Source organism: Petromyzon marinus, chromosome 37 (genome assembly GCF_048934315.1).
Source record: "Petromyzon marinus isolate PM22_M1 ecotype Great Lakes invasive population chromosome 37, UKy_Petmar_22M1.pri1.0, whole genome shotgun sequence".
Taxonomy (NCBI): Eukaryota; Metazoa; Chordata; class Hyperoartia; order Petromyzontiformes; family Petromyzontidae; genus Petromyzon; species Petromyzon marinus.
In genome coordinates this window covers 19,801,212-20,080,561 of record NC_133703.1, presented here as the reverse complement: position 1 = coordinate 20,080,561, position 279,350 = coordinate 19,801,212, and the positions used below count along the sequence as shown (strand labels likewise).

General features: G+C 51.3%; 2 protein-coding genes across 10 annotated transcripts; both read left to right on the top strand.

Moving 5' to 3' along the window:
• The first annotated feature begins 33,162 nt into the window (after positions 1–33,162).
• LOC116949560 (uncharacterized) lies at positions 33,163–85,068 on the top strand. Its single transcript, XM_032966987.2, has 4 exons — positions 33,163–33,674; positions 79,697–79,774; positions 82,145–82,285; positions 83,537–85,068. Exons 1-4 carry the CDS (start codon positions 33,461–33,463, stop codon positions 84,496–84,498), a joined length of 1,395 nt encoding a protein of 464 aa, XP_032822878.2. The 5' UTR covers positions 33,163–33,460; the 3' UTR covers positions 84,499–85,068.
• Positions 85,069–134,014: 48,946 nt separating this feature from the next.
• On the top strand, positions 134,015–276,683 carry LOC116949497 (uncharacterized). 9 transcript variants are annotated; one of them, XM_076072409.1, is made up of 29 exons: positions 134,015–134,303; positions 149,251–149,398; positions 167,062–167,298; positions 169,077–169,160; positions 186,856–186,935; positions 215,522–215,624; positions 216,020–216,041; positions 218,678–219,120; positions 221,583–221,706; positions 241,750–241,887; positions 242,869–245,919; positions 246,309–246,464; positions 247,455–247,753; positions 248,316–248,393; positions 248,938–248,995; positions 250,082–250,194; positions 252,202–252,363; positions 255,127–255,267; positions 256,271–256,402; positions 259,461–259,541; positions 261,217–261,433; positions 262,461–262,601; positions 264,852–265,097; positions 265,275–265,382; positions 268,067–268,183; positions 269,224–269,424; positions 269,643–269,746; positions 270,306–270,445; positions 271,110–276,683. In XM_076072409.1, the coding sequence occupies exons 4-29, from the start codon at positions 169,083–169,085 to the stop codon at positions 271,522–271,524; spliced, it is 6,948 nt and encodes a 2,315-aa protein (XP_075928524.1). In that variant the 5' UTR covers positions 134,015–134,303; positions 149,251–149,398; positions 167,062–167,298; positions 169,077–169,082; the 3' UTR covers positions 271,525–276,683. The 9 variants fall into 9 exon arrangements, with proteins under 9 accessions (XP_075928524.1, XP_075928526.1, XP_075928525.1 ...); XM_076072407.1 differs by having other exon boundaries at positions 134,016–134,303; positions 262,461–262,610; XM_076072411.1 differs by lacking the exon at positions 241,750–241,887 and having other exon boundaries at positions 262,461–262,610.
• Positions 276,684–279,350: the final 2,667 nt, after the last annotated feature.

Sequence of the window (279,350 nt, the reverse complement as noted above, 5' to 3'; positions counted from 1 at the left end):
CTCAGTTAAAATGACATGCCTTCAGTTTTAATTCCTGACCAGTTGCAGGTGATACCATTACAGAATGCTGGTTGAAATTACAGGTGCCATAAAAACCCTCTCCCATTGTTTAATGGTCAAACCCTGTACAATACATGCGTCCGAAGTGATTGCACGTTTTATGCGCTATAAATGGGCGCGCTCGCAGTTAGGAGTCGATCGGCAGGTGCTGTGGAAAAGGTCAAGTGTGCAGTTACTACCACATCTCCAAAAAATCTGAATCAGAATATTTATTTAGACTTGAGTAATCCGATGAGCTACAAAGCTCTTTATCACATATCTCCAGTAGCCTGTGCCAGCTTGGAAGAGTCGATATCTGGGGGGGGGGGGGGGCTTTCTAGAGCTCCATCAAGCGGAGTGCATGAGCAAGAAAATTTCAGCCCTGCGCTTTTACCTTTTTTTGTTACACGTAAAATGTCAGGGCAATGCTGCACTCGCGTAACCCGCCGTTTTGGCTGTCTCTCTGTGTATGTGGTATTGTAGCACATCTGCGATATTTGAGAATCGAGTTCACCTTGGTATGCAGCGAAAGGGGGAGGATAAAAATTGCATTGAAATTAGACGATTGGTATGCAGGGCCACTGCTGATGTTGGCAGCAGCGGTGTTCGCACAGTTCATCTTCGCAGAACAATAAAAGTCTTCCCAGCGATTGGGCTGAGGGAGGACATTGTCATACCATTCCCCTGCCTCCCCCCCCCCCCTCAGGGCTGTTGATGCCATATCTGTCAATGGCCGATGCTATACAGTCAGGTCAGCTCAAAAAGACGGATTCACAGCGACCAACAACCGTCTGCCTGCCTCACAGTAGGCAATCGGAAGAGCCGCACAGAGTGTGTGCCAGCCTTGTGTGAATTCGGCCTTCAAACAACGGTCAAAACTAGACGCCAATGGGCATCGAAAGCAATTAGAAACCCAGGTGATAATTCGTGCAAAGCCACTTTTGCCGTCGAAGCTGGAAAGCCACTTCGAGGATGAAAAGCCATTTCCGAGGATGAACGCTCTATGAAGTATTAGTCCCGTGCATGATTGTAATTGCTAGAATTTAGCTGCAGAAAGTGGCATAGTAGCCTCGCTGGCACGAGTCCTAAACTGGGCCCCCTGTCCATTCCCCAGCCCCCCCCGCCCACCTCCTCCTCTGTGTACACCCTTCGCCTGGGCATCTATGGGCTGCTGGTGTAGTTGCACCGCCTGCACTCTCAATAGCTACACAAACTGGCTGCGAAGCTGTTTTGCGGTGAAGAGGTTATGACAACGCTATGCGCTACTATACACTACATCAAGTAGAAAGATCCACTCACCGTATAGCCCTTAATAGCCCCTTGGGGCTGTTAGCGAGCACTTGTTAAGGTCGGAACGGCGCACGAGGGGGTTGAGTGTAGCCAGCACCGCACTCGGTCACGTCTGACGACTCTCCAGTGCTGAAATTTTCACGTCGCACCTACTTAAGGTTGCTTCGACCTAGAGGTGGCCCAGAGCCAGCTGAGATATGTGTCCACCGATAGTCGCCGTGACCAGGAATCAAACCCAGGTTGCTGCATTCACTAACCAATACAAACAAACAAAAGGCAAATGTCCCCCGTGTAGCCTTAACAGGCTGTCGAGGCAAGTGCTGTTAGAGAGCACCTATGACGGCCGGAACGGTACATGAAGGGGTGGGTGGACAGCACCACGCCCGACCTCCTTTGTCTCCCTGGTGGCGATGTTTACATACCGCACCAGGTACTCATTTGAGGCTGAGTCGACCTAGGGAATCGAACTCGGGTCACCGGATTAATAGCGCAGCGCGCTAACCACTGCACTATCGCTCCCCACATTAACCACTTCACCATCACTCCCATCACATACAATTGAGCACTCTCTATCTCAAACACTAAAAAAAAATTCCCCATATAACTTTAGCAGCCTGTAGAGGCAAGTGCTGTTAGCGAGCACCTATGAAGGCCGGCACACGAGGGGGTGGGTGACTAGCACCACGCCCGACCGCCTTTGTCTTCCTAGTGGCGATGTTTACACACCGCACCAGGTACTCATTTTGAGGCGGAGTCGACCTAGGGGAGAGGCCCAGGACCAGGTTCAGAAAATCGTCATCGGTGTTGGCCTTGAGCGGGAATCGAACCCGGATCGCCAGGTTCATACAGCGCAGCGCGCTAACCACTACACTACCGCTCCCCACTCTCTCTCTCACGTACACACAGACACACAAATCACGCACTCCTCCGATGTTGAAACTGTGAAGGCCCAGCTTGTTCCGAAATGGTGTCACGGAGAAAAAACGAGCGGCTCTCCGCCGTTGGGAGGGTGAAATATTTGCATCAGCTCGTTAAGTAGAAAGCAGCGCCTAAAGTGGCTTCATTTTCTCCCGGCGTAAATGCCCCTTGCATTTCGCCCATTGTAAGAGGAACACTGTCTGCCGAACTCTGCCTTGACATTAATTGCTGACCTTATCCCCTTCCCCGCTGCATTTGGCCGAAAGGGAAAACGAGGGGTGTTACATCCATGGCATTTTTTTCCATGCCAGTTGCCCGCAAAGGAACTCACTTAACCTTTCGCGTTTTGGTTTTTCAACCCTTCGGAGAGTTCTAACCGCGCACAAAATAAGCAACCACGAAGCGTCGTTGTGGGAGAATGTTAATAACAGAATAAATATAAGCGGTTTTTTTTTATATACATCCCATCGGCCAACCGGTCTTCCTTTCTGTGGATTGCATCCTATCAGCGACTTTGGAGCAACACAATTATAATAACAACAAACTTTCTACCGGTTTCGACATGTGGTCGTCTCATCAGCTACACACAGAGTCTGGCCTCCTTGCCTGAGACGATGCTCGCGAACTGCCCGGCCGTAAATATGGCAATATCCGCTTTCTGCAGAGTAATGAGTCCCAATTCTGTACGCAAAACGATACGAGAGACGACGCACAGTAATCGCTCAGCGTCGCTTCACGAAATACATTTACGGCATCCATCCCATAATTGTCTCTCAACGTAACATATAAAATGCTTCTTTTTTACACATCCCATCAGCCGCGCAACCTTCTGGATGGAGCCGGGTGGGGGGGGGGTATTAATGTCAAGTTATTAATGTCAAGTTAATATTTGAAAGGAAAAAAAAACCCGACGCAGTCAATCAGAAGTCAAATATAGTCGCGCCGTGTTGTCAAACGTGGATGGCCTCGGCTAATTACTCGACATATTGCACGGCTAATGTAACCCTACCCCCCCCCCCCATCACGCTCTCCCCGCGACAGCTTAATACCATTTACCTAATTAGCGAGTTGATTTTTGTGTTCGTTTAAGCGCGCGTTTTGATTGCAACACGCGTAGCGTTCCTCGGAACGGCGATATATTTAAGAAATAAATAACCCCGACCCCCCTCTCTAAAGCATACAGACCAATTCCGACCTTACTGGTTACCCCGTGCCCTTATACATCTCAATGTTCATCCTAGAAAGTCCCATCACAAGGGAGAAACACAACCAAATAGACGAAAAATAGTTTGCGCGGATTGAAACGGTTGTAATTTAATGGACACATTTTTTTCCGGCTACACATGGCCGGAAAAAAAATGTGTCCTTTCTTTTTGTAAACAATCTTCACCACAAACAAAAGCACCCTCTGATAAGACTCGCAGATGTTGAACACGAGCCTTAATTAACCTGAGCACAACACGCACGCGCGCGCGCGCGCACACCTGTGACTCGCGCACAATTGAAAATAAATATATAAAACATTAGCTCATTACCCCTTGCTGCTACCATTGTGTCTCCTGTCTGTTGCCCACTCCTCCACCGTCTTTGTGCGTGGTGGGTATAGACTGGGGAGATTAAAGCCTGCAGGCCCGCGTGGTGTTAATCAGTGCAGATGTTAACGATGCTTTCATTTAACAGACATCTGAACCAGAATTTGTATTTGTTACTGGGAGAATCCGATGAGCTCGGAAGCTCTTTTCACACATTTCCAGTAGGGACACGAGGTGACACACGTTACGACGACAAACAATACAAACAACGTGATCGGTGTGCGCACCAAGGCCGTAATTATAATATTCAAATATGCTCAAAATGTCCCCCCCCCCAATATATTGCTATAAACAATATTAAACAATAATTGCTATGCTATGTGAATAAAAACAACAATTTGCTCAACCTTGGCCACAATGTCTGGACTTGTCTTCATATAAATCAATGCATGGATTTCTGTTGATATGATTGTGGTTATGGTCGTACTTTATTTATCCCTAATCTCTGCCATTACATACAGTGAAACGAGAAAAGAAAAAAAAATCTGAGCAATGTATTACAATACACTCTTAGACATTATTGTAAAAAAAAGTTCATCCCATGTGTTAGTGAATTTTTTTATATTAATGGCAGGAAATTTGTTTTAAAATTAAGAAAAAAATTCTGGGGGGGGACCCCCTGGAGGATTTGGTCCCCCTCCCCAATGTTGACAACATGGTTACGGCCTTGGTGCACACTATAGGAAAGTTAAATAAATCACTTTAAAAAAACATACAAATAAAACTCAAAATGTTTAATCTTTCCAGGTAACTGTCATTTGGCGACGGATTGTGGAGGCCTTCACCCAGCAGTGGATTGATCAAGGCTAAGGTGTTTGCGACATCCTGACAACAGAAAAAAAAATCGATGGCTCTCCATCGCGCACATCTGAACTAAACCTAAACTCTTCTTGGTTCTTTCGGTAAAGGCACGTAGAAGGGAAACAATAAAATAATAAAAATATAAAACAATAAAATTCTCACGACGTTTTGACTGCAACACAAGCAATCATCATCAGGTGTGAAAACCACAGCAAGAAAATTTGAAAAAAGTGGCGTTTTTTTAACGTTAGCACCACGGAGAGCGATTTGGCAGTTATTCAGATGGACGAGTCCATCTATGTTCGGAAAAGAGGAGGGGGGGAGACGAAAATAATGGATGCGGTCTGAAAGCCACCGTAAGCGTGAACAATCAATTAAGACCCGAAATGGTTTATCAAATCCTTTCAATGATTGCTAAGCCAGAATCCATCTTCTCGGTTGAAATTGTCTCTGTGTTTGTATATGTGGATAGCCTCATGAACGAATCTCTCATGGTAGCCAGATGGCTTGCAAAGAACCTCTGTCTTGGAGAAGTCAATGTCATGTGAGCCTACTGAATTATTCGTGAACACAAAGCAGACCTAAAACACGGTAGGACCAACACCTCGGCCATGGCAGATCACTATTATAATTCAGTAGGCTCACATGACATTGACTTCTCCAAGACAGAGGTTCTTTGCAAGCCATCTGGCTACCATGAGAGATTCGTTCATGAGGCTATCCACATATACAAACACAGAGACAATTTCAACCGAGAAGATGGATTCTGGCTTATCAATCATTGGAAGGATTTGATAAACCATTTCGGGTCTTAATTGATTGTTCACGCTTACGGTGGCTTTCAGACCGCATCCATTATTTTTGTCTCCCCCCTCCTCTTTTCCGAACATAGATGGACTCGTCCATCTGAATAAACTGTCAAATCGCTCTCCGTGGTGCTAACGTTAAAAAAACGCCACTTTTTTTAAATTTCTTGAAGTGGTTTTCACACCTGATGATGATTGCTTGTGTTGCAGTCGAAACGTCGTGAGAATTTTATTGTTTTATATTTTTATTATTTGATTGTTTCCCTTCTACGTGACTTTACCGAAAGAACCAAGAATATGAATCCCTGCAGTCACGAAAGCTTTAAATCAAAATTAAACCTAAACTATTTTTTGATGATCAGGTAAGGTCCACTGAGCTACGTAGCTCTTTTTCAGAAGCGACCTGGCCACAAACGATAGCTCGACAAAGTGGCTTCCCACGTGGAAATGTTTAGCAGCCAAATACTCTAAACGAGTGATGTTGATTCTAAATGTGGAGGGAAACAGCGGAGGGCCCGGAGGAAGATCCACGTGACCACGGGAAGAGAGACACGCAGATTCCAAATATACAACGGGCGTCCAGGTCGGGATCGAGCCTCACGACCTCCCGTATACCGGGCGAGGTAGTTAACATCTCCTAGCCACCGCGGCGCCCTGAGACACACGCGCGCGCGTATGTCCGCGTGTCCGTGCGGGGAGCACGCGGGGAGGGGAGGGTGGGATGAGCCGGCATTAGTCTTCGTCAGCGGCGAATGCTGCCGGATGCCACGTCCGTGAGACCCATGCAGCAGCCATTAATGCGAGAGGCATTTAATATCGCGCTGGGGAAAGAAAAATAAACAGGGGGGCCCAGCGTTTTCACTCGTCATTAACAAAGGCCATCCATGGCGGGTTTGTTTGTCTTTCCTCTCCCAGTCACCCACCACTCCCCCCTCTTCATTCCATGCCACGTGCCTATTTTGTTTTGGCTACTGTTTAATTCTTCACCAATAATAACAAACAAAAAATGATATCCGTAAATATTAAGCCAGAGATTCTTAGGTTCTTTCTCATGGACGTGCGAGCGATGAAAACGGTTCAGCGCGCAGTCGGTGGTGAGGAGCAGGCTTGAGAAGGACGCAACTGGGCAGTTGGAGGCAGCCTGCAAATTGGGCAATATCCTTCTGGAGTGGTGTTTCCTTAATCGAGTTTCGTGCACACATTTTTCTCATTAATATTTGACAACAACAAAAAAATCAACCACGACGCCGACACACAATGGCCTACTCTTTTCGAACGACGTCGTGAGATTTTCAACGTTGGTGTTGTACGATGCAATGCACTCCGCGGCGATAACCAGGGCTGCCCACCGGTATCGAACCGCGAACCGCCGTGACCGCTCGGACGCTGGGCCACGTCACGCGGCCTGGGGTCAGCGCCGTCACTTGGGGGTGGATGGCGGTCTGTGTGTACGTTTGTTGTTGTTGTTGGTGGTGTCTTGTCTTTGTTTTTGGTGAGCGGTGGCATTGTGGTTAGCGCACAACGGGCTCGCGACGAACCCGGCGACACGTGGTTCTATCCCCCCCCCCCCCCCCCGTCGCGGTTAATGTCAGTCACGAATATCTGAAGCCGTTGCTGGGCTTTCCTCAGGTCGACTGAGCCTTACGTAAGTAGCTGGGTACGGTTTGTATAAAACATCAGCACTCGGGAGAGATACAAAGGCGGCCAGGCGTGGTTCCCCCCCCCCCGCCCCCCACACACATGTGCCGCGGCGGCCTTCATAGATGCTACTCGCTAAACAGCACTTGCCCCAACAGCCTATTAAAGGCTACACGGGGGATCTTTGTCATTGTGTTGAGTCTATCACCCGTCGGCAGTACCGCACAAGCCCTTTAATTACGGTAATGCGGCTGCGTGGCCACTGTCAGCACATCTCAGCTGAGAGCCTTTGCAACCCCCCCCCCCCCCCCATAATTTACCGAGCGGTAGGGGGAGGAGGAGGAGGGTGGTGCACAAGGGGAGGAGGAAGAGGAGGAGGGTGGTGCACAAGGGGAGGAGGAAGAGGAGAAGGGTGGTGCACAAGGGGAGGTAAGGAGGAGGAGGGTGGTGCACAAGGGGAGGAAGAGGAGGAGGAGGGTGGTGCACAAGGGGAGGAGGAAGAGGAGAAGGGTGGTGCACAAGGGGAGGTAAGGAGGAGGAGGGTGGTGCACAAGGGGAGGAAGAGGAGGAGGAGGGTGGTGCACAAGGGGAGGAAGAGGAGGAGGGTGGTGCACAAGGGGAGGAGGAAGAGGAGGAGGAGGAGGAGGAGGGTGATGCACAAGGGGAGGAGGTTCGGCCTTCGGCAAGAACTCACAAGTCTCAAAATCAAAATGCCACTCATCCCAAACTCATTTGCAAATTCCCCTTTCCTTCTCTCTCTCTGCGTCAAACCCCCAATGTCGCTTGAAGCCGCGTGGGGGGGGGGGTTGATGTCACCGCAGTGCGCTGCCCGTGCCAGGCTAGGTGCGCTTTCGAGACTCTTGAGGCAGCGTTCGGGGTCATGGAACGGACCGAAGTTGTTGCGGGTTCAACAGACCATGCAGGTTGACCCGGAGTGCACGTACACATGCAAGTCGAAATGAACATTATCGCAATGCCCCAGTACCCTTCCCGTTCCGTTGGAATGTGCGGCGATGGCTACTTTATTGGCACATAAAATACAGATTGATGAAGAGCAAAAGGCGGGCAAGATGAATTACGTTGAGGGAGAGAGAGAGAGAGAGACAGGAAGAGGATTAGTAGATCATGCGCAGCAGGTCAATGACATCGTCATTCAAGCTGCTAGGGAATGTTAAGTTTGGGCTCTACGCAGGGCGCGTTGCTGCTATGGTAGGGGATGTTGGCCTACGGCCAAGAGCCGCGGTGGCTAGGAGACGTTAACTACCTCGCCTGGTTCACAGGAGGTCGTGGGTTCGATCCTCCACCCTGACGCCTGCTGCTGCTGTATATTTGGAGTTTGCGCGTCTCTCTCTCTCGTCATCATCACGGTGGCTAGGAAACGTTAACTACCTCGCCTGGTATACAGGAGGTCGTGGGTTCGATCCTCCACCCTGACGCCTGCTGCTGCTGTATATTTGGAGTTTGCGCGTCTCTCTCTCTCTCCCCCCATAGTCGCGTGGATTTTTCTCCGGGTCCTCCGGTTTTTTCCCTCCATATTTTAGAAACGTGCGCTTAGAGTGTTTGGCTACTGCTCTACATTTACACACCAGAAGCCACTTATTTTGTTCTATCAGTAGTGGCCAGGTCGCTTCTGAAATGTGGCTATACAGCCCAGTGGTCCTTACACCTGGTAAAATAAACGTTTTTAGTTTTTCATAGGTGCTACTCGCGAGCAGCACTTGCCACAACAGCCTGCCGAAGGCTATATCGGAGGGGGGGTGGGGGGAATCTTCGTGTTTGTGTTTGAGAACCCGGTTATAACCACGGACCGTCTCCAGCCTGGATTCGAACCGAATCGTTTTTAGCTTTTTAACAACGAAACGGCGGCTGAGGAACGGAACGCGACCGCCGAGAGAGGGCCTCAACCGAGGAGATGGAGCGATGAAATCAATGCAGGTGTGCGGGTATTGGGTGGATTGTTATATTGCAGAATCGCGGTGCATTCGGGCGGTGGTGGTGGTGGTGGTTGGCGGTGGTGGAGAGTGACGACCGATTTGTGGTTGGAAGGGCTTCATCCAGCAGTGGATTGATCATGGCTTATGATGATGATGATGGTGATAGCGACGACGGCGACGACGAAGGTGAGGATCTATTTTATTCTGGTAGGGCGGGCGCGCTCTCTGAGATTTCGCTGGCTCCGTGTTTGCAATAAATCCCTGGGGGTTGGGGTTGAGACCTCTCGATTGACCGTGCGGGGTGGGTGGGGGGGGGCAGAGAGACGGGGGAGTGGGGGGCCAGGGGGTGGGTGGTGTGGGTTGAGTAAATTTATCGCGTTCTGGGTTTAAAATGTGGTCGCTAAGAAGCCACCGGCCCCGCGTGTCGAGCGTTTAATCCTCGTTGCCCTCTCGTCTCTTTGCTCGAGAAGGCGAGAGAGGGAAAGAGAGAAATAATAAATAAAAAATATATCGTTTTATGGATCGAGCTCTGGTACAAAGGCTGTTTTTTTGTTTAAATTAACTTATGTGCAACTACAATTTTTTTTATTTTACATTACCAGGTGAGGCCCCGCTGAGCTCTACAGCTCTTTCTCAGACGCGGCCTGGCTACAATTGATAGCTTAACGAAGTGGCATTTCACGTGGAAATGTATGGCAGCCACAAATACTCTCAACGCAGGGCGAAAACTCTTTCAATTATGAAACAACTTTTGTTTTATTTGACCAGGTAAGGCCCACTCAGCTGTATGCAGCTCTTCTTCAGAAGCGACCTGCTCACAAACGATAGCTCAAAGAAGTGGCTTATCACGTGGAAATGTATCGCGGCCAAACGCTCTAAACGTGCGATGTCGATTCTCAATGTGGAGGGAAGTCCGAGAACGCGGGGGAGATAAGTCCACGCGACCACGTAGAGAGAGACACCGCAAACTCCAAATATACAGCAGCAGGCGTCGGAGTCGGGATCGAACCCACGACCTCCTGTATACCTGGCGAGGTAGTTAACATCTCCTAGCCACCATGGTGATGATGATGAGAAAGAGAGACACCGCAAACTCCAAATATACAGCAGCAGGCGTCAGGGTCGGGATCGAACCCACGACCTCCTGTATACCAGGCGAGGTAGTTAACATCTCCTAGCCACCGTGATGGTGATGAGAGAGAGAGAGACACGCAAACTCCAAATATACAGCAGCAGGCGTCAGGGTCGGGATCGAACCCACGACCTCCTGTATACCAGGCGAGGTAGTTAACATCTCCTAGCCACCGTGATGATGATGTGAGAGAGAGAGAGAGACACCGCAAACTCCAAATATACAGCAGCAGGCGTCAGGATCGGGATCGAACCCACGACCAACTGCAAAGCAAACGAGGTAGTTAACATCTCCCCGTAGATTATTTTAATAAGTAGTATGATTAGCTTTTTTTTCATTAACGCCAACACGAGTACAGAAAATATTTGCTTTTGATAGAATAGTTTGAAAGACTTCTTTTAACATTCATACAACCTCAAGTAACCTACTTACTTTAGACAAACCTACTTTAGAAAATAATTAATATACCTATTAAAAAAAAACTCACCAGAAAACTATTTAAAATGTCATTTTGAGCAGGCCCCATGGCGTATACAAATGCAGTCTCCAACTCTGATTAACGCCGTTTTTTTGTGTTAACACAGCTGCAGTATTAACCAAGGCTGTCGGCCGGGTTCGAACCGCGAACCCTCTGTGAAAAGCGGCGAATCGTGCTCCCCGCTGGGCCCTGTCACTGCCTCTAGGCGCAAAGAACCGAGGTGGGGGGGTATGAGGGGGGGGGGGGACATCTTCGAAGTAGCCAGCAGTGCCGAGCGTAATCTCAATGATCCCCAGCCGTGATCTAGAGAGTCATAAAGAAACGAGAGGCGAAGAGAAAGGGTTGAGAAAGATGGGAGACAGAGAGAGGGAGGGGAAAAGGAGAGGAGATGGAATACAGAGTGAGCGAGCGAGAGAGAGAGAGAGAGATCCCAGCACTAACTCTTATCCAGACTGCCCTGTGGCAAAAAAAGTTCTCTGTAGCAGCAGCAGCAGCGGCAGCAACAACAAACACACACCAGCCATTAAATTCAATGGCCAAACGAAACAGCGAATTATATTCCAGCGAGAAGCTGCCACAATGCCGTAAAGGTAATCCCACCAATTCGTGCGACCCACGTGATAGCCGTTTGCTATCTTCAAGGAATTAATAAAAGCGCCTTCACTAAGTCGCTTAAAAAATATAAGAAAAGAATGAACAATGGTACATATGAATGAATTGGTGGAGATAAGGGGGGCCGTCCATAAATGACGTCACGCACCTGGGGGGAGGGGGAGGGGTGTCAGACATTTGTGTGACGAGGGCGGGGGGTGAGAAATGTGACGTCACATCAAAATGCGCAACTTTAAATAAATATAGTCAACACGTTCTACTTAATTAGATAGACTTTTTAATAAATGTTTTCTCCTACAACATCAGAGTGCAGCGCCACATTAAATACGCACTACAATGACAATCGTTTAAAGCGATTTGAAGCAGGTTTTATTTTCAAAATGGAAATATGGTTTTGGGGGGGGGGGGGTGGGACAGAGCTTTGTGACGTCATATTTGAGGGGGGGGGTCTGACTTTTTGTGACGCCGTATGACGAGGCGTGGGGGGGGGGGTCAAAAATCGTCCAAAATCGCGTGACGTCATTTATGGACAGCCCCTGAGGTGAATGAAATGGACGAGAGAGGAAGCCATGGATGGCCAAGGCGAAGTTGATGACAGTGAATTATGACGAATGAATGGATTGAATGAATGGGGAATTGAGTGAGAGCCGTGTGATGAGAATACGAAGAGGGAAGAGTGACGGTGGTGGCTATGAGGCTTAAGGGGTCGTGGGGTTCAGTTTCAGTTTATTTATTTTGGTATAGCCCTGTGAGCCATTCGGCTCTTGAATCGGGTGCAACCACAACAAACAAAAACACGAACAAGAAAAACATCTTAAAGTGAATTCTAGATTTGAAGCTTTCGTGACTGCAAGGATCCATACTCTTTGGTTCTATTCGGTAAAGCTTAAAGGTCGCGGTCTGAGCGTGGCTGTGTTTCACTCCAGCGCTGTCTTCGAGACAGCCTGGTCCCTTCACCTGATGAAGGCCGCTTGTGTTGTGCCCGAAACGTCGTGATTTTTGTTGTTTTATATTTTTACCTACGTGACTTTACCGAATAGAACCAAAGAGTATCTTAAAGTGACTATGTGACTGTGCAAAACAGAAAATCCATGAAAAATAACAGCAAAAATATTCCTGAAAATAGCACCGTACACCAACGCTGTGTGCAAAAAAAATCCCAGTGGGATGCAAGTCAAACAACAACCACAAGACAACTTAGATTAAGGCCATCAGTCTAACTCCGTACTACAACAAAACAAACATGTCCAAACCAAAAAAACGTTTTCGAAAATCACCACAAAATAAAGCCATAATTGCAACGTAACAGTGATCACAGGGACTGTGACCGAATTTTTTTACAATAGTGAGTTAGGACACAATACGTTTCGATTCGAGCTCGCGTGGCGGTTGTTTGTACGAGCAGGTCGCGATGTTTGTTTAAATACTCCCCCTACCGATGCGTATGTCAAACCCCGGCGACATTAGAGAGAGAAAGGACGAACACTACTCGCACGGTGTGCGAGTAGGGGGCCGCCCATAAATGACGTCACGCACCTGGGGGGAGGGGGGGGGGTCAGACATTTGTGACGATGTGTGACGAGGGGGGAGGGGGGGGGTTTGAGAAATGTGACGTCACATCAAAATGCGCAACTTTAAATAAATATAGACACAACACGTTCTACTTAATTAAATAGACTTTTTAAATAAATGTTTTCTCCTACAACATCAGAGTGCAGCGCCGCATTAAATACGCACTACAATGACAATAGTTTAAAGCGATTTGAAGCTTGTTTTATTTTTGGGGGGGGGGGGGAGCGGGTAGATCTTTGTGACGTCATATTTGGAGGGGGGTCTGACTTTTTGTGACAACGGAGGGGGGGGGGGTCAAAAATCGTCAAAAATCGCGTGACGTCATTTATGGACGGCCCCTACCGTGCTGGGTGATGGGGCGAGGTCGCGCGCGGTGCGTGAAGCCGCGGGTACAGCCAGCGGCTTCCGAGGCGTCTGGGTCACCGTGGCGAGCAAATTGCAGCGGGGGGGGGGGGGGGAGAGACGGTGGTGGTGGTGGGGGGGGGGGCAGCACTTTTAAGCGACCGTCACCTTCACAAAACCCGCACGTGACCATCCTTGCTGAAGTATGGTCAAGCGACAAAACGACCGCACGTGGCTGCCTTGCCACACGTAAATCCACGGTCCCCGATCTCTTGTGTGACGACGGCGACGACGGGCACGAGGAGCGGTACCCCAGCACGTACGCCGCCGCTGCCTTCGCTGAAGCGCGATGTTCCTTTAAATGACCGCTATTAGATGGGGCAGCGGAGCTACCGCAGTCTGTGGAAGCAACATGCCGACCCGTGGCGTCAGAAACGGTGGTGGTTGTGGTGGTTGTGGTGGTGGTGGTTGTGGTGGTGGGGGGGGGTCTCTTAAAATAGAAGAAAGGTGAGAGGTGAAGACAACAAATCCCAGCCTGGGGGGGGGGGCGGGGGGGGCCGTGACTCGTCCACACCGCCGCTCTCCGCCTGCTCCGGACTGACGGCTCAGAGTGATGCGTCAATGTGCGCGTCGACTCATTAATCCCCGGCCCGCCCCCTTTACCACACCGCGCGCAAGAAGAGCCCACAAGGGTGGTCAGCGCACCGACTACGCCTCGGTGTAAGGGACCTAAGCAGGTGGAACTTCTCCACAAATCTCTGGCTGTCGCCCGGATGAAGCCGGTTGTGGTTATCGTAAATGTCGTGGCTTGGCTCTCCAACACACCGGTTAGTGCTGGACTAGCGACGAATCGGCCACGTTCTGTTTTACGCGACAAACCCTTTACTAAGTGGCTGTGTCGGGTGGTGGCGGGTTTCAACGACGCAACATTTATATATCTTCTTTGGTTCTTTCGGTAAAGTCACGTAGAATGAGAATAAAATAATAAATTGATAAAATACGTTTCGGCCACAACACAAGCGGCCTTCATCAGGTGAAGGGACGAGACTGTCTGGAGGACAGCGCTGGAGTGGGAGAAGCCACGCTCAGATCACGACCTTTAAGCTGTGTGAGAAGAAACAAAGCGCCTTGACAAAGGAATTAGCATATAATTTAGCATTGAAATGGCTGAGTGATTAGCTTGTGACTGGTCACAGAAATGGCTATGTTAAAGTTAAAGCATACACATCAATTTATTATTTTATTCTCATTCTACGTGACTTTACCGAAAGAACCAAAAAAGATTAATCCTTGCAGTCACGAAAGCTTTAAATCGGAACATTTATATATTTTTACGCGATCGAACCCAACAAAAACCTGTATCATGGATGATATTGGTCGCGAAAGCCTGCTACGTGTTGAACTTGTACGTATTCCAATGGTGGCGGTGTTGGTGGCGGTGGTTGCCCATCGCTATTTGTTTGAGTCTTTTTTTTGCGTCTTCTTTAGCCGTCATAAATTTCACTGAGAGAGGTCGCGGCTGACGCGGTGGTGGCGGGGGTGAGCTGGTTTGTGGGGGGGGGGGCTGGTTGGTGGGGGGGGGGGCTGGTTGGTGGGGGGTGGGCTGGTTGGTGGGGGGGTGGGCTGGTTGGTGGGGGTGGGTTCATAAATCTCGTGTCAGGCCATCGAGCCGCGCGCGATACCGCTCAGATTCTGCTTCCTGCCCGAATTTAAATCCGGGCTTCAGCCGTCCGTGATTAAAAACGCCTGCCTTCTCGGCTCTCGTGGCGAGCTAAAGTTGCCCGAGTTTTAATGGCGGTAAAAAAATTTCATTCGATGGCGATGATCATTCACGCTTCTACTACACATTTTCACCCGGAGGTCACAAGGCGCTGCGCAAAGACAAAGATTCCCCGCCCCCCGTATAGGCCGTGTTGGCTGTGAGCTCTTATTCAGAAGCGACCCCGCCACAAAACGATGGCCTAAAAAAAAGTGGCGTATCATGTGTGGGAATTTATAGCAGCAGCTAGGCACCACCACATACAAAGACAAAGATGTCCCTTAGAGCCTCAACGAGGATGGAGATGCGGTGAGACAGGAGAAGAAGAGATGCATGCATGAGATGAGAGGACAGAAATGCAGGCCGACGAAGGGCCGAGTCGACGCAGCCCCGAGGCCCAGGGCCGCTTCACAAAATCGTCGCCGGTGTTGGCCGCGAAACGGGCAATCGAATTCGGGTCGCCGGGTTTCGTAGCGCGAGGCGCTAACCGCTGCGCCACCGCTCCCCCCCCCCCCCCCCGCCGCCCCCCCGCCTCGTCACACCGCCACACGTGGACTACCCCACGCACAAACGCACCACCGTGCACACCACCGCGACGGCATGGCGAGGGCACGACGAGGCGAGATGGATGTGGCTGCCAAATTAATCCCCGGAGCAGCGTTCCGGACTGTTCCGGCTGAAATTTAGGCCCTGCCTGCCTACAGCTAACGGCCATTATTGAAACAACAACAACAGCAGCAGCAGCGGCGGCAACAACAACAACAACAACAACCGTACTGCTAATAGGAAGAAGAAGAAAGACGGCAATTTGTTGCGTTCGGTCGGCGCGGTGTGCAACGCGAGAGGTCAACTCCCGTGCCTCACAGCGAGAAGCCGCCGGGTTCAACTCCCGGTGCCCGGGGATTCGCCCTTCCGCTGCGGGGGATGCGCAAAGTGAAAAGTGGAACAGTGGACGCGCGACTCCTGTGCGGTGAACGTGAATGATTAGAAACGCGCGGAGCGACGCGCGACGGAGCGTGGGCCGCGTCAGCCGCTCGACGAAAACGACGGCCAACGTGCGGCGCACAGTGCCTTTCGAAGAAGGTTACGATGTGCCCCCGCGTTTGAAATCGTTTGACCGTGAGCCCTCGGTTACAACGCGGTGTTCACACGGCAGCGCGGTTTCCGCATGGACGATGTTTTTTTTGCATTCGAGAGAGAGCATTTTTGCGCTCGACGCGCGACGCGGAAAGCGCGCCTCGTCGTAACGCGGAACGCATGCCTGTTATAACACATGCTCGTTATAACACATGCCCGTTATAACGCATGCCCGTTATAGCGCAGAACGCATGCCTGTTACAACGCGGAACGCATGCCTGTTATGACGCGGAACGCTTGCCCGTTACAACGTGGAATGCACACCGTTGTAACGTGGAATGCACACCGTTGTAACGCGGAACGCACGCCCGTTATAACGCGGAACGTGCACCGTTACAACGCGGTTTCTGAGTGGTCGACGACGAACTACTTTCTTGAGCTGCGCGGCTGAGCGGTGCAGTGATACACGGTACGCGGAATTGATACAGTGACGCGGTGGCGGCGTTCCCATCAGTTATTTGGCATCGTTACCGCACTCGCGCGGTGTGCGTCGTAGTAGCAGCAGTAGTGACATCGTATCTCGCCAAAGCTCCATCGTTACCACATTATCACCGGGGGTAGGGGGGGGGTAAATTGTTTTCGCTTGACGCGAGACTTTTCAGGAAGCGCATTTCACCGCTCCGGGCGCGTTGAAACCGAGGACTCGCTGTAACAATGAAAAAAAATATGTCCTCGTCCGAGCTCACCGCAAGACGTTGCTCTGCTTGTTCATCCAGCAGCAGTACCGCGCCGAGTCGTGGGGAGTCTTTAGTCTTGATTTCATTTGAAGGTGTTTCCGACCAATTATTGTGTGGGTTCATACAGGTTTTCGTTGAGTTATGTCGTGTAAATAATTCCCAAACAAAACTGTATTATGGATGATACTGGTCGCGATGTGTGTGTAGGAAGAGTGACTTTTATGGATGTGGATTTTCAAACAACAGAACAAAAAGATGATGACACGTGAATTGTAAAAAGGAGAATATATAATTTCTTTATTTAGATCAAGTCAAGGCAACGCCAGCAAATAGATCAAAGCGCGTGCTATTCTTCTTCGTCTTCTTCGCATGCACGCACCCATCAGCGTTTTTAGAGCTGCAGTCTTAAGTGGAGTTAATTGACATGAGACGATCTTGCACCCGCCACGTCGCCTTAACACGCTCACGGACTCAGACGTTCTCAGAGGTCGGCGTGTGCGGTCAGAGGATGGCAACAGCTAAACCAAGGCATCGTTACAATTCTCGTGCTTAATTGTTAATGACCAAGGCTCGGAGAGCCAGATGAAGGTACCGTTATTATTCCCATCGTTCATTGGTAATGCAGCATGCTTAAAGGAGACTAAGGTATCCTTATAATTCCCAGAGTTCATTGGGAATGCCAGAGGCTCATAGGGCCAGACTAAAGTATATCGATAATTCCCATAGTTCATTAGGCATTCCAGAGGCTCATACAGCCACTTTAAGGTGCCATTAAAATCCCATAGTTCATTGATAATGCCGGAGGATCATAGGGCCAGACGAAGGTTTCCAGATAATTCACATAGTTCATCGGCAATGCCAGAGGCTGCAGAGAGTTAGTGGCAAGGGTGGCACAGCTCCAGATAAGGCAGCTCGTGAATAATTCATGCTGTGTATTTGACTTATGAGCGGAGTGCAGCCCATTCATAATCTACGAACACTGCAGGTGCCACAGTCACGGGTCATACGCGACGAGCCAACGCTCTACTGCACAGAGAGCCTCCTGCCAATGATAATACGATAACCCGTCACCCCCGTGACTGTTTCGGAGAAAGAGACCGGCTCCCACCATGGGAACGTGGAATGTCCGCCGCTGGCTGCATGGCCAAGTGCATGTCCTTCATCACCCTGCCTCGGACGAGCGGAGCGATAACCGTGCGATTTTTTTTGTTTTTGTTTCTAACACTGAAATGTAATTTCATAGACAGGTTCGAAGGCAAAGGCGCAGCGCCTGAAATTTCTTGCTCGTGACACTGCTGGTGGAAGGAGCCTCCACTACGGTGGGGGGGGGGGGGCGGGGCGGGGTGTACTCTGGCAAGCCCCCCCCCCCCCCTTCCAGGGGTTAAGCTACGGTCCCGCGGGGCCGCGTGTATGTACTGCATGCACGCGTGTTCAACTTCTTCCGCACCCTACATGGCCAACCGGTGCCTGATCCGATGTGCCCTACCGCATCGTTCAAACCGGACCACCCCCGCCCCCCCTTCCCCCGGGCAAATCTTCACCGTCACCGCGAGCATCTTAGCCGCACTCATCGGATACTCGTGGTCAACGCGCGCGGTGCCACTGGGATCCAAGTTCACCAGGGTCAACCAGTCCGTCGACTCGCCGAAGGAACGTGAAGTGAAAGGCCGAGGGATGAGGTTACCCGCCCTCCCTCCCAGCACTCCCCTCCACCATCACCACCACCACCACCATCTCCTCACCCAGATGTACAGAAGTGTAATTTTATTATCATCGTAAACACGTACGAACGATATCGGTGTTCATCGCTGCAGGCCCGCGGGCCACTGGCGGGCCCCTGGTGGCCTTTAAGTGCGGCACCTGACGTACGTGCGGCCCCCAACAATACACAAAGAGTCACCCCCCCCCCCCCCCCCCCATCATCATCATCATCGTCGTGCTGCAGTCAAACCCAACAATAGCTTCAAATGATGTGGCGGCAGCCTTCGCACTGATGATGTCGAGACCCCCTCTGAAAATTCGTGAGAACCACTGCCCACTGGCCTGGAACCACTGCCCACTGGCCTGGATACCACTGCCCACTGGCCTGGAGCCACTGCCCACTGGCCTGGAGCCACTGCCCACTGGCCTGGAACCACTGCCCACTGGCCTGGAGCCACTGCCAACTGGCCTGGAGCCACTGCCCACTGGCCTGGAGCCACTGCCCACTGGCCTGGAGCCACTGCCCACTGGCCTGGAGCCACTGCCCACTGGCCTGGAGCCACTGCACACTGGCCTGGAGCCACTGCCCACTGGCCTGGAACCACTGCCCACTGGCCTGGAGCCACTGCCCACTGGCCTGGCGCCACTGCCCACTGGCCTGGAGCTTCCTTTAAAGCCTCGCTGCTCCACCAAGCCTCTGGCGTACCTCCCGCGGAGGGGCTGGAGCAGCGCGAGTCGCGAAACTTCATCGGCACGACACTCCTCGTGGACGACTCCCACGACTCTCCTCGTGGACGACTCCCACGACACTCCTCGTGGACGACTCTCACGACTCTCCTCGTGGACGACTCCCACGACACCCCTCGTGGACGACTCCCACGACACTCCTCGTGGACGACTCCCACGACACCCCTCGTGGACGACTCCCACGACACCCCTCGTGGACGACTCCCACGACACCCCTCGTGGACGACTCCCACGACACTCCTCGTGGACGACTCTCACGACTCTCCTCGTGGACGACTCCCACGACACCCCTCGTGGACGACTCCCACGACACTCCTCGTGGACGACTCCCACGACACTCCTCGTGGACGACTCCCACGACACTCCTCGTGGACGACTCCCACGACACTCCTCGTGGACGACTCCCACGACACCCCTCGTGGACGACTCCCACGACACTCCTCGTGGACGACTCCCACGACACTCCTCGTGGACGACTCCCACGACACCCCTCGTGGACGACTCCCACGACACCCCTCGTGGACGACTCCCACGACACTCCTCGTGGACGACTCCCACGACATCCCTCGTGGACGACTCCCACGACACTCCTCGTGGACGACTCCCACGACATTCCTTGTGGACGACTCCCACGACACTCCTCGTGGACGACTTCGTTCTCGACCTTGGTGGCCACGCCGATCCCAAAAAAATTCACGGTGCGCCCATGTGGCTGGGTTTAGGGCGGGTGGGGTTTAGGGTGGGTGGGTCCATATGGGTGGGTCCATATGGGTGGGTTTAGGGTGGATGGGTTTAGGGTGGATGGGTTTAGGGTGGGTCATGTGGGTGGCTTTTGATTGGTGGGTTTAAAGTGGGCCCATGTGGGTGGGCCCATGTGGGTGGGTGGGCCAATGTGCGTGGGCCCATGTGGGTGGCTTTTGGTGGGTGGGTTTGAAGTGAGCCCATATGGGTGGGCCCATGTGGGTGGGCCCATGTGGGTGGGCCCGGGCGGGTGGGCCCGTGTGGTTGGGTGAATTCGAGTGAGCGTGAGAGGCGGCACCCCCACGCCACTCTTGGAGCGACCGTCTCCAGCGGCTGGAGCGAGAAGTTGGTGAATATTCCTAATGCAGGGGCCACCACGCAAAGCTGCTCCGGCCCTGATAAGAGAGAGAGAGAGACGCTGCTCTCTCTCTCTCTCGAGGCAGAGAGAGAGAGGCACGAGTCATTAATGTTGCTGGTGGTGGTGGTGATGATGGTGGTGGTGATGATGATGATGATGGTGGTAGTTGTGGTGGTGATGATGATGATGGTGGTGTTGGTAGTGGTGATGATGGTGGTGGTGATGATGATGGTGGTGGTGGTGGTGGTGATGATGGTGGTGGTGGTGGTGGTGATGATGATGGTGGTGGTGGTGGTGGTGATAATGGTGGTGGTGATGATGATGGTGGTGGTGGTGATGATGGTGGTGGTGATGGTGGTGGTGGTGGTGATAATGGTGGTGGTGGTGGTGGTGATGATGATGATGATGGTGGTGGTGGTGGTGATGATGATGGTGGTGGTGGTGATGATGATGATGGTGGTGGTGGTGGTGGTGATGATGATGATGGTGGTGGTGGTGGTGATGATGATGGTGGTGGTGGTGATAATGGTGGTGGTGGTGATGATGATGATGATGGTGGTGGTGATGATGATGGTGGTGGTGTTGGTGATGATGATGGTGGTGATGATGGTGGTGGTGGTGGTGATGATGATGGTGGTGGTGATGATGATGATGATGGTGGTGGTGGTGATGGTGCTGATGGAGGTGGTGATGATGGTGCTTATGGAGGTGGTGATGATGGTGCTGATGGAGGTGGTGGTGATGGTGCTTATGGAGGTGGTGATGATGGTGCTGATGGAGGGGGTGATGATGGTGCTGATGGAGGGGGTGATGATGGTGCTTATGGAGGTGGTGGTGATGATGCTGATGGAGGTGGGAATGATGGTGCTGATGGAGGTGGTGATGATGATGCTGATGGAGGTGGTGATGATGGTGCTGATGGAGGTGGTGATGATGGTGCTGATGGTGGTGATGATGCTGCTGATGGAGGTGGTGATGATGGTGCTGATGGAGGTGGTGGTGATGGTGCTGATGGAGGGGGTGATGATGGTGCTTATGAAGGTGGTGATGATGGTGCTGATGGAGGTGGTGATGATGGTGCTGATGGAGGTGGTGATGATGATGCTTATGGAGGTGGTGATGATGGTGCTGATGGAGGTGGTGATGATGGTGCTGATGGAGGTGGTGATGATGGTGCTGATGGAGGTGGTGATGATGATGCTTATGGAGGTGGTGATGATGGTGCTGATGGAGGTGGGAATGATGGTGCTTATGGAGGTGGTGATGATGGTGCTGATGGAGGTGGTGGTGATGGTGCTTATGGAGGTGGTGATGATGGTGCTTATGGAGGTGGTGTTGATGGTGCTGATGGAGGGGGTGATGATGGTGCTTATGGAGGTGGTGATGATGGTGCTGATGGAGGGGGTGATGATGGTGCTGATGGAGGGGGTGATGATGGTGCTGATGGAGCTGGTGATGATGGTGCTTATGGAGGTGGTGTTGATGGTGCTTATGGAGGTGGTGATGATGGTGCTTATGGAGGTGGTGATGATGGTGCTTATGGAGGTGGTGATGATGGTGCTGATGGAGGTGGTGTTGCTCTGGACCCGTTACAACAAATGCTGCTGAGAGCGCCACGGTGGCTATGAGATGTTAACTACCTCGCCTGGTGCATACCAGGCGAGGTAGTTAGTTAGTTAGTTAACGATGCCGCATAGCAGGCCGTGGATTCGACCCCGACCCTGACGCCTGCTGCTGCTGCTGCTGTATATTTGGAGTTTTCACGTCTCTCTCTCTCTCTCTCCCCGTGGTCGCGTGGATTTTTCTCCGGTCCCTCCGGTTGTCCCCTCCACATTTAGAATCATCAACATCACCACGTGAGCGTTTGGCCGCTATGAATGTCCACGTGATAAGGGGCCGTCCATACATGACGTCACGCGATTTTGGACGAATTTTTTACGCCCCCCCCCCCCTTCGTCACACGGCGTCACAAAAAATCAGACCCACCCCCCCCTCAAATATGACGTCACAAAGCTCTGCCCCCCCCCCAAAAAAAATAAAACCTGCTTCAAATCGCTTTAAACTATTGTCATTGCAGTGCGTATTTAATGTGGCGCTGCACTCTGACGTTGTAGGAGAAAACATTTATCAAAAAGTCTAATTAAGTAGAACGTGTTGTCTATATTTATTTAAAGTTGCGCATTTTGGTGTGACGTCACATTTCTCACCCCTCCCCCCACCCTCCTAGGTGCGTGACGTCATTTATGGACGGCCCCTTAGCCACTTCGTTGAGCTATCATTTGTGAGCAGGTCGCTTCTGAAAGAGCGAAATAAAAAATAAAATAATTGCTGAATAGTTTTAACAGTTTTCACACGCGTTGAGAGTATTTGTCTGACATACATTGCCGCGTGAATTGCCATGACAAGCGACCACTTCGTTGAGCTATCATTTGTGATGGCCAAGGGTCGCTACTGAAAAAGAGCGGACATCGCTCGGTGGGGGCCTTTACCTGCTAAAATAAATACATACATGCTCGTTTAATCTCAAAACAGACGCGGTCTCAACACCCACGTCCACGCAATGTCACACTCTCACACTCTCACACACACACGTTTCTCAATTTCTCACGCACACGCTCTCTCACACTGTCCACACAATCTCTGTCTGTCTCACACACACGCACACTCACTCTCTAGCACGCACAGACACACACACGCACACTCACTCTCTAGCACACACACACACGCACACTCACTCTCTAGCACACACACACACGCACACTCACTCTCTAGCACGCACACACGCACGCACACTCACTCTCTAGCACACACACACACGCACACTCACTCTCTAGCACACACACACAGTCACTCTCTAGCACACACACACACACTCACTCTCTAGCACACACACACACTCACTCTCTAGCACACACACGCACGCACACTCTCTAGCACGCACACACACACGCACACTCACTCTCTAGCACACACACACACACTCACTCTCTAGCACGCACACACACACGCACACTCACTCTCTAGCACGCACACACACACGCACACTCACTCCCTAGCACGCACACACACACGCACACTCACTCTCTAGCACGCACACACGCACACTCACTCCCTAGCACGCACACACACACGCACGCTCACTCTCTAGCACGCACACACACGCACACTCACTCTCTCGCACACACACACGCACACTCACTCTCTAGCACGCACACACACACGCACACTCACTCACTCTCTAGCAACAACAACAACCGCCATTCGCCACTAAGTGGCGGTGACGTCACCACGATGCTTGTGCCAGGCTATGTGCACCCTGAGGCCACGTGAAGTGTCGAACGCCCGCTGGCAGGAGGTCACGGGGCAGACCCAGGTGCCACGGGTCGACTGACTGAGATGACTGGCTGATGCACCACCTGTGCCCCCTACTGTGCCAACCTGCTGTGCTTTAGCCACCCGGCGCTCCGCTCGTTGTTGTGAGCGTCGCTCCTCCGCCCTCCGTTGTTGTTGGAGGGCGACTGCCTCCAACTGCCCAGTAGCATCCTTCACGAGCCTCCTCCACAGAGGCCGATCTTGACACCGCTGGTACCAGTCATCGGCAAGTCCACTCAGCTCCACGTCCTCCTGTACCACATCACTCCATCTCTTCTCTAGCCCGTGCCGCGCCCGCTTAGCCCCCTCAATCCGGCCAAACAAAAGCTGTTTCGGCATGCGGTGGCTGGGCATGCGGGCTACATGACCCAGCCATCGCAGCCTTGCCTGCCGGAGGAGCTCACCGATGGGACCCTGCCCAGATCTTTCAAGGATTTGTGAGCTCCTCACACAATCCAGTCTGGTTAAACCCAGGATGGATCGTAGGCAGGCCAGCCTAAATGTTTCTAACCGGCGAAGATGTTCCATTAGGGGGGTCCACGTTTCGCAAGCGTAGAGAAGGGAGGGAATGACCGTGGCCGAGAGGACCTGAAGCTTAGTGCGGAGCGACAGACCAGGTAGCTTCCACACAGCGTTACGCAACCGATGAAAAGATATTGCCGCTCGACTGATTCGGAGTGAGACCTCTGCTGTTAAACTGGAGCCAGTCATAAGCACACTGCCCAGGTATGGGAAACTCTCCACTCTCTCCACAACTGCCCCATCACCGATTGGGAGTTGTGGGGGTTGAGTGTCCGATGGTACAAAATACCCAGGCAGGTGCTTAGTTTTGGTGGGGCTGATGGTAAGGCCCCACCTCTTAGTGGCACACTCCAGTCTCAGCAGCAGCGTCTCCAACTCCTCCTCTGACTGAGCAGCTATTACCAAGTCATCAGCATACATAACGTGGTTGAGCAATAGGGAGCCATCCCTTGACCGCACCCGGGCATCGATTAGCCTCCCATTATATCTGTACCATATGGAGATTCCCCCGGTACAGCTATTGAAGGCTTCACGAACTACGTGGTCAAAATAGATGTTAAATAATGTGGGAGCCAGAGGACATCCCTGTCGCACCCCAAGGTGTACAGGGAATGGCTCTGACTCCCGGCCACGTAGTTTTACCCGGGCCCGTTCACCATCATGAAGGTCCTTAATGATCGTGAGCAGAGGGTCAGGTACTCCAAAAGCACGAAGAACGACCCAGAGCCCAGGCCTACTGATGGTATCATAGGCCTTGACCAGGTCAATAAAGCAGAGATGTAGGTCTTGTTGGAATTCCCTACACCTCTGCTGTAGCAGACGGACAGAAAATATGGCATCTGTGCAGGACCGCCCTTTCCTGAAACCGCATTGGGGCTCCGCAAGCCTCTCCTCAGCGTGCCTGGCAAGGCGATGCTGAATAATCCTTGCCAGGACCTTTCCCGGCACACTGAGGAGTGAGATGCCCCTGTAGTTGTTACAGTCTGTGCGGTCCCCCTTCTTAAAAAGGGGGACCACCAGGGCATCCTTCCAATCCTGCGGAACCCGTCCAGTGGTCCAGACTGTTGTTATGATGTCATATAGGGCAGTCTGTGCACAAACGCCACCCTCCCTCAGCATTTCGCTTGGGAGATCATCTCTGCCCGCTGCCTTTCCTGGTCTCAGACTCCGGATCGCCTTCAATACTTCCTCAGCAGATGGCACCTCAGCCAGCCACTCACAGGGGGTGACTTCATCCAATATTTGAGGCACCGCAGCCTCAGCAGGGTCATCCTCACTTTGTGCCACGATGTTTTCCTGGCTGAGGGATTTTCCCTCCCCCAGGACCTCACAGAAATGCTCAGCAAATCTGCGAACCTGTTCCTGGGGGTCGGAAATTGGATCACCGTTTTTTCCCCTAATGATGGTAATAGGTGTGGCGCTGCAGGTTACTTTTTTGATGGAGTTAAATAGAGATTTGTGATCACGGGCCACTGAGGCAGACTCCATCTCCTCCGCAACCCGCGACCACCACCCATCCTTGCAGCGCCTCACGGCTCTCCGAACCTCCGAGCGAAGGCTGCGGTAAGCCTCCTCATTCTCTGACGTGGGATTCTGTAGCTGATGACAGTGGGCCTGTCGCTTTTTCTCAACCATCGTGAACAACTCCTCTGTCATCCAGGGTGTCTGGGGAGGTCTGGACCGCGTACCCAAAGCAGCCATTGCAGCTGCATGAGTCACAGTCCTAAACCTCGCCCATTTACCCTCGACATCAGGAGGAGTCGGGGACGATGCCAATCCCAGCCGCAAGCGATGATGAAATTCTCGCTTGCAACTTTCATCAGATAACTGAGACCAGGCCACTTTAGGTTGGAATGGGGTCCTGGGTGTACACCCACCACCGGAGTGGAAGAATGGCAGGCGCATCTTACAGATGACTAGTCGATGGTCAGAGGGTAGATCAGCTCCACGGTAGGTCCTGGTGTCAAGGACATGGGCTCGCATTCGCTGGTCCGTCACTATGTAGTCCAGCAGATGTTCTTGCTTGGACCCGGCATGCATCCATGATGTTGTGTGGATGCGCCGATGCCGGAACAGCGTGTTGGTAATTACAAGCCCATGGGCTGCACAAAAATCTAGCAGCCTCCTACCGTTGTTATTGAGCTGATCTGGCCCATGCCCTCCAATCACTCCAGACCAGGTGCCGGTATCATGACCAACTCGGGCATTGAAGTCACCCAACATGATGACTCTATCCCAAGGGGCCACTTTAGCCAGCACCTGTGACAGGAGGTCATAGAAGGCATCTGACTCATCGGCTTTGCCTGCATCCCTCCACGGATGTTCATCTTCGGTGGGGGCATAAGTAACCACGACCACCATTCCTCGCCTCCGGTTGATGGGAAGGCGAGCCCAAAGTAGCCTGGGGCTTACAGCTTCCCACACCTCACCGCCACGCTCCCACGCCCCCTTCATTCTTTTGTTCAAAAGAAGACCCACACCCTGTTGTTTGGCAGTCTGCTGCCACGAGTAGAGGACTGTCCACCCCTCATGGTGGCAGGAGCCAGAGCCGGTCCACCGGACCTCCTGAATGCCGCATAGATCCAGGCGGTACCGGTCCAGCTCCCGACAGAGGAGTGGCAGCCTCTCCTCTGCAGTGAGCGTTCGAACATTCCACGTGGCCAACCGTAGTGGCTTTTTGTTGTTTCTGGAGTAGCCCCGAGGGTAGGTATTCAATCTCCTGGCTCCGCCAATTGGGGTTTGGCCAGGAGACATCATAGACGCCTGGCCCCCCGGGGCCTCCGGCACAAGCTTAGTTGTTACATATTTCAGTTTAATTCGTAGTTTCGTGGTAATTAATTGAAGGTGGAGGGGTTACCAGCCCCTCGCACCCGTCCAGAGCCCCCGTTTAGCCCCTGTGGTGGACACATATGCCATGAGGGGAGGAGCCAATCAAAATTGGATCTCCCCCCACAGCGCTGTCCACGACAGAGTTGCCCGTCCGGCACCGCGAGGAGGTAGGGGGTTGTTTTGCCAGACACACACGCACGCACACTGTCTAGCACGCACACACACACACGGGCACTCACTCTCTAGCACGCACACACGCACACACGCACACTCACTCTCTAGCACGCACACACACACACGCACACTCTCTAGCACGCACACACACACGCACGCACACTCACTCTCTAGCACGCACACACACACACGTACGCGCACTCTCTAGCACGCACACACACGCACACTCACTCTCTAGCACGCACACACACACGCACGCACACTCACTCTCTAGCACGCACACACACGCACACTCACTCTCTAGCACACACACACACTCTCTAGCACACACACACGCACACTCACTCTCTAGCACGCACACACACACACACGCACACTCTCTAGCACGCACACACACGCGCACACTCACTCTCTAGCACGCACACACACACGCGCACACTCTCTAGCACGCACACACACGCACACTCACTCTCTAGCACGCACACACACACTCCCGCACGCACACACACACGCGCGCTCAACCACACAGACACCCTCTCTCACACGCACACACACACACGCACGCGCGCGCGCCCACAATTTCTCATCCACACACATACACACTATTTAGCACACCCGCACACACAAACGCACTCACACTTTCTGACCCATACACACACACACCCTCTCTCGCACATAAGCGCACAAGCACACACACATTGTAACGCACCCACCCCCTCGTGTGCCGTGCCGGCCTTCATAGGTGGCTACTCGCTAACAGCTCTTGCCCCAACAGTCTGTTACAGGCTACGCGAGAGGATTGTTGTGGGTGAGAGACAAATTGTGTGCGTGTGTGTACAATCATCAGCAGTAGCATCATCATCATCATCAATATCATCACCACCATCATCGCTATCATCACTATCATTATCAGCAGCATAATCAGCAGCATCATCAGCAGCAGCAGCATCATCATCAGCAGCACAACCATCATCATCATCACCATCAGCATCACCATCATCATCATTACCACCACCATCATCACTATACTGGTTTCAGGCCTCCCCCTTGATGACTCACCTCTGCAGGTGGCACTCAAATATCTCTCTCAGTGCCAAAACTCCCCGACTCCTCCACCCTGCACACCACTCGTCCCACCCATCACCTCCTCCTGCACCCCGCACACCACTCGTCCCACCCATCACCTCCTCCATCCTGCACACCACTCGTCCCACCCATCACCACCTCCTCCACCCTGCACACCACTCGTCCCACCCATCACCTCCTCCACCCTGCACACTACTCGTCCCACCCATCACCACCTCCTCCACCCTGCACACCACTCGTCCCACCCATCACCTCCTCCACCCTGCACACTACTCGTCCCACCCATCACCACCTCCTCCACCCTGCACAACACTTGTCCCACCCATCACCACCTCCCCCACCCTGCACACCACTCGTCCCACCCATCACCTCCTCCTCCACCCTGCACACCACTCGTCCCACCCATCACCTCCTCCACCTTGCACACCACTCGTCCCACCCATCATCTCCTCCTCCACCCTGCACACCACTCGTCCCACCCATCACCTTTTCCTCCTATTCACAACCTCCAAGGGTGAAAAATCTCCGCACAGATGAATTCAAGAATCTGCACGCACACATCTCATATCACTGGCGTTGCAGATGTGTGCTGCTGGTAACAATATTCTGCAGATGCCTTGATAACGTTCGCCTATTGTTGTCCACGATGTCTATTGTTGTTGACGTCTATTGTTGTCCACGATGTCTATTGTTGTTGACGTCTATTGTTGTCCACGATGTCTATTGTTGTTGACGTCTATTGTTGTCCACGATGTCTATTGTTGTTGACGTCTATTGTTGTCCACGATGTCTATTGTTGTTGATACCTATTGTTGTGCATGCTGTTTATTGTTATTGATGTATATTGTTTACCTATGTATATTGTTATATAAATTGTGTTTATTGCTGTTTTTGTCAATTTATGTCTATTGTAGTTAATGTCCATTGTTGTTCGTGTAATTTGTTGATGTCTAATGTTGTTCGTATCAATTGTAGTTGATGTCTAATGTTGTTAGTTTTAATTGTAGTTTATGCCTGTTGTTCCTGTCAATTGTAGTTCATGTATAGTGTTGTTGATCTAACTTGTTTTCCATGCCTATTGTTACGTATGCATGTTGTCCATTATGTATTTTGTTATCGGTGTCTATAGTAGGATATTGTCCTCGATGTCTATTGTTCCCCAGGTCTATTGTTACAATGCATGAACATTGCCCATAATAATCTATTGTTGTTGGTGCCCCATTGTTGTGGGTGTCTATTGTTGTCCACATCTATTGTTGTCCAAGTCCATTGTAAAAAATTCGGTCACAGTCCCTATGATCACTGTTACATTGCAATTATGGCTTTATTTTTTGGTGATTTCGAAAATGTTTTTTTGGTTTGGACATGTTTGTTTTGTTGTAGTACGGAGTTAGACTGATGGCCTTAATCTAAGTTTTCTTGTGGTTGTTGTTGTTGTTGTTGTTTGACTTGCATCCCACTGGGATTTTTGCACACAACTTTGGTGTACGGTGCTTTTTTCAGGAATATTTTGCTGTTTTTTCATGGATTTTCTGTTTGCACAGTCACATAGTCACTTTAAGATGTTGTCTTGTTCGTGTTTTTTTTTATTGTTTGTTGTGGTTGCACCCGATTCAAGAGCCGAATGGCTCACAGGACTATACCAAAATAAATAAACTGGGAAAAAAAACATTTGTTGTTCGTGTCTTTTGTCGTTCACGTCCATTGTTGTGCGTTGCCTTGGACGTGCGCGCGTGCGTGGCGTGGTGCAGAGCAATGCGTGGCCCGCTCCAGGCAGTGACGGCAAATGCTGCTGCACATGCGCCCTTTCTAGCGAATAAAGCAGCCTGTGTAGAGCCAAATCATCCATACAGCGAGAGAGAGGGAAGATATGAGAGAGAGAGAGGAGGAGGAGGGAGAGGAGAGACAGGCACGGGAAGAGCGAGAGAGGAAGAGAGAGAGAGATGCGGAGAGAAAGGGAGAGAGAAAGAGAGAGAGAGACTCGCACGGGGAGAGGGAGGGAGGGAGACATTCACGGGGAGAGAGAGAGGGAGGGAGACATTCACGGGGAGAGAGAGGGACATACACAGGGAGAGAGAGGGAGGGAGACATTCACGGGGAGAGAGAGAGAGCGCGCAAGGGAGAGAAAGTGGGGAGGGACATAGTCACACAGGGAGAGAGAGAGAGACAGAGAGAGCGTCAGGGAGAGCGGCACACACAGGGAGGGAGAGCGGCTGCAGATAGTGGCATGCAAGTTTGGGGAATGCGACAGGCAGCCGCAATGAATGCAGATAAATTATTTTAAATATAATTTTAGTTTTCTTTATTTTTAAATATATAATGTGTGTGTATTTACATTTGTAAATAGCTGCCTGCGTTTGTAATCATCATCATCAGCAGCAGCAACGGCAGCAGCGGCGGTAGCACAATCTTCATTCAGCAGCATCAGCCGAAGCAGCATCAGCATCGTCTTCCTTGGTCATCATCATCATCATCAGCAGCAGCACCATCAGCAGCAACAACATCGTCATCATCAGCAGCAGAAGAAGAAGCAACTGCTCCATTCAATACAAACATCTTCATCCATCATCAGCATCAGCAGCAGCAGCAACAACATCATCATCAGCAGCAGAAGAAGAAGCAACTGCTCCATTAATTACAAACATCTTCATCCATCATCATCAGCAGCAGCACCACCATCAGCAGCAACAATATCGTCATCATAATCATCAGCAGCAGCAGCAGCAGCAACAACATCATCATCAGCAGCAGAAGAAGAAGCAACTGCTCTATTCATTACAAACATTTTCATCCATCATCATCAGTATGCAGCAAGTAACGGAGCTCTTTAAACCGCTAATACGCATAAGGTGCTGATAGGCAGCAAAGTAGTAGCGAGGGAACATCTCTCGGATAATAATGGCATCTTATACATTCGGTGTAAATCTTGTCGGGAGAAAGATACGGTGCATCTAACCAGAGGTATCGACGTGATCGAGATATATTTACGATTTAGCTCACAGATGCATCTCTCACGGAGGGAGATGCATCAAGGAGATACGTCTCAGAGGTAATTCGCCGATAACGTCTCACGTTTCAGGGCGAGAAAGCTGCGGTCCATCTCTCAGAGATGCATCTACGGTACATCTCATAGATAGCTACAGCGTCGATCTCACGGGAGAGACATCTCACAGAGATTCAAGTAACCCGATATTTCACGGGGAGAGCAATCTCGTCGTGTTTAAAGCCACGGAACATCTCCTCGCAGAGATGTATCTCAGGAATAACTGAAGTACATGTTGCAGAAGCACATCGCACGGAGGTATACATCTCGTAGAGATACAGCTCCGGCACATATCACAGAATACATCTCGAGCGAGAGAGACGCAAAACGCATCTCACCATGTATCTCATATAGAGATATCTGAGATGCATCTCATCATGCATCTTACATAGATATATCCATAACATTCACATCTCAGTGGCACGCAAACGATACATATACATCTCAGAGAGGTATCTGCGGTGCATCTTAGAAATACATCTCGAGAGATACATTGAGCGTGCATCTCATGCAACAGATACATCTCAGAGGGAAGATACATCCACAGTGCATGGTTCTAACAGAGATACCTCTCATAGAGAAGATACACTCACTCGGCTCCGTCTAACAGAGGTGCATCTCATCACACAGAAGTACATCTCATCACACAGAGGTACATCTCATCACACATAAGTGCATCTCATCACACAGAGGTACATCTCATCACACAGAGGTACATCTCATCACACGGAAGTACATCTCATCACACGGAAGTACATCTCATCGCACAGAAGTACATCTCATCACACAGAAGTACATCTCTCTCCGTTCAACAGCTGTTGCCGTGGACGAAAAAAAACAGGAGCGAGATTCGTCCTGGGCCAACATCATCGTCAACATCATCGTCAACATCATCAGCAGCATCATCATCATCTTCATCACTAACAGCAGCAGAAGCAACATCATCAGCAGCAGCATCATCATCATAATAAACATCATCATCAGCAATATCATCAACAACAACATCATCAACAACATCATCATCTCGCTGTAATCGTTTAATCACACACACACACGCGCGCGCACATACACGCGTGTGTGTACGTGCGTGCGTGCGTGTGCGTGCGTCTCTATTTTATCAGCATCGTAATTAACTAAGCATCGAGCCGATGTAGATGCATTGAGAGAGAGAGATGCACAATATAATAATTATTGTGCGTGTGTGTGTGCAATATGTAATATATAATTAAATAGGAGAGAGAGAGACATATATACATAGACAGGCGGTTGTAAGCAATGGGTCTCGGGGACGGATAGGCCGGTTTGAAAGAACGGACCGCATGAATGAAAATGTCGAACGGATTCATTGGACGAGCAAGCTCTCTCATCGTCTGCTCATTAGGCTAATGACGACGATGCTAATAATCTAGGCGGTTATGGGTTCGGGGTTACGGTTAAACCGATTCGTATGGGGGTGACGGACAGACGTTGTGCAGACAGCTCACAGCCACAAAACAACTTCCATCATTCACGAATTCATTCATTCTTTCATCCCGCTCACTCATTCATCGCTCGCCCAATCAATCAGGACCGTCGCCAATGCATCTCCCGCATTAGCCCAGGATATGCCAGCTACGGAATTAACAGTCATTAATTAATTGCCATTAATTGCCATTAATTAATCGCCATTAATTAATCGCCATTAATGTTTTAATAAACAACCCCAGGCGCCGGCCATCAGCTGTGAGAGGCGCGCATTCGGTCGTGTGCGTTTTGTTTGCGTCTTCATTCAGTCACCCGGCAGCGGCGTTCACCGCTCGCACGTCCATTCCTCTGGCGTTAACCTCACACCCTCGTGGTGGTGGTGGTGGTCTTGGTTGAGGAGGAGGAGGAGGAGGGGTCTTCGAGCCGCATGACGATGTCCAGTCGTCGAACCTGGTCTACTCCTCCACCGTCCGCTGCTGCTGCTGCTCGTTATTCTCTTACCGCCACTGCTGCTGCTGCTACTGCAGTTTCACCTCCTCCAGCTCTTCCTCGTCCACCACCACCACCACCACCTCCTCCTGCTGCTGCACCGGCCGCTGCCGGCACGGCCACGACTACTCCCACGACTGCCAGCTACTGCTGCATCGTCCCTGCTGCTGCATCGACGCCTTCGCCACGACCATCATCGCCGTCGCCATGGGCGTCTGCGAGAGAGGGGTCCAAACCTTGCTCACGACCGGCGGCGCGTTCGCTGCCTTCGGCCTCATGAGCATCGCCGTAGGCACAGACTTCTGGCTCTACTCGAGGGGCAACTGCCGCAGCAAGGGTGGCGGAGGGGAAAACGACACGAGTCGTAAGAACGAGGAGGTGCTCACCCACTCTGGACTGTGGCGGACCTGCTGCTTGGAAGGTGAGCGAATGTTGCCACTCGCTAACAAGCTCGCTCGCTCGCTCGCCCCAACAGTCTGTTAGGGGCTGTACGGGGGATCTTTGTCTTTGTGTCTCTTGTGCGTCGTGTAGCGGTCAGCGCCGCTGTGAGCCGTGCGAGGCCCCGAGTTCGATTCCCGCTCACGGGCAAACGCCGGTGACGATTATTTGAACCGGTCCTGGGCCTCCCCTAGGTCGACTCGGCCTCAAATGGGTACCTGGTGCGGTGTGTACAACCATCGCCACTGGGGAGACAAAGGCGGCCGGGCGTGGTGCTGGCCACGCATCCCGTCGTGTGCCGTGCCGGCCTTCAGAAGGTGCTCGCTAACAGCACTTGCCCCAACAGTCTGCTAAGGCTATACGGTGGGGGGGGGGGGGGGTCTTTGTCAATGGGGGAGCAGTGGTACAGTGGTGAGCGCGCTGCGCTTTAAGAAAGCTGTCCGGTGATCCCGAGTTCGATTCCTGCTCACGGCCACCAAAGCCCGTGCCGGTTATCTGACTGAACTGGTCCCTGAGTTATCCCCTGGGATGCCCAGGACCGCCTTTGTCTTCCCCCCCCCCCCCCCCCCCCGCCGCTGACGTTAACACCCCGCACCAGGTACTCGCTTGCATCTCGAGCTCACGATCTCAAGGCCACGTACACACAACCACGCACCAAGTGAGCAAATCAGCATTGGGGAGACAAAGGCGGCCGGGCGTGGTGCTGGCGGCTACACCGCAGTCTCTTGGCCTTGCCGTTAGCCATGTGTTCGCCTACCTGGTAGCTCTTTGGCTTTGTGTGTGGGAGGACGTGAGAGAGAGAGGCTGTTGTACACGCACTGCGTACCCTGGTTGTGGTGGTGGTTGTAGTGGTGGTGGTGGTTGTAGTGGTGGTGATGGACGTGGTGGTGACGATGGTCGTGATGATGGTGGTCGTGGTGGTGATAGGTGATGATGGTCGTGGTGGTGATTTGTGGTGGTGGTGGTCGTGATGGTCGTGATAGTGGTGGTGATGGTGATCGTGGTGGTGATGATGGTGGTCGTGGTGGTGATGATGGTCGTGATGTTCGTGGTGGTGGTGGTGGTGATGATGATCGTGGTGGTGATGATGGTGGTCGTGGTGGTGATAGTGGTCGTGGCGGCTCTCGCGGTAGTGGTGGTTCTAGCGGTGATGATGGTGGCCATGATGATGGTCGTGATGTTGTGGGTCAGCAACAGTAGCATGAGCAACAATCATTATCATCACCATAAGCAGCAGCAGCAGCAAGACCGCGATCGTGTGTGTGTAAAACAGAAGGTTTCATTTTCCTACACTTAAAATAATTTACTCATAATTAACGCTGCCTGCGTTAATAGAGCAGATTGAAATTTCCGTGTGCGCGTGCGTGTCTGTACACGTGTTCCACGCGTGTGTGTGTGTACACGTGTTCCACGCGTGTGTGTGTGTACACGTGTTCCACGCGTGTGTGTGTGTACACGCGTGTTCCGCGCGTGTGTGTGTGTACACGCGTGTTCCGCGCGTGTGTGTGTGTACACGCGTGTTCCGCGCGTGTGTGTGTGTACACGCGTGTTCCGCGTGTGTGTGTACACGTGTTCCACGCGTGTGTGTGTACACGTGTTCCACGCGTGTGTGTGTACACGTGTTCCACGTGTGTGTGTGTACACGTGTTCCACGCGTGTGTGTGTACACGTGTTCCACGTCTGTGTGTGTACGCGTGTTCCGCGTGTGTGTGTACGCGTGTTTCGCGCGCGCGTGTGTGTACACGCGTGTTCCGCGCGTGTGTGTACGTGTGTTCCGCGCGTGTTCCGCGTGTGTGTGTGTGTACACGCGTGTTCCGCGCGTGTGTGTGTGTGTACACGCGTGTTCCACGTGTGTGTGTGTGTGTACGCGTGTTCCACGTGTGTGTGTACGCGTGTTCCGCGCGCGTGTGTGTGTGTACACGTGTTCCACGTGTGTGTGTGTGTACACGCGTGTTCCACGTGACGCAGCCGGCGTTCATCCGGCTTCGCGAGCGTCACATGGAACGAGTTTAACAACCATCGGGCGCGTACAGCGCGGCACGAGTTTAAAAAAATGCCATTTGAATGCGGAGGCGCGGATTGGTAACGGAGGTGGCGGCGGTTGGGTCGGTGGTGGGGCCGCGAGGCCTGGAGTTGCCCGTTCACCCCACTCAGTGGTGTGTGTGTGTCCGTGTGTGTGTGTCCGTGTGTGTCCGTGTGTGTGTGTCCGTGTGTTTGTGTCCGTGTCCGTGTGTGTCCGTGTGGTGCTGGCCACCCACCCCCTCGTGTACCGTTACCGGCCTTCACAGGTGCTCGCTAACAGCACTTGCCCCTACAGTCTGTTAAGGCTATATGGGGGATCTTTGTGTGTCCGTGTGTGTCCGTGTGTGTGTGTCCGTGTGTGTGTGTGTGTTCGTGTGTGTGTGTTCGTGTGTGTGTGTCCGTGTGTTTGTCCGTGTGTGTGTGTGTCCGTGTGTGTGTGTCTGTGTGTGTGTCCGTGTGTGGGGAGCGGTAGTGCAGGGGTTAGCGCGTTGCGCTACGAACCTGGCGACCCGGGTTCGATTCCCGCTCACGGCCAACACCAGTGACGATTATCTGAACCGGTCCCGGGCCTCCCCTAGGTCGACTCAGCCTCAAATGAGTACCTGGTGCGATGTGTAAACATCGCCACTAGGGAGACAAAGGCGGTCGGGCGTGGTGCTGGCCACCCACCCCCTCGTGTACCGTTCCGGCCTTCATAGGTGCTCGCTAACAGCACTTGCCCCTACAGTGTGTTAAGGCTATATGGGGGATCTTTGTCTTTGAGTGTGTGTGTGTGTTCGTGCCCAGAATCAGAATCGGAATATCGGTGTCTGCTGTCGGAATCCGATGAGCTATGAACGTCCATAGTATAGAGTGGGGTTAGATCGTGGTAAATAAAATATGAATGTTGTGTCGTTAAACCCGCCACCACCCGACACAGCCAAAGCCAATTGGTGAGATTTGTCACGTAAAACGGGAGGGATTTCTCCACAAATCTGTCCGTCGCCTGATGAAGCTGGTTGTTATTACTGACGAAACGTCGTACTTGGCTCTCCAACACACCGGTTAGTGCTGTACTAGTATACTACACTATACACTACACTACTATACACTACACTATACACTACACTATACATTACACTACTACACTATACACTACTATACTACACACTACACTACCATACACTACACTATACTACTATACACTACACTATACACTACACTATACACGACACTACAATACACTATACTACTACACTACTATACACTACTATACACGACACTACTATACACTATACACTACACTATACACTACACTATACACTAGTGCTGTACTTGTGACGAATTGGCCACGTTCTGGTTACGTGACAAACCTCACTAATCGGCTGTGTCCGTGTGTGTGTCTGTGCTGGGTGGTGGCGGGTTTAACGACACAACATTTATATACTTACGCGATCTAACCCCCCCCCCGCCCCCGGTTCAGAAGGTGACAATAAGAAACGATGCACAGCCCACACTGATTGCCAGCCTTCACTTGCCCCAACTGGTCTGTCAAGGCTACACAGGGTGGAGGATCTTTTGTCTTTGTCGCGTCAAGTGCATAGCCGCGTGCTGCGCGCTGCGTGCGGAAGCAGCAGCAGTGGAAGCAGCAGCAGTGGAAGCAGCAGCAGTGGAAGCAACAGCAGCAGGAAGCAGCATCAGTGGAGGCAGCAGCAGGAAGCAGCAGTGGAAGCAGCAGCAGCAGGAAGCAGCAGCAGTGGAGGCAGCAGCAGTGGAAGCAGCAGCAGCAGGAAGCAGCAGAAGTGGAGGCAGCAGCGGTGGAGGCAGCAGCAGTGGAGGCAGCAGCAGTGGAGGCAGCAGCAGTGGAGGCAGCAGCAGGAAGCAGCATCAGCGGCAGGAAGCAGCAGCAGTGAAAGCAGCAGCAGTGGAGGCAGCAGTGGAAGCAGCATCAGGAAGTAACAGCGGCAGGAAGCAGCAGCAGTGTAAGCAACAGCAGTAGTGGAAGCAGCAGCAGCAGGAAGCAGCAGCAGCAGGAAGCAGCAGCAGGAAGCAGCAGCAGGAAGCAGCAGCAGCAGGAAGCAGCAGCAGCAGGAAGCAGCAGCAGGAAGCAGCAGCAGCAGGAAGCAGCAGCAGCAGGAAGCAGCAGGAAGCAGCAGCAGGAAGCAGCAGCAGCAGGAAGCAGCAGCAGCAGGAAGCAGCAGCAGCAGGAAGCAGCAGCAGCAGGAAGCAGCAGCAGCAGGAAGCAGCAGCAGGAAGCAGCAGCAGCAGGAAGCAGCAGCAGCAGGAAGCAGCAGCAGCAGGAAGCAGCAGCAGCAGGTAGCAGCAGCAGAAGGAAGCAGCAGCAGCAGGAAGCAGCAGCAGCAGGAAGCAGCAGCAGCAGGAAGCAGCAGCAGCAGGAAGCAACAGCAGCAGGAAGCAGCAGCAGCAGCAGGAAGCAGCAGCAGCAGGAAGCAGCAGCAGCAGGAAGCAGCAGCAGCAGGAAGCAGCAGCAGCAGCAGGAAGCAGCAGCAGCAGGAAGCAGCAGCAGCAGGAAGCAGCAGCAGCAGGAAGCAGCAGCAGCAGGAAGCAGCAGCAGCAGCAGGAAGCAGCAGCAGCAGGAAGCAGCAGCAGCAGCAGGAAGCAGCAGCAGCAGCAGGAAGCAGCAGCAGGAAGCAGCAGCAGCAGGAAGCAGCAGCAGCAGTAAGCAGCAGCAGCAGGAAGCAGCAGCAGTGGAGGCAGCAGCAGGAAGCAGCATCAGCATCAGCGGCAGGAAGCAGCAGCAGTGAAAGCAGCAGCAGTGGAGGCAGCATCAGGAAGCAGCAGCAGCAGCAGGAAGCAGCAGCAGCAGCAGGAAGCAGCAGCAGCAGCAGGAAGCAGCAGCAGCAGGAAGCAGCAGCAGCAGGAAGCAGCAGGAAGCAGCAGCAGTGGAGGCAGCAGCAGGAAGCAGCATCAGCATCAGCGGCAGGAAGCAGCAGCAGTGAAAGCAGCAGCAGTGGAGGCAGCATCAGGAAGTAACAGCAGCAGCAGGAAGCAGCAGCAGGAAGCAGCAGCAGGAAGCAGCAGCAGGAAGCAGCAGCAGCAGGAAGCAGCAGCAGCAGGAAGCAGCAGCAGCAGCAGGAAGCAGCAGCAGCAGGAAGCAGCAGCAGCAGGAAGCAGCAGCAGCAGGAAGCAGCAGCAGGAAGCAGCAGCAGCAGGAAGCAGCAGCAGCGTCATCCGTGTGGAGGAAGATCATGTGGGGGAATCGCGGTGCCCCTCTGAAGCATTCGTGTGGATGGAGTGTGTGAATGGAGTGTGTGGATGGAGTGTGTGGATGGAGTGTGTGGATGGAGTGTGTGGATGGAGTGTGTGGATGGAGTGTGTGGAGAGTGTGTGGATGGAGTGTGTGGATGGAGTGTGTGGATGGAGTGTGTGGATGGAGTGTGTGGATGGAGTGTGTGGATGGAGTGTGTGGATGGAGTGTGTGGATGGAGTGTGTGGATGGTGTGTGTGGATGGAGTGTGTGGAGAGTGTGTGGATGGAGTGTGTGGATGGAGTGTGTGGATGGAGTGTGTGGATGGAGTGTGTGGATGGAGTGTGTGGATGGAGTGTGTGGAGAGTGTGTGGAGAGTGTGTGGAGAGTGTGTGGATGGAGTGTGTGGATGGAGTGTGTGGATGGAGTGTGTGGATGGAGTGTGTGGATGGAGTGTGTGGAGAGTGTGTGGATGGAGTGTGTGGATGGAGTGTGTGGATAGAGTGTGTGGATGGAGTGTGTGGATGGAGTGTGTGGGGAGTGTGTGGGGAGTGTGTGGATGGAGTGTGTGGATGGAGTGTGTGGATGGAGTGTGTGGATGGAGTGTGTGGATGGAGTGTGTGGATGGAGTGTGTGGATGGAGTGTGTGGATGGAGTGTGTGGGGAGTGTGTGGATGGAGTGTGTGGATGGAGTGTGTGGATGGAGTGTGTGGATGGAGTGTGTGGAGAGTGTGTGGATGGAGTGTGTGGATGGAGTGTGTGTAGAGTGTGTGGATGGAGTGTGTGGATGGAGTGTGTGGATGGAGTGTGTGGATGGAGTGTGTGGATGGAGTGTGTGGGGAGTGTGTGGATGGAGTGTGTGGATGGAGTGTGTGGATGGAGTGTGTGGATGGAGTGTGTGGATGGAGTGTGTGGATGGAGTGTGTGGATGGAGTGTGGGGAGTGTGTGGATGGAGTGTGTGGATGGAGTGTGTGGATGGAGTGTGTGGATGGAGTGTGTGGAGAGTGTGTGGATGGAGTGTGTGGAGAGTGTGTGGATGGAGTGTGTGGAGAGTGTGTGGAGAGTGTGTGGATGGAGTGTGTGGATGGAGTGTGTGGATGGAGTGTGTGGATGGAGTGTGTGGATGGAGTGTGTGGATGGAGTGTGTGGATGGAGTGTGTGGATGGAGTGTGTGGATGGAGTGTGTGGATGAAGTGTGTGGGGAGTGTGTGGATGGAGTGTGTGGATAGAGTGTGTGGATGGAGTGTGTGGGGAGTGTGTGGATGGAGTGTGTGGAGAGTGTGTGGAGAGTGTGTGGGGAGTGTGTGGATGGAGTGTGTGGATGGAGTGTGTGGATGGAGTGTGTGGATGGAGTGTGTGGAGAGTGTGTGGATGGAGTGTGTGGATGGAGTGTGTGGATGGAGTGTGTGGATGGAGTGTGTGGATGGAGTGTGTGGATGGAGTGTGTGGATGGAGTGTGTGGATGGAGTGTGTGGATGGAGTGTGTGGATGGAGTGTGTGGATGGAGTGTGTGGATGGCGTGTGTGGATGGAGTGTGTGGATGGAGTGTGTGGGGAGTGTGTGGATGGAGTGTGTGGGGAGTGTGTGGATGGCGTGTGTGGATGGAGTGTGTGGATGGCGTGTGTGGATGGAGTTTGTGGATGGAGTGTGTGGGGAGTGTGTGGATGGAGTATGTGGATGGAGTGTGTGGATGGAGTGTGTGGATGGAGTGTGTGGATGGAGTGTGTGGGATGGAGTGTGTGGGATGGAGTGTGTGGGATGGAAGTGTGTGGGGAGTGTGTGGGGAGTGTGTGGATGGAGTGTGTGGATGGAGTGTGTGGATGGAGTGTGTGGATGGAGTGTGTGGGATGGAAGTGTGTGGATGGAGTGTGTGGATGGAGTGTGTGGATGGAGTGTGTGGGATGGAAGTGTGTTGGGAGTGTGGGGGGGGGAGTGTGGGGGGGGGAGTTTGGGGGGGAGGTCGGGAGGGGGGGTGAGTGTGGGGGGCAGTGTGGGGGGGGATGTGGGGGGAGGTGGGGAGGGTGGGGGGGAGTGTGGGGGGGGCAGTGTGGGGGGCAGTGGGGGGGGGGGGGAGTAAGCTTCCGCTCGTCCAGGCGGCCGAGTGAATCTGTCACGCGGCGGTCAGGGCCTCGTCTCTCGCGTGGGTGGCCAGTGGCATGTTGAGTCGACCATCTAAATAATACAACATCATCATCAGCAGCATCATCATCAGCAGCATCATCAGCAGCAGCAGCAGTACCATCATCAGCAGCAGCATCATCAGCAGCAGCAGTACCATCATCATCAGCAGCAGCATCAGCAGCAGCAGTACCATCATCATCAGCAGCAGCATCATCATCAGCAGCAGCAGTACCATCATCATCAGCAGCAGCATCAGCAGCAGCAGCAGTACCATCACCATCAGCAGCAGCATCATCATCATCAGCAGCAGCAGTACCATCATCATCATCAGCAGCAGCAGTACCATCATCATCAGCAGCAGCATCATCAGCAGCAGCAGTAGCGGCGGAAGCAGCAGAAGGAGCAGCAGCAGCAGCGGCGGCTGAAACAGCAGAAGCATCAGCAGCATCATCAGCAGCAGCAGTGGAAGCATCAGCAGCATCATCAGCAGCATCATCAGCAGCAAAAGCAGCAACAGCAAAAGCAGCAGCATCGGTGAAAGCGTCATCAGCAGCATCAGCAGCCAGCAGCAGCAGAGTCAGCACAGCATGATCACCAATGTCAGCAGCAGCATAGCAGATAACACTCATCATTATCAGCAGCAGCACTACCATCCAAATCAGCATCATCATCATCGTCGTCGTCGTAGCAATTCATCATCAGCAGTATTCGAGGCAGGCAGGGGGTGGCATCACCAACACAACCAGCAGCAGAAGCAGCATCGTCCACATCAGCAGCATCATCACCATCGTAGCGATTCATCATGGCCATCATCAGCAGCAGCAGCAACGCCTCAATCATCATCAGCAGCAGCAACAGCAGCACCCACCATCATTACCATAAGCATCAGCAGCTGCAACCTGCAGCAATCATCAGAAGCAGCAGCAACACCTCAATCATCATCAGCACCAGCAACGCCTCAATCATCAGCACCAGCAACGCCACAATCATCATCATCATCAGCACCAGCAACGCCTCAGTCATCATCATCAGCACCAGCAACGCCTCAGTCATCATTATCATCATCATCATCAGCACCGCCTCAATCATCATCATCAGCACCAGCAACGCCACAATCATTATCATCATCAGCACCAGCAACGCCTCAATCATCATCAGCAGCAGCAGCACCAGCAACGCCTCAGTCATCATCATCAGCAGCACCAGCACCGCCTCAATCATCATCATCATCAGCACCAGCAACGCCACAATCATCATCATCATCATCATCGTTATCAGCACCAGCAAGGCCTCAGTCATCATCAGCACCAGCAACGCCTCAGTCTTCATCATCATCAGCACCAGCAACGAACACAATCATCATCATCAGCACCAGCAACGCCTCAGTCATCATAATCACCATCAGCACCAGCAACGCCTCAGTCTTCATCATCAGCACCAGCAACGCCACAATCATCATCATCAGCACCAGCAACGCCACAATCATCATCATCATCATCAGCACCAGCAACGCCTCAGTCTTCATCAGCACCAGCAACGCCACAATCATCATCATCATCAGCACCAGCAACGCCTCAATTATCATCATCAGCACCAGCAACGCCTCAATCATCATCATCAGCAGCACCAGCAACGCCTCAATCATCATCATCAGCACCAGCAACGCCCCAATCATCATCATCAGCACCAGCAACGCCTCAATCATCAGCACCCACCACCACTATAATCATCAGCAGCTGCAACCTGCAGCAATCATCATCAGCAGCAGCCTCCTGAATGTCAATGAGCACCATCAAGACGTGAAGCGCCGCATTCGACTGCCTCGCACATCGATCGAGGAGGCTCCTTGAGTGATAGATCGAGAGAGAGAAGTGATCTTTCATTTGTGTCCTTAACCAACAGCCGCCCGTTATACAACAGCCGCCCGTTATACAACAGTTCTCAAACGACAGGCGCCCTTAACCTGTGCTGCTGTGTTCTCGATTCATCATGCTCACGTGACCACCACCATAACCACCACTTTATCCACCACCATCGCCACGCTACCACTACCAACAACACTACTAACCACGAATAACAAGCTATCACCACTAATACCATAATCACACTACCATCACTAACAACACAATCACCACCACCACAATCACTACCATCACTCACAGCACAATCACCACCACAATCACCACCACCACAATCACTACCATCACTCACAACACAATCACCACCACCACAATCACTCCCATCACTCACAACACAATCACCACCACAATCACTACCATAACTAACAACACAATCACCACCACCACAATCACTACCATCACTCACAACACAATCACCACCACCACAATCACTACCATCACTAACAACACAATCGCCACCACCACCACCACAATCATGACCACTACTAACAACACAATCACCACCACCACAATCACTACCATCACTCACAACACAATCACCACCACCACAATCACTACCATCACTAACAACATAATCGCCACCACCACCACCACAATCATGACCACTACTAACAACACAATCACCAACACCACCGACAATAGCACCGCGCCTCCACTACCACCACCAATTATTGTGACACTGGGAACCATGACATCATCCTGCAGTTATTGTGATTGTAGTCTTCCGTTCATCATGGTGACAATTACGAGTCACCACCTCCAGCTATTATCACCACAATTATCATTTTGATCATCATCATTATCATGATTCCTCGTGATTATTGTAATGTATGCTTTGACCATGGCCACAGACACCTGTGATTTGATTTATCTTCATCATCACCATCTTCACCATCATCATCTTCACCATCACCATCATCACCATCATCATCTTCACCATCATCATCTTCACCATCACCATCATCACCATCATCACCATCATCATCTTCACCATCATCATCTTCACCATCCCCATCATCATCTTCACCATCACCATCATCATCTTCACCATCACCATCATCATCTTCACCTTCACCATCATCTTCATCTTCACCATCATCATCACCATCTTCACCATCTTCACCATCCTCACCATCATCATCATCTTCACCATCATCATCATCTTCACCATCATTATCTTCACCATCATCATCTTCACCATCATCTTCAACATCACCATCAGCATCGTATTTACCTGCTCCGGCAATCATCATAAGCAGCAGCAATCATCAGCAGTAGGCGCCGTGGTGGTGAGATGTTAACTCCCTCGCCTGCTATACAGGAGGTCATGGGTTCGATCCCGACCCTGACGCCTGCTGTACATTTGTAGTTTGCGTGTCTCTCTTCCCGTGGTCACGTGGATTTGTCTCCGGATCCTACGGTTTTTTTTCCCCTCCACATTTAGAAATATGTTGGCCCGGTCTCTTCTGACATATAACTACGTAGCTCAGTGAGCCTTACCTGGTGAAATAAAAAATATAGTTTTTCATAGGTGCTAACAGCACTCGCCCCATCAACCTGTTAAAGGCTTTATCGGAGGGAGGGGAGGGGGGGAAGATCTTTGTCTTTGTGTTTGAGAACCCGGTTATTACCACCGGACCGTCTACGGCCTGGATTCGAACCTAGGTAGGCAGGGCTCAGATCCGAGGCGGTCAAAGTCTCCGACGCGGCCACAATGCACACGTAAGCAATGAAAGTGATTATCCTTGTCTGATGTAGGTGCAGAGAAAACTAGCTGCGATTTCACATTCATGGCGGTCAAGCCCAGATAATATGAGCGGCGTGAGGAGTAGCGGAGCACAGTGGTTGCGTTCTCATCGCTGTGATGTCTCCTTCTGTCGTACTTTGTGGATCGGGTAGGTGGCATTGCGTCGCTACACGTTGTACGCTCTGTTCTGCGTGGCCACATTGTGTACGTCCGGTATACGTGCCTGCTGCTTGTCACGGTGTGTGCAGTGGATGCGATTTCGGGTGCAGCATGAGCTTCGTGCAAGATCCAAACTTCAGGGGACATTTCTACATTTGAGTCTTTAACATTTAAGCAAATGTTAAATAAATACAAGAAATGACAGGTAGGTAAGCTCGCTCGGACAAATTACTTTTTTTTTCCTTAAACCGTTCATATTAAAAACATAAAAAAATATCATTAGTTGCAGAAACATCAAACGATGATTTATGGTAATTATTGCTCCAGTGATGACTGCTGGGGGCTTGAACCGGTACGCGTCACGGACAGATGCGACGATGGATAACCGGTCGAGACTAACCATGAAACTTATAAACTATATATTTTTTTAAAATTGTATTTTACCAGGTAAAGCCCACTGAGCTATGTAGCTCTTCGTCGGAAGCGGAACTCGCCACAGACGGCCAAATGATTCTGCAGCGCACGACGTCAAATTCTACACGTGCAGGGGAAAATCTTGACTTGAGGCATTCGTGACTGCAGGAATTCATGGTCTTGCGTTGCGATCGAAACGTCGTCGTAGTTTTTTTTGCTATTTTCTTTGATCCTTTCTACGTGACTCTGATTCTGTCGGTAAAGTCACGTAGAAAGAGAGAAAATTTTTAATAATATGATACGACGTTTCGATTGCAACACAAGCAGTCGTCATCAGGTAGAATTGATTTTGAGAGGGAGACAAAACACAGACACCGAGACACACAGACAGACACACAAGCAGAGAGACAACACAGAGAGACACACACAACATAGACACACAGAGAGACAACACAGAGACACACAGAGAGAGACACACAACATAGACACACAAAGAGAGAAACACACAACACAGAGACACACAGAGAGAGACAACACAGAAACACAGAGAGAGAGACAACATAGACAGAGAGAGACAACACAGAGACACACAGAGAGAGACACACAACATAGACACACAGAGAGAGAAACACACAACACAGAGACACACAGAGAGAGACACACAACATAGACACACAACACAGACACACACAGAGAGAGACACAACATAGACACACAGAGAGAGGCACACAACATAGACACACAGAGAGAGACACACAACACAGACACACAGAGGAGAGACACACAACAAAGACACACAGAGAGAGACACACAACATAGACACAGAGAGAGACACACAACACAGAGATACACAGAGAAAGACACACAACATAGACACACAGAGAGTAACACAAAACATAGACACACAGAGAGAGACACACAGCATAGACACACAGAGAGACACACAACACAGACACACAGAGAGGGACACACAACATACACACACAGAGAGAGACACAACACAGACACAGAGAGAGAGAGACACAACATACACACACAGAGAGGGAAACACAACATTGACACACAGAGAGAGACACACAACACAGACACACAGAGAGAGACACACACAACATAGACACACAACACAGCCACAGAGAGAGAGACACAACATAGACACACAGAGAGAGACACACAACATAGACACACAGAGAGAGACACACAACACAGACACACAGAGGAGAGACACACATCACAGACACACAGAGAGAGACACACAACATAGACACAGAGAGAGACACACAACACAGAGATACACAGAGAAATACACACAACATAGACACACAGAGAGAGAGGCACAAAACATAGACACACAGAGAGAGACACACAGCATAGACACACAGAGACACACACAACATAGACACACAGAGAGAGACACACAACACATAGACACAGAGAGAGAGACACACAACACAGAGACACACACAGAGATACACACAACATAGACACACAGAGAGAGATACACAACACAGAGACACACAGAGAGAGACACACAACATAGACACACAGAGAGAGATACACAACACAGAGACACACAGAGAGAGACACACAACAGAGACACAGAGAGAGACACACAACATAGAGACAGAGAGAGACACACAACACAGAGACACACAGAGAGAGAGACACAACACAGACACACAGAGAGACACACACAACATAGAGACACAGAGAGAGAGACACACAACATAGACAAACGACACAGACACACAGAGAGAGACACACAACACAGACACAGAGAGAGAGAGAGAACATAGACACACAGAGAGAGAAACACAACACAGAGACACATAGAGAGAGACACACAACACAGACACACAGAGAGAGACAACAGAGAGACACACAGAGAGACACACAACATAGACACACAGAGAGAGAGACACAACAGAGACACACAGAGAGAGAAATACAACATTGACACAGAGAGATACACAACACAGACACAGAGAGAGAGACACAACATAGACACACAGAGAGAGACACACAACATAGAGACACAGAGAGAGAGAGACGCACAACACAGAGACACACAGAGAGAGACACGCAACATAGACACACAGAGAGAAACACACAACACAGACACACACAGAGAGACACACAACAGAGACACAGAGAGAGAGAGACACAACATAGACACAGAGAGAGAGACACACAACACAGAGATACACAGAGAGAGATACACAACATAGACACACAGAGAGAGACACACAACATAGACACAGAGAGAGAGACACACAACACACACACAGATAGAGACACACAACACAGACACACAGAGAGAGACACACAACATAGACACACAGAGAGACACACAACATAGACACAAAGAGAGAGAAACACAACATAGACACACACAGAGAGACATACAACATAGACACACAGAGAAAGACACAACACAGAGACACACAGAGAAAGACACACAGAGAGAGACACACAGAGAGAGACACACAGCACAGACATACAGAGAGAGACACACAGACACACAGAGAGAGACACACAACACAGACACACAGAGAGAGAAACACAACATAGACACACAGAGAGAGACACACAACATAGACACACATAGAGAGACACACAACATAGACACACACAGAGAGAGACACACAACATAGACACACAGAGAGAGACACACAACACAGAGACACAGAGAGAGAAACACACAACACACAGACACACAGAGAGAGACACACAACACAGAGACACACAACACAGAGACACAGAGAGAGACACACAACACAGACACACAGAGAGAGAGACACAACACAGAGACACACAGAGAGAAACACACACCACAGACACACAGAGAGAGACACACAACACAGACACACAGAGAGAGACACACAACATAGACACAGAGAGAGACACACAACACAGAGATACAGAGAGAGAGACACACAACATAGACACACAGAGAGAGACACAAAATATAGAGAGAGACACACAGAGAGAGACACACAACACAGACACACAGAGAGACACACAACATAGACACACAACACAGACACAGAGAGAGAGACACAACATAGACACACAGAGAGAGACACACAGCACAGAGACACATATAGAGAGACACACAACACAGACACACAGAGAGAGACAACAGAGAGACGCACAGAGAGACACACAACATAGACACACACAGAGAGAGACACACAACATAGACACACAGAGAGAGACACACAACACAGATACACAGAGAGAGACACACAACACAGAGAGAGACACACAACATAGACACACAACATAGACACACAGAGAGAGACACACACAGCATAGACACACAGAGAGAGACACAACACAGACACACAGAGAGAGACACACAACATAGACACACAACACAGACACAGACAGAGAGAGACACAGCATAGACACACAGAGAGAGACACACAACATAGACACACAGAGCGAGACACAACAGAGACACACAGAGAGAGACACACAACATAAACACAGAGAGACACACAACACAGAGACACAGAGAGAGAAACACAACACAGAGACACACAGAGAGAGACACACAACATAGACACACAGAGAGAGACACACAGCATAGACACACAGAGAGAGACACACAACACAGACACACAGAGAGAGACACACAACACAGACACACACACAGAGAGACACCCAACACAGAGACACACACAGAGAGAGACACACAACAGAGACAACACAGAGACACACAGAGAGAGACACACAACCTAGACACACAGAGAGAGACACACAGAGAGAGACACACAACACAGACACACAGAGAGAGAAACACAACATAGACACACAGAGAGAGACACACAACATAGATACACATAGAGAGACACACAACATAGACACACACAGAGAGAGACACACAACATAGACACACAGAGAGAGACACACAACACAGAGACACAGAGAGAGACACACAACACAGACACACAGAGAGAGACACACAACACAGACACACAGAGAGAGACACACAACATAGACACACAGAGAGAGATACACAACACAGATACACAGAGAGAGACACACAACACAGACACACAAAGAGACACACAACACAGACACACAGAGAGAAACACACAACACAGAGACACACAGAGAGAGATACACAACATAGACACACAGAGAGATTCACACAACACAGACACACAGAGAGAGACACAGAGAGAGAGAGACACAGAGAGAGACACACAACATAGACAACACAGAGACACACAGAGAGAGACACACAACATTGACAACACAGAGACACACAGAGAGAGACACACAACATAGACACACAGAGAGAGACACACAACATAGACAGAGAGGGACAACACAGAGACACACACACACATAGACACACACAGAGAGACACACAACATAGAGACACACAGAGAGAGACACACAACATAGACACACAGAGAGAGACACAACACAGACACACACAGAGAGACACACAACATAGACATACACACAGAGGGACACACAACATAGACACTACGTGACTTTACCGACAGACCCCCCAAGAAAAAACGTGATGGGGCAAACCGGAGGACCCGTAGAAAAATCCACACCACCACGGAGAGAGCATGCGTCCGGGTAGGGATCTAACCCACGACCTCCTGTGAACCAGGCGACGGAGTTAACATCTCCTAGCCACCATGGTGATGATGATGAGAAAGAGACACGCAAACTCCACATATACAGCAGCAGGCGTCCGGGTCGGGATCGAACCCACTAACCTCCTGTATACCAGGCGAGGTAGTTAACATCTCCTAGCCACCATGGTGATGATGATGAGAAAGAGAGACATGCAAACTACAAATATACAGCAGCAGGCGTTGTCAGGGTCGGGATCTAACCAACGACCTCCTGTATACCCGGCGAGGTAGTTAACATCTCCTAGCCACCGCGGCGCAGCACAACGGAGCGGCAGCCGCGGGATGGGACGGACGCGTCCCTGAGAGAAGGGAGATGCAGCGACGATGACATGAGATCCAAGTGCATGCGGCACTTGGATTTGTCGGACCGTCGCAGGATCGGCGGCGGCGGTGGCTTGTGAGGAGGATGCGGCCTTCATCCAGCAGTGGATTGGCCATGGCTGATGATGACGACGACGATGATTACGATCTCGCAAGCTCGGGTAAACACAGCACGGAACCAACGAGTCCTGTCCGTCAATTTTGCGATTTGCCAAGCGAGGTTGGTTAGTGTGGTTGGAGTGGGTTGGTGTGGTTGAGTTGGATTGGTGTGGTTGGGTTTGGGTTGGAACAGGTCCCTGCAGGGTGGGCTGGTAGAAGTTCGCAAATGAGATAATGTGACTTCCAAATGTTGGGTGCAATAAGACATATCAAGTCTCTGCGCTGTCTATTGCTGATTTTACACCCAACAGCACGAGATTTCACTTCGTTAAAGTATTGAAAGGGGACGGACGGACGAACGGACGGACGGACACATTAATCTGTTGCAGGCTGGTACACTCAGTTTACAACTTCGTTCCTACCAGAATAATCCACACCAATCCAACTTGGATTGGTGTGGATGGGTTGGATTGGTGGGGTTGGGTTTGGTTGGTGTGGTTGGGTTGGTTTGGGTCGTAGAGATCCGTGGGAGAATCGACGAGTTGAGACGGCGCTTCTCTCCGGCCAAGCCCCAACGCGAGGCGCCTCCCATCGCTTCCTTCCCGAGGTCACCTCCACCCCTGAGACTCGGCGAGGGGGTTCCCTTCACACCCACCCCGGCTCCTCCCCCCGCGTGGGGCCACGTGGGGTCACGTGGCGCTGTGATTTGTTTTCTCTGGAAGGCGGAGTGGGGACCAACTTGTGAGTGGGGACCAACTTGTGAGTGGAGACCAACTTGTGAGTTGGGGACCAACAACTTGTGAGTTGGGGACCAACAACTTGTGAGTTGGGGACCAACTTGTGAGTTGGGGACCAACTTGGGAGTTGGGGACCAACTTGGGAGTTGGGGACCAACTTGTGAGTTGGGGACCAACTTGTGAGTTGGGGACCAACTTGTGAGTTGGAGACCAACTTGTGAGTGGGGACCAACTTGTGAGTGGGGACCAACTTGTGAGTGGGGACCAACTTGGTAGTGGGGACCAACTTGTGAGTTGGGGACCAACTTGTGAGTTGGGGACCAACTTGTGAGTGGGGACCAACTCCGCCGTGCCCGCGAACCCTCTCGCTCTCAGCGGGCAGCCGCTGTCGTTACGTGTTTGTCTTCCCACCCACCCACCCACTCTCCATCCCTCCTGGTCTCTCTCCTGGTCTCCCTCCTGCTCTCCCTCCCGCTATCTCCCGCTATCTCCCAGGCTCTCTCTCCTGGTCTCTCTCCTGCTCTCCCTCCCGCTCTCTCTCTCCTGGTCTCCCTCCTGCTCTCCCACCCACCCACCCACTCTCCATCCCTCCTGGTCTCTCTCCTGGTCTCTCTCCTGGTCTCCCTCCCGATATCTCCCAGGCTCTCCCTCTTGCCCACCTCCCCCCCGCCCCCCCTGCTCCCCACTCTACCGCCCTCCCCAGTCGCCAGAACTCGGGGGGGGGGGGGGGGGGCGCCGGGGCCGCGGATGGGGCGGGTGGGGGGCACGCGAGAAGTCGCCGTTGAATTATTGAGAGGGCGACTTTGGGGGGCATCACGTGGCGGGGTGGAGGCAACGCGCGCCAGGCCGCTAAACAATGCCACTTGACGTGCCACTTGACGGGGGGCACAGCCGATTTATGACATTTGGGGGTGGTGGTGGTGGGGATGTCCGTGGGGGGTGGGGGGTGGTGTCCGTGGAGTAACGTAGAGATTTGACCTTGATGAAGTCATTTTTTTTCATTTATAGTTGAAATGTATAATATATATCTGAGTGTGTGTGTGTGGTGTTCTCGAAAGCAGGATACAATTGTGAAGAATGGCCACGACTTGCAATCCAACCAGCCAGTGAAGTAGTAGTTCCTTTTCGCGATCACATTTTACTCGTTCACCGAAAGCCTCCACGTTCTCCTGAGACTCTCCCTCTGGGATGGCTTCTTGCTTCCATTGGGGATCATTTTAGATTCCTTGGCCACTAAACTATTTCCCACACGATTTGGTAGGCCACTTTTTTTGCGCTATCATTTGTGGCCAGGTCGCTTCTGAAAAATAAGCTCGTAGCTTGGTGGGATTTACCTGGTAAGCCACAAAAATAGTTTGGTTTTGTTTTGTATTTTTTTAAAGATATTTGTTTACCTTTCCTATACTTTGCACTCCCATGGTTTGTTTTGTTCTTGTTTATTGTTGAAACGTTCTGACCCCGTGCCCCCACTGGGCGTCTGTGAAATAAATAAATAAAACTGCTTCATAGCTCATCGGTTTCCTCCTACAATAATAAAAAAAAAATAATTCCGATTTCTGATTCTGGGATGTTCGGGCCCAATTCAGTTCACCGGAGCGTGGCCGCTCGTGGTTTGAATCCCTCCCCCACCACCCCGCAACGACTCACATGGGATGGTCGCTCCTGTCCTGTCACCTCTGTGATCCGACGTGGCAACCGGACACTCGAAATGGGTCAATCCAAACCAAAAGGACCACGACTGAGCAGCGCCGAGTGGCGATCACTTTCACTGCCAGATAGGGATTTTTTTTATTTTTAAAGATTTAAATTTGAGCAGTATTAACCAGGGCTGCCTCTCGATTCGAACTGCAAAAACAACCTCTGCGAGACATTCCGATCGCTCACTCGCGCTCTCGTTCACCCATCCGCTCAGTCGCTCTCTCGCACGTTCACTCACTCACTCTGTCACACGTTCACTCACTCACTCTGTCACACGTTCACTCACTCTGTCACATGTTCACTCACTCTCTCACTCGTTCACTCACTCACTCTGTCACACGTTCACCCGCTCTCTCTCTCACTCGTTCACTCACTCACTCACTCTCTCACTCGTTCACCCGCTCACTCTCTCACACGTTCACTCACTCACTCTCTCACTCGTTCACTCACTCACTCACTCTCTCACTCGTTCACCCGCTCACTCTCTCACACGTTCACTCACTCACTCTCTCACTCGTTCACCCGCTCACTCTCTCACACGTTCACTCACTCACTCTGTCACACGTTCACTTACTCACTCTGTCACACGTTCACCCACTCACTCTCTCACTCGTCCACCCGCTCACTCTCTCACACGTTCACTCACTCACTCTGTCACACGTTCACCCACTCACTCTCTCACTCATTCACTCACTCTCTCACTCGTTCACCCACTTACTCTCTCACTCGTTCACCCGCTCACTCTCTCACTCGTTCACCCGCTCACTCTGTCACTCGTTCACTCGCTCTCTCTCTCTCACTCGTTCACTCACTCACTCTGTCACATGTTCACTCACTCTGTCACACGTTCATCCACTCTCTCTCTCACTCGTTCACCCACTCACTCTGTCACACGTTCACCCACTCACTCTCTCACACATTCACTCACTCTCTCACTCGTTCACCCACTCACTCTGTCACTCGTTCACTCGCTCTCTCTCTCTCACGTTCACCCGCTCACTCTCTCACTCGTTCACCCGCTCACTCTCTCACTCTTTCACCCGCCCTCACTCGTTCACCCACTCACTCTCTCACTCCTTCATCAGCTCACTCTCTCTCCCTCTCACTCGTTCACTCACTCACTCTCTCACTCGTTCATCAGCTCACTCTCTCACTCGTTCATCAGCTCACTCTCTCACACATTCACTCACTCTCTCATTCGTTCACCCACTCTGTCACACGTTCACCCGCTCACTCTCTTACTCGTTCACCCGCTCCCTTCTCTCACTCGTTCACTCACTCACTCTCTCACTCGTTCATCAGCTCACTCTCTCTCACGTTCATCCGCTCACTCGCATACTCGCCGAATCGTTCACCCCCTCCCCACCACACTCCGCCCTTCCGCGGCTTAAAATAGCATCGTGTGATGTTCCGTGATGTGCGGGATAGGAGAGGTCGTGACTAAGAGTAAACGCGATACGATTTGGATTCATAATCCGTGTGGGTTTCAAGACGCCAACGAGGATGAAGTGGGGAGATGCCGTGCGGGGAGAGAGAGCGGAGGGGGGAGATTGGGAGAGAGACGGGGGAGAGAGAGGGGGGGAGAGGGGGGGGGAGAGACGGGGGAGAGCGAGAGGGGGGGAGAGAGGGGGGGCAAGAGAGAGGGGGGAGAGAGAGACGGAAGGGGAGAGTGGGTGAGAGAGGGGGGGAGTGGGGGAGAGAGAGCGAGAGAGAGAGAGAGGGGGGGTGAGTGAGAGGGGGGAGGGAGAGGGAGAAAGGGGAGGGAGAGGGAGGGAGAGGGAGGGAGAGAGAGAAGCAGAGAAAAACTGTATTCAGAGTATTTTTAGAATCGAGATGAAGAGATGGCGTGTGGGGTGTAGGAGGTGGGGGTAAGGCTCGGGTATTGTATGTTAAGTACGTAAGGTTGAACTTCTTTCGCACCGTACGTAGCCACCCGGAGGTGCGGAGATTCCAACTCGAGTTGGGACGATGACTTAGTCGATTAATCGATTCTATACTGTAATCGATTACCTTTATTTGTGGGTTGATTACTGCCCCCTCAGCCCCCCCCCTTTATATTGGGTGGACGCCCCCCACCCCGCCCCCCCCACGTCCCCCCCCCCCCGTCAATCCCCCTCAGCTATTTACGCCCCGGGGCGGTGACAGGGCCCAGAGTCATCACGATTCGCCGTTTGCTGCAGAGGTTCGCGGTTCGAATCCGTCGGGCAGCCCTGGTTAATACTGAGGCTGTGTTCGCCGAAACTACACGTGCCAAATTCGTTAAATGCCACTTTTGATTAGTCGATTGGGGTTACTCATTTGAAATCATCGCCCCCCCCTCCCCCATCTCCTACTGGTTGAGTGATGTCCTCTTGCAAAAAGGTGCACAGTCTACAACTAAACTCTTTTTTTTATTTAATCAGGTAAGGGTCCCACTGAGCTATATATATAGCTCGTTTTCAGAAGCGACCTGGCCGCAAATGATAGGCCGACGAAGTGGGCTTATCATCGTGTGAGCATTTAAAGCAGCAACAGCAGCAGTAGCAGCCAAAGAGTCTAAACGCGCTGTTCTTAAAAGTGGACGAGGAACCAAAAACAACCCCTTAAATGGGTTTTTAATCCAGGGTTTGGCTGCTCGGATTACGAGGGGCTTGAACCCCGAGTCCCTTGGGCAGAGCGAGTCGGTTAAGCCGCGTCAATCGTCAACGACTACGTGGGGGGGGAAAAAACATATATGCGAATCAAATAGATGAGATGATACATTTGAGTTCGTTAATTAAAAATGATTGAAGACGCTCGGAGAATGAACGACGCTAATGATTACTTTGTGTTGTGTATTAATATTATTTATATATTTGCGTCGAACTAAGAGCCATATCTACAACAGAGAGGATGCTCCCTGCCTTTAAACATGTGGGCAGTTTCACCAGCAATGATACAAGAAAGCATGACTCTGCTGATGAGAAACTGAATGTCAAAACCAGTCCTCACCTATAAACACGTGGGCAGTTTCACCAGCAATGACTCTGCTGATGAAACACTGAATGTCAAAACCAGTCCTTACCTATAAACACGTGGGCAGTTTCACCAGCAATGACTCTGCTGATGAAACACTGAATGTCAAAACCAGTTCTCACCTATAAACACGTGGGCAGCTTCACCAGCAATGATACAAGAAAGCATGACTCTGCTAATGAAAGACTGAATGTCAAAACCAGTCCTTACCTATAGACAGCTGGGCAGTTTCACCAGTAACGATTCTGCTGATGAGACACTTAATGTCGAAACAAGTAGAACAGAGTTTGCTGCGCGCATGTATGTTGAACTTCTGTCGCACCGTACGTAGCCAGCCGTGCTGATCGGAGATTGCGGTGGGGAGGGTGGAAATGATGCACACTCCCAGAAGGAAAGCCGCGGCGCTGATGGAAATGTGTTGGAGGGACTCTAATGCACGTATTATTTGTGGAGAGATGGATACGCTAAGGGGAGATGTACCGTCTGCTCGTGTCTACTTTACAAATTTTTGGTCGTTAAAACAATTGGATAGCCCTGCTGGGACAAACTGTTCGCGAGACGAATGCAATACATTCATCCGCAACTCGCCGCGTTATCGGTGACATCATCTGTCATCGATCATCTCCCGCGCCTCCGATTAGCAACGCTTGGCGACGTACGGTGCGAAAGAAGATTCCACCCCCCCCCCCCCCCCAACCTGCGTTTGGTCTTCCACAAAGCCGCTCGTGGGTCCACCCTGGACCGCGTCCGCTGCTACACACACCGTGGCAGCAGAAGATGTGGGATGCCCTGTTGATGCACAAATGGAAAATAAATAAAAAATACTCTCGTGTAGCGGTGCGACTGTGATGGGTCATCCAGAACGGGCCGCACACAACGTCTAGGAGCGACGCGGGGTGGGCCTTGAGATCCACAAAAGACGAAGGAGGAGACATCAGCACACAGCGGTGATGCCACGACTACGCTGTGCCTGACGACGCCGGATACCTGTGGCCTGGCCACCTGGATGTGGCATTGCAGCTGCGGCTCTGCCACCTGGACGTCAGCAAGGCCACACGGCAGAAGAAGAAGAAGAAGATGCGAAAAGAAGTTCTGCGCGGAGAAGAATAATAATAGATTGTATCCTTGATGGCAACACAACAGGAGGCGTTAAGACGTGCGAACACTAAATAGAGACACTTTTTTGTAAGGATTCAAGTTCAACAAAGACAAAGATCCCCGTGTAGCCTGTAACAGACTGTTGGGGCAAGTGCTGTTAGCGAGTAGCAACCTATGAAGGCCTGCACTGTGGCACACGAGGTGGTGGGTGGCCCAGCACCACGCCCGACCGCCTTTGTCTCCCTAGTGGCGATGTTTACACGCAGCACCAGGTACTCATTTGAGGCTGAGTCGACCTAGGGGAGGCCCAGGACCGATTCAGATCATCGTCACCGGTGTTGGCCGTGAGCGGGAATCGAACTCGGGTCGCCGGGTTCGTAGCGCAGTGCTGGTTATAACACAGACACACACTGACATACACACCCGTACACACGTATACTGTACTTAGTTTAACACGTAGTAGGGCTTTCGCGACAAATATCATCCACAATAGAGGGTTTCGGGGTTAGATCGCGTACATATAAATGCGCCGTTAAACCCGCCACCACCCGACACAGCCGATTTGGTAAGGGCTGTCACGTAGGAAGGTCTGTACCTTTCACCTGAAGACGGCCGCTTGCATTGTGGCCGAAACGTCGTGAGAATTTTATCGTGTTATTTTTATTATTTTATTTCTCATTCTACGTGACCTCACCGAAAGAAACCAAAGAAGGTTGTCACGTAAACAGAAACGTGCCAATTTGTGACGAGTTCAGCACACCGGTGTGTGTGTGTGTGTTGGAAAGTGAACACGCACGCGCGTGCACTCCGCTTAATTTCGGGACTGTTGCGCCACGCAGCGTGGTGCACTGCTCTCTGCCCATCGAGCACCGCCACCTCGCCCGCGTTACGCAGCGCTGAGAAAATCCTATTTGTCGAAGGCGCGCTGCGAAACTGAACTGCGCTCGATTCCCTCCACTGTAATCGCATTACAGCAGCGCCCCCGCCGGTTCATAGACTCGACGGTCAGCTGGCTGTCCGCGTGGCTGTCTGCTGCTGCTGTTGCTGCTGCTGTTGTTATTGTTGTTATTGTTGTTGTTATTATTCCGCGGGCGTGCCACCAGCGTGGTCACGGCTCGTTGATGAACGCGGCCAAAAATAACCACGAGGGGATTGCTTCGTCCGATATTTTGTGTGGTCTCTCTCTCTTAGCTACACGTAACGTCGTTGTTGTTGTTGGACGTCTGTGAGAAAGAGCTTCATAGCTCATCGGATTCTTCCAGTATAAATCCAGATTCTGACTTTGCTGTCGGTGTTGTTGGAGGTGTCCGGGCACCTATGACACCCACGGTAGCCTTAGCGCCTCTGCTACAAGATACGAGCTTGCGTGTGGGCGTGTGTGTGGCACCTGCTGGGTCTGCCCCGTGACCTCCTGCCAGCGGGCGTTCGATACTTCACGTGGCTTCAACGTGCACCTAGCCTGGCACAAGCGTCGTGGTGACGTCACCGCCACTTAGTGGCGAATGGCGGTAGTTGCTGTTGTGGGAGACAAAGGCGGGCGGGCGTGGTGCTGGCCACCCACCCCCACTAGGGAGACAAAGGCGGACGGGGCGTGGTGCTGGCCACCCACCCCTCGCGTGCCGTGGCGGGCTTCATATGCGCTGTGTCCGGTGGCGTCTTGCCCTGTGCACGCACACACAAAGGCAAAGATCCCCCGTGCAGCCTTAACAGGCTGATGGGGCAAGGGCCCCGGCGGCGATGTCATGTTCACCCATTCGCACGAGGTGCTCATTTTGAGGCTGAGTACACCTAGGGGAGTGTTGGTGGTTATCGCCGCGGCACTAACCGCTGCACCACCGCTCCTCCCATCTCCTCCCCCCCCCACCACCCCCTGCACGACACACGGCGCGCGCGCGCACACACACGGGGGGAGGGGGGGGGTGGCCGTACACAAACACACACGCGCCCACACGCACATACGGGGGCGCGCGCACACACACACGCGCACACACACACGCGCACACACACCACGGGCACGTGCACACACACACACGGGCGCACACATACACGGGCACGTGCACGCACGCACACGCACACACACACGCACACACGCGGGCGCGTGCACGCACGCACACACAGACGGGGGCGCGCGCGTGAATTAGTAATCCAGGCACGGGTCGGCACGCGAACGGGGGAGTGGGTGGGAGCTGCGTGGACTCCTTTTGCCATCGCCACTGCGACTAATTAATTAATTAATGCGGCAGCAATTGATGGAGGAGGGGGCGGGGGTAGGGGGAAAATAAACCTTTGCCCCCCCTCCCCCCCGATGCCCCCCCCCAGCCCACGCGTGCCCCCACATCAAAACGAGACGTTCCCGCGAACGATTTGCTGAGCCAGCGATCGCTTTGTTGGCCAGATGATAATTGGCGGTGGCGGCGCGCAATGGATGATGATGATGACGACGATGGTGGTGGTGGATTTAGCGCGGCAAGATGGTAATGGGTGGTGGCAGCGGCTGCGACGACGATGACATTGATGACGGGGATGGTTGGCACGACGCTGGATCGACGATCCGATGTGATGGATCGTTCCCACCACCATCCCCAACCCCCCAACTGTTTGCTGACCACGGATTTCGTGGCCCCAATTAGGGCGGTGGAGAAGAATTGGCGGTGGTGGTGGCGGTGGTGGTGGGCGACGATGTCTGTGACGCGGGTGTTGTTGTGGCGATGACGATGACGATTACGATGATGATGATGATGATGCCGATTTAATGACGTATCGGAGGAGGAGGAGGGGCAGCACTGCATCTCATACAGATGGAACAGATGGAGCTTAGTCCAGACTTTGACCGTATCGCCTTCTCCTGGCGAGCCAGAGTACGGCACCTCATCCGATGAACACTCACACGCGGTGAGATGGAACAGATGGAGATTAGTGCACACTTCAATGTACGGTACGTGCCAGGGCACGTGCCAGGGTAGGGTCATCATAGTTGTGCCTCTCCAGGCCATTTTAGAGCAATCGTTAAAACCTGCGTGGAGATAATTCGGCCGCACTTGACCACGTCGGTGAAGTGCCGGTGTGGTGATGTGTGGGCATGGGCGGTGGGCAGGACCACCGGGTCAGATGGCACCGATGTGAGCCGTGAATGGAATCGACCTCGGGGCTCTGGTCTCCGAGTGGCAGGATGCTAACCAGTGCCCACCCCCCCCCCCCCCCCATGATGCAACAATCGAACACTCCACATTCCTATTGCACTTTGCGAAACAAGTAAGACTGCCCCCAATGAAATTACAACACGTGGTATATTAAACCCATAAATTATTGACCAGCGATTATCAGACGCATTTTATATTGTTATTCATTATGCATACGCGTGTATATTTACCGCTACGAGCGTGGAGAGCGATGTTCGTTGCGACGATTGGGAACCAATCCGTGGTGGTAATTCCACGTGACTATGACCGGGGCGGAGAGCCCGTAAATATTGTGAGAAACCATTGCACGGGAGGTTATAACACAAAGACAAAGATCCCCCGCGTAGCCTGTAACAGACTGTTGGGGCAAGTGCTGTTAGCGAGCAGCACCTATGAAGGCCGACACAGCACACGAGGGGGATGGGTGGCCAGCACCACGCCCGGACGCCTTTGTCTCCCCAGTGGCGATGTTTACACATCGCACAAGGTACATTTAAGGCTGAGTCGACATAGGGGAGGCCCAGGACCGCTTCAGGTAATCGTCACTGGTGGTAGCCGTGAGCGGGAATCGAACTCGGGTCGCCGGGTTCAGAGCGCAGTGCTGGTTGTAACACAGACACACACTGACATACACACCCGTACACACGTATACTGTACTTAGTTTAACACGTAGTAGGGCTCTCGCGACAAATATCATCCACAATAGAGGTTTTCGGGATGAGATCGCGTACATATAAATGCGTCGTTAAACCCGCCACCACCCGACACAGCCGATTTGGTAAGGGTTGTCACGTCAACAAAACGTGCCAATTTGTGACTAGTTCAGCACACCGGTTGTGTGTTGGAGAGTAAACCCACAACATTGACAATTCGAGTTCGTACACTTAGGCATACATACGTACATACATACATACAAATACAAAGATCCCCTTATAGCCGTACAGAGTGTTGGGGCAAGTGCCGTTAGCGAGCACACAGTGCAGCGCTGCGACACGCCCGGATGCTTTTGTATCGCCATTGCTGATGTCTTTCAACACCTCACCAGGTTACCCAGTTACGGCCGAGTCAACCTAGGGGTGGCCCAGAACCCGTTCTAATGTTCGCCACTTGTTATTTCGTTATTTCGTCGCAGCGTCGTGTGGAGCAACGGGCCATGCAGCTTCCACGCGTGGTTATGCATCCGATGAAAAGATAATCCCGCTCGACTGATTTGGAGTGAGACTTCCACTGCCAAACCCGAGTTAGTCATCAGCAAGCTGTTCAGGTACAGCTATCGGAACTCCCCCGTATAGCCTTCACAGATTATTGGGGCAAGTGCTGCTAGCGAGCACCTATGAAGTTCCGGAACGGCACACGAGGGGGTGGGTGACCAGCACCACGCCCGACCGCCTTTGTCTCCCCCAGTGATAGCGATGTTTACACACCGCACCGGGTACTCATTTGCGGCTGAGTCGACCTAGGGGAGGCCCAGGATCGTCACTGGTGTTGGCCGTGAACCGGAATCGAACTTGGGACGCCGGGTTCGTAGTGAGCCTGCACCACCGCTCCCCAAGCAACGCACAGAATCACTCTCGCATCCGCACAACAGCTCCGAACACAATATTTCACAATTATTGTCAGAGATATGAATTGGACAATTTGCAGTCCCAACGTGATGCCTGGAGTTCATTATTTAAATATGGTAACAAATGTTGGCTCACACACACACGTGGCTTCGCAGACACAACAACAGCCTTCATTTGCCACTAAGGGGTCGTGACATCGCCACAGCGTTTGTGCCAGGCCAGGTGCACTTTGAGCCCATTACAAAAAGTATGGAAGGCCCGCTGGCAGGAGGTCACGTGACAGATCCAGGTGCCATGGATTGACTGACTGAGATGACTGCATCACCTGTGCCCCCGACTGTGCCAACTTGAAGTGTTTTTTGCTGCCCGGCGCTCCGCTCGTTGTTGTGAGCATCGCTCCTCCATCCTCCGCTGTTGCTGGAGGTCGACTGCCTCCAACTGCCCAGTAGCAGCGTCCTTCACGAGCCTCCTCCACGGAGGCCGATGTTGACACGGCTGGTACCGATCGTCGATAAAAAAACCCATTCTCCTGTACGGCACCTCCGATTAGTTCAACATACAGCACATACAACACGGGCTGCATCTCTTCTCCAGCCCGTGCCGCTGCCTATTTAGTCCCCTCTATCAAACAGAAGCTGCTTGGGCATTCGGTGGCTGGGTCGTGTAGCCCGCATGCCCAGCCAACACAGACTCCTCACCTGCCAGAGGAGCTCACGAATGATGGGACTGTGTCCAGATCATTCAAGGATCTGCGAGCTCCTCCCCACTGTAATCCAATCTGGTCGTAGGCAGGCCAGCTTGACTGTTTCAAACACACACGCACGCGTGCATGCATATGTACACTCACCCGCATGCATCGTTTCACTCCGTTCCCTGGTGACACAGTTCACAAACAGACAATGTGCACGCGCCTTATTGTAGACGCGCCTTTCATCCTCTGCGAAGACAAAGATCCCCCGTATAGCTTGTAACAGACTGTTGGGGCAAGTGCTGTTAGCGAGCACCTATGAAGGCCGGCACGGTACACGAGGGGGGTGGGTGGCCAACACCACGCCCGGCTGCCTTTGTCTCCCCAGTGGCGATGTTTACACACTGCACCAAGTATTCATTTGAGGCTGAGTCGACCTAGGGGAGGCCTAGGACCGGTTCAGATAATCGTCAGTGGTGTTCGCCGTGAGCGGTAATCGAACCCGTGTCGCCAGGTTCGTAGCGCAGTGTGCTAACTGCTGCACCACCGCTCCCCACACGCAACCACACACACAGACAGACACGCGCGGTATGTAAACCCAGTGTTGATCATGCATTGGGCTAATTTAAACTGTCACACACGCACACATATATCACACACACACATATAGATATATCACACACATATATATCAACGCTAATGACTTAATACTGCGCTCGTGAATAGAGTAGCGCTTGTGTCAGTGGTGAGATTGTGGTGTAAGTGATGAGATTGTGGTGTAAGTGATGAGATTGTGGTGTAAGTGATGAGATTGTGGTGTAAGTGTTGAGACTGTGGTGTAAGTGATGAGATTGTGGTGTAAGTGATGAGATTGTGGTGTAAGTGATGAGATTGTCGTGTAAGTGATGAGATTGTGGTGTAAGAGATGAGATTGTGGTGTAAGAGATGAGATTGTGGTGTAAGAGATGAGATTGTGGTGTAAGTGATGAGATTGTGGTGTAAGTGATGAGATTGTGGTGTAAGTGATGAGATTGTGGTGTAAGTGATGAGATTGTGGTGTAAGAGATGAGATTGTGGTGTAAGTGATGAGATTGTGGTGTAAGAGATGACATTGTGGACTAAGTGATGAGATTGTGGTGTAAGTGATGAGATTGTGGTGTAAGTGATGAGATTGTGATGTAAGAGATGAGATTGTGGTGTAAGTGATGAGATTGTGGTGTGAGAGATGAGATCGTGCTGTGAAAGATGAGATTGTGGTGTAAGTGATGAGGTGTTGTAGGTGAAGTGGACCTCAGCGTTGTTCCGTGTCGAGTTCGATTCCCAATCACGACCCCCGTTGTTTTTATATTTTATGTTACTTTCAAACACCACTGCATTGGCTTCTTCTTGTCCGTCTGTAACAGCAGCGGTGGAGCACTGTGACTATAGGAACGGTTTTTCTTAGCTTATTTTCTGTTCCTAGAGAGCCTTGAGTCAAGGCGCTTGCCATCTCAATCACTCACAAAATGGAGTGATTGAAATGGCAAGCGGCAGTGCAAGGGCCGATGAATGAGTGACCGTAGCAGAGGACACGTGGGGTCACGGAAGGGCTACAGGGGAGGGACGGGACGGAGTGGAGGGGCGAGGGGAGAGAAGAGGGAGAGAATGGGCTATGGAGAAGAGGTAGCGAGGCTTTGAGATAGGAGCGAAAGGAGGTTAGGGAGGGGGACTGCCTTAATGTACAGGGGCAGTGTTGAGTCTATGGTGCATTGTTGAGTCTATGGTGCATTGTTGAGTCTATGGGGCAGTGTTGAGTCTATGGTGCAGTGTTGAGTCTGTGGGCAGTGCTGAGTCTATGAGAAGTGTTGAGTCTATGGGCGGTGTTGAGTCTATGGTGCAGTGCAGAGTCTATGGGCAGTGCTGAGTCTATGGGCAGTGCTGAGTCTATGGGCAGTGCTGAGTCTATGGTGCAGTGTTGAGTCTATGGTGCATAGATGAACTGTATGCGGGAAGCGTAGCGGTACAGTACAACATTTTGCTCATCACCACCGCAGTCTCCGCAGCAGCCGATGTTAGCCAGGCGGGCACGGTATAGTGGTGGTGGTGGTTGTGGAAGTGATCGCACATCCGAGGGCTATCCAGGCTCAACCCCCGCTTAGCTTCCAATGATCTGATGGGAATCGGGCGCCGTTGGGGTGATTTGGTCACTGCCATTTCCGCACCTACGATTGCCACGACGAGTTGGCTACGTACGGTGCGAAAGAAGTTCGGCACACGTACGCAATCGGCCAATCGATGTTGTGAATGTCGTGGGTTAACTCTCCAACACAAACCGGGGTGCTGACCTAGTAAGGAGTGGGCACGTTTTCGTTTCCGTGACAAACCTCACTGATTGGCCGTGTCCGGTGGTGACGAGCGCAACGACACAATTGTATTTACGCGATCTAGGCCGAACACAACCCTTGATTATGGATAATGTTGCTGACGAAAGCCGACTACGTGTTACACCGGCTCATTAGACAAAGTGACATTCGTGCGGAATAAATAGTGCCTGCGTTAGCCGATGTTATTGCTTGGGGAGTCGTACATAAATGACGTCACGCACCTGGGGGGTGGGGGGGGGGGTCAGACATTTGTGACGATGTGTGACGAGGGGGGGGGGTTGAGAAATGTGACGTCACATCAAAATGCGCAACTTTAAATAAATAAAGACAACACGTTCTACTTAATTAAATAGACTTTTAATAAATGTTTTCTCCTACAACATCAGAGCGCAGCGCCACATTAGATACGCACTACAATGACAATAGTTTAAGGCGATTTGAAGCAGGTTTTATATATATTTTTGGGGGGGGGGGCAGAGCTTTGTGACGTCATATTTTAGGGGGGGTCTGACTTTTTGTGACGCCGTGTGACGACGGGGGGGGGGGGGTAAAAAAATCGTCCAAAATCGCGTTTCGTCATTTATGGACGGCCCGTTGGGAGCAGTCCGTCAACGCGCTGGGTCCCACACACTCTGCTCACTGGATCCGCTCTTGCGGAGCGAGAGACGGGGAGAGAGAGAACGGAGAGAGAGAGGGAGGGAGGGTGGGAGGAGGTGGAAGAGAGAGGGAGAAGGAAGGAAGAGAGAGATGGGGCAGAGAACGCGCTGGGTCCCACACACTCTGCTCACTGGATCCGCTCTTGCGGAGCGAGAGACGGGGAGAGAGAGAACGGAGAGAGAGAGGGAGGGAGGGTGGGAGGAGGTGGAAGAGAGAGGGAGAAGGAAGGAAGAGAGAGATGGGGCAGAGAACGCGCTGGGTCCCACACACTCTGCTCACTGGATCCGCTCTTGCGGAGCGAGAGACGGGGAGAGAGAGAACGGAGAGAGAGAGGGAGGGAGGGTGGGAGGAGGTGGAAGAGAGAGGGAGAAGGAAGGAAGAGAGAGATGGGGCAGAGAACGCGCTGGGTCCCACACACTCTGCTCACTGGATCCGCTCTTGCGGAGCGAGAGACGGGGAGAGAGAGAACGGAGAGAGAGAGGGAGGGAGGGTGGGAGGAGGTGGAAGAGAGAGGGAGAAGGAAGGAAGAGAGAGATGGGGCAGAGAACGCGCTGGGTCCCACACACTCTGCTCACTGGATCCACTCTTCCGGAGCGAGAGACGGAGAGAGAGAGAGAGAGAACGGAGAGAGAGAGGGAGGGAGGGCGGAGATGGAAGAGAGAGGGAGAAGGAAGGAAGAGAGAGATGGGGCAGAGAATGAAGAGGTGGGGGGGGGGGGGTAGAGAGAGAGGGAAGGGGTAAAAAGGGGGAGAGCAGAGCGTGAATCTTTTACTTAGAAAGGGGGGCTGGGGGGCACATAAAGCAAAGCATTGAAAAAAACGAAATGAGAGTGCGACAGAGAGAGAGGGGGAGAGCGAGGGGGGGGAGAGGGGGTGGAGCAAGAGAGAGGGAGGGAGAGAGAAATATTTCATTTAAAACGGGGGGGGGGGGTTACATAAAGCAAAGCATTAAAAAAACTGAAAAAACGAAATGATGAAGGAAGCAAAGTGCCGACTACACCGAGCATCTTCTTGTTTCCTCTGATCGTAAAGGAAAAAAAGAGAATGAAGAGACAGCGAGGGAGGGAGGATGTGGAAGAGAGAGGGAGAATGAAGGAAGGGAGATCGGGAGGAGGTAGCAGGAGAGAGCGAGGAAGAGAGATGATGAGAACGAGGAGAGAGCGAGTGAGGGAGGAGGGAGGAAGGAGCTGGGCACGTGAATGGTGCTCTCGGCTCCGTCGCAGAGAGAGGTTTTAAAATTCACGTCACTGCTACGGGCGATACATTTCTGCTGCGAAATTATAAACGAGCCGTACCCGGGCACCCGTATCCAGGCCGTACACACGCGGAACACGAGGAGATTAAATACAAATCCATTATTCAGACCTCCCCGCGATCACACGCACGCACGCGCACGCACGCACGCGCACGCACGCGCACACACGCGCACACACAGACACGCACGCAAACGCGCGCACACAAAGATTCCCCCATATAGCCTTAACAGACTGTAGGGGCAAGTGCTGTTAGCGAGCACCTATGAAGGCCGGAAAGGTACACGAGGGGGGTAGGTGGCCAGCACCACGCCCGACCGCCTTTGTCTCCCCAGTGGCGATGTTTACACACCGAACCAGGTACTCATTTGAGGCTGAGTCGAACTAGGGCAAGGCCAGGGACCGGTTCAGATAATCGCCACTGGTGTTGGTTTGTGAGGGGGAATCGAACTCGTGTCGCCGGGTTCATAGCGCAGCGCGCTAACCGCTGCACCACCGCTCCACACACGCACACACACAGGCACACACACACGCACGCGCGCGTGTACAACGTGGCACGTACAAGATGAGATACCTGCTCTAAACACGGGTTTAGAGTATTTGGCTGTTATACATTTCCACACTATAAGCCACTTTCGTTGGGCTATAACTTGTGGCCAGGTCGCTTCTGAAAAAGAGCCATATAGCTCAGTGGGCATTACCTTTAGATCGCGTTATTTATAAATGTGTCGTAACCCTCCACCACCCGACACGGCCAATCAGTTAAAAAGTGTCACGTTGACAAAAGACAAAAAAGTTCACTACTTTAGCTAAAGTAGTGAAATATTTGTCTTTTGTCCGTGTCGGGTGGTGGAGGGTTACGACACATTTATAAATAACGCGATGTAACCCAAAAACGTTTATTATGAATAATGTTGGTCGCGAAAGCCCTACTACGTGTTAAAGATAGTTTAGTTGGTAGTTTATTTATTTACTTGGTACCGAAGGGACCCCTAAAAAATGACTTTACCCTTTCCGGAAATAATGCAGGAGGTGCTAAGATATTCAGACACCAAATATACATCCATTGCGAGGCACGAAGCTTGCGTTAACCTCACACGATTGGTGCTTACGTTTGAACTACAACAAAAAAATCTCAACGAGGGAGACAAAGGCGGCCGGGCGTGGAGCTCGCCACACCGCGTTAACCTGCACATGTGGTCGCTGACAACACTATATGGGGGATCATTGTTCTTTGTGTTGTTGACTCTGCCTGGGCGCCCGTGTATACGCATTATGCGTCTGTTGTGTGTTTGTGTCTCTATGAGAATGTGTGTGTGTGTGCCTGTGTGTGCGTGCATCTGTGTGTGTGTGTGGACTGGGACTAAAATAGAGTTTGGATTCAGATAGCGTCCAAAATGCAAGCGGCATTTCAAGGCACTGTAATAAACCAGTGCAAAAAGAGGAATCGTGGTGAGCGGTGGGTGGGATTTTTTTGTTTTTAAAATATTATTTTTTAAAGAAAGGCCGTCGACATTAGACAGAGGGGAATAGCAATAGGGTACGGTACACAAAATAAAATAAAAACTAGTATTTTGTACTAAAGATGAATTGCCCAAGTTACCAACAGAAGGTGTGTATCGGATTCATTGCGTATGTGGCAGATGCTGTAATGGACATACGGGACGTAACATTAGCGTCAGATAATTAAAAAAACCAAATACATATTAAATACTCACAAATACAACTGTGGGCAGTTGCAGGACATGCTTGCCAACAAGTGCACTCAATTGATTTTGATAACGTTGAAGTGGTGTGCAAACCTAATTATTGGCCAAGACTAATTCGAGAATCCATTGAAAATTGAGAGAAATACAAAAAATTCTAACCGCTCTGACAGCTACAGGCTTAGAGCGACCTGGAAGCGTATTATTAAGTAATATATCTTACAATTACAATTCCTTAGAGAGGAAACACATGCTGATGAACTAATTACTAATCTATTATATAATAACAATAGCCCCAACCCCCCTCCTCGGCCTCTGATCTCTGCACCTGATGGGTTCAGGTGATGACATCGTCCTACTGCTGGTTTATTTAAGACCTGAAGCTGGTGGATGGCTTCACTATTCTGGAAAATCGCCCAATTATGCTGGGTGACGTAATAACCAGCGAAACGTCGTACTATTCAAATTGTTCATGTTGTGGATTTACTCTCCAACACACCGGTGGGCTGAAGCAGTAAATATTTCAACGTTTTGTTTACGGGACAAATTGGCCGTGTCGGGTGGTTGGAGGGTTTCGACACATTTACACTTACACGATCTAAGCCACAAACCTTAATTATGAATATTATCAGCAAGAAAGCCTTGGGGCCTGGATTTGATTTGGTGCAGGGAGTCGGCAGCACGGACGGATGGCGGAGGGGAGTTCCTGGCAGTGGGGAAAGCTTACACAGAACTCTGTGATTGCTGGAGCAGGGATTAGGTGAAGCAGACGGGGGAGAGGTAGGAGAGTGCGTGGAGGGGAGTGGAGTGAGATGAGAGGGGAGAGGTAGGAGAGTGAGTGGAGTGGAGTGGAGTGAGATGAGAGGGGAGAGGCAGGAGAGTGTGTGGAGGGGAGTAGAGTGAGATGAGAGGGGAGAGGTGGGAGAGTGCGTGGAGGGGAGTGGAGTGAGATGAGAGGGGAGAGGTGGGAGAGTTCGTGGAGGGGAGTGGAGTGAGATGAGAGGGGAGAGGCAGGAGAGTGCGTGGAGGGGAGTGGAGTGAGATGAGAGGGGAGAGATAGGAGAGTGCGTGGAGGGGAGTGGAGTGAGATGAGAGGTAGGAGAGTGCGTGGAGGGGAGTGGAGTGAGATGAGAGGGGAGAGGCAGGAGAGTGCGTGGAGGGGAGTGGAGTGAGACGAGAGGGGAGAGGTAGGGGAGTGAGTGGAGGGGAGTGGAGTGAGATGAGAGGGGAGAGGCAGAAGAGTGAGTGGAGGGGAGTGGAGTGAGACGAGAGGGGAGAGGCAGGCAGGAGCGAGCCCTTAGGAGGCTCTGAGTGCGCTGTTGACATTGATCCGCGATTGGCTTGGGAGCCGCGTTGTTGGGGCGACGTGGTCGGGTTACGAACGGGGCCAGGGCTCTGGTGTCGTCGTCTGGAGTTGGGGGGCCAGGGCCTTCGGTGAGACAAAAGTGGACGTGGGAGGGAGGAGAGGAGACGTCCGTCGAGCGTGCCAACGTTGGGGCAACGTTGGCACGTGGTTGGAGCTGGCTGCTGGCACCTCCTGTGAATCTAAACCTGGCTTAGCACTACCAAGGGTCAGCTCAGCCTAAAACATAGAGGTCATGGCTATGTTGGCGTCCGTGAATGTGAGCCTGGCTGGGACCTCCCCTAGCTCGACTCGGCCTGAAATGCAGGAACTCTGACTCTATTTTTTGTTTTGATTTTTTTGGCTTGGGGGCCGTCCGTAAATGACGTCACGCACCTGGGGGGGGGGGGGAGGGTGTCAGACATTTGTGACGATGTGTGACGAGGGGGGGGGGGTGGTTGAGAAATGTGACGTCACATCACATGGGGGGGGGGGCGGGTAAAAATCGTCCAAAATCGCGTGACGTCATTTATGGACGGCTCCTTGCGTGAATGTGAGCCTGGCTCGGACCTCCCGTAGGTCGACTCGGCCTCACGGCACGATGGAAACAGCTTCGCGCGCGCCACGGCGCGGTGGCAATAAAAACCCGGAGCTCGCACCCGACGACAGAGACAAGAAGAGGAATGGACTCTTGAATTTCAACCGAGACCCAGAATCGTGGCAACTTTGTCGGGATTCACGTGCAGTGGCCGCGAGGGTCGGTGGCGGCGTTTGAATCTGCACGTCACGAACAGTGGCCATAGCGTGGTCTATGGGTCTCTATGTTCGGTCTATGTGTCAGTCTATGAGTCTCTATGTTATGTCTATGTGTCAGTCTATGGGGGCTATATGTGAGTTAAAGGGTCACTGTGTGAGTCTATTGGTTTCTATGTTAGGTATTTATTTAAGTCTAAGGGTCACTCTGTGATTCTATGGGTCTCTATACGAAGTATATGGAGCTGTATGTGAGTCTACGGGTCAATGTGTGATTCTATGGGTCTCTATACGAAGTATATGGGGCTGTATATGAGTCTAAGGGTCACTGTGTGAGTCTATGGGTCTCTATATAAAGTATATTGGGCTGTATGTGAGTCTACGGGTCACTGTGTGATTCTATGGGTCTCTATATGAAGTATATGGGGCTGTATGTGAGTCTACGGGTCACTGTGTGAGTCTATGGGTCTCTATACGAAGTATATGGGGCTGTATGTGAGTCTTCGGGTCAATGTGTGATTCTATGGGTCTCTATATGAAGTATATGGGGCTGTATATGAGTCTAAGGGTCACTCTGTGATTCTATGGGTCTCTATATGAAGTATATGGGGCTGTATGTGAGTCTACGGGTCACTGTGTGATTCTATGGGTCTCTATATGAAGTATATGGGGCTGTATGTAAGTCTATGGGTCTCTATATGACGTATATGGGGCTGTATGTGAGTCTACGGGTCACTGTGAGGATATTGGTCTCTACTGTATGTGAAGCCTATGGGGGCTCAATGTGAATCGAAGCGTCGCTCTGTTAGTCTATTGCTCTCTGTGTTAGGTCTATGGGCCTCAGTGGCATAGTCGGGGTGGTCGGTTGGCATGGGCCCTGATGGAACGAATGAAATGGGACCCCACCTTCCTGCCCTGTCCGCGGAGTGCCCATCAATCCTTGCGGGAGCCGCAGGGAGAGTGGGAGGGAGGCGGCGTGGGATTTGATGAGTGACGGCTCTTTGTTAAGGGCACGTCCCGACACATATATATAAACAAGGCACCACCTCGCTTCCTCTCACCATCACAATCAACAACGCGCGCACACGAGACAAAGATCTTCCGCGTATCCTTCCTTCGATATGCCTCGGGGGGGGGGAGGGGGTGGTGAGTGTTCTTCGCTAGCGCCCGTGAAGGCCAACACGGCACACGAAGGGGTGGGTGGCCAACACCACCAGGTACTAATTTGAGGCCGAGTTGACCTAGGGGAGGCCCAGGAGCGGTTCAGATAATCGCCGCTGGTGTTGGCCGTGGGCGGGATATGAACTCGGGTCGCCGGGTTCGGAGCTTGGTGCGCTAACAACTACGCTACCGCACCGCACGCGTAGATACACAAAGACAAAGATCTCCGTATAGCCTTAAACGACTGTTGGGGCAAGTGCTGTGAGCAAACGGCGACCCGGCGAACCGAGTTCGATTCTCGCTCACTGTCGACACTAGTGACGATTATCTGAACCGGTCCTGGGCCTCCCCTAGGTGGACTCAGCCTCAAATTACTACCTGGTGCAGTGTGTGAAACATCGCCACTGGAGAGACAAAGGCGGCCGGGCGTGGTGCTCACTAACAGCACTTGCCCTAAAATGAGTCTGTTAAAGGCTATACGGGGGATCTTTATACGTGTGTGTGTGTGTGTACGCGTGTTTAGTGTACGCGTGTGTGTGCGTGTGTGTGCGTGTGTGTACGCGTGTGTGTGCGTGTGTGTACGCGTGTGTGTGCGTGTGCGTGCGTGCACGTGCGTGCGTGTGCGTGCGTGTGTGTTCGTGTGCGTGCGTGTGTGTGCGTGTGTGTGGCGTCTGTGTCCACCAAAGTGGCTAAACGGGGGCTCTGGACGGGTGCAAGGGGCTGGTAACCCCTCCACTTTCAATTAATTACCACTAAACTACGACTGAAATATGTAACTAATAAGCGTGTGCCGGAGGTCCCGGGAGGACAGGCGTCTATGACGTCTCCTGGCCAAACCCCAATTGGCGGAGCCAGGAGATTGAATCTCTACCCTCGGGGCTCCTCCAGATACAACGAAAAGCCACTACGGATGGCCACGTGGAATGTTCGAACGCTCACTGCGGAGGAAAGGCTGCGACTCCTCTGTCGGGAGCTGGACCGGTACCGCCTGGATCTCTGGGGCATTCAGGAGGTCCGGTGGACCGGTTCTGGCTCCTGCCACCATGAGGGGTGGACAGTCCTCTACTCGGGGCAGCAGACTGCCAAACAACAGGGTGTGGCTCTTCTTTTGAACAAAATAATGAAGGGGACGTGGGAGCGTGGCGGTGAGGTGTGGGAAGCTGTAAGCCCCAGGCTACTTTGGGCTCGCCTTCCCATCAACCGGAGGCGAGGAGTGGTGGTCGTGGTTACTTATGCCCCCACCGAAGACGAACATCCGTGGAGGGATGCAGGCAAAGCCGATGAATCAGATGCCTTCTATGACCTCCTGTCACAGGTGCTGGCTAAAGTGGCCCCTCGGCATAGAGTCATCTTGTTGGGTGACTTCAATGCCCGAGTTGGTCATGATGCTGGCACCTGGTCTGGAGTGATTGGAGGGCATGGGCCAGATCAGCTCAATAACAACGGTAGGAGGCTGCTAGATTTTTGTGCAGCCCATGGGCTTGTAATTACGAACACGCTGTTCCGGTATCGACGCATCCACACAACATCATGGATGCATGCCGGGTCCAAGCAAGAACATCTGCTGGACTACATAGTGACGGACCTGCGGATGCGAGCCCATTTCCTTGACACCAGGACCTACCGTGGAGCTGATCTGCCCTCTGACCATCGACTAGTCATCTGTAAGATGCGCCTGCCATTCTTACACTCCGATGGTGGGTGTACACCCAGGACCCCATTCCAATCTAAAGTGGCCTGGTTTCAGTTATCTGATGAAAGTTGCAAGCGAGAATTTCATCATCGCTTGCGGCTGGGGTTGGCATCGTCCCCCACTCCTCCTGATGTCGAGGGTAAATGGGCGAGGTTTAGGACTGTGACTCATGCAGCTGCAATGGCTGCTTTGGGTACGCGGTCCAGACGTCCCCAGAGATCCTGGCTGACAGAGGAGGTGTTCAGGATGGTTGAGAAAAAGCGACAGGCCCACTGTCATCGGCTACAGAATCCCACGTCAGAGAATGAAGAGCCTTACCGCAGCCTTCGCTCGGAGGTTCGGGGAGCCGTGAGGCGCTGCAAGGATGGGTGGTGGTCGCGGGTTGCTGAGGAGATGGAGTCTGCCTCAGTGGCCCGCAATCACAAATCTCTATTTAACTACATCAAAAAAGTAACCTACAGCGCCACAACTATTACCATCATTAGGGGAAAAAACGGTGATCCAATCTCCGACACCCAAGAATAGGTTTGCAGATTTGCTGAGCATTTCTGTGAGGTCCTAAGGGAGGGAAAATCCCTCAGCCAGGAAAACAACATGGCACAAAGTGAGGATGACCCTGCTGAGGCTGCGGTGCCTCAAATATTGGAAGAAGTCATCCCCTGTGAGTGGCTGGCTGAAGTTCCATCTGTTGAGGAAGTACTGAAGGCGATCCGGAGTCTGAGACCAGGAAAGGCAGCGGGCAGAGATGATCTCCCAAGCGAAATGCTGAGGGAGGGTGGCGTTTGTGCACAAACTGCCCTATATGACATCATAACAACAGTCTGGACCACTGGACGGGCTCTGCAGGATTGGAAGGATGCCCTGGTGGTCCCCCTCTTTAAGAAGGGGGACCGCACAGACTGTAACAACTACAGGGGCATCTCACTCCTCAGTGTGCCGGGAAAGGTCCTGGCAAGGATTATTCAACATCGCCTTGTCAGGCACGCTGAGGAGAGGCTTGCGGAGCCCCAATGCGGTTTCAGGAAAGGGCGGTCCTGCACAGATGCCATATTTTCTGTCCGTCTGCTACAGCAGAGGTGTAGGGAATTCCAGCAAGAACTACATCTCTGCTTTATTGACCTGGTCAAGGCCTATGATACCATCAATAGGCGTGGGCTCTGGGTTGTTCTTCGTGGTTTTGGAGTACCTGACCCTCTGCTCACGATCATTAAGGACCTTCATGATGGTGAGCGGGCCCGGGTAAAACTACGTGGCCGGGAGTCAGAGCCATTCCCTGTACACCTTGGGGTGCGACAGGGATGTCCTCTGGCTCCCACATTATTTAACATCTATTTTGACCACGTAGTTCGTGAAGCCTTCAATAGCTGTACCGGGGGAATCTCCGTATGGTACAGATATAATGGGAGGCTGATCGATGCCCGGGTGCGGTGAAGGGATGGCTCCCTAATGCTCAACCACGTTATGTATTCCGATGATTTGGTAATAGCTGCTCATTCAGAGGAGGAGTTGGAGACGCTGCTGCTGAGACTGGAGCGTGCCACTAAGAGATGGGGCCTTACCATCAGCCCCACCAAAACTAAGCACCTGCCTGGGTATTTTGTACCATCGGACACTCCACCCTCACAACTCCAAATCGGTGATGGGGCAGTTGTGGAGAGAGTGGAGAGTTTCCCATACCTGGGCAGTGTGCTTATGACCGGCTCCAGTTTAACAGCAGAGGTCTCACTCCGAATCAGTCGAGCGGCAATATCTTTTCATCGGTTGCGTAACGCTGTGTGGAAGCTACCTGGTCTGTCGCTCCGCACTAAGCTTCAGGTCTTCTCGGCCACGGTCATTCCCTCCCTTCTCTATGCTTGCGAAACCTGGACCCCCCTAATGGAACATCGTCACCGGTTAGAAACATTTAGGCTAGCCTGCCTACGATCCATCCTGGGTTTAACCAGGCTGGATTGTGTGAGGAGCTCACAAATCTTTGAAAGATCTGGGCAAGGTCCCATCGGTGAGCTCCTGCGGCAGGCAAGGCTGCGTTGGCTGGGTTATGTAGCCCGTATGCCCAGCCACCGCATGCCGAAACAGCTTTTGTTCGGCTGGATCGAGGGGGCTAAACGGGCGCGGCACGAGCTAGAGAAGAGATGGAGTGATGTTGTACAGGAGGACGTGGAGCTGAGTGGACTTGCCGATGACTGGTACCAGCGGTGTCAAGATCTGCCTCTGTGGAGGAGGCTCGTGAAGGACGCTACTGGGCAGTTGGAGGTAGTCGCCCTCCAACAACAACGGAAGGCGGAGGAGCGACGCTCACAACAACGAGCGGAGCGCCGGGTGGCTAAAGCACAGCAGGTTGGCACAGTAGGGGGCACAGGTGGTGCATCAGCCAGTCATCTCAGTCATCTTAGTCAGTCGACCCGTGGCACTTGGGTCTGCCCCGTGACCTCCTGCCCGCGGGCGTTCGACACTTCACGTGGCCTCAAGGTGCACATGGCCTGGTACAAGCGTTGTGGTGACGTCACCGCCACTTAACGGCGAATGGCGCTTGTTGTTGTTGTGCGTGTGTTTGCGTGTGTGTGCGTGCGAGTTTAATTGACCCGTTACTCCCAATAGCAAAACAAAAACCACTTCCCACATTCGTCCATAAAGCTGCCCGGACATTGCTCTGCACGGTAGCAGCGACGATCTCTCTGCTCTGAAGAAGGGCAATTTCCCGAAACGTCGCCAATTCAATATATATCCTCCTCCTATTTGGGCCACCTTGAGACTTACGCCTCTCAACAGTGTAACTGTTCATCGTGCCAATTGAAGCGCCTTAATCAGGAAACATAGAAAAAAATATCATCATCATGCCCCACGGTGTGTATCATTACCCGCTCGATCTCTCCCGTGGCTTTATTTACCTGCTATGAAGAAGGGCCGTTGCCCGAAGCGTCGCCAGTTATGTATTTGTTTTCCATTTAAGGCTCACGCACCACGCACACACGCGTGGTGCTTGTGTTGGACAGGACGCGTGTCGAGTCACTGTTGTTGCTCTTCTTGCTCACGGCCAATCACGCAGCAGGCAGCAGCAGCAGCAGCGGCAACATTTTTACCTTCGTTTGTGTTCGTTACACCTGAGCGCAGAGACGTGGCCCCACGTGGTAGCACGCACACGCACGCACGCACGCGCGCGCTCGCTCGCGCGGCCCCACGTGGTAGCGCGTAAGGCGCCCCCGATCAAAGCGCGTTCGACAAACGCGAGCACGCTCCAATTCCATCAGCGATCGATCTCCCTCCCCCCGTTCGGCGTCCCACTTCCCTGAGCGACATCGCTGATCGCAACACGTACGGAGGGGGGGGGAGGGAGGGGAGGGGGGGTTCCACTGCCAGTCGTGGGTGGTGGTGGCGGGGGGAGGTAGCGCAGTATGTCCACCTCGCTGTACTGCCACTAACCAGCCAGCCGCTTGGTCAAGTAACAATGTACTGCCTCGCTGCCCTCCTCCTCCTCCTCATCTCCCCCGTAGCTCGGCACGGCGTCTGATCAGTTCCATGAACGCGGCCTCCGCACGCGTGGCTGCGGAGCGTCGTGGGAACAGGCGAACACCGCGGCACGACTCCTCCTCTTAGCCGCACCGCGATGATGCGGGGGATAACCCCTCCAAACTACCCCCCTGTCGCCTAAACCTATAATCCTCGATTTCACTCCTCTTGTCCGCGGTGACATGGGTGGGACGGATTCGCCGAGCTGTAATCACAGCCCCTGCGGGTAATAGGATCAATTAGCCGCGCGGCTTCTGCTTATCCGTAAAGAAATCGTGGATAACAGGAGTATTAGATAACCCCGGCAAAGAATAGGTTTCAATTTCCGCGCGACTTCCTCTTATCCACGATATTTTAAGGAGCCACTTCGCTATGCATTGTCGGTAAAATAGCGGATAACAGAAGCAGTAGGGCCGTGGGTAATATGAGTTTTGGGGGACCCTTCAGCTGCCGCTAATAAGAGGATTTAACGGGTAATGGGACCGCGGATCATAGGAGTTCTGTACCTCCATTCCGTGTCTCCAGATAGGTGCCGGTGTTCATATAGGGCTGCTCTTGCCGATTACATCCCAATAATCCGGCAGCATTTGTTGTAACGAGCCTGATTCTGCTGATGAGACCCATTGAATCGAAACCGGTCCAGCATTATCCAGATAAAACCAATGTCGCGTGATAATATTGGTCTTGAAAGCCACTGGGGGCCGATGGCCTGGACAATATTTGTCTTCATAATTCCACAAGATGTGCCACGAGTCCTGGTCGCGATGCAACTCAAGAAATATAATTATTCATATTCATGTCTGGAAGGTGGCCAGGTGGCTCAGAGGTCAGGGGTCAGAGCCGATTCCCGCGAGAACCTGGGTTCGAATCCCACTCATTACATTGGCATGCAAAACTATTTTTTTATTAAATTAAATAAACAATGCAGGACTCTCTTGAACATGAGTCATGCGGACTCAGTGTGACTTGATCTAAGAGCAGTCTATTATGTAGACTATATGAAGGAGTATATATATTTAAATTAAATATACAATGCAGGACTCTCTTGAACATGAGTCATGCAGACTCATTGTGACTTGATCTAAGAGCAGTCTATTATGTAGACTATATGAAGGAGTATGTTTTGTGTGTCGCGTGTAAGGCCGTCTGTGTGTGTGTTTATCTCTTTGTGTGTGACCGTGTCTGTGTGTGTGCGTGTGCGTGGGGGGTGGGGAGCGGTGGCGCATTGGTTAGCGCACTGTGCTACGAACCCAGCGACCCACGTTCAATTCCCGCTCAAGGCCACCAACACGTGACGATTATCTGAACCAGTCCTGTGCCTCCTCTAGGTCGACTCGGCCTCAAACGAGGACAGTATCTGGTGCGGTGTATAAAAAAAATCATCACCACTCGGGAGACAGGGTTGGTCAGGCGTTGTGCTGGCCAACCACCCCGTCGTGTGTCATGCCGATCTTCATAGGTGCTAGTCGCTAACAGCACTTGCCACAACAGTCTGCTGAGGCTTTACGGATCATCTTTATATTTATAATTGGTGGTGCCCGCTGCTACTATAAATTTCCACAAATGACAAGCCACTTCGTTGGGCCATTTGTGACCGGGTCGCTTCTGAAAAAAAGAGCCATATAGCTCAGTGGGCTTTACCTGGTGAAAATGACAAAGAAATTATTAAAATAAAAATATATATTGCCGTTGCTGTTGTGGCTATCCGGGGGATCTTTGTCTGTGTGCGTGTTAGAGCATTCCCCTGCATTGTCATGCTAAACCGGGAGGGACTACGCTGTGTGGCGCCTCCCGCCTCATCAGAAAAGGTCACTCGTCTCACGCTCCCTGTCATCGAGATGCCACGGAGAGAGAGAGAGAGCGAGGGGAGGAGCAGGAGGGGGGAGCACCGTAGCTATGCGGTGTGGTTCACGCCGTGGTGGTGTGCAGTGTGGTTCACATCGTGGTGGTATGCGGTGTGGTTCACGCCGTGGTGGTGTGCGATGTGATTCGTGCCGTGGTGGGGTGCGGTGTGATTCACATCGTGGTGGTGTGCGGTGTGGTTCACATCGTGGTGGTATGCGGTGTGATTCACATCGTGGTGGTATGCGGTGTGGTTCACGCCGTGGTGGTATGCGGTGTGGTTCACGCCGTGGTGGGGCGCGGTGGTGGTGTGCGGAGGGGGGGGATCGGGGAGTTGTGTTGATGACCCTGACGGAACGTGGATAATGATGATAACAATGATGATGATGATGATACCAATGATGATAACAATATTGTTCTGGATGATGAATGTATTATTTTGAATGATGATGATGATATCATGTTGAATTATGATAACAATGGTGATGATGATGAATGTATTATTTTGAATGATGATGATGATGATAACAAAGATGATAATGATAATGATGAAATTGTTCCCGGATGATGATATTATTTTGAATTACGATGGTAACAATTATGATGATATTGTTCTGGATGATGATGATGATTATGATGACGATATTGTCCTGGATGATGATATTATTTTGAATAATGATATTGTTCCAGATGATGATATCATTTACAGTTATTATAATGATATGGATTATGATATAAACGATGATGATGATGATTATGATAACCAAGGTCCATTTTGATGATGACTATTACGACGATGATGACAACATTTGTGATTGTGGAATAAGTTGTCTTGATAGGCGACGATCGCGTTGGCGATGAAGATGTTACATTTAATCACGACAATGGTGACGCTGACTTCATCATGTTTACAGTCTTTGTCAGAATGTTTGCATTTTAGAGATTTCCTCTCGCTCTCCTCTCCGCTCTCCTCCCCCTCTCTGCCTCTCATTATTCTCTCTCTCTCTGCCCTTTCTGTCCTCTCTGCCCTCTCTCTCTCACTTCTTCCTCTCTTTCCTCTCTCTCTCTCTCTCTCACCCCCTCTCTCTCTCTCCCCATCCTCTCTCTTTCACTCAGGTTCTCTGAAGGGGCGCTGCAAGAAAATTGATCATTTTCCTGAAGATGCCGACTTCGACTCAGCCGAGTACCTGATGCGTAAGTCCGAACCACGGTATTGCACCGTCACAATCGTCATCGTCATCATCATCACGCGTTCCACGCAGCACACCTGCGGCACGTGACACCCCCCCGCCCCCATTCCACCCCCCCCCCCTCCCAGCGGCAGCTATTCCTGTGTGGCACAAGCTAATGATGATGATGTCAACATGAAACACACTCGTATAGAGAGAGAGAGAGAGATGACGAATCAGAGGCGCCAGGAGGAGGAACCACAGACGAGCGGAAAGGAAGCAGCAGCAGCCGGTGCCAACAATTTCCCAAGCTCTGCGGGCCTCTTTATATATTAAGTTGGCTCAGTGGTAGAGCGAGCGGCTCGCTATCATAAGATTGCGAGTTCGAATCATGGTTTGGGAGGTGCGTGGGTGGGTTGGGGGTGACTCCACCCATCATCCCTTCCTCCAGTGGTTGATAAAATAACGAACTGCTTTGTGCAGAGATTCTCCCCGTGGAAGCGTGGATTTTTCTCCGGGTCCTCTGGTGTCCCCCTCCCCCCCCCTCCCCCCCCCTCCACTCTCAGAATGAACATCCACGCGTTTAGAACATTCGGCTATACTGCCGTAACTTTCCGCGCGATGACGATAAGCCACTTTTGTGAGGACCGGGTGGCTTCTGAAAAAAAGGTGCAACTGCGTAGCTCATTGGGGCCTTACCTATTCAAATAAAATAGTTTAGTGTGTCCATCCTCCTCCCTGTTCCTTTTTGCAACATCCACCCCCAATATGCCCTCGTCTCCCCCCCCCCCCCCCCCCGCCACTCTCCTCCTCCTTAGCCCCTTCCCCCCACTCATCACAAGCCGTCAGCGTCGTCATTAAAACGTTCGGGCGGCAGCTTTCCACCTCCGCTTGAGCACCTGCATGCGCACAAGCAGACCCTCGATGGTCCGGGCTGCTCCCAGCGTTATCCGGCGGTCCCGCGGGCCGACCCGGCAGGAACCTCCTCCGGAGGATGTAACCGGGTTCCGGCGATCGGCGACTACCCGGCGCGACAAACAACAAAGCAGCTCCGTACTCTTTGGTTCTATTCGGTAAAGTCACCACGTAGGTAAAAATAATAATAATAATAAAACAACAAAAATCACGACGTTTCGGCCACAACACAAGCTCAGACTGCGACCTTTAAGCTGTGTGTAAAGGTCGCAGTCTGAGCTTGGCTCTGTTTCACTCCAGCGCAGTCTTCGAGACAGGCTGGTCCCTTCACCTGATGAAGGCCGCTTGTGTTGTGGCCGAAACGTCGTGATTTATGTTGTTTTATTATTATTATTTTTTACCTACGTGACTTTACCGAATAGAACCAAAGAGTATGGATCCTTGCAGTCACGAAAGCTTCAAATCTAGAAAAGCAGCTCCGCTTGATTTCAGTGCTAGATATTCCATGCGGTGCATTATAGGCTACGTACAACTTAAACAATGAAAATACTGCACGTGTATATGCATCGCCCCGTGGTGCGGGGTCTTCGAGATTGGAGCGAGAAGTGCGGTGTAGTGAATGTCATAACTTTTTTTTTACGGTAGGATATTTATTGTTGCCTATTTGTACGTTTAGTTACGCCGATTTCATGTCATGAACAAGTTTAAAACACAACAAAAATATCAAACACCTCAAAGCATAAAGTCATACAAGAATGTGCAAAAATAAGCGATTTTAAATAATGATCATGTCGTGATTTTCCGGCATTTTTGAAAATCCGGCACTCCCCCCCCCCCCCGAAGCCGCCCAATAATCGATGATCTACTGCATATCACACATGTTAACATGGTAATCGATGGTCTACTGTTATATATCTACGTTGAACTTCTTTCACACCGTACGTAGCCAACCGTGCGAATCGCAGGTGCGGGGGATGGACAACCGTCATTGCCATGACGATGGTGATGATGGGCACTTGCGGCTGCACTTAAGATGATTCAGATTATTTTGCTGCCGTAAATCTCCACGTGATTAACCACTCTGTTGTTGAGCCATCGCTTCTGAAATCGAAGTTAACACCTTAGTGGGATTTACCTGGGAATGTACAAAAAAAAAGGTAGTTTAGTTTTATTTGTTCAAGTGATTCGTTTATCTTTCCCTACACTTTGCACTCCTTTTCGAGTTGATGTAACAAAACATTTGTTGTCGTCGTAGCGTTCTGACGCCGTGCCCCTACGGGGACACCTTGTGGAAAAGAGCTTTGTAGCTCATCGGATTCCTCCAGTTTGAAAAAAAACATTTGAATAACTCTGACGGTGCCACTGCTGCTGCTAACGTTGGTGATGCTGCTGCTGCTGATGCTGAATGATGACGTTGATGACGTTACCCGCCCCCGCCCCCCACCCCACGCCGTGACCCCCCCGCCTGCCCCCCCGCAAGGCGTGGTGCGAGCCTCTAGCGTGTTTCCCATACTGAGCGTGGCGCTGCTTCTCTTTGGGGGGCTGTGCATCGCTGCGAGCCGCTTCTACAAATCCAAGAACAACATTGTGCTCAGCGCGGGGATCTTCTTCGTCTCTGCAGGTGGGGCAGCACGCGAACACACCAAAGGCAAAGATGCCCCGCCACCCCCCGCCCCCCGTTTGGCCTTTACAGATTTTTCAGGGGCAAGTGCTGTTAGCGAAGTAGGACCTACAATGGCCGGAACCGCCGGCACAATCGCCGTGGCCATCAAACCGCTGTGGCTGTTATTTAGTAATGACACCGCACATCCCATGCGGTACTCCTTGAGGGCCACTGCTACCACCACCAAATCACCACCACTAAACCACCACCACCAACCTACTACCACCACCAAACCACCACCAATCTACTACCACCACCACCAAACCACCACTACCAATCTACTCCCGCCACCACCAATCTACTACCACCACCAATTTTCTCCCGCCACCACCAATCTACTACCACCACCACCACCACCACCACCAAACCACCACCAACAATTTACTCCTACCACCACCAATCTACTACCACCACCACTAATCTACTCCCGCCACCACCCATCTACTACCACCACCAACCTACTACCACCACCAATCAACTACCACCACCAAACCACCACCAAACCACCACCAATTTACTCCTGCCACCACCAATCTACTACCACTACCACCACCAATTTTCTCCCCTCACCACCAATCTACTACCACCACCACCACCACCACAAATCTACTCCCGCCACCAACAATCTACTCCCGCCACCACCAATCTACTACCACCACCAAACAACCACGACCACCACACGACGCAGGTAGTGGTAACATCATCATCTTGGTTGTGTAACCACCACGATTACTACCATCACTAAAAAAATTCAAGCGCCTTCACCTCCACCACCACTCCCACCATCATACAACCACCAAACTACTACAATGCCACCACCACCATGATAATGTTGATGACGCCCTTAGTGGCATCACTGCGTACATCTCCACCAGGCTACCACCACCAAACTACTACCATGCAGCAGCCACTGTCATCAAACCACTACCATGCAGCACCACCACCATCAAACCACTACCACTCCACCACCATCAAACCACCACAGGCAAAATTACTACCAGCACCACCATTCCCATCGCCACGAAACAACCACCACCACTGCTGCCAAACCACGACCTAGCACCACCACCATCGCTGCCACCACCACTGCAGCCACAACCGCAGCAGTCGACGAATCTCCTAACTCCCCCCCGCTCGTTGTTGTTGTCGTTATTGTTGTCGTCGTCGGCGGCGGCGGCGGCGGCGCCGTGGCGGGCGCGGGTGGGCCAGGTCTCAGCAACATCATCGGCATCATCGTCTACATCTCGGCCAACGTGGGCGACCCCAACCAAAGCCAGTCGAAGAAGAACAACTACTCGTACGGCTGGTCCTTCTACTTCGGCGCGCTCTCCTTCATCGTCGCCGAGATGGTCGGCGTCCTCGCCGTGCGCATCTACATCGACAACCACCGGCTGGAGCGGGCGCGCTTCCGCCCGGACTTCCTGCGCAAGTCGGCCGCGTCGACGTCGTCGGCCGCGGCGGCGGCCGCGGCGGCCGCGCGTGTCCCCGCCGCCTACGTCTACCGCTACCGACGCCGCTCGCGCTCGCCGTCGCGCTCGCGCTCCCGCTCGCGCTCCAGCTCGCGGTCGAGCGAGGCGCCGCTGTCGTCCCTCCACCAGCAGCAGCAACAGCAGCAGCAGCAGCAGCAGCAGCTGCACCAGCAGCAGGGTTCCATGGGCATGCCGATGTCGATGCAGATGACCATGCCCCTGCAGATGACCATGCCGCTCTCCATGCAGATGACGATGCAGCAGCAGCAGCAGCAGCAGCCGCGCTCCCGCGACGGTTCGCCCGTCGCGGCCAAGGGCTTCTCCTCCGTGGCCTCGCAGGGCCTGCAGGCCGCCGCGGGCCAGCAGGCCGTGGCAGTGGCGGGGCAGTCGCAGGCGTCGGCGGGAGACATCGCCATGTACACGCTGGGGCGCGGCGACGCCGGCGGGAAGCAAGTGGGCGGCGGAAATGTGGCGGCGGCCGGAGGCGGCGGCGGCGGCGGTGGCGGCGGAGGAGGAGGAGGAGGAGGCGGGGGGGGGCCCTTCAACAATTCAGGAGGAGTTGGAGGAGGAGCGGGAGGAGCTGCCGGGATGAACGTGGGCGGGGAGGGAGGATTCGTGCAACACTCGCACAACTGCGTGCACAAGGAGATGCAGGACACGCTCACGTCGACCATCACGAACCGCAGGACCACGCCGGTGTGACGGGGGCCCTCCTGCTCCTCCTCCGCCTCCTCCTCAACATCCTGCTCATCGACGTCGTCGCGGGAATCCAGGGATGGGCTGCGTAATAACGACCGAGTAGAACTTTTCACGTTTGTATCTATTTCTTTTTTCCCCCGCTTCAGAAATCCGAGTCGGTGCCCCGGTGGCCTAGGCAGTTCCGGCGCGGCTTATGAAGCCGAGCCGCGCCGCTGACGTCACGAACGAGTTCACGCGCGAGGAGGCGGCGACGGAACGGGTCGAGGCGCGCGTTGGCCACGCGGCAACGCCGTCTGTGTGCCCCCCCCACCCCATCACCACCCCCGCCGCATCCGTACTGGACGACGTCACGCGGCGCCACGAACGCGGTCATTCGCCCGCCCCTGGCCCTGCTTGGCCCCCACCTCCCCACAACTAGATTCTGACGTCTTCTCGTGAGGCCGGGGGGCACGTCACGGTTTCGGTTCTGGCTCGCCACGGGCAAACGGACAGTGGCGAGCTGCCCCGCCGTTACTGCCTGTGAGCGCCACCGTGCTGCCTCGGCTCGGATGATGTGCCCGTGGAAGAAAAAGAGGCTGCCGTTGGGTTTCTCCAGCGGTGGCTGCGTTGAAAAGGTAAAGGCGGAGCCCTGCAATTGCGCACTTGCGCCACTGCTGGGCGGAAGGGTGCGCCCACCACCGGTAGTTGCACCTCCTCGTCTCACCTCCTCTTGGCCAGACATCTAGGAAGAGGTGGGAGTGACGATGCCATCTGCTCGCGTCTATCGCGCTTTCAGCAGTGTGTGTTGAGATCTGGTCACACTGAGTGTTGAGATCTGGTCACACTGAGTGTTGAGATCTGGTCACACTGGGTGTTGAGATCTGGTCACACTGAGTGTTGAGATCTGGTCACTGAGTGTTGAGATCTGGTCACTGGGTGTTGAGATCTGGTCACACTGAGTGTTGAGATCTGGTCACACTGAGTGTTGAGATCTGGTCACACTGGGTGTTGAGATCTGGTCACACTGAGTGTTGAGATCTGGTCACTGAGTGTTGAGATCTGGTCACTGGGTGTTGAGATCTGGTCACACTGAGTGTTGAGATCTGGTCACTGGGTGTTGAGATCTGGTCACACTGAGTGTTGAGATCTGGTCATTGGGTGTTGAAATCTGGTCACTGGGTGTTGAGATCTGGTGACACTGAGTGTTGAGATCTGGTCACTGGGTGTTGAGATCTGGTTAATGGGTGCTGAGATCTGGTCACTGAGTGTTGAGAGCTGGTCGCTGTTGAGATCTCGGCACGCTATGCGTTGAGGATCATATTGGAAATCAGGTTGAAAGTTTATGCATATTTGTGACCACTTGGGCTTGATTAATGTGTTGAATAGAAAGTCATTGCCTGTAAATATTTGGCCAAAACATCAGCGGAACAAACTGCCTGTCCGAGAGTCCGAGAACGCATGCGTTCAACTCTTCGTGGATTGTGGAACTCAATGCGCGCACAGCAACTATTTTTTTATTTAACCAGGGGCGACCTGGCTACCACGAATGATCGCTCAACGAAGTGGCTTATCGTCGTGTGTACATTTATAGCAGCCAAATACTCTGAACGCATGTTGATTCTAAATTACGGAAGGGGACAAACCGGAGGACACCAGAGAAAAATCCACGCGACCACGTGGAGAGAGACACGGGATCGAACCCACGACCTCCTGTATGCCAGGCGAGGTAGTTAACATCTCGCCACCGCGGCACCCCTGTGGCAAGGAAGCGCAGGGCAAACGTGGAAATGTCATGTCACTCTTAAACTCGCCCTTGTGTGGTACTGTAGAGGATATCGTTGGAACTCTCCAAACCATGGCCACGGAACTCTCCATTGGTCGTTGCCGCGCTTTGATGGCCGCTCCCTGACGCTCGCGGAACTTGACGGAAGAGCCTCCCCAGTTTCCCGCCACTCGCCGGTCATGTTCCCTCGATTGCAATTCATCGCATCCTAAACGCTTACGTTTGCAAGCATTAAAGACGTATAAATGTGTCATTCCCTAAACGAAGGTTTCTTGTGGGGTTAGATCGCGAAAAATATAAATGTGTCGTTAAACCCACCACCACCCGACAGAGCCGATTGGTAAGGTTTGTCGCGTAAACAAAACGTGCCAATTAGTTACGACATCAGCACGCCTGGTGCGTTGGGAGAGTGAGCCCACGACATTTACAATTCGAGTACCGTGACTTTTCGCCGGTAATTACAACCAGCATCATCAGGCGCCTGGTGAGGCTGGATGGGTAATATTCTCCGTGAGGGCTCACGTGTTGGTCTTGAGTTGAACACAATTTTCACAATCAGGGGGTCAGGTGAACTTTTTGCTTTTTTACCGAGGGGCCGAACGCGACACTTGCAAATACCTTTTAGTGGACTAAGGCAAAGATTCCCCCGTGTAGCCTTAACAGACTGTTAGAGCAAGTGCTTGTTGGGCGAGCGCTTATTGAAGACCGTGGCATGTGACGGGGGGAGGTGGGGTGGGGTGATGGCCAGCACCACGGCCCGGCTGTAGCTTTTTTCTCCGCAGCGCTGATGTTTACGCACTGCACCGGGGTGCTCCTTTTTAAGGCTAAGTGAGCCCGATCGGAGAGGGCCTCCTTCCCGTACCCGATTTAGCGCAGCTAGGATGCTCGCCGGCCACGTCGCCGTTTGTAGGGGCGCCCCACGTGGCCGCCGGGCCCGATTATTTACATTTGTGTGCGACCTTACCAACGCGCACCCCCTTACTGGACGCCAGTGAGAAAGAGCTTCATAGCTCATCGGATTTCTTCCTCTGGTCTAAAGAAAGATTCTGATTCTGAAATAAATAATCGAAGTCGCGGCCCGTGTCTGAGCCGTCGCCCAATCAAACTCCCCCCCCCCTCCTCCCCATTCTATATATTTTTTTACAGAAACTGTCATTTTATCCACGCTTTTATTTAAAAAAAATATCCAAACGTGTTTTGACTCGAATACAATGTAGCACTTATTTCAGCAGAGTGGAAGGAAATCCGATGGCTGGCTCTCACAAAGTAACCTAATGCTATGGAACCCGAGAAGAAGAATATTTAATATTTTCAGTCATGGCAATTGAACGAACGCAACGCTCCCCAATCATTTTTTATTGCATCTCGCCCTCGCCCCCCCCCCCCCATCTTTCGGATCGACACAACAACAATAACAATGACAACAACAAAGGCCCAAAAAAATCCTGCCTCGATATGACATTTATTTCGGACAATCCGAATTTGTTTGCGTAAAATTATTTCGGATAAACACGTGAATAGGAAGTGACGTAACATCCGTGCGCTTTTACCGCCTCAAGAAAGACTGAACGAGACTATTTTCGTTTTACCACGTGTTAGGTGCCCACTGAGCTATGTAGCTTCTTTTCAGAAGCGACATTGGCCATAGCAAACGAGAGCTCAACGAAGTGGCTCATCGTCACGTGGACATTCATAGCAGCAGCAGCAGAGAAACTCTGAACGCGCGATGTTGTTTATTCAAAATTTTGAGGGACACACCCGGAGGACCCGGAAACTCCACGTATACAGCAGCAGCAGCAGCAGGCGTCAGGGTCGGGATCGAACCCACGACCTCCTGCATACCTGGCGAGGCAGTTAATATCCCCGAGACACCGTGGCGCCCCCCACGACGCACGCTCGTCGCCTCGTGTCGAGATCTCGTCACCACTTTCGCTGACACGCAAACGCGTGAACGAACGAGGTGGTTACTTGCAACGGATCGGGTAAAAAAAAAGAAACCAACAACAAAACTTAGGTGAGAAATTCTCCTTTTGCAAAATTTAATTTTAAATCGGAAATCAGGAAATGTCACATTCGAAAGTCGCCCTTGACCTGGGCGGCTCATCAGCATCGTTTCGAGCAAGGCTCACTGCTGCTGCTGACGATGATGAGACACTGAATGTCGAAACCGGTCCCAGAAGTTTGCTTGCGCTGAACCAATTCTGCTGTAATCGTGCACTCCCACAAGGCCGTGTGGCTGGTGAGAAGTAAAAAAAAAACAAACACAGATTAGATATATTTTTTAACGTAAAAAATGAAATCCGTTTGCATTTTTAATCTGGTAAATGTCAACACAATACCGACTTTCGGGGTCTCAATAGGGTGGGAAGGGCGGTACGGGGAGGCAATTGCCCCAGTCCCATCCACCCACCACCCCCACCCCGGATCTGCTCCTGAGCATCTAAAATGTTGCCCGCGTAACGCAATCGTTCAGGCCAGTGCGGTGGCGCAACAAACGACGTGGTCAGCTCAGCGGGTGCGGCAATCGGTCATGTTGGAGGGGAGGGGGGGGAGGGCCCCAATATTTGATTTGTCTCTCACGGTGGCTGTCAAGGGGGGCACCCAACTAAAGTAGTTTTATTTTTGTTGTTATTTTACCAGGCAAGGCCCACTGAGCTCCACAGCTCTTGGTTTTGTTTTGTTTTAAAGAAAAAAAGCGGCCTGGCCGCCACAAGCGATAGCTCAACCTAGTGGCGTAATCGTGCGGGCGGCTATCGAGTGTGCAGGCGTGCAACTGCGTCCCTGGGTGAGTGCAGCGGTACGAAGAGTTTGGACGGGGTGGGTGGGTGGGGGGGCAGTGATGGTGGAAGTTGGACAGATGACCCCTGATTCCATTGCGAGCAGCGGGGTGTGGGGGCCTGCCCCCCCCCCGTGCCCACCAAAGTTCGATGCCACCGCTGGCGATGTCGCGCTGTGAGCAGGGAGGGCCATGGCGCCATCTGACAGGTGGTCCACAACATTCGTGGAATTGCCACGAAGTGAATGAGACATCGCAATCGCCTCGCGGGTTCCCCAGTGCCGCCGCTGCTGCTGCGTCGCCCTCCGATGCGTTTTCTGTTATCGGGGGGGAGGGGGTTGTTCGGCACGATGTCCGACGTTTCGCCCCACGTGCCTGCAGGGAGATTTCTCCGTCTGCACAACCGGGCAGCTGTGCCGGTGGTACGGCTCATGAAGAAAGGGCAGGGGGGGTGGGGGAGCTACATATCAACGTAATGTGTTGCGCCATACTCGTATTACAAATTGTTACTATAAAACGATGATGATGGTAATGACGGATTTGTCTTAACGAGGGCGCGGGATCCCCGGCGAAGACCCAGGAGGAGATGGCCAACGCGAACGATGGCAGACCGATTTTGGCAGCTGCTCCCCGGCGCGTGCAGCGAAACGTCGGACAGCGCGCGGTCCCACCCAGAAACGCGACGGAGAACAGCACAGGAGCGGATGAGCTGCCAATCGACAACGAGCAGCTGCGATGCGGCCCGACAAAAAAAAAGTAAACAACCCCAGCGTGCCAAGGGCCGCAACGCCCTGCGTGGTGAATGCGAGAGGTCGGTAGGTCCTGAAATAAAATAAAGTTAAGATAGCGATTCTTTAAAAGGTGTTGCCCCCCCGCCTCCACCCCCTTTGATCTATTGCTGATGCGTGTGGATAGGGCGGGGGGGGGTCAGGAAAGAGTTGCGTTACATTGGGGGAGGTGGTGGTGGCGGCGGGGGAGGGGAGCTGGGGATATATTGAGTAAACTTGCACCCATTGTTTCAGCTCCCGCGCCGGGAGATTGTGATCGCGGCGAATCGAAGCGGCGACTTCTGGCACGAAGCAAAATCGGGCGCGGACGCCGCCGATCAATCTCGCCCACCGATCAATGGCACGGTACCAGGACACGGCAGGGTACATCTGTAGCCACGGGGTTTTTTGTTGTGTTGTTCTCTATTTAATGCGGTTTCATGAAGATGGAATCGCCTCTTCATTTATTTACACGCATTCAGGATGCGTTTATAAATATATCAGCGGAGATATATTTATCCAATCAGCCGTGACCAAAGCGTTACTTATTTATGTATTTATTTTGCGCGGCCACGTGATGCAGATTGAGGAGGACGGCATTTATCTTCGCAGCTGCAGCGCTTTGTAAAGGGCACGGCGGTCGATCCACTGCTGGATTGTTGTTGCTTCACAACCGCCGCCGCCGCCGGTCTCGGCACAGCAACCACCTTGGGATTTTTAAACCTCTGTCACCAACACTGCCGTCAATCATCACCACCACCACCATTATCACCACCACCACCGCCACTAGCGACCACCATTATTATCGCAATCGCCACCAGCAGCACCACGACCATCACCGTCGTTTCACCTCCTCTTCGATTGGAGTGGCGGTGCGGTGCTTAGCGCACTGCGCTTGGAATCGGGCCAGCTGAGTTCGACTCCCGGGCACCGCTGACATCAATGGCGATGTCCCCCCCCCCCCTCTCTCCCTTCTCTTCACCAACCCTGCACTTTGCTTTGCTTATGCCGTGTTGCATAATATGGCAAAGCGAATGTAAAGGTAAAGGTGTCTCGAGTGGCTCAACGTGGCTCCAGGTTTTGCGTGCGCAGTATCCAATATCCAATAGAATGCGTTGGGGTGGGGGGGAGGTTTGTTTCGTGCCAAGCAGCGTAATTGTCGAGTCTGGGAAAGTCATGGCAGTGTATCCCTGCGATTCGCCTGGTGGGGGTGGTGGGGGGGGGGGGGGATGGTGGGGTTGGGTGCTGGGCGCACGGGTTGGGAAATTGTGGGGAGCCTAGACGTCGGAGCATACAAACTGTTGTAAAACTGTGGATTTTCTACACTTACACCGCGATATTGACTTACTTATTTGAAACAATTTACTGCTGAAAAAATACGCAGAAATCGCTTTATTCACAAAATTACAATATTCTCCGGATTATAAGACGCTCCGGATAGTAAGACGCAACCCCCCCCCCCCCCCCCCAAACCGGTGTCGATGAAGTTGTGCAAGCCTGGCACCACGCACACACAAAGCTACTGGGTTTCGAAGTGCGTCTCAGAATGCAGAGAATACGATGTGTTTTGTTCGTGTGTGTTCGTGTTTTCTAAACTTGCGCGGGACGAGAAATGTGAAGGTAATGATCAACACCGTTCATAAAATCCCCCTAAACCGCCCACTCCTCCCCCAACCCCCCCCCCCCAAGAGAAAAAAAATCGATTACTTTTTTTTGTTATCAGCCCCTCCAACAGCAACCACTCAACGAGACAATGTCCACTCGTGTCGACCGGCGTGGCAGAAAGAATAAATAAATCAACCTTCAGACACTTGCGGGGGCTGGTGCAACGTCAACATCACCACCAACAACATCATCATCATCGCGTCGCTCGCTGCAAACGCCAAATCATCAGCAACTTTGCTGCCACTGCGATGCTGGAGATGAATTTTATCTGTTTACTTATTCGCTCATTTTGCCCGTGCATGGAAGAAAGAAAAACAATCTGAAAAATATGAATTTTAAAGTCACCGATTCAAACCTCTGACACTCCCCACGCATTGACAACTTCCAGACATTCGTCAAGAACTAACGGAACATCTAATTACATATATTCTCGCAAAACGTGCATGGAGAATCTTCCGGAGGATTTTTTTCAAAATTCCGGATGCACTTTTTGTCACGGCAAAGAAACTGCCGGATTTAAAAGGAACAGCAACAACAACAATAACAACAACGGGCAATAGCCCTAACGATCGCGGGAAGAGATGTGGCGGAGGGAGGGGGGGGGTAGAGAGAGAAGGGAGAGAGGGAGGGGGGAGGAGTCGTGGCGATGAGAATCTCGAACGTGAACCGCGAAAGGTTACAGCCGTCTGCTCCGCTCTTCGTCCGTCCGCCCTAAGTCAAGCGAGAAGGAATCTCGATATTTTTTTTCGTGTGTGTGTGTTGGTGGGGGGCTGCCGAGGACGGAGGGGGGCATGCCCCTCCCCATTCCTCCCTCCCCCATCTCTCCTCCCTCCACCCCCCCCGTCGCCACACCGTGATCACACCGCGGTCTAATTCCACGGCCGATCCGGTTGCTTTGTAATGATCGAATTCTGTGTCGTCCGTCTGTTCGCTCTGTTGGGGAGGGGGCTCTATCGACGGCGGGGGAAGGCGTCTCGAGGATCGAACTCGCGTAACATGGAGCGCGAACTTTGGCGTTTCGTGACCTGGCATGGATCATGACGGCTGTCACGGATTTCTGTCGGCTGCGTAGAGGTAACCACGCAGCAGCAGACCAGTCCCCGTCCGTAGGAATGTGGAATGTTACCCCACCACCGCTACCACCACCACCACCCCCCGAACCAACGGGAGAAACTGCATGGGACCACCCAACGGAGAAACGAGATTTTGGAGAGTGGCGATTCTGTGTGGAATTGACGTCTCAGACGAAAACAACAACAACAACAATAATAACAATTCAATTTTAACACACAAAAAATGGAATATTTCTCGAACAAAAAAAAGACGAAACGAATACAAAAATAAAGGATCTTAGCGGTATCAAAGAGGACATATTCGGCTTGGTGCGTTTTAATTAATTTATTGTATCGTCGCGACCCAGATGTTTTGCATGTTGCTACACACGGCCACTATAAGGGGCGCCTCCACGTGGCCTTCAAGGGCGCAATTGAGGTGGCCGATATTGTTGTTGTTGTTGAACGTAAACCAAACAACAACGACTAAAAGTTCACACGAGGGCAACGCCTTGTTACCCGAAGCCGCATCTCACCCGACTCGCGTTAGCGATGATGGCACCAAAAGTAAATTTGTTTATTCGTAACGAACAAACAACAACAATAATATGACCTGCATGCAAAGACGAATTCGTTGGGGTTATGTGTTTTTTTAAATTAATTTTGCGATGTTTGGACTTTGTTTTTGATATATATTTTGTATGTATGTACCTACGTGTGTGTGTCTGTATGTACGTGTGTGTGTATGTATGCACGTGTTGCACTCTTTGCACAGGGCCACCCAGAGGTGGTGCTTTGGTGGGGGAAGCGAGTGGGGTTTGGGGGGGGGACGAGTGGGTGGGGGGCGAATTTGCCTCCGGGGCGACACGCAAAAGAAGTCTCCCACCCCCCAAAGACAAATATCCCCCGTATAGCCTTAACATACTGTTGGGGCAAGTGCTGTTAGCGAGCACCTATGAAGGCCGACACGGCACACTAGGGGGTGGGTGGCCAACATCACGCCCGGCCGCCTTTGTCTCCCTAGTAGCGATGTTTACACATCGACCTAAGGGAGGCCAAAGACCGGTTCAAATAATCGTCACTGTGTGCTGGCCGTGAGCGGAAATGGAACCCGGGTCACCAGGTTCGTAGCGCAGCCCGCTAACCACTGCACGACCGCTCCCCACACGCATTTCCTTTTTTGGCGAATATCATCTTCGGAATTTCACTCGAAACGTTCAGAGCGACTCCTCGCGTCGAGCCCCTCTGTGCTCATCTCCCGTTTACAGCCCTGCTGAGCCAGGAGCGGAAATTCCATATTCCTATGGCGGTGGCCACGAGTCTGTCCATCCATTAAGACACCCGCAAAAAAATAGATGCGTTTACTCGTTTTTTTCTTCTTTTCCCGACCCTGGAGGGACGATAGGGCCGAGTCGGACCTCCACCCGGGGCTCGAACTCCACGAACCTTCCAGCGCAAGCCCGCTCGGCTCCTCTGGCGTCGATCCTCCGGAGCCCCTAAGCGACGTCTCGCCCAAAACGAGCGGCGCTAAAAAAAAAATACCTCGGCCGAATTCGTCTGAAGAAATCTGCTTGAAGGGACCCGGCCCAACTCGCTTGCGCCCTTCTTACTCGCCCAGGGGCCGCCACGGTCCTCTCTGGGTGGGCCCCGTCTCTGTGCACGGTTTTTTATTATTATTTATTGTCCAATGATTGTCATCGTGTCTCGGCTTCCTCCCCACCGGCTCGCGCCCCTCCCTCCCTCCCTCGTCCTTGTGTGTTTCGTCGTTCTGGTTTTTTTTTTTGGGGGGGGGGGGGAGCGGGTAAGAAATATTCCACCAGTGGAGAAAAACGAAAAAAAATATTTGAAAAAATAAAGAAACCCAGTGCCACTGCTTTCGTAAGGCAGCTCCCCACTGTGACTTCTGTGCTGGCGTTTCGCCGATGGGATTCCGTCGGGAGCGAAACGCTCGCGGACGGGACGACGACGACGCGGATTTTCCTCCGGCCGACCGATGTCAGCCGCGAGCGGACGCGATGTCATCTCCCTCGCCCGGTTCGCGGGAGGTTCGTGGGTTCGAACCCCCCCCCCCCGAAGGCCTGACGATGCCTGCTGTTGTATATTCGGAGTCGGCGTGCTCTCTTTCTCTCTCTCTCCCTCCGTGGTGGTCTCGTGGATTGTTTTCCGGGTCTCTACGGTTTTGCCCTCCTCCCTCCTCCTCCACATGTAGAATCAACACTCGCTTACATTATTCGGCTGCTACGATACATTTCCACGTGGTGGTAGTGGTGGTGATGGTGGTGATGGTGATATCAGCCAGGTCGACCACGAGCTATTATCACGTATTGCCAGGTCGCCTCTGCAACAAACAAACAAACCCCCCCCCTCCCCCCCACAACAAAAACTACGAGATCATAGCTCAGTGGGCTTTACCGGCAGGTAAATAAACAGCGCCGAGCTGCTTCGGGCTCAGAGCCCGTCAGTGGGACGCGCCGCGCAGGAGGAAGTGGAAAGTTGGCATCGCGAATGAGCGCAGGCGGCCTCGCCGATGCCGTGGGTCGCGCTACGCCCCTCGCACCCCGCCACGGGACGAGTCCCTCCGCTGAGCACGGGCGTTGAACTTCTTCAGCAAACGCCGCGCGTGGCCGGCCGTGCCAGGCGGATGATGCGGGGGCGGGGGGGGGGGAAGGACGAGAGATTAACACGCAAAATGAAAGGTCTAAAGAAATGTGATTTCAAATCGGGCTAATTTTAAAGTGGATCTCTGCCAGTGGTCTGCTAATATCGGAAGGAAGGGACGTTCCAGACGGCTGTAAGAATAGAATTTGGTAAAGTGGACGATCATGTCAGCTGGTAACCCTGCACCGCCGCCACTGAACTGAGAGTGGGGAGAGAGAGAGAGGACGACTCAGACAGCGAGGACGACTCGAAGAGATAGAGAGAGGACGACTCAGACAGAGAGAGGACGACTCAGAGAGAGAGGACGACTCGGAGAGAGAGGACGACTCAGAGGGAGAAGACGACTCAGAGAGAGAGGACGACTCAGACAGAGAGAGGACGACTCAGAGAGAGAGGACGACTCGGAGAGAGAGAGGACGACTCAGAGGGAGAGGACGACTCAGAGAGAGAGAGAGGATGACTCAGAGGGAGAGGACGAATAAGAGAGAGAGGGGACGACTCAGAGACAGGACGACTCAGAGAGAGAGGACGACTCAGAGAGAGGACGACTCAGAGAGAGAGAGGACGACTCCGAGAGAGAGAAGACGACTCAGAGAGAGAGAGGACGACTCAGAGAGAGAGAGAGAAGACGACTCAGAGAGAGAGAAAGAGAGGACGACTCAGAGGGAGAGGACGACTCAGAGAGAGGGGACGACTCAGAGAGAGAGGACGACTCAGAGAGAGAGGACGACTAGGAGAGAGAGAACGACTCAGAGAGAGGGGACGACTCAAAGAGAGAGGACGACTCAGAGAGGGGACGACTCAAAGAGAGAGGACGACTCAGAGAGAGGACGACTCAGAGAGAGAGGACGACTCAGAGAGAGAGGACGACTCAGAGAGAGGACGACTCAGAGAGAGAGGACGACTCAGAGAGAGAGAGGACGACTCAGAGAGAGAGAGAGGACGACTCAGAGAGAGAGAGGACTACTCAGAGAGAGAGAGAGAGAGAGAGAGGACGACTCAGAGAGAGAGAGGACGACTCAGAGAGAGAGAGAGGACGACTCAGAGAGAGAGAGGACGACTCAGAGAGAGAGAGAGGACGACTCGGAGAGAGAGAGGACGACTCAGAGAGAGAGAGAGGACGACTCAGAGAGAGGGAGAGAGGACGACTCAGAGAGAGAGGACGACTCAGAGAGAGGGAGAGAGGACGACTCAGAGAGAGGACGACTCAGAGAGAGAGAGAGGACGACTCAGAGAGAGAGGACGACTCAGAGAGAGAGAGGACGACTCGGAGAGAGAGAGGACGACTCAGAGAGAGAGAGAGGACGACTCAGAGAGAGGGAGAGAGGACGACTCAGAGAGAGGACGACTCAGAGAGAGAGGACGACTCAGAGAGAGAGAGGACGACTCAGAGAGAGAGAGGACGACTCAGAGAGAGAGGACGACTCAGAGAGAGGACGACTCAGAGAGAGAGAGAGGACGACTCAGAGAGAGAGAGAGAGGACGACTCAGAGAGAGAGAGGACGACTCAGAGAGAGAGGACGACTCAGAGAGAGAGGACGACTCAGAGAGAGAGGACGACTCAGAGAGAGAGAGAGGACGACTCAGAGAGAGAGAGGACGACTCAGAGAGAGAGGACGACTCAGAGAGAGAGGGAGAGGACGACTCAGAGAGTTAGAGAGAGGACGACTCAGAGAGAACGACTCAGAGTGAGAGAGGACGACTCAGAGAGAGAGAGGACGACTCAGAGAGAGGACGACTCAGAGAGAGGACGACTCAGAGAGAGAACGACTCATAGAGAGAGAGGACGACTCAGAGAGAGGACGACTCAGAGAGAGAGGACGACTCAGAGAGAGAACGACTCAGAGAGAGAGGACGACTCAGAGAGAGAGAGAGGACGACTCAGAGAGAGGACGACTCAGAGAGAGGACGACTCAGAGAGAGAACGACTCAGAGAGAGAGAGGACGACTCAGAGAGAGGACGACTCAGAGAGAGAACGACTCAGAGAGAGAGAGGACGACTCAGAGAGAGAGAGGACGACTCAGAGAGAGAGGACGACTCAGAGAGAGAGAGGACGACTCAGAGAGAGAGAGGACGACTCAGAGAGAGAGGACGACTCGAAGAGATAGAGAGAGGACGACTCAGACAGAGAGAGGACGACTCAGAGAGAGAGGACGACTCGGAGAGAGAGGACGACTCAGAGGGAGAAGACGACTCAGAGAGAGAGGACGACTCAGACAGAGAGAGGACGACTCAGAGAGAGAGGACGACTCGGAGAGAGAGAGGACGACTCAGAGGGAGAGGACGACTCAGAGAGAGAGAGAGAGGATGACTCAGAGGGAGAGGAAGAATAAGAGAGAGAGGGGACGACTCAGAGAGAGGACGACTCAGAGAGAGAGGACGACTCAGAGAGAGGACGACTCAGAGAGAGAGAGGACGACTCCGAGAGAGAGAAGACGACTCAGAGAGAGAGAGGACGACTCAGAGAGAGAGAGAAGACGACTCAGAGAGAGAGAAAGAGAGGACGACTCAGAGGGAGAGGACGACTCAGAGAGAGGGGACGACTCAGAGAGAGAGGACGACTCAGAGAGAGAGGACGACTAGGAGAGAGAGAACGGCTCAGAGAGAGGGGACGACTCAAAGAGAGAGGACGACTCAGAGAGGGGACGACTCAAAGAGAGAGGACGACTCAGAGAGAGGACGACTCAGAGAGAGAGGACGACTCAGAGAGAGAGGACGACTCAGAGAGAGGACGACTCAGAGAGAGAGAGGACGACTCAGAGAGAGAGAGGACGACTCAGAGAGAGAGAGAGGACGACTCAGAGAGAGAGAGGACTACTCAGAGAGAGAGAGAGAGGACGACTCAGAGAGAGAGAGGACGACTCAGAGAGAGAGAGGACGACTCAGAGAGAGAGAGAGGACGACTCAGAGAGAGAGAGGACGACTCGGAGAGAGAGAGAGGACGACTCAGAGAGAGAGAGAGAGAGGACGACTCAGAGAGAGGGAGAGACGACGACTCAGAGAGAGAGGACGACTCAGAGAGAGGGAGAGAGGACGACTCAGAGAGAGGACGACTCAGAGAGAGAGAGAGGACGACTCAGAGAGAGAGAGGACGACTCAGAGAGAGAGAGGACGACTCGGAGAGAGAGAGGACGACTCAGAGAGAGAGAGGACGACTCAGAGAGAGGGAGAGAGGACGACTCAGAGAGAGGACGACTCAGAGAGAGGACGACTCAGAGAGAGAGAGGACGACTCAGAGAGAGAGAGGACGACTCAGAGAGAGAGGACGACTCAGAGAGAGAGGACGACTCAGAGAGAGAGGACGACTCAGAGAGAGAGAGGACGACTCAGAGAGAGAGAGAGAGAGAGGACGACTCAGAGAGAGAGGACGACTCAGAGAGAGAGAGGACGACTCAGAGAGAGAGGACGACTCAGAGAGAGAGGACGACTCAGAGAGAGAGAGAGGACGACTCAGAGAGAGAGAGGACGACTCAGAGAGAGAGGACGACTCAGAGAGAGAGGGAGAGGACGACTCAGAGAGTTAGAGAGAGGACGACTCAGAGAGAACGACTCAGAGAGAGAGGACGACTCAGAGAGAGAGAGGACGACTCAGAGAGAGGACGACTCAGAGAGAGAGGACGACTCAGAGAGAGAACGACTCATAGAGAGAGAGGACGACTCAGAGAGAGGACGACTCAGAGAGAGAGGACGACTCAGAGAGAGAACGACTCAGAGAGAGAGAGGACGACTCAGAGAGAGAGAGGACGACTCAGAGAGAGGACGACTCAGAGAGAGGACGACTCAGAGAGAGAACGACTCAGAGAGAGAGAGGACGACTCAGAGAGAGGACGACTCAGAGAGAGAACGACTCAGAGAGAGAGAGGACGACTCAGAGAGAGAGAGGACGACTCAGAGAGAGAGGACGACTCAGAGAGAGAGGACGACTCAGAGAGAGAGAGAGGACGACTCAGAGAGAGAGGACGACTCAGAGAGAGAGGACGACTCAGAGAGAGAGAGGACGACTCAGAGAGAGGTCGACTCAGAGAGAGAGAGGACGACTCAGAGAGAGGACGACTCAGAGAGAGAGAGGACGACTCAGAGAGAGAGGACGACTCAGAGAGAGGACGACTCAGAGAGAGGACGACTCAGAGAGAGAGGACGACTCAGAGAGAGAACGACTCAGAGAGAGAGAGGACGACTCAGAGAGAGGACGACTCAAAGAGAGAGAGGACGACTCAGAGAGAGAGAGGACGACTCAGAGAGAGAGGACGACTCAGAGAGAGAGAGGACGACTCAGAGAGAGAGAGAGGACGACTCAGAGAGAGAGGACGACTCAGAGAGAGAGAGGACGACTCAGAGAGAGGTCGACTCAGAGAGAGAGAGGACGACTCAGAGAGAGGACGACTCAGAGAGAGAGGACGACTCAGAGAGAGAGAGGACGACTCAGAGAGAGAGGACGACTCAGAGAGAGAGAGGACGACTCAGAGAGATAGAGAGAGGACGACTCAGAGAGAGAGAGGTCGACTCAGAGAGAGAGAGAACGACTCAGAGAGAGAGAGGACGACTCAGAGAGAGAGAGGACGACTCAGAGAGAGAGAGGACGACTCAGAGAGAGAGAGAGGACGACTCAGAGAGAGAGAGGACGACTCAGAGAGAGAGAGAGGACGACTCAGAGAGAGAGGACGACTCAGAGAGAGAGAGGACGACTCAGAGAGAGAGAGGACGACTCAGAGAGAGAGAGGACGACTCAGAGAGAGAGAGGACGACTCAGAGAGAGAGAGGACGACTCAGAGAGAGAGAGAGGACGACTCAGAGAGAGGACGACTCAGAGAGAGAGGACGACTCAGAGAGAGGACGACTCAGAGAGAGAGGACGACTCAGAGAGAGAGAGGACGACTCAGAGAGAGAGAGGACGACTCAGAGAGAGAGAGGACGACTGAGAGAGAGAGGACGACTCAGAGAGAGAGAGGACGACTCGGAGAGAGAGAGGACGACTCGGAGAGAGAGAGAGGACGACTCAGAGAGAGAGGACGACTCAGAGAGAGAGGACGACTCAGAGAGAGAGGACGACTCAGAGAGAGAGGACGACTCAGAGAGAGAGAGGACGACTCAGAGAGAGAGAGAGGACGACTCAGAGAGAGAGAGGACGACTCAGAGAGAGAGGGAGAGGACGACTCAGTGAGTTAGAGAGAGGACGACTCAGAGAGAACGACTCAGAGAGAGAGAGGACGACTCAGAGAGAGAGAGAGGACGACTCAGAGAGAGGACGACTCAGAGAGAGAGAGAGGACGACTCAGAGAGAGAACGACTCAGAGAGAGAGAGGACGACTCAGAGAGAGGACGACTCAGAGAGAGAGGACGACTCAGAGAGAGAACGACTCAGAGAGAGAGGACGACTCAGAGAGAGAGAGGACGACTCAGAGAGAGGACGACTCAGAGAGAGAGGACGACTCAGAGAGAGAACGACTCAGAGAGAGAGAGGACGACTCAGAGAGAGGACGACTCAGAGAGAGAACGACTCAGAGAGAGAGAGGACGACTCAGAGAGAGAGGACGACTCAGAGAGAGAGAGGACGACTCAGAGAGAGAGGACGACTCAGAGAGAGAGGACGACTCAGAGAGAGAGAGAGGGGACGACTCAGAGAGAGAGAGGACGACTCAGAGAGAGAGGACGACTCAGAGAGAGAGAGGACGACTCAGAGAGAGAGAGAGAGAGGACGACTCAGAGAGAGAGAGGACGACTCAGAGAGAGAGAGAGGACGACTCAGAGAGAGAGGTCGACTCAGAGAGAGAGGACGACTCAGAGAGAGAGAGGACGACTCAGAGAGAGAGAGGACGACTCAGAGAGAGAGAGAGGACGACTCAGAGAGAGAGAGGACGACTCAGAGAGAGAGAGGTCGACTCAGAGAGAGAGAGGACGACTCAGAGAGAGAGAGGACGATTCAGAGAGAGAGAGGACGACTCAGAGAGAGAGGACGACTCAGAGAGAGAGAGGACGACTCAGAGAGAGAGAGAGGACGACTCAGAGAGAGAGAGAGGACGACTCAGAGAGAGAGAGGTCGATTCAGAGAGAGAGGACGACTCAGAGAGAGAGAGGACGACTCAGAGAGAGAGAGAGGACGACTCAGAGAGAGAGAGAGGACGACTCAGAGAGAGAGAGGTCGATTCAGAGAGAGAGGACGACTCAGAGAGAGAGAGGTCGACTCAGAGAGAGAGGACGACTCAGAGAGAGAGAGGACGACTCAGAGAGGACGACTCAGAGAGAGAGAGGACGACTCAGAGAGAGAGAGGACGACTCAGAGAGAGAGGACGACTCAGAGAGAGAGAGGACGACTCAGAGAGAGAGGACGACTCAGAGAGAGAGGACGACTCAAAGAGAGAGAGAACGACTCAGAGAGGACGACTCAAAGAGAGAGAGGACGACTCAGAGAGAGGACGACTCAGAGAGAGAGAGGACGACTCAAAGAGAGAGAGGACGACTCAGAGAGAGAGGACGACTCAGAGAGAGAGGACGACTCAGAGAGAGAGGGGACGACTCAGAGAGAGAGAACCACTCAGAGAGAGAGGACGACTCAGAGAGAGAGAGGACAACTCAGAGAGAGAGAGAGGACGACTCAGAGAGAGAGAGAGGGGACGACTCAGAGAGAGAGAGGACGACTCAGAGATAGAGAGGACGACTCAGAGAGAGAGGACGACTCAGAGAGAGAGAGGGGACGACTCAGAGAGAGAGGACGACTCAGAGAGAGAGGACGACTCAGAGAGAGAGAGGGGACGACTCAGAGAGAGAGGACGACTCCGAGAGAGAGGACGACTCAGAGAGAGAGAGGACGACTCAGAGAGAGAGAGAGGATGACTCAGAGAGAGGACGACTCAGAGAGAGGACGACTCAGAGAGAGAGAGAGGACGACTCAGAGAGAGGACGACTCAGAGAGAGGACGACTCAGAGAGAGAGAGGACGACTCAGAGAGGACGACTCAGAGGTGCCAGGAGAAGGAACCACGGGCGAGCGGGAAGGCAGCAGCAGCCCCCCCCACCTCTCCCCCCCACGTCTCCCCTCCACCTCTCCCCCACCCCTTCCCACCCCACCCTTTCCCCCAAGCTCTGCGATCCTCTATCCCAGTGTTCTTCATTGCAAGGCTACTGGCAGCCCCTCCTGTCCTTGAGTGCGGCCCCATGACAATTACACAATCAATGACACGCCCATGATCATGATCATCATCATCGTGCTGCTGTCAAACCCCACAATGATGTCACACTGACGATGTCTGACCGGCGACAGTTACCACCCCCACACCCCACACCTATGAGAATGTGTGAACAACACTGCGCTTTGGACCAGGGTGCCATGGGCCACTTAACACGTGGGAGGAAATCTACACGAGCGGGGGGGGGGGGGGGGGGGGGGCTACACTCTACCCCCGTACAGATGGAACAGATGGAGTCCACGTTGTTTTTGCTGTTACAGACTTCTCCTGGCACAGCAAGCGTACGGATCCCTCCTTGACGCCCACCAACGGGAAGGGAGTTTCACACCAACATCTGTGTATTTGTGTGTGTGTTTGTGTGTGTGTTTGTATGTGTGTTTGTGTGTGTTTGTGTGTCAGAGGAGGAGTTGGAGACGCTGCTGCTGAGACTTGAGCGTGTCACTAAGAGATGGGGCCTTACCATCAGCCCCACCAAAACTAAGCACCTGCCTGGGTATTTTGAACCATCGGACACTCCACCCCCACAACTCCCAATCGGTGATGGGGCAGTTGTGGAGAGAGTGGAGAGTTTCCCATACCTGGGCAGTGTGCTTATGACTGGCTCCAGTTTAACAGCAGAGGTCTCACTCCGAATCAGTCGAGCGGCAATATCTTTTCATCGGTTGCGTAACGCTGTGTGGAAGCTACCTGGTCTGTCGCTCCGCACTAAGCTTCAGGTCTTCTAGGCCTCGGTCATTCCCTCCCTTCTCTACGCTTGCGAAACGTGGACCCCCCTAATAGAACATCTTCGCCGGTTAGAAACATTTAGGCTGGCCTGCCTACGATCCATCCTGGGTTTAACCAGACTGGATTGTGTGAGGAGCTCACAAATCCTTGAAAGATCTGGGCAGGGTCCCTTCGGTGAGCTCCTCCGGCAGGCAAGGCTGCGATGGCTGGGTCATGTAGCCCGTATGCCCAGCCACCGCATGCCGAAACAGCTTTTGTTTGGCCGGATTGAGGGGGCTAAGCGGGCGCGGCACGGGCTAGAGAAGAGATGGAGTGATGTGGTACAGGAGGACGTGGAGCTGAGTGGATTTGCCGATGACTGGTACCAGCGGTGTCAAGATCGGCCTCTGTGGAGGAGGCTCGTGAAGGATGCTACTGGGCAGTTGGAGGCAGTCGCCCTCCAACAACAACGGAGGACGGAGGAGCGACGCTCAGAACAACGAGCGGAGCGCCGGGTGGCTAAAGCACAGCAGGTTGGCACAGTAGGGGGCACAGGTGGTGCATCAGCCAGTCATCTCAGTCAGTCGACCCGTGGCACCTGGGTCTGCCCCGTGACCTCCTGCCAGCGGGCGTTCGAGACTTCACGTGGCCTCAGGGTGCACATAGCCTGGCACAAGCGTCGTGGTGACGTCACCGCCACTTAGTGGCGAATGGCGGTTGTTGTTGTGATTGTGTGTGTTTGAATGTGTGTTTGTTTGTGTGTTTGTGTGTGTGTTTGTGTGTGTATTTGTATGCGTGTATTTGTATGTGTGCTTGTGTGTGTGTGTTGTGTGTGTGTTTGTGTGTGTGTTTGTGTGTCATGTAGCCCGCATGCCCAGCCACCGCATGCCGAAACAGCTTTTGTTCGGCCGGATCGAGGGGGCTAAACGGGCGCGGCACGGGCTAGAGAAGAGATGGAGTGATGTGGTACAGGAGGACGTGGAGCTGAGTGGACTTGCCGATGACTGGTACCAGCGGTGTCAAGATCGTCCTCTGTGGAGGATGCTCGTGAAGGAAGCTACTGGGCAGTTGGAGGTAGTCGCCCTCCAACAACAACGGAGGGCGGAGGAACGACGCTCACAACAACGAGCGGAGCGCCGGGTGGCTAAAGCACAGCAGGTTGGCACAGTAGGGGGCACAGGTGGTGCATCAGCCAGTCATCTCAGTCAGTCGACCCGTGGCACCTGGGTCTGCCCCGTGACCTCCTGCCAGCGGGCGTTCGACACTTCACGTGGCCTCAGGGTACACATAGCCTGGCACAAGCGTCGTGGTGACGTCACCGCTACTTAGTGGTGAATGGCGGTTGTTGTTGTATTTGTGTGTGTGTGTGTTTGTGCGTGTGTGGGAGCGGTAATGGGGAGCGGTTAGCGCGCTGCGCTACGAACCCAGCGACCCGAGTTCGAGTCCATCTCACGGCCAACACCAGTGACGATTATCTGACCCGGTCCTGCGCCTCCCCTAGGTCGACTCAGCCTCAAATGAGTACCTGGTGCGGTGTGTAAACATCGCCACTGCGGAGACAAAGGCGGCCGGGCGTGGTGCTGGCCACCCACCACCTCGTGTGCCACAGTGCCGGCCTTCATAGGCGCTCGCTAACAGCACTTGCCCCTACAGCCTGTTACAGGCTACACGGGGGATCTTTGTCTTTTTGTGTGAGATCCACCAACCCCTCGCCGCTGCCTCCACACACGCGCACAGTGCTGTGTGACGGGCAGCCACGTGCAGCAGCGTGGCCACCACCAACCCGCCCGACGCCGTCACCCGGCTCGATGACGTCACAGGCGATGGCAAGTGACGTCATCGTGCGAAACGGACACGGGTTTTTGTTTTCACGCTCGAGATTTACATCGGTCGCCAGCAGCGCGTGGCCATTTCGGCACAAAAACAATCGAACAACGATCGAACATTGGACGCGTGCAGGATGCACGCATGCCTGGTGGAATTAAAGTGATAGAAAGAAGACCACACACGGATCGTACGGAGTATTGTGCAGGTTACAGACCAGCGTGGCGAGGCCTCGTCGAACAGCTGCCATGGCGGACATTGCGTGAGCTTGTGTGTTCGTGTGTGTGTCTGTTTATCTTTCTGTGTGTGTGTATATCTTTCTGTGTGTGTATCTGTATATCTTTCTGTGTGTGTCTGTATATCTTGTGTTCGTATGTGTGTGTCTGTTTATCTTTCTGTGTGTGTGTGTCTGTATATCTTCTTGTGTGTGTGTATATCATTCTGTGTGTGTGTCAGTATATCTTTCTGTGTGTGTCTGTATATCTTGTGTTCGTATGTGTGTGTCTGTATATCTTTCTGTGTGTGTGTCTGTATATCTTTCTGTGTGTGTGTCTATATATCTTGTGTTCGTATGTGTGTCTGTTTATCTTTCTGTGTGTGTGTCTGTATATCTTTCTGTGTGTGTGTCTGTATATCTTTCTGTGTGTGTCTGTATATCTTTCTGTGTGTGTCTGTATATCTTCTTGTGTGTGTGTCTGTATATCTTTCTGTGTGTGTGTCTGTATATCTTTCTGTGTGTGTCTGTATATCTTGTGTTCGTATGTGTGTGTCTGTATATCTTTCTGTGTGTGTGTCTGTATATCTTTCTGTGTGTGTGTCTGTATATCTTGTGTTCGTATGTGTGTGTCTGTATATCGTTCTGTGTGTGTCTGTATATCTTTCTGTGTGTGTGTCTGTATATCTTTCTGTGTGTGTGTCTATATATCTTCTTGTGTGTTTGTGTGTGTGTCTGTATATCTTTCTGTGTGTGTGTCTGTATGTGTTCTTGTGTGTGTCTGTTTATCTTTCTGTGTGTGTGTCTGTATATCTTTTTGTGTGTGTCTGTATATCTTGTGTGTTCGTGTGTGTGTCTGTTTATCTTTCAGTGTGTGTCTGTATATCTTCTTGTGTGTGTGTCTGTATATCTTTCTGTGTGTGTGTCTGCATATCTTCTTGTGTATGTGTGTGTCTGTTTATCTTTCTGTGTGTGTCTGTTTATCTTTCTGTGTGTGTGTCTGTATATCTTCTTGTGTGTGTATGTGTGTGTCTGTTTATCTTTATGTGTGTGTCTGTATATCTTGTGTTTGTATGTGTGTGTCTGTATATCTTCTTGTGTGTGTGTCTGTATATCTTTCTGTGTGTGTGTCTGTATATCTTCTTGTGTGTATATGTGTGTGTCTGTTTATCTTTCTGTATGTGTGTCTGTATATATTGTGTGTTCGTATGTGTGTGTCTTTATATCTTCTTGTGTGTGTGTCTGTATATCTTTCTGTGTGTGTCTGTATATCTTGTGTTCGTATGTGTGTGTCTGTATATCTTTCTGTGTGTGTCTGTATATCTTTCTGTGTGTGTCTGTATATCTTGTGTTCGTATGTGTGTGTCTGTATATCTTTCTGTGTGTGTCTGTATATCTTTCTGTGTGTGTCTGTATATCTTGCGTTCGTATGTGTGTGTCTGTTTATCTTTCTGTGTGTGTGTCTGTATATCTTCTTGTGTGTTTGTGTGTGTGTGTCTGTTTATCTTTCTGTGTGTGTGTCTGTATATCTTATTGTGTGTGTCTGTTTATCTTTCTGTGTGTGTGTCTGTTTATCTTTCTGTGTGTGTGTATGTATATCTTTTTGTGTGTGTCTGTATATCTTTCTGTGTGTGTGTCTGTCTATCTTTTTGTGTGTGTGTCTGTATATCTTTCTGTGTGTGTCTGTATATCTTCTTGTGTATGCGTGTGTCTGTTTATCTTTCTGTGTGTGTGTCTGTTTATCTTTCTGTGTGTGTGTCTGTATATATTGTGTGTTCGTATGTGTGTGTCTGTATATCTCCTTGTGTGTGTCTGTATATCTTTCTGTGTGTGTCTGTATATCTTCTTGTGTGTGTGTATGTGTGTGTCTGTTTATCTTTCTGTGTGTGTCTGTATATCTTGTGTTCGTATGTGTGTGTCTGTATATCTTCTTGTGTGTGTGTCTGTATATCTTTCTGTGTGTGTCTGTATATCTTCTTGTGTGTGTATATGTGTTTGTCTGTTTATCTTTCTATATGTGTGTCTGTATATATTGTGTGTTCGTATGTGTGTGTCTTTATATCTTCTTGTGTGTGTGTCTGTATATCTTTCTGTGTGTGTGTCTGTATATATTTCTGTGGGTGTGTATATCTTGTGTGTTCGTGTGTGTGTCTGTTTATCTTTCTGTGTGTTCGTGTGTGTGTCTGTATATCTTCTTGTCAGCTTGTGTGTTCATATGGCTTTGTATCTGTGTGTCAGTGTGTGTGTGTGTGTCCTTGCGTGTCTGTCTAGGGAGCGGTGGTGTAGTCGTTAGTGCTACGCTGCGCTACGAACCCGGCGACCCGAGTTCGATTCCCGCTCACGGCCAACACCGGTGAAGATTATATGAACCGGTCCTGGGCCTCCCCTAGGTCGAGTCAGTACCTGGTGCGGTGTGTAAACATCGCTACTCGGGAGACAAAGGCGGCCGGGCGTGGTGCTAGCCACCCACCCCCTCGTGTGCCGTGCCGGCCTTCATAGGTGCTCGCTAACAGCACCTTGCCCAAAAACGTCTGATGAGGCTACACGGGGGATCTTTGTTTTTGGCCGTTACAGCTCGTGTGTGTACGTGTGTGCCTTTGTGTCTGCATCTGCCTGCGCGTGCCATTCCTTTGCTGTATTAGATTTGCGGAATGCAACTGTAATGGGAAAAGCGCAGCAAAGCATCGCGCCGAGCATTGTTTAAATCGTTTTGTTCAGCGAAGTGTCAAGCAATCCCCCATCACCGCGCCGTGATGTAAACATTTCCATTACGCGCGCGGCCACGAGGGATTGACATTTGCTCGGACTCGTGTGCAGACTGTTTGAGGGGCAAGTGGATGTCGGCGAGCGCCTATTTAAAGGCGCTCATAGCTGCTGACACACGAACCGCAAATCCCGCCCACCCCCGACATTCCATACAGGGCCGACCCTCGCTTAGGGCTCAAGATGCGTTGTTCTCGGAGAAGTGAGCGGCGCAAATCGAATCAGCGCTTTAACGGGGTCGTTCATACCATTGTATATATGGGGATGCGTTCCCGACGGCGTTATTATATAAAAAAAAATAGAGGCTCATTTGATGGGGTTAGATCGTGCGAATTTGAATATGCGGTTAAAACCCGCCGCCACCACCCGGCACAGCCAATCAGTGAGGTTTGTCACGTAAACAAAACGTGCCAATCAATACCCGACTCGTATTATTGGGTTTTTTTTCGGTAAAGTCACGTAGAAGAGAAACAATACAATAATAAAAATATAAAACAATAAAATTTTCACGACGTTTCGACTGCAACACAAGCAATCATCATCATTGCTATTTTAAAAAGGGAAATAAGTATTTGACCCCTCTGCAAAACATGACTTAGTACTTGGTGGCAAAACCCTTGTTGGCAATCACAGAGGTCAGACGTTTCTTGTAGTTGGCCACCAGGTTTGCACACATCTCAGGAGGGATTTTGTCCCACTCCTCTTTGCAGATCTTCTCCAAGTCATTAAGGTTTCGAGGCTGACGTTTGGCAACTCGAACCTTCAGCTCCCTCCACAGATTTTCTATGGGATTAAGGTCTGGAGACTGGCTAGGCCACTCCAGGACCTTAATGTGCTTCTTCTGAGCCACTCCTTTGTTGCCTTGGCCGTGTGTTTTGGGTCATTGTCATGCTGGAATACCCATCCATGACCCATTTTCAATGCCCTGGCTGAGGGAAGGAGGTTCTCACCCAAGATTTGACGGTACATGGCCCCGTCCATCGTCCCTTTGATGCGGTGAAATTGTCCTGTCCCCTTAGCAGAAAAACACCCCCAAAGCATAATGTTTCTACCTCCATGTTTGACGGTGGGGATGGTGTTCTTGGGGTCATAGGCACCATTCCTTCTCCTCCAAACACGGCGAGTTGAGTTGATGCCAAAGAGCTCCATTTTGGTCTCATCTGACCACAACACTTTCACCCAGTTGTCCTCTGAATCATTCAGATGTTCATTGGCAAACTTCAGACGGGCATGTATATCTGCTTTCTTGAGCAGGGGGACCTTGCGGGCACTGCAGGATTTCAGTCCTTCACGGCATAGTGTGCTACCAATTGTTTTCTTGGTGACTATGGTCCCAGCTGCCTTGAGATCATTGAGAAGATCCTCCCGTGTAGTTCTAGGCTGATTCCTCATCGTTCTCATGATCATTGCAACTCCACGAGGTGAGATCTTGCATGGAGCCCCAGGCCGAGGGAGACAGTTCTTTTGTGTTTCTTCCATTTGCGAATAATCGCACCAACTGTTGTCACCTTCTCACCAAGCTGCTTGGCAATGGTCTTGTAGCCCATTCCAGCCTTGTGTAGGTCTACAATCTTGTCCCTGACATCCTGGGAGAGCTCTTTGGTCTTGGCCATGGTGGAGAGTTTGGAATCTGATTGATTGATTGCTTCTGTTGACAGGTGTCTTTTATACAGGTAACAAGCTGAGATTAGGAGCACTCCCTTTAAGAGTGTGCTCCTAATCTTAGCTCGTCACCTGTATAAAAGACACCTGGGAGCCAGAAATCTTTCTGATGGAGAGGGGGTCAAATACTTATTTCCCTCATTAAAATGCAAATCAATTTATAACATTTTTGACATGCGTTTTTCTGGATTATTTTGTTATTATTCTGTCTCTCGCTGTTCAAATAAACCTACCATTAAAATTATAGACTGATCATTTCTTCGTCAGTGGGCAAACGTACAAAATCAGCAGGGGATCAAATACTTTTTTCCCTCACTGTATATGATTTAAAGGTGAATCGTAACTCCCAGCGGGCTCTTCTAATATCGCAACGGAAGAGCGTTCCAGACGGCCGCATCTGAAAGCGCCGCTCGATGCGACGGCACCGTCTTTGTTCGATGGCTGCCCGGGGCAGCACTGCCCTTCCCTGCCCCCCCCCCCCCCCACTCCCACTCTTGAGAGGGAATCTCCGCGGTGTCTAATTAAAGCGATCGTGCACCCCCACGCCCGTGGCGAGTTTCGCAGTGTGGAGAGCGGTGTAGTGGGGAGAGTGGGGGGGGGGGTGGGGGGGTTGTCTCTCCAGGAAACGTTCACGTCTACGGGCGAGTGTTTACGTGACCCTATCTCTCTGCTCCTCGGGATGAAGAGAGAGAGAGGGGGGGGGGTAGAGAGAGAGGGAAGGGGTAAGAAGGAGGAGAGCAGAGCGTGAAATCTTTCGTGAAATATTTCATTTAAACAGGATGGGGGGGGGGGGCACGTAAAGCAAAGCATTGAAAAAATTAAATGATGAACGAAGCAAAGTGCCGACTACACCGAGCATCTTCTTGTTTCCTCTGATCGTAAAAAAGGGAGAGAAAGAGAGGAGGAGGGGGGTGGGGGATAACCAAGCACCGCGTGGGTTCTGTCGAATCTCGGCGAAGATGGAATTCTTCTTAATCCAGCCACAGTGCCAGCAGTGCCCTCTCGCTCTCTCTCTCTCTCACAGAGAGATACAAAGACAAAGGACCACCACCCGCCCCGCCCCCCCCCCCGTATAGCCTTAGCAGAGTTTTGTGGCAAGTGCTGTGAGCGAGCACACACGTGAAGGTCAGCACGGGAACACTGCGCCCGACACGGCGTCGTCTCCCCGGTTGCATTGTGTTTATTTAACGCACCGCACCATGTACTCGTTTGAGGCCGAGCCGACTTAGAGGAGGCCCAGGGCCAGTTCAGATCTTCGTCCCTTAATGTTGGCCGTGAGACGGGAGGTGGGGTGGGGTGAGGGGGGGGGGGGTTTCGTGGTGCGCTGCGCTAACTTGCAGCGCCACCGCTCCCCAAACTTATTTCTCGGTTTTTTTTTTTTACAAAAGACGAATGGCAAAAGAAAGCCACGTGCACGCGCACGCGACGCCCGCGCGCGCGCGTGCACGTGCACCGAGAGGCAAACACATTTTTGAGCGACGCGCGCGTAACGAGCCGTGAGCGTCATGACTGATGATGAATGGAGGGGGATGCTTCAAAGGGCCGCCTTTCCTCCACAAAGCCCTGGGCAGCGATTGTCTCTCATCCAGGTGTTGAGGAACCTCATTTACATCTTCATATCGACGCTCAAGTATTCATCCCGCTCACGAGTTTTATTTTTTGTCTCGATAATCATATTAATGGCCCACGAAGAACCTGTTTTTTTATTTTTTTATTTTAAGAACGCCGAGACGAATGTTTGAAACGATATCGTCAAACACCGCGCGCACGCGACACGCAGCACACACAACACACAGACACAAAGCACACAACACACAGACACAAACAACGCACACCACACACAAAGCACACAACACAAAGACACACCACACACGCAACGCACACACACACAGACACACCACACACGCAACGCACACACTCACAACGGAAGAATGGCAGGTGAATGTTATAGATGGCACGCGCATAGATGGTTAATTGGCATTTCAGCCAGCTCCATATGAGGTCCTGGTATCAAGCGCATAGGCCAACATTCCCTGTTCTGTCACTGCATCGTGCATGTTCATGCTTGGAACCTGGCGATTGCATCACACGGTGTGCCGGAAATTGCGAGACCCGCGTGGCCTTCGCCCTCCGACTGCTACCTGGCCCCATGGCCCTCAATCACTCACTGCCCCACGTGTTTAGCGTGTCACGGCCCACTCGGGGCATTCAAGTCAACCATTGAGATGACTCTCTCCAGGGGCCACTTGAGCGAACGCATGGGACGAAGTAATTGAAGTCGCGTGTCTCATCAGCAGTCATCCGCATGGGAGTTCAATTTATGTGGAGGACATTGACAAAACATCACCACCAGCGCCAGCCAGCCAGCCACCTCCACCATCCCACCGAGGGCCCGCTTGTTGACGGGGAGGGCGAGCCCACAATAGCCTGGGACTCACGGCTTAATTAAACACATCTCTAACCGCCACGCTGTCACGTCCCCTTGCATCTTGTTTTTCCGTTTGTTCAGAAGACGAGCCACTCACTGTTTGATGGACGTTACAACAACAACAGCAACAACAAAAACAGCCGCCGCTACCGCTATTCACCGCCAGTATCACGGTCACCACGGGAGTAGGGCACAGCAGTGGATTTGTCTGCACCCGATCCTCGACCGTGGCACAGAAGCCGCAGTCGCCTTTGACAGCGAGGTGATCGCCCCGTCATCGGTGCATCTCCAGACCCGATTCTGCTGAGAATCCCGAGATCTGGCGCATCGCATTGGAAGCGTACCCATGCAATTCAGTCGATGATATTGTATTACCCAGAGTCCAATTATTGCAGTGCAGGAGTGGAGTGGTGGTTATACTGTTACGTCATGTATGTTGAACTCACTTCGCACCGTACGTAGCCTAACCGCGCTAATCGAAAGGTGCGGGGGAAGGACAACACACTAAACACAAAAGGCAGTTCTAAAGAAATGAGTTTGCAATCTCGATGATGATTTAAAAGTGCACAGCTCCCAGTGGCTTCCTGTTATCGGAAGGAAGAGCGTTCCAGACGGCCGCAGAAGCGCATCTGAAAGCGCTGGGCATTGCAAGTGACCGCCTTTGTTCGATGGCCGAGTCAAAATCGTTCGATTACGGGCCCCAGGCTAGCATCGGCCACGTGTCATAACTGATCCGGTCCTGGGCCTCCTTTTCAACCTTGACTAGCCCGCACTGGCCAGCGCAACCACGACGACAACAACAACAACCTCCATTCGCAACTGAGTGGCGGTGACGTCACCACGGCGCCTGTGCCAGGCTATGTGCACGTTGTGGCCACGTGAAGTGTCGAACGCCCGCCGGCAGGAGGTCACTGGACAGACCCAGCAGGTGCCACGGGTCGACTGATTGAGATGACTGCTGGCCGATGCACCACCTGTGCCCCATACTGTGCCAAAGGTCAGCACGGTGAAGTATGGTCAAACAACCCCCGCGGCCTGTACGTGCGTGGAGAGGCCTAAACAATATCAGTCGGAACCCAATATGGGAACAAACAATATCACTCGAAACACAACATGGGAACGCAACGACGACTCAATCGTGCACGATTAGTCACAACGACGGAGGAGGAAGATGCATCATCATCATCACCCACCATCACAGCGATAGATCATCACCCCGCGCCTGCTGATTTTCAATTTTAGCGATACCGCCAAATTACGTCGTCCCCCCCCCCCCCCCCCGTTACGTCGTTTCTTCGCAGTTACGTCGTCACTTTGATAACACCGCCACGTGATTTGCGTCGCCTCGACCCCACACTTACGTCGCTAACAGCATCGTCCGTCCGTTCTTTCCCGTTATCCATCGCCCCTCGCTCAGCCTTTCGCCTCCTCCTCCACCACCACCACCACCCTGCGAATCGCTTTGATCGACGTCGTTTCTATATTCGCCGTCGCACCTGTCAGGAACGCATCCCCGACGTCAACCGGGGGGTATTGTTGTATCTGGCTCGCTCAGCACAAAATTACATTTGTCGTTTGCTCTTTATCAACGGGGCAGGGCCCACTGAGCTATAGGCCTCGCTTTCAGAAGCGACCTGGCCACGCATGATAGCTCAGCGAAGTGGCTCATCATCACGCGGATATTTAAAACAGCAAAAATAATATAAACGCGTGATGTTGATTCTGAATGTGGAGGGGGAGGGGGGGGGGTTGGTTGAACCCGGAGGACCCGGAGAAAAAATCCACGCGACCACGGGGAGAAGAGAGAAAGAGAGAGAGACGCAAACTCCAAACATACCACGGGCGAAGCGGGGGTCACGATCGAACCCACGACCTCCTGCACACCAGGCGAGGTAGTTAACATCTCGCGGTCAAACATGGGCTCGACCAAGAAGATGGAGATGATGCAGAACGCGAAGATGCGCCATGGGCGGGTGTTCATCGCAATAATAAATCAATAAAGCCGTGCGCCCTTCAAAGGACAACAACAACAACAACATATATACAACAATATATAACAATAGGTTTTACCCTTTCTGGCAATAAAACATGTGTTAAGATGTGCATATATTATCAGAACATTTTTTTTGGATGAACGTGTGGTTGATGCAGACAGGATTCCTTGAAAAAGCATTGTTTGGTGTTTTCACATCTTAACACCTGCTGCTTTATTGCCAGAAAGGGTAAAACATATTGTTATATTTGATATTGATAACATCAATAACATCGACAACATTGACAACATCAACAACTTCGACAACATCGACCACATCGACCACATCGGCCCCGGCCGGCATTGGCCGACGCTAGCGCCGCTCCTGTTCAGAGTTCAGCACCGCACGCGGGCGACGTCAGGACTGGAGGAGGAGGACTGGAGGAGGAGGACTGGAGGACTGGAGGAGGAGGAGGAGGAGGACTGGAGGAGGAGGAGGACTGGAGGACTGGAGGAGGAGGACTGGAGGACTGGAGGAGGAGGAGGAGGACTGGAGGAGGACTGGAGGAGGAGGAGGAGGAGAAGGACTGGAGGAGGAGGAGGACTGTAGGAGGAGGACTGGAAGAGGAGGAGGACTGGAGGAGGAGGAGGACTGGAGGAGGAGGACTGGAGGAGGAGGACTGGAGGAGGAGGACTGGAGGAGGACTGGAGGAGGAGGACTGGAGGAGGAGGAGGACTGGAGGACTGGAGGAGGAGGAGGAGGAGGACTGGAGGAGGAGGAGGACTGGAGGAGGAGGACTGGAGGAGGAGGAGGAGGACTGGAAGAGGACTGGAAGAGGAGGACTGGAGGAGGAGGACTGGAGGAGGAGGAAGACTGGAGCAGGATGAGGAAGAAGAGGAGGACTGGAGGAGGACTGGAGGAGGAATGGAGGAGGAGGACTGGAGCAGGATGAGGAAGAGGAGGAGGACTGGAGCAGGATGAGGAAGAGCAGGAGGACTGGAGGAGGAGGAGGAGGAGGCAGTGTTCATTGCAAGCTGGGGCACGTTCCTCGCTCCAGCGGCCGCTGAGTGATGATGGTCGCTTCGAAGCTGGCACGGAGCGCTCGCTGCTACCCTCGGGGCGAGTGAGGGGGGGGGGGGATAAGGGAGACGAGGGGGGGGGGTAGACGACAGGGACAGTTTTCCAAAGTGTACCCATCCGCCACCCACACCCCCTTCCCCCCTGGAGCCCCCAACCCCCCAACGACGCCTGCTAAAGAGCGCGGAGAAGAGAGGTGGGGATTCGGAGCATTTCTTTTTGAAAGTGTACCCCAAAATAAAAAAAGGAATGACGGGGGAGGTGGGGATGAGAGAGTGGGGAAAGATAACAGAGGGACAAGAGGAGTAGCGTGGTAGGAGGATGCCAATATAACCCTAATTCAAAGTGTGCCCCCACAAAAATGAATAAAATAACGGAGAGCAGAGATAGCGGGGGGAGGGGAGAAGGAGGATTGGCGGGGGAGCGATGGTGGGGAGGGGGCCAAGATGACCATTTTTCAAAGTGTACCCCAAAAAGAGAAATCGAGCGGGGAGAACGGTCGAGAGAATGCAGAGGAAAGGACACCCGCCCTTCCCCCATGTCCCCCTCCCCTCCGTCACCCCTCCCCCTCCGTCCCCCCCCCACTCCCCCCCCCGATCCCCTCGCCCCCCCTGCCCCCCACTCATCACAAGCCGTCAGCGTCACTGCGAGCGTTCCTGTGCACTCGCGGAATGGCCTGATTTTCACAATCATCGTAAAGAGTTCGGGTGGCGTTGTGGTTCACCTATCGTCATCATCATCAGCAGCATCATCATCAGCAGCAGCAACAGCGGTAGCAGTTTTCACCTGGGGTTGATCCATATTCAAGATGTCAGAAATTATCATGATGATGACAATTGCAGCTGCTGCTGATTAATAATGATGATGGGGATGTTACCGCGACTGATTATGATGATGATAAAAATGGACTCGCTGCTACTGCTGCTGAAAATGATGGTGATGCACATGATGGTGGTCATGATGATAATGATGATGATAATCGTGCCGCTACCAACCATCGGTATTATCAATACTACCATAATCATCACCACTACCATCACCACATTGCCACCACCATCAGCACTACATTGACACCACAACCATCATCACCACATTGCCACCACCACCACCATCAGCAGCACCTTGCCACCATCAGCAGCACCACAATGGCACCACGACCATCATCACCACATTGCTACCACCATCAGCACCACATTGGCACCACGACCATCATCACCACATTGCTACCACCATCATCACCACATTGCCACCACACCATCGCCACCACATTGGCACCATCACCAGCATCACCACATTTGCACCACCACTAACAGCGTGGCTTTAACATGACCATGGGGAAATCAGGGGTGGGGAATTGATGTTTTTTTACTTCATTCTAAATGCTACATGCGGCCAAAAGAATATATTTCCATCTTATGCATTGACGGATGACCTGAATATGAAAATATGAAATCAAATGCAGCAGAGCGGAGCAAAAAATAATGATAATAATACTAACAATGAATAATAAAATACCCGAAATAGATTTGTGAAAAATCCGACGCACGCATGAATAATAGCGTCGTGTCGGTGATGCTGGCAGTCTGGCGGTAACTGTGGCGCAGCTGAAACAATGGGGTTGGGGGTTTCTTAAACACCCCCCCCCACACTCACACACACTCACACAGTGTGCCGGATGAAGCTAGTGCGGGGTATGTAGCATAATATCTGTGTGTGTAAGTCGATGTCTTTGTGTGTGTGGGTCAATGTCTGTAAGTGTGTGTAGGTCGATGTGTGTGTCTGTCTTTCTCGCCCGGGCAACGCCAGGTACTTCCCGCTAGTATGCTATAAAGGGGCCCTAAATAATAATAATAATAATTTTAAAAAAAACATGTACATATTAAAACACATAAATGTTTAACTCGCACGGTAAAGTAATTGTATTTTTTCATTTGCTATACAGCCAGATAATACGACAAATCGCAAACCTTAAACACCCGGTCGTTCATAAAAGTTTAAGGCGGTATAGTACTATATTAATAGAGCAAGTGCTGAATCACTGAACCGGAATTGGGGCCCATGAAAGTGCGGGGTCCGTAGCTACAGTACTACATATGTCGTAGCTACTTTTGCTACTGGGATAATCCGGCACTGCCCTCCCCCACTAAGCAGCAGGTCAAACGGTTGCACCACATAATCGAGGTTTCCGGGTTAGATCTCGGCACGTGTAAACGTGTCTTTAAACCCACCACCATCGGACACAGCAAAAAAAAAATTGTGACGTTTGTCACGTTAACAACACATGACAATTCGTCACTAGTTCAGCACACCCAGTGTGCTGGAGAGTAAACCCACCACATTCACGATTGGAGTGCGACGCTCGGACATTAATTGCAACCAGCATCATCGGGTGAATAGCCGGGTGGTGGCGGGTTTTAACGACACATTTATATTTAGGCGATCGAACCCAAAAACCTCTATTATGGATAATATTGGTCGCGAAAGCCTCCTACGTGTTGTACTGGCTGCAGCAGAGTTGGTCTATGTTCGGCTCGTGTGTGGTTGGGGTAAAGTGTGGGGTAGTCTCTCACTCCAAGGCGGGTCCAGCCAGCGTGGAAGAGTAGGCCGAGAACACTCGCGACTGGGGTTATCTCTCTCTTTCTCTGGAGTGGAGAGGGCCTTTCCATAGCATTGGCTTGAGTACGAAGTTGCAGGGCTGCACTTTTACCTGTTTTTATTTTAATGTTTGTATTTGTTTCATGAGTATCCGGAGAACCCCCCCCCCCCCCATATTATTATCCCCCGTGATGTCACGCTTTGGGGCCGTCCATAAATGACGTCACGCACCTGGGGGGGGGGGGTGGGTCAGACATTTGTGACGATGTGTGACGAGGTGGGGTGGGGGGGGGCAGAGCTTTGTGACGTAATATTTGAGGGGGGGGGTCTGACTTTTTGTGACACCGTGTGACGATGGCGGGGGGGGGGGGTAAAAAAATCGTCCAAAACCGCGTGACGTCATTTATGGACGGCCCCTTTTTTTTTACTTGCATTGGCCAAACGTGTGCTCGCAACCAATCTTGAGTCATTGCCTGCAAATCGCTCAATCGCCAAGGGCGCCTCCCACTGGGCACGCTCGGCAAAGGCCCTCCTGAAAACCCGAGTTCTGAGGACTTTCCTGGGCCATGCCAAATCACACATCAACGTCGAGTTTGGCTGAATTTTGATGCGTGACACCGTCGTTTCGCGCGAATCGAATTTCGCAATGTAACGCGTCAAAGGGCATAAAGCGGCGGCGGCCTTTCGGCTCAGCCGCTGGACAGAGACGGCGGTCACCCGCATGGGACGCGGCGCTTCTCTTGCGGCCGTCTGGAACGCACCTCCCTCCCGATATGAGGGAGCCACTGAGAGCTATGCCACTTTGAAATCGTCTGGATCGACAGCGCGGTTGGCTACGTGCGGTGCGAAATAAATTCAGCGGACGTACGCACGTGGCTGGAAGGCAGCAAGCAGCCCAGACGGTGGAGCCGGCGCCAACAACAACAACAACAATCGCCCAAGCTCTGCAGTCCTCCATACGCTAAAAATGGTTGCCGCCAACGAATGAGCGCTTAAGCGGCGTGCGGGGTTGGAAACCGGAGCAAGCGGAGGGCGGAGCAAGCCACGGACCCGTATATAAGCCGGACCTCTGAAGGGTCCGGCTCAGTCATCTCCAAGCTGAAGACCGGAGACCTGGGCTGAAGTTAGGACCCTGGACCCCAAGCCTCCGCTGTCCTTCTAAGGGCCGGAGCTCAGTGAGGCCAGCGGTCGGGTCAGCGTGGCCTCCCCTAGGGCCCCTAGCTGGAGGGCTCGGAGCTAGAGTGGCCCCAGTGTTAGGAGGCAGTGTAGCCCGGAGGCCATACCTCCTTAGGTATCGGGTGGACGGGGCCGTTACCTCTTTGTGTTAAGGGCCTCGTATTCAGCGTAGTTAAATAAATATTGTGTTGCTCACCTACGTTCTCCTCTGGTTCCTGACCCACTACACCAGTATAAAAAAAATTGACCTTTTTCCCAATATCAAAAAATGTGACCTTTTTGCCAGTATCAAAAATGTGACCTTTTTGACAGTATCGAAAATGAGACCTTTTCACCATACTGGCAAAATGATCCCATTTTGTAGCTGCTCACCCCGAGCTATGAATGCTCTGCTAGTGGCATTGCCTTTGTTACTGTTCGCCTTTTGGCGTTGTTCTCTGGTCTGACACTGGTGAGACCAGGCCCGAAAGAAGGCTGTCTCTCTGCCCGTGTATTGTCAGAGCGTGTTTGTTTGCATGTTCGCCACGAGTACGCGTGGTTGATGCAGATTTGATTCCTTGCTAAAAGGTTTCTATTTGGTGTTTGAACATCTTAACAGCTGCTGTTTCATTGTCAGAAAGGGTAAAAACCCATTCTTAATTTTATTTTATACACAGTGCTGGGTGACAGGCTGCCACGTGACGTAGCGTAGCCACCACCGGCCGTCGCTCGCCTCGACGACGTCACAATGGATGGGGAGTGACGTCGCTGTGCGAAACAACGTAGACGAGAACGTCTCGGCAAGTTATTTTTTTTTTAAATGTCACACTCAGATTGCAGAATGAGAATATTTACTTGTACTGGAGGAATCCGATGATCTGTAAAGCTCGTTTTTTTTTTCTTCCACAAATGTCCAGTTAGGGGCGGCTCAGAACGTTGCAACTTACAAACGGTGCAGCAACACGATAGGCGTGAAAAGTGTAGGAAAGGTAAGGCTAATCACTTACTTTAACAGGTTTAGACAACCCACTGAGCTGTCAGATTCTCTCTCTTTTTTCAGAAGCAAAGCTGGCCTACGCGCCACTACCTCACCGTGATGATGTGTGACCGAATAGCTGAGCCAGGATTGTCAGGTGGGGGGAGCAACCCCTCCAGCAATGAAAAATGATGGAGGAGTTGTTAGTAAGTAAGGAGTTGTTAGTAAGTGTAGGAGTTGTTAGTAAGTAAAGAGTTGTTAGTAAGTAAGTAAGTTGTTAGTAAGTGTAGGAGTTGTTAGTGAGTAAGGAGTTGTTAGTGAGTAAGTAAGTTGTTAGTAAGTAAGGAGTTGTTAGTGAGTAAGGAGTTGTTAGTAAGTAAGTTGTTAGTAAGTGTAGGAGTTGTTAGCAAGTAAGGAGTTGTTAGTAAGTAAGGAGTTGTTAGTAAGTAAGGAGTTGTTAGTGATAAGGAGTTGTTAGTAAGTAAGGAGTTGTTAGTAAGTAAGGAGTTGTTAGTGATAAGGAGTTGTTAGTAAGTAAGGAGTTGTTAGTGATAAGGAGTTTTTAGTAAGTAAGGAGTTGTTAGTAAGTGTAGGAGTTGTTAGTAAGTAAGGAGTTGTTAGTGATAAGGAGTTGTTAGTAAGAAAGGAGTTGTTAGTGATAAGGAGTTGTTAGTAAGTAAGGAGTTGTTAGTGATAAGGAGTTGTTAGTAAGTAGGGAGTTGTTAGTGAGTAAGGAGTTGTTAGTAAGTAAGGAGTTGTTAGTGAGTAAGGAGTTGTGAGTAAGTAGTTGTTAGTAAGTAAGGAGTTGTTAGTAAGTAAGGAGTTGTTAGTAAGTAAGGAGTTGTTAGTAAGTAAGGAGTTGTCAGTAAGGAGTTGTTAGTAAGTAAGGAGCTGTTAGTAAGCAAGAACTTGTTAGTAAGTAAGGAGTTGTTAGTAAGAAATGAGTTGTTAGTAAGTAAGGAGTTGTTAGTGATAAGGTGTTGTTAGTAAGTAAGGAGTTGTTAGTAAGTAAGGAGTTGTTAGTAAGTAAGGAGTTGTTAGTAAGTAAGGAGTTGTTAGTGATAAGGAGTTGTTAGTAAGTAAGGAGTTGTTAGTGATAAGGAGTTGTTAGTAAGTAAGGAGTTGTTAGTGATAAGGAGTTGTTAGTAAGTAAGGAGTTGTTAGTAAGTGTAGGAGTTGTTAGTAAGTAAGGAGTTGTTAGTGATAAGGAGTTGTTAGTAAGAAAGGAGTTGTTAGTGATAAGGAGTTGTTAGTAAGTAAGGAGTTGTTAGTGATAAGGAGTTGTTAGTAAGTAGGGAGTTGTTAGTGAGTAAGGAGTTGTTAGTAAGTAAGGAGTTGTTAGTGAGTAAGGAGTTGTGAGTAAGTAGTTGTTAGTAAGTAAGGAGTTGTTAGTAAGTAAGGAGTTGTTAGTAAGTAAGGAGTTGTTAGTAAGGAGTTGTTAGTAAGTAAGGAGCTGTTAGTAAGCAAGAACTTGTTAGTAAGTAAGGAGTTGTTAGTAAGAAATGAGTTGTTAGTAAGTAAGGAGTTGTTAGTGATAAGGAGTTGTTAGTAAGTAAGGAGTTGTTAGTAAGTAAGGAGTTGTTAGTGATAAGGAGTTGTTAGTAAGTAAGGAGTTGTTAGTAAGTAAGGAGTTGTTAGTAAGTAAGGAGTTATTAGTAAGGAGTTGTTAGTAAGTAAGGAGTTGTTAGTAAGTAAGGAGTTGTTAGTAAGTAAGGAGTTGCTAGTAAGGAGTTGTTAGTAAGTAAAGAGTTGTTAGTAAGTAAGGAGTTGTTAGTAAGTAAGGAGTTCTTGGTAAGTAAGGAGTTGTTAGTAAGGAGTTGTTAGTAAGTAAGGAGTTGTTAGTAAGGACTTGTTAGTGAGTAAGGAGTTGTTAGTAAGGAGTTGTTAGTGAGTAAGGAGTTGTTAGTAAGGAGTTGTTAGTAAGTAAGGAGTTGTTAGTAAGTAAGGAGTTGTTAGTAAGGAGTTGTTAGTAAGTAAGGAGTTGTTAGTAAGGAGTTGTTAGTAAGTAAGGAGTTGTTAGTAAGGAGTTGTTAGTAAGTAAGGAGTTGTTAGTAAGGAGTTGTTAGTAAGTAAGGAGTTGTTAGTTGGTAAGGACTTGTTAGTGATAATGAGTTGTTAGTAAGTAAGGACTTGTTAGTGATAATGAGTTGTTAGTAAGTAAGGAGTTGTTAGTAACTAAGGAGTTGTTAGTAAGTAAGGACTTGTTAGTAAGTAAGGAGTTGTTAGTAAGTAAGGAGTTGTTAGTAAGGAGTTGTTAGTAAGTAAGGAGTTGTTAGTAAGGAGTTGTTAGTAAGGAGTTGTTAGTAACGAGTTGTTAGTAAGTAAGGAGTTGTTAGTGAGTACAGACTTGTTAGTAAGTAAGGAGTTGTTAGTAATAAGTAAGGACTTGTTAGTAAGAAAGGAGTTGTTAGTGATAAGGAGTTGTTAGTAAGTAAGGACTTGTTAGTAAGTAAGGAGTTGTTAGTAAGTAAGGAGTTGTTAGTAAGGAGTTGTTAGTAAGTAAGGAGTTGTTAGTAAGGAGTTGTTAGTAAGGACTTGTTAGTAAGGACTTGTTAGTAAGTAAAGAGTTGTTAGTGAGTAAAGACTTGTTAGTAAGTAAGGAGTTGTTAGTAATAAGTAAGGACTTGTTAGTAAGAAAGGAGTTGTTAGTGATAAGGAGTTGTTAGTAAGTAAGGAGTTGTTAGTAAGGAGTTGTTAGTAAGTAAGGAGTTGTTAGTAAGGAGTTGTTAGTAAGTAAGGAGTTGTTAGTGAGTAAGGAGTTGTTAGTAAGTAAGGAGTTGTTAGTAAGTAAAGGAGTTGTTAGTAAGTAAGAAGTTGTTAGTAAGTAAGGAGTTGTTAGTAAGTAAGGAGTTGTTAGTAAGTAAGGAGTTGTTAGTAAGGAGTTGTTAGTAAGTAAGGAGTTGTTAGTAAGGACTTGTTAGTGAGTAATGAGTTGTTAGTAAGGAGTTGTTAGTAAGTAAGGGGTTGTTAGTAAGTAATGAGTTGTTAGTAAGTAAGGAGTTGTTAGTAAGTAAGGAGTTGTTAGTAAGTAAGTAGTTGTTAGTGAGTAAGGAGTTGTTAGTAAGTAAGGAGTTGTTAGTAAGTAAGGAGTTGTTAGTAAGTGTAGGACTTGTCCCTTGCTTGTTACTCGACGCGTGTGCAGCGATGGCTCAGCCATCGATCGAGGGTCGAATTCGAACCGCGTTGTTAGTGATCGGCATCACGCTCGCTGAATGTGTCGATGCCTTCAGGGAAGTCGTGGACTCTGTATACGCAACTGCGCACAATTCTGTGAGTCTCTTATAACTTTCTTTGCCGTTACTTATTGCCAACTATGGACTCAGACTATTGTCCTACCATCTCATAGAGTCCCTGGCACGTAATAATATGCTACGCAGTGGCAGTGGGGGGTCGCAAAAATGCCGATTTATTACTAATAAACCCCAATGATCCGATCGAAATTAGGGATTTCGATCGGATCATTGGGGGGGGGGGGGGGCACGTGCCACCCCCCCCTCCCCCCACCAGTGGTGTGACCTCACTGACACCCCGAGATGTGGCGTCAAAACTTCTCCGCACTGCACCATGCAGGCGCTATCACCCCCCGTGTCGTCCAGACGACGTCGTCATCATCGTGGTCATCACCATCGTTATCATCGTCATTTTTTTTTATCACCACCATCATCATCATCATCAACCGTCGTATAAAATATTTACGCTAATTATTTGGTGACGCCGCTGCTGCTTCTGCTGCGTTGGCAGCAGTGGGGCACACGCACAGTGAATACATAACAAACAAAAAACATTAGCAATAACAAACAATAATAACAACAACAACAAAAGTAACAACGACAAAAAAGTAACGTGAATAACAACAATAAAAAACCTGATATCGGCAACAATAACAATAACGACAAAAAGAACAATAGCGACAATAAGAACAATAGCGACAATAAGAACAATATCGGCAACAATAACAATAACGACAAAAAGAACAATAGCGACAATAAGAACAATAACGACAATAAGAACAATAGCGACAATAAGAACAATAGCGACAATAAGAACAATAGCGACAATAAGAACAATAGCGACAATAAGAACAATAGCGACAATAAGAACAATAGCGACAATAAGAACAATAGCGACAATAAGAACAATAGCGACAATAAGAACAATAGCGACAATAAGAACAATAGCGACAATAAGAACAATAGCGACAATAAGAACAATAACGACAAAAAAAACAATAGCGACAATAAGAACAATAGCGACAATAAGAACAATAACGACAATAAGAACAATAGCGACAATAAGAACAATAGCGACAATAAGAACAATAACGACAATACGAACAATAGCGACAATAAGAACATCGACAAAAACAACAATAACAGCAACAACTCAACACGTTCAGCAGCAACAACACTAGCTGTGGCCTTAATAGGGAATAAAAAAATATAGATATATAATACTTTAACAAAATATGGAAGCCGACGTTTCGAGCAATTACCCTTATTCGTAACGCATACAAGCTTATGTATACTGTATACATATTTCCTTTCAAGGAAGTGTGTTTATTGATAAATGCGTTCGATTTTTTTACGACGATAACGTTTATTAATTAAAATTAAATATAAAGTGTCTTCAATCTCAAGATTAAACAAATGTGAATGTGCGTGGTCAAAAACATGTGCTGGCGAGAGAGGAGAACGACACAAGCCCAACTAGCTGGACCTCACCGTGGCGTCAGGGATGCGATCAGTAACGATCACGGGCAGTAGCAGCAGGGGCAGTAGCAGCAGCAGGGGCAGCAGCAGCAGGGGCAGTAGCAGTAGGGGCAGTAGCAGTAGGGGCAGTAGCAGCAGCAGGGGCAGCAGCAGGGGTAGCAGCAGCAGCAGGGGTATCAGCAGTAGCGGCAGCAGGGGCAGCAGCAGCAGGGGCAGTAGGGGCAGTAGCAGTAGGGGCAGCGGCAGCAGGGGCAGCGGCAGCAGCAGGGGCAGCAGCAGGAGCAGCAGGGGCAGCAGCAGCAGCAGGGTTAGCAGCAGCAGGAGCAGGGGTAGCAGCAGCAGGGATAGCAGCGGTAGGGGCAGCAGCAGGGGCAGCAGCAGCAGGGGCAGCAGCAGCAGGGGCAGCAGCAGCAGCAGGAAGATGATGCAAGCTTTCTTTCTCTCCCTCCCATTATCTCTCCCCTCCCCCCCATACAAGTTGAATCGCTCCAGTCCCCAGGTACAGCGAGACCTCGACTTTCGTCCACTCGACTTCTTTCCACTTGACTTCTTTCGCCCACTCGACTTTCGCCCACTCGACTTTCGGCCACTTGACTTTCGGCCACTTGACTTTCGTCCACTCGACTTTCGGCCACTCGACTTTCGGCCACTTGACTTTCGGCCAATTTTCAACTATAACCAAATTTCACATTTCGTTCACGCGGCTTTCCTCTTTCGTCCGATTTCATCCCAAAACTTCCACGAAGATCGCGCCACGCGCCGTCTTTTTCGTTCAGTCTTTGAACAGAAGTCGTTCAGTGGGCATCTCTTATATCTGTGTGTATTCATACATTATTAATAATGTACTTATTTCTGTGATTATACCGTAAACAATTCATAGTTATTTTCGTGATAACAGTATAATACTACAGTGTTCACAGTTATTTTCGTGATCATAAAACACGTGCACACTATTCATACTGCGCTTATTATTGTGATGACGGTCAAATATATATATTTTTTTAGCTTAAATATATTCACGGTGAGAGTGAAGCTTAAAGAACCCATAATGTTCTCACTTTGCAAGGAAAGTTTTACACGATTAAACTTAATGAGCAAGGCCAAAAATAACGACTCTGCTTTGACATTCGTCCATGCCCTGGTCCCTAACCAGACGAAAGCGCGAGGCTTTCCTGTAAGAGCCCTCATCAGCCTCTCCCTCTGGAGCACCTCCACGTCGCGTCTAGTTTGTTGACAGAGAGGGGGAGGGTGGAACCGCGTCACTCCGTAGCTGTCCTTTACCCCGCACCTCTGATGAGCACGGTTTGGCTACGTACGGCACGAAGGAGGGTTCAACGTCCACTCAAAGCGCTCGCCACAAATTGAACCAACGACACCTCGCCGATATCGTCAAGGAGCAATCGATGATAATGACCACACGAACTCTCGGCGGTCTTCCTCGCAGCAGCGGAGGCTTTTTGGCTCAGCCATCGAACGGAAGACTACGGTCGCTCCGCATCGCTCGGCGCCTTCACGTGCGGCGCTTCTGCGGCCGTCTGGAACGCTCCTCCTGCCGTCATCAGGGAAGTCCACTGGGAGCTGAGCACTTTTAAGTCACGTCGATTGAAAACTCATTTCTTTGGAACTGCTCTCTTTCTTTCTCTCTTTAGTTGCCCTTCGCCCGCACCTCCGATTAGCACGGATGGCTACGCACGCGCTTCCATCTCGTGGACGAGCTACACTAGTTTTGCGACGTCTCAGCAAAAAGTAACATTCATATTGCGAAAGTGTGTGCGGTCAGGTTGAAAGTATTTATAATAAATGAATGAGGAATGGAGTGCTGTGGTCTCCCTCTCCCCCCCCCCCCTCTCTCTCTCTTCCATCATCAACGTCAGCCGTGGTGAATCCACCGCTGGATGAAGGCAACCTATCTCCTCCATACTCGCGCCGCCTCTCACACGCTACGACCACGCACCCAGTACCTGCACCTTTCACCTGATTACTGACCGGCTGACATCCTCGGGCTTTGCTCGAATGAAATCAAACGGTAAACGACACCCAAACAAATACACCGCGTAACACACCAACAACACTCCCCGTCCACACACACACACGCGTCTAAAGCAGATTCTGATTATACATCATGGGACCTCCTTTGCCAGTAACAAAATATAAGAATAGGGTTTTCCCCTTTTTTCTGGCAACACAACAGGTGTTAAGTTGTAAAAACACCAAACTGAAACCGTTTTACAAGGAATAATGTCTGCATTAATCACAATGCTTGTTGGTCAGAATGCAAACAGAAAAAAGGGGGAAACCCTATTATCATATTTTGGTACTGACAAAGGAGGTCCCATTATGTAGATGCTCACCCCGAGCTCTCATTACTCTGATAGTGTCATTGGCTTTGGGCTGTGTACGCCTTTTGGCGTCCTCTGGTCTAACACCGTTTTGAGACTAGGCTCTAAAGAAAGCTGTCTCTGGTGTGGCCCAATCAGTTTCAAGGACAATGCACATATTATCAGAGTATGTTTTTTTGTTTGCATTTTGACCACAAGTATTGTGGTTAATGCAGACATTTCCAGCGCAAATGAAACCGTTGAATGTAATTTCTATGTCCCCTCTGTGTGTGTGTATATCCGAGTGGTGGCGAATGGCGGTTGTTGCTGTTGTTGTTGTTTGGGGGAGCGAGCGGTGGTTAGCGGACGCCGCGCTACGAAACCCGATCACCCGAATTCGATTTCCGCTCACGGCCAACAAACAACGCCAGTGACGAGTGTCTGAACCAGCCCCGTAGGCGAGTGGCGATGTCTAAACATCGATGTCTAAACATCGCCACTCGGGAGACAAAGGCGGCCGGGCGTGGTGGTTGCTGGCCATCCACCCCATCGTGTGCTCGCAAAACAGCACTTGCCCCAACAGTCTGTTAGAATTATTACTGAAAACTTTCCTTGACTGCAGGGATTCATAAAAGTACATTAACAAAAACCACGACGTTTCGATCAGAACACAAGCTATCGTCATCAGGAGGAGGGAAAAAGAAACGTAGTTTATTTATTTATTAACTTTTATTTAGTGAATTTACCGAAAGAACCAAAGAATAGTCTGTTAGGAGGCTATACGGGGGATCTTTATCTTTAGGGGGGGGGTACATGGGGGCTAGTGGTGGTGGAGGGGGGGGTACATGGGGGCTAGTGGTGGAGGGGGGGGTACATGGGGGCTAGTGGTGGAGGGGGGGGGTACATGGGAGCTAGTGGTGGAAGGGGGGGTACATGGAGGCTAGTGGTGGAGGGGGGGTACATGGGGGCTAGTGGTGGAGGGGGGGTACATGGGGGCTAGTGGTGGAGGGGGGGTACATGGGGGCTAGTGGTGGAGGGATGGGGGGGTACATGCGCCCGTGGCTTCTCGGTGACTCGTGGTGGTCTCGGGGTCTCTGCCCGTGCCGCGCCATCTGCCACGTGTCCTGTCCACTTAGTGCTGATGAGCCCGTGGAGGTGGGAGGGGGGTGTCACGTGTGTGAGTCTCTCTCTATATCTCTCTCTCGACTGTATGTATGCATGCATACACGCGTATATACACAGATAAATATCACCCCCTCCCCGCCGTATATAGCCTGTAACAGACTGTTGGGGCAAGTGCTGTTCGGGAGCAGCACCTACGAAGAAGGCACTGTGGCACACGAGGGGATGGGTGGGTGGCCCAGCACCACGCCGCAGAGGCGATGTTAACGACTCACCGTACCAGGTGTTCACGTAACCTGTCAACCTCTCATCAGTGCCTACCTCATTACAGGCCTTGTTGGTCAACCCGTGCCCCTTGTAAATCTCAACGTTCATCCTACAAAGTCTCCATCACAAGGGAGAGAAACCCAATATACAGACACATTTCTTTTGACCGTATCGAAACGACTGTACGTCGTATGGGCCTGAATATTCAATGTCCCTGTACAAGAATACGGGTAAACCGTATGGGTTGACAGCTGTGTATTCATTTGAGGCTGAGTCGACTTTACGGGAGGCCACCATGACCGGTTCAGATAATCGTCAGCGGTGTCGGTGACCGTGAGTGGGAATCGAACTCGGGTCGCCGGGTTCGTTGCGAGGAGCGCTAACCACTGCGCCACCGCTCCCCCAAACAACAACAACAACCGCCATTCGCCACTAAATAGCGGCGACGTCAACACGGCGCTTGTGCCAGGCTACGTGCACTTTAGAACTCGGGTCGTTGGTTTAAGAAATGCAGCGTGCTTACCGCCACACTACCGCTCCCACTTCAAGGCCGAACGCACACACACACACAGGTATAACGTTTTGCAGGTGCACACACACACAGGTATAACGTGAATGTAGGTGCACACACACACAGGTATAACGTGTTGCAGGTGCACACACACACTGGTATAACGTGAATGTAGGTGCACACACACACAGGTATAACGTGTATGTAGGTGCACACACACACAGGTATAACGTGCATGTAGGTGCACACACACAGGTATAACGTGTATGTAGGTGCACACACACAGGTATAACGTGTATGTAGGTGCACACACACACACAGGTATAACGTTTTGCAGGTGCACACACACACAGGTATAACGTGAATGTAGGTGCACACACACACAGGTATAACGTGTATGTAGGTGCACACACACAGGTATAACGTGTATGTAGGTGCACACACTCACACAGGTATAACGTTTTGCAGGTGCACACACACACAGGTATAACGTGTATGTAGGTGCACACACACACACGCACACAGGTATAACGTGTATGTGGGTGCACACACACACAGGTATAACGTGAATGTAGGTGCACACGCACACACAGGTATAACGTGTATGTAGGTGCACACACACACAGGTATAACGTGTATGTAGGTGCACACAGACATAGGTATAACGTGTATGTGGGTGCACACACACACACACAGGTATAACGTGTATGTAGGTGCACACACACAGGTATACCGTTTTGCAGGTGCACACACACAGGTATAACGTGTATGTAGGTGCACACACACACAGGTATAACGTGTATGTAGGTGCACACACACAGGTATAACGTTTTGCAGGTGCACACACACACAGGTATAACGTGTATGTAGGTGCACACACACACAGGTATAACGTGTTGCAGGTGCACACACACACAGGTATAACGTTTTGCAGGTGCACACACACACACAGGTATAACGTGTATGTAGGTGCACACACAGGTATAACGTGTATGTAGGTGCACACACATACACACAGGTATAACGTGTATGTAGGTGCACACACACAGGTATAACGTTTTGCAGGTGCACACACACACGCAGGTATAACGTGTATGTAGGTGCACACACACACACACAGGTATAACGTGTATGTAGGTGCACACACACACAGGTATAACGTGTATGTAGGTGCACGCACACAGGTATAACGTTTTGCAGGTGCACACACACACACAGGTATAACGTGTATGTAGGTGCACACACACACACAGGTATAACGTGTATGTAGGTGCACACACACACGCAGGTATAACGTGTATGTAGATGCACATACACACACAGGTATAACGTGTATGCAGGTGCACACACACAGGTATAACGTGTATGTAGGTGCACATACACACACAGGTATAACGTGTATGTAGGTGCACACACATACACACACAGGTATAACGTGTATGTAGGTGCACATACACACACAGTTATAACGTGTATGTAGGTGCACACACACACAGGTATAACGTGTATGTAGGTGCACATACACACACAGGTATAACGTGTATGTAGGTGCACACACACACACAGGTATAACGTGTATGTAGGTACACACACACAGGTATAACGTGTATGTAGGTGCACACACACAGGTATAACGTGTATGTAGGTGCACACAGACACACAGGTATAACGTTTTGCCGGTGGACACACCGCAGCGTTTATACGTGGGGCTACTCTCTTATTGTTGTTGCTCACTGTTTAATTATTGACTTAAAACTTTCGTGACTGCAGGAATTCATATTCTTTGGTTCTTTCGGTAAAGTCACGTAGATCGAAAAATTATATATAAAAAAGTTAATAAAAATAACACGACGTTTCGATCCTAACACAAGCGGTCGTCATCAGGAAAAGGGGTTAGCCTCTCAAGGCACCGTCGGCAGTGTGGCGTGTGGAGCGGGGTGCAGGGATTACCTGGCGGCCCTTGGCTGCATTGGCATTGCTGCTACATTGGCATTGTTGCTACATTGGCATTGCTGCTGCATTGACATTGCTGCTGCACTGGGATTGCTGCTGCATTGGCATTGTTGCTACATTGGCATTGTTGCTACATTGGCATTGCTGCTGCATTGGCATTGCTGCTGCACTGGTATTGCTGCTGCATTGACATTGCTGCTGCATTGGCATTGCTGCTGCATTGGCATTGTTGTTACATTGGCATTGCTGCTGCATTGACATTGTTGCTACATTGGTATTGCTGCTGCATTGACATTGTTGCTACATTGGCATTGCTGCTGCATTGACATTGTTGCTGCATTGGCATTGCTGCTGCATTGGCATTGTTGCTACATTGGCATTGCTGCTGCATTGACATTGTTGCTGCATTGGCATTGCTGCTGCATTGACATTGTTGCTACATTGGCATTGCTGCTGCATTGACATTGTTGCTACATTGGTATTGCTGCTGCATTGACATTGTTGCTACATTGGCATTGCTGCTGCATTGACATTGTTGCTGCATTGGCATTGCTGCTGCATTGGCATTGTTGCTACATTGGCATTGCTGCTGCATTGACATTGTTGCTGCATTGGCATTGCTGCTGCATTGACATTGTTGCTACATTGGCATTGCTGCTGCATTGACATTGTTGCTGCATTGGCATTGCTGCTGCATTGACATTGTTGCTACATTGGCATTGCTGCTGCATTGACATTGTTGCTGCATTGGCATTGCTGCTGCATTGACATTGTTGCTGCATTGGCATTGTTGCTGCATTGGCATTGTTGTTGCATTGACATTGCTGCTGCATTGGCTTTGTTGTTACATTGGCATTGTTGTTACATTGGCATTGTTGTTACATTGACATTGTTGCTACATTGGCATTGCTGCTACATTGACATTGTTGCTACATTGACATTGCTGCTACATTGGCATTGCTGCTGCATTGGCATTGTTGCTACATTGGCATTGCTGCTGCATTGGCATTGTTGCTACATTGACATTGTTGCTACATTGGCATTGCTGCTGCATTGACATTGTTGCTGCATTGGCATTGCTGCTGCATTGACATTGTTGCTACATTGGCATTGCTGCTGCATTGACATTGTTGCTACATTGGTATTGCTGCTGCATTGACATTGTTGCTACATTGGCATTGCTGCTGCATTGACATTGTTGCTGCATTGGCATTGCTGCTGCATTGGCATTGTTGCTACATTGGCATTGCTGCTGCATTGACATTGTTGCTGCATTGGCATTGCTGCTGCATTGACATTGTTGCTACATTGGCATTGCTGCTGCATTGACATTGTTGCTGCATTGGCATTGCTGCTGCATTGACATTGTTGCTACATTGGCATTGCTGCTGCATTGACATTGTTGCTGCATTGGCATTGCTGCTGCATTGACATTGTTGCTACATTGGCATTGCTGCTACATTGGCATTGCTGCTACATTGACATTGTTGCTACATTGACATTGCTGCTACATTGGCATTGCTGCTGCATTGGCATTGTTGCTACATTGGCATTGCTGCTGCATTGGCATTGTTGCTACATTGACATTGTTGCTACATTGGCATTGCTGCTGCATTGACATTGCTGCTACATTGGCATTGCTGCTGCATTGGCATTGCTGCTGCATTAGCATTGTTGCTGCATTGGCATTGTTGCTGCATTGGCATTGCTGCTGCATTGGCATTGTTGCTACATTGACATTGTTGCTACATTGACATTGTTGCTGCATTGGCATCGTTGCTACATTGGCATTGCTGCAACATTGGCATTGCTGCTGCATTGACATTGCTGCTGCATTGGCATTGTTGCTGCATTGGCATTGCTGCTGCATTGGCATTGGTGCTGCATTGGCATTGCTGCTGCATTGGCATTGCTGCTACATTGGCATTGCTGCTGCATTGGCATTGTTGCTGCATTGGCATTGTTGCTGCATTGACATTGTTGCTGCATTGGCATTGTTGCTACATTGGCATTGCTGCTGCATTGGCATTGCTGCTACATTGGCATTGCTGCTGCGTTGACATTGTTGCTGCATTGGCATTGCTGCTGCATTGGCATTGTTGCTACATTGGCATTGCTGCTGCATTGGCATTGCTGCTACATTGGCATTGTTGCTACATTGACATTGTTGCTGCATTGGCATTGCTGCTGCATTGGCATTGTTGCTACATTGGCATTGCTGCTGCATTGAGATTGCCGATACATTGACATTGTTGCTACATTGACATTGTTGCTGCATTGGCATTGCTGCTGCATTGGCATTGCCCATGCTGTTGGTGCTGCTGATGCACTTGGGCTACACCCATCTCCAAATCTTAATAATCAGTTTGCCTTGAGAGGCAGTGTAGAAACACAAAATCAGTTGTTGTACGTTGTGTCACTCCGAGTGGACGATTCGTATATCGCGAATGAAAATCTTTTTTTTCAACACATTTTTGGTAAACAAATGATCTGGTGGTGGCCGCTGTCGCTGCTCTACACAAGCACAGTTAACGACAAAACATTCGTCAATGACAACATCACTGCCTTAGAAGATAAGTTGATTTGCAAAACAAATATATATAATAGGCGACGTTTTGGGCAATGGCCCTTCTTCATAGCTCGGAACGTATTGTTGAATTTATTTATTTTTAAATTTCGGATATGTACAGTGACTCCTCTACTTACGAAAATTTGACGTAGGGCCCGTCCATAAATGACGTCACGCACCTAGGGGGGGGGGGGGGTCAGACATTTGTGACGATGTGTGACGAGGGGGGGCGGGTGAGAAATGTGACGTCACATAAAAATGCGCAACTTTAAATAAATATAGACAACACGTTCTACTTAGACTTTTTAAATAAATGTTTTCTCCTACAACATCAGAGTGCAGCGCCACATTAAATACGCACTACAATGACAATAGTTTAAAGCGATTTGAAGAATATGTTTTTGGAGGGGGGGGGGGGCAGAGCTTTGTGACGTCATATTTGAGGGGGGGGGTCTGACTTTTTGTGACGCCGTGTGACAAAGGGGGGCGGGGTCAAAAATCGTCAAAAAATCGCGTGACGTCATTTATGGACGGCCCCTTTGATGTGACGTCACATTTCTCAAACCCCCCCCCTCCCTCGTCACACATCGTCACAAATGTCTACCCCCCCCCACCCCAGGTGTGTGACGTCTTTTATGGACGAACTTTCAGATGTCCAGTTGCCTGGCGGTGATGGCATCTACATCTGCAGAACACGAAGAACCAGTGGAATATACTTGTGCAGGAGATTATTCAACTTTTAAAGCCATTCCCCTGCGTTTAGTGTACACGCCGTGCCACACGTTTGGAATCGACAGGAGTAAAGAGTGGACTTACGGACAAATCGACCTACGAACCGAAACCTCTGTGAACCTAACCCGCTCGTAAGTAGAGGATTCACCTGCGAATTAATATTCACGCCCCGCCCACTAGCCGGAGCCGACCAATAGAGGCCGGGATCTCTCGAAGCTGACACGCCCACGAAAGCGTGACTGCGCGCGCGCGTCCTTTTTCTCCGCCACGTGCGTTCCGCGTGGGACAGTCTCGGGGCGTGGAAATTACACGTTCCCGTGGCGGGGACTTGGAATTCCCGCATGACCCATCCATCGTCAGTGCTATGCTGGCGCCTCGCTGATCTTCGAAAGTAAGTAACTATCGATTGTAAGGATATTTAATATTGTATACGGTTTAACGATCCTGCTGTGTTCAAGCTGTCCTTCCCACGTCGTTGCTGAACGTGGGGAGTTGTTTGGCCATACTTCACGCTGGTCGCTTTAAGAGCTCGGGAAATACAACACGTAAGAGCGTCGTGCGGTAACAACGATCGGTCTTGCTGCAAACTCGGCGGGCCGATAACACCTGTTGAGCATGAAGGACGGCGCAGCGCGCGATGGTGGCAAGCAACACATCCCGGTCGTCTTTGTCTCCCCATAATCTTGTTTTTACACCACACCAGGCACTGTACTAATTTAAGGCCGAGTTGCGTCAAGGGATGCCCGGGATTCAGTAAATACCCCCCGATTACCGTCGCCACTTTTACGACGTTTCGCAAGTACGTCGGTCACTTTGTTTAATTAATTAATACCCTGCCACTTATCTGAGTTGCGTCGCTTCGAGCTCCAATCTTACGTCGACGTTGCTTTGATGTGCGCTCCTTTCGATGTTCGTCGCACCTTTCAGAAACGCAAGGGGGGGGGGGGGGGGGGAGTCCAGTGTACCCATAGGAGTTCAGTTTACCATGGGGGTGGGTCCAGTTTACCATGGAAATTCAGTTTAGCGTGGGGGTCCAGTTTACCATCGAAGTCGAGTTTACCATGGAAATTCAGTTTACCGTGGGAGTCCAGTTTACCATGAGAGTCCAGTTTACCATGTACAGTATTCGCTGCTGATGTTGGCCGTGAGTGGGCATAGAACTCAGGGCGTCGGGGTCGCTCAACAAGACTTTACACACAAAACAAACAAGCTCCAGAACACGGTTTTATTCGGATATTTCCACCATTTCCATATATATAAAAGGCAAAGTTGTGATTGTGTGTTGTCTGCTCAAAATGTTTAGCGTACTTGCCGACATGCAAGAAACTTGAAATTTGCCATGCGGGTACTTTCCAGACTGTACACCATGCAAAAATTCTAAAAAATAAATAAATAAATTTGGGGCGGGGGGGAGTAGCTCAATAATGCATTTTTTTGCACGGCAAGTGAGCTGTGACGTCGAATCTGTCACGTGACCCGCGCACGTGGAAGCGTAACGCATTGTAGTGACGCCGCGCTACGGACCCGGCGACCCGAGTTCGATACCCGCTCACGGCCGCCACCGGTGACGATTATTTAAACCGGTCCTGGGCCTCCACTAGGTCGACTCAACCTCAAACGAGTAACTACTGTGTTGTGTGTGAACATCGCCACTGGGGAGACAAAGGCGGTCGGGCGTGGTGAATCCAAGTCCCGGGCGAAGCCGGGTAGTAAAGCTAGTACAGTAATATCTTTATTTTGTTTATCCTACGGGTAAATATTACCACCTGGTGATGCGGGAAACGGCATGGCTACTTTACACAAGAATAACAAACAAGGCAGTGTTTATTTTTTACCAAACCAAAAAGAATATTGCTTCATCTATGTAAGAGAATACTTTTTAGTTATTTTGGTAAAGTCACGTAGCAAGAAAATAAATTCGACGTTTCGATTGCAACACAAGCAATCGTAATCAGGTACGAATGAACGAGAAAAACCAAACCTAGTCAACTTCGAAATACAATGCAACACATTTTCGACTCAAAGCTTTCGTGACTGCAAGGATTCATCTTCTTTGGTTCTTTCGGTAAAGTCACCACCACGTAGAATGAGAATAAAATAATAAATTGATAAAATGAAATAACGCAATAATATTCTCACGACGTTTCGGCCACAACACAAGCGGCCTTCATCAGGTGAAGGGGGCGAGACTGTCTGGTAGGCCAGCGCTGGAGTGAAAAAGCCACGCTCAGATCACGACCTTTAAGCTGCTTTTAGCTTAAAGGTCGTGATCTGAGCGTGGCTTTTTCACTTTAAGCTGCTTTTAGCTTAAAGGTTGTGATCTGAGCGTGGCTTTTTCACTCCAGCGCTGTCCTACCAGACAGTCTCGTCCCTTCACCTGATGAAGGCCGCTTGTGTTGTGGCCGAAACGTCGTGAGAATATTATTGTGTTATTTTATTTTATCAATTTATTATTTTATTCTCATTCTACGTGGTGACTTTACCGAAAGAACCAAAGAAGAAGAATGCAGTACAACACAGAGAGTCGGCCAACACAACAGTCAACACCCCACCAGGCTGATTACGTTCTTCCAAAGATTGCTACATTTGAGAGAGAGACAACATAAAGACACGGAGACACACAGACAGACACACAAGCAGAGAGACAACACAGAGACAACACAGAGGCAGTGCCTCTGCAGAGCAAAACCAAAAATTATTGGTTCGGGGGGCAGTTTTATCGGTGTGGTTTTACACAGCACCGCCACACGGTGGCGCTCGGCCATCACCTTCAGAGCGACTGGCAAAAGAGAAATACAGATAGTCCCCGACTTACGGCACAGTCCCCGACTTACGATATTTCGATCTTACGATGGCCATGGCGATATGACAAAATTGTAAAATATTTTTTTATTTCGCGCGGCAGGCAAACGCAGCAGCGTACCACGAGGTACGATACTATAACTTTATCATCGCCATCCTCCTCTTCCGACAACTAAGTTAATGTGGCCATCAACAACCTAAACATCGTCCAAGTATGCAGACGACGGACAGAATATTGTGGTGAGTACAGTAGAATATGGTACGTTACGATACGTTCAATGCATGTATGAAACATAGCTTTAGCGATTTAATTTTAGGGTTACCACGATACGATACATACGTTCAATGCATGTTAAAAGTTGTTTTATAGCAGATAGGATTGTTTCCTGAAAAAAAAACTTTCTATGAAATTGCAGTTCATATAGGTAGGCTAAGAATTTACCTTGTTTTTTACTTTACATTTTACTGTGCAATACAGTATTGTAATTAATAAATGCATACAGTATATAGTTTATACAGTACGGTACTGTAAATTGCTCTGTTTTGCTAAGTTATCACCATTCTTTAAGACTCCTGGGTAGTGCTAGGGCCATCTTCGACTTACGATATTTTTGACTTACGATGGGGTCGTCGTAACGCATCTCCATCGTAAGTCGGGGACTGCCTGTACATTGAAGGTGGCGATTTTTTGCCTCCTTCACACCCCTTGCACCCCCCACCACCACCCTCCTGTCTCTCCGTTGGAGTCTTGGAGCTCAGCAGGAGGAAGGGGCTCTCAATCCCTGCGTAGCCTTGACGCACTTTCGGGACAAGTTTCTGTTCGCGAGTAGCACCTTTTGAAAGGCCTGGCACGGCACACGAGGGGGTGTGTGGCCAGCAACCACGCCCGGCCGCCTTTTTTTGCCCCCAGTGCCGATGTTTACACGCCACACGGGTACTAATTTGAGGCTGAGTCGACCTAGAGGAGTACCAGGACCGGTTAAGATAAGCGTCGCTGATGTTGGTTGGCCGTGAGCGGGAATTGAACTCGGGTCGCCGGGTTCGTAGCACAGCGCTAACTGCTAGCTAAACCAAACTATTTTTTATTCTTGGTTCTTTCGGTAAAGTCACGCAGAAGGGAAACAATAAAATAATAAAAATATAAAACAATAAAATTCTCACGACGTTTCGACTGCAACACAAGCAATCATCAGGTGTGAAAACCACAGCAAGAAAATTTGATGATGATTGCTTGTATTGCGTTCGAAACGTCGTGATAATTTTATTGTTTTATATTTTTATTATTTTATTGTTTCAACATCATAATGAATTATATTATTGGTTCTTTCGGTAAAGTCACGTAGGAGGGAAACAATGAAATAATAAAAATATTAAATTTTGATTTAAAGCTTTCGTGACTGCAGTAATTCATATTCAACAAAATAATAATATATTTTTTTTGTTTTATATATTTTATTATTTTGTTGTTTCCCTTCAACGTGACTTTACCGAAAAAACTAAGATTAATAAAAATATTGTTTTATATTGTTAAATATTTTTATTATTTTATTGTTTCCCTTCCACGTGACTTTACCGAAAGAATCCCTGCAGTCACGAAAGCTTTAAATCAAAATTTACACTTTTTATTTCACCAGGTAAGGCCCACTGAGTTATGTAGCTCTTTTTTTCAGAAGCGACCTGGCCATCACAAATGATAGCTCAACGAAAGCGGCTTATCACGTGGAAATATCTCGCAGCCTAATGCTCTTAAACGCGTGTTTCTATATGTGGAGGGAAAAACTCGGGGACGTGGAGGAAAATCCACGCAAACCACGGGGAGAACACACAAACTCCAAACTTACAGGCGTCGTGAGGGTCGGGATCGAACCCACGACCTCCTGCGTAGCGGGCGAGGGAGTTAACATTTCGCCAAGCCTGACCCACGTAGCTCTGTCCACAGCCGAAATTCACACGGTAGCGCCACTCGTGATGTTAATTTGGGGTGACAGATTTCCGTTCATCGTTGTGGTTGTTTAGTTGTCGTATTTTACGTGTCCCATCTGCCGCACGGCTTTTGTGGGAGCTAGTGACTTGCAAGAACGTTTGGCTAAAAACTCGACGTCCGAGGGCGTTGGTTTTGCGCGGGGTCCGTGGCGAGAGACCACAGAGGCCCCCCGGGGGCCACAGCGGGGGGGGGGCCGGGGCGGGCGAACTTCCCGTCGAACCGCGCGAATCGCGCCCATCGGTTATGGACCCTCCCCGGCGTCTCGTCGCAGTCCCGGCAACGCAGGGCGATGGCGGCTGTCTCTGTCTTCGTCGGGGGGGTGGGGGGGGGGGTGGCACTGCTGAATCGCGCCTCAGGCACGCGGGCAACGGGGCCTAGGTTCGATTCCCAGGGCCAACGTCCTGTGTGTGTCTAGTGTGTGAGGCTCGTAAAGGGCCAACGTCCTGTGTGTGTCTAGTGTGTGAGGCTCGTGAAGGACGCTGCCGGGCAGTTGGAGGCAGTCGCCCCCCCCCAACAACAACCGAGGGCAGAGGAGCGACGCTCACAACAACGAGCGTAGCTCCGGGCAGCTGAAATGCAGCAAGTTGGCACGGTAGAGGGTACAGCTGCTACATCTGCCAGTCGTCTCAGGCAGTCAACCCATGGCACCTGTCCCGTGACTTCCTGCCAGGGAGCCTTCGACACTTCGCGTGGCCTCGAAAGTGCACCTGGCCTGCCACAGGTGCCGTGGTGATGTCACCGTCACTTAGTGGCGAATGACGGCTGTGTTGGTATTGGAGTATGTGTGTGTCACCCGCAGTGAAGGTTTTCGTTGTTTGTGGGTGAAATCATGTGAATGTGTCGTTTGAACCGGCCACCACCCAACACAGGCTTGATGACAACACCTTCACTCCCTCCGGCTGTCGCCTGATGAAGCTGGTTGTTGTAATCACCGGCGAAACGTCACGGTACTTGAATTGTAAATGTCGTGGGTTTCCTCTCCCAGCACACCGGGTGTGCTGAACTAGTAACGAATTGACACGTTTTTGTTTACGTGACAAACTTTTACTGATTCATCGTGTCGGGTGGTGGCGGGTTTAACGACGCATTTATATTTACGGCGATCTAACGCACAAAAAAAAAACATGGATAACATTGTTTCGCGAAAGCCCTTCTACAACCACGTGTTAAACTGTGTGTACATTTCCCCCCCAGTTCTGCGCGGGTTTCCTTCCGGGTTCTCTGGTTTGCCTCCCGTAGCCAAAAGAAGGGACCCGCAGTGTAACCGGCGTCGGCCACAACGCATCCCAACGTTGAAATGTTTAGCGAGCAAATTGCGCCGGTCGACGGTTCCACGTGGCAGATGCCGCCACCGCCCCTTCCCGCTCAATAAACTTGGCAGGATCCCTCCTGCCAAGTCCTGAGACTCGCCGAAGCCTTGCTGGCTATTCTTGAGACATATTAAAAAGCCAGAGCCCTGATGTCGCGTCAACTCCGTAACGCTGTCATTAATAATCACGAGCGGGTGACACCGCGCTCCGCATGGGGGGTGGGGGGGGTATGATGATGAGGGGGAGGCGCCTCCTCCTGCCTCATCACCGAGAACTTAACCCTCGTTAAAAAGCCAGAACCTATTTCGATTTAAAGCTTTCGTGACTGCAAGGATTCATCTTCTTTGGTTCTTTTGGTAAAGTCACGTAGAATGAGAATAAAATAAGAAATTAATCAAATAAAATAACACTAGGCGCCTCTGTGGATGTGTAGGCTTTAACTTTAACATAGCTATTTCTATGACCAGTCACAAGCTGATTAGCTAAATTCTCCTGTTTGATTTGTACTAAGTGCCTCTGTGGATGTGTAGGCTTTGACTTTAACAATTAAATGCTAATTTTTATGCTAATTCCTTTGTCAAGGCGCTCTGTTTCTTCTCACACAGCTTAAAGGTCGCGGTCTGAGCTTGGCTGTGTTCGCTTCAGCGCTGTCCTCCAGACAGTCTCGTCCCGTCACCTGATGAAGGCTACTTGTGTTGTGGCCGAAACGTCGTGAGAATTTTATTGTGTTATTTTATTTTATTATTTTATTATTTTATTCTCATTCTACGTGGTGACTTTACCGAAAGAACCAAAGAAGATGAAGCCAGAACCTGCATGTCACGCAAACTCCGTAGTGCTATTGAGGTTATTGAAGGAAAAAAGGACGTCATGATGACCAAGGGATATAACCGTAAAAATAAAATAAGTCTGTGTTACCGGCCTAACAAATTGCACACTAATGGACGCAATGACTTGACCGTCTGCTTTTCTCTTGAATATTTCAGATTTACTGCAATACCACCGACGGGCTATAGGCTAGTTATATAATAATAATCATCATCATCGGGTGATCAGTTACGAACCGTGTAACTGACAGCATTGGCGTTTGTAAGGTCCCAGCGATGAGTGGACTCAACTTTATGTCGGAGTGAACCGCGGTTGGAGAACCACCTTCGACTGCGGCCCACAACGCTCGCACCACTTCTCTCTTCCTGCTTCTCTTCCTGCTTCTCTTCCTGCTTCTTACCTCGCGCCGCTCCGCTTCGGAGGAATTCCCTCCTCACATCGTCGTCATCGTCATCTCTTTCCCAACCCCCCCCCACCCCCCCCCCCCCCAAAGGTCTCTGTCAATAATAACAACCTCGCTCGATTGGAGATGCTCGTTACGCCCCTTATCCTCTGTCTCAAGCTGTTCGTTGATGGCCGCTTGACGTTCTTCATTGGCCCTTCGGGCCTGTGCTTGTGTCTTTACAGGAGAAGGCCTCTCACAGCCGATCCTATTATCCGCGATTTTACCCCTCTTATTCGCCGGGTCAAAAATTGCGCGGCTTCTTTAAGTCCACGGACAAGTAAAATGCGAGCATTATGAAGCCGCATTCACTACGCAGAAAGAAATAGGAGCCCGCGGATTTGTAAGATTTTTTTACGGACCCTACAGCTGCCACGGACTATAGGATTTGCGGGTAATAGGGCCCCGGATAAGAGGAGTTCTGTCTCTCTGGTCACGCTCACTGCACACACAAAGTGCTTGCCACAAATGAAGCACAGTATCTCACTGATCTCGTCAAGGAGCATAAGGGGCCATCCATTTAGTACGTACGCATGGAGGGGGCGGGGGGGGGTTAACCCAAATGCGTTCGATGGCGTATGGGGGGTCTACTGACAATGTACGCATAGGAAACGGGGGAGGTGGGGGGGGGTGTGAAGCCTCAATAATAATTTGTCTACATCGGCCTTCAAATGAGTTAGATAGTCCGGCGGTGGACTATCTGTTTTTATAAACACGTTAATATTATTAATCCTTGATCGTCTCTGCGTGGATTAAATATCGGCCGTTATATAGGATTTGGGGGGGGGGGGGTGCGTCAGGCGTACGCACGCACGCAGGTGGTGGTGGGGGGGGTGGGGGTATGTGTGAAAAGTACGCAGTGCGTACAGGGAGGGGGGGGAGAGGTCAAGTTTTGACAGATTTGTGCGTACCTGCTCAATGGATGGCCCCTAAACCATCATCGCGCGAACTCCGGTCACCCTCGCAGCGGCCTTTGGCGGACAGTCGAACGAAGGGGGTCACCGTTCGGCGCGCTTTCAGATGCGCTTTTGGCGGCCGTCTCGAACGTTCTTCGAATATTAGGAAGCCGTCGGAGCTGAGCGCTTTTAAATCTCAATTGAAAACTCATTCCTTTCGAGCTGCCTTGGTGCGTTTCGTCTGTTGTCCTACCCCCGCGCACATCCGATTAGCACAGCCGGCCACGTACTGTGCTAAAGAAGTTCAGCATTGTGAAGTGCAATCGCGATGCCGCGTGGAATCTGAGGCTGTAGCTCGTCACGATTAAATGATCTCATGGTCACCCAGGTAGCTTGGCTAGGTGCGAAAGAAGTTCAACGTACGTAGAACCAGAGTGGGATTTATTTAGTTATACTGGAGGAATTCAATGAGCTATGAAGCTTTTTTTTTGCAGATGTCCAGTTAGGGGCACGGGGTCAGAACGTTAGAACAACAACAAATAAAATACGACAGGAGTGCAAAGTACGGTAAACAAATCACTTGAAAAAATATACAAATGAAACTAAACTATGTTTTATCTTCCCAGGTAAAGCCCACTGAGCTATTAACTTATTTTCGAGACGCGACATGACCACAAACGATAGCGCCAACAAAAGTGACTTATCACGTGGACATTTATAGCAGTAAAATCATCTTAAATCGTCTCCACATGGCCGCTCCAGAGTTTCAATTCGCACGTGCAGAGTGCAAACGCCGAATGACCACGTGTATAAAAAAATGTTCACTACAAAAGTGGTCCTCAACCTTCACTGCGGTCGTAAAAAAATGTATGTTAACAAATACATAGGGTTTGATGAAGCAAAGTTGTTGTACTTAAGTGCCCGTGCTTAGTTTGTGTTACGATGATTTTCCTTTTTAAAAAAAGATCTGGCCACGTCTCACACTCCCAGAGAGGGCATCTTGCGCCCCAGCTTCAGAACCGCTGAACTAGAGCTTACACAGATGGAATTTACAAAGCGAATACCGCGCTCAGTCCCAACACGTATGTCAAAACTGTCGACGGGGCGGGGGGGTGTGTGTGGGGTTTGACTCGACCCATCATCCCTCCGGCGTGGCTAAATTAGTAACCGCTTTGTGGGCAAGTCAAGAGTGGCGGCGGTCGTCCTACGGGGGGGGGGGGGGGGGGCAGCCTCTCCGCCGCCATAGGAAAGTTGCGTTTCCACCACCGAAGTCAGGGTGTTAAAAAAAACGAAAAAAGCGGACGACTCGCCACCGCTTGTTGATTCGAGCAGGTGATCATCTCGATCACAGAGAGGGCTTTTGTGGGTTAGATCACGTGAATATGAATGTGTCGTTAAACCCGCCACCACCCGACAACGGCCAATCGGCGAGGTTTTGTCGTGTAAACAAAAACGTGCCCATTAGTTACTAGTTCGGCACGCCTGTTGTGTGTTGGAGAGTGAACGCACGACATTTACCGTTTCGCCGGTAATTACAACAACGAGTCTAATCAATTGCAGATTTATATTGACGTGATCTAACCCATTGTGGAGAATATTGATGGGGGGGAAGCCCTACTACTGCTACGTGTCAAAGGGGCCATCTCACTTTGAACTTTCTGAGCAGGTGCCACATTTTTACTCTGGTTTAAAGACTAAACGAACCATTCACTCCCTTTATTTATTAACAGGTAAGGCCCATTGACTTGTATAGCTTTTTTTTCAGAAGCGACCTATCCACATATGGTACCTCGACGAAGTGGCTCACCGTCGTGTAGAAATCCATAGCAGCAACCCATACACTCTAAAGGCATGGTGACGTTGATGCTCAATGTGGATGGGGGAAAAACCGGAGGACCCGGAGAAAAATCCACGCGACCACGGGGAGAGAGAGAGAGACACGCAAACTCCAAATATACAGCAGCAGCAGGCGTCAGGGTCGGGATCGAACCCACCACCTCCTTGTTGTATACCAGGCGAGGTAGTTAACATCTCCTAGCCACCGTGATGGTGATGAGAGAGAGAGACACGCAAACTCCAAATATACAGCAGCAGGCGTCAGGGTCGGGATCGAACCCACCACCTCCTGCAAACCAGGCGAGGTAGTTAACATCTCGTAGCCACCGTGATGATGATGAGAGCGAGAGAGAGACACGCAAACTCCAAATATATAGCAGCAGGCGTCAAGGGTCGGGATGAACCCACGGCGGGGGGGGGGGGGGGGGGACCCGGGCGGGGTGGTTGGGGGGGGGGCCCTGATGGTGGCTGCGGCTGTGCGTGCGGAGCGTCGCGTACCGAACGAGTGCCGGTGTCTGTCGGCGTTCACGCTCGGCTGGGTCCGCTCACGGTCGCGGCGGCTCGCGGTCGCAGTTCAACAAATAAAATATAACCACCCACCCCTACCCCACCCCCCCCCCCTTCCACTATTAGCATGAGAAAGGGACGTACATGATTTTGCTGCGCTTGCAACAGACATGAAGTCATCACTCTGTCCCGAGTGCTGCTGAGGATCGTGCCGTTGATGGGTTGGAGTGGGGTGTGGGGATTGTGGTGGTGTGGCTGGGGGGGGGGGTGGCGGGGGGGCTGTGGTTCGGGATGAGGAGGGGAGGTGCATCGGGCGGTGGGTGAATTCTTCAAGAAAGTTGGAGTGGATACTATGTGCTTTTGGTGGCGTGGTAGCGGCGACAGTGGTACCGTTATGTTGGTGGTGGCAGCATTCTGGTGGCGGTGGAGTTTTGGTGGTGGTGCTGGTGGTTGTGGTGGCGGTTGTTGATGGTGGTGTTGGTGGCGGTGTTGGTGGTGTTGCTGGTGGTGGTGTTGCTGGTCGTTATGGTGGCGGTTGTTGATGGTGGTGTTGGTGGCAGTGTTGGTGGTGGTGCCGGGGTTGGTGGTGGTGCTGGTGGTGGTGTTGCTGGTGGTTGTGGTGGCGGTTGTTGATGGTGGTGTTGGTGGCGGTGTTGGTGGTGACGCTGGTGGTGGTGTTGCTGGTGGTTGTGTTGCTGGTGGTTATGGTGGCGGTTGTTGATGGTGGTGTTGGTGGCGGTGTTGGTGGTCGTGCTGGTGGTGGTGTTGCTGGTGGTTGTGGTGGCGGTTGTTGATGGTGGTTGTTGATGGTGGTGTTTGTGGTGTTGGTGGTGGCGGTGTTGGTGGTGCCGGTGTTGGTGGTGTTGTCGGTGGTGGTGTTGCTGGTGGTTGTGGTCTCGGCTGGTGGTTTGTGCTGGTGGTGATGATTGTGCTGGTGGTTGTGGTGGCGGTTGTTGTTGGTGGTAGCGTTGGCAGTGTTTGTGGTGGTGTTCAGAATCAGAATGTTTATTTAGACTGCGGGAGGATTTCAATGAGCCCATAAGAGTTATTTTTCACGAATGTTCCGTATAGGGGGGCAGGTCAGCAAAAGCAAATGGTTGTTGTTGCTCGACGTGATCGCGGTGTTTTGCTGGCGTCGTAACGCAGCATTCGCGATGCACGCGGTGACTTTAAGTCCCTCTGGCTCGTGCCCATGTGTTTGAACTGTGGACTTCGGGCGTTCCGTATTTAATTATTCAGCCGCGCCGTCCTCTCGTCGAGAGAAGCGGCTCTCGGTGAGCCTGGACATTTTTCTTTCGCCGACGGTTCGCGGCGCTGTCGAGGCTTCGTGAAAATTCGGAGGAAAAAAATGTTTGGATGAAATAAAAAATATATATAAAAAGGCCCTGGGCTCGGGATGTACAATTACGTCGTTCGAACGTTTTGCATTAGCCGGGGAGCGCACACGAGCAAATGAAACGTCGCAAGCCGGTCGGGTGGCTCGGCATTTAGGGCGACCGGCTCGCCCGTCGGAAGTTCGTGGTTGGGGCGGGCGGGCAGGGGGGGGGGTTGGTGACTCGGCCCGTCATTCCTCCATCGTAGGTACGGCGCGGGGCAAGAGGCGGTAAAATTCGCTTCGAATGCCCCTTCCGTGAGAACTCGACGGTGGTAGGAATTTCAGAGCGGTGTCGCCGTACGGCGCTCTCACCACCAGACTCGCTCCGGCCAACGGCGATGGATCATCCACAATAAAGGTTTTTGGTTAGGTCGAGTGAGCGTTAACGCCTCGTCGTTAACTCTCCACCGCCCGGCCAAAGCCAGCGAGGTTTAGTCACGCAAACGAGACGCGCCAATTAGTTACTGCTTGGGCCCACCGGTGTGTTGGAGAGTAAACCCACAGCATTTAGAATTTGAGCACCGCGACTTTTCGCCGGTAACAGCTATCGATAATATTGGTCGCGGAAACCTACGCGTTCAAGTGATTGCTTTCACACGTAAAAAACGGTCCACGTCGGGTTATTGTTGCTGTTTGACCATACTTCACCACACTGGTCAACGGTCTGGGTTGCTAAAGGTCGAGGAAGGGGGGGGGTGGGTGTGGGGTGGAAAGGCACAAGATGGGATATCACTCTGGCTGTCAAGCCCTGGCGTGTGATAGAACTCGGGTATGTTGGCGCTCAGAGCGTGGGATGCAGTAACCTCTGTTGTTGTTCTATGGATAGGCTCGCCCCCCCCTCCCCCCCCACCATAGGAACAAGAAATTTCCACCGCTGGCTCAGGGGAGATGTGAACCGGAGGCGAGCGCCATTGCATCAATGCTGATTTCAGCATGAAAAAAGCGGTGAAATTATTGAATATCATTCATTTATTTGTGATTTACCATTTTTTTTAATGCAGGGAACACAACTTCCCTTTTTGTAGATGTGCGTGCGTGCGCGTGTGCGCGTGTGCGCATGCGTGTGTGTGTGCGTGTGTGTTTGCACGTGTGTGTGCGCGCGTGTGTGTGTGCGTGTGTGTGTGTGTGCGTGTGTGTTTGCGTGTGTGTGTGTGCGCGTGTGTGTGTGCGTGTGTGTTTGCGCGTGCGTGCGTGTGTGTGTGCGTGTGTGTTTGCGCGTGTGTGTGCGCGTGTGTGTGTGTGCGTGTGTGTTTGCGCGTGCGTGCGTGTGTGTGTGCGCATATCTCCCAAAGAAAATACCACCGAGATAGTTTTGGGAAAATGGGCCGGATACTCGATATCTCTCATTTGCCGACATTGCTCACGAGTGCCCTCGGAACGATTTCTTAAGGGCGTTTCATAAAAGTCAAATTATTGTTCTATTTGCCCAGAGTTCTTGTAGACTTTGCACATTTGAATGAGTGGAACCACAACTCTGCATCTGTTATTGCACCTTCGCATTGGTGCTGTTTGTTGCCGGCCGATTGGCGTTTTGGGGCCCCCCGCGCTCGACAACCGTGTCGGACGACGACGACGACGACGACATATAATGTCGATCCCGCGACAAAATGTACGGACGACGTTGTTTCCGTTCGAGTCGTCTGCTCACATTTGTCCGAAGCGGAATTAAAAATGCGAGCCGCGCCCGTTAATGTCCGCGCCAAACGACGTGAACGCGATGAAAAATTCGCGGGTAAAAAAAAATAAAATCCCCCGATCGTGACGGTAGAAAAACCAAAAAGATGGCGGACGAAAACGAATTGTTATCCGAGCGGTTTTTTTTTTTTTCCCCCGTTGGTCCGCTTTGTTGCCGCCGGAGCACCGAGGGTCGACGTCGGAGCTAAGATGGCGGACGTGGGAAATGGCGGCGCTTTCCGCGGGGGTCTCCCTCTCCGCTCGCGCGGGCGAGCGGATCGGAAGTCCGCGCGGCTCCTCCGCCGGTGACGGCGCGGCGATCGCCGTGCGGAATCGGTCCGATTTTTTTTTTTATAAAATAAAATAAAAAAAATCGACCACCGAAAAGTTTTTTCGGACGGATCGCTTCCGCCCGGGAGGAAGAAGAAGAAGAAGAAGTAGAAAACAAAGAAGAGGAATTTCCGACGACGGTGGGAAAAAAAGCGACGGCGGCTTAAGTTTTTATTTCGGAGCGCTACCCCCCCCCCCCCTCCTCCTCCTCCGCCTTCTCTCGGTGAATTCTAGGGGGGGGGGGGGGGGGGGCGGCTGCGTGGAATTCCAGGAGAGTGCGACACGCCGATGAGGAGCGCAGTCGGCAGCCATCGCCCCGTTGGACCGCGCGCTTCTGCGAATCCCGCGCACAAAACCGTCGCTCCCGGCCGCGGCGCTCTCGCGCGGACCCGGGGAGCGAGGCGCCGGGGCCCAGGCATAGCCACCCCGCTCGCCTGGCCCGCCAGCTCGCCAACCGGCCCGCCAACCGGCCAGCTCGCCAACCGGCCCGCCAGCTCGCCAACCGGCCCACCCGCCCGCCCGCCCGCTCGTCCACCAGCTGGCCCGCCCGCCCGCCCGCCCGCCCGCTGCTTACCCTTACGTCCATCGCGTTGGGCAAGACGGTGTTTGCGCGGGGGGCGCGCGGGCACACGCGGACGTCAACCGCCGCCCGCAAAAAGCGAACGAGCGAGCGAGCGAGCGAACGAGTAAACGAACGAGCGAACAATCGAAAGAAAACCGCCAACCTCCGAACGGTGGGAGAACCCCCCTTCCTTCCTTCCTTCCTTCGCCCGCCCGCCCGCCCGCCAGCCAAGCGAGCGGCAGAAGGAGCCGACGGAACGAGCCAAAGGAGCAGCAACACCCCGCTGTGGCGGCGGTGGTGGCGGTGGTGGGTGTGAGCCCGGTGGCGAAGGGGAACGGGCAGCCGCGCCCATCGCTTCTTGCGGGCGTCCGGTGGCTGGCGAGCGAACGGGCGAGCGGGCGAGCGGGCCGGCGAGCGCCAGCTTCCCCCGGCGGAGGCGGCGGTGGCGCCACCGGCAGAAGCGCGCGGTCAACACCGGCGCGGTCGGGGCGATCGTTTTTTAAAACAAAACAAAAATTTTTTTACGCCCGCCGCTCCAAATTCCAACCACCCCCCCACCCCCCCCCCACCGTTCCGTGTCCCGTCGAACAAAAATCCGGGTCGGCCTCGGCATTACCGGTCGCGTCTGGACGAGACAAACCCCCGCCCCCCCCCCCCCACTCCTTCGTCTCCGTGCCCCCCCGTTTTTCTTTTCTTTCTCTTTCCCCCTTTCCATCTCTCGTCAGTTTTTTTTAAAAGCTCCCTGCTCGGCTCCCCCCCCCCCCCCCCCCCCCCCGCCCTCGTCGTCTACAGCGGCGCTAGCGGCGGCGCTGGCGGTGCTGGCCGGCGGCGGCGGCGGCGGCGGCGGCTCCCACGGCTCCCACGGCCGCAGCGGCCGCAGCGCCTTCGTCGCGAAGCCGGAGCGGAGCCCGGACGCCGTGGACGCCCTCCCATTTGCAAGGTAAAAGAAAAAAAGGGGGGGGGTGGGGTGGGGGGGGTGGGGGGGGGTGGGGGGGGGGAGGCGGCGACTGATTAATTAGTAAACGGCGCGGCGAGCGTGCCGGGGAATTTGTGTAATGAATCCGCTTCACCCAGCCCCGCTCGGCTGGCTGACGCACGCACGCGCGCGTGTGTGTCTGCGCTTGCGTGCGTGCCCGCGCGTACGTTAGTGTATTTATTGTTTTCTTGTGTTTTGTTGGCTTTTTTTAATGATGATGTGGGGGGGGGGGGGGGGCGGTGGCGTGCGGTTGATTGTCTCCTAAGTGCCGCTCGCGTGCTCGCGGCACCGCCGACGGAGGAGAGAGGGGAGGTGGCGGCGGGCGCCGAGAGAGAGAGCGGAAGAGGAGGGAGAGTCACGCAGGTGGCACGGATAGCGCCCCATCTCGCTCGCTCGCTCGCTCGCTCTCAGGCTTTGTTAATTAACGGCCGAGCACGAGCCGTAGACGATGGGGGGGGGGGGAGCGGGGTTTTGCGAGGGAGGGAAATTACCACAATCGCGCGCATTATCTCCCTTTCTGTGGGCTTGTCGCGCCCTCTTTCTCTCACTCGAGTCCCCCCCCCCCCCCCCACCGTCTCGCCCGCTCCGTCTCGCGACGCGGAGCTCTCTTCACCTCGCGTCTCTAAAAACCTCTCCCTCCCTCTCTCTCCCGGCTCTCCTCTCCAGCTGCCTCGGTTAATTGTGTCTCGGCCGCTCTCCCCCCCCCCCCCCCCCAGCTCGCACCGCCGCATGCAGATGAAGCCGTATGCAAATGAGCGTCTACTCTCCCGGCCGCCACCGCTACTCCCACCGGCGTCGTGGCGCCAAAGCGGCCCGACGTCCCCTCTACACACCCCCCTCTCCCACCTCTTTCTCACCACCATCATAATGCAAACGCCTGCCTCCCTCCACCCCCCCCCGCCGCCCCCCCCCCCCCACCGACTCCAACATCGCCAGCACCCCGCTGCAGCGGGGGGCTCCTCCTCCGGACGCGCTTCATCTTCGTTGCTAATCACAACCGTAAACAAAATAATTATCTCGCTCGGGCGCCGTCCCCTCCGCGTCGATTTGCCGTCCGTCGGGCGCGGAGACTTCTTTTTCCTTCCCCCCCCCCCTGTCGGCGCTGGCCGTCGGCGCGAGATCGTCGCGTTTCTTGCCGCCCGCCCGCCCGCCCGCCCGCCCGCCCGCCCGCTCGAGCGTCGTCCTCCCGCGCGCCATCTTTGAGCCGAGCGGCGGTGGGCAGGGGCATCGGCGAAGTCCAACGATGGCCGCCGCGGCGCTTCAGGAATACTTTTTTGGGCCGTCGCGCCTCTTTCGGCTTCGCGAACGCGCGCCCAGATTCCGCGGAGTTTCCCGTCCGTCTCCTAATTGTTTTGTCATTCCCGAGGAACGGGTAGCCCGCCGGTCTTTTTTGTACGCGGTGAACATTTTTTTTCTTTGAAATTGTCCGTCGAGTTGCGGCCTCTGTCCCTTAAATAGGACTCTGCAGAAATGCAAAAGATGAAGGCGTCACCGTAAACGAGTTGGCGCGAAAAATCCCAAATTTGTCAAATTGCCGGCACCTTTTTTTTTGTTTGACGATCAAGCAGAGAAAATATTAGCGAGCGCTGCCGTTAATTTATTTTCATTTAATTCCCTGCGCGGATGCCCGCGCTCGCCTCACGTTTCCGTATTTACTCCCGACGCGTAAATTCACATTCCTCCATACACCGCAAACAACAACAACAACAGCAACAGCAAAACACGGGGCCACTTGACTTGCATAATTAAAAAAAAAAATTTTTTTTTACAAAATCCATCTTTAATCTCGTTATTATCCGTTCGCGGCTCGTCAACAAACCGTCAATCGTGACGTTAATTGTTGTAAACAATCCCGCCGGCTGAGTGTCCCCAACGCTCGCGCGAAAGCGCGGGGGGGGGGGGAGGGAGGGAAGATTTTTGTCATTTTTTTGCAGTCGCGTTTTTAGTTTTCACGTTTCGTCGCCAAATTATCGGTTGGCCGATTGTGAAAGCGGTGCGCGCGAGATTACCGACTTGTCCTGCGACAATCGTGCCGTCGCGTTTTGGAGACGGCTCAAACCAAAATAAAAAAAAGAAATCTTCGCGCAGAATTCACAGCGAACAAGATGGCCAGATGTTTTTAATCGGAAAATGTTCGCTTCTGACTGCGCGTGGATAATCGCTGGAAAGACTTACGCGGGATTTTCCTGGATTATTCGGACATGTTATTAGCGGCAGACGTAAAAAAAAAACAATGGCATTACGTCGCGCGTTATGTAATAGCATTTGCCTCCCCGTACTCGCGGTAATTATATATATATTTCCCATCGATGGTTATTTTGAGAATGATTATAATGCCCGGCTCATTGTTTCGGGAGAACGATGTTTTCGTGGAGCGCCTCATGGATTACGCGTGCGCGGCCTGGGTGGCTCGGCCGTAGAGAGAGCAGCTCCCAACCACTTGGTTGCCAGTTCAACTCCTGATTTTTTCAGGATCACAAGGGCTCCATCATCCCTCCCTGCAGAGATGGGGGGGGGGGTCGCTAAAATGAGCGCCAATTTGTCGGGAAAGTCAACTGTGATCGCCTCCCCCCTCCCCCTCCGCAGTAAGAATGTGGAATTTCCACCACTGGCTCAGGATGCCTGTACATAAGGAGCTGAGCACAAATGCCGTCGGCGCCCAATTTGAGCAGAAAACCACTTGGGGTTTCCGTGGAGAGGGGTTGCGCAGCGTGGGGCGGTAAGATTTGGAACTCTTAACGAGATTTAACGGTAACGAGCTACTTTTGTGCACATGGAGGCAGGGTCAAGGATGTCGACGCACCTGGGGGCCGAAAGGAAAAAGGAACGGGAAGAGAGATGAGAGAAAGAATGGGAAATGAGAGGAATGGGACTGGAAAAGGAACGGAGAAACGGGAGCAGAGGGGCTCGGTAGAGATGAGGTGGCGGTGGTGGCGGTGGTGGCTGGGAAGCTGTATAACAGGCTGGTGGTTGAAGGGGTTGGGGTGGTGGTGGCGGTGGCTGTGTTGTTGGTGGTGGTGGTGGTGTTGATAGTGGCTGGGAAGCTGTATAACGGGCGGGTGCTTGAAGGGGTTGGGGTGGTGGTGGCGGTGGCTGTGTTGTCGGTGGTGGTGATGGCTGGGAAGCTGTATATATAACAGGAAGCGGACGAAACTGCATCAGCCCCTCGACGCTGCTGCTGTTTTCAAAGTGGGCAGCGAGAAAGAGAAGGGGGGAGGGGTTCAACAGTGGGTGTGGCCACACAGTAGTCACGTGACTCATGGGAGGCAAGACGTGATGTGTATGCGGAGATGAAATGAACGCGTCTAAAAAAATCTTGCCACGTGAGCTTGTTGAGGGGCGGGCGGGTGGGGGGGGGCGGGTAGCGAGGTGAATTTGTAAGGTGCGAGTTGAAAAAGATGAACGGCTGCGAAACGTTATGGTCATTATTATTTTTTTGTTCCTGAATCGGCAAGTGGGGCTGTCACGGCGGCTTGCATTGCGGTCGGCGCGCTCGAGACTCGCAACGGAGCGCTCACGGTCCGTTCCAATCTCCCGGCGTGGCAGTCGAGACGTCTCGAACATTTCTGCCCACCCCGCCAGAGAGTAGACAAAGATGTTGTTGCGTTTGGTGGTGGTGGTGAAGGGGTGGTGGTGAAGGGGTGGTGGTGATGGGGTAAAGTGTGAGTGCTCCCGCTCTCCGTTCCGAGACAAGATTTGTAACTTTGATCCTCGTATCGATAGTGCAATTTTAATTGAGGGACTACTGTGTGTTGTTGTCTTGGTGTGGTGTGGGACTGTTGTTGTTGTCTTGGTGTGGTGTGGGACTGTTGTTGTCTTGGTGTGGTGTAGGACTGTTGTTGTTGTCTTGGTGTGGTGTGGGACTGTTGTTGTTGTCTTGGTGTGATCTGGGACTGTTGTTGTCTTGGTGTGATCTGGGACTGTTGTTGTCTTGGTGTGGTCTGGGACTGTTGTTGTTGTTGTTGTTGTCTTGGTGTGGTCTGGGACTGTTGTTGTTGTCGTGGTGTGGTCTGGGACTGTTGTTGTTACTCTTTGGTTCTATTCGGTAAAGTCACGTAGATAAAAAATAAAACAACAAAAATCTCGACGTTTCGGCCACAGCACAAGCGGCCTTCATCAGGTGAAGGGACCAGACTGTCTCGAGGACAGCGCTGGAGTGAACACAGCCAAGCTCAGACCGCGACCTTTAAGCTGTGTGCGAGGAAACAAGGTGCCTTGACAAAGGAATTAGCATAAAAATTAGCATTTAATTGGCCGCCTTAGCATGATGAACGGTGTAGAGGTGGTGTACATGCGGGTGAACATGCCGGTTGGCGAGGGGGGGAGGGGGAGTTTACCTATTGATGGTGTGAAAAGGGAATTTTAAGAGCTGCGAAAGTTTGGGGTATCACTACTTGAAAAAATATACTGTACCATTGAAAATTAGTTTAATGTTTGGTTCGATTTAGAACATCTTTCCAATGGTTGCTTAATTTGAAACCATCTTCTCGGTTGAAATTGTGTCTGTGTTTGTAAATCTGAATTGCCTCGTGAACAAATCTCTGATAAAAACCCGTGGGTTTGCAAAGAACCTTGGTATCGGAGAAAATAATATCGTGATCACCCACAGCGTTGATACAGTGATCAGCCACGGCAGAAGAATTCGTTTTGCCGTGTTTCAAATCTGATTTGTGCTCGCGAATTCGGTTAGAGACATGTCGCTTCGTCTCCCCGATATAGCAATCACCGCAGGTACAACTCAATTTGTAAACCCCGGGGTACTGTAAGTAAGGAATGACATCCTTCACGGATGGGATCAGATCACGAATTTTGTGTACTGTATTGAACCGGACCTGGATCTTGTGTTTGTTTAGAATTTTGGAAATCTTTTTAGTAACGCCTGCTATATATGGTAGTGTGATGGTTTTAACCGGAGTACCAAGTGGTTGTTTCTGTATGGAGGGAGAAACAGCTTGGCGGATGGTACGGTCAGAATATCCATTCCTTTTGAGGGCCAGGTGTACATGCTTTAATTCACTGGTCAGGTGGTGTTGGTCCGAAATGCAATGAGCCCTATGGTATAAAGTTTTTATGAGAGAATTCTTTTGAGCTGGGTGGTGGTGGGAATCAGGTTTCAAGTGGAAATCTGTGTGGGTGGGTTTCCTGTAGACAGAATGCCCCAATGAGCCATCAGGTCTCCTCTCAAACACAACATCTAAGAATGGTAGCTTGCCATCTTTCTCCACTTCCATGGTGAATTTGATGGTGGGATGTCTGGAATTGATGTGGTGTAGGAAAACGTTCAGAGCTGGGAGGCCATGTGGCCAAATGACGAAAGTGTCATCCACATATCTCTTCCACAGGGAAGGTCTGAGGGTGGAAGTCTGGATGGCGTCCAATTCACATTTCTCCATGAAAACATTGGCTATCACTGGTGACAAGGGGGAACCCATGGGAGTACCCTCATTTTGCTTGTAGAAGGAACCATTCCAAGTAAAGTAGGTGTTGGTGAGGCAGTGCCTGACCAGCGTAGGTACCTCGGGGTTTAGTCCATGTTGTACCAAATTTAAAATTATTTCAATGGCATCAGGTACCAGGACCTTGGTGAACAAGGAGACCACATCGAAGCTGACAAGGATATCGTCAGGGGACAGTACAACGTCTTTGACCATAGAGACCAATTGGGCTGAGTTAAGTACTGCTGAGGCGGTCTTGCCATTGAAAGGCAGCAAGGTACCCGACAGAAAACGTGCTAGCTTATAGGTAGGGGAGTTGATCGTGGATACGATGGGTCGTAGTGGAGTGCCTTCTTTATGAATCTTTGGAAGACCATAGAATCTAGGGGGTCTTGCAGCAGAAGGTTTTAGGGAGGGACGTTTAGTTGGTTCGATTAGGGAGGTCGAACTTGTGATGATCTTTACTCTTTGGTTCTATTGGGTAAAGTCACGTGGGTAAAAATAAAATAAAAAATAACAAAAAATCACGACGTTTCGGCCACAACACAAGCGGCCTTCATCAGGTGAAGGGACGAGACTGTCAGGAGGACAGCGCTGGAGTGGAAGAAGCCACGCTCAGATCACGACCTTTAAGCTGTGTGAGAAGAAAAACACCAAGCGCCTTGACAAAGGAATTAGCATATAATTTAGCATTGAAATGGCTCATTGAAATAGCTAAGTTAAAGTATACACATCCGCAGATGTACCCCTTGACAAAGGAATTAGCATAGAATTTAGCATTGAAATAGCTGAGTGATTAGCTAGTAACTGGTTACAGAAATAGCTATGTTAAAGTTAGAGCATATACATTCACCGAGGCACCTAGTACTCATCAAACAGGAGAATTTAGCGAAACACAACCACGCTCAGACAGCGGACCTTTAAACTGTGTGCGAGCAAACAAGGTGTTCTGACAAAGAAATTAGCATAAAAATTAGCATTTGATTGGCGGATTTTCGGAAAGAGGTGGTGTACGTGCCGGTGGACTTGCCATTTGGCGCGGGGGAAAGGGGGGGAGGGGGAGTTTACCTATTGGTGGTGTGAGAAGGGAATTTATAAGAGCTGCGAACTCCCCCTCCCTCCGTTCCCCCCCACCCCCGCGCCAAACTGCAAGTCCACCGGCACGTACACCACCTCTTTCCGAAAATCCGCCAATCAAATGCTAATTTTTATGCTAATTTCTTTGTCAGAACACCTTGTTTGCTCGCACACAGTTTAAAGGTCCGCTGTCTGAGCGTGGTTGTGTTTCGCTAAATTCTCCTGTTTGATGAGTACTAGGTGCCTCGGTGAATGTATATGCTCTAACTTTAACATATCTATTTCTGTGACCAGTTACTAGCTAATCACTCAGCTATTTCAATGCTAAATTCTATGCTAATTCCTTTATCAAGGGGTACCTCTGCGGATGTGTATACTTTAACTTAGCTATTTCAATGAGCCATTTCAATGCTAAATTATATGCTAATTCCTTTGTCAAGGCGCTTGGTGTTTTTCTTCTCACACAGCTTAAAGGTTGTGATCTGAGCGTGGCTTCTTCCACTCCAGCGCTGTCCTCCTGACAGTCTCGTCCCTTCACCTGATGAAGGCCGCTTGTGTTGTGGCCGAAACGTCGTGATTTTTTGTTAATTTTTTTGTTATTTTATTTTCACCTACGTGACTTTACCAAATAGAACCAAAGACTATGGATCCTAGCAGTCACGAAAGCTTTAAATCTAGAATTGTGATGATCTTGTTGGTTTTTATAGTTAGGCTATTAGTAGGGTCATTTTTAATTTTTGAGTAACTACCATCATTGAGTAGGTCCTGATTTTTATTGTTGTATGAGTTTTTATCCATAATTACAGTGGCATTGCCCTTGTCGGCTGAGAGGATGACTATATCATGTCTCTCTTTTAATTTCGCGAGTTCAGAGCGTTCATCTTTGCTGATGTTGCTAACGGGTTTCTTAGCATTCTTAAGAATAGTAGCTATTTCAGCTCTCGCGACGTCTGCTTGGATGTGTCCTATACCTTTGAGGGCTACATCGACCTGAGAAATGATATCATCATAACACGGCAGAACGAATTCTTCTGCCGTAGCTGATCACTGTTACAATGCTGTGGGTGATCACGATATAATTTTCTCCGATACCAAGGTTCTTTGCAAACCCACGGGTTTTTATCAGAGATTTGTTCACGAGGCAATTCAGATTTACAAACACAAGACACAATTTCAACCGAGAAGATGGTTTCAAATTAAGCAACCATTGGAAAGATGTTCTAAATCGAACCAAACATTAAACTAATCTTAGTTTTTTCGGTAAAGTCACGTTGAAGAGAAAAAACCAACACACCTGAAGATGACCGTTTGAGTTATGGTCGAAACGTCGTGAGAATTTTTTATTGTTTTATATATATATTATTTTATTATTTTGTTGTTTCTCTTCAACGTGACTTTACCGAAAAAACTAAGAATATGAATTACTGCAGTCACGAAAGCTTTAAATCAAAATTAAACTAATCATCAATGGTACAGTATATTTTTTCAAGTAGTGGTACCCCAAACTTTCGCAGCTCTTAAAATTCCCTTTTCACATCATCAATATGTAAACTCCCCCTCCCCCCCTCGCTGACCTGCACATGTTCACCCTCTCTACACCTTTCATCATGCTAAGTCTGCCAATTAAATGCTAATTTTTATGCTAATTCCTTTGTCAAGGCACCTTAATTCCTCTCACACAGCTTAAAGGTCGTGGTCTGAGCTTGGCTGTGTTCACTCCAGCGCTGTCCTCGAGACAGCCTGGTCCCTTCACCTGATGAAGGCCGCTTGTGTTGTGGCCGAAACGTCGTGATTTTTGTTGTTTTATTTTTTACCTACGTGACTTTACCGAATAGAACCAAAGAGTTTGGATCCTTGCAGTCACGAAAGCTTCAAATCTAAAACTGTTGTTGTTGTCTTGGTGTGGTCTGGGACTGTTGTTGTTGTCTTGGTGTGGTCTGGGACTGTTCTTGTCTTGGTGTGGGACTGTTGTTGTTGACTTGGTGCGGCCTGGACTGTTGTTGTTGTCTTGGTGTGGTCTGGGACTGTTGTTGTTGTTGTCTTGGTGTGGTCTGGGACTGTTGTTGTTGTTGTCTTGGTGTGGTCTGGGACTGTTGTTGTTGTTGTCTTGGTGTGGTCTGGGACTGTTGTTGTTGTTGTTGTCTTGGTGTGCTCTGAGACTGTTGTTGTCTTGGTGCGTTCTGGGACTAATGTCAACTGAGCTACGTAGCTCTTTTTCCAGAAGCGACCTGGCTATCACAAACGACAGCTCAACGACAGTGGCGCATCATCGCCGCGTGCAAGTGTAAAGCAGCGGCCCAATGCCCTGAACGCGTGGCGCTGATTCTTAATGTGGAGGGAAAAATCCGGAGGACCCGGAGAAAAATCCCCGCGACCTCTGGGAGAATGTGTTCCAAATATAGAGCAGGCATCGTCAGGGTCGGGATCGAACCCACGACCTCTTGTATACCGGGCGAGGAAGTTAAAATCTCCTGGCCACCGTGGCGCCTGATGGCGAACTGGTTCCACTCTCGTCCCACTTTTCTCGACCAACCCGCGATGGAACGCGCCGCCAGTATGGTGAAGTATGGTCAAACGATCCCCGTTGGAGAGAGACCATCCAGCAGTGGATTGAGAATGGGCTTTGCAATAAAATAATAACGGATAGCGCTGGGTGACTTTCCATCCATCTCTGTAACAGCCCTGAGTCATATTCTTAGTTTTTTTCGGTAAAGTCACGTTGAAGAGAAACAACAAAATAATGAAATATATATAAAACAATAAAAAATTCTCACGACGTTTCGACCATAACTCAAACGGTCATCTTCAGGTGTGTTGGTTTGCATAAATTAATTTTTAAACGGCGCATTTATTTATTTATAAAAAAAACGTTAGCGTCACGCGCAGCGATTTGGCAGTTTACCCAGGACTAGTCCATCTATTTTTTGAAAAGAGGAAGGGGGAGACGAAATTTTTTATAATGTATGCTGTCTGAAAGCCAATGTAAGCGTGAACAATCAATTAAGAACTGAAATGGTTTATCAAATCTTTCCAATGATTGCTAAGATAGAATCCATCTTCTCGGTTGAAATTGTCTCTGTGCTTGTATATGTGGATAGCCTCATGAACGAATCTCTCATGGTAGCCAGATGGCTTACAAAGAACCTCCGTCTTGGAAAAGTCAATGGCATGTGAGCCTACTGAATTAGAACAATGATCTGCCACGGCCGAGGTGTTGGTCCTACCGTGTTTAAGGTCTGCTTTGTGTTCAGGGCATTGGGACGCTGCTTTACGCGTCGCGTCCGCGCCTCTCAAAAACGTCGAGTTCAGCCCTGAGTCAGTAGGTGTAAATTCCACATTCTTATGGCAGCGGTCAATGTATCCGTGGATTACTGGCCAGCCTGACCAAGGGGAACGAACGTTCCAACAAATTCTGCTAGCAGCCACCGAAACAGTTTGTGGAAACTCCACATTACTATGGCAGGGGGGTTGGGTCAGTTTGGTTGGGCGGCGTAACTTTTCCATCTTCGTCGATGCCCAATTGCGGCGGGCGGGGAGGGGGGGGGGCATGAGTTCATCACAAAAAACAAAAGCGGTCTCGATCTGTGCAGCGACTCGCAGACTTCCCGACACGCTCGTTGTGGGGGGGGCGGGAGTCGGCCAACCTGCGGCGTGCGGCTCTTCAAGGACCGCCGCTCCGTGACCGTGATTCATCGGGGACCACCGCCCGACGCGTCCCGCGTCGAATCGCGTCGAGTCCGCGCCTCTCAAAAACGTCGAGTTCATTTCGGTTTTTCTTAGTTGCACCAAATTCGAAAGAGGAAAAGGAAATGGCCCCTCTTGTTGTTTTCTTGTCTTTCCGACTCCTGCGCGCTAGTAACAGGACATTCCACATTCCTATGGCAGGGGTCAGGCTCTATCTGTCTTTGGCTGGCGGGCAGCGGGCAGACGAACAAAGGACGATGCCGTGAGCGCCTGCGCCGTGCACCCTGGCACCGAGCCAGATTCCCAGGCGGCGCTCGACGCGATCACCGGGCCGGCTGATTAATTCCTCCGGCTGGGGATAGAGGAGCGTCGTGGTTGGGGCTGGGGGGTGGTGGCGGTGGTGGCGGGGTAGCCGTATAAGACGTGGGTGTTTGAAGGGGTTGGGGTGGTGGTGGTGGTGGTGGCTGTGTTGTTGGTGTGGCGGTGGTGGTGGCGACGGTGGAGGCTGTAGTGGTGGTGGTGGGAATAAGTGGTGGCTGCGGTGGTGGCAGTGGTAGCGTTGGTGGTGGTGGTGGTAGTGCCGGTAGTGGTGGCAGTGGTTGGGTCGCTGTAGTAGGGGGGGGCGGGTGTTTGAAGGGGTTGGGGTGGTGGTGATTGGAGGGAGTGGTGGTTGGAGGTGGTGGTGTTTGTAGGGGGATGGTTGTTGGAGGTGGTGGTGGTTGGAGGTGGTGGTATTTTGAGGGGGTGGTGGTGGTTGGAGGGGGGCGGTGGTGGTGGCAGCAGCGGTGGTGGTTGGAAGTGGTGGTGTTTGTAGGGGATGGTTGTTGGAGGTGGTGGTGGTTGGAGGTGATGGTGGTTGGAGGTGGTGGTATTTGGAGGGGTTGGTATTTGGAGGGGGTGGTGGTGGTTGGAGGGGGGCGGTGGTGGTGGCGGCAGCGGTGGTGGTTGGAGGTGGGGGCGGTAGTGGTGGTGGTGGTTGTGTGAGCGGTCTCATTGCGCGACACTTCCATCACGACAGGACGAGGCAGAGCGCGAACAAAAATATTAAAAATAAGAACGGGCTCTGGCACTCGGAAAAAAGGAAATAAGATCAGGAATTAAATTTAAATATTTTAGCGCAAGGTCACTTTTGATGATTTATACCTGCGTGGAAAATTCCGCATTTCCATTATTATTATTATTATTATTTTTTAGAGCATTAACAGTGGTTGGCTTTAACAATACAGGTCCGCCGCCATGGTAATGTGGAATGTTTACGATTATCATGGGGCCGGCTGCAAAGATGAGCAACGCGCATTGCTCACTAATCCAGGGGGAGATGCTCGCACTTTTAAAATCTTTAATCATCGCCACCCAACCCATAAACCGTTCCCCCCCCCACACCCTCTGAGCAAAGGCTTTGCTGTAGGTGCCGTACACGTGAACAGACCAATAAAATATCAAATAGAAATTTGAGTTTTAATTAATCGCCGAATCTACACGTCTTGAGATTGCGCCCGCCCAGGCGTCGGAGCGATGAAATCGCCCGGTGTGCGGTCAAGATCCTCGGTGATTTGCATCGCAGGATCGTGAGAGATGGCGGCTTCCGTGGAGGGGCGGGTGGGGGGGGGGCGGTGAGTGGGAAGGCCTTCATCTAGCAGCAGATAGATGATGCCCGTCGAATCATAATTGACGACAGCGACGGCGATGAAATTATCAACCGACTGTCGGTCAGCGGCTTTTCCCCGCTGAGGCCGATCTGCCAAAGTTGCCGGCGATTGTTTAAAAAAAAACATGTTGTTGTTGTTGTTTGAGGTTCTCCTCCAAAGGGATCCGGCGATTTCCACCGCCCTCCGGCGGCGTCAAACACGATTCGGCGACGGACGCGCGTGGATTTTGCTAACTGGGCGCCGGCTTCCGGTTGATTAATTAATCGGACTTGGCGGACGTTGACGAGAATTAATTGAGGTTGCTGCGTCGCGCGGCGAAGGGCATTTATTTGTGCTCGGGAGGTTTTGTCGTCGTCGTTGCCGCTGCCGGGCACTTTGTCCGCATCCCGGGCAGCGGGAAGGCGAAGCGAGCGGCCTGCTGCCCCGCGTACATTTTATATGAGGCTGCGGTAAAATTCGCCCACTGAAAACGTGGCACGGGCGAGCGCGCGGAAAAAATAGGAGGAGCGGAAGGAGATGCTGGGGGGGGTGCGGGGGGGGGGTAACCAACAGCGAGCGGGCGACAGAGAGAGAGTGGGGAGAGAGGGAGGGGAGAGCGAGCGACGGTCTGGCTGGTGGTTGTGGTGCAGGGAGGGGGGGCAGGAGGAGGAAGTGGGGGGGGGGGCACCGGGGCTGGATGGCGCGTGAAGGATGGCGATGGAAAGGAGAGAGATGATGTGGTGGCAGCGGTGGTGGCGACGGCGGTGGCGGTGGAGTGGAAGGGGGGGTGGTGGTTGCCGCAAACCTGCCGGGTGGAATAAATAAAACTGTGGTTTATGGGGACTGGGGCCCCACGTTTCGTGCTCTCGCTCCAAGAGAATAACCTCTTTCGCGAGAATGCACGGCGACGTTTGTTATTATTCGTTATATTTTCACATCTTGTCATTTTTCGCCCGGCTTTACCCGAGAACGGGAGCAATCCGTTCGGATCTCTCTTGCGCAGCGGTGCGACGCTTCGTGCAGTAATAGAGAACGGCGCGCGTAAGCGGGCGTCGCATTGCTACCGCTGAGATCCCTTCTCCGTCCTCCTCTTCACGTGACGCTCCGTTCCGCGCGGCGCGGCGGAGTACGGGAGTCGTGTCGGTCGCGTGGCGCTCACTCTGATGCGTTCATTCGCGGAGCCGAGGCTTGGCCAACGTTGAAGTGCGCAACGAAGTTGAACCGTTGACGGGGTGTTTTTTTTTTTAATTCCCGCACCAATTAATTATCGGTGACCGAGGGAGCGAGAGACCATCATGTCGGCAGACGCCGAGAACCCGGCTTAATCGCAATCCGCGATCTCCCCAAGCGGCCACGTGTTTAATATTTTTCATGTATAGCCGACGGTCCGGGCCAGCCATAGCATTGTGGAATTTTTACCACCGGGATTGTTAATCCTCGATGCTCGTTTTGAGAGCTCTTTTGGGAGAATTCGACTTGGGATTTGAACGTCTCGCTTGCTCGTAATCGCCTCCGATGTCACGGATATGAACGGTTCTCATTGGTCGCCGGATATCAGATGGTTTCCGAGGCAGTCCAATCGTGAGAGCCAGCTGGATTTCGAGCAGGTTTTTCTACCGTCCGCCGAATAGATTAGTGAACGCGTTATTTCGCGTTTGCCGCTGGTGATCCTGCTGCCGCTGCTGCTGCTGCGATGGCAGCGGTGCAAGAGTGCAGTTAACCACGAAAATCGCAAAACTTTCCGTGGCAATCGCAACTGCGTGGCATCGTGAGAAAAAAACAAAATGTAACGGGCGACCTTTTGGGCAGTTGCCCCTTCTTCGTCACGCACACAATATTTATACGCAATGCCGAAGAGCCGTCGACGTAGCTGTGAATCTGTCGAGTGTTTTTTTGACAGGAGTGTTGAGTTTTTTCGTTTGTTAGTTGTGCGTGCGCACCACTGCCAACGCACTAGCAGCTGCAGCACACTTAGTTTGTAATATGAATCTATAAACAATTTTTATTTTGCCAGGTAAGGCCCCAACTGTGCCGCGTAGCTCTTATTTCAGAAGCGACCCTGACTGTCGCATATGATAGCTCAACGAAGTGGCCCGTCGCGTGGAAATTTATGGCAGCCAAATACTCGAAGCGCCTGGTGTTCATTCTAAATGCGGAGGGAAAAAAACCGGACGACCCGGAGAAAAATCCACGCGACCACGGGGAGAGAGAGAGAGAGAAGGATGCGCAAACTCCAAATATTATTCCTGCAACCAGGGGGGCCGTCCATAGTGGGGGGGGGGGGGGGGTGGCTAGGCCCCGGGGAAAACCACACTGGGATGTATAGCATCTGACACCGTGACGTCGAAGCTCGTGGGAGGGAGGGGGGCCCCAAAGCGCGGGGTCCGGGGCAGTCGGCACCGGTTCACGCCGTAGCCTAGGGTACGGCTCTGCCTGCCGCTGAGATGGCTTCCACCACGGTTGCAGTGTTCGGCGTATGTACGTACAATATGTACGTACAGTATGTACTTTGAACTTCTTTCGCGCCGTATGTAGCCAGGGGGTGTGGGGTGGGGGCGACAACAAACTAAATTCACAACACCAAAGTCGGATCGTGGTCAAACTCCTCTTCTCAGCCTCGCTTGGAGTGTCCCCGTACAGAGAGACCATGCCTTGTACGACACAGGCTTTTGTGGTACAGCCACTGGTGGAACTTTCCGCAGTGCAATGGCAGGGGCGAGTCCATCCGTGGGAAAACCGCTGCTGCCTTGCGCCCACAAAGCGGTGCTCGTTTTATCGAGCCCAGAGGGATGATGATAGGTTGTATGTATGGTGGTATGTTAAACTTATTTCGCACCGTGCGTAGCCAATCGTGGTTAATCGGAGGTGCGTGGGTGGGGGGGGGGGTGAAGGTCAACAAACTAGACACAAAAATAATTTAGAAAGAAATTAGCTTTCAATCTAGATGATGATTTAAACGTGCGTAGCTCTCAGTGGCTTTCTAATATCGGAAGGAAGAGCATTCCAGAGGTGGGAACCACCTCCCCCAGTGCTGATTGTGTTAATACATTTATTATAATAATAATATAATGTTTTGTTATGCAACACAGCCCGTCAGTAATACCACTGTGCGGCCGTAAAATATAATAGTCGGCGAGTCGGGAATCGAACCCAGGCTCTTCTTACTGTAAAGGTGCAAGTGCTGTTAACTCTTAACGGGGGGTGGGGGGGCGGGGCACGGACTGAGACCAGGCCAAGCACGGGCAATCTCTCCGTCCCCACCTCCTGGTAGCGCCGGTTGGCACTTGCAGAGAGTTGCGGTCAAATCTCTCCGTCGCCACCTCCTGTTAGCGCCGGTAGGCTACTTGAGGTGCGAAAGAAAGCTCCAAACATACGTACCCATGTACATACATACGTTGAAATCAGCCGAGCACTCCAGAGACCAGGAGAGAGTCTCATTTGCAGGGGTGAGTGTACCTGGATCACCACAACGACAAAGGCAATGGCATTAAAACTACGCAGGACGGTGAAGCAGATAGAAAAATCGGAAACCAAAAAAAAGCCCAACGAGAACTCGGAGCAGAAACAAGATAACAATAATAATGGACACACACACACACGCGGAACTGGGTCCGTTGTCCACAGCTGTGCGGCAGTCTCCTGCAACGACGTCCAACGCGGCGATATACCGCGAACCGGATCTCGGTACCAAACCGATTCCTGCAGCCACAGCGGGCACAGACGATGGCGCCCAACTCTCCGATCCCGTCTGTGCAAAAAGGCAGACGGCGGGCGGCAACCCCCCCCCCCCTCTGACTTGAGACGATTCCTCCACACCCCCCCCCCCCACCGTCTGATAGACGAGGTGCGGGACCTCGCCGACACCACCAGAGGGAGCAGGAACTCTGGGCAAGCGACGAGACGAACGAGCGAGCCAGGGGCGGCACTCGACGTCTCCGCCGGCGGTGACCCCTCGGCTGGCAGTCGTAATTTCCGCATCTGCCGTGGCGTCGCCCCAGCAGTACGCGTGTCGGCCAGTGTTGATGTCCCGAGTGGGAGCGGGTGCTCGTTTAACCCAGCCTGAAAAGGGGACGATGGGTTTCGATATTTACCCGTCGGCCGGTTGGTTGAACTCGCGACCTTCTGACCTTGAGCTGACTTCTCAGACCATCATAACAGAGGGTGGTTACGCAGGTGAAGGGGGTGGTCACGGGGTGGGGTGGGGTGCATGTCCCACGAGAGATGAGCGCTACAACTTTGGACATGTCTGATTGGGACATGTTCTCTTTTTTTAATCTCTTAGATTTTTTAAAATTTTTGTTACGGAGGGTGGCAGGGTGGGGGGGGGATTGTGGCCAGAGTGGTGTGAATGGTTTAGCACGCTCGACTAGGCTGGGTGAGTCGCTAGCTGGCTGGCTGAGTGGGTGGCTGGCTGGCTCTTGACTGGCTGGGTAGGTGGCGGGCTGGCTGAGTGGGTGGGTGGCCGGGTAGTTGGCTGACTGGGTGGGTGGCTGGCTGGCTGGCTGGCCGGGTGGGTGGGTTTCGTGGGTTGGCGTGTGGTTGGGTGGCTGGCTGGCTTGCGTGCACGCGTGCGTGTCAGTGTGTGCGTGTGTGTGTCTTTGCGTAATGGACCTCTAATTGGTTCTGCCCAATTTCCTCTGGGATGTTCAAATTGAAAAACTGGCGCGCGCCACAACATTAATTGTGTTTGGAACAAAGTGCGACAATCGCGCCGTGCCATCCGAGCATCTCCATAAGAGGCCGCTCGGTGTCACGGCTGTTGTGTTAATTTATTTGCCGCCCGCGTGAATAAAACATTTTTTTACGCAAACGGCGTGACGCCTCGCCGCTCGCAGCTCCTCGCGCCGTCGGCCATCGTAAAGCTGGTGGTGGAAATTCCACGGTTAAATGGCAGGGACAAGTCTCGTACCCACCACCACCACCGGACAACCCGCTTACGAGTGCACTTTTTGTTCAGGCTTGGCCCGCCCGTTCAATGTTTCTCTTCCGCCAAGGCTTTCGCCACGCACCAACTTGCTGCGCGCGTCCTTCAGGAGGGGACTTCCGCCACCGGTGACTTCCCGCGGAGTGGTTCTCAGTTTATTCCCCCAGAAAGAGATGATGGTGGTGGTGGTGGTGCTGATGATTACAGTAGTGGAGGACAGGCTGGACCCTAACAGGGACTCGAACTTGGGGTAGAGGCTAAGAGTTTTGTGGTGGCGAGATGTTACCTCCCTCACCTGGTATGCAGGAGGTCGTGGGTTTGATCTCAACCCTGACGCCTGCTGTATATTTGGAGCTTGCATGTCTCTCTCCCCGTGGTCATGTAGATTTTTCTCCGGGTCCTTCGGTGTTTCCCTCCATGTTTAGAATAAACACGCGTTTAAACTAAACGTGAGTTTTCAATCCAGATTTAACAGTGCGTAGCTCCTCCAGTGCCTTCCTCATATCGGCAGGAAGAGCGTTCCAGACGGCCGCAGAAGCGCATCCGAAAGCGCCGCGCGATGCGGTGACCGTTTTTGTTCGACGGCGGAGCCGAAAAGCCGCCGCCGCCACCGCCGCTGCCGCCGCCACCACTGCTGCTGCAGCCGCTGCTGCAGCTGCTGCCACCGCTGCCGCGAGGATGGTGATCCGGAGTTCGCGCGGCGACGGTTTGCGCTCTTTGCCGAAATCGTCGAGGTGCTGTGGGTTCGTTTTGTGGCGAGCGCTCTCCACGCGCGTCAACGAGCGACGCCCGGCGTCCGGCGAGGGGGCCCTGGCCTAGTGCCTTGTCGACGCTTCAACGTGCGCCGCTCGCCCGCTCCCCTCCGTTCCCGTTCTCTAGGCCGCGCAAGCAAGCGTGAGCAACTTCCCGAACGAGAGTGAAGTCCACGGGACGGAGAGCGACGAGGCGGCGAGCGGCGGGGACGAAGAGGAGCGGCGGGCGACGATAAACGGCAGACCGAAGGGGCGTCCGTCTCGATAAATCCTTGGCCCCGACGCTCCCCCCCCCCCCCCCGACCCTCCCCCGCGGCCGTGCGACGCCGACCGGCCCTCTCCGTCCGCTACCGAGCGGCCCCAGGTGAGAGGGACCTCCACGCCAACCGGGCCACGACGCCGCTGAGTCGTGCCCCATCACAGGGCGGGGCCGGAGGGATGCGACTTTCGACTTTGATGCTTTTCAACTCGTGATTCGAGTGTAGCGTCTGCGAGTGATTGGTCAAAAAACACCTTGATACACACACGTGTGTGTGTATACGTGTGTGTGTATACATGTGTGTGTGTACATGTGTGTGTGTACATGTGTGTATACGTGTGTGTGTGTATACATGTGTGTGTATACGTGTGTGTGTGTATACATGTGTGTGTATACATGTGTGTGTGTACACGTGTGTGTGTATACATGTGTGTGTATACATGTGTGTGTGTATACGTGTGTGTGTGTACACGTGTGTGTATACACGTGTGTGTATACATGTGTGTGTATACATGTGTGTGCAGCGATAGCGTGGCGGTTAGCGCGCTGCGCTATGAACCTGGTGAACCGGGTTCGATTCCCGCTCACGGCCAACACCGGCGACGATTATCTGAACCGGTCCTGGGCCTCCCCTAGGTCGACTAAGCCTCAAATGAGTACCCGGTGCCGTGGTGTGTAAACATCGCCACTGGGGAGACAAAGGCGGTCGGGCGTGGTGCTGGCCACCCACCCCCTCGTGTACCGTTCCGGCCTTCATAGGTGCTGCTCGCTAACAACACTTGCCCCTACAGTCTGTTAAGGCTACACGGGGGATCTTTGTGCCGCCTGTACGTACATTCGTCAAACACTGCAACCGTGGTGGAAGCCATCGCAGCGGCAGGCAGAGCCGTACCCTAGGCTACGGGGTGAATCGGGGGCGACTGCCCTGGGCCCCGCGTTTTGGCCCCCCCCCCCCCCGCGAGCTTTGACGTCACAGTGTCAGAAGCGATACATCCCGGTGTGGTTTTTCCCCATAGCCCCGCCACCCCCCCCTTCCCCCCCCCACCATGGTTGCAGGAATAATATTTGGAGTTTGTGTGTCTCTCTCTGCCCGTGGTCGTGTGGATTTTCGTCCAGGTCCTCCGGTTTTCCCCTCCACATTGAGCATCAGCATCGCGCGTTTCGGCGCTATTTGCCCGCTATGAATTTCCACGCGACGGATAAGCCCACTCGGTTGAGCCGTCACTTGCGACGGGCAGGGTCCGCTTCGGACAAGGAGCTCCGTAGCTAAGCCGGGGGGCCCTTAGCCGATGGAAATCAAAGCAGCTTCGAGTTGTTTTCTTTCGGGTTTCAGAAACTCGCGCGTTGTTTCATACCGCCGTGCCTCCCCCGCCGGGAGAGATCGCGACGAACCGGTGACTTCCTCCCCCCCTCCCCCTTCCCCGATTTGTCCGGCGTGCTCACCGGTGTAGCGGCTTGCTGCCGTCTCTGCGCTGGGAGGGTGAAGCACGTGACGGCCGTCGGCTCGAAGGCAACGTGTTTCGGTGCCGCTAAGATGTGGCGACGCGCGTGGGCGGCGGGACGAGTGACCCGCGTCCTCGTCCGTTCACCCGTTTGTTTTGCTCTTTGGTTCTTTCGGTGAAGTCCACATAGGTAGAGAAACGCAATGGATGGCGACCGTCATCAGGAGGGCTGCTGTCGTAGGAGTCCTCCTGATGCGTTTGTTTCACGCCTGATGACGGTCGCTTGTGTTTTTCCACCTACGTGGACTTCACCGAAAGAACCAAAGAGTATGGACGCCTGCAGTGACGAAAGACTGTTTGTTTACCCGTCTGCATCGACCGTTCGTTAACCCGTTCGTTAACCCGTTCGTTGACTTGTTTGTCGTCGGTGCTGGTGACCAGGCGGGGATGGAAAGCCCGGACATGGGGCACGAGGGACGGGACAGGGGTCGGTCAGACGGCGAGCGGTCGGACAAGTACAGACAGGTCGGCCACCTCGCTTCTCGTGCCCCGCTCCGCAGCGTCGTGTCTCGCCTCACGCGCCTCTCTCTTGGCTCTGCATGCCTGTCTCTCGCCTCTTTCCTTTGTGTCTCGGGGTCTCTTCCGTCTTCACGTCTCTCTGCGCCCGGTGCCGTTTGCGTCCGTGTCCTGTCCCCCACCCCCCCCCCGCCCCCTCCGTTGGCTCCCTCCGTGTCTGCGTCTCCCTCCGTGTCTGCCTCCGTGTCTTGTTTCTGCGCCGTCTCCACCGCCTTTGCCTCCCTCATGGCGTTGTTTACACACATTTGGGGCTGAGTTGACCTCGGGGTGGCTAATGACCGATTCAGATAATTGTCACTGGTGTTGGCCGTGAGCGGGAATCGAACTCGGGCCGCCTGGTTTCGTAGCTACAACCGTACAATGCCACCACACAAACACCCACCCACTCACGCTCGCACGCTCGCACGCACTATCCCAGATCTCTCCGTGCGCGCGTGAGCTGCACCTCTGTGAAATGGGCCCTGAAGTAGAGAAATTAGCAGCGGGGAGGGAGGAGGAGAGCGGGAAGTCCGCGCAATGAGACCCTAACGACGTCCCAGCAGCATCGGCCAGCTGTGACCCCAGATTGCCCGCGATGCCACCCTGCCCGCGGGTATATACCTTGACGTGCAGGGGCGCCGCGGTGGGCGAGATGTTAACTACCTCGCCTGGTACGCAGGGGGTCGTGGGTTCGATCCCGACCGTGACGTCTGCTGCTGCTGTATATTTGGAATTTGCGGTGTCTCTCTCTCTCATCATCATCACGGTGGCTAGGAGATGTTAACTACCTCGCCTGGTATGCAGGAGGTCGTGGGTTCGATCCCGACCCCTGACGCCTGCTGCTGCTGTATATTTGGAGTTTGCGGTGTCTCTCTCTCATCATCATCACGGTGGCTAGGAGATGTTAACTACCTCGCCTGGTATGCAGGAGGTCGTGGGTTCGATCCCGACCCCTGACGCCTGCTGCTGCTGCTGTATATTTGGAGTTTTCGTATCTCTTTCTCTCTCTCCCCGTGGTCACGTGGATTTTTTTTCCGAGTCCTCCGTTTTTTTCCACCTCCGCATTTAGAATGGACGTGTTTTTTGAGTATTTGGCTGCGATCACTGTCCACGTGACGAGCCACTTGGTTGAGCTATCATTTGTGGCCCGGTCGCTTCTGACAAAGAGCTGCGTAGCTCAGTGGGCCTTGCCTGCTCAAATAAAATAGTTTAACATTCTTGGTTCTTTCCCTTCTACGTGACTTTACCGAAAGAACCAAGGCTATGAATCCCTGCAGTCACGAAAGCTGTAAATTAAAATAGTTTTGTTTGTAGTTTTATACATAGATCGCCATCGTCATCATTACCACCACCGCCGTTACTGCCGCTACTACTGCTACGCATTGTCACGCGGCTCATATGTACGTGCGAGTCCCTGGTGCGGCGTGTAGTAAACGTCGCCACTGGGGAGACAAAGGCGGCCGGGCGCGGTGCTGGGCCACCCACCCCCTCGTGTGCCACAGTGCCAGCCTCCACGCTCGCCGACAGCACTTGCCCCAACAGTCTGTCAAGGCTACACGGGGGATCTTTGTCTTGGTGTGTTGCCTTGTCACTCCACTGCTAGATGAAGGCCCCCCCCGTGTTGTGTCGATCGTGGTGGTAGTTGGACCACACTTGACCGTACCCGGGTCGCCAGGGTTCAGAGTGCGGCAGGGCGCGCTAACCGCTGCGCCTCCCATCCTGGTCCCTCACGCGGTGTGTTCACGTCGCGCTAATTGGGGGCTCCGTGTAAATCGTTGTCGCCCTCCTGACCACGCCGTCTCACCTCAACTCACCTCAACTCACCTCACTCACCACCCTCACTTCACCTCACTCACCACCCTCACCTCACCTCACTCACCACCCTCACCTCACTCACCACCCTCACTCACCACCCTCACCTCACTCACCACCCCCATCTCACCTCACTCACCTCACTCACCACCCCCACCTCAATCACTCACCTCACTCACCACCCTCACCTCACCACCCTCACCTCACCTCACCACCCTCACTCACCACCCTCACCTCACTCACCACCCTCACCTCACCTCACTCACCACCCTCACCTCACTCACCACCCTCACCTCACTCACCACCCTCACCACCCTCACCTCACTAACCACCCTCACCTCACTCACCACCCTCACCTCACTCACCACCCTCACCTCACTCACCACCCTCACCACCCTCACCTCACTAACCACCCTCACCTCACTCACCACCCTCACCTCACTCACCACGCTCACCACCCTCACCTCACTCACCTCACTCACCTCACTCACCACCCTCACCTCACTAACCACTCTCACCTCACTCACCACCCTCACCACCCTCACCTCACTCACCACCCTCACCTCACTCACCTCACCTCACTCACCACCCTCACCTCACTCACCACCCTCACCTCACTCACCACCCTCACCTCACTCACCACCCTCACCTCACCACCCTCACTCACCACCCTCACCTCACTCACCACCCTCACCTCACTCACCACCCTCACCTCACTCACCACCCTCGCCTCACTCACCACCCTCACTCACCACCCTCACCCACCCCCACCACCCTCACTCACCTCACTCACCACCCTCACCTCACTCACCTCACTCACCACCCTCACCTCACTCACCACCCTCGCCTCACTCACCACCCTCACCACCCTCACCTCACTAACCACCCTCACCACCCTCACCTCACTCACCACCCTCACCACCCTCACCTCACTAACCACCCTCACCACCCTCACCTCACTCACCACCCTCACCTCACTCACCTCACTCACCACCTCCCAGGTGCTCTACTTCTTAGCTCCCCCTCCCTCTCAGTTGCTCTTCCTCCGGCATTCGCTCTGCTGCTGCTGCTGCTATCTCCTTGCCCCTCCCCCCCTCCCCCATGTTTCTCACCTCCACTCTCCTCCTCTCCGCTGTTTTTCTCTCTTCGCTGTATCTGCCTTTACCTCTCTCTCTCTCCTTCTCTCTGTCTTTTGTTTTACGATCAGAGGAAACAAGAAGATGCTCGGTGTAGTCGGCACTTTGCTCCGTTCATCATTTCGTTTTTATTTTTTTATGCTTTGCTTTATGTAAACCCCTCCCCCCCCACCGTCTCTCTCTCTCTGTGTCGCTGTTTGTCATTTTATCTTTCTCTCTCCTCTGCATCTCTCGCTCCCTGTGTCTCCCCCTCTCTCTTTATCTCTTCCCTCTATATCTCTCTGTCTATCTCTCTATCTCTCTATATCTCTGTCTTTCTCTATCTCTTTCTCTCTCTATCTCTCTGTCTATCTCTATCTCTCTCTATTTTTGTATCGCTCTATCTCTCTATCTCTCTGTCTCTATCTCATTCTGTCTCTCTCTATCTCTCAGTCTCTCTCTCTCTCTCTCTCCGGGAAGAGGATGTGTCTACCCGTGCTCCTGGCGATTACATTACCTGGCAGCGAGGGCCTAGTTGTATGTATGCGGCCTACTCACAGCCCTGCACCCACTACCTTTCCTGCCACCTCTGTTACATCCTTCCTATTCTTCTGCTTTCCTGCAAACATTAAAATCGCTCCTCTTTCTCACCCCTCTCCTCTCTGCTCTCTTCCCCCCCCCCCCTCTCTCAGCACTGCTGCTTCCCTGCCCCCACAGCACCCATCATGCCACGTGACGCTCGTGACAACACCTGCTCACGGCCCCCCCCCCCTCTCTCTCCTGTCGCCACCCTGCGCACCCCCCCCCCCCCCACCCCACTCTTATTTTCCACCCATCTCTTCTCGTCTTGTTCTCTCCTTTCGTTTGCGCAGCTAACGGAGTTTTATTTATTTATATAACTTATTTATTGATTTGCAATGCCACGCTACGCCGGAGGATCATATCTCTGAAACCGCCCAACATGGACTGTTCTGCTTCCCGCCACCTGAGATAAAGGGGGACGACGTGATAGACGTCGCCGCTGGACAGTGTGTGGGGAAGCGGAACGTCATCGCCGTGGCTCCCATGACCCGCGGCTACGTGCTCCTCCTCGCCAACGCCGAGACGGTGGCGCGCGTCATCGCCGCGGGGCTCACCTTCGGGGGGGAGATATTTGTGCAATGCACACCTCTCTCCTCCCCAGCGCAAAAAGTGCTCCTCATCCAACGCCCCCCCCCCCCACCTTTCCTCAAAACTGCCGACCTACAACGAGATCTTGAACGGTTTGGCAAATTGGGGCCCGCATCATTATGCTACCCTGGCGCACACGGGACCCAGAACTGGCGCAAGTCTTGTCGTTTCAGCGACAAACTTTTATGATTCTAAATGCCAACAACACGGAACTAAACGTGAACTGTAAGTTCACGACGGACGGCTACGCTCACACCGTGTACGCGTCCGCCGTGAGGCCGCGCTGCTACGTGTGCGGTGGCTTCGGCCATGCCCGTGCAAACTGCACGGGCAAACCAAAAGGAAAAAACGTGCAGCCTGCAACAAACATCACGCAGCAACAGCACCAGCAGCAGCAGCAGCCACCACAGCCTCAGCAGCGCCGGCAGAAGCAGCAGCAGCCACCGCAGCTTGCACAGCAGCAGCAGCGGCCACAGCAGCCGCAGCCACCGCAGCCTCAGCAGCAGCAGCCACCACAGCCTCAGCAGCAGCCACCGCAGCCACCGCAGCCTCAGCAGCAGCCACCGCAGCCACCGCAGCCTCAGCAGCAGCCACCGCAGCCACCGCAGCCTCAGCAGCAGCAGCCACCACAGCCTCAGCAGCAGCAGCCACCACAGCCTCAGCAGCCTCAGCAGTAGCAGCTGCAGCTACCGCAACCTCAGCAGCAGCAGCCACCACAGCACGAGTGCCAGTTGCTGCAGCAGCAGGATTCTGACTCGGCGACCGGTCGCACAAAGCCGCCCACCGACGACGAAGATGACGAGGGCTTCACCCTCGTCACCTCGCGCAAGCGCAAGGGTGAAGCCCGGCCATGGCGGAGGAGGCCACGCGGCCCCTAACCCTAAACGCGCGGCCACCGCCGATCACGAGCCCTACCCAAAAGTCGCAGAGCAGGACGAGCAACGCCCCCCAGCGAGCGCCGTCCTAGACAGCGTTGCGGGGAATGACCATGAAGACATGCTCGACGGCGACCCGTCTGAGGACAACACGGTGGGACAAGGACCGCCAAAACCGCCGCACGCCGCCTCAGCATCCTCAGAGCAAGAGGAACCACCAGCCGGTGCGGCGCCTCACAGCGCCACACTGCAGGGAGGCGATGACGGCCGGCTCACCTCACCCAAGGGGAGAGCAAAAGACCCTCCAGAGGGCAGCCACCCTCTTCCCAATGAGGCCCTGCCATCACCGACGGCAAACGAGGTTTCTGCCGAGTCACAGTTTGACGAGCTGGAGGACTCGGACGACGAGGTGTCGGAGACCGAAGGAGAGGACAACGTGAGTGAGCTCAGCTACTCACAAGTCAACAGCGAGTGCGATTACACACCTGGAGACATCCACAGCTTCCTCGGCAAAACTTTCAGGAAGCGTCAAGTTAGGGTCGGGGCCGCTTTCCCTGACCTCACCGCTTTCCTCAAAGCATCCCAACAAATTTGCCGCAACAGCGACAGGTTTGGTTTCTCAACTCAGGAATGCTACCGCCTGAAAGTGTTCATGCGCAAGGCGAAGAAGGAGCTTACTTCTGCCCTGAAGTAACCCAGCCCCCCGCAACTATTGTTAACACTACCACCACCACACAACTACATGATGGCTTCAGCTATTAAGGTTGCTAGTCTGAACTGTAACAGCGCTCGCAGTGACAAGAGGTGGGACCAGATCTGCCGCTTTGTCAGGGAACACAAAGCAGATGTGACTCTCCTCCAGGAAACTCACCTCGACGCCACTCTGGAGGCCCAACGCCAGCCTTTCCTAGGCGGCCGGGCCTTCTTCCGCCATGCCGAGGACAACCTCGCCAGCGTGGCGATTGTGCTCAGTTCGCGGTTTGCACCAGAGAATGTCTCCTTCAAAGAAATCGTCAAAGGTCATTTGATTTCTGTCGAATTCGTCCTGAATAACTCCTGTCTCAGGTGCTTTAACGTGTACGCGCCGAGCAAGGCCCCCAAGAGGAAGCTCTTCTTCGGCGCGCTGCGGGACGCACTCGCGACAGACGACGTGGACGACGTTGCTCACCGTCGTGGGAGGAGACTTCAACTGCACCCTCGACCCACCTCTCGACCGCAACACCGCCGAACCTCACCCTGAATCCGCACGGCCGCTAGCCGAACTCGTGCGGAGACTGGATCTGCGTGACGTGCGGCGACCGCAGCATCCAGCCCAGCGGCAGTACTCTCGGTGCCGCTGCGGCTCTCAAGGCAGGATAGGCCTTGCCAGGCTCGACCGACTGTACGTCAATGCCAGCGGCGTTAACCTGCTCGGGGATAGTAATATCGTACCCTCCTGGTTTTTCCGATCACCACCTGGTCTCTGTGCTGCTGCGAATTCCCAGAGCGGAACAGCACAGCGCCTATTGGAGACTCAACGTACAGCTGCTTGACGACACCGACTTCAGAGAAACATTCAAAGCCTTTTGGGCTCAGTGGCTGTCTGCCAAAGGAAGCTTCAACTCCCACCAGCTATGGTGGGACAACACAAAGGCGCAGGTCAGGGTTCCCTGTCAGCAGTTCATGGCCAGCACGCCGCCGCCAACAACGAGGTAGCACGCCAACTGCAGAACGAGCTGCTGGCGCTAGAAGCGGAGCTAAGCTCATCCCACGACACAGCAGAGTGAGACGCTACTGGAGAAGCAGCGGCTTTTCAGGTCCATCACGGACGAGCAGATGCAGCACCTGTCGCAGGTGGACTCTCCCTCTAAGTTTTTCTTCCGGTTAAACAAAGGACCGGCCAACACCACAAAAAATTCCAGTTTGCGAACTCCAGATGGACAAACGGCAACATCTGAAAGCGAGATCGCCAAGACCGCCAGGGATTTCTACTCACAACTTTTCGCCGCCGAAACCACACACGACGAGGCTGACCGGGAGCTACTGGACGGGGGCCCTACCTTAGGAGTCCCCGAGCGGGATCGTCTGGACAGCCCCGTCACCCTGCCGGAGCTCCACACCGCTGTAAAAGGGCTTGCAGCTGGTAAAGCCCCAGGGATTGACGGCCTGCCGGTTGAGTTTTATGCGGCCTTCTGGGATGAGCTCGGCCCTCCACTACTACAACTGTTGACGGAGAGGCCTGCAGTAGGGGGAACTCCCACAGAGCTGCACGAGAGCGGTGGTCTCCCTGCTACCCAAGAAGGGGGACCTGCGCCTCCTCGTGAACTGGCGACCCGTGTCCCTCTTGTGTGCTGACTACAAAATTTTCTCAAAGGTGCTGGCAAACCGTCTCAAGACAGTGCTGGGTCAGCTGATCCTGCTGGAACAGTCATATTGCATCCCCGGACGGTGCATATACGACAACATCGGTACGGTCAGAGACATAATCTCCCTTGCAGAAGCGCACAACATGGACTTAGGCCTCCTCTTCTTAGATCAGGAGAAGGCCTTTGACAGGGTGAGCCACGAGTACTTGGACAAACTCCTAACGTCGCTCGGCTTCGGCCAGGCCTTCATCAGGCAGAGATGCCCCCTCTCGGGGCTGCTGTACACCCTGTCCATTGAGCCACTGATACGCCACCTGAGACGAAATCTGACTGGCCTCAAAGTCCCGGGACCTGAGAACGCGGTCATCAAGCTCTCGGCTTACGCAGACGATGACGTGATGCGTCGTCCTCAACGACGTCCGTGACGTCTCCGCGCTCTGCCAGGCGGTTGCAGTGTACGAGAGGGCCTCCTCCGCCAGGGTCAACTGGGCCAAGTGCGAGGCCCCCCCTGTGTGTTTGGGGTCGCGAGGCGGCGTTCGCTCTGTGCTCCTCCCAGGAGGAGTCAGTTGTGGGGACGACGGAGTCAAGTACCTGGGGGTTTACCTGGGGAAACCACGTGACGTCGCTCTGAACAACTGGACCGAGCTGGCCGACACAATCGAGGTTAAACTACTGACATGGGCACGCCTTGCTCCGCAGATGTCATTCAGGGGCCGAGTGCTCGTCGCTAACACCCTGGCTATATCCGTGCTGTGGCACAAGACCAAGGCCCTCCAGCCTCCTGCTTGGCTACTCACCAGAGTCAACCGCTCACTCGCGCACTTTGTCTGGCATGGAAAGCACTGGCTCAGGCCGGGCGTTCTCTGCCTGCCGGTGGGTGAGGGCGGCCAGGGTCTGGTGGACGTCGCCGCCAGGGTCACGAGTTTCAGGCTCGTGGCAGTCAGGCGGCTGCTGTACGACCGGGAGGAGCTACCCTGGAAGTCGCTGGCCCTCGCCCTGCTGAGGAATGCAGGGGGGTGCCTGGGGTACGGAAAGGAGCTCTTCCTGATGGACCTGAGCCTGGTCGACTACACGAGGCTGCCAGGTTATCACCAGAGCCTCTTCGACACGTGGCGGAGCTTCGAGTGGAGCAGAACTCGCGCGCCTTACGACTTCGCGCAGTTCCTAAACGAGCCCCTTGTTCTGCAACGGCCTCTTCCAGGGGATCAGAGGAGAGAGGACCCTGGCTGAACGCCTCACATCAGCAGGGCTGCGGACAGTCTTCCACCTCGTGCAGGCCCACCAGCCCAAGTGGAAGACTGCAGATGAGATCGCCAACACCGCAGGGCTCCGCTCCACGCTCGCTGGGGAGAAGCTGCTGCGGGACGTCGCTCCGCACCATGAAGGAGCTGCGCCTGAAGCTGGAGGCGCCAGGGGGACGGTGGCAGCCCCCCCCCCCCTACTCCTTCTCCGAGTTGTGCTTCTCCTGTGCGCAGCCCCTCGGCCACAGCGACTCCGGCAAGCTACTGGAGCTCCGAGGCTGCAGGAACGTGCCCCTAAAGAGTTCCCCAAACACAGCGCTCTACACGTGCTGTGTAAAGGCGCTGCATTCCCAGGACCTGGCCGACCTACCGGACACAACATGGAGAGACAATTTCTCTCCCCTCATTGCGACCGCCCCTCAGTGGAAACAAATGTACAAAGTCTCCCGTAGCCAAACGCTGCGGTGACCTCCGGTGGAGGTTGGCACACTGCACGTTGCCATCGGCCGTGTGGCTCAGCCGAATCTCGCCAGGGGTAACAGACTTGTGCATTTCCTGCGGTGCCAGGGAGGATCTCCCCCACCGGTACTTACGCTGTCAGCGGCTCAAACCAATGTTCTGCCTTTTGGGGGACATCTTCAGGAAACTGGGGGTGCCCTTCTACAACAGCAGCTTCGTATATGGGGGGTGGTGCCTTAACTGGCTAACAAGCGCCATGACCTCGCCAACTTCGCCCGTGCTCAGGCGAAGATGGCGGTGTACAGAACGAGGAAGAAGACGCTGCAAGGTGACACTGACGGCTGCTCTGTGCTGCTTCCAGTGTTCAGAGGCCTGCTCAAGGCGCGGCTCCGGCTGGAGCACGCCACGTACCACACACACGTGTCGGTGATGTGCAGCGCGTCTTCTTCGAACGCTGGGGAGCCGGACAAGCCCCTCTCTGTACCAGCGTGGACGGCACCCTCATGTTCACCTTCTGAAGCGCTCGCTCGTCAACGTTGCGTGCGCGATGACCACCACCACCACCACGTGACTTTTCTTTGTGTTGTGCGTGCTGCATTTAGTGCCACAGCACGTGGATTTATAGCGATTATTTGTGTTGCTGGTGACTTTGTGTATTTCATATCGGAATCGCCTGCAGTGCTGTTGCTGCTGGTGGCAATAAAAGTTGTTTATAAGTCAAAAGTCTCTGTGTGTCTCTCTCTGTCTCCGTGTGTCTCTCTGTCTCTCTCTGTGTGTGTCTCTGTATCTCTCTCTCTCTGTGCGAATGACCACCACAACCATGTGACTTTTCTTTCGTGTTGAGCGCGGTGCTTTTTAGCGCCACAGCGCGTGGATTTGTAACGTTTATTTTCATTTGTGTTGCTGGTGACTTTGTGTATTTCATATCAAAATCGCCTCCAGTGCTTTTGCTGCTGGCGGCAATAAAAAGTTGCTTAAAAGTCAAAGTCTATCTCTCTGTCTCTCTCTGTCTCTATCTCTCTCTATCTCTCTGTCTCTATCTCTCTGTCTCTCTGTCTCTATCTCTCTGTTTCTCTCTCTCTGTCTCTCTATCTCTCTGTCTCTCTCTGTTTCTCTCTATCTCTGTCTCTCTCTATCTCTCTATCTCTCTCTATCTCTCTGTCTCTATCTCTCTGTCTCTTATCTCTCTCTATCTCTCTGTCTCTCGCTATCTCTCTGTTTCTCTCTATCTCTCTATCTCTCTCTATCTCTCTTTCTCTCTCTATCTCTCTGTCTCTATCTCTCTGTCTCTCTCTATCTTTCTGTCTCTATCTCTCTCTATCTCTCTGTCTCTCTCTATCTCTCTCTATCTCTCTGTCTCTATCTCTCTCTATCTCTCTGTCTCTATCTCTCTATCTCTCTGTCTCTCTCTATCTCTCTGTCTCTCTATCTCTCTGTCTCTCTCTATCTCTCTGTCTCTCTGTCTCTCTCTAACTCTATATCTCTCTATATCTCTGTCCCTCTATCTCTCTGTCTCTCTATCTCTCTCTATCTCTGTCTCTCTCTATCTCTCTGTCTCTCTCTATCTCTCTGTCTCTATCTCTCTATCTCTCTCTGTCTCTCTCTATCTCTGTCTCTCTCGATCTCTGTCTCTCTCTATCTCTCTATCTCTCTCTAGCTCTCTGTCTCTCTGTCTCTCTCTAACTCTATATCTCTCTCTATCTCTCTGTCTCTATCTCTCTGTCTCTCTCTATCTCTCTCTATCTCTCTATCTCTCTCTATCTCTCTGTCTCTCGCGTGCCACGGAGGACTAATCCCACGCTGGCAGTTTGCCAGAATTCTGGCCGCTGTTGCCACGACAACCACCATCACCAGACCCTGCCATGGCAAGAGACGCATCGCTCATTCAGCGCTGCAGCAGCAGCAAGCGTGGAGAAGATGCGAGCTTAAATATATAATCAATTTATATATCTATTTTTATTACGATGCCCGATATTCCGCGCAAAATCTCTTTTTGAACTGTACTGGTGCGGATTTTTTTTTAATGCACAAAAAAATGTATCGCAGCGATGAATTCAAAAAAATATATTAAACAAATATCGGGCAATATTGGGTTCACAGCATCGGATATCCTCCCTTTCTCTCACTCGGCCAAAATAACAAAATTTGCATACGGTGTGCCGATGCTCGCTATGGAATAAATAAATAAAGACATAAATGCGTACAAGACAAAGATCCCCCGGTATAGCTTTAACAGACGATTGGGGCAAGTGCTGTTAGCGAGCACCTACGAAGGCCGGAACGGTACACGAAGGGGGTGGGTGGCCAAGCAACCACGCCCGACCGCCTTTGTCTCCCCAGTGGCGATGTTTACACACCACGGCACCGGGTACTCATTTGAGGCTTAGTCGACCTTGGGGAGGCCCAGGACCGGTTCAGATAATCGTCACTGTAATTGGCCGTGAGCGAGAATCGAACTCTGGACCGCCGGGTTCGCAGCGCAGCGCGCTAACCACCCCACCACCGCTCCCCACGCGCGCACAAACACACGCACAAACACACGCACAAACACACGCACGTGCTCACCTGCACTGACACACGCACGTGCTCACCTGCACTGACACACGCACGTACTCACCTGCACTGACACACGCACGTGCTCACCTGCACTGACACACGCACGTGCTCACCTGCACTGACACACGCACGTGCTCACCTGCACAAATACCAACACCCGCCATTCGCCACAAAGTGGTGGTGGATGTCACCACGGCGTCTGTGCCAGGCCACGTGCGCTTTGAGGCCACGTGAAGTGGCGAAGGCTGTCGCGCTGACAGGAGGTCACGTGGACTGACCCAGGTGCCATGGGTTGGCTGACTGAGATGGCTGGTAGATGCACCTGCTGTGCCAATTTGCCGCATTTCAGCCGCCCGGCGCTCCGCTCGTTGTTGCACCCACGCACGCACGCGCACGCACTCACCGGTACACACGCACACACGCACACACGCACGCACTCACCGGTACACACGCACACACGCACGCACTCACCGGTACACACGCACACACGCACACACGCACCGGTACACACGCACGCACACACGCACGCACGCACCGGTACACACACGCACATAAAATACCAAGATACCCAAGGGCAGAGCACACCTGCATTTGCATATTTTAATTTTACATCGGGACACATTCGGTCTCTGTCGCTCGCGTCCATCACTGCATGCGGAGGCGGTGGAGGGTGATGCATTGCAGACTTTATTGCCGCAGCAGCAGCAGTCATAACAGTGGCAGCAGTGGGAATAATAGCAGCAGCAGCAGCAGTGATAGTAATAGCTGCAGCTGTGGTAGTAATAGCAGCAGCAGCAATAGCATCAGCAGTGATAGCAATTGCAGCAGTAGCAGCAGCACTGATAGTAACAGCAGCAGCAACAGCAGCAGCAGTGATAGCAACATCACTATTCGTCATCAGTAATAGCAAATGCAACAATATCAGCAGCAGTAATAGTAACAGCAGCAGCACCACTAGTAATAGCAGTAGCAATAGTAATGGCAGCTGCAGTAGCAGCAGCAGTAGTAACTACAGCAGTAATAGCAGCAACAGTGATAGCAGCAGTAATAGCAGCAGTAATAGCAGCAGCAGTGATAACAATAGCAGCAGTAATTAATAGCAGCAGCAATAACAGCAGCAATAACAGCAGCAGTAATAGCAGCAGTAATAGTAGCAGCAGTAATAGCAGTAATAGCAGCAGTGATAACAATAGCAGCAGTAAGTAATAGCAGCAACAATAACAGCAGCCGTAATAGCAGCAGCAGTAATAGCAGCAGTAATAGTAGCAGCAGTAATAGCAGCAGTAATAGTAGCAGCAGTAATAGCAGCAGTAATAGTAGCAGCAGTAATAGTAGCAGCAGTAATAGCAGCAGCAGTAATAGCAGCAGTAATAGTAGCAGCAGTAATAGCAGCAGCAGTAATAGCAGCAGCAGTAATGGCAGCAGTAAGAGCAGCAGCAGTGATAACAATAGCAGCAGTAATAGCAGCAGTAATAGTAGCAGCAGTAATAGTAGCAGCAGTGATAACAATAGCAGCAATAATAGTAGCAGCAGTAATAGCAATAGCAGCAATAAGTAATAGCAGCAGCAATAACAGCAGCCGTAATAGCAGCAGCAGTGATAGCAATAGCAGCAGGAGTAGCAGCAGTGCTAGCAATAGCAGTAATAGCAGCAGCAATAGCAGTAATAGCAGCAGTGCAAGCAATAGCAGTAATAGCAGCAGCGATAGCAATAGCAGTAATATCAATAGCAGTAATAGCAGCAGCAATAGCAGTAATATCAGCAGCAATAGCAGTAATATCAGCAGCAATAGCAGTAATATCAGTAGCAGCAATAGCAGTAATATCAGCAGCAATAGCAGTAATATCAGTAGCAGCGATAGCAGCAACAGCAGCAGTAATAGCAGCAGCAACAGCAGTAATATCAGTAGCAGCAACAGCAGCAGTAATAGCAGCAGCAATAGCAGTAATATCAGTAGCAGCAATAGCAGCAATAGTAATATCAGTAGCAGCAATAGCAGTAATAGCAGCAGCAATAGCAGCAATATCAGTAGCAGCAATAGCAGTAATATCAGTAATAGCAGTAATATCAGTAGCAGTAATATCAGTAGCAGTAATATCAGTAGCAGCAATAGCAGTATTAGCAGCAGCAATAGTAATATCAGTAGCAGCAATAGCAGTAATAGCAGCAGCAATATCAGTAATAGTAGCAGTAATATCAGCAATATCAGCAGCAGTAGCAGCAGCAGAGAGTGCACCGTCGTTATTTTGTCGGAAAAGCCACACAGTTGTGGAAGTCTCAATTTTGCAGAACCCCGGCAGGAAATGATCTTGTGTGGCGTTTATTTCCTTAAATACGCTACTACAGTACAATTGCAGACTATCGCGTTTTTCGGAACCGTACTAGCATCGCGGCTTGATTAATTTGCTTTGGGCAAATTAATTGAGACACGAAGAAGGCCAGGTAAGGTGTGAAGCCTTGAGTTGGAATCTTTGCCAGGGTTAACTCAATGCCATCATCAGCATCATCATCAGCAGCGGTAACAGCAACAGCTGGGGTTAGTAAAATGAGTACCACCTGATGGGATTGCATCGCTTACACACGCACATACGCATCGACAGGTATAGACAAAGACAAAGATCCCCCGTATAGCCTTAACAGAATGTAGGGGCAAGTGCTGTTAGCGAGCACCTATGAAGGCCGGAACGGCACAAGAGGGGGTGGGTGGCCAGCACCACGCCCGACCGCCTTTGTCTCCCCAGTCGCGATGTTTACACACCGTACCAGGTACTCATTTGAGGCTGAGTCGACCTAGGGGAGGCGCAAGACCGGTTCAGGCAATCGTCACCGGTGTTGGCCGTGAGCGGGAATCGAACCCGGGTCGCCGGGTTCGTTGCGCAGCGTAGCGCTAACCGCTGCACCACCGCTCCCCACATCTACAGGCATATACACGCACGTACAAGAGACAAATGTCCCCCATATAGCATTAAGCAGACTGCCGGGGCAAGTGCTCGTTAGTGAGTCTAATGGAGCAGTTCCCGAAGAAGTTGCCGGCACCGTCGGGGAGCGAGACGCCGGACATCGCAGCCGGAACGGCACGTGGCGGAGAGCCGTGCAGCAGAAACAGCTGTTTTGTTGTCCTTCCCCTACGCCTGCGGTTAGCACGGTTGGCTACGTACGGTGCGAAAGAAGTTCTGCATACATACATGCAACCCATCATCATCCCTCTGGGGGTTCGATAAAGCGAGCACCACTTTGCGGGGGAAATCAACATTGGTTGTGGACTCGCCCCTGCCATAGTAATGCGGAACTTCCACCAGTGGCTCAGGGCTGGCGGCGGGGGGGGGGGGGGTGGTCGCCGATCGCCATGCAGCGAGTGGAAGGAGCGCGAAGACGCTGGGAGCCCCTGGCGGAAAGGTCCCCCCCCCCCCCCCAACCACCGCTCACGACGTAGCTCACGGCGGCTTTAACGAGCGTCTCCTTCGCGACGCAGCGCGGTGGAGAGGAAGTCGGGAGTAGAGGGGTGATTATCGGGCGGTGAACGAGTGGACTGTGGTGGACGTTGGGTGTGTCGCTCCCTCGCTCTCGCCGACGGAACGGTGGAGGTGGAGTCGTCTCGTCGGTTGCGCAACGGCCGGTGAAGGAGAGTAAGTGATTGAGCCAATCGGTTTGCATCGTCTCTTTGAGAGTTGGTGAATTGCAGATGCACCCACGCGGTCGCCCACCCACTGACCCACCCACTCGCTCACCCACCCACTCGCTCACCCACCCACTCACCCACCTACACACTGACCCTCTCACCAACTCACTCATCCACTCACTCACCCACACACTTATTCAGCCACTCACCCACCCGCTCACTCACCCACTCACTCACTCACCCATTCACTCACCCATTCACTCACCCATTCACTCACCCATTCACTCACCCATTCACTCACCCATTCACTCACCCATTCACTCACCCATTCACTCACCCATTCACTCGCCCATTCACTCACCAACTGACTCACTCACCCACTGCCCATCTACTCACCCACCCACTCACCCACTCACTCAATGACCTATCTATTTACTCAGCCACTGGCGATCCACTCATTCAACCACCCACTCACTCAGCTACTAACCCAATCACCCACTCACTCAATCACCCACCCACTCACTCAACCACCCACTCACTCAACCACCCACTCACTCAACCACCAACCCACTCACCCACATCAACACAAAAGCACACAAAGACAAAGATCCCCCGTATAGCCTGTAACAGACTGTTGGGGCCAGTGCTGTTAGCGAGCACCTTTGAAAGGCACCGGCACACGAGGGGCTGGGTGACCAACACCACGCCTGGCCGCCTTTGTCCCCCCAGTGGCAATGTTTACACATCGCACCAGGTACTCATTTGAGGCTGAGTCGACCTAGGGGAAGCCCAGGACCGGTTCAGATAATCGTCACCGGTGTTGGCCATGAGCGGGAATCGAACTCGGGTCACAAGGTTTGTAGCGCAGCGTGCGAACTGCTACACTACCGCTCCCCCTACAAAAAAACACACACAGACACACACACACGCACACACACACACAGACGCACACACACACAGACGCACACACACCACACACATACGCACACACACACAGACGCACACACACACCCACCGGCTCCCGAAGAAACTTTCCCAGGACCGTCGGAGCGAACCGTCGGTCATCGCAACCGAAACGACGCGCGGCGCAACCCCGGCAACCCGGCGCAGAGGACGATGCGGTTTCAGTAAAAAAAAAATTATTATTCATTCATCAGCAGTGTCGGCCGTCAGTCGCATGCCGAGCGGTAGAAGCCCCGACACGTGGATAATTACAGGGACGCTCTGCCAGCTCGAGCTGGGAATCATTGAGCCCGGGACGGGGGGGTGGGGGAGAGATGGTGCTGAAATTGCTGGGGCGGGTGAGGGCTTGGTGGGGTGGGGTTGGTGTGGGGGGGGTGGGGTGTGGGGGGGGGCTGTCTGCCCGGGCTGCCCCCGCGACGTCACTGCTGCTGCTGCTGGTGGTGGTGGTCGCGCGCGAGAGGGGATTGGGTCACGTGTGGCGCGGCACTCGCACGGGATTTGCCGGAGAAGCCGCTGGCACCGCGCGCGCGCCGCCTGTACCCGCGCGCCTGTACGCGCCGCCTGTACGCGCCGCCTGTACGCGCCGCCTGTACGCACCGCCTGTACCCGCGCGCCTGTACCATACTCAGCCATTCACCCATGAACCCACCCACTTGCTCACCCACCGACCCACTCGCCCACTTGCTGCCACCTGCTCGAGCGAGCATTCAGGCGGTGCTTATCTCCCGTTCACAGCCCTGAGCCAGTGGTGGAAGTTCCACATGGCTATGGTGTGGGGGGCGAGTCCATCCGTAGGACATCCACTGTTGACTTCCCCACAAAGTGGTGCTCGTTCTATGGACCCCAGACAGATGATGATGGGTTCAGTCACCCCCCCCCCCCCCCACCCTCTACCGGGATTTAGAACTCGCAACCTTTCCCCCGGTTAAACCCGGCGACCCGAGTTCGATTTCCCGCTCGCGACCGACAATGGCGGTGACGGATGCCTGAACCCTGGTGCCGGCGCCACCTCCCCTAGCCCGTCGCGGTGTGAAAACGTCGCCCCCGGGCAGTCAAAGCCGGCCCTGGGCGTGCGGTGGTGCTGGCCGTGCCGCCGCCCTCGTGCAATAATCATCATGATGGTGATGATGATGATAGCAACACGAATCTTTACAGAACCGCCTTCCATTCCACAAGGCTCAAGGCCACGTTTGCAAAGACAAATGCAGTGTAAAAAAAAATGAAAATACCCTCTACAATATGTGGGGCAAAGCACAGGTGCTCCCACTTCTTCCGAGACGTGTGGTCGGTGTGGAGGAGTAGGCCAATAACCCCCCCCCCCGCCCCTCCCCCCCCCCCCGGGGTCTTCCACGACACCGCTGCGGTGGAGGCCACTTTCGCGGTCGTGACCATTGTGGACCTCCACTTGACGTTGCCTCTCGATGTCCCCCTCCCCCCTCCCCCCCTCCCCCCCTCCTCTCTCCCCCCCCGCCCCTCAAAACTCCTTCCCAACCGACTTCGCCCCCAACAGGACACGGGGATGGAGAGGGCGCGGGGTGCTGAGGAGAGGAGGGCACGTGTGGTGGTGGTGGAGGAGAGACGCAGAGGCAGGCAAGTGGCAGATCCGAGTGTGAGGGGGCGCGGGGGATGGGGGGGGGGGCGGGGTAGGGGGGGTTGGCGATGGGGGTGATCGCCAGCACCCATCTCTTTAGAGCTGCTTGTTTGTTTGTTGTGTTTAGTTTGTTGACTCCCCACCCCACCCCGCACCTCCGATTAGCGCGGTTGGATCCGTTACGGTGTGCGAAAGAAGTTCAACAGGACGTACGTACACCCACGAGTTTGTGTTGATTTCTACGAGGGAACAGACTTGACATTCGGCACGCAGGCTTTTGCGACCAATGCCATCCATAATAGAGGTTTTTTTGTGGGTTAGATCGCGCCACCACCCGACACAGCCAATCAGTAAGGTTTGTCACGTAAAGGAAACGTGCCAATGAGTGACTGGTTCAGCACACCGCTTGTGTGTTGGAGAGTAAACCCACAACATTTACAATTCGAGTACCGTGACTTTTCACCGGTGATTACAGCAACAAAAGCAACAACCAGCTTCATCAGGCGATAGCCAGGATTGTGAAGGAGGTCCTCCCGTTTCGGTCTGTAATAAAAAATAAAAAAAATTATGCGGAGAGGCGGCAGCAGCAACAAGGGGTTGGTGGATCACCGCACAGATGATGCGAAACTCCCTGGCCTTCCTGCGGGCGTCGTCGGAGTGAGGAGGAGCCATGCCGTGGCTGGCTGGCTCGCTCGCGAGTCCGAGGAGCCGCTTTATCTCTCCACCGTCGCACACCAGGACCACGGCCTTCGCCCGGAGGGCACGCGGCCGTGCAACGGCCCCCGTCCCTGAACCGGGCAAAATAAAAAGGCGGCGATTATTCCGCTCGGCGTGGGAAGAGGAGGCGGCGGGGTAAGAATTGGGATTCTTACCGACACGTTTTTTTTTTGATCCCTTATGTGGAAAATTTCCATATGAAATCCCGCGAGTGGTGGGCTGTCAATATTCGGGTCTCGCCAGGGCCGTATTTTAATGACTATGATTTGCGTTTCACCTTATAAACCGTATATATTACACAGCCGCATCTGAGGCTGTAAGACCGCTGGCGGTTTTATTATTATTTTTTCCCTCGGCACCGTGCAACATTGATTTTTATTATTTAACGGGTATTTGAAAAAAACTTTAAAGGGCTGGAGCAGAAAATCAGTATATATTTTTATATATTTTTTAAATATAGCATGTAAATAAATATGTATATATTCAGATTCGGGGCTTATTGATATTTTCTGGAGCTCAGCCCCAGACAGCTCCGACTGAAATTAAGCCCCTGGGAAATGGAAATTTAAAACACACGTACGTATGCACACACTTTCAAACGATCACGATACCTTGATTATGCTTATCGCCTATTAGGGGCAAATGTTATGATTTAGCCCCTATTAAGGGGGGGTGGGTGTGGCATGCCCCACGCCCGGCCCCCTTTGTCTCCCCCCGCCCCCCCCCCCCCCCCTCAGTTCAGATATTCAGACGGCACACCCAGTCAGTCAATCCAAACTATATTTAAACTATATTTTCATTTTAGCAGCTAAGGCCCACTGAACTACGTAGCTCTTTTTACAGAAGTGACCTGGCCACTAATGATAGGTCAACAAAGTGGCTTATCATCATCACGTGGAAATTGTATTGCAGCCAAATACTCTAAACGTGTGATGTTTATTCTAAATGTGGAGGGGAAAACCCGAGGACCCGGTGAAAAATCCACGCGACCACGGGGAGAACATATGAAAACTCCAAATATACAGCAGGCGTCAGGTTCGGGATCAAATTTACGACCTCCTGTGTACCAGTCGAGGTAGTTAACATCTCTCCACCGAGGTGGGCGACTGTCGTCCAACACCACGCCCAGCCATCTTTGCCTAGTAGCGATGTTTACACACCGCACCAGGTACTCATGTTAGGCTGGGTCGACCTGCGGGAGGCCCAGGACCGGTTCTCATAATCGTCACTGGTGTTCGCCGTGAGTGGGAATCAAACTCGGATCGTCGGGTTCGTAGCGCAGCGCGCTAAACGCTACACCACCGCTCCCCACACGTACACACACACACGCGCACGCACACATACGTGTGAAAACTTATTCACAGGGCGAGAGAGAGACGCACGGTGACAACGGAGAGCGCCCCGTGGCAGAAGCTGCGTGTGCACGTGTGTGTAATGGTGGGCCATATTAACCCGTTCCGATGACGTACGTACGTGTGTACATCATCAGTTTTTCTTCCCGTTCCGTTCCCGCTACGTACGTTCACGCCATCGGAATCGGAAGGTCAAAGGCCACGCGGGAGAGGGGCGCGCGGCGTAGTTTGGCGACGGCTATCATAGAGTGCGGCGGCGGCCGTGTCGCTACGGTTCTCCGCGGTGACTACCGGTACAACGTCTTTATGAAAACAAGAGGCGCTAATAAGCTCCCCTCTGAATAAAACCAATGCTGGAGCCGCTCGCGCGTGCCGAGGTTCCGCAGCGGACGGGGACGCGCACCACCCCCGCAACGTTCGCGGGCCGTCTCGGAACGGGAAAGGGTTAAATCAACTTCTTTGGTTCTTTCCGTGAAGTCACGTAGAATGAGAATAGAAAAATAAAATAAACCAATAAAATTCTCACGACGTTTCGGCCACAACACACAAGTGGCCTTCTTCAGGTGAAAGGAACAAACCTGTCGGGACGACAGAGCTACAATGAACGACAGGTGACTTTACCGAAAGAACCAAAGACAATGAATCCTTGCAGTCATGAAAGCTTTAAATCGAAGGTTAAATCAACCACGAGGCATCCGCTGCGTCGTCGCTCTCCCCCTGGTGAGTTTGGTAATGAACGGTGGATCGATGTTGGGCGACGCCAACTCCCCCCCCCCCCCCCACCCAATCGGTGACCATCACTCGATTGGTTCCTCTCTCCCGGGCCGCGTCGATTCCCCGCTACCATTTGAATTTTTTTTTTTAATTTCCATGAATTTAGAATTTTTTTTAATTACTGGCATATCTTTTGCTGTCGTCAGAAAAAAAAAACTACGAATTGGATGTGAAAGTTGCATTCGGTGCGTCCCGTCGGCTCCTTAATTTCTCATTTACATCGAGGTATGTACATTTTAAAATAAATTAATAGCATCGTAACCCAAACCGGTTTGTAGAACAATCAAAGGCAGGAAATCGGCCGAGGGGAGGGCCCAGGATCAGTTCCGATCGTTGCCGCGGGCAGGGATCGAACGCGGGGATCACGCGGGCTCGGAGCGCGACGCGTTCACTCCTGCGACCAAAGTCCCCGACACATTCCGCGTCGGTGGCACTGTCTGCGGTCTCAAAGGGGGAATGGTTCGATGGGCGACGGGTTCGGGTTATCGTGGCCCTTCCTCGTGGATGTGCTGTGAAAAAAAAGGGCCGTTGTCGTGAAACGTCACCTATCGAAGGCCACGCCGCAGCGTCGCCGGCGGGTGTGTTGAATCGGATAATTTAGTTTTGTCATCGTTGTTAATTGAGTCCCTGAGAGCGGCGACGCCACAAGCTTTAGCGGCCCCCTTCCATTACGGACGGACGACGGACGGACGGAGTTGACGCACAAAAACCCTTCCGCACCTCGGGTCAGAGAGCGTTAATGAACGGCACGCGTGCGAACACGTTTTTCGCTTCGGCGTTCAGCTGCCCCGGTAGGGGAGCCACGGCATGGGTTAGGGGATGACCGGTGTAGGGGAGAGGGGGGGGGGATAGGGGGATGTTGGGGGGGGGGGGGGGGCTAGGCGGTGGTGGGGGGCTGGGTCGATGGATCCTAATCGCGTTTGAGTTACTGATTTTCGTCGAGCGGGCGAGCGAAGAGTGGGGGGGGGGGGGGCGCGCGGGGCACGCGAGGTCCCCGCTACGGCCGCCGCTCGCGCGAAATGAAACACAATTCCATCATCGATGCTGGCCCCCCCCCCCAGCCCCCCCGCCCCCCCCCCACTTTGCCCGTGCGGGCCGTGGCCCCTGTCGCTCACAACCCTCCACCGCGCCTGCACGCGCTCAACGCTCATCGCCGTCACTTTATTCATTTTATCGGCCGATGCGCCATGCAGGAGGACCGTTGCCCGAAACGTTTCCGGTTATATATGGGGGTTTTATTTTATCATTTTGTGTATGGCCACACACTGTTGTTATTGACGCACACGCTGTTATTTGTTATGATTGTTGTTAAAGTCACGAATTTCAAATCCTTATTGGTGGGGGTGGGGGTGGAGGTGGGGGAGGTTCAACATGCATACATACATGCTACCCATCATCATCATCCCTCTGAGGGTCGATAAGCCGAGTAGAAATGTGCGTGGAAGTCAACAGCGGTTGTCCTACGGATGGACTCGCCTCTGCCATAGTAATGCGGAACTTCCACCACTGGATCACTGCCTCCAATGCTCACTTGCATTGGTTGCATTGTTTGCAGCCGTAGCAGTGGCTGCAGTGGTTTCACTGCTTGCAGTGATTGCGGTGGTTGCAGTGATGGCAATGCTTGCAGTGATTGCGGTGGTTGCAGTGATGGCAATGCTTGCAGTGATTGCGGTGGTTGCAGTGATGGCAATGCTTGCAGTGATTGCGGTGGTTGCAGTGATGGCAATGCTTGCAGTGATTGCGGTGGTTGCAGTGATGGCAATGCTTGCAGTGATTGCGGTGGTTGCAGTGATGGCAATGCTTGCAGTGATTGCGGTGGTTGCAGTGATGGCAATGCTTGCAGTGATTGCGGTGGTTGCAGTGATGGCAATGCTTGCAGTGATTGCGGTGGTTGCAGTGATGGCAATGCTTGCAGTGATTGCGGTGGTTGCAGTGATGGCAATGCTTGCAGTGATTGCGGTGGTTGCAGTGATGGCAATGCTTGCAGTGATTGCGGTGGTTGCAGTGATGGTAATGCTTGCAGTGATTGCGGTGGTTGCAGTGATGGCAATGCTTGCAGTGATTGCGGTGGTTGCAGTGATGGTAATGCTTGCAGTGATTGCGGTGGTTGCAGTGATGGCAATGCTTGCAGTGATTGCGGTGGTTGCAGTGATGGTAATGCTTGCAGTGATTGCAGTGGTTGCAGTGATGGCAATGCTTGCAGTGATTGCGGTGGTTGCAGTGATGGCAATGCTTGCAGTGATTGCGGTGGTTGCAGTGATGGCAATGCTTGCAGTGATTGCGGTGGTTGCAGTGATGGCAATGCTTGCAGTGATTGCGGTGGTTGCAGTGATGGCAATGCTTGCAGTGATTGCGGTGGTTGCAGTGATGGCAATGCTTGCAGTGATTGCGGTGGTTGCAGTGATGGCAATGCTTGCAGTGATTGCGGTGGTTGCAGTGATGGCAATGCGTGCAGTGATTGCGGTGGTTGCAGTGATGGCAATGCTTGCAGTGATTGCGGTGGTTGCAGTGATGGCAACGCTTGCAGTGATTGCGGTGGTTGCAGTGATGGCAATGCTTGCAGTGATTGCGGTGGTTGCAGTGATGGCAATGCTTGCAGTGATTGCAAGCGCATTGCCGTCGTTGCGGCGGTTGAGCTCAGAGGAATAAACTGTCCCCCCCGTGGGGGGCCGGGTGGTGGCTGGGTGGGGGGTGGGTGGTGGGGGTGGGGGGTCACTCAGGATGTGCCGCACGTTCGTGGCGTTGCGGTCGTCGTTTCGCCGAATCAAGGCCAGCGCTCGGCACCGAGGGTTCCATCGGCGAGCCGCTCCGCGTCGTTCCGAACGACGCGGAGCGGCTGCCCCAACTGTGGAGCGCGACGACGACGACGACGATGACGATCGTGAGAATAATAATCAAGTTTAAAAAAAAAAAAATAGACAGAGCGATCGCCGTAGCTTTACCCGGGCCGGTGTAGCGGCGGCGAGCGAGCGCGAGGTTGCCGATTCCGCCTCCGTCTAAGGGTGGCTTGACTCGGCCCATCATCCCCTCCCTCCACGGTTGATAAAATAACGACCACTATATGTCGGAAGTCGACGGTAATCGTCCAGTGGGGAGACTCCCCCCACCATCGGTCCAGGGTCGACAAAATAGGAACCAATTTGTGTGGGAAGTCGACGGTGATCGTTCTGTGGAGAGACTCGGCCCACCATACCTCCCTCCGGGGTCGATAAAATAGGAACCACTTTGTGTAGGAAGTCAGCAGTGATTTTCTTTTGGAGAAACTTGTCCCTTTGCCATAGGAATGTGGAATTTCCCCCCCCCCCCCTCTGCCACTTGAGAGCAATGTTCGCCGCATGACAGTCAAACCGATATATTTAATAACGCCCTGAGCTGCGATTAAAGCACACATTTAGCGTAATAAAAGGGAATTTAATTTTGCGGTTGTACAATAACCGATGACCAGCTCCACTACGCCCCGGGAAACCCAGCTTCAACCGGTTTTCGTCGTTCGAGAACACAGTTTGTGCCATGAAGAAGGCTCATTGCCCCGAAACGTCGCCTGTTACATATTTCGATTTTTGTTTTCTTTTAAGGCCACGGTGTTGTTGACAAATGTCTCCAGTGTTTCAATTCAATTGGCGATCATGGGCAGATCAGATCATGATTTGCACCCAGATCATCCCGACACATACCAGCTGTGTGTCCCCCAGAGCGTTATCATTATTATTATCATCTCCGGTAGTTAGGGTTGGGTGGTAATGTGCCAGTGCGCATATTGGTGAGAAACATTCTGGCATAATTTGCGGCGTAACACCGGCATATCGTTGGGGTCATATTGTTGTTAATTGGCCTAGAACGCCATTGCGCGGTCTATGATGTTTGTGAAATGCGCTAGACTACTAACGGTGATGTTGTTATTGAGAATTCTCTCGACTATTTGGCGTGGTATATAGCAAATGTTAAATGCACTGCAATATGTTCCGTATTATTTCGCGTATTTAAAAAAAAAAACCCCTACAAATACCGCTGTGTAGTCTATAATTTAGACTCGGTGCACGAGGCTGTTTTGCACAGTATATAATGCATATTTAAATGCGCTCGAATAACATTACGCGGCACATGTATATTCATTTTTTTCTCCCCTTTTCCCCAAGTGACTTTAAACGACGACCTTGTCTCACCCCAGCCACACTCGAGCACCGCTGGCTCTTTAACCTCCCTCTCTGTACATGTGGCCAGAGGGCTTGCATAAAGCTCGCCTGCAGGGCCCTTTCCAACGAAATGACGCCGACGCTGGACTGGGTGTCGGAACCCACGGTGGGGGCGCGTAGGGAACGGGGGGAGACGGGGGTGAAGATTGCATCCCTTGAGACCTAAAAAAAGAAATTACGATTGTATTGATATTTACTGGAGAAATGTTATTGAATATTTTTTTTTATTATTATTAATGAAGGGCCAGATTTAATGGTCTTAAAATGCTAGGTCCGCAGCCCGCAGCTCCCTCCCCCGCCTCCCTTCTCTTGTGACCCCATTTCCTGACCCCCACCCCCCCCCCGGCTTCCCACCGCTTGGGTGACTCCCAAGATCCACCTCTGGCTGGACCCGAACCGCCGACTCGAACCGCCAGGCAGGCGGGCGGGCGGGCAGGCGGGCGGGCGGGCACGATGCATCAATGCCAAACCTAGTGACCGGTCACCCAGTGTAATGGATCTGGATGAGAGCCCCCCCCCCCAACCCCACCCTACCGCCCCAGCAAAGCGACCGTTGAGACACAATGCACGACGAGGGATGGGTCTATGCATCACGCGGCGCCTCCGGCCAACGCTTAAGCGTCATGCGAATGATTACGCTGAGCGCCCTACGTGTCACGCACAATAACACCCCGGCCCCGTTTGGTATTGCTGTGCGCGTGCATGCGTGCGTGCGTGCGTGTGTGCACGTGCACTGGTGTGCGTGCGTGCTTTAGTGGGGGAGCGGTGGCGCAGTGATGAGCGCACCGCGCTGCTAACCAGGCTGCCCCGAGTTCGATTCCGGCGACGACCGATAACAGTGGGGAATATTTGAAACGGTATGGGGGCCACCCCTTGGTCGACTCGGCCTTAAATTAGTGTCTGGTGCAGCGTGTAAGACATCACCACTCGGTAGACAGGCGGCTGGGCGTGGTGCCGGCAAACTTACCCATTCGTGTTACGTGCCGTGCCAACCTCGATAGGTGCTCGCTAACAGCACCTGCCCCCAACATTTTTGGAACATACTATATGGAGGGTCTTTGTCATTGTATGCGTGTGTGTGCGTGTACATCGGCCTTCGTAGGTGCTCGCTAACATCACTTGCCCGAAAAGTCTGTTAAGGCTATAAGGGGGGATCTTTGTCTTTGTAGGATCGCTCATGCATGCATGAACCTTCACGCTGTATATATATATTTTTTTCACTTGGGGCATCGGGAAACCGTATTATCGCAGAGAGGCAGTCAATTCACGTCATCCTCCTCCCCCGTGCGCTCTCTCTCTCGCTCTCTTTGTTTCAATGTGAATATTCAACGTGGTGCCCGAAAGGGGTTCTTTAATGCCGATTAACGCTCCCTCGCGTCCGCGGCCCTGCAGGGAGAGGAGGGCGATGCACCCGCGGTTCTCAGGGGCCGTTTGAAGCGGCTCGGTCGATAGAGGCAACGGAGAGGGGGGGGGGGGGCTCGACGGAGCTAGCTAAGACCCCCCCCCCCCCCCCCGTATATAGCCCTGAGCAAACTGTTGGGGCAAGGGCTGTTAGCGAGTTGCATCTGTGAAGCCCGGCACGGCACACGACGAGGGGGGCGGGGTGGCCCGGCCGCCTTTGTCTCCCCCTGTGGCGATGTCTACACATCGTGCCGCGTGCTCATTCGAGGCTGAGTCGACCTAGGGGAGGCCCAGGTCCGGTTCAGATATTCGTCGCCTGGCGTTGGTGTAATTACATTCAGTGTAATTACACACACACACACAAACTCTATACATTGAGATCCATAGGCTCGCGTAGAAATCTATACGAAAGAGACACGATTGTCATCACGTGATACACTCCGCTGCTCCTGACGCAATCATTTGGCTCAACCAGCTGAACTTCAGTAAAACTACAGCTGTCTCTCTGCACCAAGACCACCACCCCTGCTGCGACGAGCAGCAGAAGATCACGGGATAGTGAGAGATGGCGACGGCGTTTGGAGGGAGGCCTTCATCCAGCAGTGGATCGATCAGAGCTGCTGATGATGATAGTGATGATTAGTAGGGTGAAGGGCGGAGTGAAGGATTTTAACTTTTTCATTTTAAACTAAACTATTTTAAAAACTAAACAAAAGCCTAAACTTAACGATTAAGATCATTAGACCTCCTTTGCCAGTACCAAAATGTAATAATAGGGTTTTTCCCCTTTTTTCTGGCAACAAAACTGAAACCTTTTTTTACAAGGATTCATGTCTGCATTAACCACAATACCTGCAGTCAAAATGCAAACAAAAAATATACTATGATAATATATGATTAAGATGTTAAAATTTTACCAGGTAAGGCCCCACTGAGCTATGTTGCTCTTTTTCAGAAGCGACCTGGCGTCAAATGATAGCCCGACGAAATGGCTCATCGTCGCGTGGAAATGTACAGCAGCAAAACGCTCGAAACGCGTGGTGATGTTGATGATTCTAAATGTGGAGAGAAAAAACCGGAGCACCCGGAGAAAAATCCACGCGACCACGAAGAGAGAGAGAGAGAGATGGAGAGAGAAAAACATGCAGACTCCAAATATACATGCATGAGAGTTCGCGATCGAAGCCACGACCCCCCTGCACGTCTGGCGAGGCGGTTAACGTCTCCTCGCCACCGCGGCGCGGATTCAAACTCGGCCGACAGACGACCGCAAAACTCCTCGGCAGTCGTCGGCGGCGGCGGCGGCGGCGGCCACGCGCGGCCCCCTTCAAGTGACGGCCGCTAACGTGGACGCTGTTTATCAAGGACCCGCCGCCGCGTCTCGTGTCCACCACGCGGCGCATCGCGGCCTCCTGATGAATGTATTGGGAGGGTTGTTGTTTTTGATTACCGAATTCGAACAAAAAATGCCTCTGTTGTTGTTGTTGTTGTTTTGGTTGTCGACCCCCGCCCCCTGCTACCCCCACATAGCGGCAGGGCAATGGCAGCGCCTCTGGCGAGAGCCGCTCCGTGATCAACTCCTCGGCGATGTTTGCGCCGTCACGGCAAAAAGGCAAACAATTACCATGATGGTCTCTCGCGGAGAAACGCCCGAGCCAACCAACGTCCCAACGCCAACCGCACCCCGTCGCTAAGACCCGCGATCGTCACGGGCTAAACACCCGAATGCATTAACACGGCAGCGTCGCTAATATGCCCCCCGTCAATCCTAACCCCCCCTTGCCACCCACCACCCAACACAAAGACAAAGATCCCCCATATAGGCTTGAACAGGCTGTTGGGGGCAAGTGCTGTAAGCGAGTAGCAGCGCCAATGAAGGCCGGCATGGCACACGAAGTGGGTGGGTGGGTGGCCAACACCACGCCCCGACCGCCTTTGTCTCCCCGTTGGCAAAGTTTACACATCGCAGCGGGTACATTCAACTTGACCAATACTCTCCCCCCCCCCCTCAACTCTATACATAGAGACCCATAGACTCGCATGGAGATCTGTATACGTAGGAGACATCATCACCCATCACCAGTGATACACTCCTCTACTCATGACGCAATCATCTGGCTCAACCACCTGAACATAAAACTACAGCTGCGTCTCTACACCAAAACCGCCCCGGCTGCGACGAGCAACAGAAGATCACAGGACACGTCGTACCATGGACTCGTTTGAGGCTGAGTCGACCTAGGGAAGGCCCAGGTCCGGTGCAGACATTCGTCGCTGTACTTAGACCAATGCCAGACTCTATACGTAGACCCACATGGTGATCGACACGAAAAGAGACACCGTCATCGCCAGTGACACGCCGCTGCTCCTGACGCAGTCATCTCTGGCTCGACCACCTCAGCGTGAACCTACAGCTGTCTCCCTACTTGCGGCGAGCGGCATCACGACGGCGCGTTGTGATCGCAACAGTAGCGATTTCAACTTGTAAAACACCGCACCGTCGCCACACAGGTGTCCGCTCGCTCTCGCGCAGAGAGAAGAGCGATTCAGAGGCACGGGGGGGGGGGGGGGGGTGGGGGGGAGGAACCGCGGGTGAGCACGGGAAGGGCAGCGGCCACGCAAGCAGCCGGTGTGCCAACCATTACCCAAGCTCTGCGGTCCTCTACATATGAAGGTGTTTTCGGCAAACTTAACGAACGCTGGGAAGAAACCGGAGTGTCCAGAGATAACCCCCACACGTGCAAGGGGGGAAACGCTCGATCCCCATGCACTTGCAACAGATGGAGGAGCCCACTTGGTTTGCTGTAATGCCACTGATGTCCACTAATGTATTATGCACACAGTTAATATCGGGCGACTTGCCGCACTGTTTTAGAGTTCTCCTGCGACGTCGTTGTTTTTAGTCAGATTTTTATTTGTTTTTTTTCGGTTCCAATTTAAATTTTCTTGTTTATGCTCCGATTTCTCGTTTGGTTGGTTTTTTTGTGGGGGGGGTTTCCAATTTTTTCCATCTGCTTCATCGTCCTGCATAGTTTTAATGTCATTGCCTTTATCATTGTCGTGACCCAGGTCCACTCACCCTTGCAAATGAGACTCTCTCCTGGTCTCTGGATTGCTCCGTATGTCGGAACTTATTTCGCGCCGTACGTCGCCGACCGTGCTAATCGGAGGTGCGGGGGGGGAGACAACAAACGGACACACAAAAAGCAGTTCTAAAGAAAATGAGTTTGTCAGTCTAGATGATGTAAAAGCAGCATAGCTCCCAGTGGATTCCTAATATCGGAAGGAAGGGTGCGTTCCAGACGGCCGCAGAAGCGCCGCATCTGAAAGCGCCGTGCGATGTGGGTGGCCACCATCTTTGTTCGATGGCTGAGCCAAAAAGGCGCCGCCGTTGCGAGGATGGCCGGAGTTCACGTGACGATGGCTTTACGCTCCTTGACGATGGCTTTACGCTCCTTGACGAGATCAGCGAGGTAATTGCGGTTCAATTGTGGCGAGCACTTTTTGCGCGTAACTTTGAAGCTTAAACTGGAAACTTTGATCATTGGAGACCCCGAGCCAGCGGTAGAAATTCCACATTCCCATGGCGGGGGCCAAGTAACGCGGGGGGAAAAATCGGGGTTAAAAATGACAGCGTGGTAAATATAGGCCTCGTTGATAGGAGTTGTCAGGGTGAGGAAGAGGAGACGGATGCACAAGAGGTGTAATTGTGAGCAGCTGAGAATCTGTTGGTGTTTCGTGTGAGGAGGAGGTGGAGGAGGAGGAGGAAGTGGGGACGTGAACTCTAGACCGTGGTGTGTGTGTGTGCACGTGCGCAGAGCCAAGCGATATACAGTGAGGGAAAACAAGTATTTGATCCCCTGCTGATTTTGTACGTTTGCCCACTGACAAAGAAATGATCAGTCTATAATTTTAATGGTTGGTTTATTTGAACAGTGGGAGACAGAATAACAACAATAACATCCAGAAAAACGCATGTCAAAAATGTTGTAAATTGATTTGCATTTTAATGAGGGAAATAAGTATTTGACCCCTCTGCAAAACATGACTTAGTACTTGGTGGTAAAACCCTTGTTGGCAATCACAGAGATCAGACGTTTCTTGTAGTTGGCCACCAGGTTTGCACACATCTCAGGAGAGATTTTGTCCCACTCCTCTTTGCAGATCTTCCCCAAGTCATTAAGGTTTCGAGGCTGACGTTTGGCAACTCGAACCTTCAGCTCCCTCCACAGATTTTTTTATGGGATTAAGGTCTGGAGACTGGCTAGGCCACTCCAGGACCATAATGTGCTTCTTCTTGAGCCACTCCTTTGTTGCCTTGGCCGTGTGTTTTGGGTCATTGTCATGCTGGAATACCCATCCACGACCCATTTTCAATGCCCTGGCTGAGGGAAGGAGGTTCTCACCCAAGATTTGACGGTACATGGCCCCGTCCATCGTCCCTTTGATGCGGTGAAGTTGTCCTGTCCCCTTAGCAGAAAAACACCCCCAAAGCATAATGTTTCCACCTCCATGTTTGACGGTGGGGATGGTGTTCTTGGGGTCATAGGCAGCATTCCTCCTCCTCTAAACACGGCGAGTTGAGTTGATGCCAAAGAGCTCCATTTTGGTCTCATCTGACCACAACACTTTCACCCAGTTGTCCTCTGAATCATTCAGATGTTCATTGGCAAACTTCAGACGGGAATGTATATGTGCTTTCTTGAGCAGGGGGACCTTGCGGGCGCTGCAGGATTTCAGTCCTTCATGGCGTAGTGTGTTACCAATTGTTTTCTTGGTGACTATGGTCCCAGCTGCCTTGAGATCATTGACAAGATCCTCCCGTGTAGTTCTGGGCTGATTCCTCACCGTTCTCATGATCATTGCAACTCCACGAGGTGAGATCTTGCATGGAGCCCCAGGCCGAGGGAGATTGAGAGTTCTTTTGTGTTTCTTCCATTTGCGAATAATCGCACCAACTGTTGTCACCTTCTCACCAAGTTGCTTGGCAATGGTCTTTGTAGCCCATTCCAGCCTTGTGTAGGTCTACAATTTTGTCCCTGACATCCTTGGAGAGCTCTTTGGCCTTGTCCATGGTGGAGTTTGGAATCTGATTGATTGATTGCTTCTGTGGACAGGTTTCTTTTATACAGATAACAAGCTGAGATTAGGAGCACTCCCTTTAAGAGTGTGCTCCTAATCTCAGCTCGTTACCTGTATAAAAGACACCTGGGAGCCAGAAATTTTTCTGATTGAGAGCGGGTCAAATACTTTTTTCCCTCATTTAAATGCAAATCAATTTATAACATTTTTGACATGCGTTTTTCTGGATTTTTTTGTTGTTATTCTGTCTCTCACTGTTCAAATAAACCTACCATTAAAATTATAGACTGATAATTTCTTTGTCAGTGGGCAAACGTACAAAATCAGCAGGGGATCAAATACTTTTTTCCTCTCACTGTATGCGTGCGTGTGCGCGGAGATTGGTGGCGTAGTGGTTAGTGCACTTCGCGAAAAACCCGGCGACCCGAGGGTTCGATTCCCGCTCACGGACACCAACACCTGCTGACGATTATCTGAACCGGTCCTGGTTCTCGCTGAGGTTGACTCGGCGGCCTCGAATGAGCACCTGGCGTGGTGTGCATTAAACATCAGCATTGGGGAGACAAAGGCGGCCGGGCGTGGTGCTGGTCACCCACCCCCTCGTGTGACGTGCCGGTCTTCGTAGGTGCTCGCCAACAGCCTGTTAAGGCTTATTGGTATGACGGCAACATCGCTTCTGCAAAAACTTGCCAGGACCCTCCTGAAAATGAGCCTTGAGACCCTGTGAGTCTTTCCCTGGATAAACGAGCGATAATAAAACGTACCACAACAAGGTGACAGACCCGTTAAACAGAAGGCTAACTCGACACGGTCGTCACTAACGCCGCGGCCGTGAAAATAATTCCTGAGAGGCGACGTTTCGGGGCAATGGCCCTTCTTCAGAGCAGAGAGATGACAAGCGAACTCGCTTCTGTGATGAAGGGCGGTACTATCGGTACTATCGACACGGAACGATGTTGAGGTGTTGTCATCAACGCATGATAGCATTAGCATCGGAAATCTATACAGCAGCAGCAGCGGCGGCGACAAACACAGATACGTAATGCACATCACACAATAAAGGTCCTCCCCCCTTATATAGCCTTACGATTCTGGGGCAAGTGCTTGAAATTTCACAACCCAACCACCCCATTGGGAGGTTCCTATAGCCACCTCTGATCACTGCCGCTCTCACCAATGCATTCCCTTCGCAGGTGTATGATGATCGGTATGAACGCATGTGCAACAAGTGCTGCAGCAGCAGCAACAGCTGAAGCAGCAGTCGCAGCAGGAATCGCAAAAGCAGCACGCAACAGAGGAAGCAGCAGCAGCGGCAGCAGCAGCAGCACTAGCGGTGGCAGCAGCGGCGTTATTCATTCCGCTCGTGCTTAGCGGCAGCAGCAACAACACAAGCGGCAGTGGCAGCAGCAGCAACAGCAGCGATGGGCAGCAGCAGCAGCATTATTTATTCCGCTCATGCACAGCAATAGCAGCAGCAGCGGCGGCGGGGTTATTTATTCCGCTCGTGCGCAGTAACGGCAGCAGCGGCGGTGGCGGCGCTGCTATCGCCGTCGCTGGCGGTGAATCTGCATTCCGGGCATGCGCGGCCCTCGTGTCGGTCTCCAGACGCGGGCGGAGGGGGTCAGGGGTCGCCCCCAGATCTCGTCCCGAGAGCCGCCATTAGAGAGGCAGCTCCCCCGCCGGCGTGATTTATGACCGGGCAGCGCAGGGGAGGACACGTAGATGGGGCTCCGCGGGGGGAAGGGTGCGGCGGTGGTGGTGGTGGTGGCGCTGACGGGGAGCTGTGGCGCAGCGGTTAGCGCGTTGTGGTGCTTTGGCCAAGCGTGGTTTTTCCACCGAATGAACAGCGACATCGAATGTTCCGCGATCACCCGTTGGGTTACGTTCGTCGGCCATGCACGCGATTAGCATGGTTGGCTGCGTACGGTGCGAAAGAAGTTCAACGTACGTACATTTGCGAGTTGGAATCTCGATCATTAATTGGCGTTTTGAGATATTCGTTAATGGGTTTGGAGGTCCAAATGTTTACAGAGGTTGCAGGGGGGGCGGCTAATACGATGGCAGCGAGCACGTTACATGGGAAGGGAGGGGAGGATACAGGGACTGCGTAGAACAAAAGCAGTTATATTTTATGAGCATTTACTATTAATAATAAACGTAGTAAAAAAAATCTGTGTGCAAGAAAATCTAGAAAATCATGCAAAATACCATTACGCTTGACGCTGGCGAGAGAAACTCAAGTAAAGCCAATTAAAACAGCTCCGAATGTACAATTGCATTTTCCTATTTTGAACGAACAGTCTTTCCAAGAATAGCAACTTCTCAAGTTCCGGTCACGATCGGCGATTTGCCGGCAGGAGGGAGTCGGGAACGTGCCTGGTTCAAAATGTCAGCAGCGATAAGTGGGGCTTGGGCGAGATGGCACCCGCTCCTAGAAGCAGGGGGACGGGGGGGGGGGTCGAGGGTCATGGCCGATGGTCGAGACTAGCAACGGAGCGGGAGCCAAAGACCGGAACGCACGCATGCTCAGTTGGTACGGTCAAGATCTGTTGGAGAGGTTGGGGGGAGGGGGTGATTAAATCCGCACCTCTGGTTAGCACGGTTGACTACGTACAGTGCGAAAGAAGTTCAACCACTTACGGTGGCGAGATGTTAACTACCTGCCATGCGAGAGGCCGTGGGTTCGATCCCGACCCTGACGCCTGTACATTTGGAGTTTGCATGTTCTGTTTCTCTTTCTCTCCGTGGTCACGTGGATTTTTCTCCGGGTTCCCCGATTTTTCCCCTCCACATTTAGAATCAACGTGCGCTTAGAGTATTTGGCTGCTATAAATTTCCACGTAATAAGCCACTTCGTCGGGATATAATTTCGTGGTCTACTTCTGAAAAATAACTACATAGCACAGTGGGCCTTACCTGGTAAAATATTTTTTGTTAGTTTTAGAATAGTTGATAGAGCACAAGAGCTGGATGGATTTTTGCATCACAGGTCAGCGAGAGGTGATGACTGCTTGGGGTGGGGGGGAGGCCTTCATCCAGCAGTGGATTGAGCACGACGATTTACGAAGTGTACGCTGTAGAAAGACGAAACTGAGAAAACGAGTGTGCCCGATCTTCCAGGCTGGTGCTGCCACGAAAACCCACCACCGACCACGCTGTACGAGCATTCACTTGAAGTGCGTGTCGTAAAGATCCAAATCCTCACCTTCCTTCAGGCGCTTTATCACGCGGCTGGAGTGCCGCTCACCGCCGTGCATGTATCTCTTTCTCTGAAGAATAAGAACACGAGATATGTACTGTATTGTGGTTCTGTAAAACCCCGCTAAAAAGCAAACGCCCAGAGAATTGATGTTAGAAAACCTGCTCCCAAAATGTCCAAGATATATGATCCGAATTTTTATATCCAGCACCTTGCGAGCACCTCGCTCTGTGTGCCGCACGCAAATGCTAAATATCCACCGTATAGACATGCACAGGCGGTGCGGGCAAGTGATGTTCGCGAGCAGCATATATGAATCCATAACAGAGGTTTCTTTGGGTCAGATCGCGTAAATACAAATACAGTAAAACCTTGGATTGCGAGCATAATTCGTTCCAGAAACGTGTTTGTAATCCAAAGCAGTCGTATATCAAAGCACTCGTTGTATATCAGTTGTGATCACGTGACGCTCGGCAGACAAAGCGTACACGTACTACTCGTATTGCAAGACCTCGCTCGTTTATCAAATTTATATATTTTTTTTATTTTTGCTCGTCTTGCAAAACACTCGCAGACCAAGTTACTCGCAATCCAAGGTTTTACTGTATGTTGTTAAACCCGCCACCGCCCGACAGCCAATTAGTAAGGTTTGTCACGTAAACAAAACACAACAGTTCGTTACTATTTCAGCACACCGGTGTGTTGGAGAGTCATCACCGCAACGTTTCCAATTCGAGTACGATGTTTCGCCGGTAATTACAACCAGCCTCATCAGGCGACAGCCAGAGTTGTGGAGAAATCCTCCTCCTGTCACTTGTGGGCCAATCAGGTGTGAAGACCTATGCAGGTCAGCACGGCACACGAAGGGGTGGGTGGCCAGCACCATGCCCCGGGCCGTCATTAGTCTGCCGGAGTGGCGATGTTTTACATTTTCGCAGCCTCGGTACTCATTTGAGGCCGAGTCGACTTAGGGGAGACCCACTCTAGGCCCGTTTAGCCCCCCCCCCCTTTCTATCCGGTCAATTTCCATATGGCACACACGCACACGCACGCTCATCTGGCAGCCATAAAACATCATTTCCGTTTATTTGCGTAATTGACGGGCCAGCCTTTGCATAATGCAATCCCATTTGAGATGTATAATTAGCAGCAACGTCTCATGTCCCCACGAAGGCCGTTAATTTTCCTAACACGCCTCGTGTCTTGTGGGGGGGGGGGGGGGGGTTGGGTTTTTTTTCTTCCTAAGTAATTGTAGCAGTTTGCTTAACCGCGGCAGCGTAATATATTACGGTGTAATTCTATTTACCGTGCAGTTAAACGTAATGTGTGGTATTTATAGGCTAATGTTGCCTTACATTGGCCCAGGACGCTAGTTTCCTTGAAGAGTTTATTCATATCGTGCACGTTTCCTGGAATTTTGACGTCGCGCCTATCGAGGAGGCATTCAAATGAAATGTCTACATGTGATGTTAATAGTTCTTCACAGGCCATCATCATCAATTATCGTCATTATCTTTGTTCAATCCACTGCTGGGTACACTCCTCATCCCCCACCACCCCCACCCCGATTCATCGCTGTTTCACCCGTTGGCTCTCGCGATGCAACGAGCGATATGGTTGCTGCGCACGAGCTGGTTCCATCGCTCCGTCTCCATGGCGGACGTCCTCTTGGGCTGCCACTTCGACTGACTGCGGCCTTAACAATTTCTCGTTCCGATGATGACAAACGTGTACGTCATCAGTTTTAGAATAATACTTTATCGAGAGCAAAAATAATACACGCACGTCATCGGAACGGAATCGAAAGAAAAACTTAAGTAAAATAACTGTATCGGTACCGAGGTTCACACAAGGCCATGAGGAAAGAGGGCGCGTGTTACAATTTGGTGCCAACTTTATATTATAGGGTGCGGCGGTCGTGTCGCTGCAGTTCTCTGCGGTGAGTACGGTGTCTTTAAAAACAACGGCGCTGCTGCACCTCTAGAAATAAAATTAACGCTGAGCCACTCACGCGTTTCGAGATTCGGCGGTGAACGGGACACCACCCACCCTGTAACTTGCAGACGTCTCGGAATGGGAAAGGGTTTAAACAAAAAAAGATGTACAGGTAGCACTCGGATTTACGAACTTTCGGTTTATGAAATTTCGCCTGAACGCAATTGGCAAATTGTAGACGCGTTTCGATGAATGGAATCGAAATTTCCACGTTCACGAAATTTCTGCGCCATCTGTCCGCTACTGGACATCTAGTGGTAAAGAGCTTCATAGCTCATCAGATTTCGCCTCCAGTCTAAATAAAGGTTCCGATTCTGGTCCGTGACAGCGTCACGGCATTCCTACAGTGCAACAGTGACACCTCCATATCATCACCTATCTAGGCAGTCCAACATGCAGCAGATCTTTTGGTGAGTTGCCTGAAAAGGTTAATTATTTTTACTTTAAATTCATTATTCAATCGTTTTATTATGATGGAGTGGATGAGTTCAGACCATGGGTGCCTGATGAGAATTACATTTCAAAAATGTTTTCTCATGACTAGTTTTTTAAATGTTCCAAAGTCTTTTACCCTTTTATCTGGCACCAAAACTGGCACCTTTATACAAGGGATCGTGTTTGTAATAACCACAACACAAGCAGTCAAAATGCAAACAAAAAGAGACAACTCTGATAATGATATGCACTGTCCTTGAAATTGATTGGTCCACACCCGAGACGGCTTTTCTTAGAGCCTAGTCTCCACTGGTGTTAGACCAGATGACGCCAAAAGGCGCCTTTTGGCGTTTTCTGATGACCCAGTTTTTTAATCGGCGTATGAACATTCGCACCAATCGAATCGGTGGAGCTTGGGCAGGGAACACGCGTGAAACCCGCTCAATTCGATGCCCTTGTCAATACTTTTTGCCTGCGGTGAGTAGTTGCGATGAACCTGCTGGGATGGGCACGCGTGTGGAAGACTGGACCCCAGCCAAGAAGAGCAAAATCCCACCGGAGCCATTGAAATTATTTCGGATGCGCACACGTACACCCACCCCATTTCGTAAAAAAAAAAATGAAATTCTTATAATCCATAACTTAGCAATTTTTTTGTTATTCGCGCAATTATTATAGCATACCTGCAATAGTTTTGCAGTAGGGGGCGGTGTTACTATGGTGGATTCCCAATTGAGTGATTTGCGAGGTTCAAGCGTGGCGCCGGTGGTGGCACGTCGCGGGGGTCTTTACGCCGAGCCTGCAAGCAGCAAGCGGTCAACGCGCTCCCAGTAAATGTGCAACGTCGGGCTCGCAACGTTGCTGGCTCGACGTTGGCTTTACGTTTTTCACGTTCGCTTGGCCTAACCGCTGGGCCAATATCACTGCGTCTGTGACATGTCAATCGACTGCTGGACGAGGGCCTCGTCAAGCATGTGCGGGTCGTGGCGGATGTTTGGCTATACTTCACCACACTGGTCAGGGTGGAGGGTGGGCGGGGGGGAGCATAGATGTGTTCGAATGTAATTGCAGTACAGTACAACAAATGTTTTGTTGTTGTTGTTGCACTGCCCATTGCTGCCCAGCACGGGGCACTGCCCCACAAAAGATGGGAACGGAAGTTTTAAAACGTTAAACATTGAATATGGTTCGTGGTGAGAAGATGCAATTACCGTAAGTCTCTGGATTATAAGGACACGTCTAAGAAAATCAAATGTGCGTGCGTGTTAACCAGATTTGTGTAACCTTGTTGGCACTGGGTCACCTCTGTAGCCACTCTAGCCAGTCATTAGCTACTCTAGTCAGTCATTAGCCACTCTAGCCAGTCATTAGCAACTCTAGTCAGTCATTAGTCACTCTAGCCAGTCATTAGCCACTCTAGCCAGTCATTAGCCACTCTAGTCAGTCATTAGCCACTAGCCAGTCATTAGCCACTCTAGTCAGCCATTAGCCACTCTAGCCAGTCATTAGCAACTCTAGTCAGTCATTAGCCACTATAGTCAATCATTAGCCACTCTAGTTAGTCATTAGCCACTCTAGCCAGTCATTAGTCATTCTAGCCAGTTATTAGCCACTCTAGCCAGTCATTAGCCACTCTAGTCAGTCATTAGCCACTAGCCAGTCATTAGTCACTCTAGCCAGTCATTAGCCGCTCTAGCCAGTCATTAGCCACTCTAGTCAGTCATTAGCCACTAGCCAGTCATTAGCCACTCTAGTCAGTCATTAGCCACTCTAGTCAGTCAGCCACTAGCCAGTCATTAGCCACTCTAGCCAGTCATTAGCCACTCTAGGCAGTCATTAGCCACTCTAGTCAGTCATTAGCCACTCTAGCCAGTCGTGGTTGTAGCAGTGGGCAAGGGTTGGTCTCGCCATGTCACCTCCGTAGTCACTAAGTCAGTCACAGTCAACTATTGTCAGTCACTATCCACTAGCCAGTCGTGGTTATGGCAGTGAGGCTCGCCACGTCACCTCCGTAGACACACTAGTCAGTCACTATCCACACTCTATCCACACAGTAGTGGCTGTAGTAGTGAGGAGGCAGGAGCAGGAGGGCTAGTCTCGCCATGCCACCTTTAAATCACTCAAGTCTAGTCAGTCACTATCCACTTCCAGCCAGCAGTAGCGACTGTAGCAGCGACGAGGAGTAGGAGGAGTAGGAGGGTTGGTTAGTGATTGACGCACCAGTCAATCACTAACCACTTCTACAGCCAGTGGTGGCTGTAACAGAGGCGGGGCGCTGGTCTCGCCAAGTCACTTCTGTGTAGTCACTTCAGTCAGTCACTTTCCAACTCAAACCAGGAGTTGGTGGTGGCTGTAGCAGCGAGGAGGAGGCAGAGGAGGAGGAGGAGGCAGAGGAGGAGGGCGGGGCGCTGGCCTCGCAGTTGTCACCTCTGCAGTCACTTCAGTCAGTCACTATCCACTCCATCCAGTCCGTGGCTGGAGCAGCGAGGAGGAGGGAGGAGGAGGAGGGCGGGTCTCGTCAATGTCCCTGTGGCCGCCGAGCTGCTGCTGCGCTCGCTGCTCGCTCCTCTCTTTGCACTTTAACGCCCCATGAGGTGAGTGGAGCTCCGCGCTCGGTCGCCCGCCCGCTCGCCCGCTCGCCCGCCCTCTCTGCCGCTCGCTAAGCCGCTCGCTCGGCTGCCCTCTCGGCCGCTCGCTCGGCTGCCCTCTCGGCCGCTCGCTCGCTCGACCGCCCGCTAGGCCGCTCGCTAAGTCGCTCGCTCGGCCGCCCTCTCTGCCGCTCGCTCGGCTGCCCTCTCGGCTTCCCTCTCGGCCGCCCGCTCGCTCGACCGCCCGCTAGGCCGCTCGGCTGCCCTGCCCGCCCGCTCGCTCGCTCGGCCGCCCGCTAGGCCGCTCGGCACCCCCTTCCCCTCCCCAACCCACCCCGACCACGACCGCATCAATCGCGCTCAGGCCGCCGCCGCTGCCGCAGAGAGAAACCCGCGTGACAACGATAGGTTTACGTCGGTTGTCGAAGGTTCTCCTCTTTAACAAACAAACAAAAAACATAAAGAGGCGTTTTAATTTGTTTTAAAACGTCTTCGGCGGGCGACGTCTCGTCTCTGTGGAGTCGCGCAAGAACCCGACTTGGCGATTACTGCAGCGAGGCAAACTTTATTTCATTATTATTATGTTGTTGCTTGTGTTATTTATATTTGTGGTTCTTTCTCGCTCAACCTCCGGAGCGTTTTATATATACATTAACAAACCAAAAATGCCATCAATTTGTTTTTTTTTAAAGCGTCGGTTATTAAAGGGGAGAGTGTTTTAATCGCGTGCCGTTGCTGCGAGTGTTTTAATGTTAACGCCGTTGAATTTGCTTCGACGTTTTGATTTTTTTTGCAAGAAGCCTGAGGCCTTCGCCCCCCCCCCCCCATCGACGTTTCAGGAACGCGCTTTAAGCGTTCGCGGCAAATGTTACGACGTTTTTATGTTTTTTTCTAGTTAAACTCAATGGACGAGTGGCGGTGGTTGTTGTTGTTGGTTTTGTTTGTTAAAATATAAAAAAAATTGTCGCCGTTTGCTTTAAAGAGAGATTCTTAAGCGATTCGCAAACGCGCGAGATGGCGCCGACCTTTGGTTGGTTGGTTGGGGGGGGGAAGAGGAGAGGCCTTAATCCAGCAGTGGATCGATCATAACCGATGATAACATAACACACATTTTATAGTTTTGTCGAGGGAAAAATGAGATAATTATAACGTGTGGTGGTTATTTTTTTTTTGTAAAGCATCGCATTCGCATGCAGCGCATTCTAAAGCGATTATTTAATTACCGAGTCGCGGCCGTGTGGAAGTGCACCCACTGTAATCGCCGTTGTAATTGCTCCCAACGCTACCGTATTTATTTCGCCAATTGTAATTCAAGTTTGTTTTTTTTTTACGTCAAGTGCACGAAATAACCGCGTTAGCCGAGGACGTGCATCGTCTTGAGGGAGATGATGGAGCGGTGTGGCCCGGGCCCCGTCGCCAGATCCTTGCGAGATGGATGGTGCGGAGGTCGCCTCCATCCAGCAGTGGATAGCTCGCCGATGGGTGGCACAATTATGGTTAACGCCTTAAATAACGTTGACATGCGGTTGCATGTTCTCTTTGTGGTTATTAAAGGTTGTGGGTTTCTCCACCACCCCATCATAAGATTCTTATGGTGTGTGTGTACTGTACGTTGTTTTTCAAGCGGTGTGTAATGCAATAGCCGTGCAGCAGTGACTTGACAACGTCGCTATTTTGCATCGCATCATTACCGCAGCACACGAATTGTGTATTTCGCCGTTGTATTAATAAGTCAAAAGTGTATACAGTGATAATTATCACGTATATCGAGGGGAGGATGGAGCGTGTACGAGCCAGGTGCTGGGCAGATTGTAACATCGCAGAATGTTTGGTGTTAGCGGTGGGGCTTCATCCAGCAGTGGATTGACCGTGGCTGAAAATGATGATATATTATATTTGATGCGCTTTTGGGGGGGGGGGGTGAAAAAAAACAATGATTTGGTTATAAAGTTGTTTTAATCGGACTCTCATGCAGTACATTATTCAGTGGTTATTTAATGCGGTAATATTCTGACTTTAATCACGTGATTATTACTCGATATTTTGTTTACTTAGCCGCTGCAACGAAAGATAATGTGCATAATATAAATACGTCTGTAGGGGAGATGGAGCGTTAACTATTGTAGAGCAGGTGCTGCTCTGCACGGGCAGCAGTGGATAGCGCATGGGTGGCTTTTAAATGCTCTGCAGGAATTGAAGGGATTTTTTTTTTTAGTTTTGGGTGCTCCGTTGCGTTGGTGGAAACTCCACATTCCAATGGCAGGAGGCTATATTAGAATTATCATCAGCCGTGGCCGATCCGCTGCTCGATGAACGCCTCCCCAATTCCCATTGCCATCTTTAACGCTCCTGTAATTGCAGTACAATTTTGATTGACAGTGTTTCAATGCAACCACATCTTAACAGTTCGCCGAATGTGCCGGACGATTGCTGGATTTGTCACGTTATTTAATGCTATAATCTGATACCTTAGGCCATAAGACTCGCCAACAATCCCCACCCATCCAGCAGTGGATTGACAATGGGGTTATCGGTCTATTTTTGCAAATGTAAATTCATCTATGTGCTGCAGTCTTCATTAAATTATATGATATAATTATTTGATAGAAACCGATGACAACGCCTTGACTGTGTTTAGTACTTTTCTAGTTGGTATTCTGTACTTGGAGTAACCTGTCCACTGCTGGCTTACGAGCAGTCAGCCGATATGAGAAATTATTCACCCGCTTGTTTGCAGAGGGGTGACTCTTTGGTTGAATGTAATTACTCAAATTGTGTTGCAGCTAAAACATTACTTAAAGGTAAACCCCTAGGCGCATTACAATGCAGGACAGTACTGTACTTGTATTTAGCTGTGTTGTGAACTCGCACGCCCTTTTGTAATTCTACTGCTGGATAAGGGCCTGCATACGTTTGTTCGACCATACTTCACCATGCTGGTCACTGTGTGTTGGTATGTAAAGGAAGGTACGGGGGGAGCTAGTTATAATTGTACACGATTAAGTACTATAATCCAGCATCGATGGAAAATATATGCGTTATTATACGGCAACACATTTAGTTTTGAGTGAAATTGTAACAACTTAGATTTCTTACAATGCATTATATATTATACTATCATCGTATAATATACTCTACTTTGTTTCCTGTTGATCACCGTGGCCCTGATTTCAATAATGTAATACCTTAAGTTGATAATATATTCAATTGAATGGCTCTTATTGGTGTGGGAAGCTGAGGGTGAACCAGTTGTGACAAAGTACGGTCAGATAACACCCCCCCCCCCCCACGTGACCCACAACTGCATGGGTAAGCCCTCATCCAGCAGTGGGTTAACAAAACGCCTGTTTGTATACGTGCCTAATAATATACCGTGCGCGATACTGTCCCTTTGGTTGCCTTTTGAGTAGTACTGCCCTCGTGATGACCGCACCATCTATCAATCCCTTCGTGCCAAAACATAGAAGCCTCTGCACCCACCCTGCTCTGGATTGTAGTCGCATTAGACCTTTGCAGTGCCAAACAATTGTGCTGCCAAATCTAGTCAAGCTAATGGCATCGGTGGTCCATTATCACATCCAAATGTTGCTAGTTGCCTCTGACAGCTTGCATAAGATAAGCAGCAGGCATTAGTGCATCACTTGGGTTACGGTATATATTTTTAAAAAGGGCCCAGTACAGCCCGAGGGGAAATCCATTTAACATTTTAAACCGAGAGCACCCGACACGTTTCGACACGGCTTAAGTCTTGCATGTGAAGTTTCTTGAAGCGGCTTCTCATCACGTGCAAGTTTATAGCAGCCAAATACTCTAAAACGCATGACGTGGAGGTAAAAACCGGAGGACCCGGAGAAAAATCCACGTGACCACGGGGAGAATATGTAAACTCAAAATATACAGGCAAGAGGGTTGGGATCAAACCCACGACCTCCAGTGTACCGTGGTACCCCAGTTGTGGAGCGATGCATTGGGGGAATTGCTTTACCCTTCTAGGTCACAGAGTTTGCCGCTACCGTTTTCAAAATTAAAATCTTGCATATTGCCCCTGGCAGCGAGACTTGAGTGTGTGGTGGGGCACACACTTTTGGGTGACTGCACGGTTTTTCTAAAAGGGGCTGGAAAAAAACCCAATTACGGGGTTGCTACCCTGACCTGTGCGTACGAGTGCAAATACATTAAGTTCAATCAGACGTAATTTGGGCGCACGTGCTGCAATTAGGAGCTAATTTGACGGGAATTTCGTAAGAGATAAATAAAAGTAATGACATTAGGGTGATGCTTGTTAAGAATTCATGTGGCATTAGCATTATGGTTGTCTCTTTTTTTAAACTAAACGTGACCACTCAATTGGTTAAACCAGCACAGGGGCCTGTGTTCCATAACGACACTAACATTTGATTGTATTTGCGAGGCATTGCACTAAATGTCTACAGAGGCCCCCGGGGATATTGTGCCAAAGTCGTCAACTCTCAATCACAAATGCATTCTGTCTGGGGTCGACTCGGCCCATCATACCCAGAGTAGAATAGAAACGTGAAATTACCACAACTCGGGGCTGGGAGTGGAGATGAGGAATGTCTTGCACTTACTTGAGGATGTAGACCAGTGTGTTCTTCACTGATGTTCAGATGGGAGTGGGGCATTTTCGCCAATGAGACAACACTGCGAGGGCCGCCCACACGTTTGGAACCGTTGGGGTTTGAAAGCACGATGGCGGTTTTTTCAATGTGTGTATTTTCGGGGGCCACACTAAAGGCCACCAACAGCCTTGCGGGCCTTGCAATGAAGAACACTGGCATGGACACTTAGACTCGAGCCATCTCCTCGCTCGAGCCATGAGTTGCAGAACCGAATCGCTCTCGAAATCTCGCAACTCAAATCATCCCCTGCAACTGCTTTGGCCACATCTGAGTGCATATTTGCTCAAAAAGGAAATCCAATGGTGTTTTCAGGATCCTAGGTCGCACATGTGCACGCAATGAAGCGTGTCGCTGCAAATCGCCGAAAGCAGAGTCCCTCTAAGTAACCGGTTGCGCAGTTGTTCGCATCTGGTTGCAGAGTGACCACATTTAAGCGATGCAGTTGCATGCAATCAATCGCACAGGTATGGACCCCATCTATTCACGAGTGTGTATGGTTGTGGCGGATTGAAGTGGACCGTGATGAAGACTACTTAAAAGCGTATCCTGCTTGTTTGAGTAAACTGCACTGGAACTCGGCATCTGTGCAAACAGCTGCCGCCACCTTTCCTGTTTGACACAGTTTGCGGCTTGTTGCTACTCTTGCAAACTTTTCCTCCTCCTTCCCCACCCCTCACCAAACTAAATACAGCGTTGTTATAGCTACACGATGTTATTGCTTGCGAAATTCCGGATCCATTAGCCACAGATCTCACTTGTGCGTGAGTAGCACCTTGAGGTTTTTTTCTTCTTGGAGTCCGAAAAGAATGTGAATAATGTACTGATATTCTACCGCTGTCAAGAATGTCAGTATCTTACCGACATTCTTTACAGTGGTCGGGGCCACCCGTTGCCGTCCTGAATAGTAGGTGTGTAGTTGAATTGTAAGCATGTAGCGTTAGTTACAAGGAGCCCACAAGTGACGAAATCGCATCTATCCCCCTATTTAAGAAAGAAACAGGAGGATTTCACAACATATCTGATGCTGGTTGTAATTACTGGAGAAACATTGTACTGAGATGGTAAATTTTGTGGATTTACTCCAACACACTGGTGCCGTACTAGTAACGAATTGGCACCTTCTGTTTAGGTGTCGGGTGGTGGCAGGTTTAACGACACATTTATATTTATGCGCTCTAACTAAAAAAACAAACCTGTGCTATGGATGTAACGTTAGCTTTTGTTTCGCGTGATCTGCGTTCTGCCTCTTACGTTCTATTGGCCTAAAGGTGACAACTCGGCATGAATTTGTAAATAATTCTCAAACACCAGGATTCAATACATGCACGTAGCGCGGGTGAGAAAATATCATTTGCGTTGAGCAGCCATCAAAATATTTACCTGTTCAAACGAGTGGTATGCGAGGGTCTATCTTCACCGTTTGGTCCTCAACCAGAGTTGGAATTTGTGCACCAGGCAAGCCTGCCTCTCCATAAGACAGCCACTGTAAACGTTCATCAATCCTGGAGAGGGGAGTGAAGATGAGTTCGCTCAAAAAAACTGTTGAAATTCAATTTCGCAGCCTTCGCATTAGCTTGGCACTGCTTACATGGCCACCCGGCAAGATAACACATCACATTTGTTAATAAACTATTTTTTTTTGTATTAAACAATCCTCGTAAGTTGAGCTGTGGGCAAATCACCAACTTTTCACTTTCTGCACGGTGAGAATGGGAAACATTAAAAAGTGCTGCGTGATGATTGTGCCTCCCTAATGCCTCTTTTCAGCTCTAATCCCTTTAAAGTATTTGGTCTGACATTGCATAGTTTTTTGTGCTGTCGTGAGATGTCAACTCTCTCGCCTGGGATGCAGGAGGTCGTGGGTTCTATCCCGACCCTGACGCCTGCTTTGTATATTTTGGAGTTTGCGTATCTCTCTGCCTGTGGTCGCTTGGATTTTTCTCCGGGTCCTCTGGCTTTTTTTCCCCTCCACATTTAGAATCAACACGCATTTAGAGTTTTTGGCTGCTATATATTTACGAGCAATAAGCCACTTCATTTTGTGGCCAGGTCGCTTCTGAAAAAAGAGCCGATAACTCGGTGGGTCATACCTGGTAAAATCAAAAGGTTAGTTTTAGTTTGACCCGTGCCGTGCTCTTCACCTCCTCTCCTCTCTGTCCTCTTCCTGCCGCCACTGTCCCCCTGCCCGCGCTTGAATGACTTCCGACAGGGACAGGGAGGAGGCGGACTGGAGAGGTGAGGAGCAGCAGTTGATGGATGATAAGAAAAAGAAGAAAGATGACAAGAAGAAGAAAGAAGCCCCCATGAAAAAGGTACATAACACACGGGAGAGAGATATCGTGCCGAGATATGCGCGAACCATACCTTTGACGTGTTAAAATGGCGAAATTCTTTACATCTGGTTTTTAAAATAACGTCGCGTATCCGACCGTCACATGACCGCCCACGCCTCGGGGCAGTATGTCGGCATTGTGGCTGTCGTTTTTCCATGGATGTTCACAAAATCCGAATGCTTCACACGCGGTAATGTGGCCTTCCTCTCGCGTACATCGCAAACTGTCGCACGTGTCCACGGTGATGTAATGCGATGTTGTACTACGTAGATTATTTACGATATAAATAAAACAAATTCTATTGATGAACTGTTGTCAAATGTCTGGGTAACCGTGCTTAACATTTTGCCTGGGTGTCTGTGTGTCTTTGTTAGGCAACGGAACAAAAACCAAAAGGTAAATATACCAGGGCAGCATTTGCACCGAAACACGTTTAAGTTACTAATTTGTCATATTTATACAATTATTGCTAAGTGGCAGCTTTAATCGAGAGGGAACCATTTTTCTCGATTCTGCACAGTAGCATATCCTGTTTGGAATGGATTGCATCTCTGCTGTTCATTTCTCTTAATATAGTAATTGCAACCAATTTGAAAACATTCTCTCCCTCTGCGCACGAACATATATTGCACATACACACATATATTGCACACACACACAACCAGTGGGCAATCAACCAAGGTACTTTGCGTCAGCATATTTAGTACAGTGTAGTTATTGCAAACGGGCCAATTTGGCACCGCGTCCAGATGCACAGTAGCCTGCCGTTGCTAATGATGTTGCAATGTCGTCATGCCTTTAGCGAAAGAAAACAAAGCTTGCTCGTGTGCTGTCACATTTCTGGGGGGTGGAGGGCGAGCGGCAGGCGACGCGGGGAGCTTAGAGAAGGGTTCTTAATGAGATTCCTGAAAAATATGGCCATTGCTATATCCATTCATTCATCAATCCACTCTGGACACTTCACATTTTCCCAGGAAAATTATATAACCCTCCCTAAACCGCTTACTACGAAACGTACAACACAGCTCGCCAGGACCCGATACCCACATCTATGTTTTCCTTGCGGGGTCGGGGGGCGAGATTGCCAACGAAGGACTTTATTAAGCAAAGGTTTGAAACGAAAATGATTAGAATTGTGCTGCGCACCAATGCACGTTCGATGAGCGCGTGCGTCCATTTGTACATATGTTTCTTTGTACAGTTGAATACCCCTTACAAAATGGAGGCTCCTTTAATGGATTGGCTTTTTTGGCAGCTTGTGGTCTTTTTCCACTCCACTTAACGTTTCGAGTGTTTGTAGCGGAATGCGGCCGTTCTCTCCGTTTTTACGGCCGTGCGCTGCTTCGTTTTCATCATCGCTAACGCTCAGGATACTGATGTCCCATAAAATCTTGTTTCATTTCTATTAATTGCAATAATGGAGTGCGCGTTTTTAACCACCCGAACGACGTTCCGAATACGGCAGTGTTACCATGCGTTTCTGCGCGTGGCAGTTTCATCATAGCGTAGTCTTGTGTTGCGAAGTCATCTCCTGCCCCACCCCCACCCCGGGGCCCCTCTCCTTGCTTACCGTTACATACAAACCCACTTAAATGTCACGTGCTATGAAGAAGGGCCATTGGCGGAATTGTTGCCTATTTTATATATATTTTTTCATTATAAGGCACCGCTGACGAATGTGAGTTTTGCAGCGAAGACGGACGTCTGCGCGCTGTTATGCATTAAGAGTTGCAGTGCTGATTTCAATTCATAAATTACAATCAATGGCATTGATTTTTCCCACTGGGCGAAATGGAGCGGTGCCTGATCTGAATGCCGTAAATCTTTCTTAACGATGTGACCAATCTTCAACAAAAAAAAACACGTCACGGATGGTTCATGACCCACCAATTTCGCCCGGGATTTTATGTTTAATGTGGAAAGGTCAAGGGGGCTGAAGCTATAATACGCCCCAACACCTGCCACTCACGTGTGTTTGCCTTTCACTGCCCTCACCATTGGACACGTTTATGTGGTCCTGACACGTTTTTTTGTGCATTGTCCGTGACTTGCCAGGGGCTTATTTTTGGTTCAGAGGTCGGATGTAATGGGTTAACAAATTTGTGCTAAAAAAGAACCCCGGTGAATTCCCTCTGCTTTTGTAGCCACGATGCACGGTGGCTTTTTGAACCGTGTGTTTTTTTTAAAGAGACGTTTGGCACATTGCGGCTTTTAATTAGCTTATGTCACAAGAGTGTTTAAGCTCAAAAAGGCAACGTTAAATGGATCACTGGTCATCGTTTCATCAAATATCGCTCGTGCTTTTAAAAAGTGGGCAGAGCTTTTAGCATCGTGAGCTCTTAGTCACAACGGGTTTCAATAAGCCATCGTAGTAATTGTTTAGCATATCAACAGCTTGGCATGTAACAATTTACCCTCCAATGATTAGAAAAAGGCTGAACTAGTTCATCAATAACACTACCTTAAAAAGTAACTATGTAATAATTATAGGCTACATTTTTTCACGCAGGAGCCCTTCATGACACACAGAAAAGCCGGAGGAAAAAAATGTGATTTCCAACGATTGGATTAAGTGCCCTGATTTAAATCACGAATCAATCTTTTTTTCGTCTTGTTTTTGAATTGTCTCGTTCGTATTTGTCACTCTCATGCTTTCTGTTTTTGTGTTTTGTTCGGTGACTTAGCCTACAGGTGCATTGGTATATAATTGGCATAAACTTTATAAGCAATTAATTATTGGACTCAAGAATCAATGTATGCCTAACAACAACAGTGATGATGAATACAAATCTATTGTTGCTATTACAGCATCTCGAGGTGCAGTTGGTATTTAGATGCTATATAAATCGAATTCGTAATGTATATAATGCTGCGTTGGCATTGGTGCACAAAAGCAACGCGTGAGGTCAGGGTTGAGCCTGGTTAGTGCTTGATTGGACAAATGTGTTGGGTTTTTTTGTTATTGGTATTAATAGATAATTTGAACGTCCACTGTTTTTGCTGTCTGTGTCTCTGTCTGCCGTCACGTAAAGTGCCAGAACCGACCAAATCCGGTGCACAGCAGCCTGCTGGCAATCACGCCAGCCACAGCACTTCCTGCACTAGCAACAACAGCACTAGAGGCAGCACTAGCGGAGCCAGCAACAGCAGCAGCAGCAACAACAACAATTCCACCAGCAACACGGGCAAACGCTCGGCGCTCGCCGGCAACGGAGCTCAGCAGCAGCGGCAGCAGCAGTCGCAGCAGCAGCAGTCGGTGCAGCAGCAGCTGCAGGCATTGGCAGGGCAGCCACAGCAGCAACAGGGGCAGCAGCAACAGGGGCAGCAGCAACAGCGTGGGTTTCCTACGCGAGAAGTGCCGCCAAGATTCCGCATGCAGGAGCAAAAGCAGCTTCTGAAGCGTGGACAGATTCTGCCTGGCGCTGGCACTGCGGCGCAAGCCGTCATTTCTACAGGCGGTGTCATGGCGGTGCAGGTAAGCAGCAGCAGAACCTTGTGTTGTAGATAGAATTGAAGGGTGGGGGGGGGGAGCTGCTTTCTGATTGTCCATTTGGTGCTCTGCCACAGCGCCAACTGGCCACATTTGTGCGGGACGTTAACAATCGTAAGTTGCGTTTAAAAGGGGGGTGTGTTGTGTAAAAAAAAGGGTTATTGCGACCCAAATCGCCCAGAATGCACCCACTCTTGTCGCATCTCGAAAAGTGAGCCTGTATATTGCTTTGACGGCTGACCACTATGGGATGTGTAAAGCAGGTTCTGTTGGCTGCTGCAGGGGTGAATAATAAGAGTCCTGTGACCGAATCGGCCGGAAATGTTTCCGGTCGCGTCAGACCTCTGATGCCAAGCAGGGTTGAGCCTGGGTGGTGCTTGTGATGGCTCTTCTTTTAAAAGTATAACACGCGAGACTCGGAGAGGCGACGAGGAAGGGTTTTTGCAGTGATGAGATGTTAAATGCCTTGCTTCGTATACAGGAGGTCGTGGGTTCGATCCCAACCCTGACGCCTGCTGTATATTTTCATGTCTCACTCCCCGTGGTCGTGTGGATTTTCTCCGGGTCCTCTGGTTTTTCCCCTCCACATTTAGAAATATAAGTTTATATTTGGCTGCTATGATTTTCAACATAAGCCACTTCGTTGAGCTATCATGTGTGATAGCCAGGTCGCTTCTGAAAAAGAGCTATATAGCTCGGTGAGCCTGTCGATTGTGTTTTTGGTGAAAAAAACAATAGAGTGCATTTATTGTTTGGGTTGCGTCTTTAAAATTTGGTGAAGAATTTTGCCAGAAAATTGAGGGTTTAATAAAAAAATTAGATGTGCTCCTGATTGTAAAATGTGTTCCATTTCGCTCTGCGCACTATTTGATGGTTTCGGTTTGATTTCGAAAAAGGTGGACGGTTACTTTTGGTAGAATAAACTCATTTCATTGTCGGGTCACGTCGCTCCGTTGCCGAGTGTACATTTGTTACGTAACCACAGCGTGCTCTGTTGAGGTCACAGCATTCATTTCTGTGGTGCTTGATATTTTCAGGCCATCATTCCTCTGCGGTCACTGTAATAATAATGTTTAGTGTAAATATAGGGTCATTCATGCAAATTATATATCCCAATCACCGGGGAGCCACGGACAAGCCGGAAGGCAGTAAACCAGGCAACGTGCCGGCACCACCAATTGCCCACGCTCTGCATACATAAAGATGTTTTCAGCCAATTATTGAATGTATTATACATTATAACATAATACAATTACCATCTTGTATGCCAGCGTATAGTCATCACACAGACAAAATACATAAGCAGACAAATACGCCTCCCTCTTTCCTACATCTTGTTTCTCCAGGTAAAAAAGTGTTTCGTTTACATGGCAGTCAGTCAAACTGCGTACTTGCCACAATTACTTGGACATTTCACCGCTGGGCCTAGGAGCTGCCAATGGACCTTGGAGCTGCCAATGGACCTATTCCACGCCCCACGCTGGGTTGAGCGGGGGGGGGGGAAGCGCCGGCTTTTGACGAGACTATTTTTAACGCTCAAATATTTTCATTGTCAAGACGTGAAAGGGCGTAATGCAGCGCTACGAGGTTGGGGGGGGGGGGGGCCTCTTGCGCTGCGTGTGTGCATCGCATATAGATGGATTTGACTTGTGTCAGAGTGACCTCCCTATCCACATGGTGCCGGTTCAGTGATGATTCATGCGCAGGGCCCCCCTCTCCCCTTCTTCGAATGCCTTGTTGCAAATTGAATAAAAGAAAAGAGGAAATGCAGTTATGCAGTAAATGGCCAGGCTTCCAGGATTTAAGACATTTAATGTTGTGATTATTGTGTTTGATAGTGAAGGAAGACGAGACTGAGCTCTCCTAGTGCGTTGTTGAAATGATGCATTGACATTGTTGCAATGTTAATGGGGAAGTGTTGTACAGTCTTGGTCCTTACTTTTCATTCTTAAGAATGTACAGTTGCAATCTTCCTCTCCGGCAACAACACTGCATTGTGTTTATGTGGGTGAGTCCCGTTAGCACGTGTTCCGTTTTTAATGCTTTACAACTACAGTTGAATGATTTAATGTCGTATCTTTGTCAGTTTGTCTGCAGCAGGTTTGGGGCTTCAAAATAATGCAATTGGAAGTAAAGTTCGATTTAAAGCTTTCGTGACTGCAAGGATTCATCTTCTTTGGTTCTTTCGGTAAAGTCACATAGAATGAGAATTTATTATTTTATTCTCATTCTTCGTGACTTTACCGAAAGAACCAAAGAAGATGGAAGTAAACTTCCTTTTCAAGCTGTGTTGCTATTCGCGACTCACCAGCCAAATTGCTATTAAGAGTTTCCCAAATCCTGATGATATTCATTAAACTTCAACAAATACTTCCGGGGACAAATGCTTGTTGCAAAGCCTTACAGAAATGATGCACGTGCATGATTGTTCTTCCCTTGCTTGACAGGGAGCTGCTGCGGGCAATGCCGGCGTCTGTGGCAATTCACCCTCTTCCTCTTCTGGTGTCAACAGTCAGCATTCTTCAGCACATCCCCTCCCCCAAGGTGGTGGCAGAGGCACCAGCGGCTTAGGTAAGTGGTAGACCCTCACAGCTGTGGTTTTCACACCTGATGATGATTGCTTGTGTTGCAGTCGAAACGTCGTGAGAATTTTAATGTTTTATATTTTTATTATTTTATTGTTTCCCTTCTACGTGACTTTACCGAAAGAACCAAGAATATAGCATTGTTCATGTTCATCACAAATATGTTTTGTATTGTGTCACATATGCCGTGTTTCCCTGACCCCCTCACTGTCGTTTACCTGTTCGTTAATTGTAACGTAACCACGTGACATGGGCGGTGACGTGGTTTAACGGGGTAACGCATTCACGGAGGGTGCACAGTTATCCAGCATTAACCCTAAAAATTACTACGTGCCGTCTCCTTCACAGTGGACGTTTATAAAAGACCACGTGACGTCATACGCCAGAACGGGCCATCGTGTTCCGACGTCATGGTCCTAAATGTAACAAATTTGAAAAATTGCCCACGAATTGCTCAGTTAGGATTGCACGTGGCAATCATCGCCCCACCCAGCTGCGAAAACTAAGCAGGGGGGGGACCCTCCTGAAAAAGAGTCCGTGAGACTCGGTGAGGCTTTGCTGGGTAAACGGGCGTTGAACTAATAATAATGGTCCACCAAATCTCATTGCGAAGATAGATGCACGCGCCGCGCAATTTGTCCGTGCACTTTTTAAGATGGCGTTCCCACCATAATTATCATATTATTGTATTGTTGATGCCCTGAAATTGCTTGGTTACACCACTGCTGGCAGAATGGCCCTCAATAGAGGGAGTTCCAGAGAGGCCATTGAGGTTTTGGCCTACTATTCCACGCTGGCCAGATGTCTTAATATACGCATTTTTATACATTATCACAGGCGTATCCATAATCTTCGTACTTAAATATTGCTTTTGGTGCATAACTTGAGACACTAGAGTATAAACTCTGTATATATTAGAAGGATTTTTGAGATTCTGCTTGCAGGGCAGAAGCAGAGGGGAGGATACTTGAGGGTGACATGGAAGGATGGGGTGGGAGGAGATTGAGGATGGTGGATGTGACTGGACGAGAGACCCAGAATAGCAGCATGTGGAGAAATATTTTTGTTTTTAGCAACCAAACCCATGCAATAATGGGGTCTTTGTTTTCAAAGAAGAATACCTGTGGAACTATAGCGCGTAAGGCATGCTAATTGGATTGCTGCCTTCCCAAGTAGGGATTTAACGATTCTTTGATTGAAATTGATGAATTGGACTCCTAGTGTTATGCGTAGGGTCATGGATCCAAAAGTTAATTATCTCTGATTCATGTATCTTGTATGACATTGATTCACAGCAGCGTTTCGGATAACCGAGCTGCTGCATGCATTACAATAACAAAAACAAACTTTGAATCGTCACTCCAAATCAAGAGTGGCGAATTGTTACAGCTCTACAACTTGGGTGGTTGTTATTTGGCTGGGTATAGGTGGCTGTAATTGAGCGCTTTGGAGATGAGGTTGGTGACACTGATATGTTTGAGACACCAGGCTTTCAAGGCGCCCACGCCAATTAGGTTGCTAACCTATCCTAGTGGAATTTCGAGCGTCATTTTGTGACATTTTAAAGTTAATGGGCCAAAAAAAGCGATCTACTCGAATGAGTATTGAGGTGGTGCTCCTTTCTGGTTAAAGCCCCGAGACAGTGGTGGAAATTCCACATTCCTGTGGCGGGACCATAGGAATGGGGGACTCATCGACCCCGGAGGGATAATGGGCTGAGTCAACCCCCTAGGAGGATTTGAACTCGGTCTTCCAATTGCCAGCTCTTCGCCCTCTACCGCTGAGCCACCTGGCTACTGAAGCGCATTAATGTTTATGACGGCAGGATGACGGACGCTGTGGAAACACTTGTGCCTTACAGCAAGAAGGACCTGGGTTCGATTCCTCACCAACTCGGGCCCAAATTTGCGTGGAGTTTGTATGTTCTCCCCCTGTTCTGCATGGGTTTTCTTCTGGATTCTCCAGTTTATTACTCGTGTAGCTGAAAACATGCAGTATAATTGTTTTTGCCCAAACATCCTAATGAGGGAAGGGCCTCCTAAACAGTCTTTGGACTCAGTCGGGCCTTTTCTGGCTAAGTAAGTAATTATGATATTTGTTTTTAAGATTTCAATTTCTTATTATAACAAACATATCTGTGGCCCGCTGGGATTGATACATAATACAAAATAACAACAACAACAAAATTGTGTGATTAAAAAAAGGCCATTAGACATTTGTGCATCATGCAAAGAATGCCATCGGCAGCAGTTTCTGAAGATGCGCATTGTGATCCTCTTGTCTTGGCCCACCTTCAACGTGACTTTGAGCCAATGCGACTGAGAGCAGCGATTGATGGACAACTGTAGATCAATTTTCGTCCTTAATAGGGCTCATCGGTACAGTGTGGTTTACCAATGTTCACCGCCGCAAAGTCCACCGGGATTTAGAATTTTTCTCGCGAGAACCAAAAGGAGAGGTGTAAATGGCGCGGTGATAATGGTCGGCCGCGATCCACCACCGTTTTTTCTTTTTTCCTTTTTACACGAGCGTTGCTTGTGCAAGCGGATTGTTAATGCAAAGCCGCCAGCCGCCGTGCTCTTACGTGGCTTGTGCCCCTTTTTTCTTGTTGTTACCCAAAATGAAGACAGATGGGAGAATGGCTATGGGAGCCATATCGGGACACTGCGGAAAATCTGACAGGCCATTCAAGTTCACGTTTCGCTTTTGTTGCGTTTGTTTTGTTTGGCCGGCATCCAAGAGACCGGGTCGGGGAGGTTGGTGGTGGTGCGGGAGGGGGTTAGGTGGGAAGGGAGTTGGAGAGGGAGGGGTTGTTAGGTCGGTAAGGAGGGGGGGTGGTATTGGTTTGGTCGTTGGGAGTTGGGGGATGAGGGAGTGGTGGTGGTGGTGGTTGTTGAGTAGGTTGTGTGGTTCCATTTATCTAAACGTTTCAAACTGCTTGCGCGTGTTTGCCAGGAATTTGAGCCGGTGCCGAAAACCATTGTTTATTTTTTTTCTTGACACTGCATTTACTGCGTAATCAATAGAAGGTTTGGGACATGCCAGAGCAAAATGTAGCGTTCTGAATTTACGCACACAAAAAAAGCATGATAACCTGTCTGTGAAAAGCTGTCCTCTTAATAAATGGTCAACAGTTTATTAAACAACCACACCAGACGGCACAAATCAGAGACTCGCCACACTAACTGTTTATTGTGTTGGAATAGAGATGACTCAATTGGCACGATCGCAGTGAAATATACAGGGTGATCCCTGTAAGGATACCCCACTAAAACAAGAGGAATTTATTGCAGAAAACGATTTTATATGTTTCCCACCGATCTCATTACACTTCTTAATACTCTCCCAATATGCTTTGTCCAACATAGGCCGTCTGAGTTGCTTACAACCGCCAATGTCAAGTGACGATTATCATTAGAAATTTGTGGGGTATCTATAAATGGGTCTCCCTGTATAATAGGCTTATGTATGCTCAAAATTAGGCATCCTCTAATGATTCAGCCCCTTGGTGGCCACTTCAATTTTCACAAACCCCGGTCACGATTCTGTTGATTAATTGATTTAGTTCTCACTGGTTCTACCATCTCGCTTGTAATTGCTTCTCAAATTGTTTTGTTTTTCTCTCCGGTCTGTGCAGTTTCTTTGCTTGCTCCGTTAGCGTTTGCATATATATAGTTTACAAATATTGCAGATAATTAATTTTCATGCGTACGATTGTGTCGTGCTCGTAAACCAAGTTTAACGATTGCATCGTTGCATAACCGATTATTACAGACGTATAATTGGCTGTTGTGTCGACGGGTGTACCTTATTCACACTCCTACAGCTCTGAAGAAACGCATTCGCCTGAATTGCTCGCCCCGTTATGTATTTGTTTTAAGGCAAGTGTATGCATTGAATGTCCCAAGTCTCTTTGGTTTGCAGTTTGGTACAACTGCCGGACGAAGACCTCTCAGTCGTTTATTTTATACCAGCACCGTGTTTTATATTATTATCCTGAAGCAACGCATACGGCTGCGGCGGCTGCTGCTGCTACACTGTACAAATGGACATCATTATGGGTGTAATTTGAGCCTGCTCTCGGTTGCAAAATAGGCCTTTAAAGGAACTCGGTCCACTCTGTGTTAGTATCCCAAGCAGCAAGTCCAGCTTGGCTCGTAAGCCGTTGAGAGTATAAGGTTTTCGGATAATGTTTTTATCCCTTTGCTCCCATTTAAAATCAAATTGAGTTATCAGCATCATGGTAAGAGAGGAGGATAGCTTCCACGTAGAACTCTATTAACAGTTCATCACCCCCCCCCCCTCCCCCACCATGTGAGTGAATGGCTACCGGAAGATGATGGAACAGGTCTACCTAGAAGATTCTTCTTTTTGCCTCTTTTTCACACTCGAGGGATGCTGCCACAGTGTATAATGGTTAGCAGCTCACTGGACATGCAATGCAGAGGTTGAAACAAAGGAGAGGTTTTTTTTTTATCCGCCTAAGCCTAATCCCCAGCCACTTATGTTGCAATATGAATGGTGCCCCACACTTAGTCGATCGAGAGGTCATGTGTCGTGGGTTAAATTGTGTATATGCACCCTCTACTTCCAACTTGTCTTTGCCAGCGTGGAAGAGTAGGCCAAACACCCCTTCTAGAACTCGTTTTAGTGGAGGCCCATTGCCAGCAGTGGGCGTTGAGGCAAGCAACGGCAGGGGAGCACCTCGATCTTTTTTTGTTTTTGTACAACCTAGGCCATGTGTGCACCTTCTCTAACACGCTCTGCTGCAGAGGTATTTGGAACATACCGAGGAAACCAAAACGTTTTACCTCTCGTGCCGAATTATGTCAAATTGAGCAAACGCCCACATTTAATGAATGTTTTTTTGTGGGTTAGATCGCGTAAATATTAAAGTGTCGTAAGTGTAAATGTCTCCAACACAAGTGTTCTGAAGTCGTAAACAAATGGCACGTTTTGTTTACGTGACAAACCTTACTAGTTGACTGTGTCGGCTTGTGGCGGGTTTAACGACACATTTATATTTACAAGATCTAACCCAAAAAAACACCTTATTATGGATGATATTGGTCGCAAAAACCTACGTATTATACTTCCCACGTTTAACGTGACGTGTATATCTGTGCGGTCGTTGTTTGACCAGGCCGGCTCCGTCAACCCCCTTCACTTGAATCCGGTTTAAATCACTGATTCGGAACCAGGATTTCACCCATGCTGGCTCGATGTTCTAACACAGTATGAACCCCCCTCCCAAAGCCACCCAGCCACCTCTGGTTTGACTGATGTTTTTCAACAGCCCATCACTCCAGTATTAACTGGACAGAACAGCAGCGGCAAAGTGTGCTGTCATTGTGAAAGGAGGGCAATTGAGGCAAGGTTGTGGTTGGGGTGGGGGGGGCTGTTGTGGAAAAGATTGTAAGATGGTGTAGCACGTTCATCAGGATTGTAGCTCCGCTCCATTGTGCACCATCCTTCGTCATCCAACTGAGTGCTCTCTCCGTAAAATGCCCGAACCCCGATAACAAAGAAAAGAGACTGCCTTGTAAACATGTGTGCAGGCGCCGCGGTGGCGAGATGTTAACTACCTCGCCGAGGATGCAGGAGGTCGTAGGTTCAATCCCGACCCTGACGCCTGTATATTTGGAGTTTGCATGTCTCTCTCCCTGTGGTCGTGTGGATTTTTCTCCAGGTCCTCTGGTTTTGTCCCCTCCATCTTTAGAATCTAACGTGCTTTTTAGAGTATTTGGCTGCTATAAATTTGCACGTGATAAACCACTTAGTTGAGCTATCATTTCTGGCCAGATCCCTTTGGAAAAAGAGCTATACAGATTCAGTGGGCCTTACCTGGTAAAATAAAACATATAGTTTATTCTAAGTGTAGAAATTTTAACTCAGTTGAGGTATGGTGGTGCATGCCAGTAATCCAGAAATTCGAACGCAGCGGTTTATGGATCATTTTGAATCACAGAAGAGTTGGAGCCCTGCAATTGCTTATTCGTGCCACTGCTGGACGAATAGCCTGCATGCTCGAGGGAGCTCTGTAGAGCACCTCTGGAGGGTAATTAGTTGGCCTACTTTTCCAGGCTGGCCAAACGTTTTGGAAGACGAAAATGTAAAAAAACTATATCATAATTTACAGTTCTTTTGTCAATCGACTGCTGGATGAAGGCCCTCCTCATGCCCTGTCAGTAGTAGGTGTTGTTTGACCATACTACTACACACTGCGGGCTGGTGAAGATGGGGGATGCTCTCCCAGACTGGTTCAGATACCACATTGCATCTTACACATTTGTTAACCTGACAAACCAAACGGGGCTGCTAAGTATTCGTACCAATGATCTGTCTAGGAGTTAAAGGCAAAGGGCCAGATGTAAGTCAACATCACACAGTAGTCCACAAACTGGGTTCAAGAAGCAAATGAAAGTCTAGGAATGAAAAGCAGGCAACAACAGACACTGCTGTAACACATCAGAACTGTAAATATTTGTCATTGAGCCGTCTGTTATGGAAGATGGAGCCATTATCCATAACGTTGCCCATTATATATTTTTAGCGCAGTGTTCCTGACCAATGTGTGAGCGAGTCTTCCCCCCCCCCCCCCCCATTTGTACGGCAGGGTTGGTTTTTTTGCGCATGCGGATGGGGCGGATGCTGCGCGATACGCACTTTGCTCTTGTTCATCGCGACGCTGCGCATCATGCGAGTTGATGCATCTCCGTGGTGGTGTTACATGCGCCTGCACGGCACGGCAGCGTCTTTTATGTCGGTCGCGGTGTTGGGTTTCGCAGCCTCTCGCCCCCCCTACGCCCCCCAGTCATGCGAGTACAATTTGATGAGCTTTGCCACGCAGTTAACCTGTTCCAGGTGGCTCTCGCTTAGAACGGGATGTTTAATTCCCGGCTAATTGGCCATCTGGGCCGTAATTAGCCTGCGAGCACAAAAACGAGGAAAGCCCCGGCATTTTTGCGTGGGGTGGCCTAATGGTGATTATGACGTGGTACAGTTCGGCCCGTCATGTGCTCAGATTTGCATACAATTTGTCAAAAGCCGTGACACATGGCATGTGTTTAGGGCTACGTGCGACACAAGGGCAAACAGGCTTTTGGCTTAATTTAAAATGCAGCTTCGAAGACGTGTTTGAAACGGCGTAATTAATTTGACATACGCAGGCGTGGAGGTAAAGCCACAGAAGCATATTATAGGACAACAAAGTGGCTTATCACGTGGACATTTATAGCAGCAAAATAATCTGAATAATCTTTTTGCATGTTTCGAAATGTGGAGGGGAAAAGCCGAAGGACCCAGAAAAATGAATCCACGCGACCACGAGGAGAACAGGCAAACTCCAAATACACAGTTGTCAGGATCGAACCCCCCCCCCCACCAACCTCCTGTGCATACCAGCGAGGATGATAACATCACAGCACCGTGGCGCCCCTGAAATAAAAAATAACCCCATTAAGCAGGTTGGTGAACCTGTCTGAGTAGAACTTTGATTATTCTTATTATTCCCTTGTATGTGCGGGTATTCTCCAGGTACTTGAGTTTTTTTTGTTGTTGCACGTGATGGAATTGGCCAAACATCTCTCAATGTAGGGACCCCTCCTGAAAAAAGAAAGCCTTGAGACTCACCGAATCCTTTTCGGGGGTAAAAAATGGCATTAATTTTAAAACATGATGTATAAATATAACAAGAAATGTACACTTGACACCTCGTGGATTATACCCACTTTCGTGCCAATGTGGGCTCTTCCACTTATAAACATCAAGCTTTACATTGCACTACAGTATAGCACTGCATTTCCATATGTTGTAAAATATATTTTAATACCCACTAATTATAATTGATAAATTATCAATTAGAACACCTTAAGAAAAGGAACTCCTGAAAACAGTCCAATGCATGACCCTCGAGAGGTGTTCTACTGAATACTCTTTATTTTTTTACGAGATAAGTACAGGACCGTTTTTTTTATAATCGTCCAATCAGATATCTTACGTGTATGTTTATGCTACTGGATTACTGGAGATGTGTTTTTTTACAAATACCATGCAGGTGCCACGAAATCTTGCTGGATAACAGATTTGTTTAGGTTTGCATGTTTCCTTAACAAAGCTCAATGCTGCTTTTTCGCTAAGGACTGCTGTGTATTGTTCAGCTTGTTGCTTGTGCATGTGTGCAGTGAGCAGCTGCTCGGTTATTGCCAGTCCATTAGGTGTGCACGTATTGGTATCGATCGAAGCACATTTTGTGTACGGGGTTCCAAAGTGCATATTTTTTTTCTACCTTCGTCAATTTGGAACGTCTCAACCGCGCTGTGCAACTGGCGACCTTGACTAAGCACCCACGGTAGTGTAGCATTGCTTTTTCCCCACATCTTTTTATTTTTAACACGCACCCGATGGGGTTGCTGCGCAGCTTTACCCTCGGTGCGCGTTTCTAACTCCTAGGAAAATTAACCGGAGCGTAGTAGCGTGTCCATCCGAACGACGGGCCAAACCGTCTGGATTAAAAAAAATTAAAATAAATCTCGCTCGGCTTTTAGCAGCCCGTGCTGGTCTGGCCAGCCGCTCGATTGCACATGCCTTTTTTTTTGCCAAGCTGTTAAGCGCGCTCTTGTCTAGGTCAGTGGCCCGTGACCCGTCGTCCCCCACCGACCACTACCAACCTCCCGCCCCCATTCAAGTCCGGTGTCACATTAGACTGCTCCGGTCCATTTTGCAGGCGGTAAAAACTCCTCCGTCTCTCCTTACGTAACCAGAGCATTTCGAATTAATACTGTATGCAGCGTCGTACCTCCGGGGCTTGACTAAACAAATAAAAATGTTGGTCCAGAGATGCTGCTTGCAGAGGAAAGCTTTTTCAAGACACCAACCCCTGTCGCCATTAGACAAATGAAATCCACATTTTATAATTACTATTATTCGTGTGCGCTTCGCATATTGTGGATCGATGTTAACCCAGTACTTTCCATATTCGTGTTTTTTTTTCAAGAAATAAGTGGTTACTGTATCAATGTTCTGTAACATTTTTTGTAATCCTATTTTGAAGGCCTGTCGGCCGAATGTTTTTTTTTATTTTCGGTGCAGCACAGCCAGTGCCAGATTATCCTCGTAGCACAAGTAGCATATGCTACGGGCCCTGCACTTTCAAGCTCCCCATGCTAAATGCTTTCAAGCTATCAATACTGGTTCAGTGGCACTTGCTCTATTAGCATAGTACTATACTGCCTTCAGCTTTTATGAACGACCGGGTGTTTAAGGTTAGCGATTTGTCGTATTATCTGGCTGTATTGCAAAAATTGTGTTTTTATATTGATGCTGCAGGCCCCGCACTAGCTTAGTCCGGCACTTAGCAGAGCTATTCCTTTCCACCCAAAATGCACGCTCCACGAAGGTCTTCATTCTGACAGTGACGTTCCCGCACGGTGGCACGTTCCCCATTTGTCGCTTTAGTGGCCACCCTGGTTATTACTGCGAGTGTATTAACCGTTATTACACGCCCATGAATGATGTAATAGGCAGGGGGGGGGCTGCGAGGTGGATGGGAGGGCCTTCATCCAGTAGTGGATTGACCCAAAAATGGGGCTTCAAATTCCAATGACTGCAATACCAAATTGTGCCTCCGCAATAGCATCTCGTTGGAATGCGATTCATTCACACGTGCAGAAAACGTCAGTTGGGTGTGGTGGTTATAAATTCTGAGGTTTTTATTTTTAAACGGGTGTACAGTAGTACTTGCAACTGACCGCCATGCTGAATAACCACAGTACAGGTTTGGCAGCCCCAGTGGCAAGCTGGTGACAGAGAGAGAGAGAAAGGCACGGCGTCGTCTCACCTTCACGGGTCACCTTCACGCTTGCACGTGTGTGTGTGTGAAGCCAGTTCCTCGTGCGCCGCGCGCTGTGGCTGTGTGTGTGGCGCAGTGTGTAGACAGAGCTCCAGGAATAGGCAGGAGCAGGCAAATAGCTTTGTTAATTTTTTTTCTTTTAGGGGTTCCTCACATGACGTGATTTGTGATGTAATTGTATTCTTTCTAAGGCACACCGCTCCGCCATTGTTTTGGTAACGCGAGCGCCCGTTTTTGCTGACGCGGTAATTCTCTTAGAAATTGACGCATAATGCACTGCATTATGCAATATTCACAGTTGTGTTTTGAAAGTGGCAGTAGTCATAATCTCAGTAGTTCTGGTTATTATTAATATTTTAAGTGTGGAACATCACAATTGACATTTTTCATTTGTCCTTGTTGAGTGATTTTTACAGCACAGTTAATTTACATTCACTCTGCACTGACATCCGTTTTTTTATTAATACCCTGCTGAAGCACTGTTTTTTTTGCAAGCATTTTATTTAATTTCCACAAGAATGTAACGTCAGCATTCAACCTTCAAAATCTGCATTTTGATACAGAAAACTGACCTGGCGTTTGGCGGAACTGAAAGCACATGGAATTCTCAACCCTTGGCAATTACGACGACCACGGCAACCTTTCAGTTGAGGTGCACCACGTTGATCGCCCCCAAAGTCACTTGATGCCACGTTCACAAATCAAAGAAATAATCTTATCTGACATGACAAAAGAAGTTGGGTCGTGGTTTAAAATCCGATTGAATTGTCTGAGCAAAAATGAGCACACTGCGCCAACCATAGCTGCTGCGGTAGGAGGCTTATGTGGATGATGCTGATGCTCTGATGCTCCATCCACAGCAATCCCCCCCCAATATGGTTATGTAATCACTTGGCAGGCTAAACCGCCTGTGAATTGCACACCAGGTACTGTCGGGGCTTGTCGGCTTGCCGCAGTCATTATGGGGATGTGCCGCTGCGCTGGATTTTGGTGGGGGAACGTGCACGGTAAGGCAGCTGTGAAAGCAGCGCTTGCAGGGCCCACAGTTTGTCATTAAAACAGGGCAGTTCTTTGCTAGCCCTCACGCTGTGACATCGCCAAAGTGTGGCTGTGAAGGGTGCTTAAGAGACAAGAAACCCTTGTATTCATACCACCTGCCGGTCACGTTTTTTTTTTTCCAGACACGACTGGTCAGGCCAATAGATCCATAAATACATTAGCAAACCCAGAAAGAATGAGGCAGAGAGCCCAATGTTCGGAATGTGTCTTTGGCTGAAGGAAGTGGCCTGAAGCTGTTAGAGCCTCCATTAGGAGTTACTGACATCCAGCAGGGATTTTATCGTTTCTGATGATGACAGGCTAGATATAGATGGTTTCGGCTTATATTGTTGACAAGTGATGATGAAAATGCATTTGTAAGGGGCGCCACGGTGGCAAGATGTTAACTACCTTGCCTGGCATACAGGATTCCATTCCGACCCTGAAGCCTTTATTTGGAGTTTTGCATGTTCTTCCTGTGGTCGTGTGGATTTTTCCCTGGTTCCTCTGGTTTTTGTCTCCACATTTAGAAATATGCATTTAGAGTATTTGGCTGCTATACATTTCCGCATGATATGCCACTTAATTTGGGCAATCATTCGTGGCCAGGTCGCTTCTGAAAAAGAGCTATGTCGCTTTACCTGGTAAAATAAACATAGAAGGGCTATGTAGACACAAAATCGCAGATTCGTAGCCTCTCGTAGAGATCTGCAGAATCACAGATCTTCAGACTTTGCACAGAGACACCTAAACTCGCGTAGAGACCCACAGATTAGAGGGGCTATGGAGATGCCACGAATGCATGGCAAGAGGAGTAGAGAGAGTGGAGGTTAGAGGATATATGAGCAGAGTGGATACGACTTGGGGAAAAGACAGAATATGAGCACATGGAGAAAGAAATTAAAGAGTAGCTAACCCCATGCAATAATGTGGACTTTGCTTAGAAGAAGAATGTAGTTATACTCTTGTAAATGCATACCCAGGCTGTGTTTCCTGGACTGTCTTGACACCAGTTTAAAGCTCTGTTAATGACAACAACAACAACAACAACTTGTAAATCACTGTCAGGCACCTCATTATGGCACTGCAGTGATGTAACTTTACGTAATTTCCATGTGTATGTTTGTTGAAATTCTTTCGCACCATATGTAGCCAACCGTGCTTATCGGAGGTGTGGGGGAAGGACAAAAAACTAAACACAAAAAGCAGTTCTAAAGAAAAGAGTTTACAATCTAGATTTTAAAGTGCATAGCTGCAGTGGCTTCCTTATTTAGGAAGGAAGAGCATTCCAGACGGCCGCAGAAGCACATCTGAAAGCACGCGATGTGGTGTCCGTCTGTTCCATGGTCAGCCAATGCTTTGACTGCACTTTGACGTTAGCACTCGACTTGAATTTCAAAAGGGTTCCATCCAAGATATATACTTGTATCGGACAGCTTAGGTAAGTACATGTTTACCCCAGATGTGCAAAAAAATGTGATTGCGACTTATTTGTGGGCTACGATCTCAGCAGGGGGTAGTGTCAATTATGTCACGAGTGTTAACGGCCATGTGTAGTGGGTTCCACGGAGGCACACACTTGAACTTGGAGGCAACACGTTTATTTCAACACCCCAACAGGGTAACTACATAAACGTACACTAGTTAACTGGACCCCAACAGGGTAACTACATAAACGGGTCAGGTCAGCAACATACTGCCTGATCCACGATGCCGAGCGTGAAGACCGAAGAGACGGAGCCCCGAGAGTTCCATTCCAGCAGACAGCCACGATCGCTCTCAGGACTTCCCTTTTATGCTCTCGAGCGTGGCCTCGCTCCGCCTTTGGCCACGCCCCCTTCTGGCTCTTACCAGAAGGTTCTCGACTAAGCATCACGTGTCCCTCGAGCCCCCTTTATTGGCCCCCTCGCTACCCTGTCCCGGTCACGTGCCCTCTCGGGTTCACCCAGACCGTCACGTCCTTACCTGCCCTCTCTCAGACCGTCACTAGAACTATGCCCCCGAGGGCCCGCTTGCATGCCATACCTAATCTGGTGCCAGAGAGAGGCTGAGGATGTGCAGTTCCACTCTGGTGACAGTAGCTGGCGCTAAACACCATAGTGACCCCATTTACGTCACTACACATGTACACGATCGCTATTTTAATCGCATACTGCTCTTTTTACCAGTGTATGCAATATCTGACTACGTTGTGGGTGGCGGAGGGCAGTGCTGCAAACTTACAATGTCCGCGATCCCCCACCACCGACGCACACTCACCAGCGTGATGAAGTATGGTTGAATAACCCCCGCGACCCGCACGCGCCAGTGCTTGTTTAGCTTCTGAGATGTGACGAGACAGTCATAAACTGTCGGCAGTGGCAGAACATGCTTGTCAACAAGGACTCTCAATTGATTTTGACAATGTTGCAGTGGTGTGTAAAACTAATTATTACTGGCAAAGACTAATTAGAGAATCCATTGAAATTGAGAGGAACAAGAATAACTTTAATCGCTCTGACAGCTACAGGCTTAGTGCGGCCTGGAAGCGTATTATTATATAATACACATTACATTTTGATTTAAAGAATTACTAATCTACAACTCATTACTAATCATAACCAATGACTGACTACTAATCGATTATATAATTACAATACCCCCCCCTCCGCCTCTAATCACTGCACCTGATATGAGTTAAGTGATGACGTCACCCTGCTGCTCTATATAAAACCGGGAGCAAGCGAGGGCTTTACCATTCTGGCGAATTGCCCGATGATGCTGGATGTATTTACCAGCGAAACGTACTCAAACTGTAAATGTGGATTCACTCTTCAACACACCGGTGGGCTAAAGTAGTGAACTATTTGTCTTTTTGTCAACGTGACACTTTTTTTGCTGATTGGCCGTGTCGGGTGGTGGAGGGTTACGACACATTTTTTAAATAAACGCGATCTAACCCAAAAACCTTTATTATGAAAAATATAGGGCTATTATATGCAGTGAAGTGAACGAAAATACTATCGAATAATCTGTTCTTCGATTGCACGTAAAAATACCAAATGTGGGACTACGGGCTATATATTTATTTATTACTTTAAAACCCCAAGTATTTAGTAATCGGAGAGATTATTTTGCAAAAGGAATCATAAGCCTACAGTGGAAACTATTGAGTAATTTATTCGGATGCCCCCCCCCCCCCAGCAACAGCTGATTTGTGCAGTTTGCAAAACCCATTCTTGTCTCATTTCACCATTGGTGCGAGAGTTGAAGCGCTTGCTGTGAACAACAAAACTGAAAAGCTAATAAAGTACAAAGGAGAGACCCTGGCAACACACCAGAGAGAGATGGGGTAATGTTTGAGGTCAGTGAGTACTGAGTTAGTATTCCTGGCTGGTTGACTGGTTAGCAAGATGGTTAGGGGGTAGTAGGTTTCTGGTGGAGGGCTATTGTTAGTTTGACACGTAGGCATTTGCGACCAATATTCATAACGGTTTTTTGGTTAGATGGCACAATTCTGGCAAAATCGCCTGATGATGCTGGATGTAATTACCATCGAAGCGTCACGGTACTTGCATTGTCAATGTTGTGGATTTACTCTCGATCGCACCGGTGAGCTGAACTACAAACCAATTGGCACGTTTTGTTTAAGTGACCAACCTTTATTTTGTTGGCTGTCGGGTGGTGGCGGTGTAACGACACATTTATACTCACGCGATCTAACCCAAAAACCTTTATTATGAGTATTATCAGTTGGATAGGGTTATGGTCAGGTGGAGGACCTATTGGCTAGTTGGTTCAGGGTAAGACCATGGTCAGTGGGAATGCTATTACTGTTGGCTGATTGATTGATTGGTTAGGGGGTAGGGGTTAATGGGTAGTTGAAGGGCTAACGTTTGTTAGTGTGGCTAGTTAGTAAGGGGTAAAATTACTGTCGGTGGGAAGGCAATATTCTTCTCTCGTATGGTCGATATAGATGCAGAGCAACTACTATTTTGCATTCAGGTGGTCAAGCCAGATAACCGCGCCAGGAGCAGCAGTGTTATCGCTGTGATGTCTCCTTCGTATTTGTGGATCGGGCATTGTCGTTATATGTCGTATGGACCACAGTTGCAATTATTATTGGCTGGTTGATTATAGTTTGTGAGTAGGGTCAATAAAAAGACTAGTACCAATGGATGGTTGGGTTGTTGTAGTTTAAGGAGGATAAGCGTTAGTTGGCTTGTATGCTCTGCCCCTAAATTATATGTATGTGTGTTCATGGGTTTTACCGCACGTTGTTGGGATGATGTCCGACGTTTCGCTACACGGACAGAATTCAGTTACTGAAGGTAGTCTGATCCTGCGTAATCTGTTGATTACCATGGGCAGATCAGCGTCAGCGAGGCCTGTGGTATCCATAACCACGGGGAAAGGAGTCTCTACAGCCAGGCAGGTGTCATGTTCCGTCAACAAACCAACACCAATGGCATCAACAGCTCCTGACCATGATGACATCTTGATCTTGCCAAGAAAAGGTGTCTCTGCTTTTATATACACACACACACGACGTGACAAACGTTGATCAAGTCAAACGATCCCAAACACGTTCATCCGTCGAGCGTCGGACCGTGCTCTGGCATGACGGGTAGTCAATACGCCCACAGTGCATTGTGATGGCGAGCAGGGAAGGGGTTAATTAAGTGAGAGAGGAGGGGGGAGGCGATCGCAAAGGCTTCTGGCTGTCGCCTCGGCTGACCTTGTCTGGGTGGGTGGGCGGGCTGGCGGGGGCAGGCGCCGATAACAAAGGGGGGGGGTTGGTTTCTTAGCGCCACCGGAGCAGGCTTGACACAACTTGCCCCGTCGTCTCGCTCGCTCTCCGAGTGTAAAGCTGTCTGCTAATAAGACTGAGAAATAAGCTCCTAAAAGGGATTTCAAGTGAAGTGGGTCGGTTATCTGTGTCATTCTTAATTAGGTTTCCCCGTCTCGTAATCTCGAACCCCCTTCTCCATTGCTTTACAATGGAACGGGGGGGGGGAGATTTAATTAAATGCGAAAGAGCTGATTGTGGTGGTGCTTATTATTAACCTTCACAGTTTCCTAGATTCCTTTTGTGAGCAATTGAGCATTTGGGGGCAGCGAGCGGTGAAAAACATGCGAGCGTGCGTCCTATACTCGAAGTGCATTCAACATTTTCCGCGGGGCGCAAGGTTATTGTAAATAGAGCTGTGCGGTTGTGTCCGCTGAATGTATGTGTTTTGTGTGTGTGTGTATTTGGAGAGGCGACAGTGGTTGGCATACTGTGCTGGCTGTGCGAATTCGGTGACCCGAAGTTGTTTATCCCGCTGTTACCGCCTACTCTCTAGGCCTTCCCTGAGTCAACTGCGTTCGTGATGGTTTTGTGCGTATTCCCAGTGCTGATGCGAGCAACCAGGCATAGTTGCCACAACACCCCCAAATGTACTCTGTGCCAATTTAAACAAGTGCTTAGTATTACAACATTCACGCAAATAGTTTATAAGGTTTCATGGGAACGGTGTGTGGGGGGGGGGGTATTTGTAGTTTTGTTGTTTTTCTTGCGTGTGATTGGTGTTTGGGAAGCGGTGGCATAGTGGTTAGCACAATGTGCTAAGAACCCCAGTGTCTTGGTTTTGAATCCCAACCATGGACAACAACAGTGCCGAGTGGTATCTGAACTCGCTCTGGACCCTCCCCTATGTCAACTCAGCCTCACACGAGTGTTAAGCATCAACACTGGGGAGATAAAGGCTGCTGGAGGTGGTACTGGCCACTTCACCCCATCGTTCACCACCGCTGGCTTTGACAGGTGCTCACTAAACCCCACGGCCTGTATAGGCGATACCGGAGGTCTTTGTGCGGTGTGCGCGTGCGAGCAAGCGCGCGTGTGTGTGAATGCGTTCTGTCGTGTGCTGCGTGCGGAGTACATGTCGGCGCACAACATATGTGAAAACAATGCCTGTGTAATGAGGCCTCGGTACTGTGTCCCCCAGTCTGTTTGCATAATGAAGTCACCGTCTTTCTCGCAGAAATGAATAGAGCACGGCAGTTGTGATTGCACATTCTTAAATCATTCATGAGCGCATTAGCCCGCAGTGACAGCGCCCTCCATACACAGCGGCTCGCGCAGAGAATTTCATTTTGGTGGGAGCTGTGCATAATTTTTCTGGAGGCGCAGCAACGCCTCTCTGGAGCCGTCTCTCTCTCTTAATCCAGTGCTTTGGGAGGCGAGGAGCCAGTGGATAAGGCACCGACGTGCGGGGCTCTTGTGGCAATGTTTCACCTTATGAGGACCCCTCCCCCCCACTCCACGCGGGCCGTGGCGGTTATTGGCCGTGCTGCTCCACGTTAGTGCTGGGCTGGTTGACGAAGGCGAGGGAAGGGTAGAGAGGGAGGTGCATTTTGCCGCACTGCCCTCTGTTGCCCACGGTCGAGTAAAGAAATGGGCGCCACGGTGGTGGGGATGTTAACTACCTCGCCAGGTATACAGGAGGTCCTAGGTTCGATCATGACCCTGACGCTTGTATATTTGGAGTTTGCACGTTCTCCCCGTGGTCGTGTAGATTTTTCTATGGCTCCTTCGGTTTTTCCCTCATTTAGAAACACGTGTTTAGAGTATTTAGCTGCTCTAAATTTCCACACGTTAAGCCACTTCGTTGAGCTATCATTTGTTCCCAGGTCGCTTCTGAAAAAGAGCTATATTGCTCAGTGGGCCTTACATGGTAAAATAAATTATATATTTTAATCATTTCAAAGCCCACAGCAGCCCCCAATTTTTTTTGTGCGTGTTGAAATCTCGCATTCATGCACTGTTTAGGCTCAACGCTGCTTAGCCTTTGAGATCTAATGAGATCCGGGGCGATTTGGTCAGAGGCGATGGATAACTCAGATTTGTGAATGTTCAAAACTTGCCTTGTTGCAATGTACAGATAGTCCCCGAGTTACGATGGTCCGACTTACGATATTTTGATCTTACGATGGCGATAACGATACGGCAAAATTCACTTAAATTACAGTTCATATAGGTAGGCTAAGAATTTACCTCCGTTTTTTACTTTACATTTTACTGTGCAATACAGTATTGTAATGGATAAATACATACAGGATATAGTTTATACAGTACGGTACTGTAAATTGCTCTGTTTTGCCATCTTCGACTTACAATATTTTTGACTTACGATGGGGTCGTCGTAACGCATCTCCATCATAATTAGAGGACTACTTGCATTTGCTAGGAAAAGGCACTACAGCAAGGACGTTCTTGATCCTGTCTAGCAGGCCTTTCAATGCTCCCTTGTTCTGCGTCCTGGGTTTTCTTGAGGTGATGCACTTTTCCTAAAGTGGATGGTCACAAAGTCTGCAAATAAATGTAAAATATTATCCCTGTAACATCTGTCCTGGAGAAAATCCAGTTTCCTTCTTTGCCCCCCTCACCACCACCACATCCCGCACGGCACTAAAGTGAAAACGTTGATTATCTGTAATAGGAAGGTGGAGGTGAGGAAATGAAGAAGTGGAGGTTGTATTCTTGGTTCTTTCGGTAAAGTCACGTAGAAGGGAAACAATAAAATAATAAAAATATAAAATAATAAAATTCTCACAACGTTTCGACTGCAACACAAGCAATCATCAGGTGTGAAATCATCATCAAGTGTGAAAACACAAGCAATCATCACACCTGATGATGATTGCTTGTGTTGCAGTCGAAACGTCGTGAGAATTTTATTGTTTTATTATTTTTCTGTTTCCCTTCTACGTGACTTTACCGAAAGAATCAAGAATATGAATCCCTGCAGTCACGAAAGCTTTAAATCAAAATTATTTTTTCTATGTTATGTTTCGGCTTGGGTCTAATTGTCCACGGTAAACTGACGTTGGCTGTAATTTGCCACGGTCCCTTACGTTATGGCAAGCTTCGGGGCCACTTCCTGCAGTCGTGGAGTTCTGCCATTGCTAGTACATTTCATAAAAGCGTGTTTAAAAGAATTTTTTTTTAATATTGCTTATTCTACGTCAATCCGGCCATCCGCACGAGTCTTCACATTTATTACTCTGAGCATAATCCCGTGGTGCCACGGAACTGTTGCAAGAGTTAGTAGGCTTTTGGAAGAGGGCATTGGGTGCCCCCCCCCTCCCGCAGCACCTGCCACCTTGACTTACCCCCCCTACCTCTTCCCACAAATACAGAGTACCATCCAGTGCTTGTGGAAAGTTGAGCTCGGTCGTGGAATTGAAACGTGCATTCGGTATGAGACTGATGGCACGTGCCATTTAAAAATATGTTTTTAGCCGAGTGCACTTTTCATAGTATAACTGCATACCATATCAGAATCTTTATTTAAACTGGAGGAATCCGACGAGCCATGAAGCTCTTTTTCACGGATGTCCAGTAGGGGTGGGTCGGCAAGTTACAACAACACTATATATAAATCGTGACTGCAGGAATTCATATTCTTTGGGGGTTTTTGGGGGTTTTTGGTAAAGCCACATGGCTTTACCGAAAGACCAAAAGATGACTATAATATATATTATTATCCACATTTGATTTTGCGTGAGGCCACTGAATATACTATATAAGTTATACATTTGAAGTGTGTGTATACATATCGCATATTTGCTATGCATGTGACAATTGACACCCTGTACACTTTGCACACGAGTTGTTGCATCTCAGGTGATATCCCAGGTGAAATATAAAATGTAAAAAAATTGCCTGTCAAAGCAAATGTGCCGTCTGAAAACACAACCTGTATGGACGAGAATCAACATTGACAAAGCAAATATAAAAGAGAATCCTGAAAAGTGCTCAAAGAAACTGGCCGTGCTGCCAGCTGCTTCTCACAACAGCGCATCATGTTGTGTGTGTATGCAGACGCTAACAGCACTTGCCCCTACGGTCTATTTGTGTATGCATGTTGAACTTCTTTCGCACCGTATGTAGCCAACCGCACTAAGAAATTAGGTTTCAATCTAGATTTAAAAGTGCATGGCGCTCCGGCTTCTCAATATCGGAAGAAAGAGTGTTGCAGACGGCCGCAGAAGCGCATCTAAAAGCGCGCGGTGCAGTGGGGGGGGACCGTCTTTGTTCGATGGTTATCCAAAAGCCGGCTGCTGCGAGGATGAGGTCTGCAATTGCTATACCGAGGATCTTTTGTCTTCATGCAGACGTGAGCCAGCAGAGCATGGCGAGCGCCAGGAGCGGTGAAGCATGGCCTGGCGGAGACGGGGACGCCACCGGGAGGCCCCAGGGGGCAGACGCCACGAGCACCGGGACCGCCGGCAGTGCAAACGAGGGTGGCACCGGTGAGCGTTCACGTTGCCACCTTTTTACAAGTCGGGAGGTGGGGGGGGGTGGGGTCGAACTGGCAGGGCCGAAGGGAGCAGAGGTGGGTGGGAGTAGAGTCTCGTTTCTTCGTGACTTGAATTAGAATCGGTTGTTTAGATGTGGGCGGGGTGGGTCGGAGGTTACAGCACCGTGGCCCGGCATCTCTTGAGATATTGGGTCCACCGCCTGTCCCGCACCTCGGATTAGCATGGTTGGCTGCGTACGATGCGAAAGAAGTTCAACATAATATATGAACCGGGCCCTCAAGTGTAGCGAGTTAATGGTCTCAGCCCGGTCACTGATGAATGCGCAACTGAATGACCACATTAAACTTAGTTGTTCACTTAATTTGGTGGAATTCCTGCTCTGAGAATGAAAATATTGGATTGGCTGTCCTGTGACAAGTATTAATGTGACGTGGCAGGGCTAGTGGGAAAGTACTGTCCCCCCCCCCCCCCCCAACTGTTGTGAGGGTTATTTGATAATACTTAACACTGGTCTCAGTGCGGGTTGGTTGAAGGGGTCAATTTAAATGAGTACCAATTTGTAGGAAATCCAAACAGTGCTTGTCCTGTCAATCGGCTGTCTCCCCCCACAATAGGAATATGGAATTTCTATCGCAGCGTGTGTTTCTTGCGAAGGAATATGTGTACCACCATTTGCTCATTTTAGCCTCGACGTACTTTGCTTGACCTTATATGACTGCACTGTGGTTAGCGTGTAATTATGTTATTATGTCGGGGACGCCATCTCACCTATTAGCACATTAAGTAAATTGTCTCTACCTTTAAGAACCCCATTTTTATTGTCTGCTTTATGCTCAATGCTAATTTACATGTAAACGTTGCCTGGAGCGTGATTAATGCTACGTTTAAACAATGCCATCGTAAAACTATTTAAACGAACAGCGAAAGTGGACAAAGTACAAATTAAACTGGCTATTCTTTTTCATCTCCTAGGTGACGATGGAAGCCGTAAAAATGGTGCTATGAACGCAGGAGCGTTGGTCCAAGGCGTTTCATCCAGGCACAGCGACTCATCCAGTGGCGACGCCTGGACGTTACCAAACCCAGAATCCGGAAACGGCAATTGCACCGTATCCGGCAAAGAGGGGGCCAAAGAGGGCACGGCGTGGCAAGGCGGTGGCAGCGGCGGCGGCTGGGGCTCCAAGCACGTGCAGTGGAAGGACTGCCCTGTCACTCCAGGCCAGCATTCGAGCAGCGGGGCCTCTGCGGCCGCGGTCGGCAGCGCTCAGCAAGGACCCTCCATGGGGGACGCCCAGAAGCCTGGCAACGGCGGTGGCGGCGGCCTTTGGTGCAACGGCGCACCGCACGGCGACAAAGAAAGCTCTTCCAAGCCAACGGCACAAAACGGACCTCTCAACGGCCTTCACAAGGCTGGGGCCATCGGGCAGCATGGGCCCAATGGCCACGGCGGTGGCAGCTACGACGCGGACACTGTTTCTGTGAATTCTTCTGCACCTTCGATGAACAGACTTCCAGCAGGCTGGGGTGGTGACAAAAAGCAGGGTGTTTTGAACTCCCCGACCCAGCCTCATCAGGGAGCTGCCAACTCCTCTGGGCCAGTGGGGGGTGGCGGCAACTTGGGTTGTGCCATTTCAGGGAGGGGTGGGGCGGGCGTGCCCGACGGGAACAATGCGGTCGGCGCCGCGGCTTCCGACAAAGGTTGGGACAACGGCAATGACGGCGCGACGAGCTTCGGCTCAAAGGCGGCGAACGGTACTGTGAACGGTGGCAGTGTCAGCGGTTCAAAGCCTTCTGACGGCAATGATGCGGTTGGAAGCAAAAAAGAGACTCAGGGCCAGGTGAAAAGCCGCAATGGCTTTTGGGGTAGCGGCGACACAGAGCGGAACTCGACTTGGGAAAGCAGCCATAGTTTTCACAACAGCAGTGAGAACGGCAAAGACGATGGCATGAACGGGGATGGCTGGGGCTCCAAACCCACGGGACAGCATCAGCAGGGCGGCAATGGTAAGGGGTCGATGAGCACTTGGGAAGCACTTGGTGGGTCGGCCAGTGGCGGCGAGACGAACGGAGCGGGATGGGGGAAAATCTCGGGTGGCGGCGGCGGCGGTGGCGGCGGTGGCGGTGGCGGCGGCGGCGGCGGAGGCGGTGGTGGCAGCGGTGGCAGCAGCACCAGCGTCATTGTTGGCGGCGGTGCCGCCACCACCACCACCACGAGCGGCAGTGTCGGGAGCAACGAGGGCAGCAGCGGCGGCCACAGCGGCGGCCACAGCGGCGGCCGCGGTCGGAACGGCGGCAGCGGCTACGGAGGAGGGCGGGAGCACCGACGCGTCGCCAAGTTGGACTCGCAGACGGTCATCCAGAGCGTGATGAGCCGTAAGGACCTGGACCCCCGTGTGCTCTCCAACACGGGCTGGGGACAGACGCCCGTGCAACAGCACACGTCGTGGGACGTAGAGTCGGCGGCCGCGGCGGCGGTGGCGCCGGTGCCGCCGCCGCCGAACCGCACCGCGCTGCATCCTCGACAGCAGTCCAACGGGAGCTCTGGCGACAGCTCCTGGAATTCCGGAGCGGGTTCTGCAGGCGCGCCGGTCTCTGGGTGGGGAGACGGTGGCAGGCCGCCTCCACCTTCTGGCGCAGGTCTGTCAGTGGGGAGATGGGCAGATCCCGGGTCTGGCCGCGGAGATGGCCGGCCGGGTGGACCACCGCCCTCCTCCGAGCGGGGGTTCGGGGAACCTTCGGCAAACTCCTGGGCCGTTAACAAAGAGCAGCATCAGCAAGGCAAGTCGCCCGGCGCGACGTCCTCTTGGGGCGAGCACGCTGCGTCGAAGCAGGCGCCGTCGGGTTGGGGCGGGCACGGTTGGGAGGGCAACGGCGGGCAGAAGCCGTCGTCGGGCTGGGAGGACGATCGGAGCGAAAGCTCCCCGGGCTGGGGCGACGCTCCCCGAGGGAGGAGCGGCAGCGTCAAGTCGAGCGGCGAGTGGGGCGGACCCGAGCCCAAAGCGGCGCCCGACGAATCGGCTCAGCCAAAGTCGGCGCGAGGGTGCCGGGAGCCCCCCGTGCCAATGAACGACTCGTGGGGCGCTCAACCAAATAAGCCGAACTATAACCAAAGCGGGGGCGATCACGCCAAACGCGCCGCAGCCTCGGCAGGCTGGGGCGATTCTGACTACAACCGCGGCGCTCTGCCACAAAAGTCCGCGAGGGCCGGCGGTGGTAGCGGCGGTCCCCAGGGGTGGAGTGACGAGCCGGGCGGCGGCTGCAAAGAGATGCCGCAAGGCTGGGGAGACGCCTCCAAGCAGAGCGACGGTTTAGGAAATTGGGGCGGCACCCCGGTCGGAGGTGGGAGGGATAGCTCATGGGTTGCCGGTAACACGGGGGGAGGAGGAGGGCAGACTGCGGGCAAAATATTGCAGGATGGCTCGGGTTCGGGCTCAGGCTGGGGAGATTCCTCAAAGACGCCCACGTCGAGAGACTGGGACGATGGCAAAGATGGGCCCAGAGCCTGTGCGGATGGCTGGGACGGCAGAAACGGTGCCACCAAAGTCGGAGAAAAAGCGGGGGGTTGGGGCGAGGAGCATCCGGCGGGCGAGACTGGCGAGCGCTGGCGCAACCAGCACGGTGATGGCAATCCCGCGAATTCCTGGGGCCAGAATGGCAACGCGGGGCCCAATCCTAACAAGCAGGTAGGAGGAGGTATAGGTGGTGGTGGAGGCGGCAGTGGTGGCAGTGGTGGAGGTGGTGGTGGTGGTGGTGGTGGAGGAGGTTGGGTTGGGGGTCCTATCCCAGCGATACCCAAAGACGTGGAGCCCACGGGCTGGGAGGAGCCGGTGGCGCAGGCGGGCCGGCGTAAGGGGGACGTTGACGACGGCACGGCGGCCTGGGGCGACCCCAGCGCCTACAACACGCGCGGCGTCAACATGTGGGAGGGCAAGCAAGGCGGCGGGGGTGACGGCTTCTCGCGGGACGGCAAGCAGCAAGGCCGTAACGACGGCCGCGTCCAAGGCTCCCCGAGCGTCGCTCCAGGTGAGACTGGAGTTAGCGTACCCAAAGAACGGTGGGCAGTGGACGATAGCCAAGCCCCGCTCATGTGTTTTTGGGTTGTACGTTGGTACAATTTGATATCGCGTTAGTGGTACGTATGTATTTTGCACCATACGTCGCCAACCGTGCTAAGTGGAGGTGCGGGAGAAGGACAATAAACTAATTACAGAAAGCAATTTAAAAAAAATCTAGATTTAAAAGTGCATAGCTCCAGTTGCTTCCTAATATCGGAAGGAAAGGCGTTTCTAGGTGGCTGCAGAAGCACATCTGAAAGTGTGAGTGATACAATCCAAGAGCTGTGCAGCACAACCACACTGGTCACAGTGACGTGTGTGTGTGTGTGTGCATTATTGCGTGTGTGCTGCACTTAGGACCTGGCATGCCAGTGGATAACGGCACGTCCATGTGGGGCAAGGGGGTGAGCGGTGGGCCCTCGTGGGGCGAGGGGCGTGACGGCGGGATGGGCCACGCGGGGCCGTCTCGCTGGGCCAACACCCCAGCAGCCGCATCGATTCCGAACCGCTCCGGTAAGTCTCCTTTCCCAGTTTTGATTGCACTGCAGCATGGAATTGTCGTGGGGGAGTATACAATGTCCCGTGTAGAGTCGTTGATTTCCTGCTCTAGCCCGTGGTGAAATATATGTTCCTGTGATGAGGACAAGTCTGCATATACAACCAACAACCACTGAACCCCAGCATCCTTCCGATAGCGAGCCACTCTCTCTGCCGCTGCGCCACCTGGTCCTGTGTATGATAAAAACTATTTTTTTTTTAGTATTTTAGATAACATCGTTTGTGCACATTGCATCTCACAACCGCTGAGAAACCACAGACAAGATGGCAGGCAGTGAGATGGTGAGCCGGTGCTAACAAATTACCCAAGTTCTGCAGTTTGCTATATATTAATATGTTTTCAGCCAATTAATGAGTAATCCATGTGGTAGGAAACCGAAGGACCCAAAGAAAACGAATGCGTGTGAGGGTATAACACTATCCCGCACAGAAGGGGACAGATGATATAAGTCCGCACTTTGCTGTACCGCCTTCCCCTGCCGAGCCAGGGTATGGCACCTCTCGATGCCCACGGGCAGAGAGTTTCACGACATTTGTGTGATCCACCAACCCTTGCGCAACTTTCACAGTGCTGCGTTGCAGATGTGTGCCATCACTGTCCGGCTATATATTTTTTTCCCGCACTCGGTAAGAAAGAATGCTACCCACCCTGGTTAACAACGACCATCCCCATAAATTTAACCCTGTGCGTACAAACTACTAACGTAGCAATGATCAACCCTGACTGACTGGTAGGCCACTGCTTGCTCCTTGTGCCCACAGACAACTGCCACTGCGGGGGGGGGGGGGGGGGGGGGAGGGTGTCCCTCCCTTTCAATTGTGTTGAGATGAGCTGTAATGTAAAGCGCTCTGAGAGGGCGCATTATAAAGAAAATAACTTGGAAGTGTGAGAAGTTGCTGACCAATTGCAGTGAATTAACCCCGAGTTGTTAATTTCGCCGGCAGGTAAAGGCATGTCGGACAGGTGGGCCGCTGGCGCAGGAGGAGGAGGGCACCTCGAGAATGGCGGCACAGGCGGCGGTGGCGGCGGGGCACGCCCTGGCTGGCGTCAGCTGTGTGGCGGCGACGACGACGCGATGGCTGACGACGGAGGTGATGACGAGGACGAGGAGGAGGCGGGAGAGCCCGGCGGCTGGAGCGCCTGTGCCACGGCGTCGCAGGACAGCGCCTCTCCCCACGGCTCGGCCGGAGGGTGGGGGCGTGGTGGCCGACGGGGCCCAGCGGGCCCACCGGGCCCACATAAGGTGGGTCCCCACCCGCGGGCCCCCCCTGTGTGCCTTCCCTCCCTATCCATCTCCCTTTCCTCCTCCGCTCTCCCCCGCCACCTCCCTCCCACCCCTCTCTCTTCGGTCTGCTGCTAAACACTGGTTGATCTTTGTGTCAAACGTTACCAGTGTCACGAATCGTAATTGATTTTCAGGTTCATCTTGGCGTTTTAGTTGTGCAATGTGTGTCATGTGATCTAATACAAAAAAAAAATCCTATGATGAATCTCTCCATCCTGTCCCTTGGATTCTTACCAGATCACAATACCAGTCACAAGCGATGTCCAAAACCTTAAGGGGGCCAAGCCCCCTCCAAAGTGAAACGCTCTTAAATGACTACCCGGCGGTGCACAGCATTAACAGCAGCCTTGCAGAGACTAAAATCGGCTCCAGGAATGTTGCTGGCCACACCGCCCACTCGTGTTATGTGCTGACCTTGAAAGATTCTCGTTGGCAGCGGCAGTCTATAAGACGATGCACACGTGACCTGTGTGTGTGTGCGCGCGCATGTGTGTGTCTGTGTGTGCGTGCGCAATCTCAGGGAATGGGAAAAGTGCCAAACAGGCAGGAGGAGCTGATATGCAGACTTCTCAAGCAGCTCACAGACATGGGCTTTGCAGTAAGTAAGCGGTACCCATGTTATTTCTCACAATTGCAGCGAGACCCGCCAAGGCCTTCACAAGAGATTTTAATTTATTTTCGCGCTCGGGAGAGGAATTGATACGTCTTTCTTCGGGGACGGCACCATAGAAGTTGTGCTTTTTGAAGCGGCCCGAGCGGCTCGGCAGGCTCTTAATTGCGGTGCCCAGAGATGCTGAGCCGGCAACTCTCATTCCTGAAAAGCCGGGTGACAGCTACCATCGGGTTCAACCGGCCTCTCAAGTGTGGGCAACTTACGACCTGTACACAAAACAACCCGTGCCAGATTTTATTTTCATTCCCGTGCAACTCGCACTCATTGCAGGACATTATGCAGAGTGTACCCTTATCACTCTGGGTGCGTAAGAGGCTCACTTACCAAAGTGAACACCGTGAGCAATACTGCGGGTTGTAATCGGCGAGCCGCAATCCCGCGATTCTTTGGTCGTCCCGCAAGAGAAGAGGAGCTCACGCCACTGCTTGTGCCCCCACTGACTCTCGTTCCCTTCTCCGATCTCTCACAGCGCGAGGTGGCGGAGGAAGCGCTAAGAGGCAGCAACCTCAACGTGGATCTTGCTCTTGGTGAGTGGGTTGGCGGGATGCCACGTGCAGCGCTCGCTTCTCCGCGTCCATTGAAAGGCCAAGTGGTCGCGTCTGTTACGTTTGAAGATAATTTTTCTTTGAATATTAGTCTCTACAACTTTCACTTTTTTTGTTAAACATTCAAAACTTAATTATCACCATCTTAACAAACGTACAAAACGTTTTGCAACGTGACGCCGTAGTTTGGGGGGGGGGGGGCACAATCTAGATTAAAAATATTATTTGGGGAAAACATCTATTAAAAAAATACTTCTGTAACGCCCTGTGTATCTTAAACGTTCAGACGTGTCGACGGAGTGGCTTCATGTTTGTTGACAACCTTATTATAGACCCTAAAATAAATATTAACCTTAAGTGTAATAAAGAATACATTTTTTTTTAGCAAGCCAGGGCTGTTGGGCATGAAGGCCACGTTTCCGTTGTAAAAGCTGGTTCAACATTAACCGTTTCACAAGACCACTGAATTTGTTTTCGTGTTCACTTTCTGTTAGAAAAGAGTGTCCTTGGTGCTGAATAAAGCATAGCTATTTTAAGTACAGACTGTCCATTACATCAGTTTACGGGAGTGTTTAATATACATTAATCGTATAAAAAATATATTTTAAACACGTCAATATAACCGCTTGTTTATCTCCAGTCCATAAATGCTTTTGTGGTAGAGTTGAACAGTTTTTAAGTGCTCATTGTTCTTATTTATGGTATTAACATGTCGCCTTGCATGCAAGCCCGTGTGTGTAATTATTGTCACAGTGGTGGAAATGCCATCCAGAGGTCACCGTTTGGTTAGATCTCCCGGCGCGGCAGTTGACACAACCGCCTGCCCTCTCTCTGTCCACCCATCAGTTTTAACTGGGTACACCCCAGTGATTTGTAGATCGGCATGTGGGTAGTCCCACCTCTGTCAAGAAATCTGGCCAGTGTGGAAGAGTAGACCAACTGGCCTCTGGGGGGGTGGGGCTCTAGGGTTATTTGGCAGCGAAGTGAGCAAGCAGTTATAACGGGGATGCATGTTTATCTGTTACCTAAAGTTGCTTTTCTGTGTGTGAACGGGACGAACAAACAAAGGAATACTGCAAAAGGCGGAACTGGACAGACGTTCTCTGGACTACAGCAGCCTGCTGTGCCGGAATCCAGTGCAGCGAGACTCCTCCACAGACCGCGCCCCATATTTCGACAAGGTGCGTGCCCCCTACGTCTTCTGCAACGCTGATCGACCGTGGGCCCAGCGGTCGCGCGTTCGTTGCTTGTCGGCAGAGGGTTCCCGGTTTGACTCCGGCAAGCCGCCCTGGTTATTGCGCGCCGCCTGCTTTCCACAGTGGTCGTTAAAATCACGCCACCCCTTGTGGATCACAGCCTGATGCGCAAATGGCACGTCAAAGATTCGGCGGCCTGCGAGTGCGACCACAAATCTCAAGCCAACCGACCACATTGTAAACACCTGCTGCCTTCACTCCTTTAAAGGAGGAAAGGCCTAGATCCACTCCGCTTCTGAACAGACAATTGAGTGGATAACAAATCTAAAATGACATAGTAAATTTGCTGCTATTAATCCATACAAAGAAAAAAAATGGTCGTCGGAGGATCACCAGACGTCATTTGAAATTAGGAGGCCATCGCATGCTCGCGTCTCGATCAATATTCAGCAAAATTTGAAAAATAACCGTCGCAGGTTACTCTCAATTGGTATATCACCTCACAAACATCACTCCCCTACTGGCAGACTTTTAATGCCTGCTGGCAGGCCAGGTTCTGAGTCACTGCGTGCTGCACAGGGAAGCCACAGTCACCAGGGTGCCCTTCCGATATTTTACTTGAGATGTGATGCAAGTCGCTTATCGCTTGCAATTTATCATTAGATCACACACGTGTACGCTCTTGCTTTTTACGGAAAAGGGTCATAACAAACAACAGCCTAATATGTTTGGCAGGGAATATAATTTCAGAAGGAAAAAAATATACACGGCATTATGAAACATCTACAGAATGTGAAAATCAATCTGAAGTGGTCCCATGGTGGACACTGCCCATGGTGGATACTGGTAGCATATGCCACCCCAGATCGTACCGACCAACCCTCTCGGCTTATGAGTTAACATTCCCCACCATCTGTCTGATAAACTTAATCAGTAGGAGGCCAAAGGTCGGTTGTGGGGGGGGGGGGGTGTTGTGAAGGTGCAGAGTGAAACTCTACCCTTTGTCCCATCACACACAACTTTATCTTACCACAGTATTTTGTTATTTTCTTGCGTGGAGAAAAAAAAGGATTACACGTTTGCTGTGAGAGTTGCACTTGGCTCGACAGTTAACATGTGTTTAGAGCATTTGGCTGTTCTAAATTTCTGCACGGTTAAGCCACTTTGTTGAGCTGTCATTTGTGGCCAGGTCGCTTCTGAAAATGAACTATATAGCTCAGTGGACCTTGCCTGGTAAAATATATTTTTTTTCCCCGCATATGACCGATTTAAAAAAAACACGGACGCCGAGAATATTGACTACTGAGGCTGTCTCTTGCGCTCACACCGCCGGGCTAGCCAACGAGAGTATTTAAAGCCTCGCTAATGAGAAGGATGACTTGAAATGTACGGTCGAGCACGCGGTATCACACTCCCGTACGCTTTAACGAACCGTGTTAGCGCAGTGACGTCAACGGATTGGCAATGTGCAGCACGCGCCGCTTGAAGTGGGCACTTTGCAAAGACCGATTTGCCCTCCCCTTGCTGCTTCTCACTGCTGCTTTGCCGGCAGAGCCGAGCACATTTTTGCTTGTTTCTCACACCCCTCGCCGCCTCTGCCACCAAGTTTGCCTTAGCCGACACAACTCACCATTAAATTTAACTCGAGCATGGCTGGCTTAATTTTTTTTCTCCCTTCCTCCTTTGTGCTCCCTGTTTTTTTTCTTTTATTGTTTTATTTTAAATGTTGTTTACATACCTCTTGCTTTCGACGTGCTTTGCGGGGTGTGAATTTTTACTTGTGTCTGTTCTTGGGTGGTGCTTTTTCTTTTCGGCTGAGGGGGGCCCTCCTTCCCCCCCCCCCCTCCGCCCCCCACCACCTCGTCCCCTCGGCTTTTCTGCTTTGGCGGGCACCCCCACCACCTCCGCCCCCTCGCTCCGTCCACCCCCCCCCCTTCCTCGCCCCACTCCTCCCCCCACTTCCTCGCCCCCCCCCACCTTGCTCGCTTGCAGCTCACACTGTCGCTGGGTAGCCAGGACTCAGGGCTCGCAGACGAGCCTCCGGGTTCTCCGTGCCCGTCCTCCCCGCCCACAAAGCTTTGCTTTGCTGCTGCGGGCGCCGCTCAAGGTCCCCGGCCCACCCCTCCCCATAACCCCAGCCCAGCCTCCCAGCAGGTGAGTAAGTGAGAACAGGGCCAGTTGTAAGTGAGAACAGGGCCACGTGCTGCCCGGCTGGGGCAGGAGAGACGATGCAACAACGATTCGACCGTCGTACCCTTTCCCTCCCCCCACTGCCTTCCACCGCTGCTATTCATTGTGTATCCCCTCTTGCCTCCGGGTGCCACAGGTGCCGAATATTGACTTGCTATAGCTCCCCTCCCCCCATGTACTTTCGGGTTGTTCCCCGTTTTGTTTGGCACAATGCGCGATGCTTCGCTCCATGTGCGTCTTCAAGAACTGTAATGGACAGCTCCACTTCATAGTCGAGGCTGAAGAGTGACCGGCTTGGTTCACTTCGTGGAAAAAAAACGGAAAAAAAAACCTCCCAGGACGTGGAGGGAAACGTTCAGCATGGCGTGGAACGTTGTTGTACATCCCAAGACACCCGGTACAGTTTGACCCCCAACGGAGGATTTGAACTATCAACTTTCCGATGGACTGGATATCAAAGCGAAGTTCTTTCTAGCATATTTAATATTTTTGTTCTTTATTTTAAAAGTGAGACCTTGTGTTCAATCATCGTAAACATTGTAGCGTTTGAGTCGAACTGACTCCGTGCAGTTTAATCTGAATTGCCATCAACCATGAAGTTCACGTTCATTGGTGTAACCAGAGCAAGCTTTGTCCTGGATGACCAAAATGACAAAAGCAAAAGAATTAAAATAACTCGCAGCAATGAAGCAGATACAAATCAAACCCCAAAAAAAACCTGTCGCCAGAAATATCAGAAATATTCTACAAAGTAAATCAATTGTAAATAATAAATCCCTTTAGCGCAAGTTGGCTCGAATCAGATCATTTTCCTTGACCGATGCAAGTCCTATTAATCCATTACGTTACGAGCAGGGGTGGAAAGCTGAAGAGAGATACTCGCCGATGAGATTTTTATTTGTAAAACTTTTTTTTTAATTAAGAGCCCGAGTGGCACCACAGGGGATGACCGAGGTGTCAAAAGGCACACGTGTTCGCCTCATTTCATATAATAGATAAGTACGCGGCTTTAGAATTTACTCGTAGGAACATGCGCGGCAACTGTTCATTACATTGGTCGGGGTTAGCGACTTACAATTCCCGTCCTTGATAAGCGCATTTCGAATTTACATAGGCACATCTCAACCCCCCCTCCCCCCCGCCTCCATCGTGATGGGACGATTTATCACGTTTCAAGGTCACAATTCAGTTCATGGATATATTAATTTATTCATCCAGTTTTTTATCATCATGTTTCTTTGTAGTTTTCCTTCCCGCCTTCGTTTTTGTTCGCCCAAAATGTAATGTTAACCTTGTAATTTGCGCATAATGAACGTAAATAATTGATTCTCGCAGGCGGGGTCTTCATGCGCGCGCCGTACCGCGAGCATGTGGCACCGATGAATGCGTCGTTACATGCATACTAATGCTGCAGGTGGTAGGCTGTGCACATCAGGGTTGTTCCCACAGTCCGCCCGTCACCTCCGGGATAGGGTGTGTTTAGTCTCTTAAACAATTAACTGACCCAACGCAATTTTACGTGTGCGTGTAGAGCGCTTATTGGGTATGCACGTTGACGAGGGGGAAAAAAAAAAGGAGTAACTTATAATAAGCATTGAGCGCCTTCGCTCTCCAGCGATGTATTGAACGATAACGGCACTAATTGGTCGCGGCGTAGCTATCAAGTGTGGCAGGCAGTGCAATTGCACCAGCGTCCACAGGCCAGGCCGGAGAAGCCCAGATGCCCAGCTACCGAGGGGTGGGAGAGGCGGTTGGGGGGGGGGGAAATGAGGATAGGACGGGGGGTAGCCCCAATTCTCTCCCTGCACCCAGGGCTCCTGCCAACACGCGCCACTACACCACCGGCAGCAATCGATGTACCGTTGCCTCCACATCGTGCTGTGGTCACGTGCCTGAAGGTCACTTTAAACTTGTTTTTCTCATTAGCAAAGCTTCAATCTCATGTCGGCAGAGCCTAGGATTTACAGCCCAAGCAAGTGCTTGTATACAACAAAGGCATTGTATTTGGGATGGGATTGCAGCTTCCTTTTAAAACGGTCGCGCATTCCACTGCGAATATATTTTGCTTGCATTGCTGTAGAGGTGTAACAATTGATTAATATCGATCCGCACACTCGCGACACCTGCGTGTGTAATCACGTATGCGAGCCGCAATTATTTCCACTTCATATATTTTATTACCCCCATATGAATATATATCCACTCACACCAAAAGCAGTTGCACGTATATGTCAGTTATTATAATTATAGTGGGCAATGATTACACCACTGCGATGACACGCTCTGCACGGGGGCAGGGCTGATGAGGCGGGGGGGGTGGGCAGCCAGTGAGTCCTGGTGCGGTTGCACCGACCGCGCACCCAAAATAGCTATGCCACTGATCGCATCGTCCAGTAATCGGAGGTGACGAGAGAGGTCTTGATGCATAATTACTTATTTACCCAGGAAAGCTACACTTGAGTTCAAATAACCTTTTTTTTATTTGCAGGAGGATCCCCGATATGTTTGGCCAACACCCATGACATTTGTATGTTTTAATCAATGGGGGGGGGGGGGAGAAAACCGGAGTACGTGGAGGACCCCAATGCATGCACCGTGGAGGGAGAGATAGGACGTGCCGTTGTGGCTGGACGACGAGTTGCCCGGAAGGATTTGCAAGCGTGGTCGACGCTAACACAGTGTTCGTGTTTTTCCCCCCACCCACCCTCCGCCTTGCTTGCCGTGCAGAATGGTAACCCCAGCCTGTTGGGCAGGAACCTGCACCACCAGCCCTCGGGCCACCAGCAGCTGCCCTCGCCTGGCCAGCCCTTCCCACTGTCGCCCTCGGGCCTTCGCTCACAAGTGCCTCCTCACTTCCTCACCCCTCAGGTGAAGGGTGGCTTGTTAACCCGGCCCCTCGACTCGATATCTGCGAGTGAAAAAGAGGATTCGCAGCTAATCGGGATTCCTCTAGGATAAATCAAATGAACAGAGATTCTGATGCTCTAAAATATTCTGCTTCCATAAGTTTTGGGTGTATATGTAACGTTGAACTTCTTTCCCACCGTACGTAGGCAACCGTGCTCATCGGAGGCGTGGACATTTGTCCTTTCCCATATGTTTTTCTTTATTGCCAATCGTCAGGCGAGCAGCGGGAAGGGGGCGGTGGGGCGGGTAAAGGTTAAAGAGTGACTCTGGCCACTGAAGTTGAGGTTCTGCGCAAACTTTGTTCAAATTTTTTTTTGAAGTGCCCTAAACCGAATTGAGTCGGAAAACAGATTCGGATTTGTGTCCCTAGCTCTTGTACAAACCAGTTGGTGCGACTGATGAAATCCAGCTTAGCGAGTTGGATCTCGACGTCTCTCTTCGGTGCGTGGTGGCTTTCAGCAAGTCTTTTGGTCTATCCATGTCGATGCAGAGTTTGCCCCAAGCTTGCAAATTTAAATGTAAAGGGTGCGGTTGGGCCTCCCTCGCCACGCTGCCAGTGGGGAATCGAGCCACCGGGCGTTTATATTAGCACATAAATTTACTTAATTTATGTATGTGGGGCACAATCGTTAATGTTAAAATTAATACCATTAAGCGATGTTTTATCATTTTGGTTTTCGTCCACCTTCAATAATTGCCCTGTAAATTGTTTTATATACTGAAATTCGTTAATAAAGTTATTACCTTGAAAAAAAATCAATTAAAATCAATTTATTGGCTGAAGATGGAATGATGTCCTTCGAGGAAATGACGGGGGGGGGGGGGGGGGGGGGTTTGTTATTAAAAAAATGGATATATTGGGTCAACGTACCCCTGAATTAGCCCGATATATTGGGTCAACGTACCCCTGAATTAGCCCGATATATTGAAGACACTGCAACATATGGCGCATTGGCTGTTTCAGGTGGCGCCTGCACAGCTGCTACAGTACGCAGCAAAGGCTGGCGCCCTCAACCCCGCGTTGCTGCTGCAGCATCCCCTGGCTAACCCGCAGATGGCTGTGTTCAGCCAGCTGGCCCAAGCACAGCTACAGCTGGTGAGTCCATCACCACGGCTGCCACCCCACCGATATCGACGCTCGCGTTTGCCGCCGCCGTCATAATCTCAACATCAGCCATAACCATCATCGCCCTCACAAATATCAACACTGGCATCGCCATCATCGCCACTGCCAATGGTAATACCAGCATAGCCGGCACCAATATCAGCGCTAACACAGTCACCACCAACACAATGTCAACACCAGCATAGCCACTACCACCATTGCCAAGCCACAATCGCCACCAACGTCAACAATAATATAACTATCATTATCACCACCACCACTGCCAACACGAATACCAGCATAGCTGCCACTGCCATTGACAACATAAACGCCATCATAGCCACCGCCACCAACATAGCCAGCATAGCCACGAACACCACCACCGCCACCCTGGATAACCACCATCGCGAATATCACTACAATACCGTCACCACCATTGCGCAACAACGACAACTGTTTTGTTGCCAGATAAAAGGGGAAAACCCTATTTTCGTATTTTGGTACTGGCAAAGGAGGTCCCATGATGTAGATGCTCACCCCGAGCTCTCATTACTCTGATAGTGGCATTGTCTTTGGGCTGTGTACACCTTTTGGCGTCCTCCCGTCTAACACCGTTTGAGGTGAGGCTCAAAAGAAAGCTGTCTCTGGTGTGGACCAATCAGTTTTAAAGACGATGCATATATTATCAGTGTTTTTTTTTGCATTTTGACCACAAGTATTGTGGTTAATGTAGACATGATTCCTTGTAAAAGGTTTCAATTTTGGTATTTTAACAACTTAACACCTGTTTTGTTGCCAGATAAAAGGGGAAAAACCTATTCTCAACTGTGGTTTCTTGAAATACTCTTTCTCACACATCGGTCACGTATTTGTACACCTACAGCCCTCTTTGTCAATCCACCGCTGCATGAGCACGCTGCCTACGCTGCGCGAGTCGTGGGAGCTATTTGACCATACTTCACCACTGACCAGTGCGGATTGTTAGAGGTGGCGGCAGGGGGAGCCCATAGACGTTGGAACATGCTGCACTGCCCTCTGCTGGCAATGTGTAGTCCTTTTTTTTAGTAACGTCAGTCACATCGTGAGACGTGTCACCTATTATATATTATTTCGTTTTGAGCCACGGTGTTATTGATGAATGTTGTTGAGTGATTTTTCTTTTTTGGGGGCGACATTTGAGGAATGCAATTTTTTGTTTATGGGCGAGACATCGAGAGGTAGAATGCTACGGGGCAGAGAGGGAACATAGGCAGTGAAGAGGAAAGACGTAATCCTGGAACATTAGAGGGCAGACGTAACAGGCTTGAATGGATGCTACAGTGGCAGGGAGGTCCAAGCAAACGGGTGCAGTAACCGAGCAAACTCCCATTGAGCAGAGACACCACGGTGGCGAGTTGTTAACTACCTCACCTGGTATGCAGGAGGTAGTAGGTTTGATCCTGACCCTGACGCCTTTATATTTGGATTTTGCGTGTTCTCACCATGGCCACGTGAATTTTTTTCTGGGTCCTCCGGTTTTTCCCTCCACATTTAGACTCAACGTGCGTTTAGAGTATTTGACCGCTATAAATGTCCACATGCTAAGCCACTTGGTTGAGCAATCATTTGTGGCCAGGTCGCTTCTGAAAAAGAGCTGTGTAGCTCAGTTGGCCTTACCTGGTAAAATAAACAAAAATGTTTATAGGTGGGAGGGGAGGGCCTTAGTTTCTGGAGTAGAGCACACAAACAAGAATGTATAGCAAAATGAGCGAGGGGGAGAGGCTGGTCCAACTGTGTCAGTACTCGAGGCATTCGTGCAACACTCTCCGTTTATTTTAGGTTAAGACCCCACTGCAGTTGGCGGTCGCCGCTTTGGCTCTTCTCCCTTTGCGCAGCCGCCGCAATGAACTTCGGTGAATGAAAATAAATTGGTCGACTCGTATTTATCAGCCGTCCGGTATACACATTACGGTAAAATATATATATACAAAATGCCAGCCACCCCACACACAGCTGCAGAGCCTCTCGCCAAAAGCCGGCCAGTTAACAGATCTTCAACAAATGACAATCGTTGGGGAACATTTTCATTTGGCTTTGCAGTGTTGACCCCAAAACGTGCAATTGTATCGGCTGTGTCTTCAAACGTAGGTTTTTGGCGGTCACCCTGTACAGCTCTTTGTTGTGATGTTCAAGGTGTACCGTGACAAATTGGGTCCGATCATTACGTGGCCAAACCCCTGAATTAAATTTTGAATGGCATTAAACCTTTTTTTGTTAGACCACGCACTTTTTTTTTTCTATCACGTTGTCTTGTGCTTTGAGCTATACCAGGGGTTGGCAACCTGTGGCTCGGGAGCCACCTGTGGCTCTTTGGCTGCCCCCTAAGCGGCTTTTTGACAGCTGTGTACCTTAGTGGAGGTTTTTGGGTGAGATCCCGTGAATATGGCGAGATTTGTCAACTGCCTGTGTCCGCTTGGTGATGCTGCTGGTTGTAATTACTGGTGAAACGTCGTACCTCGATTGTAAATGTCGTGTGTTTACTCTCCAACACACCGTGTGCCGAACCAGTAACGAATTGGCACGTTTTGTTTACGTGACGAACCTTACTAATTGGCTGTGTCGGGTGGTGGCGGGTTTAACGACACACATCTACGCGATCTAACCCAATAACTTCTCATGGATATTATTGGTCACGGAAGCCTCCGTGTTAAACTGCTGTATAACCGCTGAGTGTGTGTGTGTGTGTACATGTAGCCCTGCTTGTGATGCGACTCTCGAAAATATTTTGGTCAAAGTAAAAAATGTCGAAAAAAATATATTCTTTGAAAGGTTGGCGACCCCTGACCTCTACCATCCCCTTACCCCCAAAGCAAATCCCCCCCCCACCTCCCTCCCCCATACCTCTACCCCACCATCGCTCACCCAACCGGACTTAAGTGTAGCGCGGCAACGTCACCGCGGCTCCTATTCATGCGTGCACCCTGCCCCGTGGCAAAGTTGAGTCAGTTGGGAACCGTGCGGCTGCATTTTGTCCTCTGCCCGCCGATTTTTCCCCCCAATCTGTCCCTAGGCCCAACAGAGGCTGCTTCTGCAGCAGCAGCTGTCCCAGCAGACCCAGAGAAACTCATTCAAACAACAGCGGGAGCAGCAGGTGAGCGAGCCTTTCCAGATCCTAGCGCTGGTTGATGATGACGACGCAGATGACGGTGACCGTGATTCAATAATTAGCAGCCCTGCTAATTGCTTGCTCACGCCGCCGCCGTAAATGCTTCGACTGGAAAGGTCTGGAGAGGATAATTTTGGCCTCTTCCAAGCCAGCCAAGCGGGAGTACCCACCTGCACTTTGCCCCACGAAGATGCAACCTGTTGTGTACTGCTGGATGGAGAGAGGCAGGGGGAGGATTTCGGCAACGTGCACCATTTCAGCTGCCACGCCGGGAGATGGGGTCGATCTTGCGACCTCTGGATTGCGAGCAAAGTGTGCGCTACTACTAACCATTACACCACTGGCAGCATCTTGATGATAAGAAGTGTATCTATTTCGGTGCCTCAATCTGCAGGAGTCTTCTTAAATAATTTGATAAGAATATTATTCATGTCATTAAGCGCTATGTTCACACATTAGGAGCGGTAGTGGAACGACCCGAAATCGATTCCAGCTCACGGCCTACATGAGCCGGTCGTGGGCCTCCCCTACGTCGACTCGGACTCAAATGAGTACCCTTTACGATGTGTAAACATCGGCACTGGGGAGACAAAGGCGGTCGGGCGCGGTTGCTGGCCACACACCCCCTCGTGTGCCGTGCCGGCCTTCATAGGTGCTCGCTAACAGCACTTGCCCCCAACAGTCTGCTAAGGCTATACGGGGGGGGGGGTCTTGTCTTTTGTTGACACCAAGGGACACCCTTGCAAAGGTGATGTTCCTCTTCGAGGGATTTTCCATGTGGAATATTCTTGAATGAAGAGAAAAAAATGAAATGCTATCCTCTTCCCGTAGGGTCCCGCATTGATGGTTTCGCCGGTTCTGTTAATGATTGGCAGCAGTGTCGTTTTTAGGAAGACGACCATCCAAATAAACCTAAACAGTAATTCTACACCAAACACACACACACCTGGTGTTGTGTGTCCCAGAATGTCCAATGTCACTATGAAACGCTGACAGTGAGACGCGGAGACTACATCAAAGCGACTTGCGGGGGCGTACTCTGATGACATCGCTGGTATACCTGACAAATGTGCTTTTCATTGTCACTCAAGCGCTGCAGAAAAACCACTAGATCTTTTTTTTATTCTCCGCTTTAAACTCACACGTGTCAGCTCAGGATACACAGCCCCCCTCCCCCCGCCAGGTATATGTTTGTCTGCCAGAAACCATCCTGTAGATCGGAGCCTTGTTGGATTTGTGCGATGCAAGAAAAAAACTCGCGGCGCGGCGTTCGGCTCAATATAACACTCGTCGGTAACGTGCGGCGTCTCCGCAGCGGGATTTTACTTTTGCCCCCGCGCTTTCGTTCATGTTACAGCAAGCCGACACAGCAAATGTAAAGAATACATTTCTGTGTCGCGTTTGGCAAGCCCCCTTTGTTAGCGGTTATGCGCGCGAGCAGGTGCATCCGTGTCCGCGCACGCGCTAGATATCGCGACGCTGCAGCTGCCACCGCTTCATGCGAAGAAATATTCCACGTAAGCGACCCACTTGGTAAAAAAAAAAAACTGCTCGAGTCTTTTTGCCTTTGTGCCTACACGCGCCACCCCCGGTGTCAGCGGTCAACCGTGTGTGTGTGTGCGCGTTCCTCCCCACCCCATCCTGTCCTTTGTTCACATAGATGGCTCGGACAATCGGAAGCTTGCAGCATCAGCAGTCGCACAATCAACAACAACAGCAGCAGCAGCAACAGCAGCAGCAGCAGCGCATGCCGCCTTTTGCGCCTGGCAAACCTCAGCATGGCTTGGGACCCAACCCCGGCCCAATCATCGCTTCCGGTCGCCCGGACCTGCACGCCAAAGACATGAACCCACTGCACTCCTATTCCAGCTTCCTGGGTGAGCCCTAAATCTTCATGCCGAACAGTATGAAACATAAACGATAAAAGCTTAATTGAACTTTTATTTTATTTCACCAGTTGTAAGGCCCAGAGGCTGTGCAGCTCTTTTTCAGAAGCGACCTGGCCATCACAAACGAGATGGCTCATTTAAGTGGCATATCATGTGGAAATTTATAGCAGCCAAAATACTCTAAATGCGTGTTTTCAAATGTGGAGGGAAAAACTAGGGGAGCCGGAGAAATATTGCTTTGAGTGTGATTATTGGAGATGTTCGCCGTTTAAACCCGGCAGCCGCCCCGGTTAATGCTGCCGGTATAATGAACTGGTAAAATATGCACTGGCTGCTTTCACAGTGGACGTTGAAGATCCCATGACGTCATTGCAGCCAGCACACACACGTAGGGCCACGTGTGTGCCCTCGTCCAAATCTACCATATTTGCTAAATTGCTCACAAATGACTGAATTGGGAAGCTACGTTGCAACCATCACCCCTTGCCAGTGGGCTAATGCTCACCTGCTGGTCGGTACTGCATTTACTTTGTGCCTCACAGAGACAGCTGCCACTGTGGGGGTCTCTTTCCCTCCCCCCCCCGGGGCACCTAGTTCTGCGTGGCTATGTTGAACTTCTTCCGCACCGTCCTTAGCCAACCGTGCCAATCAAAGGTGCGGGGGAAAGACGACAAACTAAACTCAAAAAGTAGTCCTAAAGAAATGAGTTTTCAATCTATATTTAAATGTGCATAGCTCCAGTGGCTTCCTAATTTTCGGAAGAGCGTTCCAGACGGCCGCAGAAACGCATCCTGAACGCGCGCGACGCAGTGACCGTCTTTGTTCGATGGCTCGCCAAAAGGCGCTGCGAGGATGACCACAGTTCTATTGATGGTTTATGGCCCTTGATGAGATCAGCAAGGTATTTGTGGCAAGCACTTTTGAGTGCGGTATAATTAAGTTGGGCAGATGGTTTTGACGACGTTTTGCCGAATCTCATCTCATCCACCCCTCCTGCGCCTACCCACGTGCCCAGCGCCAGCCTTGGGAGACAGCGTGGCAGACTTCGGCAGCCTCGGACTAAAGGAGCCCACTCAGTCGCGGCTCAGTCAGTGGACCGTAAGCTCCGGGATGGACTCTCTGCCCGGCGGAATGCACTCCTTGGACCAGGGGCACGGCAAGTCAGGTCAATTCCTTGTTTGCACGACAACTCCGGGTTTTTCCCAAAAGGATCCGGCCAGCCATGCTCACTGCGCTCGCACTCGGCCTCACACACACGCACACCCTGACCGTCACCCGCACAAACCCTCGCATGCCCTCGTTCACTTGCTCGCTCACTCACTCATCTTAACCTGCTCGCACCACCACACTCGTGCTCTCTCACTCGGGCTCCCACACTCACCTTGTCACACTCTGCCTCACACAATCCCACTCCTTGGATAAGCACAGTTGGCTACGTACAGTGCAAAAGAAGTTCAAAATACAGGAACTCCTCTACTTACGAACGGGTTAGGTTCCAGAGGTGTCTTCATAAGTCGATTTTTTCGTAAGTCCAACGTTACTCCTGTCGATTCCAAACATGTTGTACGGCATGTACACTAAACACAGGGAATGGCTTTTAAAAGTTGTATAATCTTCTGTAGATGTTGATGCCACTGGTTCTTCACGTTCTGTAGATGTCACTGGTTCTTCACGTTTTGTAGATGTAGATGCCACTGGTTCTTCACGTTCTGCAGATGTAGATGCAACTAGTTCTTCACGTTCTGCAGATGTAGATGCCACTGGTTCTTCACGTTCTGCAGATGTAGATGTTACTGGTTCTTCACGTTCTGCAGATGTAGATGCCACTGGTTCTTCACGTTCTGCAGATGTAGATGTTACTGGTTCTTCACGTTCTGCAGATGTAGATGCCACTGGTTCTTCACGTTCTGCAGATGTAGATGTTACTGGTTCTTCACGTTCTGCAGATGTAGATGCCACTGGTTCTTCACGTTCTGCAGATGTAGATGCCACTGGTTCTTCACATTCTGCAGATGTAGATATTACTGGTTCTTCACGTTCTGCAGATGTAGAACCACTGGTTCTTCACGTTCTGTAGATGTTGATGCCACTGGTTCTTCACGTTCTGCAGATGTAGATGCCACTGGTTCTTCACGTTCTGCAGATGTAGATGCCACTGGTTCTTCACGTTCTGTACATGTAGATGCCACTGGTTCTTCACGTTCTGTACATGTAGATGCCACTGGTTCTTCACGTTCTGTACATGTAGATGCCACTAGTTCTTCACGTTCTGCGGATGTCGATGCCACCACCGCCATCTGTTGCGCAGCAATTGAACTTACGACTCTCGGTCCGAACAGGCAACTGGCCATACAGATAGCTTTGTTCGTATCTCTGAAAGTTCGTAAGTCGAATGTTCGGACGTAGAGGAATCTTTGAACTTACTAATCCTGGTTCACACTTTCCCTTCAACACTCGGTCTGCACACTCTCTCGCGCGCTCGCCCTCGGGTGCTTCGCCCTCAAACCAACACTTTGTCCTGAGTCCTGCTTCTTGCGTACCTGCTCACATGCTCTTTCCCCCGCACCCTGTGGCTCGCGCGCTGTCACCGCACACACGACCCTGACACGCGCTAGCCCACCTGCGCACACCCATGTATCCCTCCAGCCTTTTAACAACAGCCGAAGTTGAGAACTTTTAGAAACTTGACACTGCTGTGCACGACGCTGTTATTCGCAAACGGTCGCGCCATGCTGATGGAATGCTTTTACCGTGATGGAGTACCGGCCCTGGTTCCACGCTGGCGCAAGTGCAAATGTATGCAATGATTCATCAGTTAAATAACTAGCATAGAAGGCATTGTTTTAAGGCAGGGGTGGGGAACCTTTTCCTTACTGAGTAGGTGGAACAGGACTTTCCAATAGTGAATGACTTGCCCCGTGCTGAAATTATTAACTCTGTGTTGTTGCCAGGTCAAAAAATATTCCCCTCTAGTACCTGATGACTGCAGCAGCTAAGATGCTCGGAGTGACGCATTAACATCATTTGTGAGACTTTGGTTTGAAGTGGTAGGCCTCGTGTGGCCACGGGCCATGCGAGGTGGACATGAAGTCACGGGCCCTGTAAAATTATATTCTCAAAGGCCGTAAGTTCCCTCTCCTGATATAGGCACATCCGCTAATTATTTTACACAAAGTCAACCCATTTATAAATAACACTATGGCCTTAAAAGGATAACATAAATACTAAGTAGGGCCATTGCCCAGACCGTGTTATATATTTTTCCTGTGACGTTTTGTTTAAGATTTTTATTTGGGCTTGTGCACCCCACTGCCAGTCACGGTGGAACAATCTAATTAGTCTAATTCATCTTTGAGTTAACTCGCCTGCGTCGTCTCGCTCCTGTGTGGCCTTGCATGCAAAGCAGTGAGCGGGTTGGCCAAGCTCTCGCTGGACGACCAGGCCTTCGGCCCTTACTCGATGCTGCAGGGCGTCAGCGACGACCCGGCTAGCCCGCTAGCGCCGCTCGCCAACGGCTGGGGCAACACCAAGCCCGGGCATCCTCCTCCGTCTTCGTCATCCTCGTCTTCATCCTCCTCCGCCTCCTCTTCGTCCTCCGTGTCCGACAAGCACCCACACAGCCCCACCCCGGCACCCGTGGGCTGGCCTCCAGGTGATCGGATGGATCAAAAACAATGCGTAAACATAAATTATGAACACAAATTAAATAAACGATGTCGTTATGAGTACCGTGTTAGAGTTGCCCACCTCTCCCCCCCCCCCAACTGACACGGACTTTTCCCCCGCGCACTGCGCATGCTATCGTTCCACCCCCCCACCCCCCGTGTAGAGTTCCGCCCTGGTGAGCCGTGGAAAGGACTGCAGCACGGGCAAAGCGACGTGGAGTCCAACCTGACCCCTGGAGGAGGAGCCGCATTACTCAGGGACAGGGGCGCAGGCAAGGGCACGACACGTCACTCTCATTTATACCTACCTTGTTGAGCCCGAACGGGACCACCGTGGTACGTGGTTGCTTTTCCGCTGGCGATTTGTTGCGCCGAGCCCGGAACCAAACGGTGATGCGCGGGCCCTTTCAAGATGTCTAAATCTAGCTTGGGGTGCCAAGCTGGGCCAGCAGCGGGGTGGGGGGGGGTGGCTAACGACATGTTTGTTGCTCGCAACGCCTGTCAGTAAAACCCAAAAACCGTGTCACCCGCGCGCCATCTGCACGTGACTCGACTCGTCCATTGCGGGGTGTGACGTCAGCCAAACACCTGACACCGCAGCTCCGGGGTCCTGCTAGGCTGGCTCGGGCACAGTGCCAGAACTGCTTGGTTGTACGGTGGAGGAGAAGGGGGTCAGTGGTGTGAGAGATGTTTTAAACTCGGGTACACTGTGTTCGGGACGAAGGTCTTCAAAGTTTCTGTACCCCCCCCCCTTCCCTTCGTTGCGATTTGTGTTCCGTACCGGGCTCCCATTTAAATATATTTGTTTTTAAAGTAGGCACGTGCAGATCCACCCTCCTCTCCACGATTCCATGAATCCGCCACAATTCTCTTGGGGTTCATGTTGAGAATCTCAAGTGGATTTTTTTTTAATGTTCTCATGGTTTGCGTCAAACTGGGTTCTTCAATTGGTGGCCCCTGGGACGGATGTGGCTTTTTGAGGGGCCTGCCTAGACGTACAGTTGACAGATTTTTAAATGAAAGAGATGTGAACTAGGGAGAGAGGTTAGAGCTATAGGCAGAACATAAAGGTGATCTCTTGTACGCAGCTCTGTAGCCACAATTTTGCAAGTTGGGGCATTCCACTAACGATTGGTTGCCAAGTGGTAATTGCTTATATTACAGTGCCGCAGGGTCATAGGCGTCGCCGGTAATAGGGCCGCAGACAATTGGCCCTTCTCCTGTGCCGTAATTGTGTACTTTCTGTGCACTTGCTGTGTATTTAAAGGTTCCAACATCAGCACACGGGGGCCTTGATGTCACCTTGTTCAATAGAGTAGAATACGGACTCGATAACACCAGGATTTTTGTCCACTATTTTATTGGTACCTCCTAGCCATATCTACACGTGTCATGGGTGTCTCCTAGCCATATCTACACGTGTCATGGGTGTCTCCTAGCCATATCTGCACGTGTCATAGGTGTCTCCTAGCCATATCTACACGTGTCATGGGTGTCTCCTAGCCATATCTACACGTATCATGGGTGTCTCCTAGCCATATCTACACGTGTCATGGGTGTCTCCTAGCCATATCTGCACGTGTCATGGGTGTCTCCTAGCCATGTCTACACGTGTCATGGGTGTCTCCTAGCCATATCTACACGTGTCAAGGGTGTCTCCTAGCCATATTTACACGTGTCATGGGTGTCTCCTAGCCATATCTGCACGTGTCAAGGGTGTCTCCTAGCCATATCTACACGTGTCAAGGGTGTCTCCTAGCCATATTTACACGTGTCATGGGTGTCTCCTAGCCATATCTACACGTGTCATGGGTGTCTCCTAGCCATATCTACACGTGTCAAGGGTGTCTCCTAGTCATATCTACACGTGTCATGGGTGTCTTCTAGCCATATCTACACGTGTCATGGGTGTCTCCTAGCCATATCTACACGTGTCAAGGGTGTCTCCTAGCCATATCTACACGTGTCAAGGGTGTCTCCTAGCCATATTTACACGTGTCATGGGTGTCTCCTAGCCATATCTACACGTGTCATGGGTGTCTCCTAGCCATATCTACACGTGTCATGGGTGTCTCCTAGCCATATCTGCACGTGTCATGGGTGTCTCCTAGCCATGTCTACACGTGTCATGGGTGTCTCCTAGCCATATCTACACGTGTCAAGGGTGTCTCCTAGCCATATTTACACGTGTCATGGGTGTCTCCTAGCCATATCTACACGTGTCAAGGGTGTCTCCTAGCCATATCTACATGTGTCAAGGGTGTCTCCTAGCCATATTTACACGTGGCATGGGTGTCTCCTAGCCATATCTACACGTGTCATGGGTGTCTCCTAGCCATATCTACACGTTTCAAGGGTGTCTCCTAGCCATATCTACACGTGTCATGGGTGTCTTCTAGCCATATCTACACGTGTCATGGGTGTCTCCTAGCCATATCTACACGTGTCATGGGTGTCTCCTAGCCATATCTACACGTGTCATGGGTGTCTCCTAGCCATATCTATACGTGTCAAGGGTGTCTCCTAGCCATATCTACACGTGTCGTGGGTGTCTTCTAGCCATATCTACACGTGTCATGGGTGTCTCCTAGCCATGTCTATATGTGTCAAGGGTGTCTCCTAGCCATGTCTACACGTGTCATGGGTGTCTCCTAGCCATGTCTACACGTGTCATAGGTGTCTCCTAGCCATATCTACATGTGTCAAGGGTGTCTCCTAGCCATATCTACACGTGTCATGGGTGTCTCCTAACCATGTCTAGTCAAGTGTCATGGGTGTCTCCTAACCATGTCTAGTCACGTGTCATGGGTGTCTCCTAACCATGTCTAGTCACGTGTCATGGGTGTTTCCTAGCCATGTCTAGTCACGTTGTGGTTGTCCGTACACCCCCGACACCCCCACCGTGGCTGCACGCCTGGCACCACCACTAACTCTTTATCGGCCGCTGTTTGTGCAGGGTCCATGTCGTCGTCATCTCTCAACGCCACAACGCTGCCTTCCTCCAGTGCCTGGTCCCTCGGTGCCTCTGGCCACAGCCACCGCAATGGCTTCACCCCCTCATTCTCTGCTGCAGGTGCTGTGGGACCTGATGCTCTTATCTCGTTTATTCTTTAATTCTTATTCACTTGCCGAACGCGTTGCATTGTTAGGTGCGCCCCGCCAATAACCAAATCGCCCGGAATGCGCCAGAATCCGGTCAGGTCTTGGAAGCTAAGCTGGGTTGAGCCGGGACTGTGCTTGGATGGGCAACCACCACCATGTCTGAAACAGGCATTTTTGGGCTGCTGCGGGGCTATGTTGTCAGCAGATGGCAGCAGTGCAGCAAACTCCGGTGTTGCACTGTGCTGTGCTGCAACTTCTGTGCTCCCCACCCCATCAATTATCACTGGATAATGTGTGGCGAAGTATGGTCAATAAGCCCTCGCGGACCCACGCAGCGTCGGGTAGCCGTCATCCAGCAGTGGATTGATGAGAGGGCTGTACATGTACATCCATAGCATCCCATATATTCGCGCTCGGTTATGCATTAGAGCTCCCCCCTTATGATTGGCCACAGCCTACCCTGTTGAGAGCTAGAATATTCACTATCCTCCTACCCGCCACCAAGATTACTACAGAACTGTATTGACAATGCCTAGCGTGGCGCACACTTAATCATCTGTCGGGTCCTTACTGCCTTGGTGTAATGGTAAAGCCACACTGGACTTATAATACAGAGGTCACCACATAGCAGGATGAATGAGTAACGTCACAGTCGATCGGTAAGGTCGTGTGTGTTGAGGAAAAGTGTGGGTACTCCCACCCCTTCCAAGGTATTTGTTCTGTGTGGATGAGTAGGCCAAATACTCTCTCGAGGGGCTCTCCAGAGCTTCCTCTAGTGGAGGAGACCCTTCCGCCAGCAGTGGCATTTGCAAGCAGTTGCAGGGGCTGCACTTTTACCCCTGTGTCTTTACGTGAACTGCACCACTCACTCCCTGCTGTTCCTTTGCATCTGCCGTGCCCCTCATCCCCCGCCCCCCCACAAACTCTTACAACCCACCCACAACGCCCCCTACCCACAACCCCATCGCCACAACCCGCCGCAACCCACCCACACAACCTCTTCCCCCACAGCCAAAATCTCAGAGGCTAAGTCGGCGTGGACTCCCGGTGCGTCCCTGAGCCACGAGCTGTGGAAGGTGCCGCTGAACGGGGGGGGCCGCGGGCTGTCCGGTGGGCCTCGGCCACCGCCGGGCCTTCCCGGGCTCAGGCAGCCGTCGCTGTGGCCCTCGGGACGCTGGGAAGGCACTGAGGCAGGCCGTCTCCCCCCGCCAGGTGAGGAAGAAGAGGAGGAGGCGGCGCTGTGACGAGGACATTAGAAGGTCGCACTCATTACACACAGACGTAAAGTGGCGGATTACGATGTTCAAATGGATCGTACGACTCGATCGACTAAATCGTTCCTAAGCTGTGGCCTTCTCCCCAATCGCTTTCAAGTCGACACGACGTTGCGAACTCCTCTTGCGTTTCTCCGCTTGCCTCCGTCTCCGAAGCGTCGAGTTGGAGCGGCGATTCCTGCGGCGGTGGCGGCGGCGGCGGCGGCGGCGGCCTGGGTCGTTCCAGCACCTGGCTGGTGCTGCGCAACCTCACCCCGCAGGTAACGAGGGAGGGGGGGGGCGGAGGGTGGTGGTGGGGGGGGTGGGGGTCGCGCACGGTTTCGCCACTCAACCGCCCGTCAGGAGCTTCCTCGACTCCTGCCTTGGCCGCAAGGTGGGGGGGGGGACCCTTAGCCGTGGTTGCTATCGAACGGCCCCCGGTTAAAAGCGCCTCCGATGAAGTCGCCCCCAGAAGGCGGGGGGGCTACCCCCCCCCCCCCCCCCCCCCCACTCTTCTCAAACTTCAGGAGTTGCCACGGCTCGCCAGGGGGGGACGGGGTAGGGGACAGTGCAGCAAAATTAATGTCTTTTCTCGCGTCAAATTGCTACTTGCTCTCAGTGCAAGCGTCATTTACTTTAAAAAAATTGGTCTTCACGTCAACTCGTGTTTTTAGCCGACCTTGGGGGCTGACCAGAGGACGGAGTCGAGGATGCAACGTCAGCGGCATCCGTCGCAACGGCTCTTTGACCTTTGCGGGTGAGCGAGGAGCACCTCGCGAAATGTTTACAACGCCGCCCTTCCGACCGCCCCCCTCCCCGTGCCGTGTTGCACGCGTGCAGATCGACGGCTCGACGCTGCGCACGCTCTGCATGCAGCACGGCCCTCTCATCACCTTCCACCTGAGCCTGGCGCACGGCAACGCCCTCGTGTGCTACAGCTCCATCGCCGAGGCGGCAAAGGCCCAGAAGTCCTTGCACATGTGAGTACGAGGGGGGTGTGTGCGCGTGTCAACGACTTGGGGGTGTCCGTTACTCGCTAGTGTGTTTATGCGTTTGTGAGCATGCCTGTCTGCAATGCAATGTAGTGGTGAGCTGGAGTGGAACGGTTGGCGCACTGCGCTACGAACCCAGTGGCCAGAGTTCGATTCCCGCTCATCGCCAACACCAATTACGAATATCTGAACCGGTCCTGGGTGTCCCCTAGGTCGACTTCGGCCTCAAATGAATAGCTGTTGCCGTGTGTAAACATGGCCACTGGGGAGACAGGCAGTTGGGCGTGGTGCTGTCCACCCACCCGCTCGTGTGCCGTGCTCGCGAACAGCACTTGCCCCAACAGTCTGTTAAGGCTATACGGGGGGATCTTTGTCTCCGTTGTCTGCAATTTAAGCGTAGCGGTTAGTGTGCCGCGCTACGAATCCGGCGACCCGAGTTCGATTCCTCCTCATGGCCAGCATCGGCGGCTGATATCTGAAACCAATCCTGGGCACCCTTCTGTGTTCGCCTGCTGCTGCGCTGTTTATACATCGCATCCCAGCACCGTGCGGTGCATCTATAAACTATTGCCACCGTGGTGCAGCGTACCTCACAAACACGAGCTCTTATCGTCCTCACGTCCACACCCCCCCCCCCACCCACGTGGCCTAGGTGCGTGCTGGGAAACACCACCATCGTGGCGGAGTTCGCCACTGACGAGGAGATCAGCCGTTTCTTCTCTCAGCCGGGACATTCGGCCGCTCCGGGCTGGCCGCCGGCGCCCGGCCCAGCGCCGTCCTCCAACCTCGACTCGGTCAACGGCGGCCAAGGTCAAGGCCGGGGGCCGGTGTCGGCCGACAACTGGAGCGTGGGCGACGAGGGGGGCGGCACCGGCTCCCTGTGGAGCGTGCCGTCCCCGTACAATTCGGCGGCGCCGTCCGCCAGCGCTGGCATGTGGGGCGGCGGCAACGGCGGCAACGGCGGCAACGGCGGCGGAGACGGGACGCGTGGCAGGCTCGGCAGCCCGCCACCACCTCCCCTAAATTCCTTCTTGCCCGGGGACCTGCTCGGAGGGGAGGCCATGTGAAACGTGCCGTGTGCTTTTTGGTCGGCGGCGGGGGGGAAGGCTTGGAAAGTTCCGCGAGGGGGGGGGTGCCCCGACGGGTTTTGCTGGCGCGTTGGTGTTGGTGGGAGGACGGGGTGGCGAGGACTCTCGGCGCCAGCTTCTTCGCGCCTCCTTCAGCCGACGCCTTCCGAGACGGCGTTGGCGCCCGAGGGGGGAGGTTCTCGCCGGCGGCGACCGCCACGCCGCCGCCGCCGCCGCCATGGTTTGGTGGGGGGGGGGGGGCGACATGGAACGCGCAAAGGAGGGACGTTTGTCCATTTCTCACGCAAATGACAAAACAACAAAAGAAAAAAAGAATTGACCTGAATCATTCTCATCACTTATAGCACTTTCTGTGGGGAAAACAAAAAAAACAGATACTATGAATACTACAGTGTAATTTCAGTGAACTTCATAATCTAGATTTTCACACTAGCACTCGGCTGTGGTTGAGAGGATGATGCAGCCCAGTCTCTTAATACCTTTTTGTAGAAAGGATTTCGTACGTGACTTTACTGGTTTGAGCGTTTACGCTTGACGTGCAAACACTATGGTTTGGAAGCCAATGGAAGTGGAATGGAAAGTGAAACGAACACATTACAAACAAGGGGGAGTTGGTGGGACGGGGACGGGGCGGGGGGGGGTTTGTATTTTACTTTTCCAATGCCTTGCGGGTGGGTGTAGTGGGGGGGGGGGCGCGAGCCAAATCCACAGCTTGTAGTGAACACTCGCACACACGCACAACACACACTCTTCCTCTGTTTGCAAAAGATAGGGAGCCAGTATATGTATTAGTACTGTACATTCCTTTCCCTGCTGCTTACGGCCCCCCCCCCCACCTTATTTAGTAGCGCCCCCCCACACAGTGCCGTGGGCCACTCTGTCTGGGTCACGAGCATACTGCACAAGTCATTCAACCGTGGCAGAATCCTGCAAGAAGCCGAGACAAAACAGGCCCCGAGCATCTTACTACAATGCCACTGGAACCCCCCCCCCGCCCGCCCCTTCCTTTACCGACCCTCACTCACTGGGCAGGTGGCAGCAGCAGTGGCGGAGTCGCAAGAATCCCGTGACCCACAAACTCCACGTCGCTAGGCCACCCCAGACTGATCACGTCCTCTTGTCTCTTCACCCCCACCCTCCCCCCCGGTCCGCCCCCACTCCTAGCACCTAGACTCCACACGTCTCTCTCTCTCTCTGTCCACCCGGCACTCCCGCACGCCGTCCTCTTTGCAGGTTCACCGAGTCCTCGCTACTACTGCTACTCTATGCTCCTATGCAAAAATGGCCAGAGAGGCATTGAGATTATACAAATGCCGCCGGTACGATTGCACACAAAACCCTCCCTCGCGAGTCTTCTGTGAAATTCTAGATGCTTGGGAAAAAAAACGTTCTCAAAAAAAAAAAAACTTAACTTGGAGCGTGCATAGTTTACAAGACCCTGGCGTTTGAGCAACAACGGGTTGGTGCCGCGCGCGTGGCAAATCAAACTGCGGACTGTTTAGGCGGAAGCCACTAAGCCGGATTTTTGTGGGTGGGTTGGAGTGGCGACGAGGTGGTGGCGGTTGGATGCCGTGGCAGTTTGAACAGATGTCACGCCGTGCACGCGCGTGTGGTTCATTTGACGGAAGACGCCCGATAGCAGCTTCACATTGCCTTGGACATTGCAAATTTGGTGTTCAGCTCGAGTCGTCCACTGCACTGCCACACGCCGAGAGGAGGCCTCTTCACGCACGGCAGCGAAAATCCACGTGGCACTCCGGGAGGTGCCGGGTGGGTGGGTGGGGGGTTCAGCCGGTGTTCAGGTCACTGCGCTTGTTGTCAGCACCGTTTCTTTTTCTGCAAGCAATTGTGCCCCGGGGCCACCGCGCGCTACCGAGCGGCGCTCGCTCGTGTGCCGTCGCGCCCCCCACCTTCCCCCCACCTTCCCCCCACCTCGCCCCCCCCCCCCCCCCCCCAGCATTGGCGGAGGGTCTCTCCGTTGCGCGGGGGTGGGGTCCGTCCGTCTCATTCGCATCGTCACGTCCGTTCCCCCCTGTGCGGCTTATCTCAGTCCTACCGCAACGGTTTGCACACATCTCGAATCATCTTCTCCAAAGTGCTCGCAGTTTCCAACTTTAAAAAAAAAAATCATGATGAATTTTAAAACAACAAAAAACTTTTCTGACTTTCGTTTTGCTTGTGTTTCTGTGGCGCAGTAGGCTGCTCTGGTTGTGTGTAAACGTTGCAGTATCTTGTTTGAGCTGAAGCCAATCGAGCCCTACTTTCTCTCTACAATAGCAATCATACGGGGGGGGCCCGCATTTCGCAGAATGTAAAGTTTATCGCTGGTATCTCAACAGGTTGGGCTTTGGGAGTTGAGAATCGGGACACTTACGTGAGCACACTGGTGATTTTCAAAGCCTGTGGTTATGACCATCATCTTCTTGCATCCAAAACATATCGAGTCCAATACTTGAATCATTCAGGCCAAATAAAAAGTAAAAAAAAAAAAGTTTTTGGGAGGGTTTTTTTGATGTTGATGAAAACCACATTAATAGCGCTGAGCCGGGTACAGCTTAGCAAGCAAGCGGCAGAAGAAGAAGAAGAAAAATCCCTTTAGATTCCTTAGAGGACAATTTTTTTTTTAGTAGTCGTAATTAGTAAGTGTGTGGTGTACTTGGTTAGTCGATATGTCGTGGTTCCCGGTGTTGTTGCGCTGTACAGACGCGGTGACTCGCCACCGTGCGCTCGCGTTGTCGATGTCGGTTCTTGGCAATGCACTGAGCGCATCGCTGCCAAGCGATGCGCGCTAAAGGAACCCTTCCCCCTCTCCCCCTGCAGGCGACGCTTCACGTTTAAAACGCAGTTTACTTGACGAGTGTTTTAATCACAATTGTTATAACTTCCCCCGGTTTCGTTTTAGTTGACATTTAACTCATCCCCTCCCCCCAAATTTTAGTTAATCTCCCATCAATCATGAAGGCGTTAGACCGCGAGAGCTCCAACCTCCGAACCTAATGCTACGTTGTTTTGTTTAATTTCCGGAAGAGGAGGAAGGAAAAATAACTTAAACAAAGCTTTGAAAGACAAGAAAACGTTTTACGTTACGGAAAAAAAAATGAAAAAAAAGTTGAAAATCTAAAAAAAAATGTAAACGCCGTCGTCGTCGTCATCATCGTCGATCGTGGTGAAGCTTTTGCACCGTTCTCGTGGAGTGGCGGTGAATGAGAAGTTGGTAATCAATGTGCACTTGAGAGAGAGCGAGAGAGTAGCATTGCTACCCCCCCCCCCCCTCTGGCCAGAGAAGAATGAAGGCTTTTTTTTGAGAATTAAAAAAAGCAAAGCAAAGCACTTGCAGAAGAGCCCTGGATGTAAGTTGGGAGGAGCCTGAAAGATTCCAGGCACCCTCTTGTTTACAGAACTTTCTTCCTGGATCTTGAGCTTTCACTCGTTACAAAAAAAAAAGACTTTTTAGTTTAAAATGAAAAATTCAACCCCCCCCACCACCTGTACGGCCAAGTCGCCCCCCACAGTACACGGTTGCGGGAAGAATAAAGAACGTACGACCTTGGAAGTGTGAAAACTGTTGTCGAAGCCATTGGATGGGATCCCTGTCGTTTGGTTTTCCACCAAAAAAAAAGCCGAGCGAGCGAAGGAAAGATGTTGTTGTCATTATTATTTAAGAAGACGAAAAAAACAATTCTGAAGCAAAGAGAAATAAAACTCAGGTTCCCATCAGAGGAGAGGCGCCTTTCTCTGAACCCTTTATAACCTCCAGCCATTAAAAAAAAATGGTAATCCTCTGCTGCGTTGTAATTTTGCATTAACGGTAATCGCCTGCCAAAACGTGAGGAGCCCAAGTCGTCCCCGTAGCGCGTGAAAGTTTGGTTGCATTCTATACGGGAGGTGGCAAGCCCTGATTGGTCTCCATAACCCTGTTGTCTCGCGACCACTGCAACCACAGTTGTCGCCGAGTCTTAATAATTTGATTTTCTTTCAAGTTTGTTGGGGTGGTGGGGGGGGTTGCTTTCTTTGTTTGCTGCCATAAACGTGCGCAAAGTGTTAGTCCCGTTTTGCACATTTCGGTACAACAACAAATGGGGAAAATTTAAAACAAATCTTTTTCCAAACACCGCTTTGGTGGTGGTCGTGCAAGCTCTCTTAGTTGCCTGCAGCATTTGCGCCGCGCATGTAATAAAAGGGGACCGGGTTTTTGGCACCTCCTGCTTGGAATTCAATCTCGCTTGAACCGACCGGGCTATGTGGTTGTGTGCCGACAAAAAGTGCAAAGTTTTTCAATCATGCTTTACGTGTTTGTTTATTTGATAGTATTAGTGGACGAAAATGAAGGTTTGTTACTTGTTACAAGTGCACTGCCGACACGTTTTTCTTGTTTGGAGGTTTTATGTTATAATAATTATCATCACCAAGTTGTGGATTATTCGATGTGTCCCCCCCCTCCCTCCCAAGGGAATTTCGCGTTGGTGTTGAGCGCGTGTGGTTAGGTTTCATTGCCGATTTCTTTGGCTGCTGTGTGCTTATGGAAAAAAAAATAAGGCTGATGTAGCAAACTTAGCGGCTCTAGAGAGACTATGCATAATTGAAGTTCAAAAAAACGAGACGAGAAATATTTACAAATGTTTTTGCCCGTTACCCTTTGTTCCCGTTACTCGATTTGAACTCGTGTGTGGTCATACGAGCACGGGGGAGGGGTAACGTGTAAGTATGGTGTAGTAGGATTATAAACAACAACAAAGTGATAACTTAATTTACACCCGGGTTTAGAGGACAGGCGTTTGTGAGCAAGAAAAAAATGTTTTGACTTGAAACTCCATGAGACGTCAAAGATGATGCTGCCTTGTCAAGAAACGAGACCTCGACTAAACGGCGCGGAGTTTGGTGCATTTAAAACGTCGATTAGGTACTTACAACAAACAACGTTTTTTTTGCTGATTGAGAATGTTACCATAATGTGAAGCAGTTACAGTACTTTAAAACAAGTTGACTCATTTTAAGAATAAATGTCTTGCTTAGCACACGTTTAGTTTCTCTGTGGCTCCTTGTATTAACGTGCCAAATTTTTGCCAGTGTACGATAATGCTTACGGCCTGTGTTGCTGAATAACGAGTGTTGAAAGCAGCATAAATGTGGGTACTGTGCATGCGTGTTTCTTTCTTGTGTGGCTGTGTGTGTGTGCCAACGTACGCATGTGTACGTCAGAGAATGAGCAGGCTTACCGCAGCCTTCGCTCGGAGGTGGAGAGCCGTGCGGCGCTGCAATGATGGGTGGTGGTCACGGGTTGCTAAGGAGATGGAGTTTGCCTCAGTAACCCGCGATCACATATCACTCTAACTCCTTCAAAAAGGAACTTTCAGTGCCTCACCTATCATCATCATTAGGGGAAAAGAAAGGTGATCCGATCTCTGACCCCCAGGAACAGGCTTGCAGATTTGCTGAGCATTTCTGTGAGGTCTTGGGGGAGGGGAAATCCCTTGGCCTGGAAAGCATCATGGGGCAAAGTGGGGATGACCCTGCTGAGGCTGCGGTGCCTCAAATATTGAAAGAAGTCGTCACTCCCTGTGAGTGGCTTGCTGAAGTTCCATCTGTCGAAGTACAGAAGGTCATCCAGAGTCTAAGAGTAGGAAAAGCACCGGGCAGAGATAATCTTCCAAGCAAAATCCAAAGGGAGGGTGGCGTTTGTGCGCAGACTTCCCTATGTGACATAATGACAGTGAACCACCGGATGGGTTCCACAGAATTGGAAGGATGCTCTGGTGGTTCCCCCTCTTTAAGAAGGGGGACCGCACAGACTAAAACAACTACAGGGGCATTTCCATCCGAAGTGTGCCAGAAAGGTCCTGGCAAGGATTATTCAACATCGCCTTGCCAGGCACGCTGAGGAGAGGCTTGCAGAACCCCAATGTGGTTTCAGGAAAGTGCCATATTTTCTGTCCGTCTGCTAGAGCAGAGGTGTAGGGAATTCCAACAAGACCTACATCTCTGCTTTATTCACCTGGGCGCAAGGCCTATGATACCATCAGTAGACCTGGGCTCTGGGTTGTTCATCGTGCTTTCTGAGTTCCTCACTGCTTACAATCATTAAGGACCTTCATGATGGTGAGCAGGCCCGAGTAAAACTTCGTGACTGGGAACCTGAACCATTCCCTGTTCACCTTGGGGTGCAACAGGGGTGTCCTCTGGCTCCCGCATTATTTAACATTTCGACCACGTAGTTCATGAAGTCTTCGATGGCTATATCGGAGAAATTGCCATCTGGTACAAATACAATGGGAGTCTGATCGATGCCCGGGTGTGGTCAAGGGATGGCTCCCTATTGGTCAACCATGTCATAGGTGTCGATGATTTGGTGATTGCTGCTCAGAGGATGAGTTGGATGTGCTGTTGCTGAACCTGGAGCTTGCCACTAAGAGGTGGAGCCTTACCATCAGCCCCACCAAAACTATGCGCCTGCCTGGATATTTTGTGCCATCGGACACTCCATCCCCACAACTCCCAATTGGTCATGGGGCAGTTATGGAGAGTGTTCAATACCTTTGGCAGTGTGCTCATGACCGGCTCTGCTTTTACAGGAGAGGTCTCTGAATCAGTTGAGTGGCATTATTTTGTCATCGGCTGTGTAATGCTGCGTGGAAGCTACCTGGTCTGTCGTTCCACATTCAGCTTCGGGTCTTCTTGGCCACAGTTATACCCTCCCGTCTCTGTGCTTGTGAAACGTGGACACCTCTAATGGAACATCTTTGCCGGTTAGAAACATTTCGGCTAGCCTGCCTACGATCCATTCTGGGTTGAACCAGGCTGGATTGTGAAAAGCTCACATCCTTGAAAGATCAGGACAAAGTCCCATCGGTGAGCTCCAGTAGAGAAGGTAGCGTTGGCTGGGTCATGTCGCTCACATGCCGAAACAGCTTTTGTACGGCCGGATAGGGATAAACGGGCACGGCATGGGCTAGAGAAGAGATAGTGATGTGGTACAAGAGGATGTGGAGCTGAGTGGACCTGCTGGTGACTGGTACCAGCGGTGTAAAGATCACCCTTTGTGGAGGAGGTTCGTGGAGGACGCTACTTGGCAGAGGAGAAGAGCGACGCTCACAAAAACGTACAGAGCGCTGGATGGCTAAAACACAGCAAGTTGGCACAGTTGGGGGCACAGGTTGTGCATCGACCAGTCAATCGACCCCAAGGCAACCTGGGTTTGTCCCGTGACCTGCCAGTGCGCGTTTGACACTTCACGTGGCCTTAACATGCACATAGCCTGGCACAAGCGCCGTCGTGATGTCGCCGTCACTTAATGACGGACGTGTGGGGAGCAGTTAGCGGTTACCGCGCTGTGTCACGAACCCGGCGACTTGCGTTCGATTCCCGCTCGCGGCCAACACCAGTGACGATTATCTGAACCGGTCCTGGGCCGCCTCCCCTCGGTCGACTCCGCCTCAAATGAGTACCTGGTGTGGTGTGTAAGCATCGCCACTGGGGAGACAAAGGCGGCCGGGCGTGGTGCTGGCCACCCACCCCCTTGTGTACCACCCCGGCCTCCGTAGGTGCTACTCGCCAACAGCACTTGCCCCTACAGATCTTTGTGCAAGATAACGGATGGCAGCGGAGTGACGTTCACAACAAAGAGTGGAGCTCACCTGGATGGCGAAAACGCAGTAAGGTAGCAGAGTGGTGGTGAGCATTTTCCAGTCTTCTCGGTCCGCTCACCCACAACCACCAGAGTCTTATCCCTCGACCGACTTACCAGCGAGCTTTTGCCCCCCGCCCCGTATTTGGCCTCAAATTGCGCCTAGCCTGGCGCAGGCCTTGTA

Excerpts from the sequence above, each read along its gene's own strand:
- LOC116949497 (XM_076072408.1), top strand. The coding sequence starts at position 169,083 with ATGGAAAGCCCGGACATGGGGCACGAGGGACGGGACAGGGGTCGGTCA. Across the intron at positions 246,465-247,454 it reads ATCGATTCCGAACCGCTCCG|GTAAAGGCATGTCGGACAGG; the intron begins GTAAGTCTCCTT and ends TTTCGCCGGCAG. Across the intron at positions 259,542-261,216 it reads AACAACAGCGGGAGCAGCAG|ATGGCTCGGACAATCGGAAG; the intron begins GTGAGCGAGCCT and ends TTGTTCACATAG.
- LOC116949560 (XM_032966987.2), top strand. The coding sequence starts at position 33,461 with ATGGGCGTCTGCGAGAGAGGGGTCCAAACCTTGCTCACGACCGGCGGC. Across the intron at positions 79,775-82,144 it reads CTCAGCCGAGTACCTGATGC|GCGTGGTGCGAGCCTCTAGC; the intron begins GTAAGTCCGAAC and ends CCCCCCCGCAAG. Across the intron at positions 82,286-83,536 it reads GATCTTCTTCGTCTCTGCAG|GTCTCAGCAACATCATCGGC; the intron begins GTGGGGCAGCAC and ends CGGGTGGGCCAG.